Source organism: Diabrotica virgifera, chromosome 2 (genome assembly GCF_917563875.1).
Source record: "Diabrotica virgifera virgifera chromosome 2, PGI_DIABVI_V3a".
Lineage (NCBI taxonomy): Eukaryota > Metazoa > Arthropoda > Insecta > Coleoptera > Chrysomelidae > Diabrotica > Diabrotica virgifera.
In genome coordinates this window covers 81,329,446-81,585,491 of record NC_065444.1, presented here as the reverse complement: position 1 = coordinate 81,585,491, position 256,046 = coordinate 81,329,446, and the positions used below count along the sequence as shown (strand labels likewise).

Here is a 256,046-nt window from a genome sequence, read left to right as displayed (position 1 = left end):
TATATTCCCGGCAATTTATCAAAACGTGGTCGGGAATTCCCTTTCTAAAGAATGTTCCCGTCACCGCACACCTAGATTTATGCGATGAATAAAAACATAACTTAACAATATAATTACACTAAGCATCAAAATTATTAACGCACCACCTTAAAAATGGGACATATTTGATATCTCGTATTTCCTAAACCTGTAGTCCGATTTTAGTAATTTTTTTAGTATACTATGGCTTTATTCTTCAAGAATATCGGTGAAATAATATAATTGCTAAACAGGTGTAAAAATGATAGTGTGTTTTTCATTAAAGTATAGAACACCCTTTTTAAAACTCAACTGTAGCCTTAGGCTTTCTTAACATTTTGCTTTTTGATTCATTCGCTTATGAGGAATAATAAAAAAGTTAGGTATTTTAACAACTAGCCATGATATTCGTCAATACAGGGTGTTTCTAAATAAGTGCGACAAACTTTCAGGCGTAATTCTGCATAAAAAAATAATGAACGTTTGCTTTATAAATATATGTCCACAAATACTTCGTTTCCGAGATACGGGATGTAGAATTTTTTGTTACAAACTGACGATTTATTTATTGCTATAAAACCGGTTGAGATATGCAAATGAAATTTGGTAGATTTTAAGAGGTAGTTATTGCGCATTTTTTGACATACAATATAGAATTTTATATTCACAATTGGCGTGCATACAGGATATATCTAAAATGTTTATATGGATATATATGGATATATTTTTTTGTATTTTTTGGGTGATTCTAAGCAAAAAATATTCTTACAAGTTTTTTCGTAGGATGCATAGTTTTCGAGGTAAACGCGGTTGAACTTTCAAAAAATCGAAAAATTGCAATTTTTGAACCCGAATAACTTTTGATTACAAAATAAAATAGCAATTCTACTTACTGCGTTTGAAACTTCAAGTCAAATTCTATCGGTTTTGATTATTTGCATTGCTAAAAATTAATTTTTTTGTAGTTAAACAAGGCTATAAACATATAGTGTTTCCCTTGCTCAATGCATGCGTTTTAATGTATAGTCTGTTCGCTAAACTCAGACGCAACTTTCTAGATATTTTAGTCGGTAATTTTGCCAATTTTAGTAAAATTGGCAAAAAATAATTACTAAATAGTTAATAATCACTAAATAGTTAGTAATTTTGCCAATTTTTGCAAAATTCGCAAAAAACAAAAAAAAATATCGACTAAAATATCTAGCCAGTTGCGTCTGAGTTTAGCGAACCGACTATACGTAATCTACGTAGAAAATGTCTGTATGCGCGCCTACTCGTTCGATTTTAAATCAGAAATGCATTGAAAACAACATTCAAGCACTATTTATTTATAGCTTTGTTTAACAATAAAAAAAAAATCTTTAGCAAAGAAAATAATCAAAACCGATAGAACTTAGGTTGAACTTTCAAATGCGGTAAGCAGAATTGCTATTTTATTTTTTAATCAAAAGTTATTCGGGTTCAAAAATTGCAACTTTTTAATTTTTTGAAAATTTAACCGCATCTATGTCGAAAACTATGCATCCTACGAAAAAACTTGTAAAAATATTTTTTGCTTAGAATGACCAAAAAAAAATACAAAAACATGTTTTGTTTTGCGAAAAATCGCTGCTATGTAATTCCTCAAGTTCTTTTTTTATAACAATCTTATCGATATCCGGATCAACTGTTACCCAAAAAATTCGTGTTATATGGGGCAAAATACATAAAAAACTTGAATAAATCCATCTGAACAAAGGAGGCCGTTGTACCGCCCTGGCGACAGGACTAATGGCAATAGGGAACTTGCACATTTTTTTATTGAAGAATAATGTTCAGTGTTGTGTAAAAATGAGATTTCCAAAATTTCACGCTTCAGAACCTCGTAATAACTTAGAAATACAAATTTAAAATCTTCTATAAAAATAGTCTAGTATAAAATAGTTCAAACGACCCGTGACGTCACATAGTTTTATTATATAGTTTTGATTATGGTTATATTTAGGTATAGTCTTCTTCTCGTTCTCTAGTTTATTGGCGTCCACCGACTTGGGTATTTGGCCAGATCATCGGCGTGGAATAAGGAAAACATATTTATATTCTAATGACAATGATATATTTATCGTACGTCATTGTAATAATATATACCAGTTTGATGAGATTGGAGTTTGATACAGTTTTTAAAGGAAAGGAAAGAAGGTTTACTATGGAAAATAAAACCATTTTGCAAAAGTACAAGTTTTCTATGAATAGTTCAAACGATCAAAAACACTTGCGACGTCACATCACTGTATTTTCTACTGACGTTTATAATGTCTAATTTAAAATTATATACAATTTTGTTTACTTTGTTGGTACAGAATGTAAACATATAACCGGATGACGTCACAACGCATTTTGGGCTGACTGGTATAATTTGAATTTTTAATCGTCTTTAGGGGCCAAACGAAAGACAAACAAAACTTTTTTATCTTTGATACATGTTTTAAATTATGCTCTGTTTTGATTTATAACATTTTTTTCGAATTTAAAATTTTATGCAATTTCCCTATTAAAGCTACGGATAAGCAAATAATTATGCTGTGTATTCATTATGTTATTCTAAAATACTTACTTATTAACTTCGTGGCATAACAACCCTTCGTGAGTTTTAGCCGAATCGACAACATGCGTCCATTCATTTCTGTCTTAGTTCTCAATTCTCGTCTTCCCATATCAGCCTTACTATTCCTTCATCAGAATATCTTCTGAGGTATCCTGTCCATTGGAGTATTCTGGACTTTACTTCTTTTAATATGTTAGCGTCTGGATAGCGTCTAGAAATGTGGCTGTATCGACGCATACTGAGAATTCCTTGGACAGACAGAGTGACCAACACAGAGGTATTGAGACGAATGGGTAAAGAGTTGGAATTGTTAACAACTGTTAAAAGGAGGAAAGCGTCATACCTGGGCCATGTGTTCCGTAATGATAAGTACAGTCTGCTACAGCTTATCGTTGAAGGCAAGGTAGAAGAGGTTTGGGCAGGAAGAAGAAATCCTGGCTGAGAAACTTGAGAGAATTGTTTCAAATAAAAGAAGCTGCGAACATAATACATGCGGCACAAAACAGAGAAACCTATCGTTTGATGGTCGCCAACCTTCGGTAGAAGACGGCACATAAAGAAGAAGCGTCTGGATAGAGTTCTTCGAGATCTTTGTTAGTTGTTATGCTATATTGTCCTTCTGCTTCATCAAGCATTGGTTCACAGATCTTCCTTAGGATTTTTCTTTTATTAACCGTAGTCTCTCTTCGTTTGCTTTTGTTATCGATATTTTCTTCAGTTATTGTTATTCCAAGATGCTTAAATTCTTTGACGCGCTCAAAATTAAAGTTATCGATGATGCTGTTCTGTGCGATACTATCTCTATTTTGGATATTGAGGCTCATAAACATTTAGTTTCATTTTCATTGACTAGGAGATTTATGCTTCCTTCTCGAACCTGACGGAATTCTCTGAAAGGATTGTAAAATTAAACAAAATAAAAAACTACATACTTATATGTTCGACATTTTCTACACTAATTTGCAGCCAGTGTTGACAGAAATGAAAGTTCAGCCCTTGTATATTTTTCTTATATATCCAAGAATTTTATTAGAAGCAAATAATCTTCCATGTCAAGTATTCTATCGGCTTGATGGACCGCTATGCTATCCCATTCCGTTAATATGTAGAGCACAAGACGCGGACCAACAATTTGTATCCCCGATCCTCCACGGTCCTGGGTCTAATCTCCCGGAAAAAAATTCTATTCGTTGTTCTCACTTGAACAACATATATATTTTATATATTCCCGGCAATTTATCAAAACGTGGTCGGGAATTCCCTTTCTAAAGAATGTTCCCGTCACCGCACAGCTAGATTTATGCGATGAATAAAAAGATAACTAAGTGAAAAATATATACGGCATAACGTAAAAACGCAGCTCGTTGGCTTCGGTCAGTTAGGTCCTTTTTAGATTTTTATTTGTGGAAATACGAGCTGTATCTTATCTTTTAAAAGACCGGAAGTATGTGATGCAGCTAGTAACTAACAAAAACTAAAACTATGCTATAGTACAGTGGATGAAGGTAAAAATAAACTACATACTATTATTACCTTTGATTTCGGTGAACCTCCATAGATTTTTATGAAAATTGGTTAGTGGGTAGATAATACCGCAAGAAACAAGAGCGACATGGTGCCAACTTGCGCTTCTACACTGGGGGTGGATGCCACCCCTTCTCAGCGGTGAAAATTATTTTGTTAAAAATATCCCCTGAAATCGGTAGAGGGAAAAATTATAATTATAAGCAAAATTTGTTATACAGGATGTCCCGAAAAGATTAGTCATAAATTATACCACACATTCTGGAGTCAAAAATGGTTCGATTGGATCTAACTTACCTTAGAACAAATGTGCTCATAAAAAAGTTACAGCCCTTTGAAGTTACAAAATGTAAATCGATTTTTTTCAATATATCCAAAACTATTATTAAAGATTTTTTATTGAAAATGGACATATGTATCATTCCTATGGCAGGATCATCTTCAAACAAAATTATAGTGAGATTTGTCCACCCCATAAAAATTTTATGGGGGTTTTGATCTCTTAAACCCCCCAAATTTTGTGTACGTTGCAACTAATTCATTATTGTGGTACCATTAGTTAAACACAACGTTTTTAAAACTTTTTGCCTCTTAGTATTTTTTCGATAAGCGAGTTGTTATCGAGATGCGGCTTCTCTTTTAATATATATGTTACAGTTCAAGTTGATTATCCAGTTGGAGTTGACTCCAACTAGTTGGAGTCGACTCTAACGGCCGGTTTCAGTAAAAGTTGATTATAAATATAAAATGAAGATTTATATTCAACATTTACTAGTAAAAGTAGACTCCAACTAGGAAAAGTATACTCTTCCCAATGCCATTTAGTAAAAGTTGATTCTGATTCACACAAACAGCCGATTCTAGAAATTAAATTAATGTTACTGAATATGTTCAAATTAGTCCAGGCTGTATCGTCGTCCCCGTTAGTGAAATTGCTCCGATTCGAATTTTTTGCACAAACTTACTCAAAAAGAGGTCCTTATAACAAATCTACTGGGTGCCAGGCAGTACCTTGATCGATAAATTGTTTAAACAATTTTTTTAGACAAATTCACAAAAATAATTTTTTCACTTCGAACAATTTTTTAGATCATTTGAGTTATTCTGAGCAAAAAAAGGTATTTTGTGATTTTTCTCTAAAATTGATTGTTGTCGAGTTACACGCGATTTAAAATTTGAAAAATGCAAAAATAGCCATTTTCAAGGCTTAATAACAGTTAAAATCCATTATTATGAAAATCAGAAAGTGACCAAATCAAAGTTTATAGCCCCCTGTACAAGATCCAGCAGAAATTTTTGTCACTATTTTATTACTAAGCTTTATCTTTAATTATTAACAATGAGCGCTAAATACGTATTAGGCGGCCGTCAATGGTGAGTGCTAAAGAGATGCACCATTTGGGCCGTCCAATGGTGAATCTCACTCGCACTCACATTGACGGCTGCCTCAATACGCGCTTAGCGCTCATTGTTGATAATTAGAAATAATATCTTATTAATGAAATAATGACAAAAATTTCTTCAGGATCTTATAGAGGTAGCTTTAATCTTTGATTTTTTTTAGTTTCTGACTTTCATAATATACAGTGAGCATGTAAAGGTTGGAATAAATTCATTTTCTCGAGAATGGACGATTTTAGAAAGAAATCCCGAAACAGGTCAATTTTTATTTTTAAATTACGACTTTTTGGCATATATACCATAGTAGTGACGCCACCCATCTGGGCGTGATGACGTCATCGATGATTTTTTTAAATGGGAATAGGGGTCTTGTGATAGCTCATTTGAAAGGTAATTCAATTCTCTATTCAATAATATAACTAATAACATAATTTTTTATACAGGGTGCCCAAATTTTTTTATTTTTTTTTATTAAATTTACTGACATAAAAAGAAGAATGCAAGTAATTTATCTAATTCAAAATACATTTTACTGCTCTCATAAAACAGAATAAAATGTTTATTTGAAAAATAATCATTGCTTTTAGCTTAAATTAAATGTTCAAACTGTCAAGAAAGGAATATATACTTTATTGCCACTGAAAATTTTTACAATTTTATGGACAAAGCTTACATACAGTCAAAAGAAAAACATAATATAAATAACAAATAACAACTACAATTTACTAAAATTAGATAAATCGTCAACAATGTACAGTATAAGATATAAAAGCCAAGACAAAAACAATTTATTGCAAAATATATATAAATTGCAAATTGAACATACAACAAATAAAATAAAATAGGTACAACATAAGGAACTGACAAGTTTATGCTACTGCGCATGGAACCCAATTTTCTTAGTTATTCATTAAGAAATTCTTCTATTGAATAATATGGTCTTTTGGATAGATAGGCTGTTGTCATTTTTCGGAACTTAGGGAAAGATGTTGCAGATTTAAGTTGTAACGGAAGATGATTGTACAGTTTCTTTGCGGAATATAATATAGATTTCTTTACTAACTCAGTGGATGGAATCGGTAAATAAATATCAAAGATTGAATTTCTGGTGGAGTAAAGATGATTGGGCCTTGATGGAAAGACATGAAGGTGTTTACGAATTAAACAAACCGTTTCTAGAATATATAAAGATGGAAGTGTTAAAATTTCGTGATCTCTGAAGTAACTTCTGCAATGTGTAGATCTTCTGAGGCCTAACAAATATCTTATTGCTCTTTTTTGCAATCTAAAAATGACATCAAATTGAGCAGCTGTACTAGAACCCCAAAAAGGAAGACCATATCGAAGATGAGACTCGAACAACGAAAAATATGTTATTTTAGAAGATGCTAAATTGAGTTCCCTTGAGACAGATCGTATTGCATAGCAAGCTGAGGCGAGTTTCTTACTTAACGAATCGATATGAAGGGACCATTTGAGGTTGCTGTCTAAAAAAATACCAAGAAATTTTACAGAATCAACGGTACTGATCTGGCTGTTATGAAGTGGCAAAGGTTGCAAGAGGAAGGTGGGTGGCTGCTTTAATACTGAATTTAAGCAAAAAACAATATTTTTATTTGTCAAATACACATTATTTCCTGTTTTCTGATAGGAGTAAAATGTATTATGAGTTAAATAAATTACACACATTCTTCTTTTTGTCAAAAAATTTAATTCAAAAAAAATATTTTTTGGACACCCTGTATAAATAATAATATTAATGTTTATATTACTGAATAGAAAATTGAATTACCTTTCAAACGAGCTATCACATGACCCCTATTCTCATTTAAAAAAGCGTAGATGGCGTCATCATTCTAGAAATTAAATGTTACTGGAAATAATTATGTTCAAATTGTGATATTTATATTCTAGGCTGTATCCTCGCCTCCGACAGGTAAATTATTCCAGTTCGATTTTTTTTCACAAACTTACTCAAAAAGAGGTCCTTATAACGAATCCACAGGCTTAATAAGGCTTAATAACTCAGTTAAAAATTATATTAGTCACCGAAAGTGACGAGAAAGTCACCGAAAGTCACGAGAAAGACCGAAAGTCACCAAATAAAATTTTAACGACCCCCCTACAAGATACTGAAGAAATTTTTGTTTTTATTTTATTACTAAACTAAGGGGTTATTTTTAATTATTAACAATGAGCGCTAGGAGCATATTGACGCAGCTACCAATGTGAGTGCGAGTGAGATGCACCATTGCACCATTTTGACATTTAAAAATTCAAACTTCTGTCAAACCACAAAAACACTTTTTTTGTAATTTATTGCTCACATGTCATCACCATGACAAGGCGAAAGTTCTTCTTCTTGTGGTGCTTTCTCCTTTAGTGGAGGTTAGCGACTACACTGCACCACAATGCGGCTCTAAACAAAGATGTTGAATCAAGGCCGGTCCAGTCTCTGATATTTCTAAGCCATGAAATCTGGCGCCTACCGGGACCCCGTTTTCCTTCAATTTTACCCTGGATGATCAGTTGCGTGAGGCGGTACTTTTCTTTTCTCATTATGTGTCCCAGGTAGCTAACTTTTCTTACTTTAATGATTTTTAGCAGTTCCCTACCTGTACCTATTCTCCTCAGAACATATTCGTTGATGGTGTGGGTTGTCCAAGGTATTTTCAAATCACTTCTATAAAGCCAGAGTTCAAAGGCGTCCAACTTGTTCATCAGTATTGTGTTGTGTCCAGGCCTCCGTTCCATACAAAAGTATTCACCACACATAGTAATGCAGAAAACGACATCTAAGGTTGATATTAATGCTACTGTTACAAAATAAGCTTTTCATTTTGATAAACCCCTGTCGGGCTACCTATATTTTCGCTCTTGACTTCTTGTTTATAATCAAGTTGATTGTTGAACCAGCAATCAAGATATTTGTACTGGCTTACGTATTCAAGCTGTTGGTGTTTCACATATTTATTGGAAGAGGTAAATTTTTGTTCCTTGATATTTTTATAACTTTGGTTTTCGCAGTATTGATCTTCATCCCCATTTTTTCACAACTCTCAGTATCCCTATCCAACAGTATCTGCAGACTATGGTCCGAATCAGTCATTAATACTGTGTCATCTGCATAGCGGATGTTATTTACTCTCTGACCGTTGATCCTGATTCTTTCTGAAGAGTGCGATAAAGAGTTCTCAAATATTACCTAAGAGTAGACGTTAAAAGTATGGGTGATAGCACACAACCCTGTCTAACACCTCGTTGTATTTCAATTGGCCTTGACGTATTACCATTGGTCTTTACGATTGCTGCCTGATTCCAATAAATAGCCTCTATAATTTTAGAATCTCTTTTGTCGACTCCGATGTTGTTCAATCTTTCTATCAAGGTCTTGTGCGTCACCCTATCGAACGCTTTTTCAAAATCTATGAAACAGATAAAAAGGTCTGCTTGCTTATCTTTGTGCCAGAGTTTGAAGACAGAATATTGCTTCTCGTGTACCCATACCTTTCCTGAAGCCAAATTGTTCTTGACCGGTGACCTCATCACATTTTTTATAATACAGTAGAATCTCGGTTATCCGCCACAAACAGGCCGACGGAAGGGCGAATAAGCAAAAATGGCGGATAATAGGGAGCGTTAAATGAAACACAAGTTGAGCCCTTGATGATTTCCAGTCTCCGATAGGAGTGGCACAAGAAGAAGAAGAAGAGAATCAGTTTAATTTTGACTGACATTGGACATTGTAGATAGAATGATTTAGGATGAACGAAAAAAACTAGCGATTTTCATCTGCCTTGCTGATTTATCTCGTTTTGTTGCTGCCAATACTCGCCATCTTGTAGCATCATAATATCGACAGCTCTTTCTTCTTGTTGCTCGGAATGCTCGGCTTATTTTATCTCATCTTAAAAAATTTTTACTCGTTCTTTAATATTTTCAAAGTTATAAAAATTTGAAAAAAAAATTATTACTTAAATGGAGCGGCGGATAAAACGGAACGGCGGATAAATGAAGGGCGGATAACCGAGACTCTACTGTATATTCTATTCTGTATGATACGCAAGAAAAGCTTTAGAATGTTATTTAATAGACCTATAAGGCGGAAGTCCTGGCATAATTTGGCATTCTTCTTTTTAGGTAGTGGTATGAAGACGGATTCAAGCCATATTTTAGGGATAGTCCCTGTATTGTAAACTTTATTAAATAGTCCAAGAAGAAGGTCTAAGTTTTCTCGTTGATTAACTTCAATAGCTCAGCTGGTTTTTCATCTTTTCCTACAGATTTGTTGTTTTTTAGTTGACGTAGAGCATATTCCAGTTCGAACTTCAGTATTGGAAGAGCTTCGTCGTTAGTCTTCCCACATGTTTATTTGTTCTTCTGGGCTTGAAATCAGTTTGCCTTCTGCGTTGATTAGATTATTTAGTCCTTGTGAATTTGTCGTGCTTGTGAATTCCTGAGTTTCTTATACAGATGGAAGTCATCATGTTTTTTTATATAAGTTTTCGATTTCTTCACATTGTTCTGTTATCCATTTTTCTTTTGCAATTTTTATTTTTTGTTTAATGGTTCTATTTAATGCTTTGTACATTGCTTTGTGCTTTTTGAATTTTCTTCTTTTATCCATTAAATCCAATATTTCCTCTGTCATCCATCTTTGCTTCCGTGGTCGCTGTTTTGTGAGCATTTCAGTTGCCGTTGCAAGGGCGAGTCTGATTTCCTCCCGAAGGCGAAAGTTAAGGATATTTAATTATATGAAAGTGTGCTAAAAAACAGTGCGAAAAATTAAAAGCCATTTAAAATACATTGTTACTTCAGACACACTTTAAGCCCTTCATGTACTGCTATCTATATTTACAATTTTCACACAATAAAACCTTTACTTAAATAATATGAGATAAAGTAGATAAAATTATTTTTTTGAATGTAACAAAAATTGGTTAAACAATTTTTCGACCGCGGTACCGCGTGACACCCTGTGTATTTGTTATAAGGATGTATTTCTTTGAGTAAGTTTGTGCAAAAAATCGAATCAGAATAATTAACCTAACGGGTACGACCTTACAGACTCTACTAATAAGTAGTTAAAACGGTCAAGACAAAGAAACGCACACTCATCAAAAATGCACTTGAGATTCTCGTATAATCAACATTTACTGAATCGATCCAGGAAGAGTCAACTCCAACTAGTACAAGTTGATTTAAATTTTTAAAATCAACTTTTACTGCTCGTTTCAGTTGGAGTTGACTCCAACTAGTTGGAGTCGACTCTAACTGAGAATCAACTTGAACTGTAACATATATACTAATGTGATATTCAAAGATCGGTGTGCTCAAAGCAATTGATTAGATAATTAATTAATTAATTAAATTTAATTTTAATGATGCACTTATGATTTAATCACACTATTTAATGCTCTAATCTCAGGGTTTTATATTCTCGTGCTTCAATATCTCCTTTGCTTTACATATGATAAATAAGGTCAAAGACTAACGGAATAAAACACATATATGGTACAAAAACATCTATTGAAATAAATTCACCCTCAAAATATCCTCTAAAAATAATATCTCCTATTCTGATTATTGAAATACTCCTACCACTATCTAAAGTACTTATTGAAATTTGCGTTATGAATAATTCTACAAAAAAAAATAAAACTGTCTCTCGGATGATGAGTTGTCCAAATTCTTGTCTCTGGTCGCCTACAATTTACTCTTAGCAGCCCCCTATGTAGTCAGCAATCTCGCAACAAACTATTGCAAGCCTATTGTCATCAATGACCCCCTACAGATGCACGTATCTTTCAAAAAACAATGCTAGCCTTTTCTCCTCTCAATAAACTGAATCTATTTCTCGTTCCGGCATGCAACGGTGACTCTTGGAATATAAATAGAACAATATAACTTACAATGCTTTACGTGATGAGCCTCCGTCAGGACACTTATTTCAACAAACTCACAGCTATTCATTTATCTGCCTTACTACTTCAGGAGACTCTCAGAGATCACCACTATTCGACTTGACGATCATTTAACAACTATCGTCTAGAATCACATTCGTTTAAAAGCCAGCACTAAACAGTAACGTTGAAAAAATTATTCTCCCGTAAAATTAAATTATGTAAAAAAATTATGAAAGTCCACTGACAACGATTCCAAAGAATTAAATTCAAAATTGTCAATGTCAGATTCAACACCAACTTTTCCTACCATTAGAAATTTCCTAAAACTAATTACATGCCAATCGGTTTTTAAGGAGATTACATTCATTTAAATTTCTAAATACAATTGTTCCCTCGCCGCAAAAGTCCATTTGGGAAACCCGGTCTCATTGTCCAAACACATAACCACTTCCTTATCATACTAACTGTACAAAGAAAATACTTAATCCCTATTTAAATTTTGTTTACCTACGGCCATCCAAAGATAATTGACTTTCATTTCTTCGAAATGAATTTTGGTATATTTTTATTATATGTTTTAACTTTTCTAAAATATTAAGATCGAAACCATATTAATTCAAATTTTACATATCTTAACAACTCCCCGCCATTTGATTTGCCGAAAAACTCTGTTATTTATTTAAATGACACAAGTTTTTTTTAGGATCAAATTATTCCATTATGTTACCAAACTCTACTCATGATACTTATAAATGTCGTGAATGTTAAAATTACCCCGTATCTTGCCTGTCTCTATATGCGCTAATTCATAACTATTTACCCCATTTTCCGTATTGACCCTATATGGACCTTCAAATACCGGCATCAATTTAGCACAAATACCATTTTGTAAATTGGACACCCTTAGTGCCCTCACTAAAACTTTATCCCCTTTCTGGAATGTAACCGGCCTTCTTCTTCGGGTCCTCTCTTGCCTTTGGAGATATTTCTCTCCACTTCGTCTCAATCTTCGTTGAACCACCTCGATCACTTCTTCGTATTGTCTGGGGGCGGTGTCTTCCCACGGTCTCGTAGGCATTGTTCCTTTCATTACATATAAAGGCGTCTCCTTGGTAACCGTATTTGGTGCACAGTTCAAATACGTCTCTATTTCAAACACTTTTCTGTCCCAATGTCGATGATGTTCTTCCGCAGCAATTCTTAGAAATTTTGTGACTTCTTGTATAAAACGCTCTGATGGGTTGCTCTGTGGATGTCGGATGCTTACAAATTTTGTATTTATGCCTCTCTCTCTTAATTCCCCTTTAAAACGGTCGTTCCTAAAGTATGTTGCATTGTCCAACAAAATATTGTCTGGTCTTCCCACTGTTTCGATAAAATCGTCTATCTTCCGAAGTATTTCAGCTCCTTTCGTGGTTCTACATGGGTACAGTTTTAAATACTTTGAAAAAACATCCACCATAACTAATATGTGTTTATTCCTCTGTGTTGTTGTTATTAAATCGCTCAACATATCAATGGCGACAATATCCAGTTTCTTCCGAGCTATGACGTTTTTTGTGATGTTTTCGTTTTTGAAATTCTTACTTTTACACTTTTGGCATGTCTCGCAATTTCGAGTCATCTCTTTGGCTATTGTATAGTCCTTTCGACAAATGTAGTTCTCCCTGAACATAAGCCACACCTTCCTGCTTCCAATGTGTCCGTTGTCACAGTGTAATTTTGCTAAAACTTCTTTTGCCATCTGTTCCTTGATTACATATAGTTCTCTACCATCGACCCTCTTAAAATATAAGTTATCTTCTTGTTCGACCCTTTGCTTTTCTCTTTCATCCAGTTGTTCCTGATTTTCCCTGATCTGAGCCAAAGAAAATAAGCCTGCTTCTTCTCTCATTATGTTCATGCCAACGTGGAGAGTTTTGTGGTCCTCTTTGCGGAATTGTTCATCTCTCGTCAACGCATCAGCCAAGATATTGTCAGTTCCTTTGATATATTTAAATTCAAAATCATACTCTTGAAGTAAAAGAATGCCCCTATGAATTATATTATTTACCAGCCTATTTTTCATTATATGTATCAAAGCTGCATGGTCTGTTTCAATGGTGAATTTTGCCCCTAGTAGGTAAAACCGTAATTTATTTACACAAAATAACACACTGGCGAACTCTAATTCAGTAACGCTGTACTTTCTCTCATATGTTTTGGTTACACGGGAGACAAAACAGATTGGCACCTCTACATCGTCTTGGATCTGTGATAACACCCCTGCGAATTTTGTTATGGAAGCATCGGTCCGGAGAATGAAAGGTTGATCATATCTTGGGTGGTGTACTCTTACAGCTGTGGAGAAAGCTCCTTTTAAATTTTTGAAAGCCATTTCTTGTTCCGTTCCCCATTTCCACCTAACATTTTTCTTAAGTAATGCTATCAACGGTATTTCTTTTGTGCTGATGTCTGGTATTAGTTTTTTGAAATAGTTTACCATTCCCAAAAATCCCCGCAATGTTTTTAAATTGGTTGGCCTAGCGTAGTTATTTATAATTTCGATTCTATCTTCTGCAAGACTAATCCCTTTTGTGTCTAATTTGAATCCTAAATACAGTATTTCCTTTTGGAAAAACTGACACTTTTTAATATTTAATTTCAATCCCGCTTGATCCAGTTCTTCTAGCACAGTGTGAATATGTCGTAGATGGCTTGTTATATCTGGTGAGAAAATTAATAAATCATCTATGTAATGTACAACAAATTCTCCATGCCTATTTAAGATTGTGTTCAATGCGCGAACCAAAGCAGCGCATGCACTCTGTAGGCCAAATGGTACCACCCTAAATCGGTATACCACTCCGTCGATCGAAAAAGCGGTATAATTTCGACATTTCTCTGCCAAAGGTATTAACCAAAAACTATGTTTCAAATCGATTTTGGAAAAAATGTGTGACCCTGTGATTCGTCCAAATATGGCTTCGATGTTCAAAGGCGCTTCGTATTGCGCGATTGTGTGTGAATTAATGTTTCTTGCATCTAAACATAATCGCAAATCACCACTCGATTTTTTAACGCATACTATCGGGTTGATATATGGAGAGTCACATCTTTCTATCACCTTGTCTTCGATCATTTTTTCAATTTCCTGTCCGACGCTTTGCCTGTATTTATACGGGATTGGATATGTCTTGGATTTAAAATTTTCTAAGTTTTTAACTTTAAAAGAATGTTCATAATTTTTAGCCACTCGGCTTTCTTCATTAATCAAATCTCCATAATTTTCTAGAATCTCCTCTACTTCCTTTTCCATGTTTTCTCCACATTTTAATTTTCTTTCATCCTCATTTTGTTCGCATGTATTCACTGTCCATAATATTTCTTCATAAAATTCTGGATTCTCGTCCATTATTGCCATTTCTTCTCTGTCCTCATCCTTTATTTCTTCTTCTGTTTTCTTTTTATCTTCAATTTCCATTTGGTATCCCGAGCACCATGTTTCTACTGCTTTCATTTCTCTTATGAGAACTTCCTTTTCTTCCTGCTTCCTTTCTGTTTTATCGTCGATTGCCGACAATTCTTCCGTACCTTCGATTTCCTGTCTTTCTCTTGTATCCACCTTGTTTTCCTTCTTTCTTTTTGAACTCTTCTTCTTTTTCTTCCTTCTTTTTTTTTTGTTGATTTTTTTCTTGTACTTTCTGTTTTTCCTCTACAGTCATATTGATTTCTTTATGTTTTTCCTGTTCATTTATCTTTTCAACAATTATTTTCCTATCTATTTCCATTTCTTCTTCTATGTTGTCTGGTTCTGCTCTGATTTCCAGTTTATTCTCCGAAAAATTTATGGTGATATGTTTTTCACTCAATTCATCAATTCCCGCTATCATATCATGGTTTAAATCTTCGATCACCACACATTGCATAATATAGTATTTGTCTCCCACTCTGATCCGCACTCCCAAACCTTCATTTACTGTCGTCAATTTTTTGTTGTTTGCACCCACTAAAGCAACCCTAGGAATTTTATACACAAATCTGTCCAAATTTAATTCTTTTACTAGTTTCTTATTGATTAACGATATCTCCGATCCAGAATCAATCAAAATTTTAATCGCTTTATGTTTTATAAATGCATCTAAGAATATTAAATTTGAATTAGAACTTTGTCTTTCATTTCCCACCAACTGTATAAACTCTCTCGGATGACAAAATATACCGGAGAGTTGTTTATGTTTGTTCAGTGGATGCTTTATTGAAAATCCTGTGTGGATTCATTGCATACATCTTCTTCCTCGTTTTCTATTGTTACATGATTCATCTCCCTTCTATTTTGTCGTTGGAAATTCTGATTGTTTCTACCGTCCCTTTGTTCGTTCGTATTCCTAGTCGGAGGATTTTGTGCATCTCTGTTTCTGTTGTGATTTTCATATGTTCTATTTTTTGCGTGATTCCTGTTATCATAATTTTGTTGTCTATTGTAATTTTGGTATTCTCTCGGCCTATATTCGTTTGTTGATTGGGCATGTCGGTTTCTCTGGTCATAATTTGATTGATACCTTCTTGCCGGTCCATTATATTGTTCATGTTGTCTTCTGTTTCGCATTTCTCTTCTTTTTGCTTCCCTTACTTGAAGGAATTGGCACAAACTATCAATATCTTGATAGTTTCTCAAAATCACGTGGTCCTCCAGCGTTTCTTCGAAATGTCTGCTTATCATTTCTACCAGTTGTTCGGTAGAGTATTTGTAGTCTAGATATTTGGAATTGTTATATATCTGCAAAGCATATCTTTCTTCCGATATTCCCATTTTCTCGTGATATCTTCCATTCTGTAGCTCTTGGTTGATTTCCCTCTGTTTAACTTTCCCCCAGAAATAGTTGAGAAATTTATTTTCGAAATCTGTCCAATTTTCAAACTCATCTTCTTTACTTTCATACCATAACGCTGCTCCTTCTTTCAGATGGTTTCTAATTGTTTCTTTGCAGTCGTCAAAATATCTAATATGTTGCAATTTGGTTTTCAAATTTTTAACAAATGGTACTGGGTGTGTTTTTCTAATATCCCCTCCAAATTGTATTTTCGCGTCGCTTGTACCAAGGATAATCATTTCCCTTCTTTCTCCACAATTCTGTTGATTCTTGAGTTCCGCAATTTGTTTTTCGTTTTGCTTAAATTTTTCTTCTATTTCTCGCCTGTCTTCTTGTATTGCATTTTCAAATTTGCTTTCTAACTGTTCTAATTCCATCTTCTGCACAGTCTTAATATCCTTCATTTTAGTTTCTATTTCTTCTCGTTGCATCTTCAGTTTCCTTTCTGTTTCTTCTCTAACTTTTTCTAAACAGGCTTTCACTTCATTTTCATATTTTTTCAAACGCTTTTCCAATTTGCCATCATTCTCTTCCAATTTCTGTTCTATTCTCTGTGATATTTCTCTTTGTGTTTCTTCCATTTTTTGTTGTGTTATTTCCATGGCTCGTTTTGCTTCCTGTTGATTTTTCTCTATTTTTTGTTGTGTTTCTTCCATGGCTCGTTTTGATTCCTGTTGATTTTCTTGCATTGTCCTTTTTGTTTCCTGTTGATTTCTATCCATTTGTTGTGATTGGAGTTGCATCAGTTGCAATAGTTTCTCTATTCCTGTTAATTCCTGTTCTTTTCTCTCCATAATCGTTGTATCTCCTTCATTACCCAATCCTTCTTCAACAATTTTTTCCTCTTCTCTGTTATTCTCTCTGCTTTCTTGCATTTTGCTTTGCCTCCTTGTGGTCGACATGTTGTTTCTTTTTGTTACTGTTTTCTTTGTCCCCGCCAAATGTGAAATTTTACAACACTCTATAAGTTGCAGAACACGACAAATATTTCTCCCCAAATTTAATAAATTTTCGCCACAAATATCAAATATGCAATCAGTAAATTTCAAAATAAATATCAAATGTACGATTGGTAAAAATATTAAATAATTCAATAGCAGTAAATATCAACTACCTACGATCAATCCATAAATCAAAAATATTTTTACACCTGGAAAAATTGTCAAATTATCTCTGGATCACCTGTAGTTATTCCTTATCTCTTTCCCTACCATCAAATGCAAAGCTGCGATATTTTTTAAGCCCCACGTTGGGCGCCAGTTAATGTGATATTCAAAGATCGGTGTGCTCAAAGCAATTGATTAGATAATTAATTAATTAATTAAATTTAATTTTAATGATGCACTTATGATTTAATCACACTATTTAATGCTCTAATCTCAGGGTTTTATATTCTCGTGCTTCAATATCTCCTTTGCTTTACATATGATAAATAAGGTCAAAGACTAACGGAATAAAACACATATATGGTACAAAAACATCTATTGAAATAAATTCACCCTCAAAATATCCTCTAAAAATAATATCTCCTATTCTGATTATTGAAATACTCCTACCACTATCTAAAGTACTTATTGAAATTTGCGTTATGAATAATTCTACAAAAAAAAATAAAACTGTCTCTCGGATGATGAGTTGTCCAAATTCTTGTCTCTGGTCGCCTACAATTTACTCTTAGCAGCCCCCTATGTAGTCAGCAATCTCGCAACAAACTATTGCAAGCCTATTGTCATCAATGACCCCCTACAGATGCACGTATCTTTCAAAAAACAATGCTAGCCTTTTCTCCTCTCAATAAACTGAATCTATTTCTCGTTCCGGCATGCAACGGTGACTCTTGGAATATAAATAGAACAATATAACTTACAATGCTTTACGTGATGAGCCTCCGTCAGGACACTTATTTCAACAAACTCACAGCTATTCATTTATCTGCCTTACTACTTCAGGAGACTCTCAGAGATCACCACTATTCGACTTGACGATCATTTAACAACTATCGTCTAGAATCACATTCGTTTAAAAGCCAGCACTAAACAGTAACGTTGAAAAAATTATTCTCCCGTAAAATTAAATTATGTAAAAAAATTATGAAAGTCCACTGACAACGATTCCAAAGAATTAAATTCAAAATTGTCAATGTCAGATTCAACACCAACTTTTCCTACCATTAGAAATTTCCTAAAACTAATTACATGCCAATCGGTTTTTAAGGAGATTACATACATTTAAATTTCTAAATACAATTGTTCCCTCGCCGCAAAAGTCCATTTTGGGAAACCCGGTCTCATTGTCCAAACACATAACCACTTCCTTATCATACTAACTGTACAAAGAAAATACTTAATCCCTATTTAAATTTGTTTACCTACGGCCATCCAAAGATAATTGACTTTCATTTCTTCGAAATGAATTTTGGTATATTTTTATTATATGTTTTAACTTTTCTAAAATATTAAGATCGAAACCATATTAATTCAAATTTTACATATCTTAACAATACATAAACATTTGATGGGAGTTTTGTTCCTTTAAATCCCCCGAATGTTTGTGTATGTTCCAATTAAACTATTATTTTGGTACCATTAGTTAAACACAGTGTTTTTAAAACATTTTTGCCTCTTAGTTTTTTTTTATCTGATTTTTTTTTTTTTGATAAAAGTCACCTTTTATCGAGATATGACTTCTTTTTCAAAATATACCTACCTAAAAAGGTAAATTATAAATATATTTTCAGATTATTATTAACAGGTCTCTATAATCGTACCTAACCATATACAAGTATGTGGTGGATTTGACAAATATTCAAAATATATATAAATATACAGTGCTAGTCAAAAGTCCGTACCCCCCTCTTATCTTTTGAACGGTTAAAGCTATAATAGTGAAATTTCGAAGGAGGAAATAAACGGACGTAAGCTTCTTAACTACTCATGACAGGTGACGTGTTAGTGACAGATGAAGTTACAGAGCCACTGTGACCGTTAATTTTAAATGGGACCTTATGACAAGTGATACCTCGTTTGAAAGGTATTTAAAATACCTATTCAGTCATACTAATTTTTTTTGGGTTTAGGGTGTTTTTGATTTTGGTGCATAAATTAAATAAATATAATATTGTATGGTTTTTTTTGTCAAAAAAGTTGACGTTTTTAATTCTCTAGTAGTTTTTATGTCAACGTCAACCTTTTTGGACAAGTAATCATAGGCGGAATTTTTAATTTTTATTAATTAAATGCGAAACTGCAATTTTATATTTATTTCATTTATTCATCAAAATTGGATTAACTTCAAATAAAATTAGTATGACTGAATAGGTATTTTCAATACCTTTCAAACGAGGTATCACTTGCCATAAGGTCTCATTTAAAATTATCTGTCCCAGTGGCGCTGTAATGTCATCTGTCACTATTACGTCACCTGTCATGAGTAGTTAAGAAGCTTACGTCCGTTTATTTCCTCCCTCCAAATTTCACTATTATAGGTATAACCGTTCTTAAGATACGAGGGGGGTACGGACTTTTGACTAGCACTGTATATTTCGATAAACACTGGTTTATCGAAAAAGTACTAAGGGGCAAAAATATTTTAAAAACAGTGTGTTTAGCTAATGGTGCCATACTAATAATTAAATTGGAAGGTACACACACGTTTGGGGGGTTTAAGGGAACAAAACTCTTATACAATTTTTATGGGGTACACAAATTTCACTTTGATTTTTATTTTTAAGATGCTGCTGCCATAAGAATGCCACATGTCCATTTTAAATGAAAAATCTCTAAGGGTTTTCGATATATGAAAAAAAAATTATTGTGTAACTTCAAAGGGGTGTAACTTTTTTTGTGTGCACTATTTTATGTAGGTAAGTAAGGTTCAATCAACCTATTTTTGTCCCCTGAATCTGTGGTATAATTTATGACCAATCTTTTCGGGACATCCTATATATTTATATGTATTTATTATATAAAAGTTATTAAATAAAATAAATACTTTTTGAGTTATTAACTATCAAATATTTAAATTTTTCGTGAAAATAATGAATGTTTTAAAACGAGTTTTCACAAGTTTTTAGAAGAAAATAGAATAACTGCTTACTTCAAAAACCTTTTAGTATTAATTCAATGCAAATTATAGGTAATTGAATGTATGCATTTTTTTTTGATGGGTGCTCGCTCAAATCTAAGCATTCAAGCTTAAATAAATGGAACGCGATGCATTATAATGTATACTTACTCAACACTCAAAATTTTCAAAAATACCTATCAAAAGAGTTACAGAAGAAAATGATAGTATCAAAATTTATCTTCCAAAAATTTTTCAACCTTCATGCTGTAAAAATTTTTCAAAAAACTGCTGTAGTTTTGCTTTTTTTGATAACTTAAAGGGCTATCTAATCTTTTACATCCCTTTTATTAAAATAATAGGTGAAAGGGCCACTCTTACATTTTCCTGGCAGTAAAATTTAGGCTTTAATTTTTTCTGTCGCTATCGTACAAAAATAAAAAAAAATATTTCCTAACAAAAAAAACTTCAATTTTGTTTTCAACCATTTTTATTCTTGTTGAGTATTTTTGGAGATATTACCAAACTAACTAAAGGGAGAAACTGGAGAAACTGGAGAAACTAAAATTTACGAAAATTTGAAAAATTCTGATTTTTTTAAATCATATTTTTTTTTCAAAAATATGCATCCTAAACCGGTAAAAATATTTGTGGCTATTACATATACAGTTACAGAAAGTCTTATAGGGATTACTATAAATTTTAACTTTTGTGGAAATGGCGTATATAGTACCTAGTTATGTTTTATTTTTCATTTTTGGCTCTGCATTTTCAGTTTTGCGAACTCACTTTGAATTGGCAGTAATAGGTTTTTCAATTAAGCACTTTATTCCTTTTTTTATAACTTCAATTTTGGTAAGGACAACATTTTGTTTAAACTTATAATTTTTGAGTTATTTACGGAAAACTGCTTTAAAACATGCATTTTTTTTCACAACAATTAAAATCTTTGATCTCTAATAACTTAAAACGTAGGTATTGAATAATTTTAATAACTTTATATAACAATTTTTTTAGCATTTGTCACTCTACCGATTTATGGGGTTATTTTTAAAAAAATAATTTTCACCACCGAGAAGGGGTTGCATCCACACCTAGGATGAAAGTGTAAGAAGTTATCATTTTACTTTCTTGTTTGCATCTATGGTTCTTGAGGTATTCTTTAACTTCTCACCAATTTTCACAAAAATCGATGGAGTAAACGAAATCGCAGGTGAAAACCTTCAGCAACTGAGCTTATTAGTCATAGTTTTTGTCGTTTTATCGTATGACATGTGTAGGTATAAAATATTAAGAACTTTTAAAATAAAACTTTAAAATAAAAAAGCGACAAGTAAATAACGACATTCCGAAATTCTTTCTTTGGGACGATAAATCCAAAAACATAAATTAATTTGAACCGTATTACCTACGTATGGTGGGGGTAAACTGCTCCACCCTACCCTACGAAGATTTTCCACGCACCACTTAGATTTGGGGAAATTATCAGTAGTAATTAAACGAGAGCTCTAAAATTATCGATTTTTAACCCGAGTGACACTGACAGTTTTTATTATGTAATTATGTCAAAGTGTCACGAGGGCAAAACAAATCGATAATTTTTAAGAGTTCGGTTGTAATTCGATAAAATTATTTCATAAACAAAACTGTTTTTGAAATCATTTTAACTAATATTTTATTGATATCTTCGCCTGAATATTTGCTAAACCTGTTCCTGGTGCTCTCTTTAAGAAGTTGTAAAACATTAATTGCCATTAGTGTCACTGAATTTTCATTTGGTCGTAACGACGAAGGGCATCTCTGACGTAATACTTGACGACGAGAAATTATAAAAAATTATCGGGTATAATATCACAAGAGAGTGAGAATAAATTGAAAATAATGCGACAGTTTTTCTAAAATTTGTTGTCTGGCAATAGACACGAGAGCCCGCAGGGCTCGAGTGGCTATTGCCCAATGACAACAAATTTGAGTAAAAATGAAGCATTATTTTCTTATTTATTCTTACTGTCATGTGATATTCGTAAGATTATTTTTTAATACGTATATTATAGATATTTTATTAAATGTGACAGTTGTCAAAACTAGGAAACGTGTTGCCATTAAACAGAAACAATCTACTTAAAAAAATTCTATCGGTAATTTTCTACAGTAGATAATTCTCAGTATAATTTTAATCTGATTGGGCAGAATTAAACACGTGATCAAATATCTTACTATACGATTGGAAGTTAAAATTATTAAAAAATAATCGGGTATAATATCACAAGAGAGTGAAAATTAATTGAAAATAATGCGACAGTTCTTCGAAAATTTGTTGTCTGGCAATAGACAGGAGAGCCCGCAGGGCTCGAGTGGTTATTGCCCAATGACATCAAATTTGAGTAAAAATGAAGCATTATTTTCTTATTTATTCTTACTGTCGTGTGATATTCGTAAGATTATTTTTTAATACGTATATTATGGACATTTTCTTAAATGTGACAATTGTCAAAACTAGGAAACTGGTTGCCATTAAACAGAAACAATCTACTCAAAAAAATTCTATCGGTAATTTTCTACAGTAGATAATTCTCAGTATAATTTTAATCTGATTGGACAGAATTAAACACGTGATCAAATATCTTACTATACGATTGGAAGTTAAAATCATCAAAAAATAATCGCTGTAATTTTTATTCTGGTAGCTTTCTATTGGTCAGAATCTCCATGAATTAAATTATCACGTTAAATCATCTTCACTTTGAGAGATTAGTATTGCATCGTCTGCATAGTACATTATTTTAAGTTGTATTTCTCCCATTTCGTATCTTTTTTTAGTTCTTACTTTTTATTAAAGTATGTCCCTTAAGTTTTCGGAAAATTTTAGATTCAAAAGTTTTATTGGTAGGAAGCGTTGGATCAAGTTGCCATTGGAAACCAAAGTTAGTAAAAAACTTAAACGATATAAACAATGTCAGTTTTTACAAATACGGTTCGTTAAGATGTCGTATAAACTTAGAATTCGTCAAAGTATTTATCGTTTAGTTGGACATGTACCAAAACGTGATATTGTACGAATTTTTAGTGCTCAAAATATATCTGTGTCAACGATTTACCAGGCAATTAAAGAGTGCGAAAATGATATACCATGCCTTAACTTGCTCAAAACCGGAAAACCAAGAACTTATAGCTCCTGCTCTTTGTGAGTAACGTCTTTGCGAAATGTTGACCGAAGATATAATGTTTCACGAATGACTGTAAGTAGAACAATTTCTAGAAATAATTTAAAACGATATAAAAGAAAAAAGTTCTTATGTATTCATCAGACAGAAATAATTTAAAACAATATGAAAGAAAAAAAGCTCTTAAGTACACACCAGCCCAGTTATAAAAAAATGCTAGATGTTGCCGTGCATTAAAACATGCATTTTCCTGGTAAAATTCTCATTATGGATGATGAAAAGTATTTTACTTTATCCAATTCCGACATGAAGGGCAACGACGGATTTTTATACATGCAATGTACAAGATGCACCGGACGAAGTTAGGTTTAGGGAAAAGTGAAATTTGCCGATAAAATTTTGATGTAGTGTGCCATCTCACAAGCTGGTGTTTTTACAGCCGTTTGTTGGGCGTGTTCACGGTGAAGGTCTCAATGCTGACATTTACGTTGACAGGTGTCTTAAAAAGGTTGTTCATTTTATAAATACTCATCACCCCCATGATGAAATCATATTTTGGACCGACCTAGAGTCATGCCATTACGCCAGGAGAACGACAGATTGGTTAACTGCTCAAAATATAAATTTTGTTCCCAAGAGCGACAACCTTCCAAATGTGCCTCAGGCGAGGCCTATAGAAGAGTTTTGGGCTGTTTTGAGTCGAATGGTTTATAATTATGGCTAGGAATCCCAAAATGAAGATCAGCTAAGGCGAAAAATTTTGTAAAAATTTCGTGAGATCGATTTAGAGACAGTCCAAAGGCTTATTGCACATTCAAGATCAAATTTATATGCCATCGAAGATCCCGGACCTCTTTCAGTTCTATAAAAATACATTATAAACCTTAAATATGTGGACTTAATTTACTGTATTTTGTTAATAAAATAAACTTAATTTACAACTAGAAAACACATATTTATTTTTTCCGAAAACTTTAGGGACCTACATGATTTCATACAAAATTAGTTTGAACAATAAAAGACTCAGCGAATCCCCCAATCTTATCCAATTACTTTAATCTGGTCAGTTAGATTATTTTTTACAATAATTACTTTTATTGTGATGTTTTGGTAGATGATCTCTTCGGTCGTTTTAACTATTTCCAGTATTATATCGTATAACAAAATTGTTGAGTATAATAAAATGGATAGCGCCGCTTAATTTGACCCTGTCAAATGCTCTCTTAAGGCCCACGACACACAAAAATGCCGATTTGTTGCATCCTAATGATTTCTCTTGAACTTGCCTCATTATAAATATAGTGTCAGAGCATGATGTTCCCGACCTACCTCTAGCTCTAGCACGAAATTTTATTATATTCTATATTTATATTTGTCTCTATTCTGTATTATGCGCTATATTTAAGAACATAATATAGAAAGTAGACAAGCTAAGACTTTTGATATCTCTTAGATTTTGCAACGCAGTATATAAGTACTGATGAAAACTTTTAATTTTCTAGTATTATTCTTAAATTGCACTTCTGTGTGGTACATTTTTTAAGGAAAATGGTTTAGCTATTTCATAATACTTTAGACTTGAGTAATTTCTTCTTTTCTGCAACGTTACAGAGATAATAATTTTTAATATCCAACCAAATTAGCCATTAGTGTCACAAGGAACGGCCAAGCCTTTCTTAAAACTAAATGAAGTGCCATTGTCGAATGCTTTGTGTAAATTGGCTCTTATCGCACAGACAACAATTATTATCATTATAACTCACTTGCCTGCTACAATTACACAATGCAACGAGAACAATTGCTAGTTGTATATCTAAACTACAGTGAGGATAGACAAAGGGCAATGACAACGAGGTTTACTTGTACTAGAGACATCGATCGAATCAGGGGATAATTAATTTTCTGAGAATATGGAAATTAATTATTTACCAAAGCATTTGCGCGATAATGTGATTTCTGCCTTCGAGTGGGGTAACTGCCATGCTATTACAAGAAAGATATTTTGCATATATTAATTATTAAAGACAAGTCATTAGCAGAATCTGTTAGTTGATTACAGTCCGTATACCAATCAAGAAAAATTTGTACAATATACAGTACAACGTACAACGCACAATACAAAAAAACACACATAATACTTTTTCACCTAAAATATTTTGAATATTTAATTTAGAACTGACTTAAAAAATTTCATTATGGATGGATTACTTCATTGAATAGAATCAACATGCAACGTTTTTATCTGCATTGTTATTATCTAATTAAACATAACGTTAATATAACTCTTGATTGCACCATGAATGGCCAACCTTTTTTTTGGAAGGTGGGAATTTTCGCAAGACCGTCTGGGAAGGTATCCTAGGTGTGTCGGATTCAGTCCTTCCTACTTCATCTTGACGGGCCGCCTACCGACTAAACCCACCCCTTCTTTCTCCAGCCGACGAGTCTGGAACCGCTCTTATCGAGCATGTCTGACTCGTCGACCTTACTCTTTACTCCCCTCTGCGTGCATTCCATGGATTGCGTCCACCCTCCCCCTCACCCGCACAAGTGTCGCGCCAAACCGGTCGGTGAAAGTGTGGCCCTCATCCACGATGGAACTAGGAAAACAGAACCATTTGGCAATTACGAGCAACGCCAATCATTCATACATTCATCAATTCACACTCGCACTCATACCCATTTAGTCCAGGTTAAAAAGGGTGGCAGTCAGCGAGATTGGATGTAAAATGTCCTCCCCCATCAGCTGCTGCTGGGCAGAACAAACATAGACAGAACGAAAACAATACACAAGACAGTCGGCATGGACCAGATGTAGAAAGTCTTCCCCATACTGGCTATCTGTTACGACGTGCACCAAATAAATAAATTAATTAATTAATAAAATTTGTTAAAAAAGAAAGGATAAAAAAATTGTAGAAATCAAATTGATTAAATTAATAAATAATTGAAATAAATAAATAAATTAAGCACAATAAAATAAATAAGTAAAACCATTACATCTATTCTTTTTTGCGGCAATTAATTTAATTCAAAAATTATTTTTTTGGCCACCCGGTATAAATTATGATGTTAATGTTTATATTACTGAATAGAGAATTGAATCACCTTTCAAAGACAACAGGACCCCTATTCCCATTTAAAAAATCATCGATGACGTCATTACGCCCAAATCGATGGCGTCACTGTTATGTACTATAAGTCAAAAAATCATAATTTAAAAATAAAAATCGACCTGTCAGGGCTTTAACTCTGGAAATAATTAAGTCATGAGATAATAGACCGTTTCCACCAGTGGTGTCATGGAAAAATTAGCAGTGCCGGAACGCACTGCTAATTTTTGTTTACAAAACCTAAATTCTCTATTTATTATTTTTTTTTCTTAACCAGTGCCGGAACGGCGTTCCCGCACATTCCCGCACCATGACACCACTGGTTTCCACACTTTACGAATGCACTGTATAAATACATATTATCTGACAGAAAATATTATTCTTTGGTAGACAGTGTTGAAAAACATGTTGTAAGCTACAACAGCATTCAATTCGTCATGTACGTTATAGTCCAGGTTGTGAGGCCGCTCCCGTTCGATTCGGTTTCTTTGCGGATTTCACCAGGGAGACGCACCATATATTGCGATGCGCGGCGGCTTGATGGTTGAGTGGACGCTCATAATTAACAATTAAAAAACAACGGTCTAACAGTTGAAACTGAATGTTTAATCTTTTTATGCACTTGGTAACCTCAAAAATAATAATTTACATACATATTGAATTTTTAAGATCCGAAGCATTTTCAGAATTTAAATCGCTTAATATTCGAAAACTTTCACCTTTTGAGAAAAATGAAAAGATTTATTTTTTATTAAAAATGACCCAAAAACCTAAAAAATATTTTCCGGGGTAAAAAGGTAATATTTTGAGTTTGTTTAAACAATTTCTGTCCAAAGATTTCTAAAAGCAAATAACGAGTTTTTGTAGTTTGATAAAAAATGCTTTTTTCTTCAGAATAGAAAGATTAGCATCAGAGATACGAAAAAATATATTAAATATGAAATTGTAGCAAATTTAAGTCCCAAGAATTTGGTTTGCACAAATTTTTTTACGACAAAAGTTGAGTGAGCTATTGACAATTAAAACATGTAATATCATGCAAAAAACACCTTTATCAACCCTTTCAATGCCACCTCTTTTTGTGACTAAGAATTTTAAAAGGATTTAGTATTAATATCTTTCTAGATCTTATAAAAACCTACAAAATTATTTTTTAACAAGCTTTCTAAGATTAAAAATATAGTTACTATCCTAACAAGTGCAGAAAGTCATACTTTTCCGCACGCGACTGCAATTTGCCGAACGACGCGAAGCGGAAGTTTGGAAAAGAGAGAAAAGGGACTTTCTGCAAGCGTTAGGAACAATATTTTTTCTTTAAAAAAATACCAAATCTTAATCAATTAATTTAATTAATATGAAAATATATACACAAATTAATTCTTTGACAAGTTTGTCAAAACCAAACTTTCAGCATAATTGGTTAGCATGACGACGATATTGGTTTCCATGACGACGATTCAAAACCACTGTTATTGTCTACTGATTTGACTTTCGAATATTATGTCAGAATAATTTTTTCATCGAATTCTCGCGTTAATTTCATTAAAACATGAACACAGTAAGATATACTTGAAATAAATTAGTAAATAATATATAAATATTAGTTTATTGTATGTATTATAATTACTTTAAGGCCATATTAACATATCTAAATTAAGACTGTAAAACGCGCGCGGAAAAGTAAAACGCGCGCGGAAAAGTAACACGCGTGCGGGAAAGTAAAACTTTCTAAACTAAAACGCTTGCGCGAAAGTAGACATTTTTGCACGCTTGTAGAAAAAAAAATACGGATAAAAAATCAATATATTTTTTCGAAAAAAAAAGAGTAATTCAAATGGAAGCAAAGTTACCGGTGTTTTTGGTCATTGGACTTATTTATTCTTCTTTATTTATGTATTATTAATAGATTCTAGAAATTTGACTGGCTTAAAATGATTAGTTTTAAAAAAAAACTGAAGTTTAAAGCGAATAACGAATGTTTACAATTTGGTAAAAAATGCCATTTTCTTCACAATGGAAAGATTAGCATCAGAGATATGAAAAAAGTTTTAATATGAAATTGTAGGTAATAATTTAATTCCCAAGAAATTGGTTTAATGAAATTTGTTCTACGGCAAAAATTGAGTGAATCGTAAATGAGTATACCATCGAAAACCATTGATTTTTTAGATATAAAACTAACACTTTGATAGCGAATAAATCAGAAGCTATTAATTTAATCAAAAAAATGTATAGAACATTTTTTGCTTAGAATAAATGTTTTTATTTACTTTTCCGGTCAAAATATAATAAAAAATTTCCACCCCCGAGATGGGGTGGCAACCACCCCCATGGTAAAAGCGCATGTCGGCATCATATAAATTTTGATCCATGTACTATCCACTACTAGCCTAATAAAATAAAAAAAAGTCAAAATGTAAATTCGTACAGGTTAAAACAAATTTTATATCAAATTTTAGGTGGGTACAAAAGATATTTTCAAGAAAGTATCCAAATCATACAAGGGGATCATTGTTTAAATAATTAAAAAGGGGTCATTTTTGCAAAGAATATACTTTTTTAACTGCTGAGGTAATTCACTTACTAATGAAGGTCTATGAGATTTTTTCTGCAAAGTCGAAGGGTAAATCTTTCACATAAGACTTACTAAATTAAATTCGACCCCCTATTTATTTAAATAATTGTATATAAAACTTTAAAAACAAATTTGCAAAAAAATATTTTTAGCGTTTTAAATAAGCACTATAAAATATATTATTTTACGGTGTAAGTTGCGCTATGTTACCAATATTAATTAAAAATAAATTGGTCGAAAAATATTTAATATTTTTTGAGATATTGAATTTGTTTATTAAATGTTACTCTATTTTCAATTGCAAAAACGTGATTGTTGCCAAAGAAATATTCACCTGATTAAGATCCCATTATTTTTATTTTTATGTATATTTTCGATAAATGTATTGATAAATTCAAATTTCAATTAAACTGCCCCCTAAAATGGCATTTGAAAACTATTCAAATTTGTTTATAATTTGTTTTTTTAATAACGTCGCGGGGATTGAGTATTTTGAAATGCCGTTTGGATAATTGGGTTCCAGAGAATTTTTTACTAATTAACAAAATTTTTTTGTCGTTTTTTCTTCTTCTTTTTTTTTTTCTTGGAGTTATATTACTAAGGGCCCTTTTAATGTAAAATTTTATTAAGAATGTCGAATCTCTGAGTTGTAGATTCTAGACCTAAAAATATTAAGATTTAACTAAAATCTCTTAAATAAAATGTGGCTACTTACTGAGTTACAGGGTGTTTTATTTAAAAATTTAAAAATTATTTTTACCAACTACTTTAAAACTATTTGACGTATCCTTATCATACTTGGCAGAAAGTGTGGCTATTATACTCCCTACTAAATTGTGATTAATAAACGTTTCTAGCTAGTGCCAGAGGCGTACGACAGGGGATAGTGAATTATTGACTCTTCCCAAATTCTACGCCACTGAGTGAATTACTATTTTAGCGTAATTTTTCGATTCTCCGATACTTTGTATGTAAATAGCTTTGTTGGTATCGATAAAGTCATCAGTTTGAGAGATATTGGAAGTTTAAAATGAATGAATGAATGAATCAAAATAACTATGCTGTTTTATTTTTAACGTCCAATATCTCGAAAACTAATGACCTAATCGTTACCAGTAAAGAGTATATTATTTACATAGAAAATATTAGAGAATCGAAAATTTTTGCTAAAATGGTAATTCCCTCAGTGGCGTAGAATTTGGGAAGGGTCAATCATTAACTATTCCCTGTCGTACGCCTCTGGCAGTAGCTAGAAACTTTTATTTATCACAATTTAGTAGACTGTATAGTACCCACACTTTCTGCTAAGTATGATAAGGATACGTCAAATAGTTTGAAAGTACTTGGTAAAAATAATTGTTAAATTTTTAAATAAAACACCCTGTAACTCAGTAAGTAGCCACATTTTATTTAAGTGATTTTAGACCAATCTTAATGTTTTTAGGTCTAGAATCTAAAACTTAGAGATTCGACATTCTTAATGAAACTTAACCCTAAAAGGGCCCGTAGTAATATAACTCCAAGAAAAAAAAAGAAGAGGAAAAAAGAAGAAAAAATTTTGATAATTATTGAAAAATTCCCAGCAACCGAGTTATCGAAACGGCATGTCAAAATATTTATGCCTTGCGACGTTATTAAAAAAGCAAATTATAAACAAATTAGAATAATTTTCAAATGCCATTTTAGGGGGAAGTTTAATTAAAATTTGAATTTATCAATACATTTATAGAAAATATACATAAAAATAAAAATAATAAGATTTAATACGGGTGAATGTTTCTTTGGAAACAACCGCGTTTTTGCATTTGAAAATAGAGTAACATTTAATAAACAAATTCAATATCTCAAAAAATATTAAACACTTTTCGACCAATTTTTTTTATTTAATACTGATAACATAGAGCAAATTTTCTTGTAAAATAATATATTTTATAGTGCTTATTTAAAACGCTAAAAATAATTTTTTGGAAATTTGTTTTTAAAGTTTTATGTATAATTATTTAAATAAATAGGGGGTCAAATTTAATTTAGTAAATCTTATGTGAAAGATTTACCCTTCAGCTTTGCAGAAAACAATCCTATAGACCTTCATTAGTAACTGAATAACCTCAGCAGTTAAAAAAGTATTTTTTTTGCAAAAATGACCCCTTTTTAATTATTTAAATAATGATCCCCTTATATGATTTGGATACTTTCTTGAAAATATCTTTTGTACCCACCTAAAATTTGATATAAAATTTGTTTCAACCTGTACGAATTTACATTTTGATTTACATGTAGTGTAATTTTATTTTACTAGACTATACTTATTCTCAAATTTTTAAGCAAATTGATCTGTAAAAATTGCGAGGTGAAAAGCTTTGTTTCCTGGACTAATACGGTGGCCGTGGGCAATGCTCTTTTAAATTTAATCTCGTTAAGGTAATTATTCACTAGCGTCATGAGGAGGTGCGTTATCGTGCATTAACACGAATCTGACATATTCAATATGGATAGCAAATGGCAAAACATGTTATTCTAAAATGTTTTCAATGTACATATCATTTGGCATTCTCCTAAGCACTTTCACGTGTTCGGTATGTTTATTTCAAAGTAACGACGCTCCGTAGCACGTAGCACAATGCCGCCACCACTAAAACTGACGCTCTATATTGCCAGTCCGGAATAAGAATTACGTAACTGTAAATATCCAAAGAAGACTAAAATCGACAAAAAGTGCATGAAGATAGGCACGTGGAATGTTAAGTCAATATACCAAGCAGGTAAAGTCCATAATGTCATTCAGGAAATGGAAAGACTTAACATAAAAATATTAGGACTAAGTGAGACCAGATGGCCCAATTCAGGTGACATATTAGTAGGCCAAACAAAGATATACTACTCTGGCAATGACAATGACTCAAATCACTGGAACGGAGTAGCGATATTAGTTGACAAAACCACCCAGAAATTTGAAACTGGCTTCTTACCCATCTCGGATAGAGCTATGATGGCAACAACACTAAAAACACCCCAGTCTATATAATTCAAGTATATGCTCCCACAGCAGATAAATGGGATGAAGAACTCGAACAGTTTTATAACGAATTACAACAAGCTTTAGAATTAACCAAGTCTAGAGACGTTACAATAGTAATGGGAGATCTAAATGCAAAAATCGGTAGAGGAAGTCAAGGTGATTTTATTGGAAACTTTGGACTGGGCACTCGTAACGAGAGAGGAGAAAGATTGGCTCAATTCTGCCAAGAGACCGATTTTATTGTCACGAATACTTATTATGATCTGCCGACCAGGAGACTCTATACATGGAAATCACCAGCAGAAAACCAACATAACGTCATCATAAACCAAATTGACTACCTTCTCATCTGCAAACGATACCGAAATTCCATAAAATCCGTAAAATCATACCCTGGAGCTGATGTGAGATCAGATCACAACCCCCAGTTGTAGCAAGGTTTAGAATTAATCTAAAGAAGCCTGTGGTTAAAACTAAAGTAGAGACGATACAAGTATCTCGTTTGAGAGATCCATCAACACATATTACATGATTCTGGCGATTGTTGAGTACGTATGGGCAGTTATACATAAGTAATAGGTTCTGAATATTGTACTTCATAAAGAAAATGTATTGGTAATCTGCAGTTTCAAAAGGCATTTATAATATAAAATTTTAAACAAAAATAATCTAAAATAAAATTTTCGAATTTCTTTCGTCCATATTGGATCCGCCATTTTGTTTAAAAAGAAGTAAAGTTCGATTTGTAATCAGCGACCTTAACCTAACAAATTTGACAAAAAATTTTCCTTTTTGATTGATATTTTCATTTTCTTTCCGCCATGTTGGATCCGCCATTTTGTTTTTCAGAAAAAATAATGCCAGATTCGTAATCAACGATGCCAAAAGCCCTTGAGAACGAAAGTAATTCCGTAATGTATAAACAATATACGCTTTTAAAGGTTCATGACCAGGTTTTCGGCATTTGGAACCACTGTGCGGCATCGTGATATGGAGCGGTAATGCTTTCAAAGGAGATACCGAACTTGTGGAGGTGATTGGGAGAATGACAGCTGGCATGTACAGCTGGTTCCAAAAAAAACTGATACGACTCTTAAAGCGTATTTTTTAGAAAATTCCACACCTGTAATTTTGAACCAATCAAAATACGTTATTTTGACAGATCACCATGGCAACGGAGGTATTTTATCGGAAATTTTTTGCTCGTGGGGTACCCAACAGCGAATTATAGTGGAAATTTTTTGACGTTTACAATAACAGAACATTTTTGACAGACTGGTTTTTATTTGTTTACATAATTTAGTTTTGATTCATTTTCTATCACTTGTAGTTACTCAAAACTTATGTAAAATTGAAGAATATACTATTTTCTATCTTGAAATGGTATTTCCATGCAACTACAATGAGTAGAAATTACGAATTTGAAAGCCTAAATAATTGCTGACAAAGCTATGGCGCGCTATTAATCTGTTCATGCAGCTTTGGATTTTCAAATGCAAATTTGGTGTGGAATTTTCTTACCGAATACCACGCGAAGTCAAATTAATATCCGGAAATTTTTTTTTGATCATGAATATTTTTAGAAAATTTCCCTCGTCTGCGACTCGGGAAATTTTCAAAATATTCATGATCTCAAAAAAATTTCCGGAAATAATTTGACCTCTAGTGGTATTACCAGTGAAAATTGAGCAGCGTACTTTCTTCTTCTTCTTCTTTTTGTTTTTGGTCTCGCTGCAAGACAATTACCAGCACGATTTATAGGCGATCTTGATGTAGTCTGGCTCTAAGCCATATCAAAATCGCTGACTATGTTCTTGTAAAAAACTTTTGATGAGGTGTGATATAATGAATATGAGTTTAATTATATTTAATATTATATTTTGAAGGTAAAATACTTATTATTTACATACTGTCACTGTCACTGCCAAATCTTAAAATTGTTAGATAACTTCAACCTCAAAAAATGGCTGTTTGTTTGTTTATTTTATTATTTGTCTGTCATAATAAATATATTGTAATGTCAGACCAATCATACATTACTCAAAATGATCAAATCTTACTTAGAATCGTATCAGTTTTTTTAGGAACCAGTATTGTACATTGAAAACATTTTAGATCATCTGATTTTGCCATTTGACAAATATATTGAATATGGCAGATTCGTGCTAATGCACGATAACGCATGTCGTCTAGAATGTCGCTAGAATAGTGAATACTTTACTTATGTTGATAAAATTCAATTTAAAAGATAACATTTGGCACCATGATATAGCCAATATAAGATTTGAATCCGATCTAAAATTTGTATTTAAAACATCACATTCGGACAAAAAATTATATTCCTGCGACATTGGAAGGGCTAAGGATTGCAGCATAACAAATTAGTTAGTGAAGTACTTATTGAAAATGGCTAATAGCCCAAAAATTTTTAATAGTAAAATAAATTGTTTTCAATCTAATAGCACATAAAATAATACTAAAAATATTACTCTACATCCCACCAGATTGAAAACAATGGGAACCTTCTCTAGTTACACCTCTGAGGCTTCTAAAATTTGCAAGCCATAACGGATGTTGAGACTAAAGAAGATGAGGGAATTTTACAATTTATACTTCACGTCCCATTGCTCAGCGCGGTAAACTTCCAACGATAATGGTTCCCTTCGTACTCCAATCAGTGTAAACTTGTAAATCAAAAATGAATAACCATTTTCAATTTCGTTGCAACACGAAACTACTGTCGCATAATAGTCTAGTTCAATCAGAGAGTTCAGCAAGCACCTTTACCGGTTTCGAAACTTATTAGTCTCTCATCAGGAGGCACATATGCTGCTCTCTCTGACCCAACCAAGACAAACCCCGGCGTGCAGTTACGGATTGCAACAAACAGAAGGGCAGGCTAGCGGTAACTGCTAGCAAAAGACTAAGTTTTTAATCTACTAGCACATAAAATAATACTAAAAATATTACTCTACATGCCACCAGATTGAAAACAATGGGAACCATCTCTGGCTACACCACCGAGGCGTCTAACATTTGCAAACCATAACGGATGCTGAGACTAAAGACCGTAACTGCACGCCGGAGTTTGTCCTGGTTGGGTCAGAGAGAGCAGCATATGTGCCTCCTGTTGAGAGACTAATAACTGCACTCTCTGATTGAACTAGAATATGATGTGTCTGTAGTTTCTGTTGCAACGAAATTGAAAGTGGTTATTCATTTTTGTTTTCTTTTTATAACAAACCGACAAACTCATTAATTAAAAAATTCCTAAATACCTTCGTAACAGTTTAAAGTACATTATACCACTACACTACCAATTGTCCTTAAACGAACGTTTCGAATGTCGTTCAAACCGAGTACAGAGGGAACGCAGCCAAGCAAAATAGAATTATTGGAAAAGAAGATTCGATTACTGCATTTTACGGCTGCAACATTTGGAAACTGCTTGCTCAGTTCGATTTCCTTTAAAATTTTATTGCAACCGGCTACGTAATGCGCCAACCTGAGTTGCAATATCTGAGATTATTGGGCTTATTGTAATTGTAAATAGGATCGAATCACGTGATATTGAATAGCTTTATGAAAACAAATTCAGTTTTACGTTCGGTTGTGATTGTTTTTGAGTTGCTTTGGAGAACTCGCTTTATTGTTTAATTGTATGTATAATAAAAATATAGCTATAATATTCTTTGATGCTACATTATATACAAGGGTTTTCTGGTAAATTAATGTTTTCCACATAAATACACATTTCACAATATGAGGGGTCAGAAATTAACTATCGACTACATAACAACAAATATAATAATATAATATACGTTTATTCAAATCAATAGTAATTACAATAATTTAAAATTTCGGTTTACTTACACTAAAATAAACGTAAAAAAAAGTCTTAAAAGCATAAACATGCTTGTTGACTTAATCTGTCTAATATTGACAAGTTTATGTTTATTGTTTTTTTTTTTTTTTTTTTTAAAAAGAACATATTATATTCTTCCCAAATATTAGATGTGGTAACTTCAAATTCAGTGAGTGTGGAAGTGACCATAGTCTGCTTATCTGCAAAATATGAATGGAACTCCGACGGAAAACAAGAAGATCGCAAACAATTGAAAAAACACAAAGAATAAACATCGAGAGCGTGTAGCAACCATCAATCAGATATCCATATCAGAAAAGATCAACTTTCAAAATAGAAGCAAATAGAATCTTGGAGAAAGACGGCATAGAAATATCATGTAAAAAACTAAAATATAACGTGAACTCATCAGCATGTGAAGCATTGGGAACCAGAATAGTAAATGTAAAGAAAAACGGGAAGCCCACTTAAAGTACCGATCACAACAAACACCAGAAGCTTACAACAGCTACAAAAGAATAAAAAACGAGACTAAAGCATTAGTAAAGAAGATCAAAGGCAAATACTGGCGAGTTTTGTCATCAAGAATGGAAGACGACTACTACGGGCTGCAAAGGCAAATATGGAGATTTATTACAACGCAGAGAAAATAAATAAGCGAATTAACAGAAACCAACAAAATAGATGTCGATACCCGGACCTCCTGTCTCACTTAATTGTTTAAGACAGGCGAAGGCCAGACCTTAACAGAAATTCAAGAGATAACAACCGAAAATATAATCGTCACAACGGAGGAAATTACTAAAGCATTATACAATCTGAAAAACCGCAATTCTCTAGGACAGGACAAGATTCCAAACGAAATGCTGAAATACGGTGGAAACACATGAACTAAACAACTAAGTATACTTGTACAAAAAATTATTTCGGGACCTACAATACCTAACAGCTTGTGCATTAGTACGACGATCTTAATGTTTTAAAAAGGGTGATAAAACGGTACCCGAAACCCACAGAGGAATAGACCTATTCAGTACTGTTCTGAAATTGACCACAAAGCCATAACCACCAAAATCATCAACAAAATAAATCTAGCAGATAAAAAACAAGGCTTTAGATTGGGACGATCCTGTAACGATGAAGTTTTTGTCGTCAGGCAAGTCATGCTTACTGTTACTTCATAGATCGACAAAAGGCATTCGACCGTGTAGAGCTGAATGACTTAATTTACCTGTTATATAAACGAAAGATATAAGATATTAGCTTATAGACAGTTGTTTACATCAGGGCAAAGTCCCTAAGAGCTGGAACAACTCTAAAGTAATGTTATTACACAAGAAAGGTGATAATCGAAAGTTGGAAAACTACAGGCCCATCAATCTACTGTCACACCTGTTTAAAATACTCAACAAAGTCATAACTTCCCGACTAATAAGGAAATTAGATGAATACCAACCATATGAACAGGCAGGTTTTAGAAAAGGCTATTCAACTTCCGATCACCGGTTAACCAAAAAATGTTAATAGAAAAATGTAACCAATACAAGTTTCCAGTTTTATAGCATTTGTAGACTACGAAAAATCTTTCGACACTATAGAACACACGGCCGTAATAAACGCAATGCAAAATTATAGAATAGACAGCAGATATTTTGACATTTTAAACTTAATAAAAGAAACTATAAACCAAGCTACAGCTACAAACTACCTAAATGAAAATGAATACACGAACCCTGTACCATTAAACAGGGGAGTCAAACAGGGAGACACCCTATCACCCAAACTGTTCTCCTTAGTTTTGGAGGACGTGTTTAAAAATCTAAATTGGAAATATAAGGGAATAAATATCAATGGGCGCTACCTCAGTAATCTACAATTTGCGGATGACATAATCCTGATAGCTACTGACCTACAAGAACTGCAAACTATGCTTTCAGAACTACACACAGAATCTTCTAAAATAATACTGAAAATTAATTTAAACAAAACAAAATTCATGCACTCAGAAGAAGCCGTGACAATAATAAACGAAAAAGTTATAGAAAAAGTTGAACAATATATATATTTAGGACAAAAAAAAATAATACTATATGGGGAAATTCAAACGAAAGAAATAAAAAGAAGAAGAAATTTAGCATGGGCAGCATTCGGCAAACTGAACTATATACTCAGAAATCAGCAAATTCAATTACATCTTTGATCTAAAGTTCTTGATGCATGCATTATTCCGATAATAACATATGGGGCACAAACATGGACAATCACAAAAAAGAATATGAACATACTCATAGTCACTCAACACGCGATGGAAAGAGCAATGCTTGGCATATCACTTAAGGAGAGGAAAACAAACTCATGGATAAGACAGAAAACCAAAGTCACCGATGTGGTACAAAAATCATTAAAATTGAAATGGGAATACGCTGGACATGTAGTGTCATATAGCTAGGAGCGATGTAAACAAATGGCACAGAACAATTGTAACCTGAAGACCATACCAACACAAAAGACCCAGAGGCAGACCTCCTATGAGATGGACAGATGATCTGAAACGAACTGCCGGGAAAAATTGGCTACAAGTAGCGTACAACAAAAAACAATGGAAAGGAAGACTTGAAGAGGCTTATGTTCAGATCTGGAGTGAGTGGCTAGACGACGAAAAAGAAGGTATCATAAGGTATTATCAAGACTATTGAAAACATATACAGCAGAAATAACATACAGGTCAGAATTAATAACAAACTAACACAGCCGATACCAGTGTAAAGAGGCGTACGTCAAGTAGACTCATTGAGCCCGCCGCTGTTTAATCTCATCATGGATGAAATTATTCATATATGTAGTCAAAAACCTGAATATAGGATACAGAATGGGTGAAGAAATGATCTCTCTAGTATGCCATGTTGATGATGCCATACTTATTACAGAGAGTGAAGATGACCTTCAGAGACTTTTAAATTAATTTAATATAACAGCAAGAAAGTTGAACATGACAGTATCATCAAATAGAACAAAAAGTATGGTAATCTCTAAGGATCCAGTAAGGTGCAAGCTGGAAGTGGACAGCAAAATAATCCAGCAAGAAAGAAGTATCAACTACCTGGTAGTACTAATGCACAGTTATGGAGATACAGAAGCGGAAGTCGCCCAACAAGTGAACAAAGTCAACAGAATAGCAGGATGTCTTAAACAGACCATCTGGCGCAACACATATCTACAGACAGAAACCAAGGCCAATATTAATAGGACTGTAGTTAGATCAATTATTATGACTTACATTGTGAAAACAACACCTGACACCACAAGGACAAAAAGACTGATGGAAACGTGTAAAATGAAAATAGTCCGAGATATCACAGGAAAACAACTGGACAGACAACGTAGTACAAACCTTAGGCAAAGCTGTAATATAGAGAACATAAATGACTGGACACTGAGAAGAGAAAAAGAATGGTATAGCCATATAAGCAGAATGTGAGAAGGAAGACTGGTAAAAATATCACGAGACAGATCACCAAACGACCGAAGGAATATAGGAGGGCCAAGGAACAGATATAGTGACATCCTGGATATATTATATATTCTGGGCTAATTAGCAAAATTCATGGAAAAGTTATTTACCAGCAATTTTATTGCTGGAATCGAATTATAAGATCCTATATATTAATAATATAGGTATGCAAAGTCCGCAGATAGTGTGCTACTTTTTTTATAAACAAAATGGGGCCGACAAATCGTATTTTTTTCAATTATTGCTCTATAACTCCGAAGCTTTTAACTTTACAACAAAAACACTCAAATAAAAATTCACCGCAATTAAATTCTGCATAGAGATATGTTTTTCACGATTTGCTCCGACGAAAACTTTCCTCGGAAAATGCGGGTTTTCCTAACAAAAACTCTAATTTTTAAATAAAGTTTTAGGTAAGTAATTATTAATCAATAATTAAATAACTTAGTTACATCAAAGATTTCTTGGTATAGATTGTAATTCCGGAAGCCGGTGAAAATTAAACGAATATTTTAGCAACAATTCAATTGTTAATTAACAAATTACGATCGCAATAATAACCAAAATAATCATGATACATTGATCAAACTTATAAAGATTATAAAGATGAGATGCTTGTTTAATATTTTATCGACAAAATATAAATTTTTCTTTTTTTTTGCATAATCTTTAAATTTTGAAAAAAAAAATAGTTATAATACGTTGGTCTAATTAGTAAAGTACAAAAAAGGTTATTTACCAGCAATTTTATTGCTTTAATCGAACTACAAGATCTTATATATTATTAATATATGTATACAAAGTCCACAGATAGTGTGCTACTTTTTTTATAAACAAAATGGCGCCGACAAATCGTATTTTTTTCAATTATTGCTCTATAACTCCGAAGATTTTAAATTTACACCAAAAATACTCAAATAAAAATTAACTCCAATTTAATTCTACATAGAGGCATGTTTTTCCCGATTTGCTCCGACGAAAATTTTCCTCGGAAAATGTGGGTTTTCCCAACAAAATCTCGAATTTCCAAATAAATTCTTTGGGCCAGTAATTATTTATCAATAATTATATAGCTTGGTGAAATAAAAGATTTCTTGGTATAGGTTATAAATTCAGAAGCCGGTTAAAATGAAACGAATATTTTAGCAACAATTCAATTATTAATTAACAATTTACAGTCGCAATAACAACCAAAATAATCATGAGACATTGATCAAACTTAGAAAGATTATAAAGGTGTGATGCCTATTTAATATTTTGTCGACAAAATATAAATTTTTCATTTTTTTGCATAATCTTTAAATGTTAAAAAAAAAATTGTTATAAACGAATTAACATTTCTTAGAAATTGTTTATTATATTCTAATTTTAAAAAATACTTAAAATGCGTATTTCATAGGTCTTGAAAATGAATGCTTTAAAAAATTTTTCCAACCATTTGCAAAAAAGTTAGGAAACAGCAAATTAAATATACGATATCTCCATTGTTTATAATTTGTTTTAATTGTTTCAAAGCTTAAAAGTGAGTCTATGGTACAGTCTAATTACTCACTAAGAATGTCAAAAATTAGTGCAATACTTATATTTTAATCCAAGATTAAAAATACTTTTTTTGGAATTTTTAGCGCGAAAGTAGGCTTGAAACAGAGCCGGAGATAAAATGTTCACTCGAAGCGACTGACACGCTTAAACTCGCGCGAGTTGTGTATGTGGGCGGGTAGCTACGGTACTGTATTATTCTACTTTCGCGCGTGTAAATTACAAAAAAATATATTTATAATCTTTAATTAAAATATAACCATTAAGCTGATAATCGATATTGTTTTATAAATAATTAGCTTGTACTTTAAACTCACTTCTACGCTTTGAAAGAATTAAAAAAATTATTAACACCGTTGTAGTAGTATGTTTATTTTGCTGTTTCATAACTTTTTTGCAAATGGTTGCAAAAAAGTTTTAAAGCATTCATTTTCAAGATATTTGAAATGTGCATTTTAGCTATTTTTTAAAATTATAATATAATAAAAAGTTTCTGAGAAACGTTAATTTGTTTATAACTATTTTTTTTAAACATTTAAAGATTATGCAAAAAAATAAAAAATTTATATTTTGTCGACAAAATGTTAAATAGGTATCTCATCTTTATAAGATTTCAAAGTTTGTTCAGTGCATCATAATTATTTTGGTTATTATTGCGACCGTAAATTATTAATTTACAATTGAATTGTTGCTAAAATATTCATTTAATTTTCACCAGCTTCTGGAACTATAATCTAAACCAAGAAGGCTTTTAAGTCACCAAACTATTTAAATATTGGTAGATAATTACTTATCTAAAACTTTATTTGAAAATTAAAGATTTTGTTGAAAAAACCCGCATTTTCCGAGGACAATTTTCGTCGGAGCACATCGGGAAAAGCACGCCTCTATGCAGAATTTAATCACGGTGAATTTTTATTTGAGTGTTTTTTTTGTAAAGTTAAAATCTTCGGAGTTCTAGAGCAATAATTGAAAAAAACACGATTTCCGGGCGCCATTTTGTTATTAAAAAAAGTAGCACACTATCTGAGGACTTTGCATACCTATATTATTAATATATAGGATCTTATAATTCGATTCCAGCAAAAAAATTGCTGGTAAATAACTTTTCCCAAAAATGGCCTATTCTCCGATAATCAGCCCAGACTAATAAGAAGGCGTCCGAAGATGTAACAGGCGCCAGCCTATTAAGAAAGCAGAAAAAAGAAGAAGAAGTGATTTTAATGTTAAAGGACAAATACTTAAAAATTAAGAGTCGGAAGAATTATTTACTAAACAGTAAAAAAGAAAAAATAAAAATTAATGCATTGCAAAGAAAAGCATTTTAAGAGCGTGAAAAAAATTATGATTTACACTCTTTTAAACTAGGTACGTGTGTACAACAAAAGGATAAAAGTTAGTTAACCAAAAAAGTAAAGGAATTTACAAATACGCAGTCAGCTATGTTGTTGATGGAATAAAATTTTCTTCTCAGAGGGAAGGGAACAGCCTTGAGGAAAAACGAAGAGAGAGAAGGTACTAGATTTAGAGCTGCTGTAAGTAAAATAACAATGATAGAAGATGGAATCTTAAGAAAAAATCTATATCTATATTTAAAATAGCGGCAACTGGTTAACCGGACGCATGGACCATCTGCAACCTCTTAAGAGTTAAATAAAATAATAAATGAATTAACATAAAAAATTTTATATTTATTTAACCAAATAATACAAAAGGTGGCTGCATGTACTTTTCCATAATCTCGTTAACTTCTTTGTATTGTCTTGGATTTTCTTGCATACTCAAAGTTTCATTAATATTTAGATATCTTAAAGAATTCGGTTCGGATGGTTCCCAGATCACGTTATCCAAAAATGCATCGGATTTAGGTGTTGGGTTGCTAAAAAATAACATATTTTTAAATTATATTTACTTATTTACTTAGTTGATATGATCGTATCATTCTCTATATTCCAAGACCGAGTTGACGTAGGAACCCGTACAATATAGACCCTAATTATATTTATGTCGAAGTTTCTATTTTGGTCAGACTGATTGATATCTAGCCCCTTCAAAAAGCCTCTCCAACCAGGTATCTTTTGGTCTTCTTCATCTACAGTATTATACATTTTTTCTTCCTAACCATTCAACCACCAGTAAAGTGGAACGAAAAAAATGTTAAGCCACAAATAAAATATTTTTCCAAACAAAATATTTTTAGAGGTGCCGCAAAAGGGTTCAGTTAGAATTTTGCGAATTTTGATGATTTTGGTTTGGTAAAAAATAGCTATTGTAATGTCTTAATTCCTATTTTAAATGATAGGAAACTACCCTTTCAAGATAATTTTAGTTTTAACTTACAACAATCCAATATTTATTTTTTTAAAAACTCGCAAAGTTTGAACTAGAATTCCACATTTAAAGAAATATTTAACAGTTAACATTTATTAACGAAAAGTCTTAGATTTAAAATATTGTTCATTATATTTTTATTTCAATTATTCTAATTGTTTAAAAGGTAGTAAACTTTGTATCTGGGGCTTTTCTGTGTTTTCCTCGTAATACGAGAGATGTCGCTAAATTGCGTCTCAGAGGTGGGTTCACTGCATTGCGATGGTTTGCCTTAAATTGGCAGAATTGTTTGTATTTCCTTCAGAGTTGAGACTTCTGAGCTTCAGTGATGAGGCATAAGGATGCTGAAATAGCTATATGGAGATGGTGGTCCAACTCTGAATCAAATATAAACAAAACCTGCCTTGATCTTTTTTATCTTTAAAAGTAAATATTTATTTCATTCCCTAATATAATTTAAGATTATAACTACAGTACAAGAACACTTTTCGATAGTAGAAGAATCTGGATCACGCATCCTATTGCATATAACCTGCTTTCGGAACAGGTAAAGCTATAAAAGATAGCATAGTGGAGCATTTTAAAGGTGACAATTTTTTGAACATTTTCAATATAACAGCTGTCGGATGTGATGGAATTGCCACTAACACTGGTGTTAACAATGGTGTTAATAAATAAGTAGCTAAAGTGACTGATTTGTTTGTTCTATACCAATGGATTGCCTTTGCGTCATTTATTTTGCATATTGGATGGCAAAACTAAAGGGCCTAATGAATTTGGAGGGCTTTTAGGCAAAGAATTTGAAATCTGTAACCAACCTTTTCTAGATATTAAGGATGATCTAAGTCCAGATCCAAAATATTTACTTGAAATGTACAAAGCAATCTCCAGTGGTGAATGTCCTTCTGAACTTTCTTTAAAAACCCCTGGGGAAATTAGCTCATTCACGATGGCTTACGTTGGTCAATCGCCTTCTTCGGTTATATGTTGGAACATAGAATCCTTCAAATAATCTGAAAACTTTACCTATGTATGTGATGAAGGTGTATGCCCCAGTCTAATTTCATATCAAACTGAAACCATTTTGTGTAAATGGATCAAAACGTCCATGGATGCTCATCAAATTTTCACGTTATCTTTGTGAGCAACATCTCCAAATAATTGATGCAGTAATTTAAAGGAACGGTTACTTCTTTTACCCAGAAAATGTGCTTCTCTCCATGTTATGTGGCAAGAGAAAACATATAAGGGAACTAGGTCTGCAGCGACTTTGAAGGCAAAATCGGAACTCATAAATAGTGTATGGATAAGGAAGTTTGTTTCCCCGATGCTTAACTTTAACGCCAATGACTACATTGATATAATTAACTGGGCGGAAGAAGAAATTACTGAGCCTCCTATGACAAAACATATAACTGACAAAGACATAAAAAAGTATATAAATGAAGCAAGAGACCCTGTTTGTCAGGTGCAGTGTGTGGATTTTCCGTGTTTTCTCTGTCATACACAGGCAGTGAAAAGAGTCATAAAGCTAGTGATTGAGACATCTCTTAGTGTGTGTGGTCTTGAACGAAGCAAAAATGGCTTTGTTAGAGCAAATATTGTTTCCCAAAGGATTATCCCCAAGTTTGAGACAAAAAACAATTTATGTAAGTATCAGGATGAATATTGTAACTAAAGAAGTCTTATTAATAATGTGTACATATAGCAATGATAGCAATGTTAACTGTTATTAAAAACAATATTTGACTAAGTAAAGTTAGCTACGGCACCAGGTTAAATAAATAAAATATTTTAAATTTTCTGTATTCTTTTGTTAAAAACCTATTTTTTCAAAGCTCTTGCGGCACCTCAAGATTTAAACATAGAACAAAAATATTTTGTAGTTTTATTGTAAACATGATAAGGCAACTTTCGAGTACTATTAGAAAGTTTTTTGAAGAAAAAAATTGTTTTTCCTATCCTTTCCCTAGACCTACAGTGCTAGCCAAAGTCGCCTCCCTGCTCATTTTTTTTTAACGGTGATAGTTCTAATAAAAAATAGCAGGAAGGAAATAAACGGAGATAGGCTTCTCAAATGGTCATAACAGGTATTCTAATACACTTGTCGAAGAAATTAACGCACCATCTTAAAAATTGGTCATTTGTGATGTCTCGAATTTCCTAAACCTCTTCCTGTCCGATTTAAGTGATTTTTTAAATATTAACTTATTCTTTAACACCATCCCATATTGTTGCTAGACTGGTAAATTGTCAATGTGTACCGGGTGTACCAATCAAACTGTGATTTTGTCTCAAAGATCGCGTGACCCTGTAGGTTCTTCTAGCATTTATAAAATACAGAAATTAAAACCCAACTACGGTCTCATATTTTCTTAACATTCTGCTTTTTGATTTATTCGCTTATGTTGGATAATAAAACAGTTAGGTATTTTAACACCTATCCATATTTTTCGTCAACACAGGATGTTTCTAAATAAATATGATAAACTTTAAGGGATAATTTTGCATAAAAAATAATTACAGTTTTTTTTATAAACTTATGTCTCCAACTGCTTCGTTTCCGAGATAGGGGGGTTGAAATTTTTCTTACAAACTGACTGCTTATATATTGCTCTAAAACCGCTCAAGATACGCAAATAAAATTTAGTGAATTTTAAGAGGTAGTTTTTGCGCATTTTTTAATATACAATTAGAAATTTAATATTCACCATTGGCGCGCATTCGGGTAATGGTGACCCTTATGTGCGCCAATGGTGAACATACAATTCTTAATTGTATGTCAAAAAATGTTGAAAAATATAGGCCAATTTCCCTACATTGCAACTTGTGGCAACAAAAAATAGAAAGCACTACATAGTTTTAACTCTATATTGTAAAATAAAGGATACTTACTAAAATTTGACAAAATTAGTCCACAGTTTGACATACTTGTGCAGAACAAGTTGGTCTGATTTTGGGAATTTACTAAGATCAGTGGTACTTCCATCGTCCCATAAATAGTGAGTGTCTTCAACATGGGCAACTTTTTCTACATCTAAAGAATAAAGCCAGATTTAAGAAAAAAGTTTTTTAGCCAAATTTTTACTCGAATTTAATATTAACATTCTACTTTATTTTACTGGTGTACTTTATTTTATTGGAAATTTTTAAGTTAAATGTAAATAATGGTTCTACATTTTACAGCAATAATTCTAGAAACTTCTGGAAGTCTAAGTTTTAAATAAATTTGAATGAAGAAATTTAAAATAAAAACAGGTGAAATATGTACGTACAACTTTAAAGAGTCCAACAAATTAAAAGGTTGATTGAGCGGAAGGCTGCATGGCCGACAAAGGGGTGGGAGCAGGGGTGAATATAAAAACTATAAGGGATTTTTTCTGACGTTCGTGATCGAGATAGCGAACCAAAATTTGGGAGTAAGTAGATCATGACGTAACTAAGCAAAATCTCCAGGGACGGAAACCAGAGTTGTGGATAAGGGTAGTTTTATGGGGTCAAAAATCGCAGTTTGTATTATTTGTTTTGTGACACAGCACAACATTTGTCCCCTGCGCAGCGTTCCTTCCCTGGAGATCTTACTTGGTTATGTCATGATCTACTTATTCCCAAATTTTGGTGCACTGTGTCGATCACGAACGGCAAAAAAACCTTATATTTTTATACTCACCTCTGCCTACTACCCCTTTGTACCCCAAACAGCTTTCCGCCCCTGGAGATTTTACTTAGTTACGTTACGACCTACTTATTCCCAAATTTTGGTGCACTATCTCCATCATGAGCGTCACAAAAAAAAAATAATAAAAACCGCGACTTTTACCCCTTCTAACTACACTCGTCCCCCACTCTGGTTTGCGCCTCTGGGGATTTTACTTAGTTATGTCATGGTCTACGTATTCCTAAATTTTGGTGCACTATATCGTTCAGGAACGTCACAAAAAACCCATTATAATTTTTATATTCACCCCTACCCCCACACTTTTGTCGGCCAAGGAGCATTCCGCCTTTAGAGATTTTACTTAGTCACATCATGACCTACTTATTCCCAAATTTTGGTGCACTATCTCGATCATGAGAGTCACAAAAAAAATAATAAAAACTGCGACTTTGACCCCTTATAACTACCCTCGTTAAAACTAACCTACTCTGGTTTCCGTCCGTTGGGGAAAGTCATGTACAGAACTAATCCAACATACCCCCGTATAATTTTCCATATTACTGATCACGCACAAAATCCGCTCCCAGCTTTAAACGATACATAAAGAGATTTTGTGCGTGATACGTCACGAACGAATTCTATTACTGATCACATAATATCATTCATTAGAGAAATTAATAATTCCAAAAACGACGACATGTTATAGATGAGAAATTAACAAAAATATAATTAGCGTTGTCTTGTTGATTACAAACCTTTGATATATTAGATTTTATACATTTAGTTTCAATCCAAATCTCCTAAAAAAATAATATTTTACCTGGAGGCAAAAATGGCAAAAACCACGTTTCTTGGCCTATTTCTCCTTTGTAAGCAAATTGATACAAATAGTTTGGCATATTGGGAGACGCTAGTTCAACTTGTTTACATATTCCATTCGCAAATAACTGGTCACTGGAATGCTAAAAAAGACTATATTTTTATTTTTCATATATCATAGCCACGTGTATTGACGCCAAAAACAAATTATTTTTGGTTTTAGTACACTCAGTGAACTTTATTTGAATTGCATGAACATTTGAACTTAGGTTCTACTTACCCTCCACTTCAAACCGTTCAACTTGTGCCGTTGGTTGCTTTTACTTGGGGGTGACATTCACCCCTTCTCGGGGGTGAAAAAGCAGGTGTTTAAAATAAGTCCGAAAAGTCCGGAAATGAAGTTTTGTTCTATTTTTTTACTGACGTTTTATTAGTACTTATAGTAATACTTATCGAGTTATTTGCGATTGTAAATGTTTATTTTTCGACAAAAAATCAATTCACCATATTTCACGTGATTTTTCGCAAATGACTCAAAAAGTAAATATTTTATCAAAAAAATATCCTTAGCAAAAACGTAGCTTATAAAAAAACAAAAAAAAAATGTGTATTAACGAAGTCTATAAACCCAAAAAAGCAAAGTTGTAGCTCATGAAAATACGTCCTTATTCGTCAAATTCCAAATCGAATATTTCAGCATAAAATAACCAGAAAACTAAGCAATTTTTGGGAAAAAGATTATTAAAATTACTTAATTGTTTAAAAAAGCTATATTTTTATTGTTTATAAAAGTTGCTAGCAACAAAACTAAACGAGTTACGCGTAAAATAAAGTTGGCCCTTTTTTGGTAAAAAAAATCGTGAAAATCTCCCTCTATTTGGCATCCTGAATAAAACTAATCGTTACCGCTTTAACATTCACTTTATACGTATGTGTATTGTTTATAAGATCCCTAAGTTTAACGGGTTTGAAGTGCTTATTTTTGAAAAAAATTGGTTTTATAGTAAAAAAAATAAAAAGTTTGGAAAAATGCCCTTTTTTGAGAATAACTTAAAAAGTATTAGTGATACGAGAAATCTCCAGGAGTAAAATAATATAGGTTTTGCTTTTATAAATAATATGATAGTTTAATTTTGGTTTTCTATAAGACACAAATTCGTTAAGATATGGCTGTTCAAAGTTTGCATAAACTGGTGATTAGTGACTCGTTCAAGCATTTTTAACTATAACCCTTCCGAATCCCAACCTCCCGAACCCTATATTTAACTACGAATTAGTAACTTACATATCATATGAAAAATACATAAATAAAGTAAATTATTTGTAAAGCGGTAACGATTAATTTCATTTGTGGTGCTAAACAAGGGAAGATTTTCACGATTTTCTTACCAAAAAAAGGGGGCCAACATTATTTTGAGCGTAACTCTCTGAGTTTAAATACTAGAAACTGCCATAAAAAATAAAAATAAAGACTTTTTAAACACTTTAAAAAGTGTTAATTGGTTTTCCCAAAAAGTGCTTTATTGTTCCTTATATGACGTTGAAATATTCGATTTGGAATTTGACGAATAAAAACGTATTTTTCATGAGCTTCAACTTTGCTTTGGGTCTACAGGGTGTCCCAGACTAATTTACCCACGCTATATCTCTTAAACGAATAGAGATTTTCGAATGGGACAAAAAGTGGTCTATTCTACTTGTAATACACTTTAATATGGCGTAGAAAAAAATTATCCCCTAAATATTCATCCCTTAGTTACAACCCCTAACTTTAATTTTTTTAATAGCACCCTGTATATTTTTTTATATTTTTGGATATGGACTTCTATCGTCTATTCAACACATTTTTTGAAAATAAAATCGGTTCGTAAATAACCAAGAAAATATCAGTTAAGTTTTGTTAATTATGTGTCCCAGACTAATTTATCCAGGCTATATTTCTTAAAAGAATAGAGATTTTCGAATGGGGGTAAAACACCCATATTAAGCTGCACCCCCCACCATGGCGAATAAAGTTCGGACTAGGCAAAAAATTTAGTGCTATTTATGTGCTAATTAGTTGCTCTATTCCGAATTTTGTTGCTCAAACCGTTTACCAGGAAATCGCGTTGAAAGTGGGGGGGTGCAGGTTAATGTAAAGCTGCACCCACCCACACCGAAAAAGCTCAAACTTCTTGATTTTTTTTGGTGATAAATTTAGTGCTATTTATGTGCTAATTAGTTGCTCTATTCCGAATTTTGTTGCTCAAACCGTTTACCAGGAAATCGCGTTGAAAATGGGGGGGGGGTGCAGGTTAATGTAAAGCTGCACCCACCCACACCGAAAAAAGCTCAAACTTCTTGATTTTTTTGGTGATAAATTTAGTGCTATTTATGTGCTAATTAGTTGCTCTATTCCGAATTTTGTTGCTCAAACCGTTTACCAGGAAATCGCGTTGAAAGTGGGGGGGTGCAGGTTAATGTAAAGCTGCACCCACCCACACCGAAAAAAGCTCAAACTTCTTGATTTTTTTTGGTGATAAATTTAGTGCTATTTATGTGCTAATTAGTTGCTCTATTCCGAATTTTGTTGCTCAAACCGTTGACCAGGAAATCGCGTTCAAATTGGGGGGTCCAGCTTAATGGCAAGCTGCACCCACACCGAAAAGAGTTCATACTTATTGATTTTTTTTGGCGATAAATTTAGTGCTATTTATGTGCTAATTAGTTGCTCTAATCCGAATTTTGTTGCTCAAACCGTTGACCAGGAAATCGCGTTGAAATTGGGGGGTGCAGTTTAATGGCCATCCTGACCCACCCACACCGAAACAAACTCAAATTTCTTGATTTTTTTGGTGAAAAATTTAGTGCTATTTATGTGCTAATTAATTGCTCTTTTCCGAATTTTGTTGCTCAAACCGTTGACTAGGAAATCGCGTCGAAAATGGGGGGGGGGTGCAAGTTAATGGCAAGCCTGCATCCACCCACACCGAAACAAGCTCAAACTTCTTGATTTTTTTGGTGAAAAATTTAGTGCTATTTATGTGCTAATTAGTTGCACTAGTCTAAATTTTGTTGCTCAAACCGTTGACCAGGAAATCGCGTTCAAAGTGGGGTAGTGCCAGCTTCTCATTAGACGCACAACGAAACACTTGTATGTTCACTAAAACAATGAGAAATAAAATCAGATAGAAGTATAGTTTGATGGTACGTGTTCCCTAAATTATTTTAGTACCAAATAATATGTACGAGTAACTTATTTATTTAACATAGAACAGAGACACATATGTATAGCGCGGAGCCAGGTCGGGTGGGATTAACTAATGCATTTGCAAGTTCTACGGTTAGCAACAAAATCGGATACCGATATATTTCGATAGTACGTATCATTATCATCATCATACAGCCCTTTTCGTTCACCGCTGAACATAGGCCTCCCTCATTTTTGTCCATTGTGCTCTATTTTGAGCACTTTGCATCCAATTTCTTGACATTTTCTTGAGTTCATCAGTCCAACGAGTAGATGGTCTTCCTCTACTTCTTTTGTCTAATCTCGGCCTTTACTCTTCGTCCACTCCCCATCACTGATTCGGGCGACGTGTCCGGCCAAGTTCCATTTCAGGGTGGCAATTCGGGAAATTACATCGGTAACTCTTGTTCTTCGCCTTAAGTCTTCATTTCTAACTCGGTCACGAAGCGACATACTCAGCATTGACCTTTCCATTTACCTCTGGGCTATTTGCAGCATTTTAGAAGCTGTGGCTGTCAATGTCAAAGTTTCGGCACTATAAGGTCATCATAGGCAACACAAATTGGTCAAATGTTTTACGTTTTAGAGAAATTGGTATGTCGCTTTTAAATAGGTCTTTGAGTTTTCCATAGGCTACCTATGGTAGGTTTAGTCTTCTTCGTAGTTTGCATATTTGTTTGTCTCTTGTGATCTTTATTTCGTGTCCAAGGTATATGTATTTTTCCACTAGCTCTACTTCGTTTTCTGCAATATTGATATTTCCGCTAGGTACTAGGTTTGTCATGAATTTTGTTTTGGAGATGTTTATTTTGAGACACCTACACTGGCGTACACTAACTAAAGTTCATGTAGCATGGTACATATCTTCTTGAGGTTGTCAGAGAACAAAACTATGTCGTCTGCGAATTTCAAATTTGTTAATCTTCTACCGTCAATATTCAGGCCTCGCTCTTCCCAGTTAAGTTATTTACAAGCATATTCTAGTACTGCGGTAAAGAGTTTAGGCGATAAGTTATCGTCCTGTCGGACTCCTCTGCCGATTGGGATATGGTCCGTGTTTTTATGTAGTTTCACCGACATAGTTGCGTTCTTTTATGTATTGTAAATTAACCTTGTGTATCGGTAGTCAATGCGGCATGCTTGTAGTACTTCCAGAATTTTGTCACATTCTACCGTGTCAAAGGCTTTATGGAAATCTACAAAAGCCAAAACGAGTGGTCGATTGTATTCGATAGTCTTTTCTATTACCGTTTTAATGCTCTGTGGGTGATCATTTGTTCCAAATTGGCTGGTAGAAATCAAGTTTTTTCTCAAGACGATTCGTTACTATTCTTGTAAGGAGTTTGTATAAGTGACTAAGAAGACTTATAGGTCTGTAATTTTCTAATTCATGGGGATCTCCTTTTTTGTACAATAGAATTACTTGAGCATTATGCCATTTGTCGGGTATATTGCTATCTAAAAGGCACATATTAAAAAGGTCTTTTATTTTCTTAAGAAGACAAGTGCCTCCGATGTTTATTGCATCAGTAATTACAGAATCTTCGCCTGGAGATTTTTTATTCTTATCTTTTCTTAGGGCTAGTTTACAATCTAGAAATATATGTTCCAGGGCAAAAAAGGTGGTCTTTTGTATTTGTTTAAAAAAATTGTTTAAACAATTTCTGCCCAAAAATTCCGCCATATATCCTTCTTCTCCTTCTTAAAGTGCCTATCCGTTTCGGATGTTGGCGATCATCATGGCTATCTTGACTTTGTTTACCGCAACGCGGAACAGTTCAGTGGTAGTGGTGTTATACCACTTTCGTAAATTTTGAAGCCAGGAAATGCGTCTTCTTCCCGGCCCTCTTTTACCATTTACCTTCCCTTGGAGAGTCAGTTGGAGAAGGCCGTAACGTTCTTGATTTCTCATTACATGTCCTAGATATTCTAATTTTTTTGTTTTGATGGTTATGAGAATTTCACAGTCTTTCCCCATTCTACGCAGCACTTTTACATTATTAATTCGTTCAACCCAGGATATACGTAAGATGCGCCTATAACACCACATTTCGAAAGCTTCGATCCGATTCATAGATGCAACAGTTAGTGTCCACCTTCCATTCCGTAGAGCAGAACTGTGAATATGTAGCTTTTCAACAGACGGTATTTTATTTTTAATGATATGTCTCGACTGTTGAAAATTGGTCTCATTCTAAAGTATGCTGCTTTCGCTTTTATTATTCGCTGTTTAATTTCTGTCGAGTGGTCCCATTGGCTATTTAAATTCGTACCCAGATATGTATATTGCTCAACTCTTTCGATATTCTGTTGGTTGACTGTAAGTTGAGCGTTTAATATTGGTTTTTTACTAATTGTCATAAATTTGGTCTTCTTCTGTTGCTGACTTCTGTTATACGATTTGTTAATATCTGTGGTGTCATCTGCATATCTAATGTTATTCAACCATTCACCATTTATTAATACTCCCTTCGCACAACCGTCTAAAGCTTTAGTCCTGTCGCCAGGGGGGGTACAACGGCCTCCTGTATTCAGATGGACTTACCCAAGTTTTTTTTATGTATTTTGACTTGTAGAACACGAATTTTTTGGGTAACAGTTGATCCGGATGTCGATAAGATTGTTATAAACCAAGAAGTTGAGGAATCACATAACAGCGATTTCTCGCAAAACAAAACATTTGTTTTGTATTTTTTGGGCCATTCTTACCAAAAAATGATCCTACAAATTTTTTCGTAGGATGCATAGTTTTCGAGATAAACGCGGTTGAACTTTCAAAAAATCGAAAAATTACAATTTTTGAACCCGAATAACTTTTGATTATAAAATAAAATAGCAATTCTGTTTACCGCATTTGAAAGTTCAAGTCAAATTATATCGGTTTTAATTATTTGTATTGCTAAAAATTTATTATTTTATTGTTAAAACAAAGCTATAAACACCTAGTGCTTGAGTGATGTTTTCAATGATTTCTCATTTAAAATCGAACGAGTAGATAGAGGAGGTAAAAGTGCAAGCGGGGCTATTTCTACGTAGCATGCGTTAAAATGCATGTATTAGGCACGGGAAACACTATGTGTGTTTATAGATTTTTTTAGCAATCAAAAAATAAATTTTTAGCAATCAAAAAATAAATTTTTAGCAATGCAAATATTCAAAACGGATATAATTTTACTCAAACTTTTAAAGGCGGTAAGCAGAATTACTATTTTATTTTTTATTCAAAGGTTATTCGGGTTCAAAAATTGCAATTTTTCGATTTTTTGAAAGTTCAACCGCATTTATCTCGAAAACTATGCATCATACGAAAAAACTTGCAGGAACATTTTTTGGTAAGAATGGCCCAAAAAATACAAAAAAATGTTTTGTTTTGCGAGAAATCGCTGTTATGTGATTCCTCAACTTCTTGGTTTATAACAATCTTATCGACATCCGGATCAACTGTTACCCAAAAAATTCGTGTTCTACGGGCCAAAATACATAAAAAAAACTTGGCTAAGTCCATCTGAATTAAGAAGGCCGTTGTACCCCCCCTGGCGACAGGACTACTTCTTTAAATATCCATTCAGAGTAAATATTGAATAGTAGTGGAGATAAAATACAGCCCTGTCGTACTCCTCGTTCTATTGCAATTTTATCAGTTAACTGGTCTTCTATTTTGATTTCTGCCGTTTGATTGTAATATTTGTTTCTGATAATCGATACCCTTCAAATTTGTTTAAAGGGGACATTTTTTAATAGGAATCCCCAAAGAAACCGAATCAGAAATGTTTTCAGACTCACCATATGGACTATATGGAACGGTCTCACCATATGGACTATATACATACTTCCACATTTTGTAATAAACATACAAACTTTCACCAAGTAACCATCATGTTGATGTAAGATACGAATACGAGTGTGAATTATAAATTTCTAAAAAAAATACAAAATCTTTGTGGCTTGTGAATGTTTTAAAAATAAAACAATTGAATATTAGTCTTAAAGGTGGTGTTGAAGCGGCTGAAGTTTCATTCTTCGGTGAGGTATCTTACAGTCTGACCAGATTCACTTTGTATTTGAGATTTGGATGCGCATTGTTGTTGACTTTCGGATTTTCCAAATTTTGTGATTTTTATTTTGATAACATCTCGTCAAGTAAAATACCTGCACCGTACCAAAATAAAATTCAGAAAATGTGGAAAACCCGAACGCCAAACATTAGTGCACATCCAAAATCTCAAATACACACTGAATCTGGCCCGACTGTACACTGGTGAGTGTTTTATAGAAATCACTAATATAGTTTTAAAAATTTTTATTACAAAATCTAATACAATATTTTACATTTATTAATTATTATATTAACAGAAATAAAACACATTTTGATACAGCACAAATTATTTGCGGTAAAACTCAAGCAAATCTATTAAATTTTTTCTACAATCACTTGATAAAGAAGAGTTTTTCGCTTGTCAATGGCAACGAAAAGTTAACGTTTACTGAGTACCGTCACTTTATAGCGCTAGCGCGTTAAAGTTTGATTATCGCGCGTCGTCCGTAGCAACCGTACAACCATACAATACTCGTACAATTTGAAAATTCAAATTGAATAGTTATTTATGTATTAAGAACGAAAAGTGATACATTATTCCTTGAGAGTAAGAGTTACCACTCGACCGTAGCGGAGAGCGGTAATTACTCGAAAGAAATAATGTCACTTTGCGCTTGTAATACATACAACATTTTTTCTACAATCACTTAATAAAATGAAACTATTTTTAAATCACTAACTTTATTGTAACTATTTTATATCTGTCGTTATAATGTCATAACATTAACTTTTATATCTTTCAGTTTGAATGTTCAATGTGATTGTATTGTATGGTTGTACGGTTGCTACGGACGACGAGCATAAAATCAAACTACGCGCTAGAGCAGCGTTTCCCAAATGGTGGGTCGCGACCCGGTACCGGGCCACGAAAGCAAAATGCCGGGTCGCCTCGCCGTTTCACATGAACATCTTCTTTTAGACTGCGAAGTGCGTTGACTATCAAAAGGGAATGTTTAAAGAAAACTTTTTTTGAATTAATTGAATAATTCAAGGAAGAAATTTCAATATTCTTAGAACAACATCCACCAACGGCTAGGGATGCAATATTTCAATTTAAAGACAGTTTTCATGATGCCAATCGGTTAATCAAGGTAGCGTATATTTGTTATATTTTTGACTTCTTCAAGAATTTAAATATGACATTACAAGGTAGCAATGTAGTACAAGAGAAGCTGGAAGCTGCAATAAAGTTTGCAAGTTTGCCATACTTATTTAAAAACACCCTGTATCGATGAAAAATAAGGCAAGTTGTTAAATTATTACCTAACTTTTTTACTATCCAACATAAGCGAATGAATCGAAAAACAGAATGTTAAGAACACATGAGGCTATAGTTGGGTTTTAATTTCAGTATTTTATAAATGCAAGAATATTCCACAGGGTGTGGTGACTTTGAGAAAAAATTATTGTCTAGCAACAATATTATTAAACGAAAATGTTCAAAAATATATCGAAAACAGCTTTAGGAAATATGAGACATAAAAAATGACCAATTTTTAAGGTGATACGTTAATTTCTTTTGGAGAAATGTAGATATACATAAATACAATAAAGATAAAGACAGATTATACGAACATACATAATAATATACCCGAACAATACATACTGTTTCAAATATTCAAAGATAAAGCGATTACAAAAATTGCAATTCGGCATTCTTCAATATACATTATACAATAACTCACACACAGCCAACGGAATTGACAATGAGAGATACCTTGAAAACAATAAAGCTCTGTTGTTATGGGGCAGAGAATAGATAATAGGTAAATATGATTTATATAAGTATATATAAAGAATCCACTACACCAAAATGTTGATATCCAAACAACATACACTGTTTCAAAGCGTTTTAATAGTGAAATACCTGTAGAATATTTAGTTCAATCTTTGCAAATGGAATTTTGTTTCGACATGTCGCGATGGGACCCTTGAATGTCGGGGGCCCCTTGAATGTCGGGGGCCCCGTATAATTGATACGGCTGATACGACGGTAGCTACGCCCCTGGCGTTAAGTAACAATGTATTTTAAATGGGATTTACTTTTTCGCACTGTTTGTAACTTTCGAGTTGTCATGGTGACAATCCTTAATTTTCGCGTTGTCATGGTGATGACAATATGAGCAATGAATTATAACAAGAGTTTTGACAGCTTTGTGGTGTGAAAGTAGTTGTAATTTTTAAATTTCAAAGTTCTAAAAATTGTAGAATAGAAGAGTTACAGCTTTTTTTATTTATTTATCGTAGATAAAATATTGTATAAAACTGTGCGTGAAGTACTTTTTGCGAACTCGCTCCGTTGTCGCTCGTACTCTAAAAATCGCGTGCGATCGCAAAAAGCATACTTCACGAACTGTTTCATTAATAACTATTTTAGCACTCCATTGGAGCGTTAAAAATGCTACTTTATAGCACTAGTGCTTTAAAATTTTTAAGGCACTGCAGTTAAAAGTGAATTGTCAAATTGTGAAAAGTCAAAATATTTATATTTCATTTACTAACATTAATATTCATAGTAAAACTTGCACAATTTGAAAACGGTGGTTTAAAAGGTTTTTTAAAATTTAATTTAAACTCTATTATTGCATTTTTAACACGTTTGTAGAAAAAACAAGTTTATATAACGGTATAATATTTTCGCTAAGAATTTTTAGATATTCCCCTCGAGTGTAGACAACCAGTTCTATCTTTTACGGGTGATAGGTTTCATGGTTTCAGCAATTAACAAAAATATTGTATTTTATATATTTATAACGTTTGTAGAAAAAATATTGTATGATATACGTGTTAAAAAGTACATTTTTAAGGCACTCATGTGAATTTCAGAATTCGCTTCGCTCATTCCGACTAAATATATTCTTTATATGCAAAAAATTTGAATGAATTTTGAATTAATTCGTTTTCAAGTAAGTACATTTATCAGCAATAGTCGTAACGTAAGTGTTGTAAACCATAGTTTTATTACTAATTAGCTAATTAGCACATAAATGACACTAAATTCTTCACCAAAAAAATCAAGCAGTTTGAGCTTTTTTCGGTTTGGGTGGGTGCAGCTTGCCATTAACCTGCACCCCCCACTTTCAACGCGATTTCTTGGTCAACGGTTTGAGCAACAAAATTCGGATTAGAGCAACTAATTAGCACATAAATAACACTAAATTTATCACCACAAAAAAATCAATAAGATTGAACTTTTTTCGGTGTGGGTGGGTGCAGCTTGCCATTAAGCTGGACGCCCCCATTTTGACCGAGATTTCCTGGTCAACGGTTTGAGCAACAAAATTCGGAATAGAGCAACTAATTAGTACATAAACAGCACTAAATTTTGCATCAAAAAATCAAGAAATTTGAGCTTTTTTCGGTGTGAGTGTGTGCCGCTTGCCATTAAGCTGGACCCCCCACTTTGAACGCGATTTCCTGGTCAACGGTTTGAGCAACAAAATTCGGAATAGAGCAACTAATTAGCACATGAATAGCACTAAATTTATCATAAGAAAAAATCAAGAAATTTGAGCTTTTTTCGGTGTGGGTGGGTGCAGCTTGCCATTAACCTGCACCCCCCCTCACTTTCAATGCGATTTCCTGGTAAATGGTTTGAGCAACAAATTTAGGAATAGAGCAACTAATTAGCACATAAATAGCACTAAATTTATCACCAAAAAAATCAAGAAGTTTGAGCTTTCTTCGGTGTGAGTGAGTGCAGCTTGCCATTAACTGCACCCCCCCATTTTCAACGCGATTTCTTGGTCAACGGTTTGAGCAACAAAATTCGAATTAGAGCAACTAATTAGCACATAAATAGCACTAAATCACCAAATTTTTCACCAAAAAAACCAAGAAGTTTGAGCTTTTTTCGGTGTGAGTGGGTGCAGTTTGCCATTAAGCTGGACACCCCAGTTTGAACGCGATATCCTGGTAAACGGTTTGAGCAACAAAATTCGAAATAGAGCAAGTAATTAGCACATAAATAGCACTAAATTTTTCACCAAAAAAATCAAGAAGTTTGAGCTTTTTTCGGTGTGGGTGGGTGCAACTTGCCATTAACTTGCACCGCCCCAATTTCAACGCGATTTCTTGGTCAACGGTTTGAGCAACAAAATTTGGATTGTAGCAACTAATTAGCACATAAATAGCACTAAATTTATCACCAAAAAAAATCAATAAGTTTGAACTTTTTTCGGTGTGAGCGGGTGCAGCTTGCCATTAAGCTGGACCCCCCCACTTTGAACGCGATTTCCTGGTCAACTGTTTCAGCAACAAAATTCGGAATAGAGCAACTAATTAGCACATAAATAGCACTAAATTTTCACCAAAAAATCAAGAAGTTTGAGATTTTTTCGGTGTGGGTAGGTGCAACTTGCCATTAACTTGCACCCTCCAATGTCAACGCGATTTCTTGGTCAACGGTTTGAGCAACAAAATTCGGATTAGAGCAACTAATTAGCATATAAATAGCACTAAATTTATCACCAAAAAAATCAATAAGTTTGAAGTTTTTTCGGTGTGGGTGGGTGCAGTTTGCCATTAAGCTTGACCCCCCCAATTTGAACGCGATTTCCTGGTAAGCGGTTTGAGCAACAAAATTCGGAATAGAGCAACTAATTAGCACATAAATAGCACTAAATTTTCACCAAAAAAATCAAGAAGTTTGAGCTTTTTTCGGTGTGGGTGGGTGCAACTTGCCATTAACTTGCACCCTCCACTTTCAACGCGATTTCTTGGTCAACGGTTTGAGCAACAAAATTCGGATTAGAGCAACTAATTAGCATATAAATAGCACTAAATTTATCACCAAAAAAATCAATAAGTTTGAAGTTTTTTCGGTGTGGGTGGGTGCAGTTTGCCATTAAGCTTGACCCCCCCAATTTGAACGCGATTTCCTGGTAAGCGGTTTGAGCAACAAAATTCGGAATAGAGCAACTAATTAGCACATAAATAGCACTAAATTTTCACTAAAAAAATCAAGAAGTTTGAGCTTTTTTCGGTGTGGGTGGGTGCAACTTGCCATTAACTTGCACCCTCCACTTTCAACGCGATTTCTTGGTCAACGGTTTGAGCAACAAAATTCGCATTAGAGCAACTAATTAGCATATAAATAGCACTAAATTTATCACCAAAAAAATCAATAAGTTTGAAGTTTTTTCGGTGTGGGTGGGTGCAGTTTGCCATTAAGCTTGACCCCCCCAATTTGAACGCGATTTCCTGGTAAGCGGTTTGAGCAACAAAATTCGGAATAGAGCAACTAATTAGCACATAAATAGCACTAAATTTTCACTAAAGAAATCAAGAAGTTTGAGCTTTTTTCGGTGTGGGTGGGTGCAACTTGCCATTAACTTGCACCCTCCACTTTCAACGCGATTTCTTGGTCAACGGTTTGAGCAACAAAATTCGGATTAGAGCAACTAATTAGCACATAAATAGCACTAAATTTATCACCAAAAAAAATCAAGAAGTTTGAGCTTTTTTCGGTGTGGGTGGGTGCAGCTTTACATTAACCTGCACCCCCCCACTTTCAACGCGATTTCCTGGTAAACGGTTTGAGCAACAAAATTCGGAATAGAGCAACTAATTAGCACATAAATAGCACTAAATTTTTTGCCTAGTCCGAACTTTATTCGCGATGGTGGGGGGTGCAGCTTAATATGGGTGACAAAAACTGATCTATTCCATTTGTAATACACTTTCATATGGCGTAGAAAAAATGCATCCCCTAAATATTCATCCCTAACTTACAGGGTGCTATTTAAAAAAAATTAAGTTAGGGGTTGTAACTAAGGGATGGATATTTAGGGGATATTTTTTTTTCTACGCCGTATTAAAGTGTATTACAAATGTAATAGATCAGTTTTTGTCTCATTCGAAAATCTCTATTCTTTTAAGAAATATAGCCTGGATAAATTAGTCTGGGACACATAATTAACAAAACTTAACTGATATTTTCTTGGTTATTTACGAACCGATTTTATTTTCAAAAAATGTGTTGAATAGACGATAGAAGTCCATATCCAAAACTATAAAAATATATGCAGGGTGCTATTAAAAAAATTAAAGTTAAGGGTTGCAACTAAGGGATGAATATTTAGGGGATGATTTTTTTCTACGCCATATTAAAGTGTATTACAAGTAGAATAGACCACTTTTTGTCCCATTCGAAAATCTCTATTCGTTTAAGAGATATAGCGTGGGTAAATTAGTCTGGGACACCCTGTATAGACTTCACGAATACACAACTTTTTTAGTTTTTTAATTATTTGCTAAAAACCGCCTAAAGTCGTCGATTTTTTGTCGAAAAATAAACATTGTCAATCGCAAATAACTCGAAAAATATTGACTTTCTTAAAAAACTTGCTTATAATTAGTAAGTTTATACATTTCCAGACTTACTTTTTAAACGCCCTTTTTTTCACTTCCGAGAGGGGGTAACTGTCACACCCCAAGTAAAAGCAACGAACGACGCAAGTTTAACTTTGAAGTGGAGGGTAAGTGGAACCTAAATCCAAATTTTTATACAATTCGTAGTTGACTCTGAAAATTACACGGTATCGCCATAATTTAAGTTTATTTACTGGGCTAGAAGAACAAATTAGTATGTCTTACAAGGCATCCTTAAAATTTGACTTGTCTGCGCGAACATCATGTCAATATTTTTTATCGTGTCTGCAACACCGCGAAAAAGCTGCAGGAATGTTGAACCATGTGTTCAACGTGTTTAATGTGTTGAACCAAGCTCTAGGGTTCTTTAACCAGAAAATTTTTGTTTTTCCTGGACCTTTACAGATTTTCCAGTGAAATTTGTAATAGGACGGCACTTTTACATTCATTTATTGTTTGTACACATCATGTATCCAAAGGAGAGTAAATTTCAAGATTTTATTGGGTTTAATCCCTCTCTGGTTTTTTCATTTTTCTAAAGATCTCTTCATTTGTAATTCCATTAGTGAACGGAATTTTGAGTAATCTAGGATACAGCCTTATCCTGAACGCTTACGTCTGGCAAGTTCCAGGCATGCATATATGGGGGGCAATACGTGAAAATATCTGTTGAGAGATAAAGACCATATTGAGAAGATCCAGGGCAAGAAAAAATACTCATGATTGAGTAACTTGAGAACATCGTATCAATTCACTTTAACCTTCCGTGACTAACATTCCGTCTGTGAGACGAACCCCTTAGAGTTTTTACGATTATTTTCAAATTGTTCGTTGTTTTATGTATCTTCGCCGCCATCAGCAGCTTCAAGTCATTATGCAATTATCGGCAAACTTTGTCTCAGACACCGATGTTGGACGTGACATACTCGATGAAAAAAATATTTATATTAACGAAAGAACGTGCGAACAAAATGCTGATATAGACCGGTCTAGTTAGACTCAAAAATAGGAGTGAGGCTACAATAATTACCATCAAGCTGAAAATTGGCAGGATTGTTCAAAATACCATCATAAATGAAATTTAAAAAGTCCTCATAAATCCGACTCCTGCTGAAAAATTTACGCGGGGTCAAAGGTCACCAAATATGTTTTTAGCGATTTTAAGCGAAACGGTAAGTTTTATCGTAAAATTAGTTCTAACAAAAAATGTAGACTAGATAATTATCTATAAAAAATATCTTAATAGTTTTTTTCCTAAGAGGCACTGTTTTTGAGATACAACGATTCAAAGAGTTGAAAGACTTCTAATCGTCATAATATTATGTATTAGTACACCAGGTATATACATCACTGAAGCTGTAATACAAGTAAACATAATATTCTACGGTCAACTTAACTTATATTACACATAATAATATAAGATTATAAATATGATAATGTTTCTACTATACAGCTTGCGGTCTACCGAGGGATGCAATCCATAAGCTGTATATTACAGTGCCAACAAAAAAATCTTTACAAAGTGAATGTAACGCGAAAATAATAAGAATTATTTGAATTTTACGGCTTAATCCCAACAAAAATACACAACAAAATACAACAAATGACAAAGTATTAACTTATAATAATAATTCTTTTTATTTATGCGCCTTAGTTCAATTTGCAAAGATGGGTTTTGTCGGAATAAACACGTTCGTCAGCTAATCTAATCACTCTACCTATTCTCTTCTCCGAAGGGTTTCAACATAATAATGAAAGACAACTTTCTAGGCAAAATGTTTATTGCTAAGTACTAATAAATACTTATGCAAATTACACCGTAATTTTCCTGGGTGGCGAAATCCTTCAGGTAGATGACACCCTTGAGGTATTAATTAGTCTCGAGTACTACTCCGGAGTGAAAATACGTGTTAAACCTATATTTTTTTTATCGTGTATTTCGTGTTATTTTCATTGTTATAACAAAAATGTCAGAATATTGTTTTGAAGCCATTAGATCTATAACATCCGATGAATTTTATATAAATATGTAAAATAACTTTATTATTTACATTTAAAGGGTTTTTACCCTATACATTTTGGTGACTATACATGCAAATTTTGGCTTCTAAACACTGATGATGGATTCCTTAATCCGAAAACGTTTTGTATTGTGACCCTTATTTAGGGTATTTTAATATATACCTTTTACAAGAAACTTGGTATTTTTGTGATTTATGGTATACAGCCAGCTACAGGAAGTTTATTTTCCTCGTGGATTTTGTATAATTCTTTTTATTTTCTTTGGTATTTTGCTAATGTTTAAGAGGCTAAATAAATTAAAAATAGGTATCATTCTTGTTTAATTTCACTCCTTCAAGGAGTAAACAAAACCCTACGCTTGAAAGTGTGTCAATGGAAACATTTTTTATGTCAGTCTCTGACACCGATGTTAGCTTTAATTTTCAGAAAACCTATGTTAGTTGGAAAAGGTTAATTGAGTTAAAATAACAATAACTTTTAAAGTTACATTAATGATCATTTTAAATGAATGTGACCACGAAAATGCCTTCCATATGTGTATTTTTATTGCTGCGGAATTAGTTAAAAATTATAATTAAACTCTTGTTCACATTAAGTTTTGCAGGTGACCAAGTGGTAACGGTCCAAGATGAAGAAGATTTGTCCTATGTGCTCCCAAAGTTAGAAGAGGAATACACAAAAAATGAATTGGAAATAAACCTAGAAAAAAACGAATATTTAAAGCCGCGTTTGCACGATGACAATTGGAGAGACAATTGTCAGAAGACAACTGACTGGCATGAAATTATTGTCTTCGTCTAAACACTTCAGGCCAATTGCCTTGCCAACTGCCCTCACAATTGGCCCAAAATTCAGTTGTCTCCGGGAGTAGACTGAGGACAATGAGCTGCGCCCAGTGAGCCCCCCCCCCACCACTCGAAATCTCAATCATTGTCGCGACAATTGGCGCCGTGTGAACGGTGTAGCCCAGTAGTGCTGTCTTGTTTTTTGCCAGTTCCCTCTAGTTCTCTTGTGTCAGTCAAAACATACACGGGATTTGTGTTATTTGTATTACGTCTGGTTATTTTTTAGCAAAATGGCAACAAAGTAGAGTGACGAAGCCATTTCCTTGTCCACTCCCTCTTCTAGCACATTGCAAGACTCACTGATAATTCTCGCAGTGGCGTAGCTAGCCCCGCAGGGGCCCCCTATCAAAGTTTGTCGCGGAGCCATTTTCCACGACTGATATGGAATAGTGCTAAAAAATGTTCAACAAAAGCAGCAAAAACGCGTGTATAGAATAGAATAGAAATATACTTTATTGTCACTGAAAATTTTACAATTTTATGGACAAAGCGTAGGTACAAAGAGCAGGCAAAAAACAACAACAAATACAGTTTACTGAAATTACACAAATCGTCAATATTATTACAAAATAAAAGATAATGAAATAAAACAAAACAATACGTTTCATTAATAATTGGAAATATTTTAACTGTAGATTTCTGGGCTCAAAATATTACGGTTTAACCTAAATTACCTACTCCGAAAAGGCTTCCTAAGGGTGCGTTCGCTACGGAGACTAAAGGATGGTATCCTAGCCTAGAGCATGGTATCGTACACTTCATATTCGTGAATTCTCAAATTTAAAATAATGTATTTATTTTACCTGGCGATCGAAAATATATTATCGATCGCCAGGTAAAATAAATACATTATTTTAAATGCGAGAATTCACGAATATGAAGAGTACGATACCATGCTCTAGGCTAGGATACCATCCTTTGGTCTCCGTAGTGAACGCACCTAAGGGAGCTGGAGCTCTTTGAAGATGGTGCCTTTTAATCAGTTTTTTTGAAATACCTCTAGAACACATCTATTTAGAAAAACTAAAACTGGTACGGCCATTTATCTTCCAGAGATAAATCTATTTCATAAATTGCGAGTTTCTAGTACCGGTCATATGCATCCACTTTGGGTAGGGCAACGGTTATTTTATCGCATAACTTTTTTGTTTTTAACTTTTAAGCATTTTTGACACTGGATTATTAAATTGTATGGTATTCTAGTACTAAAAGTTACTCTTACTTTAAGTCGGTAGGATACACCGTTTTCTAAAAAAATCGATTTGAAATTTTTTCGTTTTTTGAATTTGATCAAAATTTAAAAAAAAATTTCAAAAAAACGGTGTATTTTACTGATCTGAAGCAATAGTAACTTTTAGTGCTAGAATACCTCATAATTTATTAATCTAGTGTCAAAAATGTTACAAAAAATAATGCGATAAAATATCCGTTGACCTACTCAAAACGCACGCATATGACCGATACTAGAAATTCGCAATTGATGAGATCGGTTCATCTCTGGAATAAACGTAGCAGTTTTCGTTTATTGTTTTCATAATTTTTTTTGAAATTTTTTTTTCAAATTAAAAAAACAAAATTTTCAAATCGACATTTTTAGAAAACGGTGTATCTTACCGACTTAAATAAAATGCCTCACAATTTAATAATCCAGTGTCAAAAAGGCTTAAAAGGTAAAGATAAAAAAGGAAGATAAATAGGCGTACCAGTTTTGGTTTCTCTGAATAAAAGCGTTCTGGAGGTATTTAAAAAAACTAATTACAAGATGCCTTTTTCAAAGAGCTCTAGCTTCCGTAAGAAGCATTTTCAGACTAGGTGTTTTGGGTTAAATCTTAATATATATTTTGAGCCCAGGAATCTACAATTAAATTATTTCCAATTATTAATGAAACACCCTGAATATTGCAAGGTTTAAATAAATTGCAAATTGCATAATACAACCTTAGGAACTAATAAGTTCAGCGTATGACACTCAAATATAGATAATAATAATATATCTAATAAACTCTAATAATCCAAAGCCAAAAAACAGATTTGAATTGAGACTCATTGTTTTAAAACAGATTAAGTTTTTTCAAGCCAAGGGTGAATAGACATTGAAAAGGATCCTAAACAAAGAAGCTCTGTTTTTTAACGGCGAGCGACGGGCAAATAGATATACCTAAATACAATTTATAGATAAAGAACAGATTACACGAAAATATACGCAAACAATACACAGTGTTTCAAATTATCAAAGGTAAAGCGATTACAAATATTGCAATTTCGCATTATACATTATACTAATAGTATAATACTATTATACAATGTCTCACACAGCCAATGGTGAATAGACAATAAGAAGTAGCTTGAAAACAAAAAACACTTGTTGTTATAGAAGGGCGAGAGGCAGGTACCTGTACAGTACATAAATATAGTTTATAATAAAGAATCCATTACACGAAAATGTCGATATCCCAACAATATAATATGTACACTGTTTTCAAAGCGTTTTATTAGAGAAATAATTGCAGAATATTTTGTTAAATTTTTTGAATGGAATTTTGTTTCGACATGCCGCGTTGGGGCCCCTGAATGTCGGGGGCCCGTATAATTGATACGGCTGATACGGCGGTAGCTACGCCTCTGAATTCTCGGTAAATCTGATTTAACATTAGTTTTAAGTCCTCACCGGACACAACAGATGACGAGCAGTCGGCCATGTTTTAGCTGTCTACCACCATGGCAATAGTTAGCCCCGTATAAACATTTTCTCGTTCAACTGGACTGGCCTCCGACAATCCGCAGCCACGTGATGAAAATTGTCCAATGACAATTGTCTCGCCAATTGTCATCGTGTAAACGCGGCTTAACAGCAGAACAAGAACCAGTGAGAAACTTGGAAATGGACGATGATAGGAAAATTTAACGGCACTGAAAAATTAGTACTTAAAAATTAAATACTTAGGATTTGTGCTCTCAAAGAATGGAACCACCGAGTAAGAGATAACCAGCAGATTAGCACAGAAAAGAACATGCATTAAACAAATCAACGGGATACTGTGGGATAGACATTTTACCAGAAATGTAAAGAAGAGAATATAATATAACACCTTGGTACGTAGTTTAATGATCTATGGAGCAGAGAATTGGGTAATAAACAAACGATACAGGTCCAAAATTACAGCAACTGAAATGGAGTTCATGAGAAACTGCAGAGTGACAAGAATAGATCGCATTTGAAATGGGGAGATAAAACGAAGAATGGCAGTAGAACAAGACATCCTCAGCTACATCGAAGAAAAACGTTTAATTTGTTATGAACATGTGAGAAGAGCAGATCGTACAATGGACATGTGGATATCAAAGATTTCGGATTGGAGCCTAATAGGAAAGAAAAGAAGAGGTAGACCTCGAAGATCATGGAGGGATGAACTGGACAAGGTCATGAAAAGGCGAGACCTTAGAGACGGAGAATAGCAGAACAGAAACGACTGGAGACGTTGGCCGAAAGGAGGAAGGCGGCGACAGCTGTAAAAATCCTTATATAGATAGTTAGATATAATTAAACTTACCCTTATATACCCGCCAAAATCTTCCCTAAAACTAGTATTACGTGTATATAATTGTTTCAATAAACTACCAGCGGTTGCTCTATCTTCGGGTGACATATTTATTCTTCTATCTACCAGTTGGCCTGGATTCCTATCCACGCTTCCTAGTAGTATTGCGGCTACGCCATTTAATATAGCTGAAAATATTATCTTACTTATTTCAATGCAGGCATTTTACAAGTATGAAATCTATCAAATTATAGTTCATTCGCTTCATAATTCGCAAAGTTAATTTATAATATAGAATAAATTCATTTAAAATAAACGACAAGCTGCGACGGCACGAAAAACCCACGAATCAGGCGTCTGAAACTGACGTCGTTACTCATATTGAAAGCGAGTGAACTATAGTTAAAATTGTTAATTTGCACGTCTACTCAGTGTCAGTGGCGTAACTAACGCCAATGCCACCAATGTGGTTCATTAACTCTTAAACGCCCAAGGGTTGGTAAAAAATGTGAACCTAATGCGTATTCCCTTGTAACATATTTATTACGTGTCTAAAATTTTTTAAAAAATTATTTATTGTTAAAAAGCCAGCCCTTATCGAATGTTAATTTGGGTCTACCGATATTTTTGAAAATAAAAGTAGTATCTTGAGTTAAATATGGGTGGGCATAAAAAGTACACCATTGGTAAAACTATTTCCTAAAGGTTTCTATATAATTTCTCGTTGGTAGGAAGATAATCCATATAATTATCGACGTACAATTACATAATCTACATAATTATCCGCCAATGAGGAGGCTGAAAGGAAGAATGTGGAGAAAATCGACAAATCTGAATTACTGGCTTTTACTGGTATGTTAATTTTGATGTACATTGTAATGTTTTTGTAAGGTTTGTAAGTTGTTTATATTAATATTTTAGAAGATGCTGTGTTTATTAAGCATACGATTCTTAAGTTTAATCCATTTTCAACAACTCTCAATAAATATATTAGCTATTTTCGAGGTGGACATTTTTTACCCACCCTTGGGAGTACATGGAACCTAAAAAAGGTTGGGCATTTAAGGGTTAAGGCGCAGGCCTTAGGGGGGCGCAAAAAACTGATATTCTGGATAATTAGTCTACGAATAGGGGCGCACAGGGAATATTTGCATTGGGGCGCAGTCAGACTAGTTACGCCACTGCCTCTACTTTTAGCACTGATAAACGTACGGAACAAAATACCTTCACGGAGTCTATGTAATAACTTGCTAATGACATTATCCTCATGTCAAATTGATCCTAATTTTTAATTAAGTTTCCCCAATGTAAATTCCAATGAAATTTCAATTCATGAACTGCTATTCAGCATCTCAAACAAAAAAGACACAGCCCCTGGTATAGACAAAATAACATACTCAATGATTAAAAACCTTCCAGATATCGGTATTAAATTTTTGATGAATACTTATGTATAATGCTTCCCTTTTAGATGCATCCATCCCCGATATCAGGAAAACCCAGATAATTATATCGTTCTTAAAATTACAAAAAACCCAACCTTACCAGTTAGCTATAATAGACCTATAGCATTGATTATAAAGTACCCAGTTTATAATCTGGGCAGTTTATAACTGGGTAGTGTATAATCAATGCCTATATCTAAATAATAAAAAATCGGATTGGATGGATAGTAGAAAATATAAAAATCTATAACTTATTCCAAACTGGTTTTAGGAAAGGTATGGGTATAAACGATAACCTTGCATATCTTACATCCTATACTCAAGCAGCTTTTATAGAGAAAAATCAAGTGTTAGCAATTTTCCTTGACATTAAGGCTGCGTATGATCATGTGATCATTTTTCTATTCTGGAATTCAACATCCCCATAGATTTAATAAATCTAACATTTCAGTTCTTAAACAATAGAACAGTCTTCATCAACGACGACCAAGGAAACTTGATAGGACCAGCTCTGAAATCACAAAGTCCTATAATCTCAACGAAGACAAACAGTTTCCTGATTGGTAGTTTTAGGGTCTCTTCTGGTTTAATTCGCATGTGACCAATCAATTTCTACCTCATATCATTCAGCATATTGCAATGGCATAGGATGTGTATCGGCGTCTCTTCTTCCATTTTGCATTTTCTAAGCCATTCACCTTAGATATTTTGGCGTTTTCTTAAAAAGGCGGGTAGGATAGCTCAGGCAGTAGGATGTCTGATATCTAGGCCGCGGATTATATGTAAGTTACATATTTTTACATATTTTACATATTTATAGATTTTATGAAAAAATTGCATATTTAAGTGGTAAACACATATTTTTACATATTTTCCCCATTTTACTCTGCAATGAAAAACCCGAAAACCATTAAGATAAAAATTATGCAGGGCCTGTCCGTTTATTTCTAGGTACTGTTTACATGAGCTCTTAACAATTCTTAATCTCCGCAAATTGAGTTGACCGACTTAGATATGGGGTCTGGTATTAACCAGAAATAATCATAAAATGAACTATTATTTATTTTTCATTTTATAATTTGAATAGATTTACAGCTCCCGGAACGAATGTCAAAACAGCCAAATACACTGCAAATATAAAACGGATTGGAAATGGGGGAAAAAGTCAACAATCATTGAAAAATTGTTTTGATTCGGGTTCATTAAGCAACGATAAAATACAATTTAATTAAGATCTGTGCAGGGCAATGGTTGCTACGTTGCTACTAACATTCCATTACAAAAATTCTTCTTCTTCTTCTTGTGCCACTCCTATCAGAGACTGGAAATCATCAAGGCTACCCTGACCCTGTTTACAGCTGACCTAAAAAGTTCATTAGTGGTGCAGCCAAACCACTCTCTCAAATTCCGCAACCATTCCCGTTTTCCTTCTATTTTTCCTTGAATTACATTTTGAAGTAATGCATATTTATGACCTCTCATCAGGTGACACAAATATTCGAGTTATCTTCGTTTTATCGTTAACAAAATTTCTGGGTCTCTTCCTATCCTTCGTATTACTTCAAGGTTTGTGATTCTTTCAACCCAACTTATCTTCATCATTCGACGGTAACACCACATCTCGAAATTTTAAATATTTTTTATGTTGTTCTGTTTGAGAGTCCAGGCCTCTACACCGTATAATAGCGTGTTAAATACGTAGCCTCTTAGCATTCTTAATCGTAGAGTGATGCTTATATCTCTGTTGCAGAAGAATTTTCTCATCTTTATGAAGGTGGCCCTGGCAATTTCGGTACGTCTTTTTATTTCTTTGTTTTGGTTTTCAGTTTCGTTTATTAAAGTTCCCAAGTATTTGTACCTTGATACTTTTTCAATTTGAATGCCGCTTATACTAATATGTGATGGTTGTGTCATAATTTTACTGAAGACCATATACTTGGTTTGTTTTTATATTAATGTTTATGCCATAATTGATTCAAGCAATATTTATGTTTGTAAGTAATCGTTGTAATTCTTCTACTGTTCTTGCAACTAGTACAGTGTCGTCCGCGTATCGAATACTATTTACAACCTCTCCATTGATTACGATTCCTTCATTTGCTTGCAAACGGGCTTCCTGGCAGATGCTTTCACTATATACATAAAATAGCAGTGGTGACAAAATACATCACTGTCGTACTCCTGTACGTATTTCTATTGCTTTTGATATCTCATTTTCTATTTTTATGTTAGCTTTCTGATTCCAATGTAAGTTGAGAATTATTCGCAGATCTTTATTATCTATGTCTTTTCTTTCAAGAATGTCTCTTAGCCTATCGTGGCGTACTCTGTCAAACGCTTTTTCAAAATGGATAAAACATGCATGTACTTCTTGATTAACGTCTAGGCATCTTTATGTAAGAACATTCAAACCGCAGAGAGCTTCTCGAGTACCTAGTCCTTTTCTGAACCCCATCTGTGTATTACTAATATCTGACTCCAACTTTTGATAAACTCGGTTGTGGATGATTTTTAGAAATATGTTTACTAGATGGCTCATTAAAGATATTGATCGATGTTCTGAACATTCTTTTGCATTGGATTCCTTTGGCAGTGCAACGAATGTAGATAACAGCCACTCTTGAAGTATAATACCAGTATTGTATACTGTGTTAAATAAGTACAATATTATACCTATTGATTCATCATTTAAGAGCTTTAGTAATTCAGTAGAAACCTCATCGGGTCCATTTGCCTTTCCAGTTTTAGAATTTCTAAGTGCCATTTCTACTTCACATTTTAGGATTTCAGGTCCCGTTTCACCATTTACCTGGACAATGTTATTTCTGTTGCCCTCAAACAATTCTCTTATGTATCCACTCCATCTATTAATTTTTTTCTGTTAAGTCTATAAAAATATTTCCGTCTTTGTCCTTAAGCAGACTTATTTGATGTCTTCTTTGGGTTCCTGTAATTTCTTTTTCTTTTTGATGTATATTTAATGTGTCATACTTTCTTTCATAGTTTTCCAGTTCTACACATTGTTTGTAGATTCATTGGCTTTCTTTATTAGTTGCTGTATGTTTTTATCAACATCTCTGTATTTTTCTGCATTGTTCTTTAATTTGCGTCTTTCATCCATTAGTTCTAGTATGTCTGGTGTCATCCACACCTTATGTTTCTTTGTAGATTTGGTTAGGTGTTTCTTTCCCGTAGTTCTTATTATAGTGTTTATATACTTCAGTTTTTCATCTATGTTGTCTGTTCTGCGGATTTGGTTTTCTGCTGTACTGAGGCTGGTGTTGATTTCTTCTCGCACTGTTTCTCGTCGGTGTTCACTTTTAAGCTGGCTTAAGTCTAACGCTGGGATGATGGTTTTTCTCATTTTTTTTTTGATCTAGCTTCTAACACAGATACTACTGGATTAAGTTTTAGTAGATTTCACGGCATTACGGTATCTTTTTGTCACCATTATGTAATCTATTTGGTTTCTGATTACTTTTTCTTGTGTGCGTTGTGGTGACGTCCACGTATACAGTCGCCTTGGGGGTAATTTAAAGAATGTATTACAAAAATTGAATAACGTTAATCTAAGATTGTTTTTGAAAAAATATTGCAAATTTAATATCCCGCATGAATACACGTTGAGGAAATCAAGTGTCGAATCTATATTCTATAAATCAACAATGATCCAAATATGGGAAGTAATACATATATGTGATAATTACTTTTATGTTATACGAGTATTGTGGATGATACTACAGACGCCTGTGAAAGATATATTGTTCATTTGCTAATTGGAGCACTAGAGGAACATGGTTCAGGAAAACAATTTTTAGTATCTTCAAAACAACTTAAAAACCCAACAATTTGACTGGTACACGATGCATTTAAGACACTTTGATAAACTTCTTTTTGCCAGATGCCATTCCATTAAATAAATTTTTGATTTTCTTATCGGATTCTGCCCCATATATGGTTAAGGTGGAGCAAAGTTTAAAAATTATTCACGAGAATATTTTTCATGTTATAGTCGAATCCGCTTATTAGAATACTGGTTATAGGAATATCCCGGATTAAGTAATAGAAATTTAAGGTCCCGAAACGTTTCTACTAGCTAACAATGATCGGTTATTAGAATATTCCCGCTAAAGGAATACTTTTCCTTGGCACGAAAGCTATTCTAATAAGCGGGTTTGACCGTACTCGTTTAACTGATGCAGTTAACAGATATTATGAGAGCACAATTTCCTCTTGTGAACGAATTAATTAGCTCATTTTAACTCATTTAGCTGTTTTAACTCATTTTATATAATTATTGCTTTAATTTATTTATTACATATTTTCGACGAATGTTTACATATATTTTAAAAAATCTTTACATATATATGTACATATTTTCATATATTTTCATACATATAAACCGCCCTTTGCAGAAAGCCAGGTATGGAATTCAAGCACCGGTGAAAACCTCTAGACATTTGTAAATATCTGCGATTTTTTTTAATATGCTTGATTATTTTCTTAGTCTGGAGTTACCTTTGACATTTACCTATTTATTTCGATGTTTTCTTATTAGCCACTTTTGAACCTCGTTTTTCGTTTTTTGCAGAATCATTTAGGATGACATAGACAATCGTTCTGCGCCTACAAAAGCTTTTCTCGAGCCTTGTTTTGCCAACATTGCTGCTCATTTATTACCATACACCCCTTCATGACCCGGAGCTCATATTAAAAACACTATATTCTTATTTTCTAGGTTGTTGACGGGATATTTGTAGTTTCTCGCTAGGTTTGATTTGATAAGTGGTTTCTTTACTGCTAGAATGGTCGTTTGGCTATAATGTATAAATGGTCATACCCTTTGTTCTAAGATCTCTATGTCGCATTTGATTAATTAAAACCACCAAAAAAAACTTGAGCCTATAACACAGTTGTACCTCATCCAGGTTTTAAGATTTATCAGAATTACATTTTGATTTTTGCAGAATCTTTTAAGAACAAACACCTAAGACAAGACACAAAAGCAAGAATCTATAAAGCAGTAATTAGACCTATATTGACATATATACGGTGGATACAAGACCTGATACATCTAAAACGAGACGACTACTAGAAACAACAGATACGAAAATACTTCGACGAATATCAGGGAAAAGTCTGTTGGATAGGGAGATTAGCGAAAAAATAAGAAGAGCATGCAATGTAGAAGACATAAATGGATGGGTGACAAAACTATATTTGATATATGCTTACAGCATATATCAAAAAATATAATTTAATTTCCCCTCACCAATTTGGTTTTAAGCAAAATACTTCCACGCAAGATGCCATTTTGAATTTAACATCCAAAGCATATGAAGCACTTAACAAAAATAAAGTTTTCTTATGCGTATTTCTTGATTTGGCCAAAGCTTTTGACACTGTTAGTCACAATAACCTCTTACAAACCTTAGAGAAAATTGGTATGAGACAACTGTTTACAATTATTTAGAAGTTACCTCTCTGAGAGACAACAGGTAGTAAGGGTCTCCGAAGTAAAAAGCGGACAAAGAGGTATAACATATGGAGTGCCACAGGGAACAGTATTAGGTCCTGTCCTCTTTAATCTATATATAAATGGATTATTTTCATTACAGATTACAGGGCATATAATTGGGTTTGCTGATGATACTGCTATTATATATGATGCTGAGAATTGGTATGAATTAAAAACAGAAGCAGAATGTGATCTACAACTAATAAAAGAATGGTTTGACTACAAAATACTAACAATCAATTTTAAGAAAACTCTTTATCTACCAATATTTAACTCTAACTTGACTACTGATCTTTTCAAACCCCTTCAAATATCACATAATAAATAAAATTTTTATAATAAACCCGTAACAAATGTTAAATATCTAGGAGCTTTTATAGATACACATCTAAAATGGGACTTTCACATTAAATATATCATTAAAAAGCTAAAATATTGTACCTATTATTGTGGAATAAATTATTATTTTTATTATTAAAACGGAAACAGGAGTGGAATGAACACATTAGTAGAGAGGCAGAGAATAATTTAGTACGAATAGCACGAGATAAGTCACCAAATGAACAAAGAAGTATTGGCAGACCAAGAAAAAAAATGTGCGATAATTTAAACAATTTAGTAGGCTAATATTGAAGAAGAAACTGGCTTTAAAGCATATATACAAGTAAGAAGAAGAAGAAGAAGAAGAAGAAGAAGAAGAAATTTTGTGCAAAAACTTCTGATTCAGTACCATGGTCAATTTTATATCCAATAATAAACTTATGTTGATCTTCTCAGTAAGTGAAAATTAGTTCTGGCCTCATCAGATCTGAGTGATAGAAAAAAATATCTTTAATAAACTATTTTTTAATATAGTACTGGCATGAAAAGGAGTAAGAAGCTGTTGTCACGTAGTTTTACTTCATGTGGCTTGGAGAAGTACCCTTCTGATATACGCTTTGCAGTTAACATGCTAAACCAGTGGTCTTACCTTGAGGTGCAGTTTCTTCTGAATTGAAACCAATAAGAACTGGTACCTTTTTATAGTTTCCACTTAAAAATGCTTCAAAACCACCATATGAAAACGGTCCTTCTGCTTCGGTGGATACTCCACTTGTAGGTCGGGCCTGTAAATGAGAAAGAAGAACATCATGCACGAAGTGTCTAAGATAATATTACGGAAAAATTGGGTACGTTTTTATTCAGAGCTGCTATCAATTATAGTCACCATAGAGAATATGGTAGTCAACATTATATTATACAACAATCGATAACGATCATGAGACCAGAAAAAGAAGAAGATTAAAACTTGAGGGACAAACATATTCAACAAAATTACAGTCGGAAAAAAATAATGAATACCCATGAACGATCACATCAATCACTTATTTTGTATTTGCTGTCTTTTTCTATAAATAACAAACGTTTGTTATAGAAAAAGATAGCAAATAGAAAATAAGTGATTGGTGTGATCGCTCATTGGTATTCTTTCATTTTTCCGACTGTACTTCCCTTAAAAACAAAATTGTCATTTCTCTGTGACTTTTCATATTGTCTACGGGAATAGATTAAGGCTGGGAGGTTCTTAAATTATCAAATTGTATAATTCAGTACTTACGTATAGAATATCTCGAGCCTTTGCTTTTTGTAGCACTTTTAACAATTCCTTTGTATCTTTAGTAGCAAAGTGAGAATCCACCGCCCTACCAAGTGCTAAGGCCGAGCTGGTTTCATCTTCCTGTGTGAGCCAACCTGAGACTGGGCTTCCGCTTTGCATTATTGCAGCATGGAACAATTCTGTGGACAAAATAAGCGAGATAATTTAAAACCAGAACACAACATTCTCTCTTGTTCTACCATTCTAACTTTTCCCATTAGACCAGGGAGCATCTGTAAAAATATTAGTACATTTAGACGTTCAGATGTGACTCAATTTTTTTGCAGAAATTGCTTAAAAAGAACTCAAGTTATAATATTTGAGTATCCTCCCTCTCAAAAATGTCCGGAACATTATTTAAATAATCAAAATTTCAAAAAATGAAGGGAAAATTCGATTTTTTTCTTCGTTTTTTGATTATAACTTTAACAAGTATTCATTTCCCGAGAAAAGTTGTATCAGTATAAAAGTTGCGTAATTAAATTTCCTATAATATAGAATTGGTTAAAAATTTTAAAAGTAGTCACCCTTGCTGCAAAATAGCAATAATTGCGAAAAAACCATACAAAAACAAGTATTCGCATTTTACGTTTTTCAACCATTTATGCTACACTTAGGACCTTCATATTTCACGTAAAAAAACGTTGTGATACACTAAAACAATACTGTAAATTTCATTAAGATCGGTTAAATATATTTTGCAACATAAGTTTTGCAATCCAGCTTTCTAAAAGAAATTCATTTTTTCAAAATGTTACAGGACTGAGTAATGTAAAGCGGATAGCAAGTTAAAATTTGTGTACTGTGTACTGTACCTTTGATTTGCAATTTGCAAAATTAAAATCGATTAACTACCACGGTGTCAGGAATTTTTTTAAATAAACATTATTTATTGGTGCTACGCGCAGGACAGCGGATATTTTGCTCTGATTGGGCATTCCAATGACCTTTGATAATGATTGATACATTTTAATTTTTATTACATTTCGATATAAATAAATTTGTTTATTGCAAAATAAAAACAAATACTCTATCCTTTGAAATAATACTTTTTTAGCAAAAACTTTCTTTTTTCATATATTTTAACTTAGAGAATAAAAGTTTATTATCTACGACTGATACATAATATATGTATTATACTTGCAATATAATGCCATATAATAATCCCTTAGGGATTAATAATGCGGGATTAATAGCTATTAATCCCTCTGGCACAACAATCACAAAATTCACCACGGAAACAAAATAATCAACCTCAAAAAGTGTCACTGTCAAACGAATAGTATATTTGACAGTTTGTGTTGAGATGGACGAAAATGAAGAATCTTTTAATTGTACACCACCAGAAATTGTAGAACTAGCTACAGCAACAGCATCTACCTTAATACCTTATGTAAATATTTGTATTAAAAACTCTACTAAAGTTAATGATGATTTTCAACCAATTCAGTTTATTAATTGTACTATTACTAATTTTAATGTTTTTAACAAATAAAGTTGTTCATTAAAAATCTTAAATTAATTAATTTGTCGTAGATAAAGTAGAGTATACTACTCGCAATAATGGCTCTCATTCCCTCGGAATGTTACTCCCTCGCCGCTAACGCGGCTCGGTTCGTAAATATTCCTCGGGAATAATAGCCATCATTATTGACTCGTGGTATAATCTACTATTATTTTTAAACATATGCAATTGTTTAAACAATATTTCACAACCAATAATAAAATTAGATTGATTTTTTTGGAATTATAAAATATTAAAATACAACAAAATATAGAGTAAGAAAATAATATATTAGATAAAGATTGGAAGAAATTGTGGTGGAAATCAACTTGTGTGAATCGAACACCGCTGTCCTGCGCGTAGCACCAAAAATTAATTTTTATTTAAAAAATTTCCTGACGCCGTGGTAATTATTCGATTTTAATTTTGCAAATCGCAAATGAAAGGTACAGTACACTTCTATAAGCAAAAAAATCAACTTGCTATCTGCTTTATTTTCAGTCCTGCAACATTTTAATAAAATTAATTTTTTTGCGAAAGCTGGATTGCAAAATTTATTTTGCAATATCTAGTAAAATAATATTTAGTTATGAAGGTCTTAAATTTAGCATAAATGGTTGAAAAACGTAAAATGCGAATACTTGTTTTTGTATGGTTTTTTTCGCAATTGGGTGACTATTTTTTAAATTTTTTACCAAACCTTTATTGTAGGAAATTTAATTACGCAACTTTTATGTTAGTACAACTTTTCTCAGAAATTAACAGTTTTAAAGTTATAACCAAGAAACCAATAAAAAAAATCGAATTTTTCCTTCATATTTTGACATTTTGATTATTTAAACAATGTTTCGGCTCATTTTGAGTGGGAGGATAACTCAAATATTACTATTTTTAAGTTATTTTCAAGCAATTTCTGCAAAAAAATTGAGTCACCTTTCAACGTTCATCTCAAAACAGATGCGCCCTGGATTACATGCGTCACGATTCATTTTCAAAAAATTTAAGTCAAAACATGAAGTGAAACGAACGTCAATACATTGGCGTACATTTCACTGTATGCTTTGATTTAATTTGTTTGAAAATTTTTTGCTCAATTAGAAATCCAATGAAATCAATTAATTTGTGGTCATCTGATTGAATACAACCAATAAAACCAACATTATACTGAAAACAGATAGTCCTGTCGCCAGGGGGGGTACAACGGCCTCCTTAATTCAGATGGACTTACCCAAGTTTTTTTTATGTATTTTGACCCGTGGAACACGAATTTTCTGGGTAACAGTTGATCCGGATGTCGATAAGATTGTTATAAACAAAGAACTTGAGGAATTACATAGCAGCGATTTTTCGCAAAACCAAATATTTTTTTGTATTTTTTGGGTGATTCTCAGCAAAAAATGGTCTTACAAGTTTTTTTGTAGGACGCGTAGTTTTCGAGATAAACGCGGTTAAACTTTAAAAAAATCGAAAAAGTGCAATTTTTGAAACGGAATAACTTTTGATTAAAAAATAAAGTAGCAATTCTGATTACTGCATTTGAAAGTTCAAGTCAAATTCTATCGGTTTTGATTTTGCTAAAAAATCGGTTTGCATTGCTAAAAAATAAGTTTTTATTTGTTAAACAAAGGTATAAACACATAGTGTTTCCCGGGCCCAATGCATGCGTTTTAATGGACGTAATGTACGTAGAAATTCTGTATGCGCGCCTAATCGTTCGATTTCAAATTAGAAATGCATTGAAAACATCATTCAATCACTATGTGTTGATAGCTTTGTTTAACAATAAAAAAACTAATTTCTAGCAATGAAAATAATCAAAACCGATAGAATTTTACTTGAACTTTCAAATGCGGTAAGCAGAATTGCTATTTTATTTTTCAATCAAAAGTTATTCGGGTTCAAAAATTGCAATTTTTCGATTTTTTGAAAGTTCAACCCCGTTTATGCCAAAAACTATGCATCCTACCAAAAAACTTGTAAAATAATTTTTTGCTTAGAATGACCCAAAGAATACAAAAACATGTTTTGTTTTGCGAAAAATTGCTGTTATGTGATTCCTCGAGTTCTTTGTTTATAACAATCTTATCGACATCCGGATCGACTGTTACCCAAAAAATTCGTGTTCTACGGGTCAAAATACATAAAGAAAACTTGGGTAAGTCCATCTGAATTAAGGAGGCCGTTGTACCCCTACTGGCGACAGGACTAAGATCCCATGGGCTGTTTTCACTCAATCATGTAGCTATGGATACCTACATTTCGTTTCATTTCGATTTTGACATTTCAAATATTCAATATTTCAAAATGTCACGGTTTGGATGTAATACATAAAAATTATTTATAATAAAACATCATAATAAAATTATTAACAGCATGCGTAGTGGAAATACATCTTCATCAGTTATAGAAACTAACATGTCTGGATCTTCATTAAATTTTTCTAATTGTTCCTTTGTTAATTGCACATTTAAATAAATTGTTTCTGCTCTGTATTTTTTTTTTCATAACCAGCAAAAAATTTTCTATCCGAATAACCCTCGAACATTGATAAATGCTCAAAAATTTTTTAACAACTGTCTCAAGCTTGTTGCTTACAGGCAACAGACCTCCGCCTACGGCGTCGGTCTGTTTCCAAGCAACAAGCTTTCGAAATCTGTTATAAAATTTTTTCGAACAATTATCAATGTCCTTGGGTTATTACTACTGAAAATAAATTGTGACGCATGGGCAAAGATAAAACGGAACAACTATATAAACAATTTTTACAGTATTTTTAGATTGAATTTTTGTTTTTACATGTCGGGGGCCCCTTTATGTCGGGGGCCCCGTATAATTGACACCGCTGATAGGGTGATAGCTATGCCCCTGACCATACATGCAATTTTAATCACAAAACACTTTTTTCTTGGCTAATAATAATTTAGAAACTTATTGATTTTCTAAATTACTAGGCTTCTATAATAGGGCTTTTCATCGATTGTCATTTGTTTCGAGCTTCTGTCATATATTGTATAATCTGTGTATATTAATATTACCCACAGATTATACCACCTATGACAGAAGCTCGAAACAAATGACTGTTGTTGAAAAGCCCTATAAGACAGATACATATCTGTTTATTGCGTAATTAACTTCTAAAATACTGTACACAGATGATACAAAAATGACAAAAGTGTGACTATGTGCTGAGCCACTACAGGGTAGTTGCGTCGTTATTGAAATAAGCACCATTTTAGATATTGTTTTAGATTAATAATGACGCAACTGTAAATAGGGTTGAAAATGGGGAGACTATATTAAGATAATGAAATTTGGACCAATAGGGATGAAAATAAAAGCCATTGCTGTAAGAATAATTAACGGCATACTAAATATTTAAAAATAGTTTTTTTGTACAGAAAAATTTTCAGATTAAGAATGACGCAACTGTAGATAGAAATCACAATTTTAATTTTAGATAAATAATGACGCAACTGTAAAAAGGGTTGAAAATGGGAGATTAAATTAAGATAATGAAATTCGAACCAACAGGATAAAAATAAAAGTCATCATTGTAAGAATAAACACCATCCCGATGCTCCTGGGCGATTACTCCTCATTTAATCACTATTTCAAATATTTAAAAATCGTTTTTTTGTTCTACTAAAAAATTTGGCTTCCTGCAGTTACGTCATTATTATTCCGGACCGGCGATATAAGATACCTACCTTTATAAGGAAAAGGAGAAATTAATTAGGTTTAGTTATTCCTAAAACTAAAAACTCATTGTTTTCAAAATAAGTTTAAAATTTCAATCGCATTCTGATGCTTCTTTGCTAGTATTTATTCGTATAAAATCTGGATACTTACGTTTGTCATTCTCCCACGGTCCTGTAAGATGATATCCAACTGATATAGATCCTGCACTTTGACCAGCTATAGTTACATGATCGGGATTTCCGCCAAACAAATGAATATTTTTATTCACCCATTCCATAGCCAACTTCTGATCTTTAAGTCCAAGATTTAAGGGAATAACTCCATCGTTAGTGCCAACAAATCCTAGAATTTTTTTTTAGAGTCAGAAATAAGATATTTTTAAATAAGCAGTAAGAGCAAATACTGAATATAAATTTATAAATAGTAATTACCGAAAGGACCAAGCCTGTAGTTGAAGCTCACAACGACAATTCCAGCATCCATTACATATTTTGGTCCAACGTACTCAAATGTGCCGCCTCCCAAGGCAAATGCTCCTCCGTGGATCCATAGCAAAACGGGAAGCCGTTTGTTGCTGCCTGGTTGCTATAAAATTTTACCTCTTTAGTAAACTACGCCACAAAATTAACGCACCTTAAATGTGCCATAAGTTTGAAACGCAAAACACGTCAAATAATAATTGCAGAGACAGACATTATGCCATATTTAAGCTTGGCGGGAAAGTCACCCTTTCACCTCCGGTATCATCCCTTATTTTTTTTAATTACTACCCCTTTTTTATTTCATATTTAGATTCTCCTCTTTGTACGTACTGATTTCAAAAACTTATAACACTTGATGCTTATGAGAAAAATAAATAAAAAAGCAAAAAAACTGGATTGAATAAATATTATTTTTTTTTTAATTTTCTAATATTTAGAGTGAACATTTGTTTCACTACTAAAAGTTTTAACAATAATTATTCAAAAATTTTAACAATAACCATTTAAGCTTTCAAAAGTCATTTTGAATAATTATTGTTAAAATGTTTGGTAGTGAAATGTTCATTCTAAATGTTTGTATATAATAAGATTGTTAAAAAAATCATTTTTTTTTCAATCCAGTTTTGTTGCTTTTGTATTTATTTTTCTCATAAACTAATCACTTTAAGCATCAAGTGTTATACATTTTTGAAATCAGTACAAAGAGGATAATACAAGTATAAAATAAAAAAGGGGTAGTAATTTAAAAAAATTAAGGGATGATACGGGAGTGAGAGGGTGCCTTTTCCGGCAAGCATAAATATGGCATAATGTCTTCCCCTTCAAGTTTTATTTGACGTGTTTTTGCGTTTTTTCTAAAAATCAGTAATTCAAAAGTTATTTAAGGTGGATAGTTTTATCTAAAGAGCACTGTCTAAATAGATTGTTTCTACGGACAATATTTTTAAAGTTATTCTAATTGTTTATAAACTACAAAATTTTAAAAATTTGGCATTAGGATTTTTGACTATATTAATTAAATTTTTTATCTTTTTTAATACGTTTTGATAATATCGCTCTTCTACTTTCATTTGGCATACTCAGAATTGCCCTATATTAATTATTTTCTGTCTTATGTTATTGTAAAATAAATGTCTCTAGAATAAACAAATAGAATAACTTTTAAGATTTGATCTAAATTAATTCTTCTGTCTTAGTTTTTGAGTATTTATTAAGGACCAAATACCCAACTTTGGCCGATATCCTAAAATTCTAAGTTAAATTTAATAAAAGTTAAATTAACAAATATCTATTTTCATAATAATTCATTTATTTTGCAATTTGCGAAGCAACAAATTGACTTTTAACATTCAAAAATCAATATTTTAAAGCTCTTTCAATGTTCTAATAAATCAAATTTTGTAATTTTATGTCAACTATTTAGCTAATGGGGTGCAGAAAATCGAAAAAATTGCTTCTTTTTCCACTAAATTGGTAATAATTGAAAAACGGACGCGAACTCTAGGCAGGCAACAGGTAGGTTTTCTTCCTATAGGTCTACAATAACTAAAAAAGTAATCACCTTCCTGGATATTTCAGTGTCCTGAGAAAATCATTATTTCTCTTGTTATATTATGCAAGAACAATTTAGATCTGATCTGATCAATTTAGATCTGATCTGATCAATTTAGATCTGATCTGATCAATTTAGATCTGATTTAGGTCTGAATAAAAAGTACTTACTTCTGGCGTGTAAACATTGATATATAGACAATCTTCACTTATTTCAAGGTTCTTATATAGTGGTATATCCTGAAAACAAATTTTGGTATTTCTAGTAGCATCAAGAACACCAGTCCAAGGCTTCGGTAGTTTGGGTAGCTGTAACAAAATATATTACTAAAATGTATGACAGATATGGTAAATGTATGACAGGTAGGGTAGATTGAATAAAGTTGTTCTAAGAACATGTATGGGATATAGAAAAAGCTTTGGCACTAAAAAGGAACTATTTACTATAAAGAGTGGCATAGAACGGTGTCGAGATTCTCCACGCAAGCAAGCAAGCAAGCAATTTGATTTAACCCGACCTGTGGGAATGTCCACCCTCTCGAAAGAGTACATTCGGGTGTAACAATTCATTGGGGCGAGGTGTTTTGACTCGAGTGTAAACAGGGATCACCCCACCTCGCCCCAATACCCCAGGCCATCCCTTTCCCCCCCATAGCACGCTGATGCGCGATGAGGGCACAACTATCGTAGCCAAATGCTCTTCACAATGGAATCCTGGGTAATAAGATTCCATGTGGTACCCTAATCGAATGCAAAAATCTTAGGCTCAGCGTGATGCGCTCTATGCCTTTATCGTCTTACTTACTTAACCGCGGTACTAAAAATTGCTTGCTTGGGCCCCAAGTCATCGTGCTGAGCCCTATTGGGCTCCGCCCAATGACTTGTTGCTCGAGTTTTTATGTGTTTTTTATGGTTTTTTATATTTTTTTGGGGGCTTACGCCTTTTTATTTTTTTATATATATTTTTTTGGGGGCCTGTGCCCTTCTATAATTTTCTAAAATTGTCTTACCTTGGAGGTGATCGTGGTGTTGGATCTCCGTATGTAACGCTATCTTCGGCACTTGTTTTGAGCTACGAACAGACTACTATCACTTTTCACTTTTGATCACTTCATTCCGCTATTTGCTGTTTCGGTCTTCTATGCTTCCATCGGTGGAACTCATCATACCTTAGCATCTCTCGCAGTATATGACTTGGGTGGTGCTCCAGTTCCGCGAATTTGACCCTTGCTTTGTCTGTCATGATTTCGGTGACTCTCACCTGTTGGAGTTCTCTGAACAGGAATCTTTCTGCGACGTATCTTGGGACTCTGGCGGCTTCTCTCAAGCTGCTGTTGTGGACCGCTTGGATCTTCTTTTTGTGGGTGTTACATGCTTGTCCCCATGCGAGAGATGCGTATGTTAATACCGGTAGTATAATACTGTTTATCAATCTTAACCTTGTTTTTAGTCTTAGTTTGCTTTTTCTGCCTGTAAGTCTTCTTAGTGTTGCTTTTGCTATGTTGGCCTTATGGACTGTGGCTTCTACGTGTTTTTGGAAGGTTAATCCTTTGTCCATGATGACTCCTAGGTATTTAGCTTCGTTTTTCCACTCGATGGGGGTGTTATGTACCGTCAGCTGTTCCTCTGGTTTTTGTCTTCCTTTCTTGTATAGAACCGCTTGTGTCTTTTCCGAGTTGATGGCTATCTTCCATTTTATACTCCATTCCTCTACTTCTTGTTGTGCTGTTTGCAGGTTGGTCACTGCTATATCTACATTTCTGTGTTTGGCCGCTATCGCTGTATCGTCGGCGTATAGGCTCATAAGGGTACCTGGTGTTCTAGGTACGTCAGCGGTGTATATCGTGTACAGCAGGGGTGACAGGACCGCTCCCTGGGGTACTCCAGCCTCCGGGTTCCCGAGTTCGGACAGGACTTGTCCTATCCGAACCCTGAAACTCCGGCCGCCCAAGTACGATGAGATTAGCCTCGTCATAGCCCCGCTGTACCCGTAGCCCCTCATTTTGTATAGAAGCCCCTTATGCCATACTCTGTCGAACGCTTTGCTTACGTCCAGGAACGCTGCTCCAGTGTACTGCCTGTCGTTGAATCCAGCTGCTATGTACTCGGTTAGTCTGAGTACTTGTAGCTCGCTGGAGTGCTCTGCTCTGAATCCGAATTGAGCTTCTGGGATAATGTTTAATCTATTTGTTTCCGCTTGCAGTCTGCTAAGAATGATTCTTTCCACTATCTTGCTGATCGCTGGAAGTAAGCTGATTGGCCTGTAGTTCTGCGGGAATGTGTGGTTCTTACCAGGTTTTGGGATCATAATGACATGGGCGATTTTCCACCTGTTCGGGAATGTCTTGGATCTTAGTATCGCGTTCACTATGTTTGTGAAGTACACTATAGCTTTTCTGGGCAAATACTTTAAGGCTCTGTTTGTTATTTCTTCTGGACCAGGTGCTTTTCTCGGTGAACTGTTTCGGATGTGTTCGTTGATTTCTTCCGGTGATGTTGGGGGAATGATGTCCTCTGGGTCTTCTGGTCCTTCTTCTTGTTCTTCGACTTCTTCCAGGAAGTCGTCGTCTTCGTCTTGGTGGTAGTTTAGGTCGCATTCTCTTTCGAGTGTAGCCCTCATCGCCTCTACTTTATCCTCTATGGTGTATACCATGCCGTCTCTTCCATGTAATGGGGGGATGGGTTTTCTGTCGCTTCTCAACATTTTTTGGAGCTTCCAAACGTTTTTCATGTTTGAGTCTAGTTCTTCCATCTCTTGTACAAAGTTGTCCCATTTTTTGCTGCGGTGGAGTTGTAGGGCCGTTTTGACCTCTCTGTTTAATGTATTTGCCCAGGTTTTGTCTACTCGATTTCTTGTTCTTCTGGCTATTTTTTTCGCTCTATTTTTTTCCCTTATCAGCTCTTGAGTTTTTTTGTGGTATGTCTTTGAACCTTCCCGTGTGGATCTCGACTTCTTCCTCTGTTGTGCTGTTTCTGATTGCCTCTTGGATGATGTTTTCAAGCTCTAGGACTTTTACTTCTATTTCTTCAGGGTTATTTATAACTGGCACTATGTTTATTCTTTCACTCACTAATCTTTTATAATTCGTCCACTTTGTTTTCTTTTTTGTTCTTTTCGGTGGGTTTGTCTCTTCCCATGTTCCAATTTCTAGAAGAATGGGGTTGTGGTCTGTTGATCCTTCGTCCAGCGTGATTAGTTCTGATTGTAGTCCTAGATTTTTAGCCACAACTATGTCGATATGGGTGGGAAGTCCATTTCCTGGGAAGTGTGTAGGTTCTTCTGGGCCCATCGCCACTGTATCTTCATTATTTTCTATATAGCTATTTAGTAGTCTTCCATTTCTGTTCGTAGCTCTATCGTTCCAGTTGGGGGATCTTGCATTCAGGTCTCCTATTATGATGGATGTTTCAGCGATGTTAAGGAACGCGTCTAGGTCATCGTCCAATAATGGGTGTTGCGGTCTTACGTAGGCTGATGTTATTCTGACTGCGCCTTGCCTCATTTTCATTTCGACTGTTGTTGCCTCCATGTTAACTAGTGGTGGAGTCGTGAATCTGGTGTGAGTGATTCCCTTCTTAACTAGGATGGCCGTTCCTCCTGATCTTCTATTGAGGTCGTTCCTATATACATCGTACCCAGGGAACTTTAGGTTGAAGTTGTTTGTTAGCTTGGTTTCCTGGATTGCTACGATGTCCATCTCATATCTATTGGCGATTTCATCCATGATGTTTTGGTTCGTTGATATACCGCCCGGATTCCAGGAGCCTATCCTCAAATATCCCCTATCTGTCAGCATTACTTCTGCGCTTCCCTGGTGCCTTGTATAACTTCTCTAACTACCCTAGTCACTATTCTGACTATGTAGTCTTCATCAGGGATCGCTGTTTGGTGTTGGTTGTTTTGCGTGGCCTGGGCGTAGGTGGTGCCGGTGGCTTGTGGTCTTCTTGCCTGTGGTTGTTGTTGCGGCCTCCTTGGTGGGGGTCTTCCCCACGTAGGGCATCTAGGGCATCCTCTGTAGCTGGCTGGATGGCTGCCTTTACAGTTGGCACATGTAGCTTTAACTTCTTTGGCCCTTTTGCACATCTTAGTGGGGTGATCCTCACCGCATTTGACACACCTGGGGTCCTTGTGGCACGCGTTCTGGGCGTGGTGGTAGCCTTGGCAGTTGAAACACTGCGTGGGTCCTGTCGCTTTTCGGAGATCCTCTACCACGACCTTCATGTGGCACAGGTTGGTTATGCGTCTCGCCGCCTCGACGTCCCCCTGATCCAGAGTTATGACGAACATAGGTAGCTGTCTTCTTGGGCCGGCTCTTGTTGACATATTCTTTGCTGCTTGGCAGTCAATGTTATATTGATCTGCCATGTCATTCTTGATCTCTTCCTCTTTGGTATTCGTTGGTAGCCCTCTTATTACCATTTTAGGTTTTACTTCTTCCTCGAATGGGAAGGCTATCCATTGTAGTCTCTTCTTGGGATCTTTTAGGGTCATGTTCTTTGCGTAATCCTCAATAATGTGGGTCATCTTTCGATAATCTTCCGGGCTTTTCGCCTGGATGAGGGTTTCCCTTCCGCTTCTGGAGATCTTATTTGTCGTGATTACGCCTTGTTTCTGGGCTATACTGAGGATAGCCCCTGTCTCGCTCACGCTCTGTAATTTAATTACAGGCGGCTTACGTTGACGGGTCACCTGTTGTTCAGGTAACGCGGCAGCTTCTTCTTGCTGGTTCGTCTCCATTTGGTTCGACTCTGAATCCTTGGGATGCCGTGCGGCAGGCGCATCTCCACCCGTGCTCGTAGATGGATGTATTGGTGGGGCATTTCCTCGGGGTAGGTTGAAGGAGTCTTCTGCTGGGGGTGAAGCAGCTCTCATGGCGTTTCTTGCTTGGTTTTCCCATGATGTCGTCTCGTCTTTTGAGATGGGTGTCTTCAGTTTTGGGAAATCTTCTTTATTTTTTGGTGTCTCTCGGATTTTCCTTAGTCTCTCCTCTGCGGGTGACTTTTTGGCTTCAGGGATTGGCTGCGATTTCTCGACTTCAGAGACTGGCTTCTGTTGGAGATTCTTTAAGAGTTCTGTCATCATTTTTAATTGTTCTGTCGTTGTTTTTTGTTGATCTATCAGATCATTCAATCGGGTTGACATTTCCTTCATCTGTTCCTTTTGTTCTTGGATTACGATCCTTAGTTTCTTGTTTTCGGCTCTTTGTTGATCTCTCTCTGCCGTCATCGCCTCTAGCATCTTCCTCATCTCTTCTTGCTCATTTGTCTTGAGTACCTTCCCTTTCATGTCTTCGTCTGCTTCACTCTCTTTCGGCTTCGTTCGTTTGGTGGTGCCTCTGACTGCCTGCTCTGCCTCATCATCCATGGGCTCTGCTATTGGATTTTCTCCGTCCTTCTTCGCTTCTGCGTCGTTCTTCGATTTCTCCTCTTTCTTCTTTTTGGATTTCTCCTTTTTCCTCTCGCTTCTAGGTTTCTTGAACCCATTTTCATCCATGGATGAGCAGTCATCGGTGTCGGAACTTAATTCCTGAAACAGGTTAGAGCCCACTTTGCGTGAGCCCTCATAGATTGGCGGGGATTGCGCCATGGATCGGGGGCGTGATCGAGACCTAGCTCGATCAATCGTCTGGGGTTGGGGGCGAACGGTCCTAATTTTGGATGAAGCCTTTTTTTCTGCCGATTGGCCCGACTTCAGGGTTGGCTCCCTGCACCAAGCGCGGTTGTTCACGTACCCAGACAGAACTCAGTACGGGTTCCACTTGAGTTTCTCGATCTACTGACCTAGGGGCCGGGGCTGCATCAATGTAGATTCTCAAAAGCTACACCCTGCAGTGTCGAGGTGCAGTGTTTTAAACTACACCCTTCCCTTACGGAGGCACAGTAGATATCCCGTAGCGGGCTCTCGTCGAGCCCGCTATTTCTTTTTCCGCTAGCCGATCTCTAGCTGTGGCGTCTCAGAGAACTCAATAGAAATTCCCTAAGTTTCACCACATCCAGACGAACGGCTTTTGCCTCACCTTCTTGCCTAAGGCGAAAAAGTGTTACGGTTTCGCTATCACGCTTACATTCGTGATGGAATGAGAATTCCTGCTAGCCGAAAACAACCTTTTCACCGTCTGGCTTCTTGTCGTCCGCGTCTTCTCGCCTCGGAGAGTGAAAACGCTCAACTGTTACCTCGCTTACATTCAAGGTAGGACTAATAAGTCCCCAGCCGAACAATCCCCACTACTCGTTGGCTTCTCTTCGCTGCTTCTCTGCTCCGCTCCGCTCGCACGCGTGTTACCAGTCCAGTGGTCGGCACTAGACTCCTTTACTAACTATTACTGATAACTCTCGAGATTCTCCACTGTGACGTATTTATAAGTCTGGTTGTCTTTGAGAAAGCCTTCGACAAAATGCAACATAGAATGCTTGCAAACATATTACGGAACACAAAAATTGATAATTAGGATGCGAGAATCATTATAAATTTATAGCCATGGCCATAATTATAATAGATTAACAAAAAAAATTAAAATATATATATATATAATAAATATAAATGTAATATAAATATAAATGTCAACACAAATATAAATGTCATGCAATCAAAAATGTTTAAATATTTTATCAATTACGAAAAACTAAAATTAGATTTAGAACAAAAAAATTGGTTTTTAGTTTACTCTGCAAGAGATGTTAATAAGAGCATGGAATGTTTCATTACAAAACTACAAAATTATATAAACTTAAATATTAAGAAAATAAAAATTAAACACAAAGATACAAAAAACCATGGACAACACCATCTTTACTTAAATTAATAAATGAAAAAAATAATTCATACAAATCTTTAAAAATTCATTCCGATGATAAAAATTTACAGAACAGGTACAAAGTAAGTAAAAATAATTTAGCAAAACGTATCCAACAAGCAAAAAAAACTTATGCAGAAAGGTTAAGAAATAATAACAAAAATATGTCTAAAAATTTATGGAGATGCGTAAATAAACTATGTGGAAAAACAGTTTCAAAAACCAAACATAAAACTGATAAAAACACAAAAAAAATGAAGTACTAACTAACAAAACAGACATATCAGATGAATTTGTTGACTACTATACCGATTTAGGAAAACTATATGCAGAAGTGATCTCTGAGCCAACTGAATTTCGAGAAAACATATTGGAAATAAATAATAGTATGTACCTGTCTCCAAAAAATGAAAATGAAGTTGAAGAAATTATAAAATCTTTGAAAAATAAAAAGTTACCAGGGCACGATACTATTAGAACTTAAACTTTAGAAGAAATAACAAAACAAATTTCAAATCCCTTAACATACATAATAAATGCATGTCTTAATTTAGGCATTTATCCAGATATATTAAAAATTGGAACTATTAAACCACTATTCAAATCTGGAGAAGAAATATATTGTCAAAATTATAGGCCTATATCCCTAATCTCAAATATAGGCAAAATATTCCAAAAATTATTAAAATAAGACTCACACATTTTTTAAAAAAATTTAATATACTATCTGAATGTCAATATGGGTTTCAAGAGGGAAAATCAACCGAAGATGAAATCTGTGCTCTAACAGCTAACATATACAAAGCTCTTGATAATACAAGACCATCTCTTTGTATATTTGTAGATTTAGCAAAGGCATTTGATACAGTTTCACATACAATACTGCTAAATAAACTTCAAAAATATGGTATAAGAGGACTTGCATATAACATCCTAGAAAGTTATCTGCTAAATAGACAACAACATGTTTCTGTAGATGGAGAAATCAGTAAAGGAAGAATTATATCTTACGGAGTACCACAGGGAACAGTCTTGGGACCAAGTCTCTTCAATATTTATATCAATGATCTATTCAGACTGAATATCACAGGTAAGATAATAAGTCTTGCAGATGACACAGCTATTTTCTATGATGCAAATACATGGAATAATTTAAAACAAAAAGCTGAAACAGATTTTGCTACAATTCAGAAATGGTTTCAGTTTAATAAACTTACTTAAATATAGAAAAAACAAAATATATACCATTTACATCATATGTTAATAACCTCCCAAATCTTGGCTCATTAAAAATTGATGCAAAAAATGAAATTCCACATACATACGAGATTAAATATCTAGGTATAATAATTGATAAACATTTAAGATGGAACACCCAAGCAAATAATATAGTAAATAAATTAAGACGACTCTTATAAAGATTTAAATTTTTAAAACAATTTTTAGGAATAACTCATTTGCGAATTCTTTATTATGCACTTATACAATCTCAACTTACATATTATAGCCTTTTAGGATGGGGTGGAATACGCAATAATTACTTACATTCTATAAATATTATTTAGAAATGGCTAATTAGAATTATACACGGGAAAAATTTAAGATATTCTAGTGAGCTGTTTTATAACGAAAGTAAATATTTTTAAATGTACGTAAATTATTCTGTTATAAAGCCCTTATACATATACATGAAAAAAAAATATTAAATTTTAACAGTCATGCCCACCAAACTAGATATATAAAACATAATACAATTCTAGCAAAATGTAATAAATCCATCCTCCAAAGATATGTTGGTTACGTGGGGCCCAAATTGTACAATTTGCTACCGGCTCATTTAAAACAATTTAAAAATTATAAAAAACATAGGTATAAATATGAATTAAACAATGGATTGGGAACAAATCAACAAAATTCTGCGAAGAACTTATTAATGGACAATTGTAATAAATAAACTTAAATAAGAAATAAAAAATTGTATGGAAAATAAAAATTGTATCTAAATAGATTTTTATTATCAACTGCAACATTTCTTGAATTATTGATGACCACATTTAAATCACAAATTATATTGAAATTAGTATATTTTTATTTTTTCTTGATTAATGTTAGAGTTTTTAGTATTTTTATAAATTTCCATATAATTGTATACATTTATACATTTGTTAAATATTTTTTGTGTTTGTTTATATTTGTAAATTAGTACATAATATATATTTTTAAGTCTCACACACAAGGGGTGCTACTTTTGTATGTATATTAGTAATATATATACAAGGTAGCTCAACTTCAGTGAGTTATCTATGTTTATTTAGATAGTACTCATTATGCTTTTTATTTTTTTGTAAATCTTTATTGTTATTCCTAAATAAACATTATTATTATTATTATAAGAAGAGTAAAAGATGCAATAGAAGATATCAATGAAGGCATATCAATTAAGGGAACTCTAGTGAATATCCTCCGGAATGCAGACAATACAATATTCCTTGCAGACAGCAGAGAAGCACATTTTGCTTGATCGCATTACGTTAGATAAAATTACTTGGGATGTGATGTTACAGCTAAATGCTGTGTTTTGTGTCGAAATGTCGAAAAATGGTCGAAATTAGCCAATGCACTATCTGTAGCTTAGAATTTGATATCTACATGTGTATGTAATTTATCAGTCCAATTCAATTCCTAAACTGAGATATTCATTTTACACAAATGAAAACCGATCAATCCTAACTGTGTAAAGCGTGTTAAGTTCTGAACTTAGACATATCACTCTTTACACTAAACAATATTTAAGAAATAAGAAGACTCAGTGTGTTAAGTCTCACAATTTTGCGACTTAACACACTGTACAACTGTACACTAATAAATTAGTACGTTGACTCTCTGTACGCCGCGCGCCTTTAAGGCTGGTTTGTCTATTTTACTAAAAGTATTTGGAGAAAGTCGGAGATAGGTACCTATAAACTCTATTATTCAAAAGAAAAGATCATCTTCTTCGGGCCTAATTCAACCGGATGAAAGAGGAAATTTTAGAAAAACCTTTATAACTGAAGAAGAAAGGAATAAGGTAAATAAATTTTTAATTAGAATCCCAGCTTATGAAAGCCCGTACTCAAGACGAGATTATGGAAAAAAATTTGTTTCGCCACATTTGACGATAGTGACACCACAGTGACACTATAATAATGAAGAATTCAAGCGTACCCTATCTGAAACCAGTTCAAAACCGGTAAGCTATACTAAGTTTTGTGAGGAGTTCCACAACTTAAATTTAAAAATTAAAAAGCCTAAATTAGATACATGATCAAAATGTGATAGGCTAGACCATTTGCAATTTAAAATATGTTCTGAGAATGAAAACTAGGAGTTTTTAAAACAAAAAAATTACCACCATGATAACGCGGAGTGTGCGTACGCGTATATGAGTCTAAAAAGTCAAAGAGGATACAAAAGTTAACGTTCAACCAAAACTGTGACATTTGACATACAGCAATGCCTTCCCACTCCACTCGTGCATAGTTCTGTAGCCTTATAAAAACGCCAACTTTGAACTTTTAATCAAATAGTCTACGACTGCAGTAATGGCACAACTTACTGTTACCTTTGGCATGAAGGTGTAGCTGGCGGAGGTGCTAATGGAGTTGGCTCATGTGTATATAAATTTATTTCTAAAGCTTTAAAGCCTGTTGCGAAAAGTTTGAGCATGTACCTACTCAGATACATGTGGTGGTCAAAACAAGAATACTCATGTAGCAGTTATGTGTATGGTAGCCCTGCAAAATTCTCCTAGCTTGGAAGAGATTAATCATAAATATTTTAGTATTGGATATTCCACCATCCTCATGATTGGGCCGAAGTTATACAAAGCACTGGTAAGAAACGCCCTTTCGTGACGAATGAGATGAATCGAGATAGCTTCTTTGACTTTACTAAGCTGCTAAAAACCGACATTGATGTTGTTGGAAACAATTTTAGCTGGAGAGATGTACAGTGGCTGAATTTTGTCAAAAAAGAGCCTGAAATAATTTACTATAAGAATTACTTAGACCTTAATCAACCGTTTCAAAGCATTAGTTTCAAAAGAAGAGGCAAAGAAACCATTAGCAAAATGGACCCTAGTTTACGTTACCCAGGATAAAAACCTATACCTAAGACGAACAAAAAATATGATCTCCTCAACCTGCTTTCATATATTTCACCAGTATTTAACCAATTCTATCAAGTCTAACAATAAAACAGTGAAAACGTTTGTTTTCTATACTTCCACAAAATTTATTACAACTATGTGACTACAGCTGTTTCGGCAGAGTGCCTTTCTCAAGTGATATAGTTTACAATGTGTTTGCCTTTTTAAGTATTTAACTGAATAGGTTGAGGAGTGGGGAGCTGTTGGTCTCGAGAATTATATCTGTATTTTTCAGTTTATTAATTTCCATAGATTCTAAAAAAGATAGCTTAAGGCCTTTATTTTGGATATGCAGAATTTGAAACTCTTCATTGAAAGAATGATTATGATCTAGAAGGTGAAGTGCGTATGTAGAAGTGGTCTGTTTTTCTATTGTTGAAAGCCCTCTTGTGTTCTGCTATCCGTTTGTCAAAAGTTCTACCAGTTTGACCGATGTACGTTTTCGGACAGTCACCACAAGCACAAGTTAGTTTGTACACACCACTCTGTAGTTGCTTTCTCTTTCGGATTTTATTGTTCTTAATATATTTGCTTAAGTTGTTGTTAGTTCTGAAAGTTGGTGTTATTCCTTTCTTTTTTATGTATCTGGCTATTTTTGTTGTTTTCTTGCCAGTATATGTGAGAGAGCAGAAGGTACTGGGTTTTTTCTGTGGTGGTGGATACACTAATTTCAGGGCTTTCTTATGGAGTTTTTGTTTTAAAGTTTTGTTAACTGTTTGTTCGTTATAGCCGTTGTTTACTGCTATTTGTTTAATGATGTTTAGTTCTGCCTCGAAGTTATTTTTGTCATGGGAATCTCTGTCAGTCTATGTATCATGCTATGGTAGGCTGCTAATTTGTGTTGTGTAGGATGGGATGATGAATTGTGTATAGTTGTGTCAGTATGGGTAGGTTTATGATATACGGAGAACTCATGTTTGTTGTTTAGTCTGGTAATCGTTACATCTAGAAAGTTTATGGAGTTATTCTGTTCTGTTTCTATTACTGTTCATATTATTATGAAGTGAATTAATGTATGATATAAATTGGTCAAGTTGTCTGTTAGTTCCTGTAAAGCATACTAGTATATCATCCACGTATCTCCACCAATATAGGAACTGTTTAAATACGGGATGTTTAGAAATTGTTGTTTCAAGTTGGTTCATAAATATATCTGATAGCAATGGGCTTAGAGGATTACCCATAATAAGTCCTGCACTGTTGTTTGTGTATATTTGATTATTGAATTCAAAATAGTCTTGATTTATGCAAATTTCAAGAAGGTGTAAAATTTCAGATGCAATGATCGGATTTGTACTATTATGGTCTAAAATATTTTTAACTAAAACAAAAGTTTCTGTAGGAGGAACACTAGGAAAAAGATTTTTTACGTCAAATGAAATTAGTCTGGAGTTGTTAGGCAATTGAAAATGTTGTATTTTATTAACTATTTCTAGTGTATCTTTTACGGTGAATTTAGGTGAAAATTTAGTGTATTCTGTAATAATATCTGACAGTTTTTTTGAAAGTTTATATGACGGAGCTGTATAAAAAGAATCTACAGGCTTTATTGGGTGGTCAGGTTTGTGTAATTTAATAAAAGAGTATAATTTAGGAGGTTGTGGGTTCATAATATTAAGGTATTTCTGTTCTGTTGGATTTAGTATTGATTTTGAATTTTCAATGGCTAGTTTACTTTGTTTTCGGTATTTTTCTCTGGGGTCTTTGTTTAGTTTTATACTGTTTTGGTTAGTTAAAAATTCTATAGTTTTGTTATTATAGTCTCTTTTGTCGATAGCAATAGTAGTGTTACCTTTGTCTGCTTTTGTATATATTATGTCAGGTTTTATTGATTTATTTTAAAAAATTTCAGAAGAAAATATTAGCATGGAACAGAGTTGTAACGAGGTAAACACAAAAAAACCTGATTTTTTTATTTTTAGGGTAAAATTGCGATTTTGACAATGTTCCCCCACATAAAATTCAAAATAAACCTCATTTTCGTTTTCAGCACCATAAAAACATACAGTGTGACTAAAATTGGCCATTCACCTCTCCGTGGTCAGTACCTGGTCATTTTGGGGGTGCCTGCCACTTTTTTTTTTAAGTATGACTTATGAAGCCAGGTCCTGGCTTTTTCGGACAATGTAGTGTTAATATAGCAAGAAGTGAAAGGGAACTGCGGACGATTTTCAAATTCTTTGAAGCAAAGGCTAAGCAGTATGGACTGATTACTAATAAGCAAAAAACAAAGTATGTGGAAATGGGCAGTCGATATATTATGAAGACACAAAACTAAAGACTTCCACAAACAAGGAGAGTAAAGGGTATTGCTTCAAAAAAACTGTGGATTTAGATTTAAATTTAAATTTAAATTCTAGACTCAAATTTTCTACATAAAATTTAAAACAAAAAAGGTTCAATATATAATTGTTATAAAATCAACGGTTCCAGAGTTACGGAGGGTGAAAAGTGGAGGTTTCCGATACTTTTTATATTTTTTGGGCAATTTATAATATTATTACTGATGAAAGAAATTTTTTGTAAATAAAATTTGCTATTTCAGTGGTCAATATGGTCTGTTAGTGATAAGCCCTTGAAGAAACGTCAACCTCACCACCCAAAATCATCATCAATTATCCAAATAATATAAAAAGTATCGAAAACCTCCACTTTCACCCTCCGTAACACTGGAACCGTTGATTTTATAACAATTTTATAATGTTGTATTTTATTAACTATTTCTAGTGTATCTTTGACGGTGAATTTAGGTGAAAATTTAGTGTATTCTGTAATAATATCTGACAGTTTTTTTGAAAGTTTATATGACGGAGCTGTATAAAAAGAATCTACAGGCCTTATTGGGTGGTCAGGTTTGTGTAATTTAATAAAAGAGTATAATTTAGGAGGTTGTGGGTTCATAATATTAAGGTATTTCTGTTCTGTTGGATTTAGTATTGATTTTGAATTTTCAGTGGCTAGTTTACTTTGTTTTCGGTATTTTTCTGTGGGGTCTTTGTTTAGTTTTATACTGTTTTGGTTAGTTAAAAATTCTATAGTTTTGTTATTATAGGCTCTTTTGTCGATAGCAATAGTAGTGTTACCTTTGTCGGCTTTTGTATATATTATGTCATGTTTTATTGATTTATTTTAGCCGTTTCAATTAAAAATAAATCAATAAAACATGATATAATATTTACAAAAGCAGACAAAGGTAACACTACTATTGCTATCGACAAAAGAGGCTATAATAACAAAACAATAGAATTTTTAACTAACCAAAACAGTATAAAACTAAACAAAGACCCCACAGAAAAATACCGAAAACAAATTAAACTAGCCATTGAAAATTCAAAATCAATACTAAATCCAACAGAACAGAAATACCTTAATATTATGAAGCTACAACCTCCTAAATTACACTCTTTTATTAAACTACACAAATCTGACCACCCAATAAGGCCTGTAGTTTCTTTTTATACAGCTCCGTCATATAAACTTTCAAAAAAACTGTCAGATATTATTACAGAATACACTAAATTTTCAGTATGGGCCATTTCACGAACATACGCCTGTTTTGGATTACTTCGACAACGAATATTTTACTGTGCAACATAAGAAGTAGGAAAGTAAATGGCGCTAATAATTATTCCAATAAACAACAATGTAATTTGCAATTTACTTTCGTTCTTCTTATTTTGCACAGTAAAATATTCGTTGTCGAAGTAATCCAAAACAGGCGTATGTTCGTGGAATAGGGTATAGTAATTGCACAAGAGCTCTAAAATTATTGAATTTTTCCCGAGTGTCACTTTGGCAGTTTTAATTTCACGAGCCGAAGGCGAGTGAAATTATGTCAAAGTGTCACGAGGGCAAAAATTATATATTAATTTTAGATTTCGAGTGCAATTTGTTGCGATTATTTCATGAATAAAACTGTTCAAAACCAAAATTTTATTGTAATTTTTATATGTAAGTACCAATTAGTGAAATTAGACACACAGTTGTTATAAAATTTATAATTTCAACCGTCAAATACATATTTAATATGTATTTGACGGTTGAAAGTCATCATTTTATAATTTTTAAAACATTTGTCATTAATGTCACTGAATGTATTTTTTCGTAGCAACGAAGGGCATCTGACGTAATATGCTTAACGACGGGAGATTATCAAAAATTTTCACCTTAATTTGCATGTCTGTAGCTTTCTATCGGTCAGAATCTCCTATGAATGAAATAATCACCTAAATTTACCGTAAAAAATACACTAGAACTAGTTAATAAAATACAACATTTTCAATTGCCCAGCAACTCCAGACTATTTTCATTTGACGTAAAAAATCTTTTTCCTAGTGTTCCTCCTACAGAAACTTTTGTTTTAGTTAAAAATCTTTTAGACCATAATAGTACAAACCCGATCATTGCATCTGAAATTTTACACCTTCTTGAAATTTGCATAAATCAAAACTATTTTGAATTCAATAATCAAATATACACAAAAAAGAGTGCAGGACTTATTATGGGTAATCCTCTAATCCCGTTGCTCTCAGATATATTTATGAACCAACTTGAAACAACAATTTCTAAACATCCCGTATTTAAACAGTTCTTACATTGGTGGAGATACGTGGATGATATACTAGTATACTTTACAGGAACTAACAGACAACTTGACCAATTTTTATCATACATTAATTCACTTCATAGTAATATGAACAGTAATAGAAACAGAACAGAATATCTCCATAAACTTTCTAGATGTAACGATTACCAGACTACACAACAAACATGAGTTCTCCGTATATCATAAACCTACCCATACTAACAAAACAATACACAATTCATCACCCCATCCTACACAACACACATTAGCAGCCTGCCATAGCATGATACATAGACTTACAGAAATTCCCATGACAAAAAATAACTTCGAGATAGAACTAAACATCATTAAACAAATAGCAGTAAACAACGGCTATAACGAACAAACTCCAGAAAGCCCTGAAATTAGTGTATCCACCACCACAGAAAAAATCCAGTACCTTCTGCTCTCTCACATATACTGGCAAGATAACAACAAAAATAGCCAGATACATAAAAAAGAAAGGAATAACACCAGCTTTCAGAACTGACAACAACTTAAGCAAATATATTAAGAACAATAAAAGCCGAAAGAGAAAACAACTACAGAGTGGTGTGCAAACTAACTTGTGGTGACTGTCCCAAAAACGTACATCGGTCAAACTGGCAGAACTTTTGGCAAACGGATAGAAGAACACAAAGGGGCTTTCAACAATAGAAAAACAGACACTTCTACATACGCACTTCACCCTCTAGATCATAATCATTCTTTCAATAAAGGGTTTCAAATTCTGCATATCCAAATAAAGGCCTTAAGCTATCTTTTTTAGGATCTATAGAAATTCATAAACTGAAAAATACAGATATAATTCTGAATGACCAACTCGAGACAAACAGCTCCCCACTCCTCAACCTATTCAGTTAAATACTTAAAAAGGCAAACACATTGTAAACTATATCACTTGAGAAAGGCACTCTTCCGAAACAGCTGTAGTTACATAGTTGTAATAAATTTTGTGGAAGTATAGAAAACAAACGTTTTCAGTGTTTTATTGTTAGATAAAATGAACTTCCATCAAGTAACGGTCGAATCCATCAATTAATTCTATAAAGACTTAATAACCTCAAATGAAGCAGGGGATACTTACACTGATGATATTCCTGTTAAAGAAAATGAAGCGATAGTGCCACTAGTTGACAAAAAAAGAAAATAAATGTGAAAACCACGAAAAAAAGACAGTTGCCAAGAAAATAAATCAACGAAACCAACTGTCAGAAAGAAGGGAAAAAATGTAAATACTAAATAATAATACTTAAAAAAATATTGATTTGTTTTCCATATCAGTTTTTGTGTATAATTTTTTGTATTATTTTACTTATCTATTTTGTATTACTACTTACTTGGTTTATGATGAATAAACACAAGTTTTAGTCTTGCTAAATGTTCTTGTATTATTATTTATTAAAACCTGCTACTTTGGTCTTAAGAATCCCCATTATTATTATTAAATATTATTTTTTATGCTTTTTGTAACAGTTTGTGTTATGCATTCGGCATGTTAAGTTCATGGTATTTGTGCAAAGTCCATGTAAGAAAAATTTTATTATTTTTTTTTATAATACTTATATGGTTTGTTTATATTATTTATTTATTATGTTATTGAGAGAAATAAATATTTAATTGATCAAAAGTATTTAAAAGAATTTTGAGGGATACATTCCTGTAAAATCTCCAAAGTATAACTCGAGCATATTAGGCTATTGATTATGTACTGTAGAAAGGAACTACAACGTTAACGGGGTTTTATTATTTGATATGGTCAATGGATCTCTATATATGAAAAAACCGCGGAGTTCTACCATTTACAGGGGTGCGTTTTTGAGAATTGGGTGAATTAGTCCCTGGGCACAGGTTACATTAGGCTGAGTTCTATGCACTTTTGGTACAAACACGTCTACATAAAAATTGTTCCTGGTTAAATATTCTATCTAAATATCACTTTTTTAGGTCAAAGATACTTTTTTTTAAATATATTCAAAAGAAAAAGCACAAAGAAACCCAAAAGAAAGAAATTTTGTTTTTTGTCCCTTAACTTCTGTCCACGGGGATATAGATATAGATATAGATATTGCTTCACAGAAAACAAAGTTACAACTTTTCTATTTAAAATGCTGCTTGGTAGAGGTCATTACGATTTACAGTTTTCGAAATATGATTTTTCAAAATTTGCCACTCACAGCAATTTTAGGCAATTTTCCTTGTTATTTCGCACATATTGTTCTGTAACTTTTTTCTACGTAATTTTAGATATATTCAATGGTACATGTAAGAGGAAGAGAAATGAATTACCTTTAAAATGGTCTACTGCATAAGGTTGTGTGGCTTTTTTAAGAGGTTATGGTTTTTCAAGGTTATATACCTTTAACGATTTTTCATATTTCTTACGATTATTTTTTAATTTCTCATTATAACTTTTTTTCTTCTTCATTTAGGTATATATTATATAATAAAAAAGAAAGCTTATTTTTTTTTCTTTAAAACGGTGTATTATAAAAAATTCTAGGATTATTTTTGAATAAAATGCGCTTTATAAGATATGCTTTTTCAAAATGTAGTAAGTACTTGAAACGATTTTTGATTTGAGGATTATTTTTTAAATTTCTTATTATAACTTTTTTATGTGATTGTGTGTTATGATTAAATTTTATTTTTTAAAGGTATTACTTTGGGATCCACTTGACTGGGGCTGACAAACTTCAAAATATAGATCAGGTAATTCCAATATTTACTGTCAAAGCCCCTGCACCACAAGATTTGCTTGAAAAAATAGCATGTAAATGTACCAAAGGATGTATAAAAAACTGCGGCTGTAGGAAGATAGGAATTAGTTGTTCAATATTCTGCAAAGGGTGCATGGGTATTAATTGTGAGAACTCTAAGGTAACTGAGGTGTCAGAGGAAGATATTGAAGCTAATGCTAACGAAGAGATGGACTATGATTTTGAAAAATTTTTAAATGTCAACGTTTAAATAATTTTTAACTAAGCTTTAAGTAATTTTAACTAAAGTGATGTTTTCTAAGACTAATGTTTATGTAATTTTTGTAAAAGAAATAATTTTAAATAATACAGGTTAAAAAATATCAAAGAATCACTCGGTTTCCATTATTTAAATATAGATGAGATACCATTTTAAAGAACAGAAAGCAAACTCTCTTTATTGAGCAATATATAGTATATTCATGTAAAAGAAAGAAAAAAAAGTTATAATGAGAAATTTAAAAAATAATCCTAAAATCAAAAATCGTTGCAGCTACTTATTACATTTTGCAAAAGCATATCTTATTTAAAAATAATCCTACAATTTTTTATAGTACACCATTTTGAAGTAAACAAAATAAGATTTCTTTTTTATTATAAAATATAATATATACATAAATGTAGAAGAAAAAAAGTAATAATGAGAAATTTAAAAAATAATCGTAATAAATATAAAAAATCGTTAAAATTATATAATTTTGCAAAAACCATAACCTCTTAAAAATGTCGCACAACGTTATGCAGTAGACCATTTTAAAGGCAATTGATTTCTCTTCCTATTACATGTACCATTGCATACACCTAAAGTTACGTAGAAATAAGTTGCAGAACAATATTTGCGAAATAACAAGGAAAATTACCCAAAATTGCTGTGAGTGGCAAACTTTTGAAAAATCATATTTCTAAAACTGGAATTCCTAATGACCTCTACCAAACAACATTTTAAAGAGGAAAGATGTAAATTTTTTTTCTGTGAAGCAATATCTATACCTATATCCCCGTGGACAGAAGTTATGGGACAAAAAAACAAAATTTCTTTCTTTTGGGTTTCTTTGTGCTTCTTCTTTTGAATATATTTTTGTAAAAAAAAGTATCTTTGACTCTAAAAAGAGATATGTAGATAGGAAATTTAACCAGGAACAATTTTTATGTAGACGTGTTTGTACCAAAAGTGCATAGAACTCACCCTAATGTAACCTGTGCCCAGGGACTAATTCACCCATTTCTCAAAAACGCACCCCTGTAAATGGTAGCACTCCGCGGTTTTTCCATATATAGATGTCCATTGACGATATGAAATAATAAAACCCCGTTAACGTTGTAGTTTCTTTTAGCTGTCTTATTTTGAATATAATCAATAGCCTATATTATTGCAAACTTTAAACGCGTTTATCTCAAAACAGTGTTTTGGGACTTAACTCTTTTTACGCACGGAGCACAGATTGAACAATGGGATCGCAACCTTAAAATAAAAGGACGCATTAAAACGACCAGAAGTGCTTTCAATAAAATGAATGCAGTATTATGCAATGGAAAACTGGGTATAGAAATTAGAACTAGAATGGAAATGTAACGTATTCTCTGTTCTTTTATATGGAGTTGAAGCCTGGACAATAATTTTAACGAAGAATGTAGAAACTGTCATAAACAAAAGATGTAATAAACACGGAAATAGTAAGCAAACTGATAATTGAAAAAGAACTTCTCAATACTATAAAGGAAAGAAAAATGAGCTACTTTGGCCACGTACAAGTGAAAAATATGAGTTGATGTGATTTTTTATACATAGGAAAGTGGAAATAAAAAGACGGCCGGGGAGACGACGCTCGTGCTGGTTGAAAGATTCAAAGCAGTGTAGTGGAAAAACAACAATATAACTCTTCAGAACCTTTGCAATCAAAACAAATGATCGCAAATAATTTTAAAAGATGAGACACATAAAGAAGGAGAAAAAGATGTGTAAATTGTATAGCAAAGATTTAAAGTATTGTTTTCTCTGCATCTATTATCTGTTCTTTTTCTTGGTCTTCCTCTCCATCTGTATTGTACTCTTTCTTTTTGGTTCGGTACAGTTAAGAAATAGCTATTTGTATAACAAGGGAGGAAAGTGCTACTTGTCCTACCAAAGAGGAGGGTAGTAATCATTCAAGGGAGAAAAGGGCACTTTACTCCCATGTCATACATATGATTTTTCCACCTTCCTCAAATAACAAGTCAGTTTTTCATGTTTACTTAATTTATTTATGTAACTATAACCAACAAAATTCATTAGAACTAAAACTAAGAAGTAGGTACAATATAACTGGCAACTGTCAAATATAAGTCAAATTATTAATGTAAACATTGTTAAATAAAAATAACAATTTACTGTTTTTTATCATTCTGCAAAATATAGTGTGTTCTATAGATAAACGTTAAAATGTATAGATACTTACGTAATAGAAAATAGATATTGTACAGGGCGTTAATAAGTTATATTTCATGAATGAAATACCATGACGTCACTTTTACTTTTCCTCCCTAGGGAGGAAAAGTACAACTTTGCTCCCTACAATCAGGTCCCCAAAAGTATACTTTCGGTAGATAGGGGAGTGCATATAGATTTTCACTTCGGAAAAAATCAAACAAGATAGAACTTTTTGTAATTTCATTAAGAAATGTTTAATAAACAACATATCAAAAAGTTATATTCGAGAAGTGGGTGCTTCATTTTTTATTAAACAAATGAACTACGAAGATTGATGTTTTTTTAAATAACTCCGAAAATATAAATTTTAGAACAAAACTGATTTGATCATTGAAAAATTCAGAAAATTTTACAAAAAAACCTTATTTAAAGAATTTTCTAAAATGAAATCTGTATCTTCTATAATTTTTTATTTATACCGCTAAAGTCACCCTTCTCAAAAACATTGGCGCACTGTAAACTAGCGTACGGCGAAGTGCACGATTGAGTTATTTTAATGTAATTTTAACTAATGGATCAAATGAAATTTTACAAATTGAACCCAAAAGAAGAATAATTAAGCTATCTTATGGTTATAATGAAAAGAAATATAATGTATGGGCATAAGTACGGTGGGGACGGAAAATGAGCCTTACATGAATTTTGTTTAAAAATGATTTAAAAATGTGTAACTAATACAATTTTTCTTATAAAACCCTAAATTTTGCACAAATTACCTTTCAAACATCGTACTAAATGACGTTTTATTCAAAAAAAAATCTCAAAAATTTAATTTAAATGATATGACGTCTTAAAAAATGTAATTTTTGAAATCTTCGTAGTTTTATAGAATCACCACCAATTTAAGACGGTACTACTCAAGTTTGAACAGATCTATTACAGAAGTGCTTTTTTAAAACTTAGGATGAAATCTTTAAAATATACTAAATTATTTTAAAAAGATAAAAAAGATCAAGGCAGGTTTTGTTTATATTTGATTCAGAGTTGGACCACCATCTCCATATAGCTATTTCAGCATCCTTATGCCTCATCGGTGAAGCTCAGAAGTCTCAACTCTGAAGGAAATACAAACAATTCTGCCAATTTAAGGCAGACCATCGCAATGCAATTAACCCACCTCTGAGACGCAATTCAGCGACATCTCTCGTATTACGAGGAAAACCACGAAAAGCCCCAGATGCAAAGTTTACTACCTTTTAAACAATTAGAATAATTGAAATAAAAATATAATAAACAATATTTTAAATCCAAGACTTTTCGTTAATAAACTTTTTCTGGCTGCATCCCATATCTCCGGATTTTACAATATATAATCACAAGAGACGACGAAAGTATGAGAAAGCAAATAGAGGACGCTTAGGCCACGCATTTACCTTCCCTTCGTCAAGGAAAAGGACCGAAAGGCAGTTTCTAAATACTCAAACTGAGTAAAAATGAAAAAGATAAAAAATATCAAGGCATCAAGGCAGGTTTTGTTTATATTTGATTCAGAGTTGGACCACCATCTCCATATAGCTATTTCAGCATCCTTATGCCTCATCGGTGAAGCTCAGAAATCTCAACTCTGAAGGAAATACAAACAATTCTGCCAATTTAAGGCAAACCATCGCAATTCAATGAACCCACCTCTGAGACGCAATTCAGCGACATCTCTCGTATTACGAGGAAAACAACGAAAAGCCAAAGGGTTCATTGCATTGCCATGGTTTGCCTTAAATTGGCAGAATTGTTTGTATTTCCTTCAGAGTTGAGACTTCTGAGCTTCACCGATGAGGCATAAGGATGCTGAAATAGCTATATGGAGATAGTGGTCCAACTCTGAATCAAATATAAACAAAACCTGCCTTGATCTTTTTTATCTTTTTCATTTTTACTCAGTTTGAGTATTTAGAAACTGCCTTTCGGTCCTTTTCCTTGACGAAGGGAAGGTAAATGCGTGGCCTAAGCGTCCTCTATTTGCTTTCTCCTACTTTCGTCGTCTCTTGTGATTATATGTATATTGTAAAATCCGGAGATATGGGATGCAGCCAGAAAGCAGTTTATTAACGAAAAGTCTTGGATTTAAAATATTGTTTATTATATTTTTATTTCAATTATTCTAATTGTTTAAAAGGTAGTAAACTTTGCATCTGGGGCTTTTCGTTGTTTTCCTCGTAAATTATTTTACTTTAGAAATGAAATAGATTATTTCTTTTTGAGAGAATTAAGAAAGATAACAAAAATGTAATACAAAAACCGAACATTACCAGCTAAAAAAATGTTTGTATAAAGTGATCAAAAGTTTTTTCTGTAAAACTTACCTAAAATACATTTAATAATAAACTTCAACAATAATAAATGTTCAGCAAAAAAATTTTTTTAGCTCTTATACAGTATGTCTGCGTAACTTGGGGCCTATTGATAACTTTTTTATTATCAGTTTTACGAAAAAAAGTTATTCCTTATAAAATACTCTGCATCGTATATAATCTGAGATGCAATCATCAAATATCAAATTTAATAAATTTTATACGAGGTATGTCAAAAAATATGGATTTCAATCAAGAGTAAAATATGGATAAATTTCACAATATCGAAAATTGTTATTAAGAAAAGTTGTGTGGAATTAAAAAATTTGTTTTAGTGTTCAATTAAGTACATCCTTCTAGTTAAAATATTGTGAATAATAAAGGCACTTAACTCTTAAGAAAAATTCATATTTTTTACATACCTAGTATAAAATTAAAAAAGTTTAATATCTGATGGTTGTATCTTAGATTTTAGACCAGGAAGAGCATTTTATGAAGATAACTTTTTTTCGTAAAAGTGATAATAAAATAGTTATCATAATTGAAATAAAATGATGATGAGTATCCGTAATTTGAGAAAAAATTGAAAAAAATTTTTCGATTAGAATAATGTAATTGTATATTTAAACATAGTTCTTAATTTCAAACAAGTTTTCATAATAGCATTTTTTGATATTCTGAAATAAAAAGTACTTTTCTCTTTAGCGAAACTCATATTTTTGACATAACTCGTATACAATTGATAAAATTTGATATCTGATTGTTGAGTTTTAGATTTTTTACTATTCAGAGCATTTTATGAAGAATACATTTTTTTTAGTAAAATTGATAATAAAAATTTTTTCCATGTGGTTCCTAGCTACTCAGACATACTGTATAAGAAGAGCTTCTGTATAAGAATTTTGAAATTGCAATGCCATATTCGGATTCAGTATAATCAAAAACAAAATAGAAACATATTTGATCAAAGTAAAATGATGATATTAAGAGGAAACAGTAGCGATCAACAGGTAGCAAAAACGCGTTCCAAGATTGCGGTTGTAATTTTGAATATTTTTTTGGAGATATTTGGCACACGTATTCGTAATATAATAAAGGATGGCGTTACAGGGCCCAATTTGAAAAATATAATAATATGTGGAAATTACTCTGTAATTAAATACAATATTAAAAAAAACGAGCCTGTACCGCCATTAAGAAGAACAAAAAAATAAACTTTCTTCAAATAAACTTTTTTATCCGATGCCTAGATTTTGTGTCATTTTGGAACTACTAAAATTTTTTATTTCATTAGTAGTTCCAAAATGACACAAAATCTAGGCATCGCATAAAAAAGTTTATTTGAAGAAAGTGTATTTTTTGTTTTTCTTAATGGCGGTACAGGCTCGTTTTTTTTTAATATTGTATTTAATTACAGAGTAATTTCCACATATTAATATATTTTTCAAATTAGACTCTGTACCGTCATTCTTTATTATACAGTCGAACCCGCTTATTGGAATAGCCTTCGTGCTAAACAAAGCGGTAATGCAGCGGCTAAACAAAGAAAGAGAAGTACTGAATATTATAAAAAGAAGACACTAATGAGCTTTGACCTTTGATCTTTGATGAGACTTTGACCATCTAATGAGCAATTTGAAATATGAAATGCTACATTTAATTATCCAAGGAAAGATAGAGGGAAAGTGCGGAACTGGACGCAGAAAAACATCAAGGCACTTAAAGAAGAAGAAGAAAGCGGATACTGGAATGGAGACGAAGACATGATGCTTACCGAAGCAGAGGTCGTCCACCAACACGTTGGACTGATGATCTAAAACGTTGTCACAGGAACTGGATGCAAGAGACACAAGATCGAAATAGATGAAAAATTATAAGGAAGATCTATGGTCAGCAGTGGACAAGCGAAGATTGAATGATGTCAATAATACAGTAGTGTAACTATTACTTATTTATTAAAAGACAAAATTACATTATATACAGTAATTAATGTGAAATGTAAATATTTTCTTATTAAAATATGTACAAATAAAAAATTACTTTTTTTGTTTTGAAAAATAATCTGTAATTGTGGTTTGTTTTTTTTTGCTACATAAAACACTAGTGACTTGCTGTTCTAGATTATAAAAATTAGAAAAGTTTGTATTGGGCTGGCTCTCCAAAAAACTTCTTATGACATTAAAAGCGGTTAGAACTTGCCGATTAGATGGAATTTCCACGGAATCAGAAAAATCGTCGTCTTCTGCCTCATCTGTGGCTTCAATACTGATTGCTGTGGTTTGGCTGGTTGACTGTAGCTTTTCCACATCGTCGAAAACCGATAAATTGTCGTCAAAAGAGACAAATCTTGAAAAATCTTCTTCTGTCATTTTCTCGAGTTTCATATTTTCGTCATTTTCTACAAGGGGTACAGTTTCTGCCTCTTTGAAAAAGTTGCACTTAATGAAACAATTTTTGATGCAATTTTGAGAAATATTGTGCAAACTTTTATTCATCATGTGAATGGCAGAAAGAACAGAAATTGTCCTTGTCATCTCATTTGAAGTAGCTGCAGACATGGTATCATAAAAGTCCATATTGGTTATAATTTTTCTAACAACTTCTTTCCGATAATTTCTTTTAAAGGTAGAAATTATCCCTTGATCCATCGGTTGAATAAGTGAAGTTGTATTGGCGGGCAAGAAATGTATTGTTACATTGTTCAACCTCACATCGGGTTTGTGGGCAGAACAGTTATCGACAAATAAAAGAGCTTTTCTATTTTTTTCCGCCATTTTCTTGTCGAAGTCAATCAACCTTTCCTTAAACAGGATTGCTGTCATCCAAGCATTTTTATTGGAAGTGTATTTTACGGGCAATGATTTTACAGATTTAAAGCACCTTGGACTTTTTGATTTTCCAATAATAAAAAGTGGCAATTTATGGCTTCCATCAGAATTAGCACAACACATAATCGTCAGTCTGTCATTTGGTACTTTTCCGCCTACAGCTTTGTCCCCTGGGAAACAATAGGTGGCGTCTGGAGTTGCTCGATAATAAAGCGCAGTTTCATCACAATTATACACACACGCTGGTTCATAATTTTTAATTAATGAAGGTAACACATCCGTTATCCATGTATTTGCGGTAGATACATCAGCATCTTTTGCTTCTCCAACAATTTTTTTGAAGGAAACTTGTGAACGACTTTTCCATCTGCAGAACCATCCATTTGTCGCTTTGAAGTTGGCATTACCCAAATGTTCGGCTATTTCTTCAGCTTTTTCTTTTAAAACTGGACCACTGATGGGAACATTTCGGGCCCTCTTCTCAGTAAACCATTCCGCTAATGCTTGTTCGACGTCTGACTCTTTTCCACTGCGTTTTCGTTTTTGGCTTAATTTTGAATTAGCTCGCCAATCGTTGATAAAACTGTCTTGGTTTTTTAAAAGTTTGCTAACCTGAGCTTGTGAAATTCCAAACTTTTTAGCAATTTCGGTTTGACTGCACTTGGATTGTTTCGCATATTCAATTATCTTAATTTTTTCTTTTAAGGCAAGATCTATTCTTTTATTTGAATTCATTGCCATGATTCAGTTCTCGCAAACAAATAATCTCTGGTGGAATTCTTAAATCAACTGTTTCTAAAAACAGCAAATTTTGGGTGGCAATATGTACCTACAGCAATTTGTAGACAAATGAAATTATTTTATGGCTTTGTCGGCAAACGATTGAATTTTCTGTGGGAAAACGAGCGCTTACTCATAACACAGTAATAAAAATTTTATTAGCTACCTGACTTACCGTAACAAGATACAAAACAGCAACCTTTCGAAGTTCTTATCGACAAGCCATTATATGTACCAGGCAAATTTTAAAATTTTAGGAAATTGTGCGTAAAAAATTATTCCTTGGCCTGAAAAATTTATTCGATTAAACGGGATAAGTATACTAAACCATATTCCATTAAACAGACAAATTTATCAAAGAGTAAATGGGAACGTTTCGGGACTTCGAATTTTTATTCCATAAACCGGGATATTCCTATAACCGGTACTCTAATAAGCGGGTTCGACTGTATTACAAATACGTGTGCCAAATATCTCGAAAAAATATTCAAAATTACAGCCGCAATCTTGGAACGCGTTGTCGCTACCTGTTGATCGCTACTGTTTCACCTTAACGATATTTTTAAAATTATCAATACAAATAATTGTTATTGTTTAAACAATTAATAAACAATTAGCGGCCAAATCCGCGAATACAACTTTTTACTTTAACATGTATATAAACTAACAAAAAAAGTTTTAGAAAAATATAAGCTTTCCGAAACAATGCATGTTTTCGTTCTAATTGCACTCCCCTAAGAGTTAGGTGGAAAAAATTAATTACAGTTTTTAATAAATCTTAAACTCTTACTTGAAATCTGTTTTCCCCTACAGGTGGTTCGGCATACGGGATTTCTTGAAAAGCGTAATAATCATTACCATTTTCACTTTTAAGTATGTGTCCTCGAATCTTTCCTTCGTCAAGATGTACTATGGTACCATCGTCTTTGAAGCTTCTTGTTGCACTTTTTTCTATGGTAGCAACTAATAAAAATAGCTGTAGTAATTTAATCGCATTCATGATCATTTATTTTGAAAAAAATTATCTATTAAAAAGAAAGATCTGATTAATTATTGAGTTTTTATATTTTTTGTTGTAGAATAGATAAAAAAATATTTTGAGAGGGTCTTTATCTCTAGTTAATTCTAGTGATTTCTGATAATGACTATGTAATGTAGGTACCAGGTATTTGTTCTTATAAATAGGTTTGACATACATAATTTCCATAAAGAATATATATTATCATTTTCTCATACAACAACAAAAAATATTTATGTTTACTATATTTTTCTTAGAATTTTAATTTATTAGATATTAGTGTCGTAATGTCAGATAATAGATATTGGTGTCATAAAAATAATGCTAGGTATTAATAAATAAACAAACACATCTTTTAATTCGGTTTAACCGTTAATCTACCAATACAGGGTGATTGATTAGTGTGGTAAAGCTCAATAGATGCCCTATATTAATAGATAGCAATAAAAGTTAATAACAAAAATTGTAAACTTAGGCCTTTCATATTTCATCCAGAAAAACTAATTAAGATCGGTTCAATAGATTTTGCAAAATAAATTTTGCAATCCGGCTTTCGCAAAAAAATGCATTTTTTCAAAATGTTTGCAGGACTGAAAATTAAGCAGACTGCAAATTGAATCTTTTTTACATAAAGAATAATACTGTACCTTTCATTTGCAATTTGCAAAATTAAAATCGGTTAACAACCGCGGCGTCAAGAATTTTTTAAGTAAACATTAATTTTTGGTTCTACGCGCAAAACAGCGGATAGGTTTACTCTGATTGGGCATTCCAATGACCTTTGATAATGATTGATAAATTTTAATTTGTAGTACATTTGGATATAAATAAATAAATTTGTATATTGCAAAATAAAAACACATATTCCCTTTGAAATAATATTTTTTTAACAAAATTATTTTTTCATATATTTTAACATAGAGAATATAAGTTTATTATTTTTAAACACATGCAATAGTTTAAACAATATTTTACAAACAATAATTAAATTATTTTGATTTTTGTGGAATTAAAATATTAAAATACAACAAAATATAGAGTAAGAAATTAATATATTAGATAAAGATTGGTAGAAATTTTGGTGGAAATCAACTTGTGTGAATCGAAAATTTTACATTTTCCAAATAGGATATATAATTCTTCATTGCAATGCTAAAATATTTACACTTAAGTACCTGTTGCTGTTAAATACTATTTAAAAAGTCAATACAAGCTACAAGTATCAATTTATTTTTCACTCTGTCCTCAAAACAATAAAAACTAAAACACCACTTTAACAATTATTAACAACAACACATTTCGTTGTCCACAGCCACAATATTCGATAATTTTTGACCAGCCATTGGAATGCCCAATCAGAGCAAAGTTATCCGTTGTCCTGTGCGGAGCACCAAAAATTAATGTTTATTTAAAAAAATTACTGGTGCCGTGGTAATCAACCGATTTTAATTTTGCAAATGGCAAATGAAAGGTACAGTTTTCTTCTATACGCAAAAAAAATTTAACTTGCTATCTGCTTTATTTTTAGTCCTGCAATATTTTGAAAAAATGCAATTTTTTTGCGAAAGCTGGATTGCAAAATCTATTGAACTAATCTTAATGAAATTTTCAGTATTGCTTTATTTTATCATAAAGTTTTTCTGGGTGAAACATGAAGGTCCTAAAGGCTTGTTTTCACGGTACGTCTTATTGTACGTTGTGTGTGTGTGTCATGCAAAACGTACGACAAAACGTACGTTTTGTGAATAATCGAATTTAATTTTTTCGATTCGACAAGACGTACGTTTTGCTGTTTTCACGCTACGTCTTACTGTACGTTTTGTGTGATAAGACAAATCCTATCACACAAAACGTACAATAAGACGTAGCGTGAAAACGACCCTTAAGTGTATCTAGCATAAATGGTTGAAAAACGTAAAATTCGGATACATACTTGTTTTTTTATGGTTTATTCACAATTATTACTTACTATTTTGGTATGACAGGGTGACATTTTTTAAATTTCTAACCAATCCTATGTTGTAGGAAATTTGATTACGCAACTTTTATGCTTGTGCAACTTTTCTTGGAAATGGATACTTTTAAAGTTATAATCAAAAACGAGGAAAAAAATCGAATTTTTCCTTAATTTTTTGACATTTTGATTATTTAAACAATGGTCGTGATCTTTTTCAGTGGGAGGATAACTCAATTATTATTATATAAGTGAATTCCAAGTAATTTCCGCAAAAAATATAAGTCACCTCTCAACGTCCATCTCAAAACAGATGCGCCCTGGACTAGTTTGCGTATAATACAAAACGCATCAGTATTTTCAATTAATAAAATTATTCTTTATTGAATGTACTTTAAAAAAGTTAATTATGTAATAAGGTTTTGTTCTTGACAGGAAATGTCTGGGTTAGTTGATAAGTTGATGATAAGATAATAATCTTGCAAGTAAGCAATGACGTCATAAACTCTGCTGATTCGTAGTGTACAAATATCAGTAAAATACACAGAAACGTGCGCTAGTATTTGTAGTGTAGAACATCGATGGAATAAAAGAGAAGAATTTGAAGAGAATTTGAAGCTTGGATACGAGAAACGGCTACATCTGTAATAACTCGTTGTTTTATAAGTATTATTCGATTTTGATATGAATAATGTCGATTGTATTGCAGCTCAATTGTAGCCCCACTACTTCTCCTCATTTAGTGGGGTTTTGTGTTTTCCACTGCGACATGTCAAAATCGAAAAATAAACGTCGTTACAAATAAAATATTGAATTATTTCTTATAGTCAGGAACTGAAACTGAAAAAATGCAAAACTTCGCAATGTTTTCGTCCAGCATCGATTTTTACAAAAATTTGTGATAAGGCTCATTTTACCCTCTAGTTCAATTTATATATTGAGCCTGTTTAGGCAATACGTAAAGTATCCTTAACAATAGTAACCTATACTTATTGTACGGTTATAGAGTATATTCCCATAGGTAAGCTGGTTAAGAGTAGATAACGATTTTTCATATGTAATTTAAAGTATTATCTGCATAAATGGCACAAAGAATATTTGCTACGAGAGGTATATGGTTCAAAATGCATACAGTATCACGACTAATAAGTTATGTTCACATACATGTAGAGTACTTACAGTTTTATTCCTTGATGACGTGTCACATCAGAGCTCTGATTGAATTCCATAATCCATTTGGTTCATTTGTAAGGCACTCACTAATACGCTAAATAAATCATCGTCGATAATACTGAGCAGATTGAATTATCTGAGCGGTATAAAACGATAGCAAAAAAAGCCGGTAAAATGCGGCCTTTTTACGAATAGCGGGAGCGTCGATAGATTAGAGATGATTCTCGTTAGGAAGCTTTTGACGATCTGCCCCGGCGAGGGGTTCAAATGCGAGTCTCAACAATAACCTGGAGTTTCCAGAAAGGTTACATAAATACTACTTGAATTTTAAGTAATCAGTAGTACAGGGGCGTAACTAATTATTTTAGTGAGCCGTGTATAATATATTTATTGTACATATTGCCGGGGGCGACAGGCGAGAGAGATGGCCTATATCACCTCGAAGAGAGGGGATTGGCAAAGATGTGCACAACGATAAGAAATGTTTGAAGAAATTAGAGTTTATATACACAAGGGGTAACAACGATAAAATGGAGGAAAACGATAAGTTTTCCCCCTAGGGATAGATTTTAATCTTCCAGGGGAATCACAGCGATTTTCGTAATACCACGAAGAAAATCACCGTGAGTAGTGTGAATCTTGACAGTACGAACTAGACCATCCTTACCAGGCAATACATCTATTACCCTGGCAGTTGGCCATAAGAGTGGAGGAGTACCATCCTCCTTCAACAGAACCAAATCCCCGATCTTGACAGGGTCAGTAGGGTCGGTCCATTTATTTCTTTGCTGCAGGAGGCAAAGATAGTCTTTTTTCCACAATTTCCAAAATTGCTGTTGAATTTTACTAATACGCTGAAAAAGATTCAACCTATTTTCAGGTATCTCTGAAACACTTGGTTCAGGGGGCGCGGTTAAACTTCTTTGAACTAAGAAGTGAGCTGGAGATAGGAAAGCGAAGTCATTGGCGTCAGACGACATCCTAGTGATGGGTCTCGAATTTAGAATAGCCTCGATTTGGCATAATACTGTGTTAAACACTTCAAAGGTGAAGTGGGAATTTCCTATAATTCGATAGAGGTGATACTTCACACTCTTTATTCCTACCTCATGGAGGCCGAATTGATGGGGGTTGCGGGGAACACCCATCTTGAAAGTTATGGAGTTTTGAGTACAGAATTCCTTAATCTGTTCCGAATTATTTTGATTTAAGAAAAAATCATAGAATTCGCGCATTTCATTTTTTGCCCCATGGAAATTTGTGGCATTGTCGCTCCAAATAATACTGGGCGTGGATCTTCTGGCAATAAACCTTTTCAGAGTAAGAATATAGGCTTCTGCGCTTAATCCTGTGACGAGTTCGATATGAACACATTTAGTGCTCATGCAAATGAAATAGGCTACGTATGCTTTGTAAAGCGGTGCCTTCCTCAAATGTGAGGACTTAATTAAGAAGAACCCCCCATAGTCCACTGAGACGACTTGGAAGGGTCTAGTGGGGAGTACACGATCGGGATGCATATCTGCCATCTGTTGAACAGAATTGGGTGTCATGAATCGGAAACAGTTTACACACTTACGAATTAAGCGTTTAATCTGTCTTAATCCGTCAATTGGCCAGTACTTCATTTTGACATACGAAAGTACTGTTTGCGCGCCTGAATGTAATAACTTATGATGAGCTTGAGTCAAGATTAGTTCTACAACTCGACATTTAGAAGGAAGTAGAATGGGGTGTTTTTGATTATACGATATGGGGGCGTGTCGGAGACGTCCTCCCACACGAATCAGCCCATCATTATGTTGTAGGAAGGGGTTGAGTTTACGAATGGCTTTATTGGTCACGAGTTTAGCATTTTTCAATTCAAGAATCTCTTTTTTAAAGTAGATACTTTGGATATACCTGATGATCGCGTGATCAGCGATCTCCATTTCGGGTGGCGTCAATATATCCGTATCTCGTGGAGAGTTATTTATTTTCTTTTTAATATTACTGATGAATCTAAAAAGATAAGCGACAATTCTTTGAATTTTACGAAAAGAAGAAGATTTAGCGAATAGATTTTCAAAGGTGTCGTTGAGTTCGTGATTTGTTGCTATGTTTGAGACAACTAACTTCCTTAATTCAGGAAGATCATCCTGAAAATGAGGAATTTGATGAAGAGAAAAATCGATGGGATTGTCTCTAATAAAGCTAGGTCCGCATAACCAGTCTTCGGTGGTCTGGGGATTATCAAAGACATTTATCCCTCTGGAAGCGGGGTCAGCGATGTTTTCGTGACTTCTGACGAAATGGAAATCACAAGGAAAAGTTTCCAACAAGGAATTGACCTTTTGAATTCTGTTTTGTACAAAAATGTTCCAAATGTGTTTTTTAGAAAGTATCCAAGACAAGGCAATTGTAGAGTCAGCAAAGAGATGAGATGAAGATATACTCAAATTTTTCTTGAAGATGTGAAAAAGTCTATGAGCCAGAGTGACTCCCAACACTATTCCACAAAGTTCCAATTTGGGGATGGTGAGTTTATTTTTTAGCGGAGAAATTTTGTTTTTAGAAGCGATAAGTCGCGACGATACAGAAAAGTCTGAGTATGTCGCTTTGAGATACACACAAGTGCTGTATATTTTTTCCGATGCGTCGGTGAAAATAATTAATTGAACATCAACAACTTTCTTTTGTAAAAGTAAGCATCGAGGTACCTTGACCTCTTCTATAGTTTTGAATGTCGATAAGAGGTTTTGCCAATTTTTCATAATGATGGGTGAGTCAATGGGTTGATCCCAGTCCAATTTCTGGGACCATATTTCCTGTATCAAGAGCTTAGCGTTCACAAGGACAGGGGATAACCATCCTAGCGGGTCATACAAAGTAGCAATGTAGGAGAGAATAGTACGTTTAGTAACAACATTAGCCAATTTGAAGATAGGAGTTTTAAACGAAAAGTGGTCGCGTTCTGAATCCCAGAATATGCCTAAGACTTTATCAGATCCCGTGAAGTTAAGACTGACTTCAGAGACGGGATTTAAATTGTGTTGAGACAGAAATTCTGAAGAACTGCAGTTCCACTTGTGGAGGAGGAAACCATGGGTTTCTAGCAAAGAAGTTAATTGTTCGAAAAGACAACTTAATTCATGAAGACTGTCAGCACCGCTGATCAGGTCATCCATATAGATAGATTCTTGCAGAACACTAGTAGCAAGTTCGTGGGTATGTTTGTTGTTGTCAGCGATGTGCTTGATAACTCTTTGAGCGATAAATGGGCTACTTGGGAGCCCGAAGGGTAATCTTTGAAATTGATAGCACCGTAAAGGCTGCTGAATATTGTCCCTAAAGAGAAAATTTAACAGAAATGTTTCAGTGGGACAAATGGCGATTTGTAGGAACATAGCCTTGATGTCGCCTACTAGTGCGAATTTAAACTGACGAAACTTAGCGAGAATGTCAAAAAGTTCATGTTGGACGACATAACCTTTGTCTATGACGTCACTGAGGGAGATTCCCGTAGACGATTTATTGTTTGGATCGAAAACTATACGAGTGGAAGTAGTAGAGTTGGATTTGAAAACGGGAAAGTGAGGGAGAAAGTAATTAGGTTTACCTGAGTCATTTAGCATTTTTAACGGCACTTGAATTATTTGTCCGTTATTGAGATATTCCGATATAATGTCCTGATATTTTTCCAATAAATCAGGGTTGAGTTGAAAACGTTTCTCGAGACTGAGAAAACGTCTTTTTGCCGAGAGAAACGAATTTCCCATGTCTATATCTTCGATAGGGAGTTTGAGATTGAGTGTGGACTCATATCGTCCATTGGGGAGAACATTAACATGTTTTACAAAATTAATTTCAGCGGGGTGATCATTAATGAGATCGGTGTTCTGAGGAGCGGCTTCTTCCAGCTCCCAGAATTTTTGTAAATGATCGGATAGTTCCTCGTTGGACACTACCGGCTCATTTACGGCGGAAGGAGTGTTATGAGAACAACAAGTAACGAGAGAGTTTGAATAAAATTCCAAAGCCTTTTTAGTATTTTTCGACTTAAGAGCAAAGTCTGGAACTGACCCTGATATCGTGTACCCGAGTAGAGTGCGTTGAAGAACGGGAAGACCTTTTCCCAAACGAATTATTTCAGGTTGAATGATATCGTTATACAGGTCTGCACCGAGCAGGATACCAATTGGGGATGTTACATGGAACATCGGATCACCTAATGGTATCTCTGAGGGTATGTTTAGTTTGCTCGCCGAAATAGAAATTTGAGGAAGCGGATTTGTTATCTTTGGGAGTACAGAGCACGAGATGTCAAAAGGAACGTCGTTAGCGACAGCGAAAATTGTTGTATCTACAATAGATTGAGACGAGGATGAGGTGGAGTTAATTCCATTGATCCGTAATTTTCCATCTCTAGTGGTGAGTGACAGTTCCTTTACGAGGTCAGCACTAATAAATGAAACCTGTGAGGCCGAGTCTAAAAGTGCCTTTGCGAAGACCCTCTTGCCGCTAGGAGCGACAAGATAGACCTGGAGTGTGCTTAATAACACCAAATGATTATCAAGCGAGGCTGCAGATAGAGCCATTGAATGTGGAGTCGAATTTTGAAGATTAACTTCCGTTTCAGGAGCTCTAACATGTGAGGGCCCCTGTTGTGAATTACCCTGTGTATGGGAGTTATTTGAGATAGCGGTTTTATTATGATTATTTGAGTTGTGTTGGCCAACAGCCGCGGAAGGGTTACTATGACCCGTTTTGTCGAAATGGAGCAACGTGTGATGACGAGATTTACAAACTATGCAAGAGAATTTGGATTTACACTGATCGAGCATGTGAGACCCAAGACAATTAATACAAAATTTATTTTGTTTGACAAAACTAAAACGTTCTTTAGAATTCAACTGCTTGAACTGAGGACAAGAGTAGATCGAGTGAGAGTCGTTGCAATAGGAACATTTCTTAGGACCTAAGCGAGGCGAAAGGTTACTGGTAGAAGTGTCTGAGGCTAGGTGTAAAGAGTGTCTGGAAGTAGTAGTCGATTTTGGTTTTGATTGAGATTGAATATTCTCAAGATGAACAACGCGTGTCTCGATTTCCCCTAGAAAATGGACAAAATCAGGGGTAGCTTGGCTACCACCGGATTGGAACTCAAGAGCCCTAATGGTAGGTGCGTCGAGTTTCTGAGTAGCGATATGTATGAGAAGTAAATGCAAGAGATCTGAAGGGGGCCTATTCAAGTTCAATAGGGCCTTGAAATTATTTGACATGACCGTATGAAAATTTCTTAATTGTGAGTGATTTGCGTTTCCAGAAATAGGAGGCGCATCAAGAATTTGAGAGATGAGAGTTTTGATAAGCGATTTAGAGTTGGCGTACCTTTGTGTCAGGTTATCCCGGGCTATTTTGTAATTGTCACCTGTGAGTGGGATATGCTCGAGAAGCGTCAAAGGCTCGGAAGTTAGAAAACTTTTGAGGTAAATGAGTTTTTCCAGATCACTTAATGTAGTATCAGATCCTATTATTGTATCAAAGGTCTCAATGAATGAATTGTATTCAGTAACTAAGCCACTAAATGGTTTTAACTGAATACGAGGGAGGTTTACTGTTCGTTGCCTAGCCATAGACTGTGAGGTTAGAGAAGAATTAGGGTCAAATTGGAGGGAGGGGGTAGCAGTCACATTAGAACTTTCAATGACCTCTAACCTTTCTTCCAATAGAGAAATTGTATCCAAATATTTATCAAAAACCACAGAGGAATCAGTAGAGGGGGTAGGTTCCTCGGGGATCGTCTCCAGCACATTTTGAGCATCGCGGAAAAGTCCGTAAGAATGTTTGAGTTGTGAAATTATTTCACGAATTTTATATTTGTTTAGAGAATTAAGAGTTGTGGGAACCGAATCAGCCAACTTGGTTATATCAAGTTTTGCGGTGAGCCTCTGTCGGTTATATTTTGATCGGTCAGCCATGTTGCGAGAATGTGAGATTAGATAGATTATTTGCAAATGTCTAAACCTATAAATCGATGCGAAAATGAGAGAATATGTACAATATATTATATATTACACGTTTAATAGTGTGAGATTGGCTTAATAGTATCACCCTGTATGAGCGCAGATTAGTATATGAAATGCAAAACTATAAAATTTCAAAATATATGCAATTTTCCAAAATGGGTATTTTTCAGCAAGTGTGAGACACCCTTAACAAGTATTTAAATTAATTAAATTGAAGGAAAAAACAATTATTTATTTTCTATAGTTTTCTAGAAGTGTAAAATGAGCTTAAGCGAAGCTAAATGTAGCAAAAACTTACAATTTATGCAAGAAAACAAAATTATTTTTAATAATTTTTGTAACCTGTGAACCAGGCTTAATCGGATTCAAAATTATAAATTTAATTTAAATCAAAAGGTTGAACAAACAATGTTAAAATTATAACACCCGTACTATCAGCCAAGAAATGAGTACACTTTTTGTATACTATAAACAGAAAAATATATTTACGAAAATAAAATAATGTAATATATGCAAATATTTTTTCATACAAACAAAACGACTCCTTTATTTGAACAAAGCAAGTAGTTTCTGAAATTGCACGTGTAGACCGGGCTTAACAACCTACCAGCTATTGTAGAGACGTGCTGGGTTAAATACTGAGAATTTGAGTGCAGAAAGAGAGGAATATTTTATTTTTGTGCCGGGGCGGCGTGGCTTGGAAATTTCCAAATGCAACAGAAAGACACTATAAATGAAAAACCGTTATTCTCAGAATAGAGATTATCAAAATATGCAAATACGAAGGACCTTGAGGATTTAATTAATAAATAATTAATATGATACGGCTCGATGGAACAGAAATGTTTAGGCAATACGTAAAGTATCCTTAACAATAGTAACCTATACTTATTGTACGGTTATAGAGTATATTCCCATAGGTAAGCTGGTTAAGAGTAGATAACGATTTTTCATATGTAATTTAAAGTATTATCTGCATAAATGGCACAAAGAATATTTGCTACGAGAGGTATATGGTTCAAAATGCATACAGTATCACGACTAATAAGTTATGTTCACATACATGTAGAGTACTTACAGTTTTATTCCTTGATGACGTGTCACATCAGAGCTCTGATTGAATTCCATAATCCATTTGGTTCATTTGTAAGGCACTCACTAATACGCTAAATAAATCATCGTCGATAATACTGAGCAGATTGAATTATCTGAGCGGTATAAAACGATAGCAAAAAAAAGCCGGTAAAATGCGGCCTTTTTACGAATAGCGGGAGCGTCGATAGATTAGAGATGATTCTCGTTAGGAAGCTTTTGACGATCTGCCCCGGCGAGGGGTTCAAATGCGAGTCTCAACAATAACCTGGAGTTTCCAGAAAGGTTACATAAATACTACTTGAATTTTAAGTAATCAGTAGTACAGGGGCGTAACTAATTATTTTAGTGAGCCGTGTATAATATATTTATTGTACAGAGCCGTTGTACGCTTTTGGTTTTTTAAGGATGAAAACTACCCTTATTTGTAAAAAATTATAAAATAACATTTTAAACTTTAATGTTGTAAACATTTAGTTCGTATTAGTTACATAGTGATTTTTTTATGCTTTATGATATAATATCGTAATATTTCAACCCTTACAACCACACTTGTTGGAGCTATATATAAAAAATTGACTTATCCTAAAAGAATAATTTCGGCTTACATCGATTTACATAAAAATCTGAGATTAGGATCATCTCACCCTGTACTTCATATTCTATATCATGCTTAAGGGCGTTGATTATTTTTAGGCGTGGAAACTAAAAATAATACACAATCATTGTAAACTTTAATATGGGTAAAATTTGGTTTTGATTGGTTAAATAATTATAATGATTGTTTTATGCTAAAGGATATAATATCATATTTCAACCCTTAAAAACCACCTTGATAACATTCCTATTAGTTATTAAAAAATTAAAAAATTAAAAAGTTATAAATTAGCTATTTAGTTATTAAAAAGCTACATTTTAGTAGTCTATAATTTTTTTCATATCTCCAGTATTTTCTAAGATATTTTGAAGAAAATGGTGAAAAATACGAAAATGCAAAAAATCTATTTTTCTTTAAACTTAAATTTTTATAAAATTAGGCCTTTTAAATTGGTCAAACTTCTTGAGTGTATTGATAATACAAATATAAAAGGAATTACAGAAAGGTGAACACCAATTTTTAATTAGGCGGCTAGTTAGGAGGTTGTTTTCACTGATTTTTTTAATTATTTTTTATTATTTTTTTTTGAAAGGTCTAATTGTGTCCTTGAAAAAAAATTATTTAAGTTTTCCTCGAATAATGCAAAGATTTCCCGTTATTTGGATTTGAATATTTCAAATTATGCATTTGACGAAAAAAGCTAACCTTTATCATGCCGTTTCTCGGTTTGTATTAGTCGTAAAAATACTATAGAAAAAAGATTTGGTTTATGGTACTAAGAGACACAATTTCGATAGCTGCCGTACAGCGGCAAGATATAGAAAATGATCCTTGGACTATTTCCCACCTTCTGTGAAAATTTCAAGTAAATCCATGCTGGTCGAAAAAATTGCGAGCGAAAATACTGCATTTGCTGGCCTATTAAGTATACCAGAAATTATAAAAAAAAACATGACTATAAACCACATTCTTCAAAAAAAAATGTGTGCGAACCATATTCTAATGTGTGTGTACATTTTACGCACGTAAGAAATTATACTTCTATTATATGATTTCAACGAAATAAATATTTATTTCATTTAAACAATTTATTTTATTTTATTTAAATACTAAACTAATGTTAATACTTACTACTTTCCAAAAAAATTTAAAAATAATACGAAAAATTAAAAAAGAAAGTAAGGCAATGCAACTACATAAGACATTCCTAACACATCCAAAGCTCAACCGCGCTCAACACTGCTTGACTAGGATTATCGGGCGACAACCGGTGTAATTCAGTGTGCTATGGCCAACAATTGATACCATACGATACTATTGATACATAAACATGAATTATTTCGACAGAATGTAAAGATAATGTAAGTATTGCTTCTTTTATTGCTCTTCTTTTTATCTCTGAAGTCTTCTCTCCACCATATTTAATACTTATTATCTTTATAAATGAGTATCCTATTCCAGACGAAGACAAATTCAAGGACACAAAAATTATAATAAATAGATCTTCTTCTTCTTCTTCTTCTTCAGCCTGTGTTCGTCCACTGCTGGACATAGGCCTCTTCCATTTGCTTCCATCGATTTCTACTTTGGCAATTCTCATCCACTGCTTGCCCGCGACTTGTTTGATGCCATCTGCCCACCTCTTCTGGGGTCTGCCTACTCCTCGCCTGTTCTTTCTTTGTCTCCAGTTTGTTAGTCTCTGTGTCCATTTTCCGTGATTATCTCGGGCAACATGTCCGACCCATTGCCACTTGCGCCTTGCTATACGTTCTGCGACATCAGTAATCTTTGTTCTTTCACGAAAATCGATATTTCGAATTCTATCTCTCAAACTAATCCCTAGCATGGCCCTCTCCATCGCTCTTTGGGTTGTACTGAGCTGCTCTAAGGTTTTCTTTGTAAAGGCCATTGTCTCCAGTCCATATGTGGTTACAGGCAAGATACATTTTTCATAAACTCTACGTTTTAGACACATTGGTATATCTTTATTCTTCAAGATAAAGCTTAACTTGCCGAAAGCTACCCAAGACAATTGTATGCGTCTTTCTATTTCGGCTATTTGGTTTTCTTTGCCGATTTTAATGGTACGTCCAAGATATATAGTGGTCTACATTTTCAAGACTGACGTTGTCAATAACAAGATTAGTTTGTATATTACTTATTATTTTTGTTTTCTGAAGATTCATTTTGAGACCTATTTTATTTGACTGCTGGTTTAATTCCTTCATCATTTGCTCAAATTCCTTGATATCTGTACTGAATAATATTATGTCGTCCGCAAACCCCAAATGACTCAAACGTACACCGTCAATGTTTAGACCTTTTTCGTCCCAGTAGAGCTGTTTGAATACATTTTCCAATGCTAAGGTAAAAAGCTTTGGTGAAATAGTATCACCTTGTCTAGTACCTTAACCAAGGCGTATTTTTTCGGTTTTTTCCTCTTCATTGATTTTGATGTAAAAAAAACGAAAAATGGAGAAAAACAAACAACACTGGATTTAATGGAAGAAAGAAGAAAAACATCTAAAGAATTACCAGAGTATAAGGCTATCAACAATGAAGTTAAAAAGAGCATAAGGTCAGACTTACGGGCTTATAAAAAAAAAGCAAATATTGCAAGCCATCGAAAACAATAGCTAACTAAAGATACCTAAAATTAAAAACCAAGAGGGGAATACGGTGACTGAAAAAACTAAAATAATCAAGGAAATACAAACGTTCTACAAGAATCTTTAAACATCTACTATACAGACCCACGGAACAGACCATAGAACAATAATTCTAAACGTCGGCTCGGAAACTCTCCCTAAAATAACTTCTTCGGAAATTAGACATGCCTTACTTTACAGGAAATTAAAAATAAAAAAGCTCCTGGCGAGGATCGTATAACGTCTGAAATGTTAAAAATGGGAGGCAACCAATGAACTGTCAATACGGATGGAATGGCCATGTCCCATTCAAATAGTGAAGCAAGATTGACACCAACATACAAGAGAGAGGTCCTAGAGAGAGACAGACAAGGTGGTGGAAACTTTGACAGGCCGTGTAATTTGAGTTGCCTATATAAATGGACCCGATTGAATCAGTATTTACAGTTCGTTGAATATTTTAACTTATATTTTAACTTGGCTAAGGCCTAATGCTGATTGGCAGTACATATTTCAAAATTCAACCACTTTTCTGTATTTAGGGGATAAATAGAGTACACAGTGCCATACTTGGTGTTTAAATACTTTTCAGAATTGTTATTTGTATTTATCAAAACAAATACCTACTTTCCTAAAGTATTTGGGAGTTAAATAGTTTTAAAACTGTTTAAATGCTAAATTAGTGTTTTATATAAAGTGAAGAAGTCCTTGATTATGTTATTGTTACTTTTTTTTTTCAATAATTTTACGTAGGTATATACATACAATTTATTCTATTGTAACTAAACTCCCACAATGCATAAACACTTTTAGGAAACGGTTCCAACAGGTCTGTTAAGGGTAATAGCATTGTAATATGTAGTAATAAATTTGCTGAATTAATATCAGTTTCACCTCTGTGTTCAATATTTTTAACTTTCGTGTGCCACTTCTTTAAAAAAGCTTTATAATAAAGAATTAAATTCGAAAAAAGCGTTGTTGCAATGTGTGTGGCCTAACTTAACTGTGGCATGTTAATTTAAAAACTGAATAACATTTTTTATAAAATTTTTGAATATATTTGCAGAACAATTTTAACAGCTGTTTTTAATATAGATTTCAATCCTCTACAAATAGTCTCTCATGTCTTTTGATGTAAAATATTTATTACTACAACCTTCAACTATTTACCGTCTACCACTATGAATTTGTTTGTTTACGAAAGGTGGCGATTATCTTCCCTCTTTCCCTGGCTATTGCTCTCATTCTGACCGCATTAAATCCCTTCATTTGTATTTAAATACGTCAGAACTCTCTTTTTCATTAAAAGAAGTACTGGTTTTAGTCTTTGCTTTTGGCATATTCTATTTTGTAGGTTTTAGAACTGCGCCATGATATATATGTCATTTTATTGTGTATCACTTAATGACAATGACAAAAAGACAGATTAAAACCAGTACTTCTTTAAATGAAGAAGAGAGTTCTGACGTATTTAAATACAAAAAAGTAGTTAAATTTGGAAATACTGCCCCATCAGCCCAGTTAAAAAAATATGAGGTCCATTTCCCCGATTTAAGTTGATATAGGCAACTCAAATTACACGGCCTGTCAAAGTTTCCACCACCTTGTCTGTCTCTCTCTAGGACCTCTCTCTTGTATCGTGGCTGCATTAGTTGTCTTTGTGCCTATTCCATCCGTATTGACAGTTCATTGGAGGCAACACTGTTGTAGAGGTTGTGGAAGTCTTGCTGAATAAGTGTCTAATAGAGAAAAGAATACCCAGCCTGTGGGAAAATGCCAAAATAATGCTTTTACACAAGAAAGGAGACACTACTAATATTGAAACTACAGACCTATAAGTTTGTTGTCACACTTATACAAATTGCTAATACCAATAATAACCAACCGCATAACACAAAAACTTGATTTATATCAACCGGTTGAACAGGCGGGATTTCGAAAAGGGTTTGGTACTAACGATCACTTACAAACCATCAGAACACTGGTAGAAAAAACCACAGAATATAATGTACCTTTACATATATGGCACTTATTGACTTTCACAAGGCTTTCGATCCTTTTCACTTAAGGGTCCTTTTTGTCAGCCCTAAGGGATGCTCGAATAGACTCACGGTACACTACACTCATTAAAAACATTTATGAACAGGCCACATTCCACATCAAAATAAGTAAATATATTTACTAAAAACACCAATATATTTTTTTCACCGATACCTAGGTCCTACGTAACCTTTTAGTAGTACATAGGTAGTACTACGTAATCTCGTACCTACGTAACGAGATTTAACAACTAACTTCACACTGTCGGAGTCCGCGTACTTCATCCAGTTGTTTTTATAAAAATTCAATCAAGTTTCCCAATCGGGCCTAAAGAAGTATAACTTCAAAAAAATTAAAAAACGCCTTAAAAAATATTTATATTTAACCAAATAATACAAAAGGTGGTTGCATATACTTTTCCATAATCTCGTTAACTTCCTTGTATTGTCTTGGATTTTCTTGCATACTTAAAGTTTCATTAATATTTAGATATCTTAATGATTTTGGTTCAGATGGTGGCCAGATAACGTTATCCAAAAGTGGATCGATCTCCGGAGTTGGATTGCTAAAACAATAAAATAAATAAATAAATAAAATAAATTAATTAAATATAATTAATAAAATAATAAATATTATACAAAAAAGAATGTGTGTGTGTACTTTGTACGCACGTAAGAAGTTCTACTTCTATTATAATATAATTTAAATGAAATAAATATACCTATAATGAATGGGTTGCATGTGTGAGTCCATACTATTGTAGTAAAGAAAAGAGAGACGTTCTCACAAACAATTTATTTTAAAACTGACGACCGGTTTCGCTTTCTACAATATTCACAGCATCTTCAGGTCACGGTAAAAGTAAAATTAAATGCTACAAAAAACAAAAAACAAAAAACAAAAAACAAAAAACAAAAAACAAAAAACAAAAAACAAAAAACAAAAAACAAAAAACAAAAAACAAAAAACGAGAAACAAAAAACAAAAAACAAAAAACAAAAAACAAAAAACAAAAAACAAAAAACAAAAAACAAAAAACAAAAAACAATAAACAAAAAACAAAAAACAAAAAGCAAAAAACAAAAAACAAAAAACAAAAAACAAAAAACAAAAAACAAAAAACAAAAAACAAAAAACAAAAAACAAAAAACAAAAAACAAAAAACAAAAAACAAAAAACAAAAAACAAAAAACAAAAACAAAAAACAAAAAACAAAAAAACAAAAAACAAAAAACAAAAAACAAAAAAAAAAACAAAAAACAAAAAAACAAAAAACAAAACTCTGGTTTTTTGTTATTTGCAGCATTTAATTTTACTTTTACCGTGACCTGAAGATGCTGTGAATATTGTAGACAGCAAAACCGGTCGTCAGTTGTAAAATAAATTGTTTGTGAGAACGTCTCTCTTTTCTTTACTACAATAAATATACCTACTTAACAGTTACGATACAAAAAATTAACAATAATGACCAAAAATGAACCAAAATTTAACAATGCCAAATATTAAAAAAAAAAAAGAAAAAAGTATGAATCGTCCGGGATTTGAACCCGCAATCTCGCGATTTTTTTATCTCTGGTCCAATGCTCTACCAACAAGGCCATCAAGCCGCATGCTAGTTACCTTTCAGATATACATAATTATACATCACGGTGACAAGTGAAATATAAAAATAGATGTTTTATTATTTTACGCCCAAGGAAGACAAATCCAAAGACACAAAATTATAATAAAAAACCTTTTAAACCACCTTTTTCAAATTGGGCAAGTTGTATTATTAATATTAATGTTAATAAATGAAATATAAATATTTTGACGTTTCACAATTTGACAATTCACTTTTAACTGCAGTGCCTTAAAATTTTTAAAGCACTAGTGCCTTAAAGTAGCATTTCTAACGCTCCTATGGAGTCCTAAAAATTGCATTTTTAACACGTTTGTAGAAAAATATATTTAAAAACACTAATATATTCTTTCCACACCTTTTCTGGACTGATACATACATAAATTAAAACATTTTGAAGTATAACTTCAAAAATATAATATGAAAACTATTTAAAAAGGCAGTATAACTATTAACTAACCTTTGTTTGTTGTTTCTCTTCCCACAAATTTTAAAACGTAACAACCATACATAACCAAACCGTCAACCGTCCAAACCACAGCTGCGCTACAGCTGCCATATTGGATAATTTTTGACATGTCATTTGGACATCCAATCAGAACAAAGTTATAATGCGCATGCGCCCGGATCGTAGGTTTTAACATATAAAAATTCACCCTCATATCGCGCGTAAAGAAGTATAACTTCAATAAAAATAAATAAATAAGATAAATAAAAATTAAAAGCAAAAATAAATTAAAAGAACCGGAAAATATTCTTCTTTTTGTGTCAATTCATTTAAGTAAAAAAAAATATTTTTGGACACCTTGTATAAATAATTAATGTGTTAAGGTTTATATTACTGAATAGAGAATTGAATAACCTTTCAAATTAGCTAGCACACGACCCCTATTCCCATTTAAAAAATGATATATTACGTCATCGCACCCAGACACATGACCTCATTAGTATGATATATATCATCATTTCCTTTGCCTTATCCCTATGCGGGGCCGGTTTCCCTAATTTCATTTCTCCACACAATTCTATCTTGGGTCATATCAATGTTAATACCCTTTACCAACATATCCTGCCTTATCGTCTCCCCCCACGACTTCTTTGGTGTTCCTCTCCTCCTCCTTCCAGGAATCTGCACTTCAGCAATTCTTCGTATTGGGTGAATAACGTCTCGACGTTGAACATGACCAAACCATCTTAACCTATGCTCTCTCATTTTGGCATCAATTGATGCCACATCTAGGCTTCCCCTAATATACTCATTTTTAATTTTATCCTTTTTTGTCACTCCACTCATCCATCTAAGCATTCTCATTTCCGCCACATGCATTCGTTCTTCCTCTTTCTATTTCACTGCCCAACATTCAGTTCCGTACATCATAGCCGGCCTTTTGGTTGTTTTATAGAATTTTCCCTTTAACTTCATTGTAATTTTCCTGTCACATAGCACACCACTCGCTTCCTTCCACTTCATCCATCCAGTCCTAATTCTACTGCATGCATCTCCATCTATTTCTCCATTACTTTGTAATACCGATCCCAGGTACTTGCCCTATACTTGTCCCAAACTATTGCTTTTTACAATCAGTTCACCATCCAAAGATACCATTTATTTGTAGTAACTCCCATCTTTAAATGGGCATTCCAAATACTCTGTCTTTGTCCTACTAAGTTTTAAACCTTTTTCCTCGAGAGCTTGTCTTCACTGTCCAGTTTTTGTTATAAGTCTCTTTCACTATTTCCTACTAACACGATATCATCAGCATATATATTAAGCACCATGAAATGTTACCCTGTAGTTTCGCTGTTATCTGCTCCAAAACTAATGTAAATATATACGGCCTAAGCACCGAGCCTTGGTGTAATCCTACTTTCACATGAAATTTATAAGTCTCTCCCACATCTGTCCTAACACCAGTCGTTACTCTCTGATACACATACCTCACAATCTTTATATTTTCACCAGGGACTCCTTTCTTATTGAGTGCCCACCACAGAATCTCTCGAGGAACTCTATCATATGCTTTCTCAGGATCAATGAATACCATATAAGCGTTTGTTTCTGTACTCCTGTATTTTTACATCAACTGCCTTATAATGAAAATTGCATCTGTTGTTGATCTGCCCTGCATAAAGCCAAATTAATTCTCGGATATTTCTGTCTCTTCACGTATCCGTCTATCAATTACTCTTTCCCATATTTTCATGGTGTGGCTAAGCAGTTTTATAGCCCTGTAGTTTGTACATTGTTGTATATCTCCCTTGTTTTTGAAGACAGGTACTAGTATACTCCTTCTCCATTCTTCTGGCATTTGTCCAACTTCCATAATTCTATTAAATAAACCTGCTAGCCACCTTGTTCCTGTCTCTCCCAATGCTCTCCATACTTCCCCAGGAATATCATCTGGCCCTACCGATTTTCCTTTCTTTATTTTTTGAAACGCTTGAGCCACCTCCTCCTTTGTTATTTTGGTGACCATTGCTGCTACTGTCTCCGTTGACTCTACAGGCTGTCTGTCAAATAGATATATATCTCACTATGTAGTATGATATAATATATTATGGCAAAAAATCATATTTTAAAAATAAAAATCGACCTATTTTTCCTTAATATCGGCGAAATATAGTATCTTGTCTTTTTTTGCTATTGTTAATAATCTAAAAATATTGATATTAAAAAATAAAATGTACTTACTAAAATTTGACAAAATTAGTATACAGTTTGACAAACTTGTGAAGAACGAGTTGATCTGATTCTGGAAATTTACTAAGATCATCGTTGACCCCATCGTCCCATAAATATTGATTATCTTCACCATGACAAACTGTATCTACATCTGAGTAATAAAGAAATAGTATTAGAAAATCTTTTAATGAGATTTTTTTCAATAGAAAATAATACGAAATAAATAATATTTGATTCTTTATCTGAATATTAAAAAATATAGAAAACAGTTTGATAGTAAAAGCTCTACCTACTACAATGTTAGTAACTTTTCTTTTAATAAAAAATCCACAAGGAAAATAAAATTCCTGTCAACGCTTTCGGATTAAAAAATCCATCATCAGTGTTAAAAACTAGTTGTTGCCTTTCAACTTCAATATCGGAGGTTTCAATCCTCTTTACATTCCAACCACGTGGAAAGTGTCCTGTGTTGCCCTGACTAGTATCCAGGAATATTTGAAACATCACAAAATTTTAACGACAATACAGGGTGAGTCACCACTAACGCGACGGAAGATTACATCGAAATGGTAAAAGATTTCAAAAAAATTTAAATTGAATAGTTTGTAAGTTGGTAAAAGCTACATTTTAAAATTATTTCTAAATACACAGGGTGTCCCAATAAATGGCGGCGTATCAAAGTTTTATTTTTTCTTATGGAACACCCTATATTTTATTGAATTTTTTAATTGTCCGTAAAAAATAAGGTATAGTTTCATAAGGCCTCCCTATACCTATGTACAGAGTGTTCTGAGTTATGTTGACTTTTCTTAAAATGTAAAGTTTTAAAAGAAGGCTTATTTTCAAGTTATTTAAAAAGTTATAAAAACATTACTTTTACATCTAAATAGTTGGATATTGGTTGAATGTATTTCATGATTAATTATTACAGATTTGTCTACAGGGTGTTCAAAATTTACAGTTTCATTAGTGGAGTATTCAATGTGTCATATGATGCTTATTTTAAATGGAACACTATGTATATTAATAAACAATTATACTAAACAAATTTATCTCTTTCGAATGGTATATGGATATCCTATACATAGGTGTCATAGTTTTTGCGTTATTTACAATTATTTAAATTCTTAATCTGTAAATCGATTTTAAAATAAAAGATATAGTGAACTAATGTCATTGTATGACATTGTCATTTTATGACAATACGGTCTGGTAACTATCTTATAACTAATGCATTCCATGCTTGATTATTACACATTTATTTACAGGGTGTTCAAAATTTACATTTCCATTATTGGATTATTCAATGTAGCATAATATGATGGTTATTTTATTAGAACACCATGTATATTAATCAAGGATTATACTAACCACAGGTTGTTCCTCTTTCGAATGGTATATGGTATATGTTCTATAACTAGGAGTTATAGTTTGTGCGTAATTTACATTTTTTTTAAACGGTACATCGATATTAAAAATATTTATAGTCACTTTCGATTTTTAAACCCATCATCTTGGCATAGTTGTTATAGAGTGTAGTTGTAAATAAATATGTAGATATATTTTTATTTGCTGATTTGTAAAATAAATTTTTTCGAGATTAGTAATAATATTAAGAAAATAACTAAATACAAAATGAACCACAACTTACTATAAGTAAAAAATTATCAGTTATGCAATACATGTTCAAAATGTTTACAACAAGCAATTTTAAATAATTTGTTTACATTATTTAACATAGCTGGTGTTATAGACGCAAAAGTGTTCGAAATTCTTAATTTTATAAAAATGTCATCTGAAGTAGTAGGGTAGGAAGTGTAGCATTTACAATATTTTTAATATAACGCCATTTAAAAAAGTTCATCTTGGTCAATTCTGGTGACCTAGGTGGCCAAATATATGGATCGAATCTATCTATCCATTTATATCTAAATTTTATGTTGAGGTTGTTCTTAACATCACGTCAAAAATAAGCAGGAGCTCCGTCCAATTGGAGCCACATGTTTGTTCACACGCTAAGTGGAAGGTTTTAAGAAGGATCCAAAAAACTTGTTTTGAGAAATTTAAAAAAGCTGCTCTATTCAGATTTTCGTCAAAAAAATATGGATCGATAACGTACTCGCTCAGAATACTGCCCCAAACATTTACACTTCATCGGTGTTGGTGATCAACAGTAAAATGTTTGTTTACTGTATCATAATAAAATAAAAGCTATGTCTATTAACTAGACGATTATTATGAAAGCTAGGTAGATTCGTCTGTACACAATACATTCTTAAAAATAATCAGGATCTTCTCCAAATTCTTAAGTCTATAAACGAAAAGTTAGAAGTTCCTCTTCTGTCTAATGCTGGTGTAGTTGAGTTTTACACTGATGATAGTAGTTTTTCTTATGTATTCTACATACACTCGTTTGAATGATTTCCAATTGACTCGAAATTTTTCACGTACTAGTACATATTTGGGTTTTCCGTAACAAAAAGCAGGACATCAAGTTGTTTGACGTCATTAAAAATAAATGGTTTATTTTTATTTAACTTTTCGTACCTATGCAACATTACCAGTAGCACGGAATCTATCGAGAAATCTCTCAAAAACGTCCTTTTTTGGGTGTCTTCTATCAGGATCCCTTTAAGCGTAAACTTTAGAAGCTAGCAGAAAAAGTAGCATGTCTACTCTTTCATAAATATCGTGATTATTCATTTTTAGGAACAATTAAATTTGAATGTAATTGGCTCTGCCAAAGCCATTTTTAAGCAAAAAAAAATTTGAATATCATACACCGATATTTATATTTTTGATAATTACCAGACCGTACTGTCATAAACTGACAATGTCATACAATGACATTAATTAACTACATCTTTTGTTTTAAAATCGATTTACAGATTAAAAATTTAAATAATTGTAAATTACGCAAAAACTATGACACCTAGGTATAGGACATCCCTATATCATTCGAAAGAGGTAAATTTGTTTAGTATAATTATTTATTAATATACATGGTGTTCTATTTAAAATAAGCATCATATGACACATTAAATACTCCACTAATGAAACTGTAAATTTTGAACACCCTCTAGACAAATGTGTAATAATTAATCATGAAATACATTCAACCAATATCCAACTATTTAGATGTAAAAGTAATCTTTTTATAATTTCGTAAATAACTTGATAATAAGCCTTCTTTTAAAACTTAATATTTTAAGATAAGTCAACAGAACTCAGAACACTCTGTACATAGGTATAGGGAAGCCTTATGAAACTATACCTTATTTTTTGCGGACCATTAAAAAATTCACTAAAATACAGGGTGTTTCGTAAGAAAAAAATATAACTTTGATACGCCGCCATTTATTGGGACACCCTGTATACTTCAAACTAATTTTAAAATGTAGCTGTTATCAACTTACAAATCATTAAATTTAAATTGTTTTCAAATCTTTTACCATTTCGATGTAATCTTCCGTTGCGTTAGTGGTGACTCACCCTGTATATGTAGTAAATTCTAAAACTTTTTAACATTTAAAGGGTTTTTTCCCAAAACATTTTGGTGGCCAGGGCATGCACACTATTGGCTTCTTTAACACTGATGATGGATTTTTTAAATCCGAAAACGTTCTGTTATGTGATGTTACCCCTTATTTATAGACTTTTAAATATACCTTTTACAAAGGATCTAGTTTTTTTTATTTTAATCACAAAGCTGTACTTCGAATAATTCTTTACCTGGTGGCAAAAATGGCAGCAGCCCCATTACCCCTCCTAGTTCGCCTTTGTAAGAAAATCGGTAAAAGTAGTTCGGGACATTGGCAGATTGTAATTCAACTTGTTTGCATATTCCATGGATACAGAACCTGTCACTTAAATACTGAAAAAGACATTGGTACATTAGTAATTTTAATTTACTGCAGCGGACGAACACCTCAGAAGGTGATATTGTAGTAGATACTGATAAAATAACAAATTTTCAATAATCATAACGATATTAACAGACCCCTTATTACAAAAGATTTACAGCGAATAATTATCAAATACAATTATCAAAAAACTATAGTTTATTTTTTAAACAGGAGGAATAAACTAAAAAGACAGATTCACACCCAAGAAAGCCACTAGAATAATAACCAAATACATCTTCTTTTTTGGTTGATCTAGTCGGCCTTCAACGGTAATTCATAAATATTATATTAAATTAATACGTCGCTAAACAGTTCCAAAAACAACTGCTTTTTATATAAAAGCAGACAAACAATCTAAAAATTAAAGGAATAACATAGAAAACACAAAAATCGCCGACATAACTTAATTAACCTATGAAATGTCACTAGTGCCAAAATTTGATAAATGTCATTAGTGTCAAATTTTTATAACAGTGGAGTAAACCTGCCTGCAGTTGGACCAATTACAAACAAGCAATACAGCGCGGTAAATTTGAATCACTCCTCTTGGTTAAAAAACAAACCGGCAAAAAGAAGAGAAAAAAAAAGAATGTGTGTGTACTTTGTACGCAGTAAGAAGTTATACTTATATTATTATGATTTCAACGAAATTAATATGCTTAACTGGTTATTTGTATTTTATTTGAATAATAAACTAACTTTCTTTACCAACCACTTTTAATAAATTTTTATTTAAACGATACCAAAAATATAAAAAAAATATGGATCGTCCGGGATTTGAACCCGGGACCTCTTGATCTCCGGTCAGACGCTCTTATCTATATCCCTATATCCCTTTTGCTTTGACAGGTTACAAGATTTCTCATACATACTGACAAATTTAATACAAAAATACTTTAAATATACTTACTATTATTATGTGTATACACCGTTCTTAGGCGTCAACGCCCTTCGGTAGGGATCTATGGAGGAGTATCACCAAGCCGGAAGCCCTTATCCCTTCCCGTACCGCTCCTCCATAGGCCGATCAGACGCCAGTATATTCCAGACCAAGCCGTTACTATTATTATAAAATATCTTATTCCCGAGGAAGACAAATCTGGCGGGATGTAGAATAGCATTATGTTGTTTTATGTGCCATTAGAGTGAAAACTTAGTCTTTTTGCTAGCAGTTGCCGCTAGGGCATCTATGCCATTTTGTTCGTTGCAATCCGGGACTGCACGCTGGGGTTTGTTTTGGTTGGATCGGGGAGAGCAGCATATGTGCCTCCTGATGAGAGACTAATAAGTTTCGAAACCGGTAGGGGTGCTTGCAGCACTCTCTGATTAGACTAGAATATGGTTCGGCTGTGTTTTTGTTGTGCAACGAAATTGAAAATGGTTATTCATTTTTGATTTACATTTACTCTGTGTGGAGTATGAAGGGAACCATTCTCGTTGGAATTTTACCGCGCTGAGTAGATGGGACGTGAGATGAGACTCATCTTCCTTAGTCTCAGCATCCGTATGGCTTGCAAATTGTAGAAGCCTCGGAGGTGTAACCAAAGAAGGTTCCCATTGTTTTCATTCTGGTGGGATGTAGAATAGCATTATGTTGTTTTATGTGCCATTAGAGTGAAAACTTAGTCTTATTAGTATTATTATTATTATCTCTTGATGATGACATTGTTATCTATATTAAATCGGTACACTGTTCAAAATATCTCGCGAGATTAGCCTAAACATACAGTATGGTGCAATTTTTTATAATAAATTCGTTATTTCGTAAGCCAGCGACTTTAAGTAAACATCCTGAAATAGTTCATTTTTTTTTCTTTTTGAATTATGATTTCTTTACATATTATATCTATATCATACTAGTGACGTCATCCATTTAAGCGTGATGACGCAATCGATGATTTTTTTCTAACGAGAATAGGGGTCGTGTACTACCTCATTTGAAAGATTATTTAATTCCCTATCGAGTAATATAAACATTGACATAATTGTTTATACAAAGTGTCCAAGAAAAATTATTTTGAATTAAATTAATTGATACAAAAAAAAAGAATATATGTAATTTATTTAATTTGAAATACATTTGAGTGCTGTCAGAAAACAAAAAAAAAATGTTTTCTTGATAAATAACCATTTCTTTTAGCTTAAATTCAATGTTTTAACTGCAAAGAGGCAGACGGGTGGAGGCTTGAATATTGAAATTAAGCAGGAAAGAATGTTTATTTATAAAAAAAAAAACATTTTTTTATATCTTCGATAAGAGTAGAATGTATATTCAATTAACCCGGGAACAGTCGCGCTTTTTTTGTCACGCAATCGGTCGCGCGTTAGACTTTGTCTAACAATACGAATTTAGACGCGAATTTACAACAAATCTTTATGTTATAGTATTTTTATTTACTTGTAATGTTAGAAATATTATTTCTAACAATTGAAGACACAAGTGCCTGAAGGGTCTATGTGACAATTTTTCAAAATATATTTTTTATGTTAAAAGTAAGATTTAGAAGCTAGAAATCCTTCAAACAAGTCAAACACGTTTTAAAATTAATATTTTCTAAGTTACTAGAGCGTAAAGGATCTATGTACACAGTAAATTTTAAAATTTAAGTGCATAAAGGATCTATGTACACTTTTTATGTATAGTATTTTTACTACAAAGCGATATTACGTAGGTCAAAATTTTTGACGTAAGAGAACTGTCAAAACATTAGAATGTGACTTTTATTATTGCCATGTTTAATATAAACATGGCAATAATGAAAAGTCATAATATCAAAGCAATAATATCGCTTTTGTAGTAAAAATACTATAGACACCTATAAAAAATATATAATAAATATTTTTTTAAGTTTTTTTTTATATTGTTAATAAATATATTAGTATTAGGACTACCTATCCTATAAATTTAGTCTATTTATATCTTACAGTAAAAAAGTTCTAGTATAAAAACTTTAACTTCATTTTTCTCAATAACTTGCAAATGTCACATAGACCCTTTATGCACTTGTGTCTTCAATTATTAAAGCTATTTTTTTTCTCACCAAAGCCATAAATTCCAAAAACAGCTGAAGAAGAAGAAGAAGAAAAATAAACCTACACATTACTACACCCATCCTCAAGGCACTTACGAGTGGAAAGTTATGTTGCAAAATTGTTCATCAAGTTATCACGAAAAGGGGTAAAATGTTAGATTTTTTCTAACGGCGCGACTGCTCGCGGGTTAAAATTAGATTATTCTTTTTGTGTCAATTAATTTAATTCAAAAAAAAATTTTGTTTGAGACTTTGTATAAAAATTATGATACTGTTTATATTACGGAATAGAGAATTGAATAACCTTTCAAACGAGCTAGCACACGACCCCTATTATCATTAAAAAAAAATCATCGATTACGTCATCACACCCAGATGGATGACGTCACTGGTATGATAAATGTATATTCTATATGCCAAAAATTCATATTTTAAAAATAAAAATCGGTCTGTTTCAGGATTTTCCCTTACAGTCACTGGCTTACGAACTAACGAATTTATTCTAAATATTTGCACCATATTGTATATGTATATCCCACATAATATGTATTAATAACTGATTTAAAATTATAATCCAGTCTTACCCTTATAAAAGCGCCGAAATCTTCCACAAAACTAGAATTATCCGTGTATAGTTGTTTTCTCAAATTGCCAGCAATTGCTCTATCTTCAGGAGACATGTTTATTCTGCTATCAATTAGTTGGCTTGGATTTTGATCCAACAATTTTAAAATGTCTTCGTTTTTTAAAAAAGCTAAAAATAATAGTTGTATAGTTGTGGTTTACAATTAACGTGGTTAACGTTTTACAGAAAAAAGCAAAATGATTGTGACAGGGAAATTGTGAAAAAAATGAAAAAAAAAAAAAATATTGCACCAAGGCTCTGTGCTTAGTCCGTATTTATTCTCATTAGTTTTGGACCAGATAACAGCGAAACTACAGGGTAACATTCCATGGTGCTTAATGTATGCTGATGATGTCGTGTTAGTAGGAAATAGTGAAAGAGACTTAGAACAAAAACTGGAACAGTGGAGACAAGCTCTGGAGGAAAAAGGTTTAAAACTTAGTAGGACAAAAACAGAGTATTTGGAATGTTCATTTAAAGATGGAGATACTACAAATAAAATGGTATCTTTGGATGGTGAAATGATTGTGAAAAGCAATAGTTTTAAGTACCTAGGATCGGTATTACAGAGTAATGGAGAAATAGATGGAGATGCATGCAGTAGAATTAGGGCTGGATGGATGAAGTGGAAAGAAGCGAGTGGTGTGTTGTGTGACAGAAAAATTCCAATGAAGCTGAAGGGAAAATTCTATAAAACAGCCATAAGACCGGCTATGATGTACGGGACTGAATGTTGGGCAGTGAAAAAGAAAGAGGAACAACGAATGCATGTGGCGGAAATGAGAATGCTTAGATGGATGAGTGGAGTGACAAAGAAGGATAAAATTAGAAATGAGTATATTAGGGGAAGTCTAGGTGTGGCACCAATTGATGCCAAAATGAGAGAGCATAGGTTAAGATGGTTCGGTCATGTTCAACGTCGAGACGTTAATCACCCAATACGAAGAATAGCTGAAGTGCAGATTCCTGGAAGGAGTAGGAGAGGAAGACCAAAGAAGACCTGGGGGGAGGCGATAAGGCAGGACATGTTGGTAAAGGGGATTAACATTGATATGACCCAAGACAGAATTGTGTGGAGAAATGCAATTAGGGAAGCCGACCCCGCATAGGGATAAGGCAAAGAGAATGATGATGAATTGTGACAGGGAAAATATAAATTAATTGAAAACGTACTTGAAAAAGAGAGTATCATTTGTACATATTTCTAAAAGTAGGTCAAACCAACAACAGGTGCACCAAGAGAAAAATTTCTTTTCTCGTAAAACACCGATTTCTTTGAGCAATATTTCTTAAAAGTTAACATATCCTATTAACTTAAACATACCGGTTCACATATAAAGAAACGAGTTTTTTAAACACAACTCAATAACTTCTTACAGATAATTTCTTCAATACTAAGAAATGCATTAATGGGTACATTTAATTTTCTTATCCTAAAGTTTTTATTTCTTAGATTGAAAACTACAAATATTTTGCAGTATAAGAAATATAATGTTAAGTTAATCCATAATAATATTTGTGAACAAGAAATTTTCTTGCAATCAAATAAATATTTTAAAACAAAAGAAATAATTCTTCAGAAATACCCTCTGTAGTAACTGTGGTTTTAAAATAAAAACTTTGTCATTAATGCCGAAATGTTACTTGCAAAGAGATTTTCTTCCACAAAAGAATTGCGCAGATTTACTATTTATGATTTAGTCGTCAGTGTTTGTCAAGATGGCGTGATATGTTCATGTTCATATAGATGGATGTTGGATTTATTGTTGTTCTTTAATAATTAACGGATATTTTGAAGGTACGTACATATAGATATTAAATAAAAGTAAATTGAGTAATTTAAGATGTAATAATAATATTGTTGCGTATCCGAATGGTTAAAAAAGAAACATAAGATAGTATCTTTATATGCTTTTTAGGTATAATGATGGACGACTCTGAAATAAAGGAGCTTATTATTCTAACTGGGAAATATGCCACAATTTAAAGCTGGGACAGAATGATATAATATATAGCTTCAGAACAATATTAAGAAAGGAGTTATTAACCAACTGCGAGGCCTTCCAGAAATGGTAGAACTTCATACATGTAAGTACCTTTTTAAAAATGTGTATACTTATGTATCAACTATAATAGGTTTCTTGAATGTATTGCCTTCTATAAAAATATACAATACAACGCTATATCAAACATGGCGGTTGCAACGATGAGGATGTTTTCTGTTAATTTATTTGAGATAAAGAAATCAGTTAGTCTAAAGAAATATATGTTTATGGTTAAGAAATGTTATTGCCGAAAACCGTGAATTAGTTAATATGTATTAAATGACTTAGATGTAAACTAATAATACTTTCCCGTAATAAAATTTATTAATGATTAGGTATGCTGTCTCTTTTAGATTATAAGAAAATTACATATTATTATGTCTGCTTCAATGTTTTACATTGGTTGTATTTTCCCTCTTGTTTTAGCTAAACAATGTTTATTGTGTGACTTAATATTATACAGATAAATAATTAATATTTCATTAACAAAAAGAAAAAAATAAACAAAGATGTGTAGGTTAAATAATGCCATGTTTGAACTAAATATGATTGATTATTATTAGTATAATAGTTCTTATGTGGGGCCGTGTATTTGTTTTTTTTGTATTTCCTAAATTTGTCAAAATAAATATCTATAGATGTATTTATAAAAAAATTTTTATTAAAGTAAGTTTACTCTTTCTACATAACGATTTTGTTTTAGTGAATTGCTGATATACAAAGTGCTGTTAACAAAAGAAGGAAAATTTGAGGAAGTTGGATTTGCCTCTCCATCCTTTTATTATTGTGTAGAAGCCAGTAGTTTTAAGAGTGGAGAAAATATTTGTATGTAATAATAACGTTTTATATCTTGTTTTATTAATAAATAATGATTTTACCTTAACACAATGATTTATTTCGCCGTATGTAATATCACTTTATTTTCAAGAAATATTAACTTAACTCTAAATATACGTTTATCTCTGCGAAATATATTTCTTAACATTAAATACACTAATTATTAATAGTAAAATAATAATATTCCTTACTAAGAAATATTATTGCTCAGAAAGAATAATGTTTTAATGTGTAAAAAATATATTTTTATGACTAATAAAATTAATTAACATCAAGTGTAATTTCTTTCTGATAAATGGGTTTGAAGTTTGCCAGAAAGTGATAGTTCAATCATGTTTAAGATACATTTCTTTGGCTATAGTAGAATTTATTTGAAATATTTTAAAAAATTATATCTTACATACAAAGATATATTTCTTAGGCAATATGCCAAGTCGATCTTTCTTAAATATTAATAAAGTTTCTTTATGTCAAGAATTTTTTTCTCTCGGTGAGTATTTAAAAAAAAATTGATGTGTAAAATTACTAATTAAATTCAGCTAAGTACTTTTGGCAATAGCACACGCCATTATTAGGGCTTCCTATAGAAAACAGCAAGTTAAGAGGATTTGTTATGCAAATAAAATGGTTGAAAAAACTTACGTCTACAGGTCATAATATAATGCATCATAGAAGAGTAATTGTTGAAATGGAACATGTTAAAAGATTTCTTAGAATTTATCAAAAATTATCGAAAACTTAAGAAAAAACTGTTAGGTAATTGACTCAGTGTATAAGCAATTCGATGAAAACAAACAAGGAAAGGTCTCATTTGCCAAATTCATCATGTTGATGAATGTTGATGTATTTATCAATGTTGATAACATACAACAGCTTTCCATAAAACGATAACAAACCGATGAAAATTATACACATAAAGATCGCTACAGACTATGCATGTATTTGCGATTCGTGATGAGCGATACGTGATTTATCCAGTTCGTTGTACATTGGAACCTCGATAACTCGGATTAACTGGGACCGCGGCCGATCCGGTTTATCGAAAATCCGAGTTAGGCGGAGAATATGGTAAAAATTAATAAAACATGGTATACTTACAGATAAACTCCGTCATAATTGATATAACATGAAATATATTTATATGCACAGTACACATCTAAATTACGTGTAGAGTATAGAATATTGTTCATTTCTTGGTAAAAAAACTCATGCATACACAAAAAAACGCAAACACAAACCGACCTGAAGAACGCTTACAGAACGGAAGCGAAAAATACGACTGTAATACTACACAAAATACGGTCACAATCGGAACAAAGTTATGTTATTTAAGAACAAGGGAAACTACGTAGTGTAGCCGATATGTGAAACAATTGTGCATTTATTGATAGAAGTATATAATTTGGACCTCATATACTACACATACAAAGATTCAAATTAAATATGAGGCCATCTCAGATTTTGCCTTTTTTACAAAAATGGCGGGCATTCAAAATGGCCACTATACATAATATGTATACAAAAACTGAGATGGCATCATATCTAAATTTAAACCTTTATGTGTAGTATTATGCGTGGTCCAAATTATATGCTTCTACCATTTAATGCACAATAGTTCTTATAATATCTGCACAAATCTGTCGCAAATAGGTACATTGTGAAGATACGTTATGCATTGATTACATGGTAATTAACATAACTAAAAAGTTCAAAATATTTCCTAAAAAATATTTTTACGCTATTTTCATGGCGGTATTAACTTTTTGAAAAATTATTCATACAGGGTGAAAGAATTAAAAAAAATTATTCTTTTACATAAAAACCAGGATAAACACAACTTTTGATAAACCGATTCATCCCGTTCAAGCCCTCGATCTTATACATAAAAAAGGATATTCCAAATTTGGTTGAAACCCAACTTCTCGTTCAAAATTTATCGTGCTATTAGTTACATATTATGTAACGATCTTATACCTACATAAAAAAGGATATTCCAAATTTGGTTGAAATCTAACTGCTCGTTCAAAAGTTATCATGCTATTAGTTACATATTATGTCACGATCTTATAATTAAAAAAAGGATATTCCAAATTTGGTTGAAATCTAACTTCTCGTTCAAAAATTATCGTGGAAGTTAGATTTCAACCAAATTTGGAATATCCTTTTTTATGTATAAGATCGAGGGCTTGAACGGGATGAATCGGTTTACCAAAAGTTGTGTTTATCCTGGTTTTTATGTAAAAAAATATTTTTTTTGAAGATATTCTTCTTTAGCGGCGAATCGATTGAGGGTAAAATTGTACATTTATCGCGCGCCTGCGCACACTGACAGTATGTAGTTCTGACAGTATGTTGCTAATCTTTCAAGATAGGTATGTATGTATCTGTAACCGTGCAAATAAGTCATTAAAAGAATATATTAGGGGTTTTAGGAAATGTATTATTTATTATAACTCTTGTGTTTTTGGATTAATAAAATATTATGTAAGCATAACATTTTTACACTATATGTCGCCGTGTTGTGTAATTATATCTGAAACTTACATGTTTATTTCTAGTGCCTCGATGGAGTAGTTAGAAATGCGTTAGCACTGAAATTGGAAGGTTGCGGGTTCAATTCCCCCGGGCGGTTCATATTTTTTTTTTATTTTTGGTTGTTTTAATAAAAAATTTTTGAAAGTGGTAGATAAGAAAGTTAGTTTGATTTTTAAATAAAATACAAATAACCTTTTAAGTATATTTACTTCGTTTAAATTACCTATTATATAATAGAAAAATATCTTCTTACGTGCGTACATAGTACACACACATTCTTTTTTTTTAATTCTTTCACCCTGTATGAATTAATTTTTCAAAAAGTTAATACCGCCATTGAAACGAGCGTAAAAATATTTTTTAGGAAATATTTTGAACTTTTTATTTATGTTAATTACCATGTAATCAATGCATAACCTATCTTCACAATGTACCTATGTGCGACAGATTTGGGCAGATATTATAAGAATAATTATTGTGCATTTAATGGTAGAAGCATATAATTTGGACCACGTATACTACACATAAAGGTTCAAATTTAGACATGAGACGATTTCAGTTTTTGTTCCTTTTACAAAAATGGCAGGCATACAAAATGGCAACTATACATAAGTATATATATATAACTAATAACACGATAACTTTTGAAGGAAAAATCCGATTTCAGCCAAATTTGTCACCAAGGTTCTTTTTTTGATAAATAAGATCGAAGTCTTGAACCGGAAGAATCGATTTACCAGAAGTTGTGGTTTTACTGTCTTTTTATGTAAAAATATGTTGTTCCTTTTTCAATTCTCTCAGCCTGTATATATTAATTTTTCAGAAAGGTAATACCGCCATTAAAAATAGTGTAAAAATATTTTGAACTTTTTAGTTATGTTAATTACCATTTAATAAATGCATAACGTATGTTCAGTTCACATGTAAATATGGGCGGCAGATTCATTTTGAATGCCCGCCATTTTTGTAAAAGGCAAAATCTGAGATGGCCTCATATCTAAATTTGAACCTTTATATGTGCAGTATCTGTGGTCCAAATTATATGCTTCTATCATGAAATGCGCAATTCTTATAATATTTGCACGAATCTGGCGCACTAAAGACCATTGCTCAAAAAAGAATTTTTGAAATAGTCTTTTAGTCTTTTTTGAACAATGCTATTGGTATTCAATATGGTGATGAATCAAATAATTCACGAAGTAAGAAAACGACATGGATACCACCTGGGGGCGCATAAAATCACGATACTATGCTATGTCGATGATGCAGTATTAATTGCTGATAACGAGGATGACCTACAAAGGCAGCTCTACACTTTCAATATCACAGCAAATAAACTTAATATGAGAATATCAGTGGAAAAAACTAAATGTATAGTGATAAGTAATGACCCACGTAGATGCAAGTTAGAAATAGACGGCAAAATTGTAGAACAAGTAATGAAATTCAATTACCTAGGAGCAGAGATCACTAGTGACAGGAATATAAGAACAGAGACTACAACGCAAGCAACAAAAGCGGCAAGAGTAAGTGGTTGCCTCCGAGAAACCATATGGAGAAACAAATATCTGACCACGGAAAGCAAAATAAAAGTATACAAGGCAACAGTAAGACCTATCCTAACATATGCAACGTAGACAAGGACCGATACAAGAAAGACGAAACAACAAATCAAAAATATCGAAATGCGAAATACGAGAACGATGCAAAATTCAAAATATTAACGGGGATAAAAACAAGAAAGAAAAATTGGAACGAACATGTAAACCGAATGGAACCAGATAGATTAGCGAAAATCTGTAAAAACAACAAGCCATATAGCAGAAGACCCGTTTTAAGGCAGCCGAAAAGGTGGAAATACAATGTACAGTCAACAATAACTGAAACATAATCAGTTTTATTTAATAGTGCTTTGTACAGAGTAGATTGTAAATTTGCAAATTTCAAAATAAACAAAAAGTATTTTAAGCACAAGAATGCGCCATGTAAAGTTTGCACATTTTACGTGGCGCAAAATAATTAACGTAGCCTGTATACACACTCTAACAAACTAGTGCGCACAGCGAATGGACGAATTAACTACGAGCACATCACAAACTTCGGCGAATAAGCGGTTCGTGTTGATGCGCAGCCTTTGATGTTAGTTAAATTACCGCTCAGAAGAGCGAATTACTGTGCACATACGAATCATGTTATTTACGAATCGATTTTTAACAAATCAGGACCTCGATTTTTGACCCTTCACTTCGTCATCGAACGTATTCGCTTTGTATCTGTTTAGTTTACAGATAGCGAAAGATTGATAACGAAGCGAAGGGTCAAAAATCAAGGTCCTGATCCTACACACTATTCCTCAACTGCCCATAAATCACGCATCGCATAGTATGTAGCCATCTTACAAAATCATTTGGATGAGAACATACACTATTAACATCAGGCGAGCTTTCTTACCAGCACCTCCTCCTTCTTCTGAAGTAAATCCACTTAATACTGGCACCTTTTTATAATTTCCTGATAAAAATGCTGCAAAACTGCCATAGGAGAACGGTCCTTCTAGTTCCGTAGACACTCCTATTGGGATTCCCGCCTGTAAATAAAAGAAGTATTACATATTGTAGTAATATGTAGTCCAGGAACCAAAGCTTTTCACCTCGCAATTTTTACAGAATGGATCAATTTGATTGAAAATTTAAGAATAAGTAGTGGATAGTCCATGGATCAAAATCTATATGATGCCGATAGGCGCTTTTACCATGGGGGTGGTTGCTCCATCTCGGGGGTGGAAATTGTTTATTATATTTTGACCGCAAAAGTTAATAAAAACATTCATTCTAAGCAAAAAATATTCTATACATTTTGTTGATAAAATTAATAGTTTTTGATTTATTCGCTATCGAAAGTGTTAGTTTTATATCTAAAAATCAATGTTTTTCGATGGTATACTCATTTCCGATTCAGTCAATTTTTGCCGTAGAACAAATTTAATCAAACCAATTTCTTGGAAAATAAATGACCAACAATTTCATATTTAAACATTTTTCGTATCTCTGATGCCAATCTTTCTATTCTGAAGAAAATGGCATTTTTTACCAAATTGCAAACATTCGTTATTCGCTTTAAACTTCAGTTTTTTACAAACTAATCTTTCTAGGCCTCGACACCGTAAGGTACAAGAGGACGGCTTAAGTGTAAAAATCTTTCTAAGCCAGTCAAACTTCTAGAATCTATTAAGAATAGATAAATAAAGAAGAATGAATAAGTCCAATGACTAAAAACATCGCTAACTTACATTATTACGCTTCCAATTAGATTTCTCCTTTTTTTTTCAAAAAATATATATTGGTTTTTTAACCGTAACTTTTTTATTTTTTATCCTAGAAAGTTCGCTAAATAAGAATTTTGTAGGTTTTTACAAGATCTATAACGCTAATAATACTAAATCCTTTTAAAATTCTTAGTCACAAAAAGAGGTGGCATTGAAAATGATAGTAAGGGTGGTTTTTGAATGATATTACAAGTTTTAAACCCTATTTTAAGCTTCATTACTTGAACTAATGTAGGTAGCTTCGATCACTGTTTAAATCATATTGTAAATACGTGTGTGTTTTTTTGTGTTTTATTGGCACTGGTTTTCAGAACCAACTGGCCAGTCAATTTCATAATGATTTTTTACACTATAACTTATCACTAACTCAGGAGAGAATGTGTAGTGTGTGTTGAGTAAGTGTCTTGTTACTTTGCAAAGTCGACGTCATTGTATTTGAAAAGAGACTCTAATTGTATCCAAACGTCTGCGGTCCCTCCGGTGAGTACCGATCCCACAAGGACAGAAACTATAAAGAAATAGATGAAGATCTATTAATTTAGAATAAACGAAAAATTTCTGACCCTGGTGAGATTCGAACTCACTACCATTCGGACCTTTCGATCCAAAGGTAGGCGCTCTTACCACTGAGCCAGAGAGGGGGTATATTGTAAATACATAGAAGTAAAAAATACATGAGAAATAAGTATGGATAAACTAACTAAATTCTAAAAATAACTAAATTTATTTTTAAAAAATTTTAGCGTTAATTTAGGTTTAACTGTCTACGCAAGTCAATGAGAGCAAGAACAGGCAGGATATTACCTCCGAATTCTATCCTACTGCATGGATTTTAATGAAATTTTGGGAATAGCCTCTACTTATCTCTTAGTTTAAAGTCTATCCTATATACTATGGCACTCTTATCTTGGCGATGGTTCCCACCCCTTCAAGGGGGTGGAAAAAAGCCACGAAAATGGCTAGAGAACTTAATTCTAAGCAAAAACTGTTCCACAACTTTTCTTTTTTTTTTAACATTCATTACTTTTTGAGTTATTCGTGGTTGAAAAATGGCCATTTTCGTTGAAAAATGACACCATTTTGGACAGTTTTTTGCGAATACCTGAAAAACTATGCATGTTACTAAAAAACCATATATAGTCGGTTCGTTAAACTCAGACGCAACTGGCTAGATATTTTAGTCGATAATTTTTTTGTTTTTTGCCAATTTTGCAAAAATTGGCAAAATTACTAACTATTTAGTGATTATTAACTATTTAGTAATTATTTTTTGCCAATTTGACTAAAATTGGCAAAATTACCGACTAAAACATCTAGAAAGTTGCGTATGAGTTTAGCGAACAGACTATAACACATCTTTGTAGTATTTAATAACAAAGAGATTCGTTTCTTCGCAAAAATCTTCTAAATAGTTATAATACAAAAAGAAATATGGTAGGTGAAAATGGTTTGTTTTTTTTTGTGCATGCTCAAATCGGTGTATTCAACTTGAAATAACAGAGAAACGGTCGATTTTAGGTGTATAATGCTACCAATTCCTTTTATTGTTCTTGAAAAGACCTTTAAAATGAGCAATATTAAATGTCGATTACATTTAAACTAAGTGAGATCTGTTATTATGCAAAAAATTTCATGACTAATATATGTTAAAAAGTATGCCCCCAAGATAAAAGCGCTATAGTATATAGGGTAGACTTTATTTTTTGAGCTATTCCCTAGTTACTGTGAAAATATTAAGTAAATCGATGTAGTAGGATGGAATTCGGAGCCAAATACCCTCATTGACTGCCCTACTATTATGATTTCGTGTGAAACAAAAGTATTTTACCTTTTGAATATCGTTGGCTTCTGCATTCTGGAGAATATTTAACAACTCCTTCGTATCGTTAGATTTAAACTCAGGATCCACAAGTCTACCAAGTGCTAAGGCTGTATTGGTTTCATCATCCTGTGTAAGCAAACCACTAATTGTACTTGCACTTTGCATTATTGCGGCATGAAACAATTCTAAGAAAAATATAAGAAAAAAAAATATCAACACAGAATCAAATTAAACTAATAAAGGACAGATTAACTAGTACGAGTCAAATACAAATTAAAATTATTGTGACAATGTTTAAATATGGACTAATATAAATAGATTTTAAATAGTTGCAAATTAGTGTCTATATTTGTACTCCAATATTGCCCTACACTCTCCTTGGACTCACATAAATTCTCGTTACTTACGTTTGCCGTTTTCCCATGGTCCTATAAGATGATAGCCAACAGATAATGATCCTGAACTCTCACCAGCTATAGTCACATGATCTGGATTTCCACCAAACAAATTAATATTTTTATTCACCCATTCCATAGCAAACCTCTGGTCTTTAAGTCCGATATTCAGAGGAATAACTCCATCGTTAGTCCCAACAAAACCTAGAAACATTGTTTAAATATAATAGGAACGTGTACATGTAAATCATGAGTTAGGTATTACCAAAAGGTCCCAGTCTGTAGTTGAACGTTACAACGACAATGCCAGCATCCATTAGATATTTTGGTCCAAAGTAATCGATTGTAGCAGCTTCAAAAACAAATGCTCCTCCATGGATCCATAATAATACAGGAAGAAAGTTGTTGCTGCCAGGTTTCTGTAAAATATTTTTCTGGTTAACATTTACCTTCAAATCTGAAGACACCGCGGTTAACAGTCAACGAAGGGAATGAGGCAAAAAGGAACTTGGTAGGAGCATATTATACCCGTTGCCCCGAAACCTTCGTTAATATTGACAGAAGTAGCAGAAGATGGAAATCATAACGGCTGTCCTGAAGAAGCAGAAGGATTGGTACTTAAGCTGCTTCTTTGATTTTATTGAATAAAACTATATTTGTTTTTATTGAATAAAACCGAAACTTTATTTCGGTTCAGATAACGTTATATTTACAATCTACAATTCTGCCGTGTTAAGGTAAAAGGCAGTAAGTGACATTTTTGTCAAAAATGAGATATTAATGTATCCTACCTAAGTAGTAACTAATCTTACTTTTACAGAGGGTTTGGTGCACATTTATAGTCAACTTATACCAGAACTAGCCATGGCAAAAAGCAGTAACTAACAAAGAAACTCTCAATGTGATGGTAGCAGGCAGTAACCAACGTAATAACTTAATTACTGCTGTTTGCCTAAACAGAGATCTGGAACATAATTTTTAATGTAAATGTAAACGGCAGTATCTACTTAGTAAAGTAGATACTGCTATTTTCCTTCACATTTGTATTATATATCATGGAATAATCCAGTATCTTCTCAGATACTACCATTTGCATAAAGATCACTTGATTTAACATCCGTTAAAATAAACACATGACATCGCGCGGAAAGTGTAATTTGCAGTTCCTGCTCGTACTTAGATTTGTTTAGTCTACTGTTTGAAGTGTATGTAAGGTATTGTATTTTGTGGGGTGCACCAAAAGTATTTAAATAACATGTTCACCCCACGGGGTAAATATTAATGTCCTTAATAATACAAGCAGGAGCATTAGCTCAAGATGGTAGGTATATTTATGTTTTTAAAATTAATGTTTTTTTGTTATCAACGCGTAATATGTCTCTTGAGTCTGTAAGAATTAAGTTTGAAGCAACTGGTACATCTTACTTAAAATGGCTACAGCACTCTGAAAAGGCCAAAAAAGGAAGATTTGAATACAAACAGGATGTAACACAGGAAAAAGTGGAAACCGAAGTAGTAAGGAGTGTAGACTTACAGAAAGTTATAATGCTACCCAGGATTCCCGGAAGCCAGAAGACATTTTTTACAAGACGACTTGTGGCTTTTCATCTAACCTTTGCATCAATGGCAAACAAGAAGCATTAAAAAAACATATCAGTCTTGTGGCATGAAGGAATGGCTGGAAGAAAGACACAAGAAATTGCGTCTGCATATTGTAGAGCTTTAGTTTGAAGAAGGAGACCCCGTTAAAGTATTGTATTGGACAGACAATTGCTCAGCTCAAAATAAAAATTGGTGCTTATTTACCATGTTTGTCACAATGGTAAATTCAAAATGATTGCCACCTCTGAAATTACCCTTAAATATTTTGAGACAGGCCACACCTTCATGAGTGCGGATTCTGTTCATCACTGTGTGGAAGACAGCATGAAGATCACAAATTAAGGAAATATTTACGACTTCAACGATTTTATCAAGGCTGTAGAAAAGTCAAATGAAAAAAAAATGAACCTAATTTGTATAAAAAACGAAGGTGTTTTAAATTGGCAATCTGGAGATTCAAAAGCCAAATAATAAAACGGATAGACCTTTGCTTTGCGATATGTATATCTGTGGTAATACAGTTCAGACGAGGCAGTCGATTACTTTTTTTATAAAAATAATATTAACGACAAAAGTTTCAAAGAATATAATTTTCTTAAAGCAAATTTTAAACTAGAAATTCCTAGTAAATTACGCGATAATTGTAGAGGTCTTCCTAAGGCTTTGGCCACACGGGCGATTTTTTACGGCGCCGTAAGAGCCGTAAAAATAAGCGCGGAAATGGGTCCCACGCTGAGAATAGTAGATGGCCAGACTAAGCTGTAAAATATCGCGCAGCAACATCGAACCGGCCGCGGCCCATCTTTGGCGTCGTGTCACAAACGAAGGGACGAATTAAGTTTATTGGCCGACGAAGCAGTGCCAATATAACGATTGTTAAATCAATAATGTCCGTGATTAAAAAAAGATAAATGCACGAAATAAAAAATAAACACCAAGATATCTAGTAAGTATGCAGCGTACTGAACGAAATTTATAGCAGCTCATCTAGCCAAAACAACGACCCAAAACCTGTATTTTCATCTCACGACACGCCGTAATTTACATCCACCTGTGGCCAAGCTTTTTACAGCGCTTACTTCCGCGTAACTATACGGCGCTTACTGCTCTTACGGTGCCGTAAAAAATCGCCCGTGTGGCCAAAGCCTAAAGCAAAAGAAACAAGATATAATTTCGCAACTGGGCCCTCTCATACCTGAAAACAGACGGCATTTTTGACTTTCATTAAAAGATGAGGTAGAAAACTTAATAAATTTCTAATAGTTTTTTTACTATTATGTAATTAATTAAGACTTTTTTCTTTTTCTAATGTGAATTACATTTGATTTTTTATTTGATTACACTACCGCTTTATTCTGCATTTTTGTTTTATTTTTAAAACCGATATTTAGGTACTATAAAGCTGACAATTCTACATTTCTGCTTAAGAAAACAACTTCAGTATTAGGACACACAGCAGTAACTGCTGAATTTTCAGCCAAAAAAGAGGTAACACAATTGTTTGATTTGTCAAAAATTAAGACATATTTTTTAATGTTTTTTAACGTTTTCTGCTTAAAATCAAAGAAATAATAAATTGAGTGAAAGAAAAAATCTTAAATTTCAAATAACTCAAAACCATTATTTTGGTACTTACTGCTTTTTACCTTATCACGGCAGAATTGGTGTCGATACACAACTGTCAAAGATTACACTATTGATCTAACACACTTTTTCGAAATACCCATGGTTAATAATAATATACGATTAAATAATTGATGGATTCGACCGTTACTTGATGGAAGTTCATTTTTTCTAACACTAAAACACTGAAAACGTTTGTTCTTTATACTTCCACAAAATTTATTACAACTAAGTGACTACAGCTGTTTCGGCAGAGTGCCTTTCTCAAGTGATATAGTTTACGATGTGTTTGCCTTTTTAAGTCTTTAACTGAAGAGGTTGAGGAGTGGGGAGCTGTTTGTCTCGAGTTGGTCATTCAGAATTATATCTGTATTTTTCAATTTATTAATTTTCATAGATTCTAAAAATTATAGCTTAAGGCCTTTATTTTAAATATGTAGAATTTTAAACTCTTCATTGAAAGGATGATTATGATCTAGAATGTGAAGTGCGTATGTAGAACTGTCTGTTTTTCTATTGTTGAAAGCCCTTTTGTGTTCTGCTATTCGTTTGTCAAAGGTTCTGCAAGTTTGACCGATGTAAGTTTTCAGACAGTCACCATAAGTTAGTTTGTACACACCACTCTGTAGTTGCTTTCTCTTTCGGCTTTTATTGTTCTTAATATATTTGCTTAAGTTGTTGTTAGTTCTGAAAGCTGGTGTTATTCCTTTCTTTTTTATGTATCTGGCTGTTTTTGTTGTTATCTTGATAGTATATGTGAGAGCAGAAGGTACTGGATTCTTTCTGTGATGGTGGATACACTAATTTCAGGGCTTTCTTATGGAGTTTTTGGTTTAAAATTTTGTTAACTGTTTGTTCGTTATAGCCATTGTTTACTGCTATTTGTTTAATGATGTTTAGTTCTATCTCAAAGTTATTTTTTGTCATGGGAATTTCTGTCAGTCTATGTATCATGCTATGGTAGGCTGCTAATTTGGGTTGTGTAGGATGGGATGATGAATTGCGTATGGCTGTGTCAGTATGGGTAGGTTTATGATATACGGAGAACTCATGTTTGTTGTGTAGTCGGGTAATCGTTACATCTAGAAAGTTTATGGAATTATTCTGTTCTGTTTCTATTGTAAACTCAATATTACTATGAAGTGAATTAATGTATGATGGAAATTGGTCAAGTTGTCTGTTAGTTCCTGTAAAGCAGCGTTTCCCAACCGGTGAGTCGCGAGCCACTAGTGGGTCGCGGACAGGTTTCAGGTGGGTCGCGGCTTGGCTCTTACAGTAGCTGAATAACGTAGATATATATCATCATGGGTGAGGGATGGGTCGCGAATATGAAAAAATATCAGAAGGTGGGTCGCCAGACATAAAAGGTTGGGAACCACTGTTGTAAAGCATACTAGTATATCATCCACGTATCTCCACTAATATAAGAACTGTTTAAATACGGGATGTTTAGAAATTGTCGTTTCAAGTTGGTTCATAATATATCTGATAGCAATGGGCTTAGATGATTACCCGTAATAAGTCCTGCACTGTTGTTTGTGTATATTTGATTATTGAATTCAAAATAGTCTTGATTTATGCAAATTTCAAGGAGGTGTAAAATTTCAGATGTAATGATCGGATTTGTACTATTATGGTGTAAAAGATTTTTAACTAAAACAAAAGTTTCTGTAGGAGGAACACTAGGAAAAAGATTTTTTACGTCAAATGAAATTAGTCTGGAGTTGTTGGGTAATTGAAAATGTTGTATTTTATTAACTAGTCCTAGTGTATTTACGGCGAATTTAGGTGAAAATTAGCCCCCATTTTTTATTGCAGATTTGGATTCCTTATTTAAAATTAAGCAACTTTAATTGGAGACATTTTTTCGAATTTTGGATAGATGACGCTATAATTGGAAAAAACGATTGTTGGGAATGTCAAATTAAGTTAAAAAATGGAGAGTCCCCACTAAAATGGGAAACTTTGCTTCACTTTTTTTAGTTTTAGGACCTACTCTTCATAACCAGGCCCCCATAATGCTCGAGTGACTGCACATTTAGCATACTTTCCTCCCCTACTATAGAATTGCGTATATAGTATCGTTTCTATCGTCTGTATATAGTATCTGGGATATTAGAAATTTGTTAAAATTAATTACTCTACTTTCTCCTTTCATAACCATTTGTAATGCCTTTTCAAATAGAGATTCGAAAATAAATTCGAAATATATTCGAAAGTACTAGTGAAAATATGCAGCCTTACCTATTCTTTTACATAAATTGAAGATCTGAAGATGTTTATGGATAGATCTGTTGATTCTTAGGTCCATCGCTTAGGATACAAAGAATAGCAAAAATACAATGACCCAACATTTTAAGCAATCAATAGATATCAACAACCTACACTAAGATCTCTTCTTTCCAAAAATACAAACCCTAAAATACACTTATAGCAAAAATAGGCCCTCGTGTTACTAAATGAAGAAGGCTCCCTTGTTACTTGTCAGTAGACTGTAGCAGGTTCTAGTTAACAATATCGAAAGAAGAAGTCAGCAATAACAGTTTACCAATATCGAAACGCCAAAAAAAATTCAAAATTTAATTCCTATTACAGTTTTTTAATAATAATTGTTTAGAACCAATTCTGTTGATACGATTGTAATATTTTGCTTGTACTTGCAGTAATTGGAATACTTATGATATACTGATAATCTGATTTTGATCAAAATTGTGATTTACAATCTTTTGGAAAAGATCTATCGAATGCACATTTAACAAGGTCATAAATTTGAGCAAACTCCATAGCTACTTTTTACTAATATGAGTTACTATAATGTAATAAATATAATTCTTTATTGTATATATTTAAAAACATCATTTAATCTGGATTAAAAACTACTTACTTGTGGCGAGTAAACATTGATATATAGACAATCTTCACTTAGCTTAAGGTTGATTAATGGTGATGAGGCTTGATAACAAATGTTTGTATTTTTGGTGGTATCGAGAACATGTGTCCAAGGCTTCGCTGGTTTGGCTAGCTGCAACAAAATATATTACTTATGGAAAATGTAGGTTACCATTGTTCACTACAACCGCATTTTATGCTTATTAAGACTCACCATATAGCAACGAAATAGCATTGGTCCATAAATATAAATACTTAGGATATGAAATTCAATTTTACTAAAAAAAATGATTTTATTAACGTTTCGACGCCCAAATCGGGTGTCGCTGTCACCCGTTGTCGTTGTCGTTTTATTGTAAAATATTAATTAATATTTTTTGTATTTTGACAACGACACCCGATTGGGGCGTCGAGACGTTAATAAAATCATTTTTTTTTTAGTAAAATTGTGGCTTATTTCCCATTAAAACGAGTTAATTGCAAAGATGCCACAAGAAAATAGCTTTAGAACAACATGAAATTTAAATTGACACGAACAATCAAACTTCCAGATTACAAAGAAGGATCACCTTAGCATGGGCCGCATGTGTAGCTCTATCAGGCAACTTCAAGAGCAGCATTCCAAATTATTTGAAGAAAAAGACGTTCGATCAGTGTGTGCTTCCAGTCATGACTTACGGCGGCGAAACATTATCTATAACCCAGGCCACAGCAACCAAATTTAAAGTGGCCCAAAGAAAAATGGAACGGTCACTACTTGGACTGACTCTCACAGACAAAATTAGAAACGAGGAAATTAAAAGAATACTCCGGTAAACTTACGCATCCGAGGCTACAAAAATTACCATCAAGCTGAAAATTGGCAGGATTGTTCAAGATTCCATCATAAATTAAATCTAAAAAGTCCTCATAAATCTGAACCGTGCTAAAAATTTTACGCGGTGTCAAAGGTCACCAAATATGGCTTTTAGCGATTTTCAGCGAAACGGTAAGTTTTATCGTAAAATTAGTTCTAACAAAAAATGTAGACTAGATAATTATCTATAAAAAATGCCTTATTACTTTTTTTCCTGAGAGCCACCCTTTTTGAGATATAACGATTCAAAAAGTGGTAATCGTCATAATATGCGCACACGTTTCCACACCACCTTTGAGGTAGTGTACTTAGCGCGTTTTTTTAACGTGGTTTCCCCAGTAGGCCTATTCCACAGATCTGTTATTCTGTTTAATTTAAAGCTATTTAATAATTGATATTGGCAAGGGTTAAAAATGATAAAAGTTATATAAAGCGGTATAAATTAAAAAAAAAAGGAAAATTTGTCAAACTGGTTCATAATTTTCTAATACTTCTGCTTCCCTTTTTCTTCTTCTCATTGTTCTTCTTCCTCTTCTTCATCTTCTAGTTCTTCTTCTTCTTCTTCTTCTTCTTGTTCATCCTGGGTGCAAGTAAATTGTCCCAATAATGACACATCGCATGGCTCCTCGATAGAATCAAATGAATCCTCAATTGTTGGTGATTCAACATTGGAGCACGACCGGTTTTAACAATTAGTGCATGCTACCGAACAAAACAGTCCAACTTTCTTGCAACCACATTTAGCGCTACATCCCTTTTTACATTTGCAAAAAAATGTGTTCAGGAGTTTTTCCGGCGCAGGGGGGAGTAAAGTTTGAATTGGTTCTAATAAACTGTCGACTAATTTCCATCCCCAGTCTTTTGGATCTAGCTGATAACCAATCCACACTTGAACTTGGTAATATATCCGAAAAAGATGTTGATGAGTAGCCGCTGAGGTTGGAGAAAGACAAGATAACTGAACTTGTTTTTTGTTTCGAGTACTTTTAAAAAAACATGCATATCGAAACTTATCTAAGCACGTAGTTTTCTTAGGCGCTCCATACATAGAGAGAAGAAAGCTAATTCCGTTGGAAATAACTTCTTGTGGAGTTGAATTAGTTCTTTTTTTTAAACTTCAGCACATTCAAGTAAATCTTGTTTTTCAAACATTTTAAAAACAGTCGTTTTACCCCTCCTGAAAATGCAGATGTCGTATTACAGCCAGTTATTGCGTGTAAAAATAGTATATGATTTTGACATTTTTAAAAGTAGATAAACTTTTCGATGAATATATTTCCGATTGGTGTTGAGCTTTTCCAGGTTTAAAAAAAAAAGATAGATTTTCGATTGGAGTTCTACCAGTGAGTAATACGAGCAAGTCTACATCTTTACCTACAACAATAGTTGTATTTGTTAAATTGAATTGCTCTATGGCTGTTTCAATAAACTTATCTTTCAGCATTGAAATGAACCGAGATTTGTTTTGAATATTTGCAAGAAATTTCTGTTGAGTGGTAGATACTGTCATATATTGATCAAATAAAATATTAGAAAATGAAGATGTTGCGGAAGTTCTACGACGTTGTTCTGCAGCTTTAATATTTCTCGTAAAATCATTATAGTTATCAAATACGACAGTAACACTGGGACCAAAATGACGCCGTACATACTGAACGTATTAATCTAAGATAACTTTGAATGTTTCTTCGCTATCCCACATGTTGTAAAAAATAGTTATTAATAATATGTAAACTGTAAGTTTAAGCATAGTTTTATGTTTATGTACACTATGTCAATGTGTCTGACAGTAGTTAGTTATTTATATATTAATTTGTCATGTAGAAGTTTTTCATTCAAACTTAAAAGGCACCATTTATGATTTCATTCTAGATATTAAAATAAAATCCTAATACCACACAATGCGATGTAGTAGACATCCTCCATCAATGATGTATGTCGCTTTTATGTTGTTATGAATTATTATAAGTTAATACTTTGTCATATCAATTTACTATTTTTGTTGGAATTAAGCCGTAAAATTCAAATAATTCTTATTATTTTCGCATTACATTCACTTTGTAAAGATTTTTTTGTTGGCACTGTAATATAATACAGCTTATACATTGCATCCCTCGGTAGACCGCAAGCTGTATAGTAGAAACATTATCATATTTATAATCTTATATTATTATGTGTAATATAAGTTAAGTTGACCGATGTAATATTATGTTTACTTGTATTACAGCTTCAGTGATATACCTACCTGGTGTACTAATACATATCATATTATGGCGATTAGAAGTCTTTCAACTCTTTAAATCGTTGTATCTCAAAAACAGTCGCTCTTAGGAAAAAAACTATTAAGATGTTTTTTATAGATAATTATCTAACCTACATTTTTTGCTAGAGCTAATTTTACGATAAAACTTACCGTTTAGCTGAAAATCGCTAAAAACCATATTTGGTGACCTTTGACCCCGCGTAAATTTTTTAGCACGGGTCGGATTTATGAGAACTTTTTAGATTTCATTTATGAAGGTATTTTGAACAATCCTGCCAATTTTCAGCTTGATGATAATTATTGTAGCCTCACTCCTATTTTTGAGTCTAACTAGACCGGTCTAAAGGACAGGCGTCACAGATGTCATAGAGCGAGTAGCATGGCTGAAGTGGAATTGGGCGGGCCACGTAGCCAGAATGAAAGACAGGAGGTGGATCCAAAAAATTACAGTGTGGAGACCATGAGCAGATAGAAAAAGTAAAGGTAGACCACCTACACGATGGAGAGACGACGTCGAAAAGGATTGCTGGAAATTGGTTGCACAAAGTCCAAGATCGACAAGACTGGAAGAAATTAGAGGAGGTCTATATTTAATTTTGGATGCAGAAGGCTGAGTGATGATGATGATGATGATGAAGACTCACCAGCAATGCCTGATTGAAGGTGACTTGGAGAGAAAAAAGGTGAGATTTTGAAGAAGACCTTCTACATAACAAAAGGGTATGGTATAGCTTCTTTACGTGATCTACTTTAGATTCAAGAAAATAGGCACTATCATTAGTGCCTAAATGAAAATACTCCTATATTGTTGACACCGCAATTGCGTAATATACCTAATGTCAGACAGTTTCTCGTTCCTTATCGCAGAGTCTTCAGTTAAGTTCTCCATCGTAAATGCCTATTTGATTGATGATTTATCTTCTGCTGCATGCCTGGTTAACAATCCTGTACCATTTAAAGCAAGTTCCTGTTACTATCAATCAATATTTTTCCTTATGTCTGCTTTAGGATTCTATTCCAAGGTTTTAAATATAAAACCGGAAGTTCGAGGTCAAATTGATCACCTTCAATACCAACCTTGGGTTATAAGTTTTTATTCGACACCTTACTGGTCATTCTATCTCGTATAATGATAGAGGAGTTGTATATAAAATTGTAATATAATTTTCATGGAAAACTTAGAAAACTAAACAACAAAAACAGACAACTATACTATTGAACGTGTGGATGCTTTCACATATCTGGGCACAGGAATAAATCAGAAGAATTCCGCAAGTAGCTAAATTAATGCACGTATTTCCAGCGGGAATCGTATATACTCTGCTCAAAAAAGATTGACGACATCGAAATTATTAGACGAAAGAATCAAAATCACCATCTAAAGATCATTGATTAGACTCGTAGTATCCTATGGTTGTGAAACATGGGTAATGACAAAAAGGGATGAAGCCCTCTTTGAAACTCAGGACATTCAAGAGAAAAATACTGAGAAGAGAATATGGTCCGGTGCAAGAGGAAGACAGCACATGGAGAATCAGGTGAAACGAGGTTAATGAATCGATTGAAGGTTATGATATTTTACCTACGATTTGTGAAAAGTCAAAGACTAACATGGCTGGAACATGTGCAGAGACAAAACGATGCCAAAACAACAAAGAAAATATTACAATGAAAGCTGATAGAAAGGCGAAAAAAGGAAGACCCAGAACGACATGGTTGGATGACGTGTAAGATAACCTTAATACCATAAACATAAGACAATGGAGAAGAAGGGCACAAGAGAGAACTGAATGTAAGGACATAGCCAGACAGGCAAAGACCCATCCAGGGTTATGATGCCAAAAGTTTTCAATATAATTATTATCCTGTCTCCTCTGGTCATCTATGGATACAAAACAAAAACTGCGAGCCCAAATTACTTATAAAGAGTCTTCTTCTTTTAGTGCCTATTCGTTTCGAATATTGGCGATCATTCTGGCTATAATTATTTTATTAACTGATGCTTTAAATAGATGAGTTGTTGTCGTGGAGAACCCTTTCCTCAGGTTCTTTAACCACGATATTATTCTTCTCCCAATTCCTCGCATTCCGAATACTTTACCTTGAAAGATTACCTTCAGTAACCTGTATTTATATCCGTTTCTCATTATGTGTCCTAGATATTCTAACTTTCCCCTTGTAATGGTATACATCACCTCTCTTTCTTTGCCCACTCTTCGTAATACGGTCTCGTTGGTTATCTTGTCCGTCCATGATATCCTTAGGATTCGTCTGTATAGCCACATCTCGAAGGCTTCAAGTTTTTTCTCCATTGCTTCAGTTAGTTTCCAGGATTTAACTCCGTAATATAATATTGAGAATATATAACATCGTAGGAGCCGTATTTTTATCTCCAGATATAGGTTGTGGCTTTTAAAGAGTTTGGCCACGTTATTTAATGCACTCCGTCGGTCTAGACGGTTTAGTTAGCTGAGGCGCAGTCGATCGACAAGTTTAGTGGATTTGCGATTTGTGATCGCTGGTTCGAGCCTCAGCTAGGTCATGAAATTAATAAAGTGCCAACGCCGTAGTATATAACTCAATAGAGTCTACGGCTTGGTCTAGAATTAACTGGCGTCTGATCGGCCTATGGAGGAGCGGTACGGCAAGGGATAAGGGCTTGCGACTTGGTAATGTTCCTCCATAGATCCCTACCGAAGGGCGTTGACGCCTAAAAACGGTGTATATATATTATATTGAATGCACTCCTAGCCTTCTCTATTCTACATTTTATTTCTTGTGAGTGATCCCATTGTTCGTTTACTATTGTTCCAAGATAGTTATACTGTTTTACTCGGTCCACTGGTGTATTATTGATAAGTAGTTGGGCTTCTCTAATTTTATTTTTGGTGATGATCATAAATTTAGTTTTTGATATATTTACTTGAAGTCCAAATCTTTCACTTATTTCATTTACTTTGTTTATTAGTTGCCGTAAACTGTTTAAGCTGTCTGCAAAAGTAACGGTGTCGTCTGCATAGCGGATGTTGTTTAGGCGTTATCCATTTAGAAGTATTCCATGTTCGCAATTTTCCAAGTCTTCACTAAATATTTCCTCTGAATATAGGTTAAATAATATAGGTGAAAGTATACAATCTTGTCTAACGCCTCATAGAATCTGGATCGTTCACCTCCAAGATTCGTTCCTATTTGTGGCTGATTGGTTCCAGTATAAATTTTGTATTATACGTCGGTCTTTATTATCCATTTGGACTTGTGTTGAACTGCATCAAGTGCTTTTTGGTAGTTCACAAAGCAGGTGTTAATGTCGCAAGTCATATCTCTGCTTCTTTGAAATAATACCTGTAGACTAAACAGTGCATCTCTTGTAACTACGCCTTTCATGAATCCAAACTGTGTGTCTTGTATTCTCTCTTCGCATAGCTTGTATATTCTACGATGTATTATTTTAAGAAAAAGTTTTAATGTATGGCTCATTAGACTTATTAGCCTATATTCTCCGCACTTTTTGCTGCCTGTTTCTTAGGTAAGGTAATACATTCTGAAACTAGCCAATCTTTTCGGATATTGCCTGTGTCATAGATATAATTGAAGATTTTACATAGTATTCGTAAAGATTCATCATCAAGAAGTTTAAGAAATTCAGATTATACTCCGTCTGGTCCTGGATCTCTCCTTCTGTTAGTGATATTATGGCTGCTCTGATTTCTGCCACTAGTATAGGTGGTCCTGTTTCCTCAGGTATTGGGGACTGGTTCTCCCTCTCATCATTATAAAGAGTAAAATACAGAAAAGACACGACAATAAAAGAAAAAAAAATTCGTGGATGAAATATGTCAGAAAATTTTCAACAAGAAGACATTATTTAAACAGTAGGCAACAGGGAAGATCTTTCCAGAGATATTGCTAACCTCCAATAATGGTTATAATAAACTCCACTCTTTTAGAATCCATGAATAATATAGTTCTCATTTTGTAAAGTATTTTGTCAGTATTTTTCTGTAAAAAAAAACACTGATAAATGTTTTGTTTCCAGCAAACACTGAATACTATGTATCATTATGAAATGTAAACCTAAAATAATTACACTACTTATAGGCCAGGGTAATAAGACAAAAATATACCCTGTTCGTGACACTTCAGCAGCCAGGGTACTGAAGCGTTTTTTCGACACCTAATATCTATGGGAACAAATTATAACTATCTTCTGCGTAGGATCTAGCTGCCATTTTTATTTATAAACAATTAACTGTCAAAAAATGGCATTTTCCCCTTTTTTTTCAAATCAACGGAAAACAGTGAAACTTATGATTTTTTTAGTACAAATATTTTCGAGATTATGAAAAAAGCTTTAAATTGACTTATTACAAAGTTTCATATACTCATTTAATGTTAATATAATTGCCAAAAAAGTCGGAATTGCAAAAAAAATATTTTCTCAATAACTGTTGTAAAAATTAGTGTACAGCTTTGAAATTTTTATCAAATGAGGGTTCTTTGGTGCTTAATATGCGATAAAGATTTGAAAGCGATTCCATCAATTGTTTAAATTTTATTCAAATTGTTTATCCCAGAGAGCATTTTTTTGCAATAACATAAGTCAGAAAAAAATGACCTTAGAACCATTCCGCATGTGTCAAATGAAAGACCATGAGCTACATTTTCAACATGGTTTAAAAAAGTGAATAAAAAATGCATCTATTAGTAATAAATAATTATGCAAAAGTATCGTCAATTTTTCCTTATTAACTTTTTGAATAACTTTTTCAAAAAAAATTAACTTTTTTACCCTGTTTTAAGTGCACAACTATCAAGTAATCTTATAATTGATAAAAAATTGTAATAAATATGTATATTTTCTTATATAACAAAATAAAAAGTTTATAAGGAAAGATTTACGATACTTTTGCATAATTATTTATTACTAATAAATGCAATTTTTATTCACTTTTTTAAACCAAGTTAAAAATATAGCTCATGATCTTTTATTTGACACATGTGGAATGGTTCTAACGTCATTTTCTTCTGACTCATGATATTGCAAAAAATGCTCTCTGGGAAAAACAATTTGAATAGAATTTAAAGAATTGAATGAATTGCTTTGAAATTTTTATAACCTATTATGCATCAAAGAACCCTTATTTGACAAAAATTTCAAAGCTGTACACTAATTTTTACAACAGTTATTGCGAAAATATTTTTTTTTTGCAATTCCGAACTTTTTTCGCAATTCTATATTAACAATGAATGAGTATATCAAACTTTGTAATAGGTCATTTTAAAGCCTTTTCCATAATCTCAAAAATATTTGTACTAAAAAAACCATAAGTTTCCCTGTTTTCCATTGATTTGAAAAAAAAGTGAAAAATGCCATTTTTTGACATTTAATTGTTTATAAATAAAAATGGCCGCCAGATCCTACGCAGGAAATAGTTACACCTTGCTCTTATAGGTATTACCTGTCGACAAAACGCTTCAGTACCCTCGCTGTTCAAGTGTCATGGAAAAAACCGTATTATCCTGGACTATTAACAAAATCATTGGATAAATATAAACGGTGTTAAATTTAAAAATAGCCTTACTTGAAATCTGTTTTCTCCTATAGGTGGTGCAGCATACGGGATTTCTTGGAAAGCATAATAGTCGTTACCCTTCTCACTTTTAAGGATATGTCCACGAATTTTTCCTTCCTCTAGTTGCACTATAGTCCCATCATATTCATAGCTTTTTGCTATACTTTCCTGTATAGCAATTATTGCACTGATTATTATAACTACTTGCAATGTGTTAAACGCTTCCATGATCACTTATTTTAGTTAATGAATTTGTTCTGTGAGAAATACTGATACATTTTTGTATATATACCTACCATTTCTTGTAAAATAAAAAATATTTTAAAATATTTATCTTAAAAGTCGAATGATTTCTTTTCATAGAATGATAACTATCTAATATTCAAAGTATTAGTTATTGAAACTAGAATTTAAATACTTTACATGTACTTAAACATTGACCTAGTACTTAATAAGGCTAAATATTTTGTCACGATATGTCAAATATACTGTTAATTTCTGATCCAAATGGAGATCAAAAGTTCGTTAGTCTTTCCCCTCACTATGAATACTTTTGCCTTATGTTTGCGAAATCTCAAGTTTCCTGGATACTTCTAGTACACAAGTGTGGATCCTCTTCTAAGAGGACACAAACATCTAAAGATTTTTTTCAGTTGATGCAGATTTTCTGCCCCTGATTTGGACAAATCTTTTCTTAACCAGTTTCGTTAAACTTTTTCACAACTTTGCTGACAATAAACCTTGCTAGGGAATTTGGGTTAGGATATAAATTATTGAATGGTGCAGAAGATATAATTCTGAACTATACGCAGCATACAACGAACCCGACGTCATAACATCCATAAAAATCGGACGTCTCCGATGGATGGGCCATGTTGAACAGATGTTGGAGACCGAAACACCAAAACATATAATGAGGCAAACACCTGTAGGGAGAAGGTCAAAGGGAAGAACCAAACTTAGATACATAGAACAAGTGGAACAAGATCTGAAAACACTTGAGGTTGCCCACTGGAAGAACAAAGCAAGGAACAGACAGAATGGCGGAAAATCCTAGAACAAGCCAGGACCCAAAAAGGGTTGTCAAGCTACTAATAATGATGACGATAAATTAATGAAGATGTTACAAGTTTTTTGTTAACTTCTACGCATATACATAAATCCTAGTACAATAAAATCTCAATTCATTCGATTTCAGATATGTATATACTATAGTAATACTTAGATAAGGTTCTTGAACTCCTGTGTGGAGCATAGAGCTTTAGTGAAAACGCGCCATCGAGTTATATTTGGTCTTCCCCTCTTCTTCTTCTTCTTTAGATACAAATCCACTAATGGATGTTAGCGATCACATTGTCCATTAACTCTCTGTTTCTTGCAATACGTATCAGAGATTGTATGTCGTTAATCCCTCTTCATTGCCTTATGTTTCGGAGCCATGACATATTCTTGCATCCCATTCCTCTCTTGCCTTCAATTTTACCCTCGCTTATAAGTTAAAGAAACTGGTATTTTTCATTTCACAGGATGTGACCCAAATACATTTGAAATGTGGTGTTACAGAAGGATGCTTAGAATAGCATGGTCACAGAAGAAAACGAACACGGAAGTATTGCGAGAAATGGGTAAAGGATGCGAAATAATAAACACAATAAAAATAAGAAAGTTAAAATATCTGGGACACGTAATGAGGGGACAGCGATATGAAATGCTAAGACTGATAATACAGGGAAAGATAAGAGGCGGAAGTAGTATAGGAAGAAGGAGAGTGTCATGGTTGAAGAATTTAAGGGACTGGCTTAAATGCAGTTCTATAGAACTCTTCAGAGATAGTGATGATTAGACTTAATTTATTATGCAAAAAAAAGTATGAAATATGCGCATAAATATGCAGTATCTTATGCAAAAATATGCATATTTTTCTAGAAAATATGCATGTAATAAAAAAAATATGTACAATATTTTTTTATTTACAAAAATATTTGCAATATTATAAGTACATAACATATACAATTATTTTAACATATAAATATTATTTCGAATTTTGGTAACAGATTATCAAATGCTGTTCAAAATTTTCTAATAAAAACTTATTTTATTAAAACTTCATTCGACATAAACTGATGTACCAGGGGCATATTTCAAATTTACTATAATAGATGGTTCTAAATTAAGTGCTTCGGAAAATATCCCAGCTAGTACTTAAACCACTTCAGAAAGAACCTGGTAACCACAGTTTTTCCCATAGTTACTTTAAATTTTTTTAACATTTCCTTTCCAATAGTACTTTTAACCTTTTTACACAATGACTAAAATTCTTTTATTAAAACTTTACTCTCTAACAATGATAATTTGGAGGATTCTAATTGAGTTATAATTTTCTGAACAAAACTAAAATTTAATTTTATGAATGACAGTTGCTGTTGGAGGAAGTTATTTTGGAAGGTTTTTTAGCTTCCAATAAAGATTGGCAACTATCTTCCGTTGAAAGGTTAAATCAACAAAATGATCAGTATAGAAATTAGCTGCTTCTAACCATGTTCCCCATCGTGTTAAAATGGGTTGGGTGGCCGTGGAATAACAGGAAGCATATCTCTGTAACATTGTATTCTTACAGGTGATTTCAAGAATACCTTTTTGACGCTCGCTAGTAAACTGTTAACTAGTGGAATTTTTTTCTTATTTCCTTCGCAAATCTGTTTATTCCACGCGCTAAACAAGTGACATGTATTAAGTTTGGATAAAATAGTTTTAAATTTTGTCCTGCTTTCACCATATATGGTGCGGCATCAGATAATAAGCAATAATTTATCATTAGGCACAGCTGCAGGAAGAAAAAAGTTTACTAATGCTTCTTGTATAAACCGTGATATTGTTAGAGCGTTGGTTTTTTCCACTTGCTTACAGGAAATTAAATACGATTTTGGAAAGTTTTCATGGTACACCAATCAATAAGGGCACAATGTCTCTTCGTGACGAGTCAATGGTCTCGTCCACACATACGTAAAATAATTATTACCTATTTCGGCTTTTATATTGTGGATAACTGAGGAGTATAACAAATTGACATTATTTCTCTTTAGAGTTCGTTCACTGGGAATGTTTTGTTTGCAATATATTTTTTAAAAAATTACTGAAGTTTTCATTAGATAATTTTGAAAGTGGTATATTAGAAGATACGAATGCAAGACACAAGTCTTCGTTAAAAGTTCCTTGTTCGGTTTGTTTTTTGGAACTTGACTGAAAGCATTTGGACACTGAAGGTTGATATTTTTCACCGGATGTGGTTTTGACTTTTTAGCTAAATATTTCGCGGTTCTGACATGCTGATCTATTTGAAATTTTTTTCACATGAAATCTAAAAAAGAATATAAATATTCTATAGTTTTACCCATTTTTAAAATCTAAGATTGTATAAATAAACTAAAAATTAACCGCTTTTGCATAACAATTAAAATATTTTAGTTAAATCAAATAAAAATGGGTGTAGTAATCTTGAAAATATCAAGAAATGACTGTGCAAGAAGGAAGAACCCCAAAATATTTACAAGAGGCTCTTGGACTTTTCTGTTTACATTTAAAGAAAAAATACTCTGAAAATAAATTAAAAGCACTTAATTAATAAGTACAATATATGATATGTTTTTGTTTTTAGCAAAATTAAAGCAAACTATGCTATTGTTAGAAAAACAATGTTAGCAACCTTTCAGTAGACTATTGAATGATTTGAATTTTAAATAGGTATCCTATTTTTTATCGCAAGGAGTCTAAAAAATACCTCAAAAAGAAAAAATACATCGATTTATTGCGAACTAGCCTTGTGTCGGTACTTTTATTAAACATAATCTACTATTTTAAAATCTTTGTTTGTAGGTACCACCGTGTAAATTTTTAAAATAAAATAAAAAATAATACGTATGTACTTACCATATCCATAGATAGCTCTTTGTAAGGTTTTATTAAAGTTGAAACATTGCTTATTTTCGGCATTTTCAAAGCATAATAATTATTCATAATAACAAATACACGTTTTTTACGCCTCCAATTTTACAACAAAAGTGAAACCAAGTGAAACTGATAGTCAAAATAAAAATTTTTACCTAGAGACATAAACTGGCAGACACAAACCCTTAATTCCAGGACAAAACGTGACAAAACTATAAGCCGCTGTCTTTTATTAGTTACTATATACATTCGGATACCGAGAATTTGAATACCAAGTGATTGTAAAACAAAATTAAATATTGGCATTTCCATGTTATCTGTAAGTTTGAATATAAAAATATATTTAACATCAAAATTTCAAACTATATGCACTTTATGCTCACTTTTATAATAATATGCAAAATTTGACATTTTTGCATTTTTTATGCATTATATGCATTGCACATTTGCCTAAGTCTACTGATGATGATATCCAATCTCCGATTAGGAGACGGCACTTGAAGAAGAAGAAGACCCAGATACGCCGTTTTCCTTTTCTTGATGGTTTCGAAAAGTTGGCGTTCTTGGTTGATTCTTTTAAGAACATCTACATTTGTGACTTTCCCCGTTTATGGAATCTTTAGAATACGGCGATAAAACCACATTTCGAAAGCTTCTAATCTGTTTAAATTTCTTGTTTTGAGTGTCCAGCCCTCTACGCCATATAGCAGCATCCACCATACTTAGTAAACCTTAGTCTCAGTTTAAGATCGAACAGGTCAGTACCTTCCTGAATTTTACGAAACCTGGTCGAGCTTGCTCAATGCGACGTTTCTCCGGCATGCGGTAGGTGATACCGCAAGAAAATTTTACGTCAACACAACTCAAATACTAAACCATATTAAAACTGCAGAAGTTGGGAGCAGGTACATATACACACTACGGGAAAGTACACAGATAGTATTCTAAGAATCTTTTATAAAACAAGTTGTACAACAAAATATGTTTTCGTTTGGGCATGGCATTCCGCATGTAAGTGGTTAAGGATTAAGGCAGTGTATAAAGAAGAAGAAAATATAACCCTATTGGTATTCTAACTAAAGATCATCAACTATACAGCTTGCATGTTGTAGATGATCAAGTAATCTTTAAAGAAGATAAAGACCATATCCACTATAATATGATAAGCAAAATAAACGAACATGCCAGAATTATAAATAGACGTGATTATAATAGTCCATGTGGTGAGACCGCTCCCGTCTGAAAAACATTTCTAATTCGGTTTCTCTGCGGATTCATATTCAAAAATGTCCCTTTTAAACAAATCTGAAGGGTGCCGGACGGAATTTTTGGGCAGAGATTGTTTAAACTATTTTTTTAAACAAATACATAAGATCACCTTTTATTGCTCCAAAAAATATATTTTTAGATTTTTTAGGTCATTCTAAACAAGAAAGGTATCTTGTGATTTTTCTCAAAAATTGACAGTTTTCGAGTTATAGGCGATTTAAAATCTAAAAAATGCGAAAATACGCATTTTCGAGGCTTAAAAACTCATATTTAAATTAGTATTTTTAAGGATTCCAATAACTTACATTAAAGCTTAAACATTCCTTTTCAAGATTCCGAAGAGTGATCGGGTCTAACTTCGATTTAGACCGTAGTTTTTTAATTGTTAATTATGCGTGGCCATCCGCTTTTTTTGCCGGTGCGCCGCGCACTATTTTCAAAAATCTCCTATTTTCCTCCGAAAAATATTTTTTCTAAATTCTTTAGGAGATTCTTAATAAAATAAGTTTCTTGACATTTTTCTCAAAAGTCACTAGTTTTAAAGTTTCACATTTAAAATCCGAAAAATGACAAAAACACATTTTCGCATTTTAAATCGCTTATAACTTTAAACCTAGTGACTTTTGAGAAAAATGTCAAGAAACTTATTTTATTTAGAATGTCCCAAAGAATCTAGAAAAAATATTTTTCGGAGAAAAATAGGAGATTTTTAAAAATAGTGCGCGCCGCACCGGCAAAAAAACCGGATCAACAAGCATAATTAACAATTAAAAAACTACGGTCTATATTGAAGTTAGACCCGATCACTCTTTGAATATTGAAAAGGAATGTTTATAATTTAATCCAAGCTATTGGCACCCTTAAAGATACTAATTTAAATATGAGTTGTTAAGCCTCGAAAATGCGTATTTTCGCAATTTTAGATTTTAAATCGCCTATAACTCGAAAACTGTCAATTTTTGAGAAAAATTACAAGATACATTTCTTGTTTATAATGATCCAAAAAACCTAAAAATATATTTTTGGAGCAATAAAAGGTGATCTTATGTATTTGTTTAAAAAAATTGTTTAAATAATTTCTGTCCAAAAATTCCGTCCGGTACCCTCCAGATTTGTTTAAAGGGGACATTTTTGAATATGAATCCGCAGAGAAACCGAATTAGAAATGTTTTCCAGACGGGAGCGGTCTCGCCATTTGGACTATAAAACACGTTCTTCTAAAAAATATATAAAATGCCTTAAAAATATTTATATTTATTTAACCAAATAATACAAAAGGTGGTTGCATATATTTTTCCATAATCTCGTTAACTTCCTTGTATTGTCTTGGATTTTCTTGCATACTTAAAGTGTTATTAATATTTAGAAATCTCAACGATTTTGGTTCAGATGGTTGCCAGATGACGTTATCCAAAAGTGGATGGATCTCAGGAGTTGGATTGCTAAAAAATAAATAAATAAGTAAATAAAATATATGTAATAAAAAAATAAAAATAAAATAAAATAAATAAAATAGATAAAGTAAATAAAATAAATAAAATAACAAATATAAAATAAACAAATACCTACATAAACAAAGATTAAAAGCAAAAATAAATCCATAGAACCCGAGAACTAAATATTTCTTAGGCTGGAACAGAAATTATAGTTACAACCTAAACCTCTACCCATTTATGGTCCGTTTGCTTTGTAAATTGTAGAAAGCCGTATTTAGGTTTTAACCAAAATTTGTTTTCCAACGCAAGAGACCTTAATTCTTCGGTTCTTTGGATCTCCTTTCACTTTTAATAGATGTCGCTGTTACGTCTTTTACAAATTATTTAATGATTTGTTAATATGACCGGGAGATTTGGTTTCGATATTGAGCATGCCACGGGCTGTTCTGTAAATTCTCCTTGTTGTCTCTTCTCTAATTTCTCCATAAGTTTCCATGTTGTAATTGATATTTGGTATTTGTATAAGTAATTGTTGTTTGAATATTAAACATGACCTAACTATTTTAACCTTCGGATGACCAACCGGGGGAAATTTTGACCCCAGCGTATGTTTTTCTTTGATAAATTCAAAAGTATTTTCAACTTTTAACTCATTATTTTTTTATTTGACTTTAATATCATTCTAGATATTCCCATATTTTAAAATAAAAAAATTTCCCTATATTTTACGAATAAAAAATATATTCTGAAGTTGATGTTTAGCAAAATACCGTCTATTATGTGTAATTCCAAGTAGTTTTACGCTAATGACGTCGACTTTGCAAAGTAACAAGGCACTTACTCAACATACACACTACACATGACACTAATACTCATGTTGTGACTGGCTGAATGACATAAAGTCCATGCTGTAAAAAAAAACTTCATTTTTTGTTAATTGACATTTTTGACCTGGGGTCATTTTTCCCCCGCTTGGTCATCCGTGTAACAAAAAAGAATGTGTGTGTACTTTGTACGCACGTAAGAAGTTATACTTCTATTATATTATTTAAACGAAATTAATATACTTTTTATTTATATTTTGTTTAACTATTAAACTAATTTATACTTACTACTTCTCAAACATTTTTATTAGAACAGTGCCAAAAATTAAAATAATAAAAGAATAAAACACACACAAACACATTAAACAAGCCACAAATGATGTCTGAACATTAATTGTCGAAAATTGTTTTAACTAAATACGTATTTTCTAAAAATATAATTATATAATAAATATACTTACAATCATAAAATGTATTAAAAAACAAAAAAGAATGTTTCTATTGGGACTCGAACCAGCGCTGATAAGCGCGGTTGGTATTGGAATTCATTCGCCTTCAACGCTTAGCCACGGACACTATGTGTCATTATTTACGAAGATCGACTAACTAAACGGATTAAACTTGTGATATTTTGATATTTTGAAAATTGATCAAATTATTTTAATTTTGAATTGAAATGATTTAGAATTGAAAAAATACAACAAAACATAGAGTAAGAAAACAATATATTAGGTGAATATTGATAGAAATTCTGATGGTAATCAAATTATATAAATTAAAGTATTACATACTATGTATTTTGGCAGATCAAATAGGTAGGTTTATACCCATGATACATTAACAATTATTACGTACCTGTTGCTTTTAAAAACTATTTAAAAGTCACTACAATATTATAAACTTTTTTGTTTCTGTCCCCACAACAATAAAACTAATATATTATACATTTTTTACCTTTACCTTTACCTCCAAAACACAGCTGTCCTACAGCTGCCATATCGGATAATTTTTGACATGTCATTTGAACATCCAATCAGAACAAAGTTATAATGCGCATGCGCCGGGCTGATAGGTTTCAACATATAAATATTCACCCTCTATCGCCGGTAAAGAAGTATAACTTCAAAAAGTTTGGTCATCGGAAGGTTAACCAATGCTTTCTCATTTTGGCATTATTTGAAGGCAGTTCTGGACGATTCCCAATATATCCATGTATATTGAGATCCTTTATTTTCACTTTATCCTTCATCTCGCTGTTCTTCAGTCTTTTTAACTGCCCAATTTTCAGAGTAGTACAGAGCATAGCTAATTTTATGGATTAGTTATGATATAGCTAATCTGACATATCTAGTTTGATTAAAATCTACTTAATACAAGATACGTCTAGAATTATTGTATACCCGAGTTGAAGTTTATTTTGAAAGCAAGAAAGCAGTTTGCAATTTCAAATAATCTTGAAATTAATTCAATATTAAAATAATTTTGATTAAAAAATACACTCTGGGCCAAAATTAACCGCCCACCTTAAAAATGGGTCATTTTTGATGTCTCATATTTCCTGAACCTGTTGTCCGATTGTTGCCAAACAGGTAAATTTTCATTGTATATAGGGCGTACAAATCAAACTGTGTCTTTTTCTCAAACTTCGCATCAACCTGTGGAATATTCTAGTTTTTGTAAATTACTAAAATTAAAACCCAACTACAGCCTCATGTTTTCTCAACATTTTGTTTTTTGATTCATTCGCTTATGTTGGATAATAAAAAAGTTAGTTACTTTAACAACTAGCCATGTTTTTCATCAATACAGGGTGTTTTTAAATAAGTATGGCAAAGTTTAAGAGGTCTTTCTTCTGAATTAGAAGAATTGTCTTTCTTCTGCATGAAAAAATAATGACAGTTTGCTCTATAAGCTTATGTCCGCAAATGTTTCGTTTCCGATATAGAGGGTGTTGAAGGTTTTCTTACAAACTGACGATTTATTTATTGCTTTAAAATAGGTTGAGATATGCAAATAAAATTTGGTGGGTTTTAAGATAAAGTTACTGCACAAATTTTGACATACAAATAAGAATTTAATATTCACCATTAGCGCGCCTACGGGTATTGCGACTGCTTTTATTACCCGTATGTGCTCCAAAGGTAAATATTAAATTCTTAGTTGTAAATACCTCACCTTAAAGCCCACCAAATTTTATTCGCATATCTCAACCGGTTTTAAAGCAATAAATAAATCGACAGTGTGTAAAAAAAATTTAACAACCTCTATATCAGAAACGAATCATTTGCGGACATACATTTATAAAGCAAACTCATTATTTTTTCCTGCAGATTTACCCCTTAAAGTTTGCCATACTTATTTAAAAAGACCCTATATTAATGAAAAAAAGGCTAGTTGTTAAAGTAACTAACTTTTTGTTATCCAACATAAGCGAATGAATCAAAAAAAGAGACTGTTGAGTTAACATGAGGCTATTATAGTTGAGTTTTAATTTCAGTATTTAAAAAATGCTAGAATATTCCACATGGTGATGCAAACTTCGAAAAAAAAAACACAGTTTGATTCGTACACCCGGTATACAATGTACATTTACTTGTTTAGCAACAGTGTTATTACAGCAATATTGTTAAAGAATAAGGCTATAACGTATTAAAAAATCACTTAAATCGGAGAACAGGTTTAGGAAATATGAGACATCAAAAATGACCCATTTTTAAGGTGGTTGGTTAATTTTGGCCCAGAGTGAAATAGAATTGTTTAAAAAAGAAAGTATACTTACTAAAATTTTACAAAATTAGTATACAATTTGACAAACTTGTGAAGAACGAGTTGATCTGATTCTGGAAATTTATTAAGGTCACTGTTGCTTCCATCGTCCCATAAATACAGATTATCTTCACCATGCGAAACTGTATCTACATCTGAATAATAAAGAAATAATATCAGAAATTATTTTAATATGGTTTGTCACAATTAATTTGTCACAACATTAAAATTAACAACCAAAGTGATAACACACGAAGACCTGGACAAAGAAGTGAGTAATCTTCTTCTTCTTCTTCGTGCGACTAGGATTACTCGTGTTTGTCTGCCTCTTATTCTCTTTCAGTTGTTGTTGACTGTACATTGTCTTTCAACCTTTTCGGCGGCCTTCCAACGGGTCTTCTGCTATACGGCTTGTTGTTTTTACAAATATTCGCTAGTCTATCTGGTTCCATTCGGTTTACATGTTCGTTCCAGTTTTTCTTTCTTGTTTTTATCCACCTGTTAATATTTTGAATTTTGCATCGTTCTCATTTACTTCTGTTGCTTTGTCTGTCTCTTAATGATATGCCCGCTATTGATCTTAATACTTTCAGTTCGATGTTGTTGATTTGTTGTTTCGTCTTTCTTGTATCGGTCCTTGTCTCCGCTGCATATGTTAGGATAGGTCTTACTGTTGTTTTGTATACTTTTGTTTTGCTTTCCGTGGTCAGATATTTGTTTCTCCATATGGTTTCTCGGAGGAAACCACTTACTCTTGCCGCTTTTGTTGCTTGTGTTGTGGTCTCTGTTCTTATATTGCCATCACTAGTGATCTCTAGTCCTAGGTAATTGAATTTCATTACTTTTTCTACAATTTTGCCGTCTATTTCTAACTTGTATCTACGCGGCTCATTACTTATCACTAGTTATCACTATACATTTACTTTTTTCTACTGATATTTTCATATTAAGTTTACTTGCTGTGATATTGAAAATGTGGAGCTGCCTTTGTAAGTAATCCTCGTTATCAGCAATTAGTACTGCAGCATCAGTAGTGAAGTGAGAAATTAAGTACAAAAACCAAATAGACTGTCAGGATGCCTTATTATGGCATATGGATGATATTATGGCGAAATCGATGGGATGTGATCATCACACTGAGATGATGTGAAAAATTTATAAAGGCAGTATAAGACCAATAACGACAACTAGCAGAAAGAAGACCCGATACAGCCACAACATAAAGACTAATGGAAATAGCAGAGATGAGAGTATTGAGAATAATTACAGGGAATGCGCAAAGAGACAGAAAGAGTAGTGAAGACATTAGAAGAAAATGTAACGTCCAGTGTATAAACGAATGGATACTTCTTCTTCTTAGAGTTTCATCTCCTATCGAAGGTTGGATATCATAATGGCTATAAATGGATACTAAGTAGAAAAAAAAAGAATGGAATATCCACATGAGCAGAATGGTACATTATTTTGGTACGGACAACCGTGTGGTAAAAATAGCAAGGGAAAAATTTACCGATCGGTAGAAGTATCGGTCAACTGCGCAAAAGATGGAGTTAACTTTCCGTAGGGGTGTCCATCCGCCAATGCTATTTTTTATCATTTTATTAGGTGCAAATTTACAATCTACCCTAACTACAATACATAGTATTTAGCAAATAGTAGCAAATAAGTTTTAATCGTAGCATGCTTTGGGTACCATCCATCGGTGGTTCTCCAATACATCTAATCAGTTGGGTCTTCTGGCCATGACCATTTCAGTCTTCTTCCCACAAGTGGCGGCTGGTATAGTTGTTTTATAGTTTAATTTTCATGGTCGAAATTTCTTTCTTGGACTTTGTTTGCATGTAATTTATGTAATAACGTCTTCAATTAAGGTTATCCCGGAATGGCATTATGGATAATAATTATTTTGGAAACGTACCATGGTGCATTTGCTACCATGCACAGAGTCTTTGACTGGAAAGTTTGCAGTATTTAAATGTTGCTCGATTTGCTCCAACCATATAACTCTATACCATAAATCCATATCGGCTTTAGTATAATTTTGTATAGTAGTACTTTGTTTTGTAATGTTAATTGGAATCTTTTATATACCTAGCAACTAGTACATAACAATATGTCTGACATTTAAGTTTAGTTGTGCTTTCTTGGTTTTGATATGGTTCTTCTATGTCAGTATTCAGTCCAAGTGGAGTCCTAGGTACTTGACATCTAACGTTAAGGGGATAGAAATGAACAATCATAATTGCTTATAAAGAGGAAAAAGAAGTTTACGAAACTGGGCCAGAGGCCATACATTTTGGATCAGCTGTCGGATCAACTAGTATAAAATAGTATTTAGGTCCAGATTGTGAATTGGGTACATTTGGTAACTCTTTATTTGACTTGTAACTAAAATAGGATTAAGATAGGATTTGTAACTAAAATGACCAGGAAAGTACATAAGAACATCATCCCCAATATTAGACAAAAAAAATCAATAAATTCGTATAAAATAAATATCCTCCTTTGAATATTAAGTGTACAAAATATTTTGAGATTACAAGCTCTACCTAGCATAATATTGGCAAAGTCTGTTTTAATCACAAAGCTGAGCTTAGAATAATACGCCAGTCAATGGGAGCAAGAATAGGATATTACCTCCGAATTCTATCCTACTGCATGGATTTTAATGAAATTTTGGAAAAGGCATACATATCTCCTAATTCAAAGGCTACCCTATGCCGATTTGTGCTTTTATCTTGGGGGTGGTTCCCACCCCTTCTCGTTTATGGAAAATTTTTGTGTTAAAATAACCGGGGGTGAAAAATTTTTTGGTTAAAATAACCACGGCTAGTGTCTAGAGAAACTAATTATAAGAAAAAACTGATTATATATATTTTTTTAAACTCAATACTTTTTGAGTTATTCGTTGTTGAAAATTGGCTATTTTCATTTATAACACCTTTTCGAACGGTTTTTTGCGAATAGTTTAAAAACTATGCATCTAATAAAAAAACTATATAAAACATTTTTGTAGCTTATAAAAAAAGAGATTCGTTTCTTCACAAATCTTCTAGTTATAATACTAAAAGATATATGGTAGGTGAGAAAAGTTTGTTTTTTTTTTTGGTGAAACTCAGATCGGTGTATTCAACTTGAAATAACAGAGAAACTGTCGATTTTAGATGTATAATGCTACCAATGCCTTCTTAAAAAGGCCTTTAAAATGAGCAATACCGAAGGTCAATTGCATTCAAACTAAGCGAGAAACCTATTATTAACTATACTGCAAAAGCAATTGATGACTAAGGTACCTTAAGGAAAAACGATAATTAACCCCTCATACACTAGAATTTAAATGCATCATTTTCCTTCTACAATACCTTGTATTTTAGTGATATTTATGTTCAAAAAGTTGGATGGGTTTAAAATGAATGATTTTTGCAAAAAAACTAAGATCAAATTATAGAGCACATTTTTAAATTTTCTTCCTTTTTCTCCACGTAATTTGAAAATGAAAAGAGATACAGTAATGAAAAACAAAAACAAAATTTTTATCTTAAACAACCCTATATTTTTGCCCCTTATCTTTTTTTCGTACCTTATCATTTTCGAGTTACATGGAGAATAAGGAAGATTTTTAATACAATATAAAAATGTGTTCTATAATTTGATCCTATTTTTTCAAAAACCATTCATTTTAAACCCGTCCTACTTTTTGAACATAGAAATATCACTATATTAAAAAGTATTGTACATAGAAGGAAAATGATGCATTTAAATTCTGATATATGAGGGGTTAAATATAATACTTCTCATTTTTTCTTAAAATACATTAGTTGTCCATGTTTTTTGCAGCATATCTCGCTTTGCTTACATGTAATCCACATTTTATATTGCTAATTTTAAAGGTCCCTTCAAGCACTACAAAAGGCAATGACAGCATTACACACATAACATCAACCGTTTCTCTGTTATTTCAAGTTAAATATACCGATTTGAGCCTGCACCAAAAAATAAACTATTCTTACCTACCCCTTTCCATAATATAACTAGAAGATTTATGAAGAAACGAAATCCTCTTTGTTTTTTATAAGCTATAAAAATATTTTATATAGTTTTTTTCGTCAGATGCAGAGTTTTTAAGGTATTCACAAAAAAACCGTCCCAAAAGGTGTCATTTTTCAATGAAAATGGCCAATTTTTAACCACGAGTAACTCAAAAATTATTGAGCTCTCAAAAAAAACAAGAACAGATTTTGCTCAGAATTAGGTTTCCTAGTCACTTCCGGGGTTATTTTAACCAAAAAATTTTCCACCCCCGAAAAGCAAAGAGAACCACCCCCAAGATAAAAGCGCAGATAGACATAGGGTAGACTTTGTTTCCTGTGCTATTCCCTACTTAACCCGCCGTTACACGCGTCTTCTATTCGGATGTGGTTGCACGCGTATGAGCGTCGCCCTCACCTACATAAGTTCGACTTATTTCGAAGAAGAATGAATGTCAACATGTATAAATATAAAATGGGTTGTACTCATATATTATAGAAAGTCTCGTATACCAACTTTTTTTATTAATTTAACAAAACAAAAGTAAAAATAATATACATAGATCAAAAGCAAGTTTTCTTAATTTTCAATTTCAGCAAGCCACTGAAGAAATTAATGTTCTTTACGCGAATTAATTTTACTAAAAATACAAATTAAAATTAACAACTGTTCTGAAGCTATTTCTTTGTGGTTTTTATGTAATTAACTCTTAATATTTTGTATTTTGATAACGACGTCCGAGGTGGAATTCGAAACGTCAATAAAATCAATTTTTCAAGTTAAATTGTGGCTTATTTCCCAATTAGAATAGGTAAATTTAAAAATGGGTTCTTAACCAGTGGCGCACCTAGAATTTTCCTCTGGGGGGAGGGGGGTTTAGCTTGGGCACCGAAAGTTTTTTGTATTATTTGTGAAAGACAAGTTACATTTTCCTACTTTCTTTTATATATATTTCTATATGCTCTGGGTGGGTTTTTAACCCCTAAACCCCCCACTCGGTGTGCCACTGTTCCTAACCTAATCCAAACAGTAATATTTTAATTAAACCTACCTAAATATTAAATAAAAACCTAAAAGTTTCTTTGAGATAACAGAAACGTGATTTCACCGTGAGTGCACGCGCAGTGAGGAATTCCCTCACTTGAAGAGGGATGTCTCTTCTTTCAACTATCACACAGCACACTGACCGCCAGAAATATTCTATAACTTTTCATACCCTCTCATGAACCATGCTAAAGGCATTCATGGGTGCTTAAGGTTATCGTATTAGTTTACACAATTTCATTGGTTATAAACAAATATGGTGAGGGATTCCCTCATAGCGCGTGTAATGGAGGGTTAATGTGAAAATATCAAGTAAATCGATGTAGTAGGATGAAATTCTGAGCCAAATACCCTCATTGACTGCCCTATAATGATTTACCTGGTGGCAAAAATGGCAGCACATCCATTGCTCCTCCTAATTCTCCTTTATAGGAAAATCGGTATAAGTAGTTCGTGACATTGGCAGATGCCAATTCTACTTGTTTGCATATTCCATAGATACAGAACGCGTCACTTAAATGCTGAAAAAGTCATTGGTACATTAATAATTTTAAATTTCTCCAACGGAAGATCACATATAAAGGTAATATTGTAGTAAATACAGTGGAACCTCGATAACTCGGATTAATCGGGTTATCGAAAATCCAGGTTAGCCGAAGGATATGGTAAAAATTAATAAAATACGGTATACTTATAGATAAAGTCCGTTATAATTGAAATAACATGAAATATATATATATATATATATATATATATATATATATATATATATATATATATATATATTGATAAGGGGTACCTTGTCGCCTCAGAAACGGTGAATCGGTAGACGTTGTCACCTCATATATGACGTTGTCGCCTCACTTTGGTGAGGTGACAACGTTTTGGGCTGAAAATTTCAGGACAGCTTCCCAACCACCTTATGAGTCGATGTGCAAAAAATAGTTTTGAGGTGACAACGTACCCCTTTTCACTATTTTTTGGTTCGTTAGTTCGGCAGTATATCACTGGCGCTAGTATCGGCATTGCAGCAGTGACTGGCTGTATGTTGTCGCCTCAGCATATAAATTCTACTTTTTGTTTAACAACCGGTACCTTGTTGCCTCAGATTTTGGCAACGTCGCTTTCAGTTTGCATTGGGTATTAGGTCGTGAAATATAAACATATGCGCCGTCGGTACCGTAACAAGGCAGCTAAAAACTTTATGATATAAGTTGCAGCTTACGATTTAAAATTGTTGCCCTTATACAGGGTCTCCAGAAACTCTACCAACAAACGAAAAAAGGAGATTCCTCAGATAATTTTAAGATATTTTAACCCAATTCACTTAGTCCAAAAATGCTTCCTAAGGGAGCTAGAGCTCTTTGAAGATGGCGTCTTGTAATTAGTTTTTCTTAAATAGCGCCAGAACGCTTCTATTTAGAAAAACGAAAATTATTACGCATATTTATCATCCAGATATAAATCCATTCCATTCATTGTGGATTTCCAGTACCGGTCATAGGCGCCCGTTTTGGGTACGGCAACGGTTATTTTATCCCATACCTTTTTTATTTAATTTTTAAGCATTTTTGACTATGGATTATTAAATTGTGAATTATTCTAGTACTAATAGGTACTCTTGCTTTAAGTCCATAGAATATACAATTTTCTAGAAACATCGATTTGAAAATTTTTCGTTTCTTGAATTAAAAAAAAATTAAAAAAAAAAACTATTTAGAAAACGAAAACTGGTACGTTTGTTTATATCCCAGAGATGAATCGGTTTCATTAATTGCAAATTTTTAGTACCGGTCATATGCGTCCGTTTTGGGTAGGTCAACGGTTATTTTATCGCATAACTTTTTGTCTTTCATTTTTAAGCATTTTTGACACTAGATTATTAAATTATGAGGTATTCTGGTACTAAAAGTTACTCTTGCTTCAAGTTGGTAAAATACACCGTTTTTTTTTAATTCTTTTCAAATTCAAAAAACGAAAAATTTTCAAATAAATTTTTCTAGAAATCGGTGTGTCCTACCGAATTAAAGCAAGAGTATCTTTTGATTCTAGAATACCTCACAATTTAAAAATCCATAGTCAAAAATACTTAAACGCTAAAGACAAAAAAGTTATGCTATAAAATAACCGTTGCCCTACCCAAAATGGACGCCTATGACCGGTACTAAAAATTCACAATGGATGGAATCGATTTATCCCTGGAAGATGAATAGGCTTACCAAATTTCGTTTTTCTAAATAGAAGCGTTTTGGAGGTATTTAAGAAAAACTAATTACTAGATGCCATCTTCCAAGAGCTCTAGCTCCCTTAGGAAACATTTTCGGACTAGGTGAATTGGGTTGAATTGTCTTAGGAAAATATCTGAGGAATCGCCTGTCTTCGTTTGTAGGTAGAGTTTCTGGACACCCTGTATAAACAAGTTCTATAAGAGAGAGAGAGCATGCCGGAATAAAAATATGTTAGCTGGTCGCATAGGAATTAATAAAAATTACAAACAGAATATTAGTAATCATGGAGCGTATATAATACTTAAGTAGTTATTATAATATGGAACTGAACAAGTCTATGCCCCAAAGGATCATGAAGACGAAAGGATAGGAAAATTCTAACCAGTCATTAATTTAATCCTAAAAAATAAAAAATTCATTATATTATGTGACTTTATTACAAAAGTAAGAACATAAATGATTTTTTCTGTAACAGCAGTAGGAAAAAAAATAACAGTTATGACAAAGGATAAACACTGATATACCTACTATCGAAATTACAGAAAGTTGAAAAACACTAAAATGAACCTGAATGACTTAACACAAATAAAAAAACTATATAAAACCAAAATAAATATCTTTATGTGGGTGACATGCAAACGGGAGTCAATCTAAGTAAATTTCGTATAGGAATTTATCATTGAGCAGTAATAGCAACAGTTTCAAAAATCTCAAAAATGAAACAAAAAAACACTATCCAACATCAGCCGTTTACTACTTCTGCTCTGAAAGAAAAACCCGTATTCTGACATTAAAATGTTTGAATAGAAATGACAACAGTAATATTTCAAGCAAAAAAATATAGGACGATAAAATGAGAAACTAACAAAAATAAATTGACAAGACCTGAAACGAACAAAATAACTGAAAATAAGATCTTGATAGATGGCGATGTAAAGAAAACACGGGAAATACATATCATCGAAGTACCCTTATTTTATTATTTATTTTATTTACCATTGATATTGCTCACCAGATTAATATCCTTATAGGTAATTTGCATGTTTGTGCTTATTTGTATACGATTTTTTCTAGCCCTTCAACTGATGCGTTATCTTTCCTGATCCTCATATATTTAGGTTCCTTAATATTAGGATTCAGTCCATAACGCTGACTCACTTCTGTAACTTTATTGATTATGTCTTGTAAGGCTTCTAGCTAGACTAATGCTTTAAAGCAATGCAAAAATTTTGACGATCTCAAGTGCTCCAAGAGTTTTATATGTCAAAAATGAATAACCATTTTCAATTTCGTTGCAACGCGAAACTACAGGCGCATTATATTCTAGTCCAATCAGAGAGCGCTGCAAGCGCCCCTACAGGTTTCGAAACTTATTAGTCTCTCATCAGGAGGCACATATGCTGCTCTCTCTGACCCAACTAGGACAAACCCCGGCGTGCAGTCACGAATTGCAACGAACGAAATGGCTGGGATGCCCTAGCGGCAACTGCTAGCAAAAGACTAAGTTTTCAAACTAATAGCACATAAAACAACACCAAAAATGTTGCTCCACATCCTACCAGATTGAAAACAATGGGAACCTTCTCTGGTTATACCTTTGAGGCTTCTAAAATTTGCAAGCCATAACGGATGCTGAGACTAAGGAAGATGAGGGAATTTTACAATTTATAATTCACGTCTCATCTGCTCAGCGAGGTAAAGTTCCAACGAGAATGGTTCCCTTCGTACTCCAATCAGAGTAGACATGTAAATCAAAAATTAATAAGCATTTTCAATTTCGTTGCAACACGAAACTACTTAGTCTTTAGTTTTATATGTATACAATAGTTTTAAAAAGACCTTTAGTTCTCCTACTCGTATTATCGCGTTGCACTTGGGTACGTACCTGAAACTATGTTGCTATCAACACCTCCATTTAATACTAAAAGAATCAGCTGATTTTACGTGTACAACAGAAAGACAAATAGAGGAATTGGCCAAGGGCTATAAATACATAATTTGAAAACGTTGCTGACAAATCGTTGAAGTTTGGAAATTGCTTCTCTCGCTAACAAACATATTCAAGAACAAAAATTGCCAAAGCTAGTACCACTAAGTGATATTAAAATATTTTGAGAAGAAAGTATTAAAATTTGTGTGAGATGTCAGAAGACGTTTCAGAGCAATATTGATAATGTTGAAACATAAAAATTTAGTTAACTATGCTCTAGCATTAGCCATTATTTTTAACAGAAGACGAATAGGTGATGTTCAGTATTTAAAAATTCAGGAATCTAGTAACGAAAGATAAACGGATTTCAGTGATTTTGAAAATGTTTTAACTGAAGGAGAAAAGGCACTTACGAGAGGACACAAAATTCCAGTGTGTTCTGGTAAAGGTTCTTGAGCTGTTGTTATTTTACTTCCAAAAATGTTGCAAGGTTTCATAGAAACTTTAATAAAACATAGACATAAATACATGTCTGACGTCGTCCGACGTTAATAACTATATGTTTGCAGTTCCAGGCAGTAAGCTAAAATGGGACAAAGGGGATGTTTCGATCCGTAAATTGACAAGCAAAATGATTTTAGCAAACTCTGAAGCTATATCAAGCAACAAATTACGCAAAAATATTGCAACAGTAGCACAAATTTTAAGTATGTCCAAAAATTAAACCTAAAGAATTTGTCAAGTTTATGGGGCATGACGAAAAAATGCATGATGAATGTTATGAATTACCTGCTGACATTTATCAAACCGTAAAATTGTCAAAATTTTTAATAGTAATGGAAAGGGATTCTCTTCCTTTAGAATATAAAAGAAAATCGCTTGAAGAACTAGATTTTCACCACGATTAAGAAAAATGCGGAAGAAAATAAAAAAAGCAATCTTCAAAATACGAATATTAATTTTCCAAGTATTGCAGGTATGCAAAAAGTTAAAAAAAGTAAAGCGTTGGTTGCAAAAGATAACGTTCTGGCTCAAACAAGTAAAGAATTTAAAACGGACAGTGACGATAAGTACTATCCAAATAAAAAAAAACTACTCAAAGCATAAAAAACCAAGCAAGGGAAGATTCCGAATGCGATTCATATGTGCCTCCACAAAGAAGAAATATTAAAAAACAAACCTTTTAAGAGAACACTTTTCAAATTATATTCAAGATGGCGTATATCCATCTAGATAAAAAGATGAATTCCAATATTATAAAATCAAAAATTCAACATCTTATAAAAATAAAATATGTATGGCATATGTAAATTTTTTATATGATGCTTAAGTGAAAATATAGAAATATTTTTTTTACTTTTTGTTGCTATTTTTATAATTTTTTTTTTATTCTTAGATATAATAAACATCTAACCAACGCCTCAATTAAAGGGTTTGACATTTAAACAAAACATAATGAAATCATTTTTGTAGAAGAAAAAAATTAAATAGGTACCTAAAAACCTAGTTTTGAGTTTTTCTCAAAAATTTTTGAGATTAAGATAAAAAGACCACTACACAAATTGTAGATTTTTTTATCGCCCACAGCTTTTGCGTTGAATTTTTTTAAACGATGCAATGTTTAGCCAGAAATTTCAGAAAACCATTTTCGCCCTTAAAACCACCCCACCTTCACCACCTTATGGATTATTTTCGTACACTTTGCTGAAAGAATACGTTTTGTTGGAACATTTTTACAGCTATGTATACTAGTTCACTGATTTTTAATTAAAATTTTTAAATAAACCGTTGACACTTTTTTCTGTGAGATAGGTAATATGTTTACTGCAAATAATAAATTATATCGTTAAGAGCCTTTATAATTTTACTGTATAAGAGCAATAATTCACACAAAATAACTTGGCTTAGCTTAATTTATTGCAAAATACTAAATTTTGAATATCTACTAATAAAATTTTTTTAAACATATAATCCAAACAAACCATGTTCATATCTTAAGCTTATTTAAAGTATCAAAAATAACCATCCTTTATTTTTAATGTAAACAACAATAGAACATGTGAACAAATTCCCACTATTTCTTTACCTATATCCGTAATAAATACCTATACTACCTCTCGCTGTGCACCAAAGTTCGACTCACTCAATCCTTTATTCATTTTCGAATATTTGGCAACGCCGTCTGAGGCAACAACGTACCGGCTTTCATTCTTAGTCATATATAGTTGTGAGGCGACAGCGCATTGGATTTAATCGTAAATTTATATATAAAAAAAACATTTAAAATCGTTTCCCCTCTTTAGAGATTCTTAATTAGAAAGTTCCCCTCATTGTATATATGCATATATTTTTTGAAAAAAAGAACTACAAAAGGGTGAGGCGAGGTCGTCATAGTTTTCACCGCGAGGCGACAACGTACCTTTTATCGATATATATATATATATATATATATATATATATATATATATATATATATATATTTATTTTTAGCATCTCATGACGTCCCCCCATGTTAAACTGTAGTCTCTCGTGGCGTCCAGGTCTTCGTGGACTCCGATATACGGTTGCCACGAGGATTTTCTCTAAAATTTATCGCAGGTGAAAGGTACCACTTCCTACAATGCCTGAACAAAATATTGGCCGGATGTCCTCAGACACGTTATCTGTATAATAATATACACATTACTTGGAGCAGTTGCCGTCAGGCGCGCCACGTTCGCTTGCTGTATATCTAAAATCACTTTAACGGTTTTGGTGGCGTCCAAATATATATTTATTCAGTTTAAGGTTGTCGCGGAATCCGTATATTTCAGTTTATGTCCTCATGGCTTCTACTACGCTGTTGCCACCTCAAATGTTGGTATTTAGACTTCGGATATTTTTATAAATGATTATTGTAGTATTTTAAAACAATTATTGTTGTGACAGATTAATGATGTTCTCTTTGTATAATTAACAATGTATTTTTTTATTACAAAAATAAAAAAAAATAAAAAGTATGTTCATTAAAATTGATGAATTTATCATAACCAGTTGCCGAAACCGGTGGTCTAATTGCTCAATTGTAACATATTATAGAAGTGTTAGAATTTAGTTCTTAATTCTTGATTAGAAGATCCAGATTTAGAAATTAGAACCACAAACACATTTAAAAAATATAAATATCTCGGATCTATAATATCTAAAGAAGGCAAAAGAGACATCGAAAATAGAACACAGCAGGGTAAAATAGCGGTAAACATTCTAAGCTCTCAGCTATGGTCTAAAAAGATAAGACAAAAAACGACAATCTATCGTACCTTGGTAGAGCTTATTATGACTTATGGGGCAGAAGTTTGGCAGATCACGAAAAAAGATAGAAAGAGAATAGAAGTAGGTAGTAGAAATGGATTATCTAAGGAGAGCGTGTGGTATATCCAAATAAGATCGCATCAGGAATGAAGATATTAGGAGGACAAAAACTGTATATTCCAGAGTAGATAGAATTGAAACGAGACAACTAGTGTGGTATGGTCACGTCAAACGAATGAATGAAGATAGATGGCCAAAGAAAGCTTTAAATTATATACCACAACAAAGAAGAAGAAGAAGTGGAAGGCCTTGAGTTACCTGGGAAGAACATGTACGGCACATCATGAGAGATAGAGCCATCAAAGAAGACGAATGGATGGACAGAAAAAGATGGCGGTCGAAATGCGAGAAGCAGCAGAGGCTATAGGAACCTCGCTTATAGATATATAGATTTAATTCTTTATTACAATATTTTTAATTATATAATTTTTCTATTCTCATACTATAATACAATTATGATGTCACCACCTTTATCATAGATAGAATCAGATAGATCATTAGATATAACTAAGAAAGCAGGACGACCTTCTCCAGGAAGTACATAAAATAATGCCCTCTATTCGTAACGGAACATCACAAGAAATATGGGAGACTTTTAAACATTGTGTAACAACACCAATTGATCATCCAAAGATAAATAATCCTGTGCAACGGAAACACTGGATAACAGATGAAACCTTTCAAATCATTGAGAATAGAAGAAATCTTTGTCCAAAGTCGTATGCATAGTGAAAGGGAAAAAGCTAGTTTAAGAAACCTCAATAAAGAAGTAAAGCGAAGATGCAAGGCAGATAAAAAACTGTACTATCAAAGTATATGCAAAGAACTTGGGCCATTGAAGACAACACTGGAACTCTGAGAACAATCAGAGAAGATATAGCAGAGACATGGAGATCGTATTGCAGGGACCTATATAAAGATGATCAACGCCAAGAACCTGTTAACCAAATCTTTGACGAGGTAGAAGAAGAACCTGATATTATACTTGAAAATGAATTAAGACTAGCGATCATTTAGCTCAAATATAATAAAGCACCAGGTCCAGATATGATAACAGCAGAAATACTCAAAGCCACAGAAGAAACTGGCGTAAAATTACTTCATCGACTCTGTAACCAAATATGGCATTCTAAACAATGGCCTAAAGACTGGACAAAATCTACAATAACAACAATTCATAAAAAATGCAGCTTCCATAAATGCGACAATTATAGAACTATTTCTCTTATATCACATGCCATTAAAATTAAAATAGTGCTACATATAATCAATGAGAGAATAAAAACATTATTTCAAAGAGAAATTCCACAAGAGCAAACTGGATTTACCAAAGGTAGAGGTACTCGAGAACACCTGTTGAATATAAGACAGATAATCGAAAAATCTAGGGAATTCAATATTCCACTGTACATATGCTTTATAAATTATCGTAAAGTGTTCGACAAGGTTAAGTGGAGACACCTATGGCGAATACTAAATATTACATGCGAGTAAGGGCCAAAATAAAGATGAAATTAGTCAAAGACAAAAACCGGAAAGTAAACACAAGAAGAAGATACAATGTCGAAGCTCTTAAACAAGAAAACACAAGTATCGAATTCACAAAAAGACTGAAATTAAACCGAACAGCACTGTCCCAACATGAGGAAACAGTGGAAGAAATATGGAAGAACTTCAAGGACGTTATTCAAAAACTGCAAACGAAATTATAGGGATGAAAAAAAGAGAAAAGAAGTGGATAACCGGAGACACATTGTACTCCAGGGAAATATATCAAAAATATACGTTCGGAACACTTGACCGGCCAGGTTTCAAATGGATTTTTTGGACACTATTATATACCTATTACATTATAAATACAAAAATGTCCGTTACAGTTCGGACGATAATTTTAGTTATTAACAAATAAGGGTCAAAATGGCAGTTTTTTCGTTTAAATCGCTACAGGTAAAAATAAGTAATTAAATATCTTATATCAGATAGAGTATTCATTTTTAGTAGATCAACAAAGGTTTAAAATGGCAGTTTTTGAATTTTCGTACGATTATTTGTTGCTTCGGAAATTGCAAAATAAAACTTAAATTTCGAAAATAAAAAATTTGCTATAACTTTTGCAAAAATAAACTTAAGACTGATATTACATGAAATATTAGGTCAAACAGTCCATGTCCAGTCCAGATAATACACAAAAAATTTCAAGGCGATTCGTCAATTAGTTTACATTTTATTTAATTTGTTTATAAAAAAAGACTTTTCTTTGCAATAATGAAGCATACTTTTCTTCATAAAATAATAATGATACAGCAATTTTGTGGAAACCACATGAAAACAGAATACTTATGTTTTCAAAGTTTTAAAAATAATAATAAAAAGTCATTTTTATCATTCCGAAAATATTTTAGTAAAATAGAGTCATTTTTGGCTTATAAACAATTTGAATAACTTTGTTAGTATTGTCTGCAAACTAAATTAATCGACTTAGGGATGCTAAAGACCTACCGGTTATAACCTAAAACCGGTTTTTTTAATTCGAAACAACCGGTTTTACCGGTTGTTTTTTTGTCCCGGTTATAACCGGTTTTTTTTATTTTTAAAGTAATTACCGGTGAAAAACCGAAAAAGTTACCTGTGGAAAAAAAAATTACTTAGAGAAAAATGAAGAAATTTCTATCTATTTTCGATCTCAATCATATGTATTATAAATAATATGCGAAGTAATTAACCCAAACAACCATAATTCAACTTTTATTTACTAATAGAGAACTGGACGAAAGTGTCACCTCAGCTTTTATGAAACAATTTTGGGAATAGTTATTTTTAGATTTAGATGATAATATATTTACATAAAAAAGTAAGTGATCTGCTTGAAATTGATATTCCAACCACCATCTAAAAAATTGTTTATACTTAGTACTTGAGACTTGAGACTCTTGTTTGTAAGAAATTTGAATACCGAAAACCGATTAGGAACCTCCATTATGTAATTTTTAAACAATAAATAATTCTTAGGATATAAAAGGTAGGTATTATACGAACGTATTAAAAAATATTACCTACTGAAATTTTTTGATGGCAATAGAGAAGTAAATAATGAATTGGTTTATCGAATTTATTTTTAAGTAAAATATAAGTAATTTGGATATTTTTTTAAACTTGATAGATCCAAGGGACATTTCGGTAGATCGGTAGGATCATCACTTTTGGGAATATCCCAATTATTGACAACGCAATATACGCCGACGCAGTCTACAACGAGCTACGAATCAGAGATTGGGGTACTTTCGCCCATTTTTAGGGTAATTTGAAAGCGCCTGGGAAAATTTTTATTGGTTGAATTGGTTGGGGAATTTTTCGGGAGGAAAATTGAGCAAACTAAAGTGCAATATAAATGTAACATTATAACCTATTGAGTATTTGCTTTTGATTAAAAAAACGAAAACAGGTTTTTGGAACAACCGGGTTTTTGACCGGTTATAACCGCCAGGTTAAACCGTAAGTAAAAAAAAACGGTATAACCGAAAACCGGTTTTTTGTTCAACAACCGCCATCCCTAGACTTTAGGATTTAAAAGGCTGGTACTTTTACATTATTATTGTATTATCGGTTTATAACGTTCTCCGTCTTCCGATACCCGTTCGCCACTCCTCTCCGTCCGCACATTGATCTACTTTCAGACCTCTTTCATCCATGGCTTTGTTTATTCCTGCCTGTCAACTTTTCCTCGGTCTACCTCTTCTTCTTCTACCTTGCGGTTTCTAGTTTTGCACTTGTTTTGTGATTCTGTCTTCATGCATTCTTTGTACGTGACCAAACCGTCGTAGTTGTATTTCGTTGATTTCGTCATTTATTGTATGTGTGACCTTCATTATTTCTCGTATCCGTTCATTGGTGACATGTTCTCTTCTTGATCTTCCTGCAGCTCTTCTCCAGAACTCCATGTCGGTGACCTCTAACATTCGTTTTGATTTTTCCTTCATATGCCATACTTCTCAGCTCTATGTTATAATGCTTTTCACTACGGCGTTATAGATCTTTTTCTTGTTTTGGTTGTTTATCTGCTTGTCCCAGAGTACTTAGTTTAGGAGCCTAATTGCTTTCCTGCCCTGAGTGTTTCGTTCTTTAATGGCTCCGTCCAGTGTTCCATCATCCGTGATTTTTATACCCAGGTATTTATATTCGTAACATTTACTGATTGTTTCTCCTCCTTCTATAGTCGAGGTAGTGAAGCATTTTGGCTCGCAATTTTTTCGTCCAACATGGATTTACTTGAAATTTTCACAGAAGGTAAGGAATAGTCCAAGAATAGTCCAAGAGTGGTTGCCACCCTATCTCGGGGATGGGAATTTTTTATTGCATTTTAACCATGTAAATCGATGTAAAAAGTAATTCTAAGAAAAAAATGTTTGTTAAATTTTCTTCGTAAAACTAATATTTTTCGAGTTATTCGCGCTTGAAAGTAACAGTTTTTCGACGAAACAATCGCCTTTTTTAGAAGGTTTTTTGAGAATACCTCGAAAAATATGCATTTAATAAAAAAAACTGTAGATATCAAAAATGTATCTTTTGGTAACACAAATTAAATTAAACTTAAATAATCTTTTTTCAAGTATACTGTTAGACCTTTCAAAAAATAATAATATGAAGCTCCTCTAGCATGAAAATTAAGGGACTTATGATCAAAACAGTCGGTACCTGCTATTCTCTATGAAAAAATCAGTGAAAAAAACCCCCTAACTACCCTACTAATTAAAAATTGGTCTTCACCTTTCTGTCATTCCCTTTGTATTCGTATTATCAATACACCCAAGAAGTTACCTATTTAAAAGGCCTAATTTTAGAAAAATTGGAGTTACGAATACTGGAGATACGAAAAAAATTATGGAATACTAAATTGTAGCTTATTATTGAATAAGTAAAATTCCCTTCTGTATAGATTTTCATAACAGTGAACAGTTAGCGAGATACTATAGCTATTTAAAACCTCTATTTTCGAGCAAACACCCCCTTATTCTTTTAAACCCACCCCAATTAAAAACTAAGGGCTCTTACAGAATTTAGTTTTCACAGTCTTATAACTCTTTAAAAATCCTACAAAATTATTTTTGAAAAAACTTTTTATCGCCAAAATGAAGGAGCCATGTTTAGAAAACCGATATTTTTTTGAAAAATTGGAATAGTCCACTTATGGATCATTTTCAATGTATGTATAATACCACAAAACCGGTTCGTATACTAGAAGATGACTAAAAAACTATTTGTATTTATACATATTTGTAAATTCGTATTTTTGTGTAAATAAATGTTTTTGTAATTTTTTAATTCTACTTTTTTTTCTGTATAGATCTATTAAATTATCTACTTATAAAAATTGTGATGTTATTAAGGGTGGTTTTTAAGGGTTGAAATATTATGATATTTTATCCTAAAGTATAAAACAATCATTATTTAACCAATCAAAACCAAATTGTACCCATAATAAAATTTACAATGTTTTTATATAATTTTTGTTAATAAGGGGTAGGTTACACCCCTAAAATAATCAATGCCCTTAAGCATGATATAGAATATGAAGTACAGGGTGAGATGATCCTAATCCCAAATTTTTATGTAAATCGATGCAAGCCGAAATGATTCTTTTAGGATAAGTAAATTTTTTATATATAGCTCCAAGAAGGGTGGTTTTAAGGGTTGAAATATTATGATAGTATATCTTAAAGCATAAAACAATCATTATGTACCTAATAAAAACCAAATGTTGACAATATTAAAGTTTAAAATGTTGTTTTATAATTTTTTACAATTAGGGGTAGTTTTCACTTTTCACATTTCTATGTTAATATTTGTATTCACCATTGCCTCCCACAACTTTACCAAAGGTACACTGTCGTATGCCTTTTTCAGATCAATATAATATACGAAATAAATCTCTTGGTTAATCGCTGTTTTCTTTTCCATGACTTGTGCGATTGCAAAAAGGTGATCAATTGTAAATCTTCCGGCTCTAAATCCTGCTTGTTCTTCTGCTTCCATTTCCTTGTATTCGTCTTCTATTCGGTTTTTTAAGATCCTTCCGTATATTTTGCTGATTGTTGGTGTAACGGAAATACTCCTGTAGTTATCACATTGTTTTCGATGTGTACTTTTACATAAATGTTAAAAAAAATTTACCTTGGTTAATTACGGTCAAAGTTAGAAACTTTTTTTTTATTTAATTCACAGCTAGTTTGTTCATAACAATTAAGAAACCTAACTATCGCTATTTTGAAGTTCAAGGTATGTATATAGTTTATGTGTAAAAGTTTGAGTAAACTTGAACATAGTGGTTAATATATCTTTAAAAATAACGTGGCTAACTTTGCTCGTAATTAACCTAGGCGAAAGGTTTTTTTTTTGAAAATTCGTGTAAAAATATATCAGCTTTTCAAATCCCAACGCAGATTTAGTCAATATGTTAATATGGTTATTCAAATTGTTTACAAGCCAAAAATGATTCTACTTTCGTAAAATGTTTTCAGAATGGTAAAAATGACTTATTATTGATTTTTTAAATAAGTTGAAAATATAAGTATTCTTCTTTCCTGTGGTTTTCACAGAATTGCTGTATCATTATTATTTTCTGAACAACAACATTGCAAAAAAAGCTCTTTGTGATAAACAAATCGAATGAAATTTAAACTAATTGACAAATCGTCTGGAAATTTTTTGTGCATTATGTGGACTATTTGACTCAACATTTCATGCAATATCAAAGTCTTAAGTTCATTTTTGCAAAAGTTACAGCAATTTTTTATTTTCGAAATTTAGTTTTATTTTGCAATTTCCCAAGTAACAAATAATCGGATCAAAATTCAAAAACTTCCATTTTATACCTTTGCTTATCTACTAAAAGATGAATAATCTAAATAAGATATTTAATTACCTTATTTTTACCTGTAGCGATTTAAACGAAAAAACTGTCATATTTGACCCTTATTTGTTAATAACTAAAATTCTCGTCCGAACTGTGACGGGCATTGTTGTATTTATAATGTAATAGGTATAACTAACTAAGAGAAGAAAGAAAGAAACTTAAAGAAGAAATGTTACAAAAAGAAGCAACCGAAGAAGGAAAAGCAGTAGAAAGGAAATACAAAGAAAAAATATAGCGGTTAAAAAGCAACCCAGAAAAGAAGAGATACTATGTAAATCATATGGTAAAAATGTCAGAAAAAGCTGCGCAAGAAAACGACCTGAACATACAGTACAATATCATCCGAAATTTGACAGGGAAAACACTAAATATTAATAAACAAATCAAAGATAAACAAGGAAATATAATTACATCAGAACATAAAATAATACAAAGATGAAAAGAACACTGCGAGGAAATATACTCCAAACATCAGATATAAACGAAGATAATGTAATACAGAAAATAAACATTAGAACAGTTGAAATTACGAAAAAAGAAATACAAAGCACACTGAATCAACTAAAAAATGGCAAAGCCGCTGAAAGCTACAACCTACCGATAGATTTAATAAAGGCGGACGCAAACGAATCAGTAGAAATATTACACAAACTCTTTAACAAGATATGGGCCGACCAGGAGCTCCCACAGAAATGGAACGAGGATGTAACCATTAAGATACCAAAAAAGGGCGATTTAAATAAATGCTAGAATTGGCGAGCAATAACACTGCTAAGTGCCACATTCAAAATAATGTCAAATATCATATTGAATAGACTGAAGCCAGAACTAGACAAGAAACTAAGACTAAGAAACAACCAAGAAGGTTCTCGCGCAAAACGCTCCACTATCGACCACATTTGTACTATATCTGTACCTCTGTATCTTGTGCCTGTACCGCTGTATCTCTTGTACTCTACAATTATCTTGGAACAAGCTAGTGAATGGCAAAAAAATATAAACATGTTTACTTTGACTTTGACTTTGAAAGGGCCTTCGATAGTATAAACAGAGAACAAATGTGGAAGATTCTAAAACTATATGGACTACCGATAAAATACATCAACTTAATCAGACTACTTTACAAGAAATATAGAGCCAGACTAGAACATGCGGGAAAAATTGTAGTATGTAGATATAGCTATACAAAGCGGAGTTAAACAAGGATGTGTGCTATCCCCGACATTATTTCTAATAATAACGGACTGGATCATGCAGAAAGTAAGAGATAATAAAACAGGTATTAGATGGAAATTGCATAACTAGTTGGAGGATTTGTAGTTCGCAGATGACATTTGTCCCCTAACCGAACATAGCAGCCATAAGCAAAAATAGATCGACACGCTTGCAAAATACTCCAAGGTAATGGGCCTGAAGGTAAAGACAAAAAACAAAACTTAAAAAACAGTAACCAATAAACTAAAATTAAAATAAAAGGAAGACAAATACGGGAGGTAGATAACTTTACATATCTGGGATCAATCATGAAAAAAAAGGCGCTAGTAGATCAGATGTAGAAAAAAGGATAGTAAAGGCACAATATGCACTCACTATATAATCATATAATGCATTAAGGAAAATCTGGAACACACGCGATATATCAGAATTAACCAAAATCCAAATCTTTAACAGCTGTTTTAAGACTATATTGTTGTATGGCGCAGAATCTTGTATGAGACAGGAAGAGACAACTAGGAAAAAATTACAAACCGTTATAAATAAATAGTTGAGGAAAATCCTAAAAATATACTGGCCAGATAAAATAAAAAACATAGATCTATGGAGAAGAACAAAACAAGAGAAAATAACAGTCACGATTAAAAGAAGGAAATGAAAATGGATTATACATACTCTGAGAAAGGATCGAAATAATATAACCAAACAAGCACTCGAATACCAACCAGACGAAAGAAGAAGAAGAGGAAGACCTGATAATAGCTGGAGAAGAACTGTAACAAGAGATCATGAAAGAATTGGCGTTGAGATGGAGAGAAGTCAAACAGAGAGCGAGAAACAGAGAGCAATGGAAAATACTTGTATAGCAAATTTCGAAAGAATAAAACAGAAAAGGATGCGCTGAGGAGAGAGAGAGAGAGAGAGAGAGAGAGAGAGAGAGAGAGAGAGAGAGAGAGAAACAATACCGATTATTTATCAAAATAAAATTTAATAATAAACCTAACCTATCGAAAGGCTCATCAAACAATTATTAACTTTAAAAAATAAAAATTTGTCAAGGGTATATAGTGGTATTGTTAAGTATATTACATTATAACTTATTCCATCGAATCTTCCGAGATCCATAATCTTCTTCCATCGAAATAAAATAGAAAATTTAAAAGTTTAGAAAATACATTATCCATAACTACACCCAAGAAACAAGTTTTTCTAACCTGATTTAAGAGTATAAAAACGAAAACAAACAATTTACAGCAAATCCTTATCGTATATCCGAGCAAAACCACCTAGTTGGCAAAAGTTATAAATAGAATTTGTCTGGGTTCTTCAACTAAATTCTCACATAAACACGACCAAGGTTAAATATTTTACTTGATACCATAAGTACATTGTTGCCAGTATAACGGATGCCAAAGCGAGCGCTAACTGTATGAAATAATTCTTGTTAATATACACGCTGTATATTCATCGGAAGTCACGAAGAGTCAAAACTATACAGAAGCCACGAGGGACGCAAATGCAATATATATATATATATATATATATATATATATATATATATATATATATATATATATATATATATATATATATATATATATATATATACAGAGTGGCCCAAAAGTCTGGAAACGGCCAATTATCTCGTAAATTGCTAGACATAATTGTACAAAATTTGAGGTCCACCTATTTTGGGATACGGAGATTCCATATTTGATATTTGCAGTGTTGCCAGATTTGCCGTTTTTCTTATATTATTAGTAACTTTGGTTTTTCAAATTCATCACCCTGTATATTCAGTCACTATTGGAATCTCCTATTCAATACGAGTTCAACCATATGTAACACTAATGATTTTATGTAGTCTGGAAGGTCTTAAATACATAAAACAGAAGTCTGGCAACGCCTAACTGTCTCAATAAATTTTTTAATACTAACTATTTTCAACTACATTAAAACGTAACAATTGATAGATTACAACATTTTTTAACATAATGGTTACTTTATCAAGTGTTCAAAATATGCTCCATTTGTGAGTACACAGTACCCGAGTACCCTAATCGATGGTAGAATGCGTCTACCACATTTCTCCATGATTGTCTAGAAATTATTCGTGATTCATCAATAATTCGTTGCCTCAGCTCTGCAAGACTTGCTGGTTTAGTTTTGTAAACTGAATTTTTCAAGTATCCCCAATAAAAATAATCTTTAGGATTGAAATCAGGTGAACGTGGAGGCCATTTAATTCTACCTCGTCTACCAATCCATCGTCCAGGAAATATCTCATCTAAATAACGCCGAACATTTACACCAAAATGAGCTGAAGCTCCATCTTGCTGAAACCATATCTGATTAAAATTGGCCCCAAACAAGTTTCTCAGTGTAGGTACAATTTCATTTCTAAGTAACATTTCGTAAGAATGGCCCAATTAACTGAGTACCTACTATACCTGACCATACAGTTAATTTTTGTGGTCTTTGAGTATGGTTTTTACGCATCCAGTGTGGATTTACGTCGTTCCAGTATCTTAAATTGTGTCGATTTACACTTCCACACAGTGTAAAGGTTGCTTCATCGGAAAAACATATTCTGTTACGAAATTTTCATCATTTTCAATTTTATCCATCATTATCTCAGTAAACTGTAATCTACGATCGAAGTCATCTTCACTTAATTCTTGCAATAAGTTAATTTTGTATGGTTTAAATTTATTCTTACGTAATACACGTAAGACTGAAGAACGACCTACATAATGTATTTACTTATGCAACCCTGCGTGAGGATGTATGTGGATCTTCAACAAAACTTTGTATTATATCTAAAGTTTTGTTGTCATTCATAACTCTTTTCGGTCTACCTGATCGGTATCTATCTTTTACTTCTCCAGATTCCTCAAATCGCTTTACAGTTTTTTGTACCGTCGCCTTATGAACAGGAGAACGGTTTGGGAAAGTATCATTGAACAAGTTGGCTACTTCACAATAAGATATTTTTCTGTCACCGTACCCTCTCATCATTAGAATAGTAATTCATTATTTTTCGTTAAGCGCCATTTTAGAGAAGCAATTTATCTTGCAGAACTTTTCAAAACATAACTACTGTCAGTTTTAGTCAATAATGTAAATGGTGAACAAATGTCAAAATCACAGCATTCTACATTTAAATATTTAAATTTATTATAATCTACATATTTTGCACTGTTTTATGTATTTAAGACCTTCCAGACTACATAAAATCATAAGTGTTACATATGGTTGAACTCGTATTGAATAGGAGATTCCAATAATGACTGAATATACAGGGTGATGAATTTGAAAAACCAAAGTTACTAATAATATACGAGAAACGGCAAATCTGGCAACATTGCAAATATCAAATATGGAATCTCCGTATCCGAAAATAGGTGTACCTCAAATTTTGTACAATTATGACTAGCAATTTACGAGATAATTGGCCGTTTCCAGACTTTTGGGCCACTCTGTATATATATATATATATATATATATATATATATATATATATATATATATATATATATATATATATATATACATCCTACTATCAATTTGACATCGATACATTATGCATTTACCATCGATTTGGCATCGTCTTGCAAAGTGGCATCTGTATATCGATGCCACTTTACACTACCTTAATAACATTTTTCCTGCACTTGTTACCAGAAGTCTAATCAACTCGGTAGTTAGAGATTTGATTTCTTGATGTTACTTTAATATATCAGCTTTCTTTGTTTATCCCTTACTAAGTTATATAAGTTTATTCCATAAAATGTTTGAGTCCAAAATGATGGTACAGTGAAAATATTATATACATTTAGTTCAGTGTTTTACCGTTTTGTCGCTGCCGCTATATACATGAGAACGTATATCCCACTTTCATTATCAATCATTTTGGCATCAGAAATTTGGCATCACTGTTGAATACAATATTATCTACACCGAAAAATAGGCAATTTGAGAATGTATATATTATTTTCATCAACAAATCATTCTGGCATCATGTTGTTTTCACCCAATTTTGAAAAAATGTGAAAACTTTGTATTATCCACGTCCGTCTGTCCGTCCGTCTGTCTGTAATCACAACTTCTCCGTCAATATACCAGCTAGAATGACAAATGAGGTGTCAACGGAAAGCTGATAATACAAGGATGGTACTAAAGGTGAGATATTTGACCTTGGCGGTCAGTCCGTCGGTCTGTCCGACCGCGAATATGACTCATCCATCATTATACCAGGTAGAATGACAAATGAGGTGTCAAATGAAAGCTTATAATCAAAGGATGGTACTAAAGGTGACATATTTGACTTAGGCGGTCTGTGCGTCGGTCCCTACGACCGCGAATATAACTCCTCCATTATTATACCAGCTTGAATGATAAATGAGGTGTCAAATAAAAGCTTATAATCCAAGGATGGTACTAAAGGTGAGATATTTGACCTAGGTTGTTTTTCCGTCGGTCCGTACGACCGCGAATATAACTTCTCCGTCATTATACCAGGTAGAATGACAAATGAGGTGTCAAATGAAAGCTGATAATCCAAGGATGGTACTGAAGGTGAGATATTTGACCTAGGCTGTCTTTCCGTCGGTCCGTCCGACCGCGAATATAACTCCTCCATCATTATACCAGCTAGAATAATAAATGAGGCCTCAAATGAAAGCTTATGATCCAAGGATGGTACTAAAGGTGAGATATTTGACCTAGGTTGTTTTTCCGTCGGTCCGTACGACCGCGAATATAACTTCTCCGTCATTATACCAGGTAGAATGACAAATGAGGTGTCAAATGAAAGCTTATAATCCAAGGATGGTACTAAATGTGAGATATTTGACCTAGGCTGTCTTTCCGTCGGTCCGTACGACCGCGAATATAATACTCCGTCATTATACCAGCTTGAATGATAAATGAGGTGTCAAATGAAAGCTTATGATCCAAGGATGGTACTAAAGGTGAGATATTTGACCTAGGCTGTCTTTCCGTCGGTCCGTACGACCGCGAATATATCTTCTCCGTCATTATACCAGCTAGAATGATAAATGAGGCGTCAAAGGAAAGCTTATGATCCAAGGATGGTACTAAAGGTGAGATATTTGACCTATGCTGTCTTTCCGTCGGTCCGTACGACCGCGAATATAACTTCTCCGTCTTTATACCAGGTATAATGACAAATGAGGTGTCAAATGAAAGCTTATAATCCAAGGATGGTACTAAAGGTGAAATATTTGACCTAGGCTGTCTTTCCGTCGGTCCGTACCACCGCGAATATAACTCCTCCATCATTATACCAGCTTGAATGATAAATGAGGTGTCAAATGAAAGCTTTTGATCCAAGGATGGTACTAAAGGTGAGATATGTGACCTAGGCTGTCTTTACGTCGGTCCGTACGACCGCGAATATAACTTCTCTGTCATTATACCAGGTAGAATGACAAATGAGGTGTCCAATGAAAACTAAAAATCCAAGGATGGTACTAAAGGTGAGATATTTGACCTTGGCGGTCTGTCCGTTGGTCTGTCCGACCGCGAATATAACTCCTCCGTCATTATACCAGGTAGAATGACAAATGAGGTGTCAAATGAAAGCTGATAATCCAAGGATGGTACTAAAGGTGAGATATTTGACCTAGGCGGTCTGTCCGTCGGTCCGTCCGACCGCGAATATAACTCTTCCATCATTATACCAGCTAGAATGATAAATGAGGTGTCAAATGAAAGCTTATAATCCAAGGATGGTACTAAAGGTGAGATATTTGACCTAGGCAATCTTTCTGTCGGTCCGTACGACCGCCAATATAACTCCTCCGCCATTATACCGGGTAGAATTACAAATGAGGTGACAAATGTGAAAGTTTAGTAAAAATGACTCAAAATTAGTAAATTCGTATATCAATCCACGCAAAGTTACACGTAAAATTCAAATATTGTCTTCCAATTCTACTTTCGATTACTTTGGGTGAAAACCTAGGACTTACGAAGTCCAATTACTTGTTTTATTTAAAAATAAGGCATATCATAGACATGCCTTAGGCATCATAGAAGACAATGACACAGAAAAATCAAACACAGCGGCATGTCAAAAGGGCCTTAGTTATGTATCTTCGGTCCTGTTAGTCAAATCGTGATGTATAGCACCTCAAATGATAGGATTTGACAAACAGAATACAATGACATAGAAAAATCAAATACAACAGCATGTAAAAAGGGCCTTAGTAGCGTATCTTCGGTCCTATTAGTCCAATCGTGACGTACGGCATCTTAAATAATAGGACTTGACCAATAGAATCAAATTTGACACAAACAAATCAAATACAGCCAAAGTCAAAAGAGCCTTTGTTATGTATCTTCGGTCCTATTGGTCCAATCGTGACATACAGCACCTCAAATGATAGGGTTTAACGAACAGAATACAATGACACAGAATAATCAAATACAGCGACATGCCAAAAGGGCCTTATTTACGTATCTTCGCTCCTATTGGTCCAATCGTGGAGTACAGCACCTCAAATAAATGGATTTGTCAAATAGAATACAATGACATAGAAAAATCAAGTACAGCAGCATGTCAAAAGGGCCTTAGTCTTGTATCTACAGTCCTATTGGTCCAATCGTGATGTACAGCACCTCAAATAATAGTATCGTTCGCGGTACCTGTTCCGTACTTGTCCAGGATTACTTCGCATGCGCACTTCAAAAAAGAGCGTTCTTTTTATTAAAGTGCGCATGCGATTTTTAAAGTGCGCATGCGAAGTAATCCTGGACAAGTACGGAACAGGTACCGCGAACGATACTAATAGTATTTGACAAATAATATAAAATGGCACAGAAAAATCAAATACAGCAACATGTTAAAAGGGCCTTAGTCATGCAGCTTCGCTACAATTGATCCAATCGTGACGTACAGCGCCTCAAACGATGGGATTTAACGGGCAGAATGCGACTGTAGACAAATCAATATGGCGGCATGTAATAGCACCTTAAAATTGTAGAAATAAAATGGATTAACGCACAGAGGTGTATGACATATTATGTGACAGTATTTAACAAATTGAATACGATTACATACGTCCAGTTTTTGACAGGTGACTTCTCTACATGATAAACGCGAAAAGGCCCCCTTCATTCACTGTTCGACATAGGCCTCCCGTTCATTGCATATATCCACTTCTTCCTGAAGCCGTGACATAAGAGGATAGAATTTAACGAATTAAACGACAAAGAAGACTAAACAAGGCAGCGTGCGGGAAAAACAGGACCATCCTTTGTATACTCCACAGGAAAGCATTATATATTCAACGTTAGAATTATGTTATAGTATAAGGGTATATATTTTTAAATGATAAATATATTTTTTTATTTAGTACATTCCGTACGTTTTTTAAACATGATCAGGAGAATTGGTTGCCTGAAGTCTATAAAAGAATTTCCTAACAATCCTTGCGTTATGGATTATTTTTGAGAATGTGTTTAAAAGGTAGCTTACAGGCTTATTGTTCAATGGTCTTATCACTTTTAAGCGCTTGTCTTTTTGTAGGGCTATTAATTGTGATTTCAACCATTCTTGCGGGACAATGTATTTTCAGTACATGAAGTGAATATTGTTATACATTTAATTTTTTTCACTCAATTAATTGGATGCCCCCTACTGGTGTTTGGTCTAAGCTTAAAGCTTTTCCCCATTTAAGCTATTTTATAACTAATTATAATTAGGGGTACGGAATTTTCGCAAATAAAAAACATGAATTTCGCATTTACTTTTTTTATAATTACAAAATTTCGCATTTATTTTTAACTACGAGTAAAACAACAGAAAACATTAATTAAAAGCTAACATCGTTGTAATTTCGACATTCGACTCTTTAAGAGCTGTTCTTCGATCTGTCACTGTCACTACAATATTATATGTGCTGAAGAATCGTTCTGCGTCTACGCTGTTCGTTGGACTCCAAATACTTTGTAATGCTGCTTTAGCAAATGACGAAAAACTGCACTGTGTAGCAATTATGTCTTGTGTCACACAGATATAGGTCATCTGTTGCAAATTCTTTGACTCGATCACTCAAAATTGTTTTAGGGCGTCCCATTTTAGGGGATACTTTAAGTAACTTTATGTTACTATGAAAACTTTTTTGATAGACCATGTTCTTAGTAAAAATTGACGGAATGAGCACTGATTGTCCTGTTTGACTAATTTATATGTTTAGAAAATAAGAATTAGCCGACTTTTATTCCTACTTAGATTTTTACCAATACAAAAGACCGAAATGCAGATAACAACAGTCGGATTATTTATATTTCTCAAAGAATCAACATTGAAAAATATCAATTCCTTATCTTATCTTTATCTATTTAATGATGAACAATGAAAGTTCCTTCTGTTTATTTAGCACATTAATTTTTGTTTTTTTTTTGTCTTCGGGTCTTGCAGTGTTTCTCGCAATTTTTAATTATCCATTTATTACTCTACTTATCTTATTTTTTGAATATACGACTTGAATAAAGACTTTAATGTTTTGCCAGTCGTTATTGTTTAGTAGACCGGAATATTGAGATATTAATTCTTTACATTACATATTTGTCTTTCGGTGATTTTCTATTATTAAGCTGGAAGTGTTAGGTTACATTGGTTTTTGATATTTGGTCCAGAGTTCCCTCTCAATTCTTTTGTCGGATTTCTCTTTAATATTATCGCAGCTGCATGTACTGGTACTAGGTTCTGAGTGCTCAGGTGACCTTTGAAGGACTCCCAATTACTCTATTTCGTCCACTTCTTCTGAGGTGGGTTCAGAAGTGGATATCAACTTCTATTCCATATCTATTTATATGCCATCTAATGATTTTACTTTAAATTTAGCTGCTTGATCTTCTTCATGAGTAATAAAATTTTTGTTATTTTTGCTATTTAGCAAACAGCATTAGAAAGTCTGTAAGCTTTTTTTATGAACTGCTGAAGTGCGTCCTATAAAAGTAGACATATTTTCATGAAAAACATGTTTTCATGAAAATTCCTTAATTTTATTCAATATGTTCAATACAGCGATTTTAACGGCTTTACAAATTTTTTATGTCGATGCCGTGCACATAATACGATTCTGGAAGCTCTGAAAAATAGTTATTTTTTTCTTCAATTATCTCAGCTGATTTTTTTATTTACGAGTCATTTCTTCAGATTTGGGAACACTTAATAATCGGAGGGGGCCAAGTCAGGAGAGTAAGCCGCATGAGAAAGTAATTCGAACCCCAACTCAAATTTTTGCTACTGTCACAACGCTCTTGTGAGTCGATGTATTGTCTTAGGTCTTGAGAAAACTTTAAAGAACACTTTTTTCTTCTGCTTATAGAGTCGTTTTTCATTCATCACATACCGGAACTCACCACATAAATTTTGAAGACCCTGACATCAAAACTGTATTAAATTATATGTGATCTAAGTAAGTTATAGAAAAAGTCAGAATAGATAGAGTAGAACACTTATAAAAAAATTGTAACAAGCAATTGGACATCGTAAGTTCTAATTTTTCACCCAAAGTGACCGGAAGTTGAACCGGCAGTCGATATTTGAACTCTTCGTTTAACTTTTTGTCAGTTGATATGACGGATGAATTTTGTTCACCGACAGACATGGAAGAACAGACAGGCATGAAACCGGAAGTATGTATTTGTTCTGGTCTTTCTTAGTCGCGTTAAATAATAGTTTGTACTATTTCGACGAATTTAAAACAGTACTTTCGGTTGCAACTCTGGAACAGGCAGTCCGAGGTCAAACTTCTCACATGTAATATCATATTTTGGTTATAGGCTTTCATTTGACACCTTATTTGTCATTTTTTCTGTCCTACTAACAGAGGAGTTGTGTTTATTGACGCACAGACATGGATAATTCTAGGTTTTCACATTTAATGATAAAAACAATAATTATATAATTCAGTTAACCTGACTATGTCATTGTGATAATGACTTCTTATCTAAAAGTGACAACGGCAATTATTCCATTCACTCACGGTAAAATATCGTAAAACCTCCAGATTTTAAAGAACCGCTTGGATTGACATGAAATTTGGCACACACGTAGCTAAAATGCCAAAGAAAAAAGTGAGATTATGCCGATATGTTCTCTTGTCCTGGATGTGACTTTCACCCCTTCTTGGGGGTGAAAAAACATACGTTCAAAATAAGTCCGGGAGTGGATAAACTAACTAATTCTAATTCTAAGCAAATTTTGTTCTATAAAAGTTTTAAACGGATGAAAATGTTATAAGAATTTTTTGCTCTACATTGTGCTTTCTATCTATACCTTTAAGGAACGCACTATTTTCGGGGACACCCTGTATATGATCTGTAAGTTACATTGGTTAAAAATGCTTATTTTTGAAAGGGGTTTTGTTAAAAGGGCTAGAACGAATCACTAGTCACGAGTATGTATATGCAAATTTTAAACAGCCATATCTTAACCAATTTTTGTCTTCCAGAAAATCAAAAAATCCCAAATATTTAAAAAAGCAAAACCTACATTTTTTACTCTTTAAGATATTTGGTATCACTAATAATTTTTAAGTTATTTTGAAAAAAGTCTTTTTTTTTCAAAATTAAAGATTTAAAATTTACTTTAAAACCAAATTTTTTCACAAATAAGCACTTTGAACTGATGAAACTTACAAACACAAACAATACATAAAGTTACTTGTGAAGTGGTAACGATTAATTCCATTTGGGCTGTTAATTAGAGGGAGATTTTTACGATATTTTTAACCAAAAAAAAAGAAACAACTGTATTTTGAGCGTAACTTGCTTACTCTTGCTGCTAGAAACTTTTTAAAAAAATAAAAATAAACGTTTTCTTAAACACTTCAAAAAAGTTGTAATAAGTTTTCCCAGAAAAGTGTTTCATTTTTTTTATTTCACGTTAAAATATTCGATTTGGAATTTGACATATAAGAGGTTATTTTTCACTATAGTCTGTTTTTAAACTAAGAGTAATTCAAATTTCCCGCGCCGTAAACCTTGTTTGTAAAACCTCAGGCAATTTTACTCATATCAAATTTTGACAATAATGACATTTATAAAATTTTAACACTATTGGCATTTCATAGGTTAGTTTATTTATTTTATAAGCGATTTTTGTATTTTCTGCTTTATTCCGTTTAGTTTTAGATTTTTAGTCAATATTACCGTCAAAGGCCGATATGATCAACCAAAAAAGAAGATGTATCTGAAGATATTTCTAGTGACTTTCTTGGGTGTGAATCTGTCTTTTTAGTTTACCTACTCCTCTTGGTTTTAAAACAAAGCTTAGCAATAACTCTGCTTCTACTGGGTCTACAGACCTGACACATATACCATTTTTTCACTTTTCTATAAGCTATATTTGCTATTTGCTAATTTTTTTTCAATAAAGTAGGTACCTACTTTTTGAGTTATTTGCGAAAAACCGTCTAAAAACGTGTTTTTTTTTTGTTGAAAAATGAACATATTCACTCGCAAATATCTCTAAAATTATTGACTTAGTGAAAAAACTCTATAAAATAGAAGTTGCTTAGAATTAGTCAGTTTATCCAATTCCGGACTTATTTGAACGTATTTGTTTTCATCCCCGATAACGGACGAAACTCACCTTCAGATCAAAAGCACATATCGGCACAATATCACTTTTTTTCTTTAACATATTAGCTATGCGTGTCCCAAATTTTATGTCAAACCAAGCGTTTCTTCAAAATTCTGAACAAAAACCGTAAGTAAATTAAACGAAAATGTAAAAGGTACATTCCATGTCAAATCACTCAGGCAAAAAAATTTGGATCTCTGATTTGTATGAAAATTGGTATATAGCTTCTGCGGGACGTAAAAAGAAGATATTTAAGGTCAAAAAATCTTCTTCTTCTTTTTTCTCAAAATGTTATTTTATGCGATTTTACAGTGATTTGGTGTTTATTTAAACAAATTTGCATTTTCTGTCGTAAAGTATCAATGAAAAACATAATATTTTAATAGAAATGACTCAAAAATGTCATTATATGGCATTATAACAAGTTATTTTGAATCAAAACAAGTTTTTGATCAAATTATATAGTGTAAAAAACGTTAAAATACCGTTTTTTACATTTTCCTCCATTCCCAAAATACATCATCATCGATTTGGCTAAAAATTTGCCAGCAGATAGCTAAAAGATAGGACTTTAAGTGGTTAGAAGGATTTGAAATATATTATAATACCAAAAAAGTTACATGCAGTAATATCATACTCAAAAGTATATATTAGTCCAGTCGGGATAGCATTTGACCTTGAATGCCAAGCTGCACAAAAATTTATTTTTCTGATCTTTAGGGGAGTCAATAGTAGCCTAAATTTAAAATCGCGAATGAATTCCTCCGTTACGTTAGCGGCCATCTTGATTTTAAAGGAGAACCTGTTTTGCTCAATATCTCCGCCATTTTTAACTTTTCGACAAAAATGGAAGGAACTGAAATTGTTCCAAATAAATCGTATTTACAATTATTACAATTTCTTTTTAACAATTTTTGTCGTGAGGTCGATATTTTCGAGTTACTTTTACTTACAGTAGACGCCTATATTTTTGACTATAATATTGCATGTAACTTTTTGGGTATTGTAATATAATTCAAATCCTTATGACCACTTAAAGTCCTATGTTTTGTCTATCCGTGGACAAATTTTCAGCCAAATCGATTATGATGCATTTTGGGAATGGAGAAAAATGTAAAAAAAACGGTATTTTAACGTTTTCTATACTTTAAAATTTGATCAAAAGCTTGTTTTGAATCAAAGTAACTTGTTATAATGCCATATAATGACATTTTTGAGTCCCTTCTATTAAAATATTATGTTTTCCATTGATACTTTACGAGAGAAAATGGAAATTTGTATAAATAAACACCAAATCACTGTAAAATCGAATAAAATAACATTTTGAGAAAAAAAGAAGAAGAAGATTTTTTGACCTTAAATATCTTATTTTTACGTCCCGCAGAAGCTATATACCAATTTTCAGACAAATCGGAGGTCCAAATTTTTTTTTTTGCTCCAAAATTGAGTGATTTGAAATGTAATGACCCAAAATTAATTTTTCAAACAAATATTTTAAGTCGTTATGAGAAAATTATAATTTAGCAGATGAAATAAAATAAACACAATTCAACTCGTAAAATATTTGGACCCTTACCAGCCGAACCAGCCGAACAGGTAAAGAACCCACCTTTTATATAGTTTATAATATACCTTTTCTACCTGGCCTCAAATGATTGATATTTTTAACTCGTGGCAACGTCGTTTGACGGCAAATACACCGCAAATACACATTTTTATGTGGTGGAAGTCAAAATGGCTGTGAAGTGTAAAAATTTTTGTATATAATTTAAATTTTTAAAATCAACATTTTAGAAAACTGAGAACGATACAGGGCATTAAAAAATGCGCTCAACAAACATACACGAATTAAAATTCGAAAATTATAGTATTTCTTAGTGATGCCAAATGACTGCAACATGAAAAGATGACATAATGATAGCGGGATGTATATATAAATATATATATATATATATATATATATATATATATATATATATATATATTGATACATGTATCCATGTGACTTCCAAAGTAGATTCTCGTAATACGTTGTTACTTCATATATACCGTTATGACTTCCGATTTCGGAAGTCACAACGTTTTGCCTATATTTTTACGAATTTGGCTACTAGATGGTATCAGAGGGCTTATATTAAAAATTTCGCTGGAAGTCATATCGTATCTAACATACTCATAAGATCAGATTTTAGTTCGACGGTATATCACCAGCGCTAGTGTCGCTCCCGTGCTACTATACAGGTTATGTACACAACGCGTAGCGTCTTCCGTATACCACACCGCTCGGTGTGACTTCCGTTTTTTGGCAACCCTGTGTAACGGTTTCCAGACATTTATCTGTTGTAGATTCGCGGTCCTAATCGTACTTAGTGTTTTGTGTGCCTTTTGTTTTTAAACATGAATAATAGCAGATCTGCTTTACTTTTAAAGTTAGCCTTAAATGAAGGTACAATAAGTGATTATATATCTCTATAATTATATATTTTCTGTACTTATTTCAATCTATAATATTTACTTACCTATTTACTTATATAAATTCATTTTTCTCGTGTTTTTGTTTACTTCCTTTTTTACAATGAACTTCTAATTTAATCTACACTCACCGGCACGAAAAACGGGCACCCTAAAAAAATGGGTAATTTTTGATGTCTCGTATCTCCCAAACCTTTGGTCAGATTTAAGTAATGTTTTTAATATGTTATAGCCTTATTATTTAACAATATAGCTATGATAACATTGTTGATAGACAGGTAAATTTTCATTGTATACCGGGTGTACCAATCAAACTGGGTTTTTTTCTCAATTTTCACAACACCCTGTGGAATATTCTAGCCTTTATAAAATATTTAAATTAAAGCCTAACTATAGCTCCAGGTTTTATCAACATTCTGTTTTTTTATTCATTCGCTTACGTTGGATAATAAAAAAGTTAAGGACTTTAACAACTAGCCATGTTCTTTATCGATACAGGTGTTTCTAAATATAAGTGCGACAAATTTTAAGGGGTAATTTCTGCATGAAAAAATAATGATCGTGTGGCAAAATAATTTTATATTTGCAAGCATTTGCGGACATAGCTTTATCAAGTAAACGATCATTATTTTTGCATGCAGAATTACCCCTTAAAGTTTGTCGCACTTATTTAGAAACACCATGTATTGATAAAGAACATGTTTAATTGTTAAAGTCCCTAACTTTTTTATTATCCAACATAAGCGAATGAATAACAAACAGAACATTAAGAAAACCTGGGGCTATAGTTGGGTTTTAATTTCAATATTGTATAAAGGCTAGAATATTCCACAGAGTGTTGTGAAAATTGAAAAAAAAACCAGTTTGATTGGTACGCCCAGTATACAATGATAATTTACCTGTCTAGAAACAATATTATTACAGCGATATAGTTAAAGAATAAGGCTATAACATATTAAAGAAATACTTAAATCGGAGAATAGGTTTAGGAGATACGAGCCATCAAAAATGACCCATTTTTTGGGGTGCCCGTTTTTCGTGCCGGTGAATGTATCTATTAAATAATCTAAATTATTTTTAAAAATCTTATTAAAAGCTTAAATACAAGAAATGTAGGTAAATGTTCTCATTTAACGAAATTTCCGAAAATTGTGTATTTTTTTGACCCAAGTAGGCTGAAAAATCGATTTTATAGTTATTGTTATTTCGAAAGTAATAAAACGTGTAAAAATTACAAAAAAATTGAATGTACAATTACAATTGAATGGAATTAAATACACGATAAAATGAATCAAGAGCGATAAAAAGTTTAAAGTAATAAATTCTAGTAATAATATAAAATGCAGTAAACTCTCTCTTAAGGGGGTAGGCGCAAAATCTCTGTCCAATGCTATTTAAATACATTTATTTTTTTCGAATCCTGAGAAAACTAATAAATATTTTTTAAAACATACACCCTGAATGAAAGATAACATTATTACGGGGGACCGAAAGTCCCTTAGAATAAAAAAAAGTTTCTTTTGAATGAAATATTCGAAATTAAAAATCACACTAACTTTTCTCTTGTTTTTTCATCCCATTATCTTTATTAAAATAAACATATATTAGGTATATAAGTTATTAAAATAAACATTATATAAGTTTTCAGGGACTTTCTGCCCTCGGTAATAATGTAAGCTTCCATTCTGCGTTTAAATTTTTCAAAAATACTTATTAGTTTTCTCAGAATTCGAAAAAAATTAATGCATTTAATTAGCACTGGACTAAGATTTTGCGCCTATCCCCAACGAGCACCTCATCTATACGGACGGTATTTAAAACAAAATTCATTTGCCGATATACTGAGCCTGTACTCTTCCGGACAATCCCTTAAAATGATGTGTACCTAAATGAAAAAAAAAATACATAGATATTTTTTCCAAATATTTTAGAATACAAAACTACAATATTTATATTTTATTATTTCAAATTAACACAGAGATGACAACGAGTGATATTTAATAACTCTTTACCTTATCAGCAGGAGGTAATAAAAATCTGGTTCTAGTGTGGGATCCGTCATTAAAATATTTTGTGTGTCGGTCATTAAAAGAAATATGACACCATAACGCGTTGCTCTAATAATACTTTAACATTGATATTATGTTGTGACTAAAAATGTTAACGGAATGTCTGCTTGGCAAAAGAAAACATCGGCACAATATCAATTTTCTTCTTTGATATGTTACCTATGTGTATGCCAAATTTCATGTCAATCTTAAGTGGTTTTTTAAAATTTATGGGTTTTGCAATATTTTACCGTCAGCGAACGGACTAATAGAAGAGGATCCGATATAAGGCCGATCTGCATCGATATATTTAATGGATAGCAATAATTATTGGATATGTAATTTAGTATGTTAACAATTATAAAAAACAAGGGGTGAATGATCTAATTTTCTTCTGACTATAATCAATTAATAATTAATAAATGACTTTTATCTACTCTATGTCATATTATAATATATAAATTTTTAGTTTGTGAAAACTGTCATTATATATAGCAGTGCTTTAAAGTAAGCATGAAGTAACAATGTATTTTAAATGGGATTTACTTTTTCTCACTGTTTTTGACACACTTTCATATAATTAAATATTCTTTCTTAACTTTCGCGTTTCATGGTGATGACATCTTCTTTTTCTTCAAGTGCCATCTCCGCGAAGGAGGTCGGCAATCATCATAGCTATTCGGACCTTGGAGACGGCTGCTCTGAAAAGTTCGTTTGATGTACATCCGTACCATTCTCTCAGGTTGCGCAACCACGATATTCTGCGTCTCCCTATGCTTCTTTTTCCTTGAATCTTTCCCTGCATAATGCGTTGGAGCAAGTTGTATCTCTCTCCACGTGTAATATGTCCGAGATATTCCAATTTTCTGGTTTTAATTGTATTTAAGACTTCCATTTCTTTATTCACCTTCCTCAGAACCTCTTTGTTTGTGACGTGTTCTGTCCATGATATTTTTAGAATTCTTCTATATACCCACATCTCGAATGATTCCAGTTTTTTCATTGATGCCGCATTCAAGGTCCAAGCTTCCATTCCGTAAAACAGAGTCGAGAAAACGTAGCACCTAGCCAACCTTATTCTTAGCTCTAACCTTAGATCTCTTGTGCAGAGCACAAGAGAGGTGATGACATAATGAGCAATAAATTACAAAAAAAAAAATTGACAGTTTTGTGGTTTGAAAGAAATTAGAATTTTTATATGTCACAGTTCTAAGAATTGTAGAATAGAAATGAATTCCAGTGACGAAGAGTTACAGTATTTTTATTTGTTTATCGTAGATAAAATATTGTATGAAATTGTGCGTGAAGTACTTGTTGCGAACTTACGCGATGTATAGCACTCACTCCGTTTCATAAATAACTATTTTCATATATTAAAAAAAAAATGTTTCGACCCGGGTAGATATTATTCCAGATTTTCAGATTTGGGCACAGAGTTGGATTGTTGGGGCATATATGGAGAGCAGGTAGCGCAACAACTATAAACTCAATTTTACAATGGAGACCCGGAGTTAGAAGGAGACGCGGAGGAACTAGAATAAATGGTTACAGGAATTAAAGGAAGATTTATATAGGGCAGGAATTAGAGACTAGCAGAAAAACAAAAGAGGATAGAAAGAAATGGAGAAGCATAGTCAATAGTATCGAGTAGCAGATTGGGAAAAATCTGCTCGAAAAAGATGGATCTAGATAGCTTTTTAGCGGGTAATCCCCACCTGGAGGGTTTAGCCATTTAATTTTTTATTACATATTATTATTGGTACATCAAAAATTAAAACGACGGTGCCTGTAATAAAATCTAAAATATTAAAATTTTCTATAAGTTCAAATTTATTTATTAACATTTTTGATATAATTTTCATAAATAAATGACTTACTATTAACACTTTTTTAATTAATTCCAATAAATCCATTTTACAGCAATAATAATATATTAGTATTTTTGTTAAAATAAATATCAATCATATTATCATAAATAACACAGGTTTACAAAAAAAACTAAATTTCGGACAATTTGACGAAACCATATGACAAGGGGGTTTTTGGAGTGGCTGATCACAAATCCGGGGTCTGCTCACCTCTATCGCGTCAGGTAAAGGTCATTTCAAGGTCAAATCAAGATAAATCGACAGTCGCTCTGAAAAAGTATATTAGGGGGTTCTTGGGGTCGCTGAAGATGAATCCGGAGTCCGCTGACCTCTATCTCGTCTAGTTCAACGTCATTTTAAGGTCAAATCAACATAAATTGACACAATTGCTCTGAAAGTATAGGGAGTTTTGGGGTCGCTGATCATGAAAACTGCGGTCCGTTGAGCTCTACTACGTCATGTAAAGGTCATTTCAAGTTCAAATCAGGAGGAGTTAACAAAATTGATTTGACCTTGAAATGGCCTTTACCTGACGTGGTTGAGCTCAACGGGCCCCAGTTTTGTGATCAGGGACCCCAAAAACACCCTAATATACTTTTTCACAGCGATTGTGTTGATTTATCTTGATTTGACCTCGAAATGACCTTCAGCTACACGTGATAGAGGTCAGCGGATCCGGGATTCGTTATAAGCGACCCCAAAACCCTCCTAACATACTTTTTCAGAGCGACTGTCGATTTATCTTGATTTGTCCTTGAAATAACCTTTACCTGACGTGATAGAGGTTAGCGAACCCCGGATTCGTAACCAGCGACCCCAAAAACCCCCCTAGTCATATGGTTTCGTCAAATAGTCCGAAATGTATTTTTTTGTATACCTGTATAATCAAAAGAATATCAATATTTTAATTTAAATAGACAACTTTAAAACACAGACAACTGTATTCACAGTAAAAGTTTCAAAAGATCACACATTACGCTCAAAATAGGAGGTAAATCTAGCAGACGAGTCGTTGTGACTTCCAAAATATGACAACACCGCTGGAAGTGACAACGCGCCTTGAACTACCCTATATATGGAAGCCATAACGTATGCTGTACGCTTCGGTATATACGTATATATATACAAAATTTATTTTGGTAAATCCTTTCCCCTCAATAGGTAGACCCATTTTATAAGCCCCCCTTTTACCAAATACACAATTTTTAAAAAATAATTCCTAGTAGAAAAGGTGGAAGTCGGACAGCCTCTTCTGTATACCGGAAGTCACAACTTAACGTGCATCAATATATATATATATATATATATATATATATATATATATATATATATATATATATATATATATATGCATAGTACACATCTAAATTACTAAAAACACGTAAACACAAACCTAAGCAAACGCAAGCGAACAATACAATACTACACACAATGCAGTCACAATCGGAACGATGTTATGTTATTTTAGAACAGTGAAGACTAAGATCATTGTTTAAAAAAAAATTTTAAATAGTCTTTTAGTCTTTTTTAAACAATGCTAAGATGGTTTGATTGAAATGAATAAAAATGAACGTCGCTCTGCCATGCCGCCGTGTGTCATGAGAGTCATTTTTATTATCGTATAGTTCAAATTACACAAATACACATTATCTCTCAAATTTTTATTTTGAATTGTTGAAATGTTTGTCTGATGAAAATCCGTCCGGGTTAGCCGGACTTCTGAGTTATCGGGGGCCGACTTATCGGGGTTCCACTGTACTCCTAAAATATCAATCTAACACTTCATAAGGATAATAACAAACCCCTTATTATACCAATTTTCTGGGATCCACAAGGTGTGAAGGTGTGTGTCTACCTACACCGACTACCTGGAGAAGGACCAAATAATCACAGGGCTCTAACTATGGCGATTCGACGCCGATTTGCAGAAGAAAAGATCTCATTTGGCGAAGAAAAAGTGCTCTTTCTCCATGATAACTCACCTGCTCACACCTACGCCGTCGCCATGGCCAAATTGGTCGAACAAGGCTACGAACTATTGCCCCATCCACTGTATTCTACATAATTGGCCTCCAGAAAATTTTCAAACTTGAAAAAGCTACTAGCTGGGCAAAAATTTAAGTTAAATAATGATATCTAGCTAAATGGAGACTATGTTGAGAAATAAATCGTTACTTTTCTATAAATATTTTCTATTATTCTCAATTTATATTAAATAGGTACAATGTTCTAAATATCTCGCTTGATTAGACTAAACCTGCATCCCTCTTGTGCTAATATGGAATAACTGATTTAAAATTAAAATTGAGACTTACCCTTATAAAAGCGCCGAAATCTTCCACAAAACTAGAATTATGTGTGTATAGTTGTTTTCTCAAATTTCCAGCAATTGCTCTAGCTTCAGGGGACATATTTATTTTGCTATTAATCAGTTGGCTTGGGTCTGAATCCAACAATTGTAGTATGCCTTCATTTTTTACGAAAGCTAAAAAAATAGTGTTTTGGTTTATAATAATATTATAATATTATGTATAATAACATTTTAACGAGGGAAAACATAAGGTTTATGTTATAAGGAAAATATAAATTGCTTTTTGTTTATATTAGCGATAGCTATTTGTTTGTTTAATCTCCTCTTAAACCTTTTTATCAAACTTCTACCTCTCGCAGCTAATCCTCCATCTATCGCAATCAACCCCCCTCCTCTCAAACACAACTCTTCTCCCATCAATCTCAAACCTCAACCTCAAAAACCCAATTGTCTTTTGCTGCAGCGACATTTTCTCCACTATCTTGAATACCTCGGACTAACCAAAATGTTACAAATTCCATAAAGTACTCTAAAGTCTTCATAAATTTTTCAAAAGCTCTGGCCACAAAGCTTGTGCGTGCCCTACACCGACAACCACCGATAACACCGACCTGCTTATTCCAGCCGCCGACAAGCACATGGAAGCACCTAACCTAGCACAGGTTCAACCCATAAAGCTCGAAAAATCTATTTACCCGTACCACGTCTCCATTGACATAAAAAACATTATTGCCCTAAATACAATAATACTCCCAAACATCCTCCCGGAAAACGGGATTTAATAACTTTCATCACAAACAGTGTTGCTGAAAAAGTCTTAGGTCATACATGTGTCCTGTCTGTACAAAATAATAAGATTCCTAATGCATCCAAATATTAAAAAACCCATTTATGGATTTCATGCTCGGTTTAATCAACTACCAGGGGGTCCCCCCAAGAAGAGACCCTGTCTTAACCATTTCCTGCAAAATCACTACATTTAGGTTCCGTCACTTACAGACACAATCTGTGAGACGGTGAGGATTTTTATCATAATATGCTCGAATTTAAGTAGATAGAAAAGCATAGTCCAAGTTATAAATCCATCAAATGTAGTTTTTTGATAATTTAGAAGATTTTTTATTCTTATAAATGTTTGTCGTTCGTGATACTGAATAATTTTTCTACTATCATTTTGACATGAGGGACTTTCCCAAATGCTTAAAAGAAAACAAAACGATAAAAATTATGCGCATAACAGAACTATTTTGATGAGAATATACACTATTGAAATAAGGCAAGTTTTCTTACCAGCACCTCCTCCTTCTTCTGAAGTAAATCCAGTTAGTACAGGTACCTTTTTATAATTTCCTGATAAAAATGCTGCATAACCGCCATAGGAGAATGGTCCTTCTGGTTCTGTAGACACTCCTATTTTGATTCCCGCCTACAAATGACAAAAAACATATTGCCATATGTTAAAAAAAATTGAAAAAAATTTCTGTAATTCAGTACCTTACCTTTTGAATATCGTCGGCTTCTGCATTCTGCAGCACATTTAGTAACTCCTTCGTGTCGTTAGTTGTAAACTGAGGGTTCACAATTCTACCAAGTGCTAAGGCTGTGTTGGTTTCATCATCCTGTGTAAGTAAACCACTAAGTATACTTCCACTTTGCATTATTGCAGCATGAAACAGTTCTGAGAACAATATAAATAAAAAAATTACAACAATAGGATTAAACTAAACTAATAAAAGACGGCAGAACTGGTATGAATCAAATATGAATTTAAATGACAGTAACAATGTTATATGAACTAATACATATATTTTAAGGCCATCGGTACATAATTCGCAAATATTTTACGGCTACTCCTACTTTTTCTGTCTTTACACGGCAAATTACGTGTACTAAAATTATCACTGAATATGTAAACATTACTACTTGACGATGTCATCATTAACTTTAAAGATGGCTTTTGAATGTTCTTTGATAACTGTTATTTGTATAATTGCAAATTAATAATTCAGTTAATAAATATGATAATTTTTTCAATAACTATGTATTTAGTGATTGTAATAATTTATATATTGTACAACAAAAACTAATACTCAATCGAGAAAGGAGGAAAAGTGTTAAAGTGATTTTTTAATAATATATTGTTACTACGGAACGCTTACAATTTTGAACATTAACAACAAAATACTTGGATCACACAATATATCCTGATGTATTCTCTGCTTGAACCTTCCATAAATAATAAACAATAAACAATAAATAACTTTTTATTAAGTTCACGTCTTAAATCAATTATTTATCAAATACACTATCAATATTATTTAATCAACAACTCAAAATATTCCCGATACCATGTCGAATATTCAAAATTGTCTTGTCATCATATTCTATTTGACTGAGTGCGTTGTATGACAAAGATAGCGAATGTTCGATTTGGAAAATATCACCACGGACATGGTGTCCATATTTTTCCAAATCCTAAAAAAAAAACTAATTAATATTTTTAAAAAAATTAAATGCAGATAGGAAAACTAAATTATTGTCGACGGCAGAAAGTCCTTTAGAATAAATAAAAGGTTTCATTTGAATGAGATATTTCAAAATTAAAAATCACACTACATTTTCTCTTAATTTTTCATCCCTGTAACTTATTAAAATAAACAATAGAAGTTATCACGGACTTTCTGCTCTCGGTAAGAATGTAATCTTTCATTCTGCGTTTAAATTTTTCAAAAATACTTATTAGTTTTCTCAGGATTCGAAAAAATGCCATTAAAATAGCATTGAGCCGAAACTTTGTACCCATCCCCTTAAAATAATACTATGACTAATATCGTACGGAATTTTTGCCGGGAAATCCTTTAGGACAAGTTTGGGTACATTTGCATCTTTAACCAGGTTTCAAGCAGCTATTGTCGATGCACACTGGCCCAGGCGGACCGATAGCTTAACGTGCCCCCCAAAACATGATGAACGGCTCGTGCGCTCTGGCTTATAAGATCAATATATTGCCGCTGAGCTACAACAGTCACATATATCTTAAATAACTGCAAATTAGTGTATACCTTTGTACCCCAAGATTGTCGTACACTCTATTTTAACTCATAAATTCTCGTTACTTACGTTTGCCGTTTTCCCATGGTCCTATAAGATGATAGCCAACAGATAATGATCCTGAACTCTCACCAGCTATAGTCACATGATCGGGATTTCCACCAAACAAATTAATATTTTTATTCACCCATTCCATGGCCAACCTTTGGTCTTTAAGTCCAATATTCAGAGGAATAACTCCGTCGTTAGTCCCAACAAAGCCTAGAATGGTTGAATGGTTATTTAAATAAATATAATAGTAACGTACGTGTAAACCATGAGTTATTACCAAAAGGTCCCAGTCTGTAGTTAAAGGTTACAACTACAACGCCAGCATCCATTATATATTTTGGTCCAAAGTACTCGATTGTTCCGGCTTCATAAGTAAATGTTCCTCCATGAATCCATAACAAAACAGGAAGAAGGTTGTTGCTACCAGGCTTCTGTAAAATATTTTTCCTGTTAATATTTACCTTTAGATCTGAATTTAACGAAACGTATGTAAAAAAGTCTTTGTCTAGTTCTATGACCTTTATTGATCACTGGATATCATATTGGCCACTATGTTTGCTATAGTGACTATATTGACAGCAGCTCTGAATAATTATATAGGTAGTCGATTTTCCATACCATTTCCCTTTTTCAGCCATGATGTTCTTCTTCTACTAGGACCACGTTTACTTTGGATCCTTCCCTGGTGATGAGATGTAAAAGCTCATATTGTTCAGGATGTCTCATAATGTGACGGAACACATTCAGTGTTTAACATATTCTAATTTTTCGAAAATTTAAATAATCTTTATTTTCTATTAGGGAAGGCGGTTTTTGACAAAACACCGGTTTTCGGTTATACCGGTTTTTTTTGCTTACGGTTTAACCTGGCGGTTATAACCGGCCAAAAAAAACCGGTTTTTAAAAAAACCGGTTTTGGTTTTTTTAATCCAATAGGTTACAAAGTTACATTTACAATGCACTTTAGTTTGCGATACTCCATTCGACTCGATATCAATATGATCAAAATTAGTACTATCGAAAGAACATCAATATCAATATAAATAAAACACAATTTTTAATAAAACCATTTTATTCTATTAATTAATATATTTATTTATTATTTTATTATTATTATATATTTATTGATTATTATTAAATATAATATAGCGTAGTATTAATATATATATATATATATATATATATATATATATATATATATATATATATATATATATATATATATATATATATATATATATAAGTAATAGAGGGACGCCTATGGATTTCCAGCCTAGAAGTGATGACATGGTACTTTGACTTTGAACTCATGAGTGCTGACGCTAGTTGAAATCGTGTGAACTGTTATGTTGTATTTTTCATAATGTTTTATTAAATTGTATTCTTAGTTCAGACTAGATTCTGCTTTTATTGTAACTAGTTGTTTTAGCTCTAATAAAGTTTTTTTTAAAAAGTCTTTTTCGGCATTCCCAAATATTAGTGGCGCAGTCAGTAGGATAGGTCAAACGAAATTTAACGGACATAAATTTCGGTTCGTTTCAACGATTTACTGACCTTTATTCGGTGTGTTATATTCCTGTGGGTGGATCGAGTAGCCCTGCGTAACAGGAATCGCGTTAAGTAGACTTTTCGAGTGAATATCGAAGATACCTGCCTAACCAGACCTTCAGAGGGAACCAGCTTACATGGAGTGGACAATAATTCTCTGGTAAGTGCTTATATGTCGTATAGAGAGCCTAAAAAATTAGTTAATTCTGATTCATCAGACTCAGATTCTGACTCAACATTTCCTATTAAAGATAATTTTATTTCTAATCCCATTTTAACCACTAATCGTAGTTCTAATTTAAATTTTTGCTTAAAAAATAAAATAAAAATGGCAACCCCACAAATCCCACGATTAAAAAAGGAATATCTCGATATGATTTCGGATTTCCACGGAGAAACTACATTACTTCCTAGATTTATTGAAATTTGCGAAAAATTAGTAAATAAATTTTATAATACAGTTGATTTAGGTGATTTTCAGAATGAATATTTAATGTCTAGTATATTAGCGAAAGTTAAAGGTGAAGCTGCTATTAATATATCAGCATGTGTAGTTAGAACATGGAAAGATCTCAAAGATGCCTTACGGAATACATACGCTGATAAAAGAGATATTTACACATTGAGTATAGAAATGTCAGAGTTAAAACAAAATAATGAAACTCCCTATGAATTTTTCAATAAAGTACAACATCTTTTGAATTTACAAATATCTTTAATTACTACACGTTCTAATGCACAAGAACTATTAATTCTTTCAAACTATTTTCGAAGTTTAGCCCTTCGAGTATTATTACGTGGTCTTAAAGAGCCACTTGGCACTTTTATGCGCACGAAAAATCCAGATAATCTAAACTCTGCCCTAAGTATTTTAACCAATGATTTTCAAATTTATTTAAATGAAAATAATTCTTCACGTAGGTAAACCAGGCCAAATTTTCAGAATAATCATAATCCAAGACCAAGGTCTAACTTCCAACAAAATTTTCCTCAAACAAATCGACCATTTACATTCAATGAACCGCGACAAAGATTTCAAACTCCATTTGTGTCGAACCCTACACAATTCCAGCAAAATACGAGACCTTTTCATCAACAACCCTTAGCATCAACCTCCTCTCCGAATAATAACAGGAGTAGTAACGTCTTTAAATCAAACCCACATCAAAAATTTCAAACCCCAACTCCAATGAGTACCACTAGTCACAATACTTTTAGACCATCAAATTTTACAAGCCAAAGTCGCCAAAGACGCTTCAATAATAATTTTGCAAGTCAACCCCAAAATATAATACCTGAGGAACTGCATAACATTGACAATACCGAGGAAAATTTTGAGTTAAGCGATGAAAATCATTTTTTAGAGAACAAAGCCTCGGAAAATCCTTAGTTACACAAGTTGAATATTTAAATCTAACAAATAACGAAAGTGAATTGCCGTACATTGTATTTCCTGAACATAATCTAAAAGTACTAATAGACACTGGGGCCACAAAATCGTTTGTTACCCCAGAAGTCGCTGAAAAATATTTTAAAAATTCAATTGTTCATAAACCTTTTCAAATTTCAACTGCACTTGGAGCAAGACAGGAAAATTACTGTACTGAAATTCCCTTATCGAAAATTTTTAAAATTAAAAATAAGTTTAATTTAAGTTACGGAATTTTCAAATTCCATGGACATTTTGATTGCCTATTAGGCCTCGATAATTTAAGAAAATTAAATGCAAGCATTGATTTAGCCAATAATGTATTAATTACTTCTCATAGTAAAATAAAGATAAATTATTATAAAGCCGGTAATAATAGTGGTGACACGAATTGTATAGTAGTGCCTCCACGGACCGAACAAGTTATCAGTTTAAATGTAGCAAATATTAAAAATGGTGATGTAATTATACCATATACACAAATCGGCAAATTAGAAATTCCTGAATGTCTCACTAAAGTAGAAAATAATAAGGCTATTTGCACGATTTTAAACCCTTGTGAATCCTATTTTAAATTAGATGTAAGTTCCCCAATCGTGGTGGAAAAGTTCGATGAATACGAACAAACTTTAAATCCCAATTTTAATTCAATATATGCTGATAAATTTAAGTTCGATATTTCTAAAGTTAGAACAGATCATATGAATCTTGAAGAAAGAAATTCAATATTAAAGCTAATAAAAGAATATTCCGATATTTTTCATGTCGAAGGAAATCAATTAACTTTTACTAATAGAATTAAACATGCTATTAAGACAACAAACGATATACCAGTATATTCAAAATCGTATAGATACCCAGAAATTTATAGAAAAGAAGTGCAAAATCAAATCCAGAGTATGCTGGATCAAAACATTATTCGACCATCGAATTCTGCCTGGTCCTCAAGCATTTGGGTGGTCCCAAAGAAGATGGACGCCTCCCAGACACCTAAATTTAGAGTAGTAATAGATTATAGACGTCTTAATGCTGTAACACTTGGTGATAGATACCCTTTACCTAATATTAGTGACCTATTAGATAAACTTGGACGGTGTCAATATTTCACGACACTCGATCTCGCTTCTGGATTTCACCAAATCGAGATGGCAGAAAGCGACATCGAAAAAACCGCATTTAGTACGGAAAATGGTCATTACGAATTTTTGCGAATGCCTTTCGGACTCCGTAACGCCCCAGCAACATTCCAAAGGGTTATGGATAATATTTTGCGAGGCATACAGAATGAAAAATGTTTGGTATATCTTGACGATATTATTATATTTAGTACAAGTCTTCAGGAACATCTAGTTAATTTAAGAGAAGTATTTCAAAGATTAAGAGAATCAAACTTTAAAATCCAAATAGATAAATCTGAGTTCCTAAAGAAGGAAGTCGCGTACTTGGGTCATATCGTGACACCAGAAGGGGTTAAACCTAACCCAGATAAAATAAAAGCCATAAAAAATTTTCCAATACCCAAAAATACTAAACAATTAAAAGGATTTTTAGGACTTTTAGGCTATTATAGAAAATTTATCAAAGATTTTTCTAAACTTACTGAACCTTTAACTATTCGACTAAAGAAAAATGCTGTAATCAATGTAAATGATTCAGATTATATCCAATGTTTTGAAACTTGTAAACAACTCCTAATAAATGAACCCATATTACAGTATCCTGACTTTTCCCGTCCTTTCAACCTCACTACAGATGCAAGTAATTTTGCACTAGGAGCCGTACTTAGTCAAGGAAAGATTGGATCCGATTTGCCGATTGCTTATGCAAGCAGAACCTTGAACGATTCGGAAATAAATTACTCAACTATTGAGAAAGAGTTACTGGCGATAGTGTGGGCTGTCAAATATTTTCGCCCATATTTATTTGGACGACGCTTTACTATTATAACTGATCATAAACCACTACAGTGGTTATTTTCTTTGAAAGACCCCAGCTCCAAACTTGTAAGATGGCGTCTGAAACTAGAAGAGTATGATTACGAAATTATTTATAAAAAAGGATCTTTAAATACAAATTGCGATACATTATCCAGAATAGAACTAAACGTTAATGAAACAAAAAATTTGGAAAACTCAAAAAATATTTTTGAATATATGGAAACACTCAACGAACAAGCTCAAAAAGATATTTCCAAAGAACCAGAAACAGAATCACTAATTGTTGAAATAGATGAAGAGAATAGACAAGAAGAAGAACCTGATGACGGCGAGACGATACATACCAATATAGAAAACCCTATTCCTGGAATTCCTATTTCCGAAAATCCTGTAAACACGGGAATTAACCAAATTTTTATCTCAGAAGTAAATTTTAATGCTGCTAAACCCACTATAATTAAAATATTTGATAAAAGACAAAGATTTCTTGTCCAGCTTTCAAAAAATAATTTTGAGCGTGACGTGATTGATTTTATTAAAGGATATACCGTACCTAAATTAAAATATCATCTTTATTTTGAAGACCCAGTATATGAGAAATTTAGTGTTGTTGTCCAAAAATATTTCAAAAATTCTCAAATATCATTTATTAATTGTACCAAAAAACTAATCGATGTTCCTATAAACGAAATTAAGGAAATAATTCAAAACTATCATGAAGGTAAGCAAAATCATCGAGGGTTAGATGAAACAGAAAGCCGAATTAAGTCATTATACTATTGGCCCAATCAAAGAGCCTCCATACAAACTTATATTAACGAATGCGAAATATGCCAAATAACAAAATATGATAGAAACCCTATAAAGCCAACATTTAACATTACCCCTACAGCAATTAAGCCTTTTCAGATTTTACATTTAGATTCCATAACACTTGAAAAAACCAAATTTCTAACGATAGTAGATTCTTTCTCCAAATATGCCCAACTTTACAAACTTAATTCTGCCCAAGGCATCGAAGTAGCTGACGCTTTGATTAGATACTTCACCCATCATTGTATTCCAGAACAAATCATTTCAGATAATGGCACAGAACTAAAAAATTCCATCGTTAAAGATTTATTAGCATTACACAAAGTAAAAATTCACTTTATCTCCTCCCAGCATCCAGAATCAAACGGTATAGCTGAAAGATTTCACTCAACTATTATAGAACATATCAGATTGCTAAATAATCAAAATGAGTATAAACCCGACCAAATCGAACAAAAAGTAAATTATGCATTATTAGCATACAACAGTAGTATTCACTCAGTAACAAAAATGAAACCCTATGAACTAGTTACGGGACATTATTTAGACAATAACTCCCCATTCAATATTGACCTAGAGCAACAATTAATTAATAATTATATCTCTAATCATAAAGATAAAATGAAATTACTTTATTCTAGTATTAACGAAAAAATTCAACAAAATAAAGCGAAAACTATAAACAAAGCAAATGAAACACGGGAAGAATTACCACAAGAAATTTCTACCGAAGTATTTGTGCGAAATAAACAAATAAAAAGTAAAACTAAAAATAAATATGACAAGGAAAGTCTTAAATCCGTTAATAGAGAAAAGAAAACCGCGAAAATTATTACGCGACATAAAAATACTACCGAAAACATTCACCTTTCAAATATAAAACGACCTAAACGGAAAACTTATATTTTTCCAGGTTCGTCACAATCGGACATACAACAGCCGAAATAAAGGATATCACCCACAACCTAGGCATTCTACCTATAAATTTAGGACCAGCAAAACTCCAAAAATCTAGTCATACATTCGTACATTTTTATAATTTAAAACCACTGGTAACTGAATATGATAACTTAAACATGCAATTTGAGCATCTCAAAAATAACATTTCTAGCAGCGAATTCTTTAGATCAGAGACGTACAATTACGTTAATATTATTCAGATTATTAAAAATAGCATACAAGAAAAATTTGACAATCTAAATATTCATCTTAGTTTAACAAGGAAAAAAAGAGGTTTAATTAATGGTTTTGGTTCAATAGTAAAAGCGATCACAGGCAATTTAGACGCTGAAGATGGCGAAAAAATAAATCTTATACTAGAACACTTAAAAACTAACCAAATAAAATTAGAAAATCAAATATTAAATCAATATTCTCTCAGTCAAGAAATCACAGATAATTTCAATAAAACGATTCAAGATATTCAAACAAATGAAAAAATCCTTAAATCAAAGATTTTCGAAATAAAAGATATTATCGATTTTCAAACTAAATTTGAGAATGTTATTTATTTAAAAGACATGTTCAATGAACTCATTATCACATACAATTCTATACTTGATGTAATGGAGACTGTAGAAAATTCTATTACTTTTTGTAAGCTTAAAACCTTGCACCCTAGTATTATCAAATCTAGTGACCTATTTCGAGAGTTACAAAGAATCTCTTTATTTTATAAAACACAATTACCCTTTGAGTTAAAATACGAAAATATTTTAGATTTTGAGTCCATTCTGCAAATCACTTGTAAAATAGAAGAAAACCAAATTCAATATTTTCTAACAATCCCTATAGATTTTGAGAATACCTTCGACCTTTACTATTTATTACCTATCCCCACACAAATTGAGTCAGAATTTGCAATAATAATACCTAACACAAGATACTTGCTAAAAAATAAAAACACAATAATACCTCTCAACGACATTTGCACCCATGGTAAAATTTTCCAATGTCCAAGCCGTCTCCAAAATAATCAAGAGCACCTTTGCGAAAAACAAATAATCTTACAAGAAAATTCCAGTAATTGCCAATATATAAAAGCCGATATTCAAAGCAACCACATCGAAATCATACCAGAAATGAACCAATTTTTGGCAATATTTCCTATGGAGGAAAAACTAATTTTCAAATGTTCCGAGGAAGTACAAATTAAAACACTGACAGGCATCTTCCTGATCGAAAATACTCAGTGTACTATCTTTTTCAAAAACCAAGAAGTCTTATTCCAAGAGCGAACTTTTGGACAGCCAATATTAATTTCCGAGCCAAAATTAAACTTCAAACAGCTAAACATCTCACCCATAAAAATAAATTTGAAGAGTTTAAAATTTGAGAAAATTCCTACAAATAGAATCACACCCATCATAGAACAAAGAGACAATTATCACATTCCCAGCATTTGGACCATTTTACTATATTTTGCCATAGTATTAACAATAATCTACATTGCCTATAAGAAATTAATAACCAGAAAAAGAAGAGAAGAAAGAGGAAGAAGTCATACTGATCCTGTTGATTCCAGTTCAAAATTTGACCTTCCACAACAGGCCTCATTCTAGGGGAAGAGGAGTAATAGAGGGACGCCTATGGATTTCCAGCCTAGAAGTGATGACATGGTACTTTGACTTTGAACTCATGAGTGCTGACGCTAGGTGAAATCGTGTGAACTGTTATGTTGCATTTTTCATAATGTTTTATTAAATTGTATTCTTAGTTCAGTCTAGATTCTGCTTTTATTGTAACTAGTTGTTTTAGCTCTAATAAAGTTTTTTTTAAAAAGTCTTTTTCGGCGTTCCCAAATATTAGTGGCGCAGTCAGTAGGATAGGTCAAACGAAATTTAACGGACATAAATTTCGGTTCGTTTCAACGATTTACTGACCTTTATTCGGTGTGTTATATTCCTGTGGGTGGATCGAGTAGCCCTGCGTAACAGGAATCGCGTTAAGTAGACTTTTCGAGTGAATATCGAAGATACCTGCCTAACCAGACCTTCAGAGGGAACCGGCTTACATGGAGTGGACAATAATTCTCTGGTAAGTGCTTATATGTCGTATAGAGAGCCTAAAAAATTAGTTAATTCTGATTCATCAGACTCAGATTCTGACTCAACATTTCCTATTAAAGATAATTTTATTTCTAATCCCATTTTAACCACTAATCGTAGTTCTAATTTAAATTTTTGCTTAAAAAATAAAATAAAAATGGCAACCCCACAAATCCCACAATTAAAAAAGGAATATCTCGATATGATTCCGGTTTTCCACGGAGAAACTACATTACTTCCTAGATTTATTGAAATTTGCGAAAAATTAGTAAATAAATTTTATAATACAGTTGATATAGGTGATTTTCAGAATGAATATTTAATGTCTAGTATATTAGCGAAAGTTAAAGGTGAAGCTGCTATTAATATATCAGCATGTGTAGTTAGAACATGGAAAGATCTCAAAGATGCCTTACTGAATACATACGCTGATAAAAGAGATATTTACACATTGAGTAGGTATAGAAATGTCAGAGTTAAAACAAAATAATGAAACTCCCTTTGAATTTTTCAATAAAGTACAACATCTTTTGAATTTACAAATATCTTTAATTACTACACGTTCTAATGCACAAGAACTATTAATTCTTTCAAACTATTTTCGAAGTTTAGCCCTTCGAGTATTATTACGTGGTCTTAAAGAGCCCTTGCGACTGCGGGTCTTCTAACAACCTGACCAAAATTGGTAACCTTGCTCCTGTAGTAATCCTTTTACAAGTTAACAAACAACTTTTTTAACTTGCTACACTATACTGACGAAGCCCAAATAGGCCGAAACACCGGTGTATATAGTTGCACAGAAATGTATGTAATGATGACCCTTCATCATTTTATATATTTCCAACTAAATTCACATTCACTTTACGAGTATTAGCCAATGATTTTGCTTATTTATTTTTATATATATATATATATATATATATATATATATATATATATATATATATATATATATATATATATATATATATATATATATGCTTTCTGTTGTTTTCCGGGTTTGACTCCGCGTTGAATAATTTATATATATATATATATATATATAAAATAAACAAAAAAATAAGCAAAATCATTGGCTAATACTCGTAAAGTGAATGTGAATTTAGTTGGAAATATATAAAATGATGAAGGGTCATCATTACATACATTTCTGTGCAACTATATACACCGGTGTTTCGGCCTATTTGGGCTTCGTCAGTATAGTGTAGCAAGTTAAAAAAGTTGTTTGTTAACTTGTAAAAGGATTACTACAGGAGCAAGGTTACCAATTTTGGTCAGGTTGTTAGAAGACCCGCAGTCGCAAGGCTACAACTAACATTGCCAAGGAGGTAAAGCTACCTGAGGAAATGAAAAGCCATAACATTATTAGATAAAATGATGTTGGATAATCGAGTACAAATATAAAAATAAATAAGCAAAATCGTTGGCTAATACTCGTAAAGTGAATGTGAATTTAGTTGGAAATATATAAAATGATGAAGGGTCATTTTATATATCATCTTTACCTCCTTGGCAATGTTAGTTGTAGCCTTGCGACTGCGGGTCTTCTAACAGCCTGACCAAAATTGGTAACCTTGCTCCTGTAGTAATCCTTTTACAAGTTAACAAACAACTTTTTTAACTTGCTACACTATACTGACGAAGCCCAAATAGGCCGAAACACCGGTGTATATAGTTGCACAGAAATGTATGGAATGATGACCCTTCATCATTTTATATATTTCCAACTAAATTCACATTCACTTTACGAGTATTAGCCAATGATTTTGCTTATTTATTTTTATATTTGTACTCGATTATCCAACATTATTTTATTTAATAATGTTATGGCTTTTCATTTCCTCAGGTAGCTTTACCTCCTTGGCAATGTTAGTTGTAGCCTTGCGACTGCGGGTCTTCTAACAACCTGACCAAAATTGGTAACCTTGCTCCTGTAGTAATCCTTTTACAAGTTAACAAACAACTTTTTTAACTTGCTACACTATACTGACGAAGCCCAAATATGCCGAAACACCGGTGTATATAGTTGCACAGAAATGTATGGAATGATGACCCTTCATCATTTTATATATTTCCAACTAAATTCACATTCACTTTACGAGTATTAGCCAATGATTTTGCTTATTTATTTTTATATTTGTACTTCGATTATCCAACATCATTTTATTTATATATATATATATATATATATATATATATATATATATATATATATATATATATATATATATATATTATTTTGGTCCAAATACATCTTTTGTTTTTTCATAAACATTATCTTACTTACTCTAAAGTAATTAGGGAATTACAACTTGAGAATGGCATTGTCAGGTTGGGCGTAGATTTACGTTCCTGCTATGTCTAGGTCTCGAATGTTGTTTTTTGATTGGAATGTGTCTGAAGATATTCAACCTCTCATCTTCACCGATGAGCCCATAGAGGTTGAAGAGGGCGAAACACATTTCTAAGAGCTGGTGTTTGGATCTTCGATTCTATTCAAAAAATTTTTCCCAGCCCGAAGTAGTGGATGTTGTGAATTGTTCGTAAGGGGATTTTTCCGCATTCTCTATTTCATTTGTTTGTTTTCGTACGAGTGGTCGTCCAAACCAGTACCTGTGGATCTTTTGATCACTGAGTGTGTTTCAAAGATCTACATCTTTTGTTTTTTTTATAAAAAAATTTTTATTATATATATATATATATATATATATATATATATATATATATATATATATATATATATATATATATATTCCTCTCCTCCGAAACCCAAAAATTCCCCAACCATTTCAACTTATCAAAAATTTCCCCGACTCTTTGAAATGGGATTTAAAAAAAAATATCAACATAAATATTTTACTTAAAAATAAATTGGATAATGCCATTTATCTTTTATTTTTACTACCATCAAAAAAAAATTTATCATGTATTACGTTTAACATGTTTGTATACTTGTAGAGTAGGTACATTTTAACTAATTTAATACTTCCTGTATGGGTGTATCGTTTTGAAAACCTAGGGAAATTCTTGGAGATTCGTATTCGTAGTCAGTAATTTGATATTCATAGTCAGAGCATTATTTTTGGTAATCAGAAAAAGTCATTCACACACTTTCAATGTCAAGAGCTAAGTGTGAAAAATAGATTGATGATGTTTGCGTCTTCTAATTCAACCAGATCACTTCTTATGTAAATATTATGATTACAAATACTTTTTCAAGGAAATATTATAATAAAACTTAATGATTGTTTCTGGCTGATGTGAGATTGCACTTTCAGTTTGCTTCTGTATTTATAAAATAAAATTTGAATTATGGTTTTGTTTGGAATAATTACTTAAGAATAATAATTATGAGTGGGATCCAAAATAATACCTAACCTAATCCTAATCACCGTAAAAACCTAATAACCGGTTTTTACTTTAAAAATAAAAAACCGGTTATAACCGGGACAAAAAACAACCGGTAAAACCGGTTATTGCGAAGTAAAAAAACCGGTTTTAGGTTTAAACCGGTAGGTTTTTCCCATCCCTATATTTCTATGCATGGCACATCATGTCAGCTGTCATTTTTTGAAAAACCATTTAAAAAGTCAGCATTAGATTCTATTCATTCTGTCGGCCTCCACAACTCCAACCAGATTCTTGAACCCGTACCATGAATAAAAATGTTTAATGTGTTTTTTGTGAAGTCTCTAACGTGATGTTTGTTAAATTTTTTACTTTTCAAAATTATTTAACTTTTGAAAAACTATTTGTATTTTTTTCACCAATGGGTTTCCTCTTTAGTAGTGGTAATTTTACATTTACATTTTGACGTAAGTTAAATATTGCCACATTTAAAGTAGTTACTTTTCTAAAAGAGTATGTTTTTATCTCAGTTAAGAATCAAATAATATTTTACGCACTTTTAAAATACTTTTCTTTTCCAATTCATTTACTAAAGGGCGTAGGCACAAAATTTCGCGCCAATGTGTTTTGAATGCACTTTTTTCGAATTCTGAGAAAACGAATCAGTAGTTTTGAAAATATTAAACGCAGAATGAAACATTACATTATTACCGAGGGCGTAATGAGATAATTGAAATTAAAAATGACACTAAATTTTCTCTTTTTTTTTACAACACTGTAACTTATTAAAATAAACGTTATAGAACTCTTCAGGGACTTTCTGCGCTCGGTAATAATGGTAATAATTTCACTCTGATTTAAAATTTTTTTTAAATATTTGTTTTCTCGGGATTAAAAAAAAAGAATTCGTTTAAAACACGTTGGCGCGAAATTTTTAGTCTACGTCCTTAATTTATAAGTTTTTTGAAAACGATTTCAGGGTTGGGAATGGAAACGTCAAAACAAATTCAAAATTTAATTCCTATTAATTTTTTTAAATTGTTTAGGACCAATTCTGTTGATACGCAAGTAACTTTGACATTCAACTTGCAGTTAATTTGGAATACTTATGACATACTGATAATCTGATTATGTGATCTACAATATTTTGGTAAAAACCTATCGAATGCATAATTAACAAGGTCATAAATTTGAGTAAAGTCCATAGGTATTTTATAATATTAAAGTTACGATATTGTAATATAATTATTCTTTATTGTATCTAAAGATACACATAGTTTCAAAAGTTATGCATCACTTAAAATCATGCTCATTTTGATTTTTTTGTGAACAGATTAATGGTAGGGGAGCAAAGTATGCTAAATGTGCAGTCACTCGAGCGCTTTGGAGACTTATTGGGTTGTGAGGAGTACGTCCTAAAACCAAAAAAAGTTAAGTAACATTTTCCATTTTAGTGGGCGCTTGCCATTTTTTAATTTAATTTTCCATTTCCACCAATCGTTTTTTCCGAATACAACGCCATCTATGCATAATTCGAAAAAATGTTTTGAATAAAAGTTACTTATTTTTTCGTAAGGAATCCAAATCTGCAATAAAAAATGGGGGCTCCTATTTAAGATTTTAAAGTAACCCCCCACCCCACCTCCGTGGGGGTCTTGTTTAGTGCCATTCGATAGATTTTTTAAAAATATTAAGTAAGTGTATTTTACAGTTTTTCGATCTGATGTTCATTTCGCGAAATATCGCGGGATCCGTATTTAAAATATTAAATTTACCTCCCACTCCTCTCCGTGGGAAGTCGTGTTTGGTATCATTCGATAGATTTTTAAAAAATATTGAGCACATATTTTTTAGCTTTTCGATCTGTCATTCATTTCGAGAAATATTCGCTTTTTTCTTGTGAAATTTTGGGACTCACCCATTTCCTTACGCCCGGCTCAAATCGTCAGATTTTTGAAATATACACTCTTTTGCATGTACTTAACTTACCTTATCTTAATCTGACAATTTCGAGTATTTTTAAGGATATATTTTTTTTTCGGGCCCCCCTTAACGAACTCCCCTGTGTTAAAAGCCAATATATGGTAGAGGTACATATGCAAGGTACCAGGTTTCTCCCCATATGATAATCTGACGCGCTCGAGTAACTGCAAAAATCCCCGCTTGGGCTCCCCTACCATAACGGATTCCGCTAATTTTTCTTATTATTTTAGATTTTTCTTTGCTATTTACACCGTTGGGCAAAGGTTTGCAACTTCTCTTGTGAATTTGTACCTGTGGAAGAAAACATATGTTTTTCTGATGTTAAGTTTGAGACACCCTGTAGGGACGACGAGGTGTCAGTTTGGGTATACATCGAAATCGTATTATAGCCTTATGTCTTATGAGCATTTTGTTTTTTTTATGTCCCTAATATTTTTAGAAACAAAGAAATTAGACGATTTTATTCATTAACATGACGTCTGCAGATACTTGTCTCCAGGGTGGCAGAAGTAAGTAGCAGGTTTGGGCTTGATTTTAACATCAAAAAAACCAAATACATGGTTATAAGCAAAAATAGGATACCACCTAGTCAATTACTAGTTAACCAACAACATGTAACAAAAATCACCAACTTTTGTTATTTGGGTGCAAACTTAAATGAACAGTGGGACCAATCGACGGAAATTAAGATAAGGGTCGAGAAGGCAAGATCATCTTTCGTCAAAATGAAAAAAATCTTTAACAGTCACGATATAAAATTGGAAATAAAAGTTCGTTTACTAAAATGCTACGTATTCTCCGTTCTTTTATATGGCGTGGAGTCATGGACCTTAACTGAAACATCACTGAAGGGACTCGAAGCATTTGAGATGTGGTGCTATAGACGCATGTTGAGGATTTCCTGGATAGACAGAGTTACCAACGAAGTTCTACATAGAATGGGTAAAGAGCGCGAACTAGTCGTAACCATAAAACGTCGCAAACTGGAATACCTGGGCCATATAATGCGCAATGAACAACGATATGACCTACTTCCGACCATACTTCAAGGTAAAGTGCATGGGAAAAGAGGTCCAGGACGAAGAAGAATATCCTGACTGCATAACCTGCGAAAATGGTTTAACTTAACCGCTACCGGACTTTTCAGGGCAGCAGTCAACAAAGTCAGAATAGCCATGTTAGTGTTCAACATCCGTAACGGATAGGCACCATAAGAAGAAGAACATGACGTGTTTTAACTGAAACAAAACTAAATTAACAATGAAAAATGGCAGTTAACACCTTGACGGACACCTAAGTTTTTCAAAAATGGTCAATTTGTACAGTGCCCTTTTTGTCGATATTATTATTCAAAAGGATGAAATATAACTAGGGCGACCTGAAATTTTACTCCAAGTATTAAAATTTTACAGAAAATATTGTTTAAGTTTTAACGCTTATCAGCGTTCTGCCACAATATAAGACTAGTATTAAGTCTATCTTGGCGGAACGCTGATATGCGTTCGACGTCATACAGCGTTGTGCCTATTGTCGTTTTCAACCTAATACATGCAGTGACTCGACGTCTATCAGCGAAATATTTTTCATTAAGAAAACGTATTTAAATAAAGCAATATTTATTTAAAGAAACCAAAAAGACATAATGATTCTTAAAACGTATTCAGAAGTCAAAAATATTAATTTATATCAACATAGTTTACGCATAAAGCTAACTTATACAAAGATATCTAAAAAATTATTCTTGATTTTTTGTTATTTCGTGCCACTCTTCAAAACAGTCTGGACATAACGGAGGCTTCTGGGGACATCCTTTACATCTATATCCTGATTCTTTCCGTTGACCTTTTTTGGCACACAGTCTACACTTCAAAAACACTTTTTTCTTATTCGATTTTGCACTTGGAATGCCTGGATTTCTTTCAGGCCAATGATTTGCTAAGTTTGTTTCATTTGTGAAACATTCAGGCTCGTAGTTTGAATTTTCCGGTAACCTGTTATCATGTTTTTCTCGACGAACTAAATTCTTTGCTTCTAAACCTGGTGGTAACTTCAAATAGGATTTAATGAGACTGTCACGGAACTCTAAATATCTGTACGTCTTGGAATTATTTTTACAATATTTTCGGTATAAGTAGAAAGAGTTCCATACAGTTACATCTAATAAATGGAAAATTACCTTCTTATACCAACGTATCGTTTTCCTTGGCGTTGAATAAGTTGAGGTCATCTGATCACACCTGTCGATGCCTGACATATGACGATTATAAACATCAACTTCTTCAGGTTTTATTTTCTCATGGCCATATCTGTTTTTCACTTGTATCAATCGTGGGTGATTTCTTGTGGTGATAACAAGAACATCGCGCTTATCACGCCATTTGGAAACGTAGACATTCTTTTTACGCATCCAGAAATGTTCACCCTTCTTGAGTTTTTTCTTTATAAGTTCCTTGGGGTTATTCCTGCGATTTGACCGGAGAGTTCCATTAGTATGAGTTTTTAAGCTTAATAACTTTTCAGATAATATAGAACTATTATAAAAGTTGTCCATAAACAGTTCGTGTCCTTTCATGAGGTAAGGCTTCATCAACCTCATAACTATAGCTTCTACTTTTGTAGTTCCCACATCGGAAGCGTTTTGAATATCCCCACTATACATTTCAGTATTTAAAAGATACCCATCGGAGGTTGTCAGTTCATAAAACTTAATGCCGTAACGTGCCTTTTTATTTTTGAGGTAAACTCTAAATCCAAGCCTGCCACGAAAATGTAAGAGGGATTCATCTAAAGACAACTCTTTAGACGGTCCATAAGCATTGTGGAATTTGGCTATAAGCATGTCTAAGAATGCTTGAATCTTTTCTTTATGTTTTGCGGTTCTCGAAGAGCAATTTAAAGTTCTCAATATTTTTTCAAACCTTCTTCCTGACATAATGTAACTAAAAATTGGATGAAAGTACAATACATCTCCATATGAAAACAACCTGCGCATGTTTGAAGTTGTAATTTGACCCTGCAATAAACACAGTGCCAAAAATTTCTTCATTTCGTCGATAGTCACAGGTCTAAAACTATTATCTCGAGCATTCCTTGTTTTGGGTCTATTAGATCTTGTTAAATCTTCTCCATAATTGTTGGTACATTCCACCAAATAGCTCATTATGTCATCGGTAAATAGGTATTCAAAAACATCTTTTGGACTATCTTCTGCATTTAAATTAATTTTCAGACGATTAGTGGATTCATCAAAGTTGAAATCTGGTATATCTGCAGTTGTAAACTCCCATTCTGTATCTATGTCATCTGAAGAATCAGAATTTTGATTCTGCAGTGCTTGTAGGGGTATACTGTCTTGAGATTTCTGAATAATTTTCTGGGAATCCTGGTCCAATGCGTCGGGCTCTTCTACTTCACTTTCCTCTGGCAGATTATATTGCTGGGGATTGTGAAGAGTATTATTAGACGTCTCTACATTGGAGAGCTCGGGGAGTTCGTTTAAATCAGAGTCTTCACTTTCATCTGACTGCGAGGCAGACGACTCACTGGGTACATAGTTTTCATCTGAGCTGAACTCTCCCTCATAAGCAGCATCTGAGTTCTCTTCATCCGACGTAATATCGTCATACAGCTGAATCAACCGCTGCTGTTCTCTCTTATACGGGTCACGGTCCGCCATCTGAAAGCAAAATAATATATTTTAAATTATACATCCTACTATAATAACATAAAATATTAGGCACAAAAATATCACACTAAATAAATTTATTTTTTACTTACATTTTTCGAGTAAAACTCGTATTCAACCTAACCTAACCACGTGTTTTACTATCTGCGGCACAGTACAACACACACCGCATACTTCAATATAACTGGCGACGCTGTACAGCTTCGCGTGTGACTTAGCCGGTTAGATACTTTAAATGGGTGGGGTGAAATAGAGAGGTGGAATTTACCAGACGGGTAACAGATTGGAAGGTATAGATAGGTATTCTATGACAGTGGCTTACGTGTTACCATGTATTTATATTATAATTATAACGCGGTACAGCGTTCTGCCACGATATTAGATTTTGTTAAGGACGCTTCACAGCGTTCTGCCACAACACAATTTTAAAAAAAGACGCTGCACAGCGTCTCTGTCCATCAAGGTGTTAATAAACCTCTAAAACAAAAAGGCACATAACGTTAACAATTCTGGTTGACATCTTAAGAGTTTAGTTGTCGATCAGTTGAGCGGTATGCACAGCGCAACATAAGCGAGATGAGATTGTTTAAGGGAGGCACTGTGACGTTTTGGGGTGGCATTTCCTTGAGAGTATAAGTATGAATTTGGTGTCTACGTGGAGGCTCTTTAAACAGCAAGAGGTACATTGCACAGAGAACTTTCTGTAAACACTTTGTTCCTTTCGCAGTATACAGGGTGCGCCAAACCTCTGGTTTTCTTTGATTACGGCTGAACTATGGGATATACAAAAAATGTTTTTAACAAAACTAATGTATATAAAAACCGTCTATAATTTAAAATTATTTTCGATTATACAGGGTGAGTCTGAACGACGATACGAACCAAAGTTGTGTTTTTTTAAATGGAACACCCTATATATTAAATCATTTTTGAATATAGTTTTTAAAAATATAAAAAATTTGTTTAAGCTCTTGTAGGCCAAAAGTTAATAATTTTCGAAATATTTACATTTTTATTGAGAAAAATGGTAATATTTATAGGGCTGTGGATTATGTTTCCAAGGTAATAAAAATTTATATGGTAGGTCAAAGTTTTTATAATATAGTGTCATTTTTAAATAATTTAATATCTTTTACTTATAGCCATAACATATACAGTGTGATCACTATTTGCAAATACAAAATTTTCTCATTTTTTTTTAAATGGAACACCCTGTATATTAGTATTGCATTTTGTAGTAAATATTACAACCTTTATTTTGGTATAAGGTTGTACGTACATAGCATTTTTGGTTTTGTAAATTATAATTAAGAAAGAACTATAGATTTTACGTTTCGCGGATATTTTATATCCGCGATAATTTTGATTAATTTTTTTTGCAAAAAAAATTGTAACCTGATTTTAGAAACATACACTAAAATATCAAAGATGAAATAAAAACGTAAAAAAGATTAAAATAAAACATATTTATGCAAGTGCAACTTAATTGAGTTTAATAACTTTAAAATTAGGCTACAAACAATATTTTACCATACTAATAAGTAATTATTATGGATAAATTAATTATTCAATTAAACAACCAATTTTAAAATCAACCCTAGAAATTTTTTTACCCTAGTAAGTTTATTGTACCCAATTTTGTTAGTTAAATTGTATTTACGAGTAAGATCAGTTAATAACTTTTTAATTTACCTACATCCTGAGAACGTATAAAGTATGCTTTGAAACAAATGAACGTTATAGAAGTATTTACCTAGGTATATTATGAAGTAAATAGTATCTATGTAGTATTGTCACAAAAGCTGGTAATGATTTCTAATGGTTTCGCCCAAAACAAATGTCATATCCACCAATTGTTCGGTTGAAAAATTAAAATTTAAAATATAAAAAATTGTTACAAAAATTTCAACTACAAAACTATTACCAGCTATTGTGACACCATTTAATACTATTTATATTAATAAATAATTTGGCTGATACATTTAACATTCATTTGTTTCAAAGCAAACTTTATAATTATTACATATTTGTATTCTCAAGATGTAAGTAAATTTAAAAGGTAAATTAAAAGTTTAACTGATCTTACTCGTAAATAAAATATAACTAACAATTAATTTGGTACAGGAAAGTTGCTGCGGTAGAAAAATTACTAGGGTAGATATCAAATTTGGTTGTTTATTTAATTTATTAACTAGTTTATGCATTCATTATTATGGTAAAATATTTTTTGTAAAATATTTTTAAGTTATTAAATTCAATTGAATTGTACTAGTATACGATTTATTTTAATCTTTAATTACGTTTTTATTTTCATATTTGATATTTTTAATGTATGTTTCTAAAACCAGATTATAATTATTTTTTTTTGCCAAAAGTTTTTTTAATAAAAAATCCGCAAAAACGTAAAATCTATAGTTTTTTTTTTAATATCTACACAACAAAAGATGCTAGGTACTTACAACCTTATATCAAAAGAAAGGTTGTAACATTTACTACAAAAAGAAATAATAATATACAGGGTGTCCCATTTAAAAAAATGAGAAAAATTTGTATTTGCAAATAGTGATCACACTGTATATTTTATGGCTATGTGTCAAATGTGTTAATTTATTTAAGAATAGCAGTATACTGAAAAAACTTTGACATGTCATTTAAATGTTTATTACCTTGAAAGCCTAATTCACAGACCTTTGAATATTACCATTTTTCTCAATAAAAGTGTACATATTTCGAAAATGGTTAACTTTAGGTCTATACTGCCGTGCTAAGCCCAAAGGCGGGATCTGATTTTTTATCGAAAATTAGATTTTTGTATTTTTAGGTAGAATAGGGTATTTAGTATATATTTATAAAGTCTTTGGAGTTGTAGAAGCATTATATTTAAAAAAAAATTGCAATTTTGTTAGCGGTATCTACACTTTTCAGTTAAAATACTAAGCAATTTGGCGGCAAATGTTAAATACTATGGCGTTTTGACGGTATCTGCTACAGTTGCCATCCATATACCTTAGCATATTGCACTTACCGCTAATTTACTTTCAAGAATTCTACGCCTACATTTAGAAACCGCCAAATCGCCTTAGTATTACAAAGGAAATTCAGCCTAACTTTACAAGGTTAGATTATTGTGTTAGTTAAAAGAGTTGTGTTAGTAAAAGAAATAATTAGCGAGGATGGTAAGAACTTTTCGAGATTATTATATCTATTGAAATATATTTTAATTTTTGTTTATAGTATTTGAAGAATTAACCATTTATGTTGTCCGAAACAATATGAATCTGCGCCAAGTGGATGATTTATATGTATGTTTAAACCCTTTGTTAGGTTGCAACAACTAAATCAATGCAACCCATTGATTGCATTTTTTTTTGTTTCAATACAAGCTATTATCATTGTTTAACTAGACAATGTCTAGTAGTCTAGTTATACAATGCTATTATAGATACGGGATTGTAGATTTGGGATATCTTTACCTAATCTTTTGAGAATCCTTTACATAAGTTTTATACAAAATGCTGGTTTTATTCCTCTATAAATTTTCTAAGAATGCGTCAGGTACCTGGATAATGAGCCAAAAATTTGTTTGCAAGAAACAAAATAAAAATAGCTGAGAAGAGAAAGTCAAAAGTATGGTTTACAATCATATTTACAGTTGAAGAGTTCTTTAAAACGCAGATGTTTAAACAGCTATAACAATCTGAACAGATTCTGGTTTTTCGTTGTATAAGTACAGTTCTGCCCAAATTATTAGACGCACTAGAAAAGATTTTATAAAAAATGATAATTATGAGGTAATACCATTATAATACTAAATAGGTTTTGTGTATGTACCGGACACAAGGTATGGTGTTCGATTGTGTATTAAATTGTCTATATTGAATCGCAAATAGAACATTAATATTAATGAACCAATATGTATTTATTGACTCTTTAAAGAAAACAGATATAACGACAACTAAATATTGTCAATTTGTTGTCATATTGTGGCTCAACAAAATAATAACATTTAATAGTACTTTAATTCTTTCAATTTAATAAACTGGAATACACAGAAAACCTTTTTATTTCATATCAATTACAAATGTAAACCACATACCGCTAAAAGGCTTAGTTTTATAGTAAGTTTTGATAAAACGTTTTAGCGGTATCTACCTCTTTTTATATAAAACTTTGTTTTAAAATATAATTAACGGTTACCTTAATAAACTGGGGCATATATCCATGCATAAAAACTATTAGCTAGTCCATAAATCCCTAACGGGCCAAAATTTTAGCATTCAATTTTGAAATCGATTTTGCCACCATTTTCTCAAATGTTAGTTACCGCCTTTGGGCCTAGCACGGCAGTATAGTACCTTCATAAATTCTTAATATTTTTAAAAACTATATTTAAAAATGATTTAATATATAGGGTGTTCCATTTAAAAAAACACAACTTTGGTTCGTACCGTCGTTCTGACTCACCCTGTATAATCGAAAATAATTTTAAATTATAGACGGCTTCGATACACATAAATTATGTTATAAACATTTTTTTGTTTATCCCATAATTTAGCCGTAATTAAAGAAAACCGGAGGTTTTGCGTACCCTGTACATATTATATAGGAAATAATTTCATCTTAGTGTCTGATCAGACGTGGCCTCTTCACGTATCGCATGTCGTCAGTTAAAATTCATAATAAAGATTAAAACTATGTAGTTTCTTTGTTATTAAACATATCAGAGAAACTAAAAAAAAATGTTCACAAAATATGAGATTATAACATAATTTCGATGTATAACCACCATTGTGCCTTTTCTTCTCTACAGAGTGTCTCAAACTTTTGTTTCAGTTAAAACACCTGTTAGAGAATAAAACCGTCTATTGTCTTTTTTTCTAAAGATATCAGGGACATTTAAAAAAGAGAATGTTCACAAAATATAAGACTACAATTCCATTTTGGTGTGCATCCACACATGTACCTTTTCCTCGCTACAGGGTGTCTCAAACTTGATATAAGAAAAACATATCTTTTCTTTTACCCGGTATAAGTTCAAATTTGTAAACCTTTGTCGAACTATGCAAATACCAAAGAAAAATCTGAAATAATAAAAAAAGTCAGTGGAATCCGTTAACCTGTTCATGAAAAAATCAACTATGAAAATGAGCATTTATAGGTGATGCAGAACTTTTGAAACTATGTTTACTATTTGATCTGGACTAAAAATTACTTACTTGTGGCGAGTAAACGTTGATATATAAACAATCTTCACTTAGTTTAAGGTTGCTAAATGGTGATGGGGCTTGATAGCAAATTTTTGTATTTCTAGTGGTATTGAGAATATCTGTCCAAGGCTTCGGTGGTTTGGCTAGCTGCAACAACATAATATATTAAATTATTAAAAATGTGGATTACCATTGTTCGCTTCACGTGTATTATATGTTTATTGACATTCACCAGTCAATGCCAGATTGAAGGTGACTTGGAGATAAAAAGGTGAGCTTTTGAAGTAGGGATGGCAAAAACCTACCGGTTATAACCTAGAACCGGTTTTTTACTCCGGAATAATCGGTTTTTTCGGTTGTTTACTTGTCCCGGTTAAAACCGGTTTTTTATTTTTAACGTAATAACCGTTAATTTTATTCTTGAGTTGGAGTTGATTTCATGTAATCGAATGAACTATCTTTCAGGAACGCAACTCATAAATATTGGCAATATCATTTTAAAGACTTCTACTTTAAAATGTATCATATGTATCTGAATTGCCGATATAAATGAGTCAAATTAAATAAATTATTAGAAGATTTTTTTTTTACTAAGCAACAACATTTTTGTTTATGTTAGTAGTATTTTGTATTTTGACAACGGCACCCGATTTGGGCGTCGAAACGTTAATAAAAATCATTTTTTAATAATATTGTGGCTTATTTCCCATTATAAATAGTTAAAAACGTAATAACCGGTGAAAAACCGAATAAGTTACCTCTGCCAAAAATAATCAGTCCAGAGAAAAAATGAGGAAGTTTTTTTATATGAATATTATGGGGTCCATAATGTATATTAATCCACGCTAATATATTTACACACAAACCTCTATAAGCTGATATAAAAGCATCTATAAGCTAGACAGCTAGTACAGATATTATTCTTCAAACCTAGTATTGGCTGGAAGATAAACACGGATTAGATCGATAGTATAGATTGACTGTCTTTTTATCAGTGTTTGTGGAATATTGTAAATGTAAATATAGAGCACAAAGCTCAGGATAATTAGAAATAAATAGATAACAGAAGGTCAAATCTACATCAATCAAACCCCAGTAGTAAGCGTGATACGCTTTACGCTTTAGTAGTGAAACGACACCTATGACGGTACCATAACGAATGAAGAATAAGAAGCTCACCTCAGAAAAGTTAGATCCACCTTCAAACGGATGAGGGTCTTTTTCAAGAGCCACAACCTCGCTCTCGATATAAAAAAAATGTGAAGGTGTTACGTCTTTTCTGTCCTTTTTACGGTGTTGAATCGTTGATCTTAATCGAAGATATGTGCAAAATATTGAAAGCATTTGAGATGTTGCTTGATCGCAAAATACTTAGGATCTCGTGGACTGACGAGTCGTAAACGAGGAGGTCCTAAGAAAAATGAAGACACATTATGAGAAATGAATCCAGATATGTCCTGCTAAAAGTCATACTGAACGATTTATATTTAATATGATATATTCTTTTAATAGTATTGATATAGAATATAGAATATTAATACCGATTCGAATGAAGTATCTTAAACTAAAGTGCAATGTAAACGTAACTTTGTAACCCAATGGTTATTGACTATTGATTAAAAACTGGTTTTTGGAATAACCGGTTTTTTTGATCGGTTGTAACCGCCAGGTTAAACCGTAAGTAACAAAACCGGTATAACCGAAAACCGGTGTTTTGTAAAAAACCGCCATCCCTATTTTGAAGAAGACTTTCTACTTAACAAAAGTGTATTGCTACGTAACGCAATCTACTTCAGAAAGAAAGTAGACACCATTTATCATGTCTACTGAAGACTTAGTAACCGCCTGAATGAAAATACTCCTATATTATTGACACCGCTTTATTCCGAAAATAGTCGCGCTCTTTTCTGTCACGTAATCGGTCGCGCGTTTGATTAAATACGAATACTAACATAACAATACGAGTTTAAATACGAATTTAAACCAAATTTTTATTTAATAGTATTTTTGTTTACTTGTTATGTTAAAAATATATATTTCTAACAATTATTTAAGCTAATTGGTTCTCACCAAAGCCACTAATTCTACAACAGAATCCTATGCATTACTGCACTCCTCCTCGATGCACTTACGAGTGGAAAGTTATATTGCAAAATTGTTCACCAAGTTATCACTGAAAAGATTAAAATGCTAAATCCTTTCTAACAGCGCGACCGATCCTGTATTAATAAATATTTACAAAATATTACATAAAACTTTTAACTCATGGGATTACTTTTCCTTCCTTGGATCCATCCGATCCAAAAGATCTCCGCTACCAAACTCTAGAATTTTTGCACCCCGTAGTAGTAAGTTTGTACAGGTCTTTTATTTGGTGTGTCCTAAAGATACCATGGACTTCTCTTGATTCTCCATATAGATTTTCTCTTTTGCGGTCCAGCTCCTCGCAATTTCATGATACATTTTACAGTTTCTGGTTCCTTATCGCAAAGTCTGTAGTTAAGATCTCCATTGTAAATGCTTATGTTATTCAGGAACTCTCTTAGTAGCGCCTTCCCGGTCAACGTTCCTGTTACTATAGTCGGTTCGCTAAACTCAGACACAGCTGGCTAGTAATTTTAGTAGGTAATTTGTCTGTTTTTTTTGCCAATTTTGCGAAAATTACTAACTATTTAGTAATTATTTTTTGCCAATTTTACCAAATTGGTAAAATTATTTACTAAAATCACTAGCAAGTTGTGTCTGAGTTTAGTGAAGCGACTTTATTTGGAGCACCGTCCTGTTACAATCAATAAAGATTTTCCCATGTTTTGGGATTCTCTTCCAATGTCGCTTATGAATTTCTTGGATCTAGTCATCTACAACACTATGTACTGCAGCGTCTCGTACTCCCAGCCTCTCGTCTCAACTGATCCGTTTAATCCGTTCAATCCTTGCTTGGCAAGTTGATCGGCTTTTCATTGCCTTTCTATTCCGCTTCTATGTCTATTGGGCTATTGATTATGTATACATATATTCAAAATAAGAGAGCTAAAATAACTACAACTTTAATGGGGTTTTATTGTTTCATATGGTCAATGGACCTCTAAATATGAAAAATCCGTGAAGAGCTACTGTTAATGTACTGCGTATTTGAGAAATGGATAAAATAGTCCCTAAGCACGGGGTGCATTAGGGTGAGTTCTTTGCACTTTTGGAATAAACACGTCTACACAAAAATTGTTCCAGATTAAATTTACTATCGAAAACCTTATCACATTTTAAAGTCAAAAATATTTTTTTTTACAAAAATATATTCTTTTTCTTTACGTGCCATCTCCGCGACGAAGGTTGGCAATAATAATTGCTATTCACACTTTTGACACTACAGCCCGAAAGAGTTCAGTTGAGCTTCATCCAAACCATTCTCTGAGATTTCTCAGCCAGGACATTTTTCTCCTACCTATACTGCGCCTTCCTTAAACCTTTCCCTGCATAATTAATTTTAGGAGTTCATATCTATCACCATGTGTTATATGACCCAAGTATTGATGGAATTAGTTTTCTGATTTTGATGGAATCCAGTATCTCCCTGCTGTTGTGTATTCTCGAAAAATTGTGAAAACTTTGAATTATCCACGTCCGTCCGTCCATTTGTCTGTCTGTCCGTAAACACAACTCCTCCGTCATTATACCAGGCAGAAAGACAAATGAGGTCAAATGAAAGCTTATAATCCAAGGATGGTACTAAAGGTGAGAAATTTGTTTCTGTCCGTCCGACCGCGAATTTAACTCCTCCGTCATTATACCAGGTAGTCCACAAATGAGATGTCAAATAAAAGCTTATAATCCAAGGATGTCACTTAAGGTGACAAATTTGACCTAGGCTGTCTGTCCGTCTGTCCGTCCGACCGCGAATATAACTCCTTCGTCACTATACCAGGTAGAATGACAAATGAGGTGTCTAATGAAAGCTTATAACCCAAGGATGGTACTAAAGGTGAGAAATTTGAAATAGGCTGCCTGTCCATCTGTCCGTCCAACCGCAAATATAACTTCTTCGTCATTATACCAGGCAGAAAGACAAAGTTACCAAATTACTTTTTGATGGTCTTTATTACCATCCTCGGGCTATAAGCTTTCATTTGACACCTCATTTTTCATTCTATCTATATTAATAACGGAGGAGCTGTATTCGCGGACGGACGGACAGACGAACAGACAGTCATGAAACCGGGAGTATATATTTGTTCTCATCTTGGCGCATCGAATAATAAAATATAATAAAATCTAAATATAATAAAGTCGAATAATATAATAAAACCGGAAGTTCTAGGTCAGACAGACAGATTTCTCAAAATTAGTACCATCCTTGGATTATTTTTTTTTTTTTTTTTTTTATTTAATGTTGTAATATTTACAATCTGTCCTCAACTGAGAACAATAGGTAAATTATTTGACAAAAATTGAAAATTTTGACCTGTAGAGTGTGATCACCCTCTTTACATAAATTAAATTAAAACAAATTAAAATAAGTTTAGTTATCACAGATTATTCGAATCTTCTTGCTAGATCCACTACTTTGAATCTCTTCAGGCGTCGTACATCATTGTGGTCATCAGTAAGGTTGCTGGCTAACTCATTTGGATGAGATTCTAGTCTCTTGGAATATTTTTTGTAATATTCCGTTATTACTGTTTTTATGGATGGCACATTGAGGTCTTGCTCTATCACATAGTTTGGCACGTACCAAGGGGCATTCAGCATTGTTCTAAGGACTTTGTTCTGGAATCTCTGCAATATTTCTAGGTTAGTTTGACTGGCTGTCCCCCAAAGTTGGATACCATAGGTCCACACTGGTTTTAATATAGTTTTATATATCAGCAGTTTGTTTTCAAGTGATAGTTGAGATTTACGACCGATGATCCAGTACATTTCTCGAAATTTTATTCCTAGTTGTTTTCTTTTTGTAAAAATGTGTTTTTGCCAAGTTAATCTCCTATCAAGATGGATTCCTAGGTACTTGACAGTATCGGTTTGTGGGAGTTGAGTTTCATTTAGTGTTACAGATGGACATGTTTGTCTTCTCATGGTGAAGGTTACATGGATGGATTTACTCTCATTCGCCTTGATCTTCCATTTTTTAAGCCATATTTGTATATTATTAAGGTCTTTCTGAAGGGTTCTGGATGCTGTATTTGGATCATGGTGAGAGGCTAGTACAGCAGTGTCATCAGCAAAAGTTGCACACGTTGTTTTGTTACTTGTGGGTAGGTCAGCAGTGTAGAGCAAGTACAATATCGGTCCCAAGACACTTCCTTGTGGTACTCCGGCTTTTATTGGTCTTAGGCTTGTGTATTCATTATCCTGCTTGACTAGGAAATGTCGGTTGGAAATATAGCTTTTTAGGATTTGATAAAAAGGATGAGGAAGGTTTTTCTTTAGTTTAAAGAGCATACCAGCATGCCATACCTTGTCGAAGGCCTGACCAATGTCCAGGAATGCAGCAGAACAATACCTTTTATTTTCTAGATCACTTCTGATGTGTTTTACTAGTCTATGTACCTGTTCTATCGTTCCGTGTTGTGTTCTGAACCCAAATTGGTGTTGGGGAATTAGTTTCCTTTCTTCTATAACTGGGGATAATTGTTTAAGGAGAAGTTTTTCCAAAATTTTTGATAGAACAGGTAGCAGGCTTATTGGTCTGTATGAAGTCACCTGAGTTTTATTTTTCCCTGGCTTAGGTATGAGAATAATTTGAGCAACTTTCCATTGTTCTGGGTAGTAACCTAGCCTAAATATTGCATTAAATACTTGCGTTATCATTTTCAGACCTTTGCATGTCAATTGCTGCAGTACTTTCCCGTTGATCAGGTCATACCCTGGAGCTTTTTTTGGACTGATTTCATGCTGGATCATATTTCTAACTTCTTTAGTGGTGATTTTTTGTATAGGTAAATCCATCTGGTAGGGCGATTCCAGGAAGTCATTTATTTCTTCCTCTGTGTCACCATCTTCCATGGGATGTGGCTGGAATACATTAGTGAGGTGATTTGCAAATGCTTCGGCTTTTTCCTTATTATTTCTACACCAGTTTCCCTCTTGGTTTCGTATTGGTGGTATTTGTTGTTTCGGGTGTTTGATTTTTCTCGTGGCCTTCCAAAGGGTATATTCACTATCTGCGTTTGCTGATAAACCTGTAAGATATTCTTGTATTTTGTTATTTTTGATATTATGCAATTGTAGTTTAATTTCCTTGGTGATTTTATTTAATTTCGCCTTGTTTTCATGTGTTCTTTTTCTTCGCCACTCTTCCTTTATTTTTCTCTTTCTAGCAATCATTTCCTTTATTACAGTTGGGCAATTCTCTTTTAATTCTGTTTGGTAGCAGTCAGGGGTAGCATACCAAGCAGCTTCTTGTATAGATTTCTGAAGATTTTCTACTGCTGCGTAGATGTCACTTTCTATTTTCAATGGGATGTTTATGTCAATTAGTTCATCTAGTTTAGTCTTGAAAATGCTCCAGTCTGTTTTGTTACTGTATAGTGATGGTTGTTTAGTACTGTTTGTTATTTGTGCATACCATGTCGCGATTACGCTAGAGTGGTCAGAGGGTAGATCGTAACAAGATTCTACTTTTGCCAATTTAACATTAATTCCTTTAACAATATAAAAGTCGAGTAGATCAGGTATTTTTGCATTGTCAGTAGGCCAGTAAGTTGGTTCCCTTGTGGTGAGGTAATTTGCATTGGTCGCATTTATAGCTTTAAGAAGTTCTCTGCCTTTTGTGGTAATAATTCTGGATCCCCAGGTAGTATGCTTAGAATTAAAATCTCCTCCTGCTATAAATCTATTTCCTAATGTTTTAAAGAAACTTTCAAACTGTTCCGTTTTGTTATTGTGCTTTGGCGGACAGTATATAGCTGATACTGTTAGTGGGCCTAGTTGATCTTCCACAACAATGCTGGTGGCCTGTAGATAGTCGCATTCATGTTTTTGTAGGTCGTAGTGCTTTAGTTTATTACTAACTATTATTGCAGTGCCTCCATGTGCTTTTTCGTTGGGATGTTGCGTATGATAAGTTGTAAATCGTGGAATATTGATGTGGTTTTTGGATGTAAATTGAGTTTCTGTAATCAGCATTATGTCAATTTTTTGTGTGTTAATAAATAGTTTTAATTCTTCTACATGTTGACTTAAGCCATTGGCGTTCCATAATACTAGCTTTAGTAACTGAGTCATTTCTGGTTGAGAATCATGGTCAGGAGGTTGAGCATAGTGCTCATTTGTTCCGTCAGTTTTTTTAACATGTCTTTCAGTTCTGACATGTCTGTATGGTTATTAGTTTGATTTGGTATATGTTGTGTAGTAGTTTGGTTGGAGGCTTGCTGGTTAACTGCTTGCGTTGCTTGTGCGTATGTTATTCCAGGTTGCACATAGTTGACTGTTGTAGTTCTATCTTGGTTTGTCCTCGCGTTGTGTTGTCTCAAGTTAGGGAATTTAAGTTTTTGTAATTGTTTGTGAACTTCACACCCTCTATAATTTGCGGGGTGATTTTCACCACAGTTAGCACATTTAACATTACTGTCTCTGGTTTTCCTTGGACATTCTTTAGTGTAATGAGGTTCTGCGCATTTGACACAGCACGGTTGTTTATTGCAGAAGTTTTTTGTGTGGTTGTATTTTTGACATCTACTACATTGCGGAATTATTCTCTTGACATGCGGTGCTTCGAATTCTACTATGGAATGCATTACTTGTTTAATGTTATAGATGTCCTTGTTATTATCTTTTGTTTCTAGATCAATGTAGAACATAGGCAGCGATTTTTTAGTTTGGTTGTGTAGTATATTCCATATATTTATAACATTATGGTTTTTGGTTTTAAGATCTTCTTTTATCTCTTCTAAATTTGTCGTGGGGTGCATGCCTTTAAGGACCACTCGGTAGTGTCTTTCACTTTTGGGTTTATAAGTGTGGAAGTCCGTGTTTTTTGTTTTTAGAGCATTTATTATGGCGGTTAATGCTTTGTCTGATTTTGGTTGAATTTTTATTTGTTCGCTGTTGATAGCTTTAGTGATAAAATCATTTTCTGCTACTTGTTGCAATAGATCGATAAGAGGCTTGCAGATCTGCACGCCTGATACAAATATTGGAGGTGGTTTTGGTTTTGCATCTGTATTTTTAACTGTGTCTTCCAAATTGTCACTTTCATCTATTGAACTTAGTGCTTCAAATTGATTTTGTGTTGTTATAGGTTTACTTAACCAGTACTCACCAAGTTTTGTTTGTCTTTTGTTACTTCTAGGCATTTCTGGACTGCTTCTTAATCTTTTTCCGGTAACCTCATTCCATTGCTGTTCTTCAATACTGGCTGTTTGTTCATTTGTTTGGTTTATTTGTAGTGAATCATTAGGTTGTTGGGAACAAGTGGGAATTTGTATAGGATTTTGGATCATTGGAGCCATGGTTTTTACATTTTGTTCATAATTTGGTTGGGAATAAAAGCCTGTTGAAAAGTTGTTCATGTTACCTGCTCGGTTGATACGCCACTGGAATCATTGCTGACGATAACTCGCTGCTAACAGCTTTCAATGAGCCATTGTTCTTTTACTTATTAACGTTAAAAATTAAAATGTTATTAATAAAATATAAACACTCGTAAAATCCGCAATAACTAATTGCTTTGTTTAAAAAACTCATCCTTGGATTATAAGCTTTCATTTAACACCTCATATGTCATTCTACCTGGAATAATGACGGAGGAGTTGAGTTTACAGACAGACAGGCAGACGGACGGACAGACGGACAGACAATTCAACGTTTTTTACATTTTTTTAAAATTGGTGAAAACAACAACATAAAACTTTACTTGGTGTTTCAAAACTATTTTTTAAATGTAACTTTATGTAATGTGCTGGTATGAAAAAATAGAGGATATGGCAACGGTGTTACATGTCAAGCTCGGATCCAGTGCCAAAATACGCACAAACATATTAGGGTGCACTAATATAAAAGCTGTCCCAATGTTTATACCTAAAAGTACAAGAAAAAAAGTTATAATGAGAAATTTAAAACTAATCGTATAAAATATATCAAAAATCATTAAAAGTAGAGAACTTTGAAAAACCATGTCGTACTTAAAAATAGTCATACAGCCTTTTACAGTAGACCATTTTAAAGGTAATTGACTTTTCTTCCTATCAAATGTGTCCATTGCGTATACCCAAAGCTGCGTAAAAAAGTTACAGAACAATGTTTGCGAAATAACAAGGAAAATGATCCAAAATCGCTGCGAGTGGCAAATTTTGAAAAATTATATTTCGGAAACTGTAAATTCTAGAGACTTCTAACAAAGGCCATCTTAAAGAAGAAGGATGAAAGTTTTTTTCTCTGAAGCAATGTCTATCCCGAAAGTTATGGGACAAAAAGCAAAATTGCTTTCTTTCATGTTTTTATTTGAATTTTTTAATATATGTTTGTAAACAAATATCTTTGACTAACTGAAAAGGTAATATTTTGATAGTAAATTTAATCTGGAACAATTTTGCTGTAGACGTGTTTTTACCAAAGGTGCATAGAACTTATACTAATGCGTACCTAGGGACTAACTCACCCCTTTCTCAAAAACGCACCCCTTTAAATAGTAGCACTCCGCGGTTTTTTCATTTTCATATATTTAGAGGTCCATTGACCATGTGAAACAATAAAACCCCGTTAGTGTTGTAGTTCCTTGGTTCCCGTTAATGCGTACAACATTGGATTATAAGTACATAAATATTTAAACTTTATACCGTGTGATGTACACGGATTGGTGAATTTAGAAATTCATTCAGATGATCAATTAATTAATTTTTGCACTAAATTGTTACTAATTAAAACCAACTCCAAAATCTTGACAGGAAATATGTAGGTTTTCTTTGTATTGGTCTACAATAAATAAAAAATGTTGTCAGATACCTGGTTATTTAAAATCTTGAGAAACATCTTACTTCCCTAGATCTAGACCGTAGACTACTATAAAAGGTTTTGAATATAAAAAATAGCCTTACTTGAAATCTGTTTTTTCCTACAGGCGGTGCAGCATACGGGATTTCTTGGAAAGCAAAATAGTCGTTACCCTTCTCACTTTTAAGGATATGTCCATGAATTCTTCCTTCCTTAAGTTGCACTATAGTCCCATCATCTTCATAACGTTTTGCTATACTTTCATGTATAGCAATTGCACTGATTAATAAAAATACTTTTGATGTTTTTAACACCCTCATGACCACTTATTTTAGTTAAATAATTTGTTCTCTAAGAAACACTGGTACATTTTTTTAAAACAGGTACAATTTTTTTGTAAAATAAAAAATATTATGAAATCTTTATCTTAAGAGTCAAAGTTTTCTTTTCACAGAATGATAATTATCTGATATTCAAAGTATTAGTGATTAAAAATAGATGTTAAGTACCTAAAATGTACTGACATGTATTTAAACATTGATCTAGCACTTGATAAGGCTACATATATCTTGTCACGGTATGTGCAAGATATTGTAACTTTCTGATCTAAATGGAGTTAAATTTTTTTTTCTTTCCAATTACCTCAACTTTTTGATTCCTGTTAACTATTATTTTTACTTCAAAAGGCAAAAAATATAGAGGGTTATTCATTTTAAATAAGAAAGGCCATTAGATTTCCATAAAAGTAGAAGATCTGACAAGAATATCTACCTAAACCTTTGTTCCCTGAGAAACCAAAGGTGACATCTGGAGTAGTAACTTGGTAATAACAGCAGTTTCGTCACAATTGTAGACGCACGCTGGATCATAATATTTATTTAATGAAGCTAACATAGCCGTTATACATAATGTATTTGCGGTAGACACATAGGATTTTTATGCTTTTCAACATTTTTTTTGAAGAAAACCATTTGTACATTAAAAGATGCAGACGCCTTAGGAAACGTCATACGGGTAACCAGGGGGGTGGGTTGGGTTATAACACAATCCCCCCATTGTGATGTACTTTGAGCTCTATATGCTTAGCACCATTATGTGTTGCTGAAAAATTAAGCCAGTTTGAATTTGTACCCCCACCCCCTTAGGATCATCCTGGTTACGCCGTTGGGAAACGTTGTGATTAACATTGATGATGACGAAATAAAAATTGCGTTATTGAACAAGGAAAATGCATATTACAAAAGCATTTCTAAGCGATGAAAAATGATAAATTTGTAATTCGGAAATATTTGACGGAAATGAGTTAAATCATAGTACCCGGGGGATTTTAAGCTTGTTGAATACGAATGTCATAACGGCAATGGTATCTTAGACACCTAATGCCCATAATGGCATCGTCAGTAGTTTTATGGAAATTTAATATAAAATCAGTGAAAACTCATTACTCAGGGGTTTTTGGGGATGCTTATTAACCCGAGAGAAATTAGAAAAGATCTCATATTTTATTCTTTTCCGTGATAACTTGATGAAAAATTTTGCAGCATTGCTTTCCACTCGTAAGTGCCTCAAGGAGGATCGTAGTGATGCGTGGAATTTTTTTAAATTTTTTTTGTGCAATTTATGGCTTTGGTGAGAACCAATTAGCTTTAAAATTGTTAGAAATAGATATTTTATTTTTAACATAACAAGTAAATAAAAAGTTTATAAAATAGAAATTTGTGTTAAATTCGTATTTAAATTTGTATTGTGAGATTTTTTCTCTACGCGCGACTACTTATGTGACAGAAGTGAGCGCGACTGCTCCCGGGTTAAGAATATCAGTACGGCAATGGTCTCTGACCATGGGCCGGACATGTGATAAGAATGGAAGAGGATAGACTACCAAAAAGAGCCCTGAATGCTAGAATGCAGGGAAAGAGACCGGTTGGAAAGCCAATAAAGCGCTGGGAATACACAGTAAACAGCGACGCACAAGCCCTTCTAGGAGTCCGTGTATGGAGAAGAGCAGCCACAGACAATCAAGGGTGGAGGCAAAAAATAAAGGAGGCCAAGGCTCAATGTGGGCTGTAGGGCCGTAGAAGAAGAAGAATGGTCTCCGACGTTCCTGGTTACTAGAATGGGCTTCCTATTCTTAAGATTTGTGAAATTAGATACAAAATAAGTTTGCAAAGTCGTTAATCGGTGGTATTTGGTGTCGCTGATTACGAATACCATGACGGAGATGGTCTGCGGTGAACTTGATGACCAGGTCAGGCCTCATCCCAGGGAGTTTTGTATATTTCGATAAAAAATCAATATAAACTCGTTACAAAGAGGTTTCTGTGATCGCTGAATACGGATATTATGTCGTTAATCCTCTTCGAGACACATGGTACCCAGGCAGGGACTCGTCTACAACAATTTTACTCGTCAACAGCATTAAAAATTTTTCATATTTCATAATTTCGAAATGCATTTTGAAAAATGCATTATCCTTGTTTAATAATGCAATTTTCATTACTTCATTATCGTTGTTCACACAGTTACCTAAGGCTCTTACGAATCGAATGCAATCAAGTTTTATTGAGATTCATCCAAATGCAAAAATTTAGTAGATTTTATAGTTTTTACAGCTTCATTGCCTCGCCTCTCCGCTTTTTTTTAGATTATAATATCTATGTTTATTATGTCAATTAATCATAGTTAAAAAAAAACAAAATTTATTGAATTTTTTGATTACATGTTTGAAAAAGTATAAATAAAAATAAAATAAAAATAAAAAAGTTTTTTGGTCTATATTGTACTAATTTATCGGTTCTAGTGTCTTTTTCCTTTGTGACCGTGTTTTTATGCACTCCACTAAATAGAATAGCGCCGAAATTAACCATTTCAGTTGAATATTTTCCCATTTAAATTCCGCTGCGATGCTGTTTAAATATTTTAATATATATTTTTATCCTACATTTGCTTTGATGTGCCGAGCTAAAAGTATTATTTACTATTTAAACATGGGAGCTTGCAGTTACAAATGGAAGTTGAATAAATAAAATAAAAAAAATCGCTGGGGGAATTAACTGGTTTATTTACACGCAGGTTTTTAATCAGAAACTAATTTAGTTCAATTAACTTATGCCGTTTTCTGTTTTCTGAAAATGCATCTACTTTAATTAGATTTCTTGCCAAGAGCCAGTTCATGTAATATTTTATTATACTTATATTCCAATGAATATATTTAGTTTTTAATTAAATTTAACCTGGATAATAAGCAAGCAAGCAAGCAATTTGATTAAACCCGACCTGTGGGAGATGTCCACCCTATCGAAAAAGTACATTCGGGTGTAACAATTCATTGGGGCGAGGTGTTTTGACCCGAGTGTAAAACAGGGATCACCCCACCTCGCTCCAATGCCCCAGGCCATCCCTTTCCCCCCCATAGCACGCTGATGCGCGATGGGGGCACAACTATCGTAGCCAAATGCTCTTCACAATGGAACCCTGGGTAATAAGATTCCATTGTGGTGCCCTAATCGAATGCAAAAACTAGGCCCAGCGTGATGCGCTCTATGCCTTTATCCTCTTATTTACTTATCCGCGGGAACTAAAATTGCTTGGTTGCTTGGGGCCCAAGCCATTGCACCAGGCCCAACTGGGCTCGGTACAATGGCTCGGAGCCCAAGATCTTTTTGGGTTTTTTTGTTTTTTGTGTGATTTTTTTGTTGGCTTACGCCTTTTTTGTTTTTTTTTTTTGTGTTTTTTTGTTTGGCTTGCGCCTTTTCCTCTAATTTTCTACTGGTTTACTTACCTGATCGTGATGTTGGACCTACGCTTGGGTTTCGTGTTTTCTTCGGCACTTGGAGTTTCGAGCTACGAACTGACTACTATCACTTTTACTTTATTTTTCACTTTATCGCTTTAGTTCACTATTTGTTGTTTAGGACGTCTGTGCTTCCATCGGTGGAACGCGTCATACCCTAGCATCTCTCGCAGTATGTGGCTTGGGTGGTGCT

General features: G+C 33.0%; 3 protein-coding genes across 3 annotated transcripts; all 3 read right to left on the bottom strand.

The window, feature by feature from the left end:
- Positions 1–42,804: 42,804 nt before the first annotated feature.
- Positions 42,805–111,754, bottom strand: LOC126879535 (juvenile hormone esterase-like). Its single transcript, XM_050642689.1, has 10 exons — positions 111,397–111,754; positions 84,052–84,189; positions 82,279–82,432; positions 81,998–82,189; positions 76,606–76,784; positions 75,979–76,114; positions 68,058–68,233; positions 47,944–48,085; positions 46,361–46,502; positions 42,805–43,013 (listed from the first exon to the last, which is right to left on the bottom strand). Exons 1-10 carry the CDS (start codon positions 111,610–111,612, stop codon positions 42,830–42,832), a joined length of 1,659 nt encoding a protein of 552 aa, XP_050498646.1. The 5' UTR covers positions 111,613–111,754; the 3' UTR covers positions 42,805–42,829.
- Positions 111,755–127,494: 15,740 nt separating this feature from the next.
- LOC126879536 (juvenile hormone esterase-like) lies at positions 127,495–165,041 on the bottom strand. Its single transcript, XM_050642690.1, has 10 exons — positions 164,775–165,041; positions 156,069–156,206; positions 150,225–150,378; positions 149,972–150,163; positions 149,571–149,749; positions 146,869–147,004; positions 138,960–139,129; positions 135,171–135,312; positions 131,448–131,589; positions 127,495–127,699 (listed from the first exon to the last, which is right to left on the bottom strand). The coding sequence occupies exons 1-10, from the start codon at positions 164,991–164,993 to the stop codon at positions 127,516–127,518; spliced, it is 1,656 nt and encodes a 551-aa protein (XP_050498647.1). The 5' UTR covers positions 164,994–165,041; the 3' UTR covers positions 127,495–127,515.
- A 6,172-nt stretch (positions 165,042–171,213) lies between these two features.
- On the bottom strand, positions 171,214–252,501 carry LOC126879537 (juvenile hormone esterase-like). Its single transcript, XM_050642691.1, has 10 exons — positions 252,165–252,501; positions 242,143–242,280; positions 219,414–219,567; positions 219,155–219,346; positions 217,534–217,712; positions 217,325–217,460; positions 216,039–216,208; positions 180,458–180,599; positions 175,019–175,160; positions 171,214–171,421 (listed from the first exon to the last, which is right to left on the bottom strand). The coding sequence occupies exons 1-10, from the start codon at positions 252,378–252,380 to the stop codon at positions 171,238–171,240; spliced, it is 1,653 nt and encodes a 550-aa protein (XP_050498648.1). The 5' UTR covers positions 252,381–252,501; the 3' UTR covers positions 171,214–171,237.
- Positions 252,502–256,046: the final 3,545 nt, after the last annotated feature.

Excerpts from the sequence above, each read along its gene's own strand:
- LOC126879537 (XM_050642691.1), bottom strand. The coding sequence starts at position 252,380 with ATGAGGGTGTTAAAAACATCAAAAGTATTTTTATTAATCAGTGCAATT. Across the intron at positions 180,600-216,038 it reads ATTTCGGCGCTTTTATAAGG|CATTTAAGTGACGCGTTCTG; the intron begins GTAAGTCTCAAT and ends TGACTTTTTCAG. Across the intron at positions 175,161-180,457 it reads GCTGCCATTTTTGCCACCAG|ATGTAGATACAGTTTCGCAT; the intron begins GTAAATCATTAT and ends TTTATTATTCAG.
- LOC126879535 (XM_050642689.1), bottom strand. The coding sequence starts at position 111,612 with ATGATCATGAATGCGATTAAATTACTACAGCTATTTTTATTAGTTGCT. Across the intron at positions 84,190-111,396 it reads TAGGGGAAAACAGATTTCAA|CTACCCAAACTACCGAAGCC; the intron begins GTAAGAGTTTAA and ends ATTTTGTTACAG. Across the intron at positions 46,503-47,943 it reads TTTGCCATTTTTGCCTCCAG|ATGTAGAAAAAGTTGCCCAT; the intron begins GTAAAATATTAT and ends TTTATTCTTTAG.
- LOC126879536 (XM_050642690.1), bottom strand. The coding sequence starts at position 164,993 with ATGGAAGCGTTTAACACATTGCAAGTAGTTATAATAATCAGTGCAATA. Across the intron at positions 150,164-150,224 it reads CTACAGACTGGGACCTTTTG|GTTTTGTTGGGACTAACGAT; the intron begins GTAATACCTAAC and ends CAATGTTTCTAG. Across the intron at positions 139,130-146,868 it reads AGAAGAAGGAGGAGGTGCTG|CTTTTTTAAAAAACGAAGAC; the intron begins GTAAGAAAGCTC and ends TATTATTTTTAG.